The sequence below is a fragment of the Pezoporus wallicus genome, unplaced genomic scaffold, assembly GCF_028554395.1.
Source record: "Pezoporus wallicus isolate ANWC-B61680 ecotype Strahan unplaced genomic scaffold, APGP_CSIRO_Pwel_v1 contig_7505, whole genome shotgun sequence".
NCBI lineage: Eukaryota > Metazoa > Chordata > Aves > Psittaciformes > Psittacidae > Pezoporus > Pezoporus wallicus.
This window is the reverse complement of record NW_026638908.1, coordinates 3551870-3802192: the sequence shown is the minus strand read 5'-3', so window position 1 is coordinate 3802192 and position 250323 is coordinate 3551870. Positions and strand designations below refer to the sequence as shown.

At 39.2% G+C, this 250323-nt stretch overlaps 3 protein-coding genes across 6 annotated transcripts; 1 reads left to right on the top strand and 2 right to left on the bottom strand.

Annotated features, from left to right (window-relative positions):
• Positions 1-8946: 8946 nt before the first annotated feature.
• Positions 8947-42757, bottom strand: DSE (dermatan sulfate epimerase). Of its 3 annotated transcripts, XM_057413173.1 has the most exons (7): positions 42671-42757; positions 42082-42151; positions 30793-31261; positions 19739-19992; positions 15754-15993; positions 14055-14262; positions 8947-11379 (listed from the first exon to the last, which is right to left on the bottom strand). In XM_057413173.1, the coding sequence occupies exons 3-7, from the start codon at positions 31206-31208 to the stop codon at positions 9624-9626; spliced, it is 2874 nt and encodes a 957-aa protein (XP_057269156.1). In that variant the 5' UTR covers positions 31209-31261; positions 42082-42151; positions 42671-42757; the 3' UTR covers positions 8947-9623. The 3 variants fall into 3 exon arrangements, with proteins under 3 accessions (XP_057269156.1, XP_057269157.1, XP_057269158.1); XM_057413174.1 differs by lacking the exons at positions 42082-42151; positions 42671-42757 and having other exon boundaries at positions 30797-30930; XM_057413175.1 differs by lacking the exons at positions 14055-14262; positions 15754-15993; positions 30793-31261; positions 42082-42151; positions 42671-42757 and having other exon boundaries at positions 19739-19821.
• Positions 42758-58230: 15473 nt separating this feature from the next.
• NT5DC1 (5'-nucleotidase domain containing 1) lies at positions 58231-183026 on the bottom strand. Of its 2 annotated transcripts, XM_057413185.1 has the most exons (12): positions 182872-183026; positions 180645-180736; positions 178909-178980; positions 177677-177783; positions 174234-174313; positions 170590-170671; positions 103212-103386; positions 100085-100182; positions 79062-79180; positions 78228-78386; positions 71711-71879; positions 58231-58464 (listed from the first exon to the last, which is right to left on the bottom strand). In XM_057413185.1, the coding sequence occupies exons 1-12, from the start codon at positions 182962-182964 to the stop codon at positions 58346-58348; spliced, it is 1365 nt and encodes a 454-aa protein (XP_057269168.1). In that variant the 5' UTR covers positions 182965-183026; the 3' UTR covers positions 58231-58345. The 2 variants fall into 2 exon arrangements, with proteins under 2 accessions (XP_057269168.1, XP_057269170.1); XM_057413187.1 differs by lacking the exons at positions 170590-170671; positions 174234-174313; positions 177677-177783; ... (1 more) ...; positions 180645-180736; positions 182872-183026 and adding an exon at positions 162361-162749.
• Positions 183027-195603: 12577 nt separating this feature from the next.
• Positions 195604-250083, top strand: FRK (fyn related Src family tyrosine kinase). The gene is made up of 8 exons (XM_057413238.1): positions 195604-197375; positions 220517-220638; positions 228195-228358; positions 228996-229164; positions 239388-239546; positions 244209-244390; positions 246552-246717; positions 248637-250083. The coding sequence occupies exons 1-8, from the start codon at positions 196945-196947 to the stop codon at positions 248843-248845; spliced, it is 1602 nt and encodes a 533-aa protein (XP_057269221.1). The 5' UTR covers positions 195604-196944; the 3' UTR covers positions 248846-250083.
• The last annotated feature ends 240 nt before the right edge of the window (positions 250084-250323 follow it).

The window sequence follows — 250323 nt, the reverse complement described above, 5'->3', positions numbered from 1 at the left end:
GCACAGTTTTTTTTATCCTGCCTTATTATTAGCGGTAGAGTATGTCTTGTTCTCTTATGGAAGGAAAGTCAACTATAATCATGTTAATTTCTCAAGCTAAGCAGTTAATATTTTTAAAGTAGTTAGAGCAAATTAGTCAGTGCACACAGCCAGTAGTTTCCACTGAAGCTACAGCTACCAGAGTGCCATTTGACAGGAATCTGACTTTGGGCTCCCTCCTCCATAGCAGGTAGTGACAGCTTTGTGGCCCAGAAATAAAATCCCACCCAGAATCATCAGAAACTAAGCAGATGGCATGAAGTGGAAGGCTTGCATAATGTACAACAAATATCTGGAAGGGATTCCTGGGCTTGAAGGACTGGGCTGCCAGAGAAATATTTGCTCTCAGAGTCAATAGCTTTCAATCATGCACTGGAGGAGCTCCTAGCTTAGGTTTGCCATGTCTAAATCTAGAGGAGTGAACTGGCACTCAGAATTAAGGAAGTTGAAGCTTTGTTACTTGCTCGCAGCCATGTGGCTGAAGTTCTCTGAGATGATGTAGACAGTGTGGTAATTTGCTGTCACCACATGCTTAGTGACACCCAGATGTGCAGCTGGACTGGGAGTTGGTGGTCACTGTCATCTTCTTTGCCACTTATCTGGGATTTTAGAGTCAAAGTCACCTGCCTCTTGCATAAACCAGGAGCTCTCTGGCCTGACTGGGTGCATCAATTTGACATCAATTTGATATCAATTCCATAGGTGGACCACTCAGTGGGTAAAGAACTGACTGGATGGCTGCACACAAAGAGTTGTGGTCAATGGCTCAATGTCCAGCTGGAGACCAGTAACGAGTGGTGTCCCTCAGGGATCGGTGTTGGGACCGGTCTTGTTCAACATCTTTGTCGCTGACATGGACAGTGGGATTGAGTGCGCCCTCAGCAAGTTTGCCGATGACACCAAGCTGTGTGGTTCGGTTGATACCCTGGAGAGAAGGAATGCCATCCAGAGGGACCTGGACACACTTGTGAGGTGGGCTGATGCCAACCTCATGAAATTTAACCAAGACAAGTGCAAGGTCCTGCACCTGGGTCGGAGCAATCCCAGGCACAGCTACAGGTTGGGCAGAGAAGAGATTCAGAGCAGCCCTGTGGAGAAGGACCTGGGGGTGTTGGTCAGTGAGAAAATGAACATGAGCCAGCTTCAGTGTGTGCTCACAGCCCAGAAAGCCAACCGTATCCTGTAACCGTATGCTGTAACTTATACTGCACTGATTCTTCCTGAGCATTATCATGGCACAGAGCTAGATCCTCATCTCAGGCTCAGGGAAATATTCCCTTTAGCTGGGCCATCCTGATTTTGGTACTGGCTCCTTCAGACAAGATAACAAGATGTGATGCTGCCTGTATCATTCCATGCTGTAACCGGGGCTGCAGGAACCAAGCATAGTGGAAACTCGATGGCTTGTCAAAACTATGTGAGAAACTAAACTACTTTCAGTGGACTTTTGGGTAATTTAAACCTTCCAAAGGCTCTTTGCAGCTCTTTGGGCAGCTGAGTAGATGGCACGGAGGGGCCAGAGCAGGCAGTGTTTTGTGGGTGGCTGCTGTGCTCAGCACTGAGCTGCTGCTGCAGAGGAAAAATGCCACTAACTGAAATGCTTGGCTTGGTCTGGAGGAGACTGTGCTTTGTTATTATGCAGCAGAATTGTATAATAAACCATATTTAAAGACATAACCCAAAAAGGAAGGAAAACCAGCAAGAGTGAATCAGACTGGATTAGACCAGTTAGTCTGGTCACCTCTAGGTTACAGCAGATCACTGAGGAGGAGCACAGGGACAGGGGAAGCAAGATCAGGAACACACACCCCGTGAATCTGCATTTCAGGGATTTCCTTTGCATCTAACACCCACTGAGGTATTTCTTCTGTAAATTTGTCTGGTTTCAGTTTCAACCCATGCAGACTTGTAACACTCAAACCATCGTATAGCAAGCGTGCTTAGCCTTCATTCAAACCTGACACCACCCCATTTGATGCCCCCTAGTTCTGGAAGGGAAGAGACAAAACAGTGGATCTGATGCTGGTGTCTCCATCAACTCTTGATCTTGTACACCTTTATCATAGCCCCCTTTTTTCTAGGCTAAGAAGTCCGTAATGTATTTAGTCATTCATTTCTTGATGTATACCTTTGTATACTTCTTTTCTTTTCAATCTATGTTGTCACCCTGAACCATTCTATTTCACATGAGGAAAAATGGGGAGTATACCAGATTTGCACTGCATGGAAGGTGGAGCTGAATCACAGTTTGCTACAACGACATACTGAGATGACTTCATTTTCATAGAATCATAAAACAGTTAGGGTCGGAAAGGACCTTAAAATCATCTCGTCCCAACCCCCCTGCCATGCGCAGGGACACCTCACACTAAACCATGTCACTCAAAGCTCTGTCCAGCCTGGCCTTGAACACCACCAGGGATGGAGCATTTACTACTTCCTTGGGCAGCCCATTCCAGTGCCTCACCACCCTAACAGTAAAGAACTTCTTCCTTATATCTAACCTGAACTTCCCCTGTCAAATCTTAAACCTATTCCCCCTTCTCCTGTCACTACAGTCCATGATGAAGAGTCTCTCTGGCATCATTATAGGGCCCCCTTCTGATATTGGAAGGCTGCTATGAGGCCTCCACGCAGGCTGAGCAGCCCAAATTAATTTCTAGAATTTTGCTTTTTGATCATCCGTGAAGCACTGAGTTGATATTTTAGTGAGCTGTGGATTAAAATAAAATAATCTCAGTCCTGGGAGGTAATCTCAGTCAGCTCTGGGTCTATTAATACATGTCTGAAGGCAGAATTTGGTTTCACTTTGAACACCACTTACTCTACACTGCATTTCACCTGCCGTTTTGCTTTCTGGTCAGTCAGTCAAAGAAAGTATATCTGCAGCTCTTTAAAGCAGAGGCTTGTTTTTAAATATCCAGAATAAGTTTGTATTATTGGCAAACATTGTTGCCTTGATTTTTACCTGGAGGCAGCTAGAGGCAATGGGTAGCATACCTTGAAACCAGAATTCACCATGTCTGAAAAAATTTTAGCAGATGGGGGGATGGCAGAAATAACAGAAGCAAGGTGAAATCACTGCAAAGGCACCTCATCACGGAGATAGGAACATAGGCTGCCTCTGAGAACCACTGGTTTAACAAGGGAACCTAATGACCAGCAGCAGCTCCCTATCTGGAGCAGATAACGACCACACAGGGGAAAGAGTACAGCCAAGAAACCCTGCTACTTCTCTTTCTGAGCCTCATTCTAGCAGTGTTTTATTTATCTGTAATAAAATATGATTTCAAGATCAAGCTTCCTGGAAAAAGGGAGGGGAGCTCTGTGTGGAAAAGGATTAAACCTCCACTCGGAGCAAACATACTTCCAGTAAATACTCACAGGAAGAGGTGGGAGAGGTAAAAGAGACCACCCTGGTTGGTAAGTGGGGGAGTAGCTGTGCTAGGAGCTGAGTGAGGCCTAGCGATGGCTGCGGTGAGCCTAGCCTTTGGGCAGCCTCTGGACGCAGGGGCTGGAGGATGCCCTGTGCAGTAGGAGCTGGAAAGGCAGGGGGTGCGAAGCCTAGCTGCTTTCGACACTGTTCACCTCAGAGCCCTACTGCCCCAGGGCAGCTCTTTCTTGCCATCTAAATTAACACTTGTCTCGCTGCAACAGCTGTAAAGCATTAACTGGAAAGTGTGCAGAAAAACAGGTTTTGTTAAAGAACAGAGAATTCCAATTTAATGGTTGGTTTTGCCTTGATTTGCAATAAATGTCCTGCCTTCCAAGGGAGATGAAAACAATGTCAGAATGAAAAACACGAACATTTTTAGAACAGAATGACTATTTTTGTTATTTGAAACATCTTTTCATTTTGAAATATACTTTATTAAAATGAAAGAATCAGCTGAAACCAAACTGACTTGTTTAATATTTAATCGAGTTTGTCCTTAATGTTTTCATTTCTATCCTTTCACCTGCAGCTCAGTGATTCTTAAGCATTTTCTATGTGGAAAAAGTTGTTGTCTAACTAGTTCTGTGGTTGTATCAAATGCAGAATACTAGTCTTAAATGCAGCCTATGTGTCTGTGTGCATGCATGCTTGGGGGCTTTGCCAATACCTGTTGAGTAGATCTTGGTTTAGTCATGTTAGTAAGTCCTTACAATTGGTTATTTATTTTTTTTGCTGGGAGGCATCGCTTTTTGTTTGGGATAGCAAAAGGCAGGTTTTGTTTTTCTACAAATCATTCTCTTTCTAGCAGCTCTGACCAAGGCCCATCCTGTCCCAAATTCCTGCAATTATTCTTATTAAGCTCAACTTCCTCTTCACACTATTAATTTAAAATCTTACACATCTGTGGATGCAATAGAAAAGAGCACCTCAGCACTGGTTTTCTTTTTATAACAACTGCATTTGCTTGCTCAAGTGAAAGAGCTGTAAGCTGCATTTCTCTGTGTCAGTTCAGAAAGACATACAGAAAAGTCATTTTATTCTAGGAAAATTCTTGTAATGGCTTTTGTCTCATTCCAGCTGAAATCAGTACTTAACCAGTGGGTGTGTTGTCCGCAAGCATAACTGCACCTACCTTCCAGGTGGACTGACCTCCCCTGGGGGCCCATTCCCTCAGTTTGTGAAACCAAGGGAGTTGTTCTGACTTTATGGTTGAACCAGTCTTTTCACATGTTTGTGAAGTGTCACACAGCTCAGTGGCACCACATAAATCATTAGTAGCACTAACACTTAGCAGAGCAGCAGCCCAAGAAATAGCACTGTGAATGTGCATGTACAGCTTACACGCATTTGTGTACATTATACTGCTATTTTAAGGCATTACATTTATTTGCAGTTTTGGCTGAAAGCAGGTTTTAATGGGAGGAAGGAATCAGGTCTGCAAAACCAACTGTAGCTCTGAAGGAGGCTCTGATGGGTGAGCTGTTGTGCAGAGTCACACAAGCCAACTGCACTGTTTTTTCTCTTGCTATAATTTACTGCTGCTCTTTTAACACTACAGGTCCACTACAGGTCTCATTCCTGAACAGGGAGGGTCCTGTAACTCAGCCTGAGTGTCCTACAGCAACCAGCAGTGTGAGGGCTTTACTGGTCAATCTAGACTAATCTTCAATCTATGCATGCCATAAATAAGTCTGTGTGATTCTTAAAGTGTTGATTGTGAATTAAGTGAAAAATATTTGCTGAATTTTTAAGAAAATATATGATATTTTCATAGGATTAGAAAGGTAGAAGTTGTCTGGTTTTATGATGAAATTAAGGAGCCTTAGTGAGGCAGATTATAGAGTTAACTCATTTGAAATCAGGTAAATCACCCTGGGTAAACAACTAGTCAGCTCTAAGAAAACAAAGCTCACTCTTTCTCACCAACTGTGGAAAATGAAATGCCATAAAATTACTTTGCAAGTTACTTTTGCACGTTAAGCCCCAAATATGTCTATACTTTTATTATAAATGTTTTGAATTCTACGTGTTCTTGCTTTCTTCAGGTTATGCCATCATATCTTGCTGTCTTGGAATTGCTGAATAGCTGGGATTTTATTCTGTTCCACACCTTTTGTGTGTGTGTCCTCATGCTGCCTGATCATATGCTACAAACTATGCTCTGTACTTCTCATTCAATTAATCCTTCCTCTTTTTAAACTTTAACTGATTAACTAGTTCTGCAGTTCATGGTAGTATGTCCCTTTCCCCCATCTCCAATTGGTGAAAATGCCCCAGTGCAGAAATACAACTATTTTCCAATCACTATATGCTTTCAAAGACGAAGAAAAACTTTTCATCGGGGGAAAGTACATAGGCCAAGAGAAGAATCTGATGTGTTTCAGAAATATAATCCTTCAGAATGAGCTTTGATCTTACAAGTTTTAAAAAATGAGGTAATATGTGCTCCATTCCCTTTGCTTCCTTAGTTACAATGATGTATATAACGTACATAGCTAATTTTTATCTGGACTCAAAAAAAATCATTGAAAAATCCAAGAACCAGATTTCACCCTCAAACTTACATACAGCTACCTGTGGGCTGAGTTTCCATTCAGTTTCCTCAGAATACACTGAACTAATGTTAGACTAATTTAGACTGCAGCCCTGAAATGAAGCATGCATGACTGAACATCAGCTATTGAATAGAAATTGAATGAAGTCAGTGGTGTCTCAGGTGACTACAGGAACCAATCCACATACACCCAGTTATAGGATAGCCACCTTTTCCTGCAGCTGGAGATGCAGAATATTAACATTTTTAGAAACCAAAAAGAAGGAGAATAAGAATGGTAGCAGAGGCATGTGCCAGAAACAGTTCAGTGTTGTAACTCCATTTAAAATAGGGAATGAAAGTTAACTTCACTACTGAGTACCATACAGACACATTTCAAAAGTTGTTGAGTATACCTAAGAAAGATGAAACTAGTGCTCAGTGCTTCTGCTATGGACATAAGGCTCACTGAGCCTGCCTCTCTCCTGTATTTCAGTCAAAGGACACAAAGGCATGGATAGCATCCTCTCTTGTGTCAGCAGGCATTGAGGAACACCAACTTTCTCCAGCCCTCCCACCAGCCAGTATGGCTATCTGAGCTGACCCTTTTTACCTGCTCTTCCTCACCGCACTTTCTAGTAAAAGAAGGGCAGCTCAAGATTTTTCAGTGTATACTGCCACCTGAGGGCTTGAACTGTTTCTTCCTTGTGACACAGAGACTTCTACCCAGCAGCCTGGGTTGCTGGTTGCTGATTGCATAGAACCATCTATCCTTCCATTTACTTCTAATTTGAAATGAGAGAGACATGAAGAATGGCAGCAAAGAACAGAAATAAAGCACAGCCATTGGAGAGGGACTTTTTAAGGGCTCTGGCCTGGAAAAGAGTAAGTCAGAAAGTACACAAGATTAATACTGTATATGAAATATACTCAGCACAATTATGGCTTCATAGCTAGTTGAAGCAAACTTTAGCTGCCCTATCTGAATTGGTTACATCTATCTAAGTGCAATTCAGAATGGCCAGTAATGACAGTCATATATAAGAAACTCATAAATCTATAACAGAAAAGTATGGGGTGCTAGCACAGGCTGGAAAACCCTTGGGATCCCACTTCATGCTGAAATGGGTCTGGTCTCCCATTCAGGAGAACAGACTGGTTCAGACATTTCATTTCGCTTCACCCCATCACCACATGTACATTATTCATCTGAATGCTGGTCTGCTTTAAAAGCTGCTTTAAGACCTGGCTGTGAGTACGGGCAGCTCTTGCAGCCACCTTTTTCCTTTTGCATTGCTAAAATAGTGCAGGGAAGTTTAGTGTAAATGAGACCTAATGTGCATAACCACACCTTGCTTTCTCATCTCTATAATTCTGCAGTTTCATTTGGTAACTACACAAATCCCATACTAGAATTCAATGCCACATTATGAAGCAGACAAAGAAATGCAGGTATTTCTCAAAAGCTTTCTAGAGTATAGGCTGGTTTTCTACAGCTGATTGCTCAAAGCAATAGCAAATTGACACAGTGTAAATGTGCACAGATGTGAAATAAAGTGAAGTATTTGTATTAACTCCACTGTTGACATTAGCCTGATAAAGGCTAAAAGCTACCACAGCTCTTTATTTTCCTTTGTCCTCAAAGAGGACATGGATACACAAGCATAGGTAATTTGCTTATAATGCATAATAACTCTTTGAATTATCCTGGGGCAATTTTATGGCACTGGCTGCCAGTGAAAGGAGGTGCCTGGCCATAGAAGACTGCAATAGTACTTGCATCTTGGTTTTCCATTGGCAATAATATTACCTATTTCAAAATTAGTATTACCTAACATTGAAAAACTAACCAACAGTGTCTTTGAAACTGAACATCACCCCACTGCTATTTCTGCCTGTCTTCATGTCATCACAGTGCAAAGGCAGAAACAAGGAGATTCCCAGTGATACACGGCCTGTCACAATCTAGTCATACTTTCAGCAGGCAAGACTACAAACATAAGAGCTATACTGGGTGACCCTTGCCAGGCTCAGCTCCCTTCACCTTAAGCAGTTAAGTGGGTGATTTGAAATTGGTGATTAACCACCCTACATGCCTTTTGCAATTAGGGAAAAAGATGATTTGAGGTCTTAGGTGGACCAAATAGCTATCTGAAGGCTCTCTTTCTCCACTGACTGCATAGATCAGATATTAACCAGGGTTCTAAATCTTTACTCAAACTAAACGTACCAAATTTCATTAGATAAATCCAGGCATTGGAACCTGGAGTAGGGCTTATGTATGCGCATACAGTGCTCAGAACTGGATCACTAGCTGGAAAATATTTTAATCAAAGAACCACAGAGACAATTATAATGTTTTTATTTAGCAAATGTACTGGAAGAATTGTGTTTCTGTAAAGACATACAGATATACCCCAATTCCATACAGCTTCCATTCTCTCAAATACTTACGTGTTTTTTTTAAATCAGTTTAATGAACAGAAGGGGATATATGTGGAGATGTCAAACTTATTTTTGTTATAAACCACATGATTCTATTTACCACTAATGCCCAAATAATTTACCCGGGGCCAGTAAGAGTTTGCAGAACCCTTGCTGGTACTTTATAGAGAACAGGCTGTTCACACAATTTTAACTGTCCTCTGGTTTTAGTCATGTGAACAGCAAAAAGACATTAAATGCTTCCTTAATACCTCTTTTTCCATACTGCAATTGCTGAGGTTACCACAGGATCGCTTTGGTTTTTGTTTGTATTTTTACAATTGCATATTGAAGGGCAGTGATCTAGGACATTTTTTTCCCTACTAAGATGTTATTCAAACTACAGAAACCTTTTATGAAATGCTGCTTTGTAAAGTTGAGAACAGACCCTACAGCATTTATCATTCTACAGTCTACAACTGACTGAAAGAGAAAAGGTTTTTGTTTTTTTTTTCCTGAGAATTTTGTTCCTTTATACTTTGCGTTAGCCATATACTTGCCTTCTGCTACTGCCTACTACTGTTGTGCCTTTCACCTGGCAAGTACTGACACGACTGTCTTTTCCCACCATCCCAGACAGTAAAGCATGGAAGAGATGACATAATGTAAGAGTCTGCAATAATTACACAGGAGTGTCCCATATTGAAGCATTCTTTGGTTTGGCAGTGAGAAATTAAGTCTACTGCTAAGATCTGCCTTGTATACTTGTGTTTGAATGTCCTTTTCTTAAGAGAACGGCCAGAGACATCCATAGCAGCCTGAAATGGAAACTCACTAAATGCAAACCCAGTTCTGTATAAAAAAGCCCTTAGAAACAAATCTAGTAAGAGGGCTCTCCTCATAAAAAAAATTAATTACATCTTTACATTACTGAACTCTGATGAAAAAAGCATAACATCCCCTCAGTTGCAAATGCTGACTCAAAACACAGGAGTACTTAATAAGTACTTAGTCTTCTGAGATATTCATTGCTTGTCCTATTCTTCCATCCCTTCTGATCTGAAACCAACCTTCCCTCAGCTGTTTTTTGAATGTTTCAGAAATAAGAAGATAAACTTTGGCCCTATTAGGGTTAATGCTTTTGCATAGACATATATGACCATAAACTGGTCGACTAGTAGAGGTCTTCTGCTAACATTGTGACTGAGAACAGGAAGAATACAGCCACAATAATATACAGCTGTCTACTAAAAGTATTGCATACAGACATCTTTGGCCATGCAGTCTCTTGGCCTTCTGAAAATATGTGAGCTGCATTGCTAACATGACAAAAAAAATTGCAATGTTGAGGATTAGAAAGAGACGGGTATAAGAAGCTGATATTGATGGGGCACTACTTCGAGCAGTTGTCACCATCTGTGCTAGCCCTGATCGGCCTTTGATTGACACCCCAGTTTTGTGCTTCACATAAGTAATATCTGCAAAATCCAGAAGATCTTTCATTTCCTCATCTTCATCTATAGGCAACTCTTTTTGTGCTTGAGTCTGTGCCTTTTGTCGCACTTTTCTTTCATTTACCTCAATTTGTGCAAAAATGTCAGGAACGGCATCAACAAATTTGTAGCCTTTGGCTACCTTTCTGTTTTTCTTTGCTCTGCCATGCTGCTGCTTCTGTGAGATTGCAAATATCCTGTCAATGGCCTCCTCTGTCTGTCTCTTATCTGAAAACCTCAGCAGGCGCTCAGCAGTCTTCCTAAAGCTAGCTGTGTTGCGTACACGAGACAAAATCTGCTTCTCAAGCTGCTGGAAAACAGGCTTAAAATGCTGCAGGTTCCTCTCCACAATCCCTATGTAGTCCTTCACTTCTGGCACTGCAGAGCTCCTAATGGCAGAGGCTCGGTCAAAGACAATTTTCTGTCTGTCTGCAATAACCTGTGCAAAGGCAGAGCGGGACCCATCCTCAACAGGCCACAGGTACATCGCGTAGGCATGCTCACTGGTGGTTACAAAAACATCCAGCTGTGGGGAATCTCCACGGACGGTGAAACTCTGCACATCAACAGAGGGCCCAATGAAAAGGTAAATGGCTCTTGTGATGGGATGCCGCAAGAGGGTTGTTACATTCACGTAGTTTGTCCCATTGTAAGGGTAGCCTCGAGGATACATCCTTGAGGCAATGGTAGCCTTCTCGCTGTGGCCAGTGTCATCCATCCAGTACATCTTATATATGCCATCACGTTGCCTAATAAAAGCCCCATGGACATCGTCAACAACTGTTTCTTCAAAAGGCACATCCACATTGTGGAAGAAACTGGTTGCTGCCTCCAGGGGACTGTCATCTTCTAGATGGATTTGGTCCACTAGCAAAAGAAGCTGGGGATGGAGAAGTATGAGGTTTCTTTGCAATTTTCTCAGCTTCAGTTTAGGATTGTATGCACCCACTCCTTCTCCCCTGATAAACACCACTCCGCTTCTTTCCATGGCGGCAACCACTCGTCCCTGACAGTCACCAGCCAAGTCATGTTTATATTTAAGCCACTTTGAGGAACAGTCTTCTGTAATCTGCCCTTCCCATGGGGAGAAGCAGCTCTTGGACACGGCAGGAGAAAACATCAATACATTATTAAAAAAAGTATATTTTGGCCCATACAGGGCTTCTGTTATGAAAGGTACACCATTGGGAGCAAAAGTAAAGGAGTTCTGGTCCGGGTGTTCATGGCCGGCATTGAAGTTCCTCCACCCCCTGATCCACTCTTTGTACTTGTTCTTATGAACAATATCATATATTGCACGTCCTCCCAGCTTTCCTGACTTGAAGGAAAGGAAAGGCCTGTTGATTTCAGCTGGCAAAGCACTTCCATAGGTTACTACTCCCCAGTCCTCAAAATAATGCAGCTTAGGAACCCCGTAGTCTGGTGGAGGTATAGAGCGCAAACTTGCATCGTACCTGCCCAAAAGACAAGGAAAATGGGTTTAAAAATCACTCGACTAGTTCCATTATCAGCACCTGTACTAAATTCAAAAACTGATTTGATATTTACATCAAGGAGCAAGCTAACAGTATAAAGGCCGCACATGTGCTTCCTGAGTGAACTAATCATATAGTTGTAATGGTATTTATCATAGTAATCCCTATGCAAATTTGTGTTGTGCTTTTTACAGAACAATAGCTGAAAGCATCTGCTCCACATTTAAAGCAAGCAATCCTCCTGCACTCCGAAAATAAGAGTACCACTAATTTTAAACTAGCTACATTTTGTCTTACATCATAAAGCTACTGACTGCAATACAAATCTTTAAAAATGTGCTGTAGACACTGTTTATTTTGCTCTAGACATCAACATTTGCACCTATTTTTTGACTATTTAGCCAAGAGAAGCAGATTACCTGTTTCCCAAGTTGATGATTATAGAAGCGTGTAGTCTCCAAACAGAATTAGCAATAAACTAAAAACTGATGAACAGTCATTTTAAAGGATAAATTATTATGATTTATATCACTTAGTGTATGTTAGTTTCCTTCTCCAACTAAGCTGAAGAAAAACTTGCATGTCTTTCTTGTGTAAATTGCAAGATACAAGACATTTGGTTTAAAATGAAGTTTTAATTCTAGAAAAGGTTACATGGCTTTGTTTTATTTTTGTTTTATTTTATCTACAGGAGTTAATAATCAAAAGCTCAAAACAACCATGGAAAACAAAGCCTAACCTTCTGGCATTGTTTTTAAGCAACCAAAATAAACAAAACCATCATTAAGCTCACTAATATTTCTGTTAGATGGTTCATCTCTACATCCACTCTACAGCTAACCAGGAGCCTCTGTCAGGACCTAGACAGTCACAGCTCACGTCCTGCATAAGGCTTTGGGTAATTCCAACCAGTACGAGGGCCTGATCTGTATCTAGTGCTCCTTGATGGAGATTCCCCCCAAACCAGACCTCTTTCCCGAGAATCTAATTCAAATGGACATGCCCACCACAAGAGCAACACTGCAGCACAAGGAAAGGCAACTGTTGGAATATTCAGGTATTTTATTTTCTTTTTGCTTTTTTTCTTTTCATATATTTTCAGGATGACCATGAGCCAACACTGTGCCCTTGTGGCTAAGAAGGCCAATGGCATCCTGGGGTGTATTAGAAGGGCGGTGGTTAGTAGGTCGAGAGAGGTCCTCCTTCCCCTCTACTCTGCCCTGGTGAGACCGCATCTGGAATATTGTGTCCAGTTCTGGGCCCCTCAGTTCAAGAAGGACAGGGAGCTGCTGGAGAGAGTCCAGCGCAGGGCAACGAGGATGATTAGGGGAGTGGAGCATCTCCCTTATGAGGAGAGACTGAGGGAGCTGGGTCTCTATAGTTTGGAGAAGAGGAGACTGAGGGGTGACCTTATAAGTGTCTATAAATATATAAAGGGGGAGTGTCATGAGGACGGAGCCAGGCTCTACTCAGTGGCAAACAGTGATAGGACAAGGGGTAATGGGTACAAACTGGAACACAAGAGGTTCCACTTAAACTTGAGAAGAAACTTCTTCTCAGTGAGGGTGACGGAACACTGGAACAGGCTGCCCAGGGAGGTTGTGGAGTCTCCTTCCCTGGAGACATTCAAAACCTGCCGGGACACATTCCTGTGTAACATTATCTAGGCGTTCCTGCTCCAGCAGGGGGATTGGACTAGATGATCTTTCGAGGTCCCTTCCAATCTCTAGCATACTGTGATACTGTGATATATTCATGTGCTCTTAGAAAATTTCTTTCCCTTTGAAAACAAAAAGTATTTTGTAAGTATAAACTCCCCAGATTTCCATGGAGAGGCAGGAGAAAAGAATGTTAAAATGGGTTTGTAGAGAAGAGATTCTGTATTTTGCAAATAACAATATTAAGGGTGCTTGGAGCCTAGTAAATATGCATTGTTATATGCATATCATAAATGCCAATCACTATCTATTCAGTAATATTTTTCTTCTGAGAGAGAGAAATGGAGCTACACTGACTCCTTGGAAATGCACCTGTCTTCACAGACTGAGGGAGTTTATATGCATATCTAGAGCCTCTTGGGTCTTTTTCATTTCTTACCTTTAGAAGATTGACATACAAGTAAGCAGAGCTGTAAATTAGATGGAAAATATGGATCTAGTCTCTATTATATTTTTTTCTGAGCCTAACATATGAAGTAGTGTGCAAGAACAACTAATAGTAGCCTTACTGCTTACATTACTTTAGCTTTTAAAAGAAAGTTTATATTACTACTTATAGCTTTCAGAAGAAAACTATGCTTTAAATATTCACCTAATTAATTATGACAGAATACAATGGGATTAAAAATAACAAGAATAGACCAAACAAACCAAATACATGCAAACAAGTTTTCAGTCCTTTTGGAACTGCTTGTATTTTATAAAAACAATATACAACAGAAAGAAAATGCAAAAGCAAATGTAAGACAAGACCAAGGTGTTCCTTGTAGCAATGTATACTGTACATCTATGCTAAGTGAAGCAGTTCTTTTGAGCCAAATGACTGGACACACATGCCCAACTCAATCTCAGCTTCTACAGTACAAATCTAAAGATAACGAATTATCACCAAACAGCTGTCAGGTTCCTTTTGAGCCCACTCATTCCCTTTCATACCAGAGAAATTCAGTGTGGAGAGTGCACCACCTCTGCCCTTTGGATGCTGTCCCTGGGCCCTCCACCACTCGGTTCCTTCTGATCTGTTCTGCCAACCAGTTCCCACTGCCGTTGCGCATGACGAATTTGTCAAGGAACACCAGCTGGCTCTCTGGCCCATAGAACCAGTTATAGTTGGAATCCGCGATGGCCACAGTTCTCTGAAACCCTTGGGAAAAAGTGAACAGGAATGTAAAGAAGAACAAATAAATGTACAAAGATGTGTTTGTACAGCATGACGGTGAAGCCAAGCAGTACAAACAGACACAAACAGAAGCAGCCTTTTCAGATGTTTATAGACCTACTTGTAAATGAGCCGTAAACAGGTTACACAGGAGCTGTTTCCTTCTGCTGTAGCTAACTTGAATACTCACCTTTCTTCTTTAACTTTGAACTACAGTCAGTCAAAGTATTGCAGAAAATGTAAGCAGCACTGTCCCATCCACTTCCTCTCCTCTCTCAAATCTGGAAAAGGTTCATAGCTTTCTCTTTTCCTATGTCAATCCAAACTTTCCAAACCAAGAAAAAAGAGGTGTCCCCAAGGTAAAATAAATCAGCTTCACCCTAAACCAGCTAGCATGAGTTCACTTTGCTCTTAGGAACCAATCGCCAGTAAATGGCTGAAGTTTCACACGGAGTCAGCACAATTCCTTATGTCCCTGTACTAGCATGCTAAAGCTGCGCTCAACCCCCCTTACATACATGGCTAGATCTGAGGCTCTTATAGCCAAAATAAAGATATCACAGTCTTTTTAACCAGGAACAGTACAAGTTCCTAATGAATTGTCCTGCAAATAAGCAACAGAAAACCATCATAAAAAAACTTGCAAGGCTGCCTGAAACCCAATCTTTTCTGAAAGCTAGAAGGGGTCAGCAATATTTATTAACTTATAACTGGTTTTGTATTTGCACATCTCCATTTTTCAGTCACAACTAAGACTTCAAATCAGAGATGCTAAAACTCACTGCAGTAGAGAGATCCAACAAGAGAACAGAAATATTAAAATGTCTGCAAGATTCACCTATTATTGATGTTATATATTTTTGTTTAACTCTTACATTGACAAAAGAAAATGGTTCATGTACCCCTGGACTGCACAGAGAAACCTATAATTTGATTCAATGACATTTTCCAGCAGAAAAATATTATAATAAATAAGCTATAAAAATCTGTTTTACTGTTTTGTGGAAAACTGGTGATCATGTAAAACTTTCCTACACTTTATTGATACTTTTACTTGTGGCTTCATCGTTTGCTATTCCTTTCACCTAATCTTTTAGGGTGATGATTTTTGACAAACGAAAAAATCAATATGAATCTTGAAGAACATTATTTTCCAAACAGAAGCCCCAAGAAATAGGTCTGTTTCAAACTTCAAAAACCAGAAATCAAACTGTGAAGGACTGCTTTTTCTCCCAAATGATATTTCCATCTTTTCACTGGTTTTAAAAGCTGGAGTTTAATAAACAATGATCATTAATAAGCCGTGCTAAACAAGGATGTTGCTGTTTTGATGAATTATGAAAGTAAAATCCAAGGAAAAGGTTATTTAAAAAAAATCCGAGTACAAACTTATTTTCCAAATGGCCTTTTTCAAAGTATGAACTTTACAGCTGTTTCAAGGATTACAAGTCATCTTCATTCACTCAGTGGACCTACCTGGCAGGACAGTCCTGTACATAAATGCAAAGTGCTGCTTGAGCCAGGGGTGGCTGAAGTGATTGATATCAAAGTGCCTTTGGACAAGAAACATGTACTGAAACAGCGATCTAGTTGTGTAGCTGCCATAAGCCACCCCTTCATAAAGGGAGCCATCTGTGACCTCCTGCAGCAGGACTACTGATTTCTCCATGATGGCCAACACTTGCTTGGTCCACAAGTAAGCTTCCTGAAGGTAGCCTGAAAGAGAAAGATGTTGGCAAATCTAATTAAAACATTACAGATCACAGATTATGTCATCTGTACTCCCACAGTAGGATCCGTTACAGCGAGTAATCTGCAATCTAAAACCCTATATAATACAGCCTAGTGTCCCTGTAGTTCTAGGGTGTAAAAACACTGTACCTAAACAGAGCAAAGCAAGATTACAAGAGCAGGGAAAAATTATCAAACACCTTTTGCTAATCATGTGGGATTATGCTTTCAATCTTAAAAGGAAAATTTCCTTAATGCATTCAAGACATGCAAAAAGGGAAGAGCCATGCTAAGACTATTTATTGTATTTAAAATTAAAGCTGTATAAAAACAACGTAAGGTCCCCACTAGAGGGCTCCAATAATGCAAATATTCTGATCAGTCATTTTTCACTGTTATGATCTCCAGTGTGGTAAGGAGATCCTCAAACTTTAAAAATACAAAGCAGTTCACATCTGAGCTGCAGTTAACTGATATTCTGCTAATTTGCTCTGTTTTAAGACATGCTCCGTTCTACTTACATTTACAGTTTGTCGGACAACCTAAAGGGTTATCCAAATAGAAGTTATTTTGCATCGTTAAAAATTTTTCATCGTTAATTCCAAATGCAGATTCCTCATTCCCAGAATAAAACTATTTTTCCAACTAGGTTAACTTTCAGCCTCCACAAACACAAGCCCTAAACAGTTATTTTACTTTCAAGAAAAATCTCTCTGAGATCTTACTATTTTGGTCTGCCCTACACATATCAGGAGCTGGGAAGAGGTTGTGACAAGACTTTCCCAAGGCTTGTCTGCATTCACCAAGGAACAAGCACAAGCATGAGAGCTTCACCACTGCATTCACGCATTGCAGAAGTCAGTATGTGAATCCCAGCAGAGGAAAAGCTCGTGCCTTCTCTTCTTTTCTTTCTGATTTCACTGGCAAGAGAGGTTAGGACTAACCAGAGATCAACTGCCTTGTACTTCTATATGGCAACTTAGTGTCTACCCATCTCAGAGTGTCTGAGCACAGACTTAACCAGACTTATTTCCACCATATAGCAGAGCTCAGCTGGCATACATTACACCCTATTACATGGTAAAGTGGTGCCTGCTGAATGAAGTGCACGTGCCAGGATAAGGGCGTATGAGCTACATTCAAAGCTGCTGCTTAAGACTGCCTTTATGCTCAGCAGACTGATGAGAGATTCAGACATCCTACTAGTCAAGGCTGCCAAATCCTGCTCAGTTAAGAGAGACAAAAAAATTGTGAAGTCTAAGCTAAACAGACAACCTGAATCTAATGTGGTATTTCTACTGAAGAATCAACTAAGATGGAGCAGCCCTGAGCAACAGGGGCAGGTGATGCTACTTACTTCCACTTACTTTACTCACAGCTATCTTGACACTGCTTCATTACTCTGATGGAGTTGGCAGCACAGGGGTCTGTCCAAATAAAACCCCAAATGCTTCCACTCTTGTTTTCCCTTCTGACATAACAGCCACAACAACTAGCTTCTGACTACTACACTAGCAAGAATGGTATTTTCCATGGTTCAGCATTGTAATATATGCATTTACCAACTCATATATGTTCTGTTTATTTAGTGTACGTCTATGATTTAACCCTATGCTTGTAGTATATTAAAAGAGCAATAATATGTTAGAATGAAAAAAGTAAGAGACTCAACACTCTGTCAGGCTATACAACAAACCAGAACAAATCTCACCTAAAATTAGCAGCATCCGTATCAAGTTAGGCCTTACTCACGTTTCTTTTTTGAATACCTGAGTGTTTAATATCATTACAAAGACTGTGTGTTTGTGTCTAGAATTTTAATAAGTTTCATTTTTCATTCCCATTACAATGTTTACATATTTTTAAGCTGGATATTTAGCCTCTGCATGCTTCAATAGCTCAATTGTGTTTAAAATTATTAGTTGGAATTTAAACCTTTTGGGAGGAAGTTTTTACACTAGGATACACTATTTGCATTTGCTATGCATCTGATACAGGAAGAATACTATGTTCACCCCCTTCTCCCTACTTTTTTTTCTCCTTCAGAAAAAGTCTTTCATCTTGGAAAGAAAAATTAAAAAAATTTTTTTTTTTTTTTAATTTTAGGCTTAAATGTCTTTTCTTAAATAAAGTTGCTCTATACTGAAAAGAACTGATTTTTCATTTAGAAATATGCAATCTGTTCTGATTTATTTTCATTTGAACTATCACCACTATTTCCAAATTGTTCAAGTGTTGCTCTATTTGCCTTTGCCTCCTACCCCCCATTAAAAAAAAAACACCTACCTTTGGTGAAAGAAATACTGTCTGACTTTATTTGTGATGTTATCATTGTTTGGCACAAAGCATACTTATGGTCTACACACTAATGAAAAGCAGAGTCATCTTGCAAACTGCCAGCTTTCTGCACTGACGGAGGCTTGGGGAAGGATGGAATTATGAGGAATTTAGCAAAACCCACTGAATAAATATGGTCTGAGACTTCAATTTGTGGAAGGCAAGACAGGAGGAAAGGGAGTAACTTACACATACACTCTTGCTGCTTTTCAACATATGCACATCGGGGAATGAGCTTGTTTTGACAAACACTTAACAAAAGATGTTCCCCTAAATAGTAGGTGCCGCAGTTTTTTGTCACACTTCTTTGGATATCCAAAAGATCCAACCATGTGCAGATGTGCCTTGCTTGGCAGGGCTGAATAGCTTGGCAATGCCATCAGCACACAGAAACTAGATTTTCCTTGACTTGCAGCGAGTAAATAGTTCTATTGGGCATCATGTTTTCAAAATACTTCTAGCACATATTAAATAATCACTTGACAAAGTACTGACATGTTCTCATAAAAGCAGAAGCTGCCTTCATGACTTCTATCTCTCAGCTAAAGTACCACTGGGGTTTCAAGTCAGGATTTCTTATCTGCTCTCTCCCTCTGACTCTGTGACTTTGACTCGAATTCTTGTTTACACAGAGTATCACTTCAACAGGGGCAGAGGAATAGCTCTGGGCAGAGGAATAGCTCCAGGCAGAGCAGCCAAGAGTGACTGGAAAGGTTATTCACCTGGGAATTGGGAAGTATAAGTTTAAGCTCCTGAAGCAAAGAATCTGGCAGACACCTCCTGAAAGAAGGCTGGGGGGTGCAATGGCATAGTTCAGAGGAACAAAGGCAAAGCCCTGCCCATCTCCACAGAACAGGATACTGTTCTGAGGTCCCTAGCTGTGGCCTTTGGATGGATGAAGTTACACCTTTACAGCTCTCTCAGGGAGACAGGACAGAAGTTTTGGATGAAATTCCAGGTTATCTGGTTGTCCAGCTCCCAGCTCAGAGCATGGGGTGTTCCTAACTGCTGACTTTCTCAATATATTGTGTAAGGAGACAAAGTGCATAACTCTTGACTGATAATCTACCTGGAAGACCCTGTCTGTAAATCTGGGCTAGACAGACTATACACAAGGGGATTTTTAATTCTTACAAACAATGGGGCAAGAATTCAGAATCACTTAGAAAATGGATTTATATACATGGGTATATATCCACATATAATAGACCTTGTACATCTGCTCACAGATGTTTTTTCTAGTCAGTAAACTAAATTTTTCTAAGCAGCAAAAGAACAAACCCGTTACTGCTGTAGTCTCAGAAGTGTTTCTATCAGTTCCTGAACTCTGCTGCATAAATAGCTGATTGAGTTGATACACTTCAGAAAAATGTTCCTATGGTTTAGCACATACCTTGATTCATCAGAACAAGGCTTCCTGCCAGCAGGGCCACACAGTTGGTAGGCTGGTGGTTGTGGAGGTACTGGAAGCCCCATCCACGTCTGTATGATGTTTCGTACATATATCCCGAGGCATTGGCAATTACCTCAAGAAATCTCTCCTGTTGAGTCCTGCTGAGATAGCTGTATAAGAAGTCATACGCAGTGGCAAAACCAACTAAGGAGTGAGCAAGAGGGACTTCATCCCACGGGGCATCCTTCACTAGCCTGTCAATAAAGAAAGATACCAATTAATTGAGTTTCACCTACTTCTTTTTCTCTGTGACTGTACTGTGAGTTGTGTATGACTTAATGTCTCTGAAGTTAGGCAATTAATGCTGAATTTTAACACAGTAGCAAGCTACTTACCAAGTCTCTGATACAATTTTCTTTTTCCTTTTTAGTATTTAACATAAAACAGAGGTAAAATGATGCTACTACTCAAAATCATTTTATAGGAACTACCCATTTGTATCCAATGATTACACTGAACTTTGCGAAATCGTAAATTTGTACCAAGAAAATTCATAATGGAGGTAGAGTTAGTGTAGAACAAATATTTCTTTTAAATCAAGCATTTATTGTGTATCAAAGACTTTAGTTTTGCAGTACTTACAGTACTTCAAGCCCATGGTTCTACAGAAAGGGAAATGTGAGGGAATACATTGTGAAAAAAATCTCTGATAGACTGAACAATGATCAGTTGTTTTCCTAGCTATTCCCTTCTTTCACTTTCTTTGCAATATATGTTTTATTACAGAAATGAATTTAAAATTGTTGAGATGAGAGAGTGCAATCAGTGGAAATTGTGTTGTGCTCCTGAAGACATGCACCTTCCCTGCTTTAACTATTCTGTGACTCTATAAATATGATTTCGTCTTAATTTATGTAAGCATTAATGTGACCAGATGACCAAAAGAGCAAGGTTTAAAAAAAAAAATAAAAAAAATCCTCATTCTGCTCTAGGAACATTTATTTGCATTCAAAATGCATGAATGAATGACTTAAAAATTATTACCATCAGCCCAGGGCACTGCAACTATGGTAAAACACAACATATACAAGTGAGAAAAATGACCTTTAACTTTTAGTTCAGTATTTCTAACATCACTGGAAAACCTCAAATTAACTTGGCACATTCACACCTGTATGTAAGGAAAGTCTCTGTAGGCTATTTGATTAGCTGCATTTCCAACACTTTAAATGTTCACCTTCTCGCAGCTACAATCCCATTTTCTGCTGAGTGAAGTTATGCATTCAGTTTATCTTTTTTCAAAATGAAACATTCACCTCACAGATTTTTAATTAAGTACTTGAATGCATTCAGCATTGATCAGCAGGACTTGAACCAGGGGTTTATTGGACTACAGTTTTTTGTTTGTCCAATTTTTTTTCTTGGTTAGCAGACAGGCATTGACAGAAGATGGCTGTGAACAATACAAGACAGCTGTAAGTGTGGTAACAAGTGACTGTCAAAGCAACTGGAAAAAAAGTTCTAGAAACTTATTGCTCATCATCTCCTCATCCATTCCCCGTGGTCAATGTCAGGAACATCTCTTTGTCATTCATTTTTCTGGTCCAAACTCTAAACTTGCCAGTGAAGACTTCCAGCCACGTATAGGAAAATATCTTACTTATGTTTTCACTTAATTCTTTTGCAAAAAATTACAGACCCGTAACCCAAAACATTTACATGCTTTTCCTAGCTGCTCATTCTTTTTGTGTTTCCAGGTAAACTGGAAGAAAATGTAGCTGAACTGATCAGGCAACTCTCTAATTCTCCGGATTTATTTATACTGTGTCGTTGAGGCACAAAAATTGAAAATCTGAGTTAACTGGTTATCTGTCAATCTCAATTAATCCTCTGTGTCTCTATTTCTGCATTTTCATCTTTCCTTATCACTGAAAAAGTTCTTAAAATGTTGGTAGTCTTGTATGTAAACATAAAGTTGCATTCTATGCCGATGATATGCAACAGCGTGGCACCGTGATTGCTATCAAAAATCCTCTGACACATGAACATACCTTAAACCAGCTGTATCCTGAATCCTAATTTCTGAAATATTTTTAGTTTTACTTTTCACTAAACTATTGTACATTCAGAAATTAGAGTTCAAATGGGTACGGGAAGCATCACTTTAAAGGCCTCTGTCTGGAACAGTTACAAAATGAGGCTAAGCTATACATCAGGTCGGAAGAAAAAAACTGACAGGATTTAAAACATTTAATTCAAAGTTCAGTCTCCTTGTAACAGACTAAAAATTGCAAATTAGAATGTGCTTAAAGTTATTTAATGATCTTTACGTTCTTTCATCTTAAATGAGATTTGACAGTGGAACTGATTTATTGTAACTTTCATTTTGAAGATGTAAGCTAACTTCATGTTCTGTTTCAAATGCAATATTGAGTCAAATTCTATAGTATAAAAGATACTTGTATAGTAAGTTTTGTATAGAGTTTAACAGAGGAGATGCAGACAAGGAATAGAGAAAATTAAAGATGACAATTTAAAGACCCTCATTTCTAAACATACAAAACCACAGTCAACATCTGTTCTTAAAATGCAACTCTCTTGAAGTAGTAACTCTTCAGCTGATACAAATCAGGGCACCTCCATTAAGCGAATTTCAATGGAAACAAGCAATGTACACCAAACAGTGTGGAAAATGATTCACAAGAAGAATGGTCAAGTAGCAAGCATTAAATGCTTTTTGTTATCTAAATTACGCTCTCATTTTTCAAAAGTATTTTTAGTGTCAGATTTGATAAACAGTCTGGCTGATAAACTGTGGGAAACCATGATACCATAGGCTAGCACTGAACATATTATATGAAAAAAAGAGTTTTCAGGACAACCTATTAACTACTCTGCTCTTAAATACTGAAGAAGAGTTGTCTGTATTTACGAATTAAGATAGGTAAAAACATGCCAATGCTTTGCATTGGAAAACAGGCAGAAAACAGCTATTTTCTAAGACTCTCAGGAGTAAAACTTAACATCAGATAGTTTGAACCTCAGCTTAGCAATTAACTGTGTCTAAAGACAGCAAGTAACCTTTACCTCAATGCTGCATTAACCTCTTTGGTCTTTTAAAGGTATCAGATGTTACCAAAAAAGAATCCAAAGTAAATAAAAACATCTATAATGGATTTTTTAGTATAGAGCAACTACTTAGTTGCAACATAAGCACTTTTAGCAGACAAGTGTTCCAAAAGTTCCGAAACATATTTTAAAGTAACAGCTAAACCATAAACGCATCCCTACAGAGTACAAAAAAAAAAAAAAAAACCCCAAAACCAAAAAACAAACCCAAAGTATTTTTTTTTGTACTTCTACACCTATATCTGTATTCATAGAGGTCCTTATCTGGAAACTTGAGAAGGTTTGTAAAAGAGCAAAAGTGATGAACTGGTTTCTTGCCTAATGATTAAACACCATAAATATCCTTCATATGCATCATTCTGCACAAAGAACTGCAGTCTGGACAAATTCTGTGAATGGTACAGGACATATAGATGCATGGGTATTCTTTCAAGTTCTCTTCATCTGCATCATACAAAATATTTTTGTTATTTTATTTTAAATATTAAGAGTCTGATATAAATTCTCCATGAAGAAACTGGATAAATAAGGACAAAAGGATAAGTTTGGTATTATGTATAAGTAGTATGGTTTTCCTACATGTGCTGAGAATTTCTGCATGTTGCAACATGGCTATTTGTTTTAGATTTGTCACATTCTGCAATGAGCAATGAAACTGAAGAGGGAGTTAAGACAGTTCTTTTAGTCATCAGTTTATGATGTCAAGAATCATCAGGCATGCAATACATGTTCAAGGCTAGGACTGTACATAGCACTTCCACTAAATATGACTCTGTACTCTATATACATATACTGATTTTGGATGGGAAGTCAAAATCAGTATCAACAACAACAAAAAAAACAACAAGAAATACTGTAGTAGAATTACCACAACCTCTCAATTTCTTGACAACATTAATGTCTCCTCTCTCAGCAGAAACAGTTGTCTGTATTTTTCCCTCATTTCTGTCTACTACTAACTACTTCCTTACTGAAGAAAGAAATATTAGCATTTCTCTAAGAAATATAAGCCAAGAGGGAAAAAATACTCTCTGCTGAGTTCAAGGCAGGATTTAAATCAAACTCTCATGCTTAATCGAGTTCCATGATCATGACTTGTGGGATGTTTAGAATTGCCTTTATTTCATTTTGTATCCAGAATATAAAATCAAGTTGAAGCAAATAGGAAAATAACACTTTCTAATTTGAGAAACAGAATACCCTCCAGGCACTGTGAGATCTGATTTCTAGCCTCAAGGTTAGTAAGTAATAGGGCATCACTGCATGCAAAATGAAGCATTAAGCACATCCTGACACATATATTACACGAGTAATCCACACCCTGAAGTTTAATACTCCAAACACTCAAATGATAAATTACTTACTGCAGAATAGCTCCTGCAGTTTGAGGGCAGATTAAGCTAATGATTGAAGGAAGCATGTCAGTATTCCCTCCTCAGTACTGAACCTCTCACTCTTACTAGGTGGATGCAAAGGAAATGAGTATTTTCTAAAGACAGGTGAAAATTAGTTGAAGGACAGCCCTCTAGTATATTTTGATGCAATTATCTTAGACAGCTAACAGCATGGTAGAGATTAATGCACATTAAATGTCAATTGTGGATAAAAATATGTCATGTAATGGGGCCAACTGACCTCTTGATCCTGAAATCAATTGTGTAATTGTACAGTCTTCCCAATGGCAATGCTTTGACACTCCACAGACCCTTCCCATTGTTCTGACCCACTTCTGGGGGAAGGAGATACAGCTTTAAACCTCCAGTGAGGCAAAGGAGAGAAATATTCTTCTGTGTCCATAGGGAATATACATACCAAGAGGGAGTATAACCAATGGAAATGAGACCACCAACATTTATTTTATAAACTTGACTAAATTTTCAGTATGTTTCTTAACAAAGCTTCCAAAACAAAATATTTTCTTGTGCTCAAATAGAGTATTTTCTTCACTAATGGAACAGAAGCTTCCAATTTTTGTTTTGGAAAGAAAAAAAAAAAATCCTTGAAAAAATCTGTTTCATCCAAAGCAACCTCTCAACGTCCACCTTTTCCACATTTTTCTAGCTGGCTGCCAAAACAGAAACCCCATTTCTGCATAACCTAAGTGTTCAGTCGTTTGCAACAAAAACACTAAGAATAAGAAGCATCTTTGGAAAACTGATGATTTATATTTCTGGTGTCTAAACAAGAAATAAACAAACTTATCTTGTAAAACAAATTTGTCTTATCTCTTTACCAGCTGTGTTTCAGCAGCAGCCACTCTGACATGCTCAGGTTCACTGCAGCTCAGTTCACAGGGAAACAGCCAAAGGAGTGGTTAATTGGAAAAGGCTACATTCATATCAATATGGGAAAAAAAAAAGGCAACATAAAATGTTGTCTCAATGTTTTTCAGAAGTTTTAAGAGCTTCCTATAAAAGTAGGGTTGTACTGCTTAGGTGCTGAGAAGGCAAGTAGAACTTTACTCCTTTGGAAACTTTCATCTGCTTTCTAGCCTCTTTTTCACTGTTTCCCCATAGGTCTATAATCATCATTCTGCTGCTTCTGAAGCTTCTTTCAGATCCTCTTCTCTCATTTTCAGCTTTGATCACAAGAGAGGCCTTTACACACTGGGCTCGGCTCGCTCTTAGTATTAATTATGATCCTTCTGTGTTGACACATTAGTAAACAAGAACTGAGCCTGTTTCAGTAATTCTCAGTGCCATATTAAGCAGACATAGAAGTTTAGCTATTATTTCAACAGATTAGCTCTTGTAGCAAGTTTTTATCTGATTCATGCCACAAAGTGAGCTCCCTGTAGCTATCACAGAACTTCAGCGTCTATTTATCTCCTAGAGGTCCTATCAATTACAAAAGAAGGTATAAAGGAAGCTCTTCAAAATCCAGCTGGACATTTAATTTCACAGTAATGCACAACTCCTATTTTTAAATGCTACATATGAAAAAGATAAACCCAGCATGAGGGTTTGATATTTCACTTACTAACATAATATATATTCCAGATACCAAGTTCATCTTCCTACCCTTCCTTTTCTTTTTCTTCCTCCCTGTAGGAGGCTATCCCATCGTATCAACCTTCTTTTATGCTAACGTCTATGCCTCAGTCTTATAAAACCCTCCTAAGTTTTCTTTAAAGATGACTGTTGGTGGATTATTTGGAGTCAAACAGATGCACTAAATCTGTGGTGTTAGCAGAGACTTGCCTTATCTCAACTCAGCACACATGAGTTTATTTTAGTTATGCATCTATCTACACATTTAATTATTTATATTTACGTATTTTTACTTTGTAATCCATATTGTTCAACACCAAGCACCACCTGGATACTAACAGCAATAGTCCTACAGCATGCTTCAATACTTTTAATAAACAGGGACTAACAGAAGGCTGAAGGATTGCTGTTTAAGATGAAATAGCAGAAAGGTCACAGATTTGTTACGCTGAAGCTTTCCCTTAGCTTCTCCTTACTTGCTGCTATTCCCTTGGAATGTTTGCACGTGCTTGACAGTAATTATCTCCCCTATGAAACCCACCGAGCCGGGTTTACTGTCAAATCCCACACCTTATTGTACATTGGTAACATACTTGTCTTTAAAAACAGTGCGTCAACTATGTGGGAAAAAATGCCAAACAAAAAAACCCAGAAACTTCTTGTTTGGCAATGGCACATGGGGACATCTTTCCTGCTACTGTAAGAGGGGTGCAGAATTTGTGAACCTACATGGTATTTGTTTATAAGGCGGGCTTAGCAAAGATGAAAGTTTTTCACTGCTTTGTCCAAAACACAGAATCTGACTGGACTTTTACTTCTGCACAATGTGCAACTCCAATTACATCATTCCACTCAGTGCGGGAGCAGGCCAAGGCAGCACATGGAAAGAATCACGAGTACAGATCCCCTCAGCCAAAATGCACTTCTGGCGGCGAGTGCTCTAGGGGCCAGAGATAAAATGCCAGAGAACGCATCTATATCCTCTGTTCTCTGTAAAATAAGATCACACACCTCAAATATAAGGACAAACTCTCTTTGACTTTAGACAGCATCTAGGTATCAAACCCCAGGAAAACCAAGTGAGTTATTTAACACCAGGTTTTAATTTTTACAGGTGAAACCATTAAAGTCCATCTATTTTTACTGAAACACTAACGCACTACATCTCCCCGCTCTTGCTAGTCTCTAAAACATTGTCTGTTCCCATATTATTTGGGTGATTGTTATAGTTAGCTATTAGCCATTGCCCTTTTGTTTATTTTAAAATGTAAACCTATTCCAGGATGTAGCAATTATGGATGCTCTGTTATGAGCAGCATGCCTATCAACATCCGTTGTTATGACAAACGGCTCAAGCTCTGTTAGCCTACAGAAATGGGAATGCAATGGAGGGTGTATTTTGTTATGTGATATGAAATGACTAGTGTAAGAGATGAGAAAAGACAAAAGTGCTTAATTACATGCCTCTTCCATGCATGTATCAATTACCAGTAGACTTTCTCATAATTGTATCTTGAGATATTGAACCATATTTAGACTACTGAGGATTCTTGCTAATGTAAAGATGAAATTTAAAATGTCAGTTTTCTTAATCTTTTGGCATTCTGGGACAAATAATCAATGACACTTTAAACTGTATTTATTTTATCCAGCTACCGCACACACAACCAAAATCCACTTTTATTTTTGGTAAGGCTTAAAATTTCTTTAATGTTGCCACAAAAAAATTAGAAGAAACTCATTCAACTGAATTTTTATTTTTTTTTAATTCTAGAGCTATTTTAGGGGCAATGCCATGTCAGCAGAAGTAAAAGAAATCCAGATCATACTGTTGAAAGAACCAAGCTGCTGACGAGGAACCTATATGAGCACCAGATTAATCTTTCCAACTTTTGTCAGAGACAAAAACTTTTTTTGGCATTTTACATGGCAGTCTAGGCACCTACATTATAGGGGAAGTCTAGAGAGAGAAAAGTTCCTCTGACTTACTTATCTTATTAATACCTCTCTGGACAAGCCGTCTTTACTGATGACATAAAGAGTTCTGGCAAAAGAGTGCCCTAGCATGCAAGGCTCCAAACTTGGGCAACATCAAAACTGCTAGTTCTTTCCACCCTCCTGATCAGAACACATGTGACCTCAAATTATTTAATAAAGATAACATTTGTAATGTATGACCCAGAATGATAGTTTTCCCAAAAGTCTGAGGAAAACTAAACATGCTTAAATTGACTGGACAACATGGGGTTTTTAAAATTCCATTACTGTGACACTGCCAAAACAGTTTATGTACAGTCTTACACAGTGGTTTAGATGCCGTAAGAGCCACAACTCCCCTACTTGCCATGTCAATTTCTGTTCTCCTAGTCTTACCCTAAGTGGAGAAGTGTGTGCAGTAACATGTTTTCTGGTACTTGAGAGCTGAGTTTCTTAGGAAAAACAGATTTACATGATCTGTGGGCCCCTCCTTCAGCTTCTGAACCTGCTGACCTATTAGAGCAGAGCCAGGCAGAGCAGTACATACCACAGAGATACTGCATTCATATAGTTTCCTGAAAACCACTGTTGGACAAGGGAGAGGTATCTATATTACTGCCATCAATGATGGTGCTATAGTGAGAACTAGATGTTGACATTATTCAGCCATGAGTTCTCTGGGAAAAATAAAACGGAAACCAGATTCATGTTTCTGTCACAGCATTTGAAAAGCTGGCCAACTGGAGGTTTGCAAAGGCCAGCTTACCCCAGCCCTATTGCCTATGTTTCTGATTTCCTCCTTCTGTATATTCCCTATTAAGTACATTGCACCCACTTCTTTAGCAAAGCACAGAACCTTGATTAATCCTTGACTGTTTGCTGAATGACATGGGGAAGTGAAAGGTGGGAAAAGCATGGCTTCTCTTTTACCAAGGTAACACAAGATACTTGAGAAAAAACAGGATTTTGGGCAGGTAAGTATCATCAAAGCCAAGTGGAAACAGGATATTGGCTCAGTTCTGATTGGTATCTGCTCAGCTGGGATGAAGGAGAGCATTATGGCAAGGGACAGAGAGACCACAATTATTCCAGGGCAGGAAACATAGGACACAAGGAACTGAAATGAGGTTACTGAGACAGTAAGTGAGACATCAGAAACCACAAAAGAAACAAATAAGTTCCACTACTCAAAATAACACTTGCTCCTCTTTCTTATTCCGTTAAAACAGATGGCCATGTAACTATGTGTTTATACCACCCACAGAAAGTTAAGAAAGAGTGTGAACAATGAAACTAGGAAGGAAGGTGTTGACTTTGGAGCAGTCTGTAGGTTCTGCTGGAGATGGTTACACATCCTTGGATTTACCTCTAGCACTCTAACCCTCTGCCAGCGTGCCAGGAGAAACACAGAATTCCTCTGGAGGAAGGTAAGACTGAAGCTTTGTACTTCTGTGCTCCAGTGGAAGATTTTGGAAATTACCACCATCCTGTTGTGCCAATACTTTTCTTCACAACTCCCATGTGTCCTCTTTTCTGTGACATGCGAGCAACTTAAGCCCAATGTGTCCTTTCTCTCTCCCACCACTTCTTTTGTTCTAGTTCCTGTATTTCCGTGACATTCATATTCTAATACTTAGTATAGGGGAACCCCACCACTGTAATATCTTTTAAATCATGCCCACCAGGAGGATATGGATCCCAAGTTATGCTGGCTCAAATCCAGCATAATTCCAACAACAGCCCACGGATGGATGCCATTTATAGGACGCTACTAGTTGGTCTTAACCCAAAGAAGGTAAGGAATAGTAATTTGAGCAATGAATACTGTTTGAACAGCTAATGCTTCTTCTTGTGCTGGCTTGAAACATGACTCAGATTCCTGCTGAGCTGCTGCCACCACAGAGCTGTAGAACAGCAGCTACAACAGAGGGGAGCAATGCCCCATTGCAGCTCCACCTCACTGCCCTGGGCAAAAGGCATGTTTCCATTCTCTGACCTCCTCACAGTGGCAGCAACCCTGGGCCTGTCTGCAAGGCCCAGTGAGTGGCAAGTGCTGCAGGGGGTTAGAAGAAATGTGTCTGCCTGAGGAAAAAAAAGGAGATAAATTGCTGGTGCGTCTGAAAAAGGAAGATGAGTAAAAGGAGAGAGACCCTGGGGTTCCAATTGCTAGACTAATTCCTACAGTGAGAACATTAGCTTCTGTCCCCACAGAAAGAGTGTGGCGCAGTGAGGACAGAATAACTTGTGGATGATAACTCACATCTAGGTTAAGTTAATATAGAAGGTGGTTATGAAAATGTAAGTTGATCAGGCAGCTCCAGTAATCAGATGGACAACCATCTTTACCATGTCCTAGTATGTCTCAAGGAGAGGCCCAAGACCTGTTCAGCCAAGCACAGCTGCAAGTTTGCACTGTAGCTCAGACATATGTTACAGCAGGCTGCAGAAACTCAAATGTCATTTTTACCTACACCTGTTTTTCATAGTTCCAGGTCCCCCTTCCCTGAATTCTTTCTAAGAAGATATGTACAAGTTTGGGAAAAAAAAAAAAAAAGAAAAAGATATTAAATACTAACACTTGTAGCATTTCTTGCTACAAATTAGACGTGAAACCCTACCTTCTGATTTGGAGTGGGTTTGGATTTTTGTTGTTCTGTTTGGGGGGGGAGGGGGGGTGTTAGTGCTTTTTTTACACCTTACAGCAATTAGGGAGGTACATAAAGGGTCATGATGCTTCTTTCAGCATTAATTTGCTAAAGGGTAAGTCCAGTGAAGGTGAAAAGCTGTGTGTCACTGCTGGTCCAGATGAGGGTAAATGCATTCAGCAAGTTAGTCACTGTTAAAGTGAATGTCAGAACAACTGAAATAATATAAGCAATTCACTCATCCACTCACTTCTCCAACTGCAAGCAGTTTATATGGTAAGAACAACTTAGAAAATAAAAGACAAAAATCTACCAACTAGGCTGAGCCGCCATCCTCTCCATGTAATCCTTGGCCATGTTAAGGGCCTCGATGTTTTCAGGGTAGAGTATGCAGAACATCGCCAGGGCCCCGAGGTTGTTGCCATAAATCTCATTCCACCGAGCACTGAACTCCTTCGGGTCCCACGGAGGAAGGTACTCCAGGGGATTTGACAGCATTGTTTGTACTGCTTCAATCAGACGAGCTGCAATGTGCCTGTGTGTGGTGGTGGCCTGGAGACGCAGAGTCTCCATGTCCCCTTTGGAGAAGTAGAGCATGGGGTAGCTGTCATAGTTGGCATTGACAAAAGGAACCATTGCGTTCGGGTCCTCCCTGGTGCTGTAGGCAAAGGCGAAGCAAACCACATGTATGAAAAACACACTTGGGGCTCCCCGTGTGTGAGTCCTCATTGTGGCATCAGATCTCCAAGTCTCAATGGCAGCCAAACCATCTTTGAAATATCCTATGGCAGATGGACATGAAAGAGAACGTCAGAAAATGAATCTGTGAGACACTGTAATTCAGCACGCTCTCTAAGACAATTCCATCTAGACTTAACCCATGTATTGTCCCAGGTGGCTTTCAAGTAGCTTCTATATGAATACTTCAGACAAAATACCTACTGAGCAATTCATCCTAAAGAAAAACCCATACACTTTGAAGAAAGCCCCTCCCCCTCCCAAATCCTTCCCTCTAGTAGCTGATAGGAGGCAAAGGAACACACTGACAGCTCTTGTATTTCAAATAATTGCAATGGTGCCTAATATGAAGCAGTGATGACTGTACTGGCAAGCACAGAAGGGCGGGAGGGGAGAAGAAAGGGGGAGAGCCAAGGAGCTTGTGCTGGCAGCAGCCAAGCCTGCGTGCTGCCTTGGCTGATGTTAGCAGCTGGAGAGGGAAGGATGAGGAATGCTGGAGGTTTGTGCCGGGGTCATTTTATACTGTGCTTGAGGCCTCTGGTTCTGACACGTCCTCAGTTTTGGTTGGGTGGTGGTTTTTTTTTTTTTTGGGTTGGTTTCCCCCCCCCCCCCCCCCCTTTTTTTAATCAGAAAAAAAAGAGAAAGTGGCAGAGACTTAGAAAAATAGCTGAAATACCTTGTCTTCAGAGCATTTTTGGGTTTTGAATTATTTTTATCATCATCATCATTGTTACCACTCTTTTTCTAAGGGGCTCTCCATTTTGCATGTGGTGATTTACTGCCAGCTACCAAGAAGGCAGAACGGTGAATGAAAGCGCATATTCTCCTACATACATGACTTCTCAAAACATGCTCAAATGGCAAATTTATGCAGAGGTTAAATGCAACTATTTAAACATAGTAAGTTACTTCATAAAAATTACCAATTATCTAGCCTGAAGTCTCAGATAAAACATGGCCACGATCCCCCTGAGGAAAGCCAGCAAATTCCTAGAATTCTTCTGAGGGGAAAGGTTACAGAAACCAGATTCAAGAGACACAGTTTTATGTAAATAATGAACAGTAGTTTCCAATTATTAAAAGGAGAAATAGACAGAAGGAAAGAAAACCTAAAAAGAAACATAAAATGTTTTTTTTCCATGGAAAACCTGTTTCATGGGATTCAGTCATAAAACTCTTAAGAAGCTGAAGTACAAAGCAACATTTTATTTCTCCCCACAGCTCCCTACCTATAGATGCCAACATTTTCTAACCGAAACTTAGGCTGTTAAAACCTTATTTAGAGACCCACATCCTGATTAAACAATGTCATTAACATGTCCATAGACAACGAGACAACCTTGACAGACTAGATCCCTCCATGACTACTGGCTACACAGACCCTCCAGGTGCTTATGTTCAGCTCCTAAAATGAATTTGGGAGCAAGCATCTTTGGCCAAAAAGTACACCTTTTCCTGGGCATTCCTGCCTAGAGTAAAAATAATATTGCACCCTGTAACTGCTTACATTTATAGATCACAGTAAGTAGCATAATTGCTTTAACAGAGCGTGATGGAAGATGACATTTTCATAGCATTTTAATGCATTTTGCAAGTAAGTTTTGCCCTTTTTTGGATGTAAACGAATCGTTACAGGACTCATTACGCAGATCAAAAGGTGGTTTATTTGGTAATGCTTTCACAATATCTACATAGTCTCTCACCACATACACACATACAAAGAAGCATGCACTGAAATTTATCCAAATATACTCAAGTCTACTTGTATTCTCATTTATTCATAAGGAGCCCATGCAACAACATATTTTGAAAGAAAGGAGGTAAAACCCAGTCAAACCAGTACATTATGTTTGCAACTCAATGCCATTTTTTAAGCTGTTGAAAAAAACCTGTTTTTTCATAATTAAAAAACTCAAAACATCATAATTTTTTTTTAAGTCTCTATGATCCTTCAGAACGGGAGGCAGAGAAAAGAGCCTAAATAAACCCCAAGACCTGAAAAAAGGCAAAAAATGTCTGTAACTTTTTTTTCTGTGATGACTATACACTGAAAAAAGTTTCTGGGCTTCCACAATCAGAAAAAATCCCAGCTAGCAGTAAGGACTTAATGCATTCTTTCCCTTGATTTCTGTAAATATTTCTGCACATCAATGAAGAATAAACACATATATAAGTTTAGGGATGGTTTTAACAGATCCCTAAATTAGGGTCTTTCTGACCAGAGTTCAGGATATATACAGGAAGGTTTCCCAGAACTCCTTCTTTGTCAATCTGGACACACATTTCCCATCGTTTCACCATAACCAGACACCTCCAGTGTTGTCTAAAACCCTAGTCCATACTTTAAGAATTCAATAACCCCCCTCATTTTCTCCCTTCGTGTATGTGTGCATTTAACAGAGATGGTAAACCTTTTTTTTTTTTTTTTACCTTGGATGTAAGCAACTAGCTAACCTAAGCATCTAACCACGCTAAGGAACTACCATACCACACTGTTTAGACTAACAGCAACATAACTGGAAAACTGACCTATAGTAGGCAGCATATTCAGAGTCAAGATCTGGAAGGAAGTCAACAGGCAGTGCCAAAAGCAGGTCTACAAAGTCATTCTTATTTATTCTTGGTTAAATTACACTGATGCCCTTCCTATGATGTGAAGACAACAACCTGCGATTCAGTAGGGCCAGCAAACCCTGCCCCGTAACTTTGCAGAGCTCAGGTTGTGAATGGGAGGAGGCAGCTCCAAAAGAGTCCACTTTCCTTTCCATCCAAACCTCTGTGGAGGCACCAGCCACAAGTATGTGGAGAGAACTGCCCACGAGGTCCCAGGATGTATGACTACTCAGGAGACCCTGCAGGCAAACTCCTGGCATCTCTGCTGTGGAGATGCTGGCTTTCTTCTGCCTCCCCCCACCCCCAAAACTACCTGGCTGCCTCCAGAGAAGGTGGGAGAAGCCCTGACACTCAGCTAAAGTATCCAACCTCTATGCTTGTAATAATAGAATACATAGATAAATGATAGTTTAAAACTCAGTTACCATTTAACTAATCTCCACGTATTTAATAACTTTTGGGTGGCTCCTGTTTTCCACAAAGGTTACAGTTCTCCTTATTGCTACCTGACTTACCTCCACAAGTAAGTGTTGTGTTCAAACATTTGACAGAAAATCTGTTCCACCATACTGACAAAAAGCAAGTCTCCAGGTTCAGCCTGCAAACTTTTACCTTAGACAATGACTTCTGAATCAGCAAGGGCTTAACTTTCATATTTTTTTGCATCACTTCTTGATAAACTATTAAAAGCAAAAGCAAACCTTTCCCACTCAGTTTTTTGTAATTGTAATGCTCAATTTAATGATGAACAATTTTGTCACTATACTTTGTCACAAATTATAAGATCACCTTGTTTGGCCATTCAAAAACACTAGCACTAAAAGCAATTGATAATGAAACAAGCAATTTGAAATAAACCAAGCAATTTTAATGCCCAATGTTAAAACACATAGGAAAGTCATAGATATTTTAACACAAAATAATCAACCTCCAGCAACAGATGCTGCCACACCATTACTGTGAAACTAACAGGTAATGCTGGAATGAGAGGTGTGGTATTTGTCCCATTAAATGGAGATGAGCATGCAATTTTTTGTACCAATACTGACAGCTGCCAAAACATACCTGCTTGCCACGAGGAGTGCTAGGTTAGATCACAGCAGAGAAAAGCAAACTTCTGTAGGAACTTTCTTTTGGCACTTTGTCCAAATACCTCAAATAATTAGCAAAACTTGTCACACACGTTGCAATTGACTTCGTTGCTGACACGAGGAGCAGCATCTATAAAGCTAAATTAATCAGTTGGAAATTGTAGTGTTTTAAAATCATGACACAACAACTGAAGAGCTATTTTGTCCAACAATTTCACCGATGATCTAAATATATTGAAAACATATTTAAAAATGGGAGAGTAACTGAGGCCTCTAACTGAATCCAATGACATTTAAGTACTAAAAAATGTGGGGTAAGTCTACAAAAACTGAGAGGTGAAAGGGTCAATAGAGACTAATTCTCATGTATATTGCCATTTGGTTCCTACTGACTCGCAGAAACAGATCTGATACAGCAAAATGAGGTGTCAGATGAAGTGGGACCAAGGAAACTATAAACTTATCTTTGTACTGTAACAATCACAATAAATCTACTGACCTAACTCCCAAGCTGTATAGTTCCCACATCAGCAAACAGTACTGCTGAGTCCCTCTCAAAGCTGCAGGGCTAGACACCAGTGCACAAAACTCCTATACCCGAAGAAAAGAACAGTTGGGAGTCCTTCCTCCACCTGCCTTTTGGTCAGTGAGATAAAATCAATGACCATCCGTCTCTCCAATAAAAATGCTGGAAAGGTGTAAAAATCACTGCTCATAACTTGAAAAATACCTATTACGACATTAACCACCAGGCAACATTACTTCATTGCTTCCTCTGTTTTTTTCAATATGAGAAATATGCTACATCACAATTACATTATGTCAAAGGTATTTAAAAGCTTAAATACTGAAATCCCAAATATAATTCAGAATCAAAACTACAATAAAGTACAGCTCAGGTACCCAGGTGTTAGCATTGCCCTTGTTCTGAAGTGACCTGAAATACTTCGAAAGAAACTTTGTATCAACTTACATGCCTCAATAATGTGCTATGAGAATCATCAAGGCAACCAGAAACAAGCAGTTCCGATAGGAATTATCAGCATATGACATCATGTCAGCAGTCAAGCCATAAACTTGTTTATCTGTCCTTTGATCTACACACAAAATTCAATGATCTATTTGGAGCAGTACACAGCTGTGCGAGGCCATCATTCTGGGAGAACGAACAGTGGTACAATCTCCACAACTGTACAGACAGGACAACAAATACCAAGTATTTTGTAAGTTTACAGTAAGATGTGTAAGGTGTCTGAGATGCAAGTTTCATCTGTTTATTCCTTTCATTCAAAAGTTTATTTTACCACTGTATATATAAATTATCAGGACATACACATGCACTTACTTAATGCTTAACTTTCTCTCTGCCTCAATCAAAAACAAGATTTAAATTGTGTACATGCCCTTGGGAATTTGGAATTTTCTTCCATTTTATAATTTATCCTACTGTATAAATGCTTTGTCAATGATTTTTTTGGTTCCATAAACATTGCTACTACTAATCCTTACTGGGATCTTTTATTATGTACTTCACTGTATGGAATGAGTGAGAAAGTCATTTTGATATCCAGAATCCAGAAGGCAATCATCCCCAACCAGTACAGACATGCCTGTTAAGGCATCTGCATTCAGTGAATGAAAGCTCAGTCACTTTTACCATCAAAGGCATAAAACTATAAGCTACCACAGAAAGATTTTCCTTAGAGCATCAGCATTTTATTTTGAGCTGAAGTGAGAGTTTTCATATAGGCCAAAAGGATATGTTCACTAGTTTTATCCCCTCCAGTAATGTCCCAGAAGTAAACCAAACTACTCATCCATCTACTAAACTGGACCCCTTTGGGGCCTAGGACTATGACAATAACAGATACTGCAGAAATACAGAACAAAATCACCTGTAATAATCTGGGTAGCAAAACGCTATTCATTTGGCAACTGTTAAGAAGTAATGCATCTGCCCGTGCACGTAGATCCATGCAGGGGGTCTGTAAGGCTGTGAACCCTTTCATGTGAGGTATCAGAAGCCATGCTTAGGGCTTCCTTTGCCTACAAAGCAGAAGTGCAACTGTGCCTCACAGGAGGAAGGGAGCAGGGGAAGAGGTTATCTGAGGTAGTCAAAGAGCATGGTCTCTGTGTGGATCAAGTGGTACAACCAAAGTGCACAGGAAGAGCTGGAAAACCTTTAGAGGTTAATGGCAATGCCCAGCAGGTGCAAGTACAGGACAGGAAATAATAAATCATTTGTGCAAATGTGGAAAGCAAACTTCAGTGCTGTCAAAACAGAATTCCTCCTTCTGCCTAACCCAGCCCGAAGTGCTTCATGCCATGTAGCTTCCCTCACTTTTTAGGAGGCCAATGACAGCATCAGAAAATATGATACCAAGACTAGTGTTTCCATTTCTGACTTTAATTTCTATTTTCCAACTAGCACTTCTTTGTTAGCCTTGACCCTTACTCTTCCAAATACTTGTAAATGTTTTAAGTTCCCTGGCTTGTTGCTGTCCTCAACTATGTATAATTAACAGTTTTAATCTTACTGTTTTAATGTCCTTCATTCAACTGCTTCCAAGTTGTTGGAAACAAATGAAGTGTTTCCACTGGAATTTTACCAAACCAGTTCTTACTCTCTATATATGTATTTCTCTATAGACTTCAGTAGCTGAAGATATCAAATATTTTTTATCTGCAAAGCATTTCCACGGGATGTCATATTAATAGGCAGGAATTCTATAACACATCACATCCTTCAGTTTCTATGGGATCAAAACTCATTTGAACACTTAATGTGTTTCCATATCCTGTTTATGACTTGGTCTTGCATACACATCTATATTGATTTTTTTTTTGTTAACTATTTATTCTTGTGCTAGGTTTTGGCAGGGGTAGAGTTAATTTTCTCCATAGTAGCTAATAGCGGGTGGTGTTTTGGATTTGTGCTGGAAACAGTGTTGATAACACAGGGATGTTTTTGTTACTGTTGAGCAGTGCTTAGGCACAGTCAAGGCCTTTTCTGCCTCTCACACCACCCCACCAGTGAATAGGTTGGGGGTGCACAAGGAGCTGGAAGGGGACACAGCCAGGACAGCTGACCTCAACTGACCAAAGGGATATCCCATACCATATGGTGTCATGCTCAGCATATAAAGCCAGAGGAAAAAGAAGGAATGGGGGACATACGAAGTTCTGGCATTTGTCTTCCCAAGTAACCACTACATATGATGGAGCCCTGCTCTCCTGGAGGTGGCTGAGCACCTGCGGGCCCGTGGGAAGTACTGAATGAATTCCTTGCTTTGTTTTGCTTGCGTGTGCAGCTTTTGCTTTACCTATTAAACTGTCTTTAACTCAGCCTATGTATTCTCTCAGTCTGATTGTCTGCTACAGGATAAATGCCTCTGTTTGTAGGCTTACATTGTACCCAGACAAACAGTTATATCTCTCTGCAGATCAATATAGTGTTCATTATTATTGGTATAATTCTGTTACGTTTGCTGCTTTCATCTGTTAATCTCATTATCTGCAGTTTCTATGTATATCTAGATATAGCATACAGTTCCTTTCTCTCACCATAGATACAATATACATTACCCAGATGCAGCTGATTTTTTTTTCAAGGTACAAACTTGGAAACATGGTAAAATGTACTAGTCTGTAGGTACTTTGGCTACTGTCCTCAGTGCTGCTCTTAACAAAAAGTGACAATTAGATTTTCATGGACAGAATCCTCAACTGCAGAAGGAGTTAAAAGGCTACATTACTCCCGCAAAATTTAGCTACCCACAGCTGGTGTGAGCAATCTGTGTGAGTAGGCATCAACAAAGCCGTTAAATTGCAGGTTAATGCTGAAATTTATAATCGTATAATCTCATTTTTGACCTGGAGTTGTGCAGGCATGGCTCTGGCAGCAGCACTGAAACCTGACAGATTGTTTTGGCAGAAAGTGTGATGCACCACGGCTCCAAGGATCTGATTAAAAGGCTTTAAAATGATGCAACAGCCACCCAAATACTTTCAACAACTTTTGAAAACACTTTAACAACCCTGGGCAGCCATCTGATTAGAAGACTTAAGAGGGCATATGAATTTCATGCAAAATATTCTTTAGTTTTAGTATTTTTAATAAAAATAAAATTAAAGCAAACCAACCAAACAAGAACATAAACCAGGACAACCATGGTGAAAGAACTCTTCTGTTAAAACTATGATTACCTGGTATGAGATACAATACTTGCCTGACCAGGGTCCTTACAATCCATTTGCTGCCCAAAAGAACACTATTGCTGAATCCTACTGTATACTCTGTGAGTCTAAGAAAAGCGAAAAACGGAAAGAAAGGCCAAACAAAGGTAATTTCAGACCACGTACATAATGGCCTCTTTGTGCCTGGGCTTTCACACCTGACCATGGCCCAGAGCAGATGAAGGCGTTACATCAACACCTGATGTGAGAAACTGTTTCCAGCGCTCCCTCCTTCAGGTGATTCCCAAAATGACCAGACCCCTTCGTCAGCTCTTCGTTACCAACCCTCACTCTTGCCAAACTTCTACTGTCAAAGCATTCATGAGAAAGATCCCAGGTGACATCAGCTGGATTTCCATTTTCCTTGCAGCCTTTAATCCCCTTCTCTGCTCTGCTCCCTTCCTGAGTAGATAACTGAGCTCAGGCAAAGTGCAGTGCACAAGGGTTTGGGGTTTCTACTAACGCAGCTCTGTCACACCTCACCATATCCCAGCTGGACTAACAGACATCGGTACAAAGCTTACCCATCTAAACAGAAAAGTAGCTTAAAGGAAGTGATTTCTGCCAAATATTGAGTCTATAATAAATATGTGGCTACAGTCTTGGACACAAACTAGCACCACAGTTTAACAGCTTTAGCAACCAACACTACTGCAACTAAGCTCTTTTATCTACCTCTGCTGAATGGAGACAGTAAAGAAGGTGTAAACAGCCAGGACAAACTCACTGCTGAGGTATCATATTTACCAATTAAATACCACTTGCTAAGCAAGAGCCACATTCTCTTTCACTCACCAGGCACTTGGATTACCAAATTTCAACCAGGAAACAATGGTTACGGAAAGTTGTTTCTCTATTTTTTTAATCCCTTTAGGGGAAAAAAAAAACAAAAACAAAAAAACAGGGCAAAACACGCTTTAGTTCTTGCAAAATGTCCAGGAACAATAGCACCAGTAACTAAATTTCTTTCTGTTCATTGCTAGAGTATGTTGTGGGCGACAGATGTGCAGGTTTCCACATACAAGCCTAAGAATGTGACTCAGTTTTTTAGCTAAATGCAATCGCTTCTGAGAAAAGGGACACTTCAGTTTTACAGATTTATTTACAGCCTCATTTAATCCTAGTTCTCACTGCTCAGACTGCTGTGTACTGATGGATGTGACCATTTCTCCACCAGCATACAGACTCACTATGTTAATTCTCAACCCAACAGCTTCCTGGTACTGGAATGACTTTCTGCTATCATTGATCTTTATCAAGACTTCACTTGAATTCAGTTTTGGAAAAAGCTTATGTGCTTGCTGTCTCTGTAGTTGAGGAAAAAAACCGGTACACAGACCTCATGAGGACAGAGTTTCTAAAGATATGAACCTTTAGAAAGTACCTTTAAACTAGCTTTCACCTGCTCCTTTTTACTGATAACTGTATGCAAACTAAGAAAATCATACTCAACATTTAGCCAAGTAATTAAACATGTTTTCCTTTCTACAGTGGTGCAGTTATTTAATATCTAGTCAGAATAGCTAATATACATTGTAATAAAACCTGAGCTCTCTTAGGCAACCAAAATCTATCAACTTTTACCAAAGGCAACCAATTTGTTCAGTTCATGTATTTCTTCCTTTGCAATCCATACTCTCTATGGCTAAAGAACAGGTTTTAGAAGAGATTGCATATGAATATGCAGTGGAAAACCAGCATCAAGTGCTTCTAAGGTCAGTCTCCATAGGCGAAGATACAGATATGTTTATAAACTAATCTCATCTCTTGTTCTTGTATTATATAACAACACTCAGTTGTTTCTTTTTCAAGGCAATTCAGAATTATGCAAAGTAGCACAATGCTTCAAACAAAACAAAAGCAAGCTCTTATTGTGAATAGCAAGAAAAGAAAGTGACATTTGCTTAAAGTACCAGTAGTTCTGTGTCAGTAAATTATTCTGTGTTTCATATATTTTGGTTTTGCATCCTAGTGAAGTTTACAGAGAGTCAAGAAATCCCCAGTCCAGAACTGCTACTTTGTTGATTTCACTAAAAAACTTGGTTAATTTAGATCACTGAAAAAACACACATAAGCAATGACCCACAGTAAAGGAACTCCTAGTTGAACTAGTACTTAGCGCTTCTGTGGAAAAATGCACCCAAGGATCTCCAAGTAGTTATGAAACAAATTAATTAATTAAACTTCTCAACACCCCAGTGAAGCAAGCAAGCACATTTATCTGTTTTATGAGGAAGGAAACAGAGCCATGGAGAGGTGGAGTGACTTGCTCAAGGCTACCCAGCAAGAGTCTTTCAGAGTAATAAACAGCATCTGAATTACTGATTCCCACTGCTGCCCTTCAGCTGAATTGTTCATTTTGTTTTGAAACGGCGAGTTATAACTGTTGGCATGATAAACATAATGTGGCAATGTTTAGCTGAGACTTTGTTTAGACTATATTAAAACTTTAGTGATATTTAAATTGCAATTGATCTTCTTAGGGTGACTAAAAATCTCCAGCTAGTAGAGCAATATTTCCTGTATTTCATTCACAATTGTATTCATTTCTTATTTCTTGTTTATGTCCAAAAGAAGAAGCCACTCCAGCTTGAAAACGTAGGGAAATACCATGGCTTTATAATGTTTTAAGAGGGAATGACAAAAAAAGCAGAGAGAATGGTTACTTTCATTCATACCAAACCGAATTTTAGGAGTTGGCATGAGATACACGGAGTGCTGATGCATCGCTTTCATGCAATACCAGCTAAAGGAACTGCAGGTTGCCGCCCTGGGGCTGGGGGGACCGAGCTTCGGGAGTTAAGAGCTGTGGTCCCGGGACTTTAGCAAAAAGAAAAAAAAGCAGCAGGAAGTTGCATGGGGCAAAGCGTTCTTTCTCCGTCTCTCAGCTCGCCTAGGTTTAAGGCAAGGATGCTACCACTTACCTTTCACACACGCATGTTTGGGAGGCTTAACTCAGTAGCAAAAGGCTCGGCGGCTCTTGCGGTAACGGTGCTACGGAAGAGCAGAACACTGTTACCCCCGGCGCCCAGAGGTAAAGTTTTGAGCAGAAAAAGCCACGTCTCTCGCACGAACCCACCTCGGACACGGGGCCCACCCTGCGAGATGCCCAGCACCTCCGCAACGTTGCGGGTATCCGACCGGCGGTGACCGAACAGCAACCCGTACCCGCCCCGTCCGGGGACAGCCCGGAAAACCCCGTGCCTGGGACACCCCCGGCCACCACCCCGCGCCCTTCCCACCCCGCTCCCGCACCGGGTCGACCCGGGCCCCGACACCCGTTGCCCACTAACGCCTCCGCCGGCCGCTGTCTTGGGATGGGGATGTACCGGGTGAGGGATCGCTGGCTCCTACGTCCCCCTTCCCAAACCCGCCGGTAACCGGCGCCCCCCAGCCCCGCGCGAGCGGACGGGTGCTCTCGGGGCCCAGCCGCCCGGCAGAGGGGAGGCTCGGGAAGGAGGGGAGGGGACGGGAGTGGAGCGGAGCGCTGCCCCGCACCGCGCGGGCACTCACCGCCGGCGGCCCCTGGCGCGGCGCGGACCGGCCTCTCGGCAGCCAGAACGTTTCTCCTCCGCAGCCCCAGGGGACGGAGCCGGGGGGGGAGCGTTTTTCAACTCAGGAAGAAAATGACTCCCCCCTCCCGCTCCACCTCCCGCCTCCCCGCCCTCCGCCCTCCTTCTTTACCTCTCCTCGTCCTCCTACTTTTCCCCCGGCCCCTCACGCCATGGCGGCCGCTGAGAGGGGCAGCGCCGCGGTCCCGCTCCCTTGCTGAGGGGACCGCGCGGAGCGAAGCGGCGAGGAAGCCCGCACGGCCCCGGCGCACGGGCTGCGCAGCCACCCGGCCCTGCCCGGGGCGCTCCTTCAGTTTTGTGTGTGCTCGCTTATTTATTTATCGGTGGCGTGCGCGCAGCTTTCCCTTCCCCGCCCGCTCCTCCCCGCTCGTCCTTCACGGAAATACCCAGATTCTCTCTTTTAGCGAGAGAACTCGTTTTTCTGAGGGGAATGTGTTGGCCCCGGGAACCGGAGTGTCGGCAATTTGATTTTCTGCGCCTAGAACTCCTGGCATCGGTACCGCGGCTCGGGCAAAGGGGCTATGGAGGTTAAATCATCCAGGGTGACTCATTCCTATGCAATATCCATCTCTAGGTCTGTCCCCACAATGCAGAAGAGTAGTAGGACCTCCCAGCCAAAAGTTCCCTCAAGCCAGCAAAGAAACAAGAAGGCCAATTTGTCAATCTGCTCTTTTATATACGGTGTGACTACTTACATAGGTGTTTCCCATGTAAAACAAAAACCTGAAACACCATGGTCATTCAAGCCAGCCAGCCTGACACTTTTGCAGTCACTCAGTCAAAGATACTTACGAAAAGAATATAAAAGAGGATGAATTAAATTATCTTTTTTTAGCAGTTCTCTTTGCCTTCACAGTCTTTCTAACAAACCTAGAGAAACAAACAAAGAAAGAAAGCACATGAAGAATTCCAAATATTTGTCAGGTTCCAAAAGCTGAGCATGTTTTATCTTCTTCAGACTTTTGAAATGAAAATAAAAATATTTATATATGATAGGGCAGGATGGTGTCCAACTACCTAAAGTTTACATTTCACAAAGCTTACTCTTAATTTTAGTAATGTGTGTACTGATGTTATTGGATCCATCAGTTCCCTGGCTTTACAATGTAAAAGCTGTGTTTCTTGAGAATGGTTTTAAACAGGCTCTTTGCGGTTTCCACTGTGATTTTCTGCCACTCTATTAAGATTAATAAACTCGGGGAAACTAGATGAAACTAGAAACTATACATTTCCCTTCACTCCTGTAGTATTTCCCAGTGCTACCTAGTGACAGTCGCAGGATAATGAGCAGGGATCCACAAGCTGTTGCTGCAGACTCTGAAAGCAATGCCAGAGCCTGGAATGAAGCATTACTCTTTTACCAGTAATGACATGTCTAAAAGCTCTAAGTGCTTCAGTTTCAGTCATGTAAACACTAGATAGATCATTAGAAGGTATGTTTCTAAGCACCTATGTGAATGGTGCTATGCTATACTGCATTGATAGTAGAGTTGTAAAATACTAATGTTGTGACACGAATGAGCATGGGGAGAGCTACAGACTCCCCCCATCAGACCAGATGTGACTAACAGGATGATTTGACTGAAATTTCTAAAATCATCAGGATTCCTACAGTGATGAGCAGGAAGGTGTCAAAGTCCTAGTCCTGTGTCTGCGTCATTAGGTATTTAAATGTATTAAGTAACCGACTCTGAGTTAAATGGAATTAACCCTTATAATCCTACGGAACAGCATAATACCTGAATGGCTTTTGAAATCCTGACCATAGTCTGTGATTGTATGTGTCTGTATTGCAGAGAAACTGCTCTATGCTGCCTTGTCATGACTGAGTAGCTGTGCAAAGGACACTGATCCTGCCTGTTCACTTGGGGTTCTGCCTCATAGAGAATGAGCTTGGATGTGCTTGGACCTTGCTTCATGCACATCCAAGTGCTTGGCGTGTGATGGAGACAGATACATACACAGAGTGGAGAGCCACAGATCCTCTCTGCCTTATGTCCTCATGTGTGAAATGGGGCTCATTTTAATTCCCAATAACTCACAGGGTGCTTGTCAGGCTAAATAAATAGATTAAAAAGTATCAGATGATTCAGAGGTGCCTGAGAGGCAAGATCAGCTGCGTGGAGACCTCATAGCAGCCTTTCAATATCTGAAGGGGGCCTACAAGGATGCTGGAGAGGGACTTTTCATTAGGGACTGTAGTGATAGGACAAGGGGTGATGGGTGTAAACTTAAACAGGAGACGTTCAGGTTAGATATAAGGAAGAAGTTCTTTACTGTGAGGGTGGTGAGGCACAGGTTGCCCAAAGAAGCTGTGAATGCTCCATCCTAGGCAGTGCTCAAGGCCAAGTTGGACAGAGCCTTGGGTGACATGGTTTAGTGTGTGGTGTCGCTGTGCATGGCAGGGGGTTGGAACTTGATGATCTTAAGGTCCTTTCCAACCCAAATCATTCTATGATTCTGTTACGTGCCCATTCTAGATTAATTTCAGCTTTGCAACTAATAATTTTGAAACGAAAATGACCCCAGTTTTAGCAGTTGTCATGAATACAGAATGACTGAGAAAATTAGCCTAAGGGTGAGAAGGTTGGGGGAAGATGTGATATGTCCTGGTTTCAGCTGTAACAGTAATTTTTTTCTCCTTCATAGCTGCTGGTGCAGTGCTGTGTTTCGGTTTTAGTCTGACAACAATGCTGATAACACACTGATGTTTTAGTTGTTGCTCAGTAGTGCTTACCCCGGTCAAGGACTTTTCAGTCTCATGCTCTGCCAGTAAGGAGCGGCACAAGAAGCTGGGAGGAAGCAGAGACAGGACACCTGACCCAAACTAGCCAAAGGGGTATTCTGTACCACAACACATCATACCCAGTATATAAACTGAGGGGAGTCACCCAGAAGGCCCAGATTGCTGCTCAGGTCTGGCTGAGTATCAGTTGGTGGGTGGTGAGCAATCGTATTGTGCATCACTTGTGTTTATTGGTTTTTCAACTTTCCCCTTTTAGTTTTATATTCTCTCCCCTTCTTATTTCCCTTATCATTAGTATTATTGTTAGTAGTAGTTATTTATATCCAATAACTTCAGTTATTAAACTGTTTTTATCTCAACCCATGGGGTTTATATTCTTTCAATTGTCCTCCCCATCCCACCCAGGGAGGGATGGAAGGGGAGGGGTGAGCAAGCGTGAGTTGCTGAGTTACCAGCTGGGCTTAAATCACAACAGATAACAGCCTTCAGCTACGTAAAAGATGCTGAAAAGAAGATAATAATCTCATATCCTCATTTTCTGAGAACAGCATGTAAGTTGCGTAAGAGAAATTCAAGCTAAGTAGGAAAAAAGAAGTATCTGTAAGGGTACATGAAGCAGGAGTGAATGGCCGCTTTGTCCCTGGAGGCTTTTTAAGTACAAGTTGGACATATATCTGACAAGAGCAGTTCAGGTCTAGAAAGTCTGATGGATCTTGCCTTAGAGCAAGGGGTGGACCAGGTGACCTGTCAAGGTCCTTTCCAGTCCTGTTTTGTATGATTATGTTCAAAATGCTACTTGCACAGGCAAGATTATGGCTTCTCTTTGATCTTCCTCTGCCCTTTACCTCTTTAACCATGGGTATAACCTCCCTTGCTAAGGTTAAGCTTCTCTTGATGGTCGGCTGCATGCCTTGTTGCGTTCCAGTGAATTTGTTGCTGATGACAGCAAGAGGAAAACAATTAAACAATAAAACAATGTCAGTCTGGAGCAGAAATTCTGGGTGGGATCCATCTAACCTCTCAATGTGTCATGCACTTTTGTTCTATACTTGACCAGCAAATACCTCTGATCTAGGCATGTTAGACTTTCTTTATAACTGCAGAGAAAACCAAATAATTTTAGGGCAGAATTCTGTCAGATCTGACCTGTTTTAGATGTCTTCTTTAGGATGTGATGAATCATGTTACATACCTATTCTTGCCACCAGCCATAAAGCTGGTTTAAATGACTCAATAACATACCATTTTACAATTCCCAGTCCCTTGGGCTGCTGTCGTCCCTGAAGTCTGTCACTCCTTCTCTGCTCCCAAGTATCAAAACCCTAGTTTGTTTGTTCCCATCTTCTTTTTTATTCCTTAACTTACATCATGCAACACTGACACATGCAGCAAACTGACCTTTCAAGTGGCATTGCTCCAGAATGGATTTAGAAGAGGAGCTAAGTTTACCTTTTGGAGCTAAGTTGTTCTTTTGCCCAGTTGTGCAGACTGTGATCCATGGAAATTGTTAGAAAACTGTTCAGTTTGACCGTTCTACTCATAAGTCACATGCTCTTTAATTTGCCTTGGCCTTTCTGGCAAGCAACATTACCAGGAACATGAAATGTCTGGTGTCTGTGTGGCTGAGCCAGATGTGTGTGGGAAATGTTGCTCTTCTCCAGCAACGACAGTTTTTTTTAGGTCACACACATTGAAGTGTCTGTCTTGGACACCAAAGTATACAGTCCACATCTTGGAAATGTCCGCCACATTGGAGACATGGTGAGCAGCCAGCTCCTGGTTACAAGGTCTTGATAACATCTATCCTTTTCTTTCCCTTATAGTAAATCATGTCTGAGAAGTGAAAACTTCCAAGAAGGCCCCGCGGTTATCTGGCTTGCTGGGAAGGAAATGCACTTTATTTTCCTGCTGCATTGCTGAGCTGTGTCATGAAGACATGAGGAGGGAGCAAGCCCTTGTTGCTGTGCTCAGGCAGTGAGAAAGGAGGGCAGCGGGGCTGCATGAAGCCAGTCATGCAGGGCTCATCCTTTCTGGAGGAGACACCAAGGGTCTGCTGATGCTTCATACATTTTAAAGCCTTTGGTTCTCACTTAGTGGTGAAAATGAGGGGGATGACTCCTTTTTCTTTCTTTTTCACTGAAGATGTTAGCCTAAAGAGAGAACCTGTTTGTCATTCAGCCTGTTCCACATACATAGCTGTGGCCATTCTTTTCTTTCTTCCTGACCAGGCTATGCAACAGCACTTTTTTCCTTTTATTTTGCCTCTGTGTTTTTTTTTGTTTGTTTTTGGGGGTTTTATTTTGTTGGTTTGGTTTGTTTTATTTTTAAATACCTCCTTATCACTGAAGTCCTATTCTCTGTGTGAGCTCTTTGGTCTCTAATTTCCATGTAACAGGCACTTTGACTTTTGTCATTAAGTGTCAAAACTCTTCAAATGAAGAGAGAAAAAAATACAAAATTCTCCAGATTCTTTCACTAATTCTCCCAAAACAATTGATTTTCTTATGGTCATAACCCTTGTGTTCCCTTTATCTTTTGTGTCCAGCTGTGATGATTTCTGATCTTAGCGCTGGGAGCTGAAATCTGTAGGACAAGAACATTACACCAGTCTCTTCTTGTAGCCAAGCTCCACAATTGCAAATGTGGATACTTGCGTAATGCTCACCCTGCCCTCCTTTATTGGCTGCCCAACTCTTCCTGCTGGACTTTGTTAGTGCCACATGAAGGCAGCTCTGATTTTCAAAACTTATCCCAATTACAGCCTCATACAATGAAACGTTGGCTATCTTCTCTTTTCCAACCAGGGTGTGGACCAGACAGTGTCCTAACTTTGTTCTTGGTCCTACTACATCCTCCAAGTATATGAGAGTGTTGCATGATGCATACTATTTAATGCTTGGGGATTTGAGGCTCTGGCTGACTGTGCAGACAATGGGCAGAAATAGTTACAGCTCCAAATCTAGGTAATGAAAAGGAATGGCCTGAAATCAGCCCTGAGAGTCTGGAAGAATTGGAAATCTTGAAATCATAGAATCACGGAATAGTTAGGGTTTGGAAAGGACCCTAAGATCATCTAGTTTCTACCCCCCTGTTATGGGCAGGGACACCTCACACTAAACCATCTCACCTAAGGCTTTGTCCAACCTGGCCTTGAACACTGCCAGGGATGGAGCATTCAAAACCTCCCTCAGCAACCCCTTCCAGTGTCTTACCACTCGAACAGGAAAGAATTTCCTCTTTATATGCAATCTAAACTTCCCCTGTTTAAGTTTTAACCCATTACCCCTTGTCCTGTCACTACAGTCCCTAATGAAGAATCGCTCCCCAGCATCCTTATAGGCCCCCTTCAGATACTGGAAGGCCGCTAGGAGGTCTCCATGCAGCCTTCTCTTCTCGACTAAGGTCATCAGGACACCTTTCTGGCTGGGACATTTAGTGTGGCATGAAGCAATTTCTCTCACAGGAAAATCTAGATTGTTTCCAATGGGTCTCTCAGGTGCCAGGTGCATTTATAAGACTGGAAGGATGTGCTAATGCTTCTTCCCTGCTTTGTCTGGTGCTACATCTACAGACTGAAAATGCTTTTCTCTTTCCTATGCATGCAGTGTTACTTTTCTACTTTGTGGCAGCTGAAGTTCCACGGTAGTAGGGTAGCTGGAAGGAAAGCACTAGATGTGTTTCCTAAACAGCTCTTCTGTGTGTGTAAATGGAACATCTTTCTCTGCTTTACATTTCCTTTCTTCCCCTCTCTCTTGCTCTCTCCATGTGTTCAGCCTGGTTTATCCCGAGGCCAGCAGACAGAAAGCCAGATGAGAAAAAATTCCTGCAGATTTCTTAGCGAATGGGAAGCGGCTGCATCAAGGTAAAAGACTGGTGAGTGGAGACAGATTCATGGTCCTCAGGCTTGTCAGGAAGACAGCAGCCATAAAGTAGGTACATAGGTACTTACTGTGAAATGCCAAAAATACCCAGACACAATCAAAAATGATGTGCGTCAGCTGGTCTGTGCCTTTCAACAGCAGAACCAGTTTTATTGCTTTTACATTACTGTAGACATCAACTGGGTTTAGGTTTATCTCCTAGTCAGGTTGCCCAACTGGCCTGCTCCTCCTTTAGCACTTACCTTTCCCTTTCTCGGGTGATGATGGTGGGTGCTGTGCAGACTCCTATTCCATTTGTGCTGCTGCCATTTTGTGTCCTGCACCCTCTAATTTGCAAAAGCGGCTGGAAGCCATAACATGGTTTTGAAGTGGCTGCACTGGTTTCTCACCCCTGTGCAAGTATTTAGAAGTCGTTACGGCCATGTGTGAGAGAACTATGTGTGCGCTCTGGCAGCGTGAGTGGGAGGCACAGGGGATGTCTAGCACGGTTCTGATTAAATCAGTTTAGCTGCAGACAGGCAGAAGTTGGATGCGGCACTTCAGATGTTTGCCCTTCTGTGAACTGTGACATCTGGTCAGCTGCAAAACCTCTGCGGTCTTGCCATCTTGCCAGAGGGAGGACTGCTGCGGGTACCCACCTCATCCTGAAAAGATTTCCCTTACACCTTTGTCCTCTATTCAAGAAAATGATTATCATGCTGGCCACAGTGAGTAGTCCACTGACTTGTAGGTAGGAATGCCCGGTTTGCTATTTAAAGATGCTAGCATGCTTTTTGAGCTGGAAATCTCTGAGTCTGTTTAACTTCCTGGATTCCATCTCATTTTGGCCCTGATCCAGGCTCTGTTTTCAAGTTAAGCATTTCTATTTATAATGCTTATGGAAAAGCAGGATTTGTTTCTTGCACTGAAACCATTCAGAAGAAAACCTCTATTTTTTTTACATTTTTTTTTTTCCTCTTCTGTGACTCACCAAGGGGGTTTGATGTTCCACTTACTCAGAATTGCAGGAAACAAAATTATAGGCAACTGGATTTATAGTGGGATTGCGCCTTTCCCTTGGGGGACTCTGGATCAGCTACATGCCTGCTGGAAGGGGTGGTTCATGGGCAGTTGTTAGCAATAGATGTCTGTGGCTACACCATTACAGCCATTATACCACTGTAGCTGGTGCTCTGCAAAGGTTCCTGCCTCTTAGCTGCATGCTTTCCCTCCTAAATGTGATGCTATGCTTCAGCTGAAATACTATCTGCCTCCAAGCATGTGTACAGAAAGAGGCTTTTTGTGTTTTAAAACTCAGTTGCTGAAATGTAGCAGAAGACGTGCTTTGCTCCTTCCCTGATGCTGAGAAGCCCCATGCCATACCCCCTTGCCAGGGGAGTCAGAAGCAACATCTTCCTGTTAGGTCCCTTGCTCTAGTGTGTGATGCTTCTAGCTCTTTGCGCAGAAGTGACTCTACTTCTAAACCCAACTTTCTGAGAAGCTGTACTGTAAAACATCAATCTTGTGTACAGAAGCGTGTTTTACCTTTTGTGCATTTTTGTTTCCTGCGTTAGCAAAAGAAGATTGACATGGAAACTCAGACACTGCCTTCTCACTGTTGGCATCTCTCTGCTAATTTATGCATTTTTACACTCTGCTATCATTTGCCTTGGTATAATTCGATGCGTATCTGGCCCCAGGAAGAAAGAGTTAAAGGTGAAGCTACAATATTTGTTTGCCAAGTGATTGGACAAGTCATGAGTAAACACTTAAAACAAGGCCACTCTGAGTAATGTAAAACCACATCTCTACTGATGGTAAGAAAGATGATTACAAATTGTATATTGGTCTGCATGGCTAGAAAATACAGCTATATATCTATAGGAAAGAGAAGCATCACAGGCTCAGGTTGGAAACCATTCATTTTGCTAGGGCAATGGGTGTTTGCCATACCCCACTCCTCTCCCAGGTTGGCTTAGGGCTCCTGTAAAGAAAAAAAGTTGAGGTTTCTACAGGAAAGTGACTTTATCAGGAAAACACAAGTGAAGAGTTTTGAATTAGAGCAATCTCATGATAAGACAGCTTTTACTGATGATTACATGGTTTGCAACCTGGCTATAGCCAGATCCGATCTAGAGTGTGCTAGACTCTGACTTGGAGCTGGGACAGAGTTTATTTTCCCTCAAAGAAAGATCAGTGTTGTGTATTGTGTGCGGTAGGTGATTTTCTGCATCCAGTTACAATACAGAAGCTGGTAAGTAATGTCCAATTTGCCAGTGAGGTATGTTACAGTTCTTCAATTTCTAAAGTATCTGCCAAAAAGGTTGTTAAAAACCTTACAGCCTATACAGCTGCTGGCAGAGTGCGACCTAGGAGGACGTGGCAGGCATGGTTTTCCGTTGTCATAGTGAAACAGTCATGCTGTCGTCAGTTGTTATAGCCAACTGCTACTATAAAACATCATGCCAGGCAGCGTGGGCAGGGCTAAAGGTTATTTACTTGAATGCAGGTAACATTTGGAGCACTATGGGTCATGGCAGGGGACGGGTGAGATCAGTGGCTACGCAGTGTCTTAAGCCCGAGGACACTGGAGGTCTGGTCCAGCCACTTTGCCTGGAGGGCTTGTCCAGCCACTTTGCCTGGAGCACTGAAGACTTTCCTCATCCCAAAAGCTGTGTCTGTCACATCTGTGTGTGAACTCACCTTTTTGTGATACTGCAGCCCTGTTTTACATGGCTTTTTTTTCCCCCAGTAGCTGTCATGCCGGGCTGGACAACGGCTGTTTGCTACTTACCCAGATTTAAACCAGTTTTGGGGATGCTGCTTCCTGGTACCCATCATCAGTCAGATTTTCCGGGGAATTCCCTTAGGAACCACTCCAGCGCTGCTGCAGTATCACACATCTGGGACTCAGATGAGCTGGAGAGCCCTAGCAGCCCACGGAAACACCAGCCCCAAAGGCCTGAGTCCAGCAGTGCCCCACATCTACCATGGATAAGCGATCTGCAATTGTTTATTTATCTTTCACTCACTGGGTATTAGGAGACCTTTAGTTTCCAGGAACAAGCCCTATCCAGGGAACACTTGCCATGAACTCTGCTTTGCCTCAAAGCTGTCTTCCCTATAGGTATTAAAGGTATTCATTTACTAAAGGCATTAATTTATACCAGGTTTTGGTTGATTTAGGTATCTCATTATGGGTGGGTCAAGTTTTGCTTTGTTCAGGACTATAGCATGAACCTTTCCTTGCACTGCTTTGTGATGACCTTGTCTACCTTTTTTCTTTTTGCTGCTCAGCTATAAAGCAAATTCAGAGAACATGTATATATATATATATATTTTTCATAAATATATCTCTTTATGTCAAAATTCAGACACATGTGCTTTATACCAAAACAGATACCAAAAGAGACTCAGTATTCATTTCTGCTTTTAAGAAAAACTGTGGCTGTCAGGGCTATGTAGCCAGACACAGTGATTTTAATGAATCTTAGCTTTGTCTCCCTGCTGATTCTCAAGACAGTTTTGCATGCACTTCAGTGATCTTTCTGTCAATGACCTCTTACAACAGAATCCAAGAAATTTCAGAGATTTCCAGGGGTTAAAAAAACAAAGGAAGAAGGAACGATGGTGTCCTTACAGTGTCATGTTAAATATGGCAAGCTCTCCACCAATTGTCTGCCATGTGCATTTCTTCTCCCTGGTCTTCACAACACTTCCAGTTCCAACAGCTCTCCCATTCCACAGCACTGACTGCCCTCCTAAGATATGTCCACTGCCAACCTCTGCTTTGTAGTAAGAAAGACCTGTATAATTTTCAGAGATTCTTGAATAAGAGGAGTCGTTAGCAAGAGTTGTTCAGTCATGATTTCACCTGAGCTCTGTTTTCTGCACAAATGCTTCAATTACTCTTCCTTAGTCTTCCTGCAACCACAGGCTGTGGTGGCACATAAGTCATGCTTATACTAGGCTTCTGTTAGCCACTTCTTTCTCTGCTACTGTGTGGTTCTTCCTGCAGCAAATGCAACTGGCCTATGACAGCCTTTGTCAGAAATGGGTACTATCACCTCCCATTTGAGCAAGTCTGAATATATCTTTCTTCTGGTGAGCTTTGTGTTCAGGTTGTCCTTAGAATCAGTCACCTTTACATTAAAGAAAATACTGCTTCTCCACCAAGAAGCCAAGAACTATTTAGATGATTTTCACCTTTATTGATTCAATTTTAATTAATTTTCTTGAGAAAAACCCCAAGAAAAAAATCTCCAACAGAAAGAAATCAGTTCCAAATTCAACACAAGAAAAGTGTGAGGGTACATAATATTATTTGCAGAGGATTACTTGACTCAGGTTAGAATTTCAAATGATGCTGTAATCAGGGATCTGAGATTTTATTCTGGGTATCTCTCTGCTTAATATAAATCATGTCTTTGTCATGACCCAGATCTGCTGCCCAAAACATCAATGATAATTAGAAAATTTCACAATAGACTCAAGTATTAGTTATTGTTACCTTCTTAAGTCAAATATTTTCAGCCTATACTTTTTGTGGAGGGGAATGGCTCTTCCACTTCTCTTCCTCACTCACCTTTTCCTTTTAAGGAAAGTTTTTTTCAATTTTTTTCCTCTTTTATGTTTCCCTTTCAAAAAATGATGCTTAATGTTAAAGTGGAAATGTTGCACATTACTTGTAAGTATACTGGACTACAAGAATGTAAAAATAACATCCTATGTAAAGGTAGGAAGAAAGACACGGACACAAAAGCTTGTATCTCTGAAATGAGATGGAATGGTGTCTGTGTCTGATTCTCACATCAGATATTTTAACTGGTGAGCCTGCAAAAATATAGAGTGAGCTGCGGTGACATAAATTGAGTGCTAACACAAGTTAAATCCATTCTAATAATTTTCTAGGCCTAAGAAAGAAAATTCTCTTGAAAACAAGAAAATACATTTTCTGTTTGTTGTTCTTTAAACTTTGAGGGAAATTTATCCCAAAGTCTGCCACCCTAGTGTGCCAGAACTACTGACTAAACAAGTATCTTTGATATGGTTTTGCATCTGCTACCCTGTATAAGTTACCAAAGGCTCCCTGTCCAAAGCGCTGGAGAACAAGTCTTTGGAACTGAACCCACAGAGAACAGGATTCCTTTTTACTTAAAGTAGCTGGTAAGAAAGCACATATCCAGCTTACGCTTTCAGTCTTGCTTTTCTTCTGGGCCGAGGCTGTACTTAGCAAAGATGGCTCTATATAACTGGGTGCTATATCCTTCCTGCTCTTGGAAGGGTTTCCCAGGGAGGTGGAGAATAAGGGTTTGAATCCACTCCACTTGAGGTTTCTCTCTTTCTGCAGAAGAGCTCTGAAGGTACTCGGGGTACTGAAGACTAAAGGAGGAAAAGGCATGTAGGGAACCTTACTGTTGAATAGTGGTTATGCACTTTGACAAAGGCTTTCAGGACTATCAGTCTGCATTTAGTTGCCTAAATCTCATTCAAGTCTCTTTCTGGGTATGAATGCATCTTCCTATGTGGGCCTCAGTCTTTCTTTATCTCCAAGAATAGTTACAGTTGGAGAATAAATTCCTCAGAACCTGTAAAACACTGATCTATGGTGATAACCTGGGCTGTCCAAGGTAACTCAATGAAATATGGTCGAGCATCTGGTTCATGTCTTTTCTGGGCTTGTGGTAGTATTACTTTAGAATCATAGAATCATAGAATAGTTAGGGTTGGAAAGGACCTTATCTAGTTCCAACCCCCCTGCCATGGGCAAGGACACCTTACCTTACACTAAATTATATCACCCAAGGCCTCGTCCAACCTGGCCTTGAACACTGCCAGGGATGGAGCATTCACAACCTCCCTGGGCAACCCATTCCAGTGCCTCACCAGCCTAACAGGAAAGAATTTCCTCTTTATATCCTACCTAAACTTCCCCTGCTGAAGTTTTAACCAGTTACCCCTTGTGCTGTCACTGCAGTCCCTAATGAAAAGTCCCTCCCCAGCATTCCTATAGGCCCCCTTCAGATACTGGAAGGCTGCTATGAGGTCTCCACGCAGCCTTCTCCAGGCTGAACAGCCCCAACTTTCTCAGCCTATCTTCATATGGGAGGTGTTCCAGTCCCCTGATCATTCTCGTGGCCCTTCTCTGGACTTGGTCCAACAGTTCCATGTCCCTTTTATGTTGAGGACACCAGAACTGCACACAATACTCCAAGTGAGGTCTCACGAGAGCAGAGTAGAGGGGCAGGATCACCCCCTTCAACCTGCTGGTCACGCTCCTTTTGATGCAGCCCAGAATATGGTTGGCTTTCTGGGCTGCAAGCACACACTGAAGCCGGCTCATGTTCATTTTCTCATCAACCAACACCCCCAATTCCTTCTCTGCAGGCCTGCTCTGAATCTCTTTTCTGCCCAACCTGTAGCTGTGCCTGGGATTGCTCCGACCCAGGTGTAGGACCTTGCACTTGGCATGGTTAAACTTCATGAGGTTGGCATCAGCCCACCTCACAAGTGTGTCAAGGTCCCTCTGGATGGCATTCCTTCCCTCCAGCGTATCAACTGAACCACACAGCTTGGTGTCATCGGCAAACTTGCTGAGGGCACACTCAATCCCACTGTCCATGTCAGCGACAAAGATGTTGAACAAGACCGGTCCCAACACCGATCCCTGAGGGACGCCACTTGTTACTGGTCTCCAGACAGACATTGAGCCATTGACCACAACTCTTTGTGTGTGGCCATCCAGCCAGTTCTTTATCCATTGAGTGGTCCACCTATCAAATTGATGTCTCTCCAATTTAGAGACAAGGATGCTGTGTGGGACAGTGTCAAACGCTTTGCACAAGTCCAGGTAGATGACATCAATTTCTCTACCCCTGTCCATCAGTTCTGTAGCCCCATCATAGAAGGCCACCAAATGGGTCAGGCAGGATTTCCCCTTAGTGAAGTCATGCTGGCTGTCACCAAGCACCTTGTTGATTTTCATGTACCTTAGCATGCCTTCCAGGAGAACCCGCTCCAAGATTTTGCCAGGTACAGAGGTGAGACTGACTGGTCTGTAATTCCCCGGGTCATCCATTTTCCCCTTCTTGAAAATGGGGGTTATATTTCCCTTTTTCCAGTCATCAGGAACTTCACCTGACTGCCATGATTTCTCAAATAAGATGGCCAGCGGCTTAGCAACTCCATTCTCCAGCTCCTTCAGGACCTGTGTATGGATTTCATCAGGACCCACAGACTTGTGCACATTCAGATTTTTAAGATGGTCTCGAACCAGATCCTCTCCTACAATGGGCCCAAGGTCTTCATTCTCACAGTCCCTGCACCTGCCTTCCAAGACTTGGGTGGTGTGGTCAGAGCCTTTGCCAGTGAAGACCGAGGCAAAGAAGTCATTCAGAACCTCAGCCTTCTCCACATCCTGTGTAGCCAGCTCTCCTGAGAGCTTCCTGCATTCTCCCTAGTCTGTTTTTTATTTGCTATGTGCCTGTAGAATCCCTTCCTGTTATCTTTAATACCTCTACCTAAGTTTAATTCTAACTGAGCCTTAGCTTTCCTAACCTGGTCCCTAGCTTCCCAGACGACATCCCTGTACTCTTCCCAGGCCACCTGTCCTTGCTTCCACTTATTATAAGCCTCTTTTTTCTTTTGAATTTTCCTCAGCAGCTCCTTATCCATCCAAGGAGGTCTCCTGGCCCTCCTGCTGCACTTCCTTCTGGTTGGGATGCAACACTCCTGAGCTTGTAGCAGGTGATCCTTGAATATCAACCAACAGTCTTGGGCCCCTCTGCCCTCTAGGGCTATATCCCATGGAACCTTCCGAAGCAGGTTCCTGAAGAGGCCAAAGTCTGCTCTTTTGAAGTCCCGGGCAGTGAGCTTGCTGCACGCTCTTCTCACTGTCCCAAGGATCTCAAATTGAGCATCTCATGATCGCTGCATCCAAGGCTGCCCTGGATCGTCACATTTCCAGCGAGCCCTTCCCTGTTGGTGAGCACGAGGTCAAGCACGGCACCTCTCCTTGTCAGCTCCTCTATTACTTGCAGAAGGAAGTTGTCTTCCACACAATCAAGGAACCTCCTGGATTGCTTGTGCTGGGCCGTACCGTCCTTCCAACAGATGTCAGGGTGGTTGAAGTCACCCATGAGAACAAGGGCCTGTGAGTGTGAGGCTTTTCCTATCTGTCTATGGAGTGCTTCATCCCCAGGTTCTCCTTGATCAGGCAGTCTGTAACAGATCCCTGCAGTAATGTCTCCCATAGCTGTTCTCCCTTTAACCCTGACCCACAAACTCTGTTAACTGCTCACCTGTCTCCAGACAGAGTTCCATACTCTCCAGCCTATCCCTAACATAAAGGGCAACTCCCCTCCCTGCCTGCCAGGCCTGTCTTTTCTAAAAAGCCTGTAACCTTCCATTCCAACACTCCAGTCATAGGAGCCATCCCACCATGTTTCTGTGATGCCTATTATATCATACCCCCATAGACGTGCACACATCTCTAATTCCTCTTGTTTGCTCCCCATGCTACGGGCATTTGTATAGAGGCATCTGAGCCAAGCTCCAAATGAAGCCAGCTCATTGGCTGGAGTGGCTGGGATATCTCTACAGTGCTCCGAGCATTTATTACAGGTTCTGGCAACTGACTGGGTGTGTTGGGATGGAACACAAACCTCCCCCAACACATCTACATAGGGATGGTAGCAAAAATGTCCTTGAAGTTGTAGGATGTAACTTGGGATGAGTTATTATTATTACATTTCTTGAAGGCTTTGGGCAGTGCATACAAAAAGCCAGTAGCACTTTGCAAAAGGTAGTGGTGGTTGGAAGATTTGGAGAAGAATGCATTGCTCACCTGTTCCGGATGGACTAGAGAAACAAGTGAAACAAAGGTCTACACAGGAGTCTGCTTTAATCCATCATTCTATTTTATGAAGCATCACACAGCATTTTCACCAATTAGCATTTGACAGTAGTCTAAGTAAGGGCCACAGGGTTATTTAAGGAAAAAGCTGGCAACCTATTTCATAGTCACTGACTCCTCACTTGGCAGCATCACTCTTGGAGGCCTTGGGTAGTACCCAGCAGTTGCTGACCTATTTGAGGAAAATCGTGTAAATCTATAATCCAGTGGTAAATCTGAAAGACAGAAACATACCACATCTGATTAGCAACACAACCCATATCACATAAAAAATAAGCCTGTAGTGAATAGCAGCACTTCTTAAGACCTTGAGCTGTTTGCTCACTAGCTTTAGAACTCAATCAGATTGTGTGATTACATATTTACCGGATGTGTTCAGCTGTCCAAAGGATTGACTTTAAGAGTTTACTCAACTGCAGCAAAGGATATTCAGTTCCTTGATTGCTGAAATAATGCTAGTCATAGAAAATGATTTAACTAATGCTGGAAAAGTAAACAAAAATCTTCATTGAGCCTAGATGGCCTTTTCCCACTAGAGCACTTTTACATTCATACTTCAGTTTGTCACCTTTCTCTAGAAATCAGCAATCTACTCATAAGAGGGCTGTGTTTAAAACAAAAAAGTCTGTTTGTTTTTTTCGGTTGGGTTTGGTTTTGGTTATTATAGCAAAATTCCCCAAAGGCACCCGCTCTTAGACCTTCCTGCAGTCCAGTGTTAACAACATTATTTTGTATTAATTCTTAGAAATCTGCACTTGTAACCTGGTGTACTCATCACTTCCAGTTTGTAAAGAACACTGAATGCATTAAAATAGTTCTGAACAGTCAAAGCTTTCTTTTCTGTACCTTTTTAAAAAAACTTTGCTGCCAGCAGTGACCCACCCACCTTCACAGCCAGAAAACTGATACTTCCCATGCTCACCTCGTATTCAAAGTTCAAGAAACCAAATTAAAGCCCCACACAAATGAGACTTCATTCACAAAACAATCACCCTTAGAATAAATGAGAAAAACCCTAAACCAAACAAAAAGCCAAAAAAATGGTTAGCTCCTCTCCAGCTTGTCTGTTTAGAAGCAAAAGATAAAAACGATTACTTAGCTCATCTGAACAGTAATTTATTAATGACAACTGTAATCTTTTTACTTTGGAGTATGTTTGGGGTGATAATAGCCTATCAGTGTGCTACAATTCTTTTTTTTTTTTTTAATTTTTTTTTTTAATTCAGCGGCAGTTGTGAAACAGAAAACACGATCTTAGCAGTTTTGGCACAAACAACAGGAAGTTCAGGTCTGTCTCACAAGTGATTCACAGGCAGGCACCAGGACAGCATCCAGGTCTGCAGCTTTAAAGCCATATTAAACCTAACTAAAGCAAGCAAATTAGTATTTAGATCCAGCTGAAAAATCACATAGAGGCTGGAATGAAGTACGACTGGGAGGAGACTTGATTGGAAGTAAATTACGCTTTATTAAGTGGGTTACTTCAGCTTGTCAGAGTACATTTTCTCATTGTTGGAGTCCAGCACAGCACAACAGGCAGATGTTTTTCTAGTCTGTGAAGGCCCAGTGGATTTACTGGCTGCTGAGTCTATTTATGACAGCTCTGTTTAAAACAAAGGTTTCCAAAATAACAAATAATAATGAAAAAGAAAGCAAGTATTTCTGAGTATCTTTATGAGCTATAAAAACACATGCCATACAGTTATTTTTATATAAAACCTTTCACTAGCTTTTTAGTCTAGCAGTCTGGAGTCTCCCAAGAGTAGTTTAACCAAAGAGAAGCACAAATGGGGCAGACTTGCTGCAGAGTTGCTTATGCTGAAAAGAAGAACCATTTGGATCAAAATGGTCATTTTGTTGATATTTCCTGTGAAATTAGCTTTACACAATCAGTTTAAACACCAAACACATACAATAGACAATGCATAAGACTCCAAAAGAGAATAATTACCTTTTTACATATTCAAACCCCAATCTATCCATTTAAATATTGCTTTTGTCTGAGCAAGCTGACTTTGGAAGATGACCAGAAGGTACTTATGTTTAAAAATGTTGCCCAAGGCATCCCTGAAAGTTGCATGAAGCATGAACCTGACACTATTCTTCACCTATGAAGCAGATTTTATGTCTCACATAGGAAAAATCTTCACGTGTTTCCATTTTTTTTTCAGCAGTGATTTTATTTGCTGCATCTGTTGCATCTGCTCTGCCCAGAACATGCAATGTTTTATATTATTGCTTGATTTCTGATAAAATCTGGACTGATCAGAAAGACATACCTGGAATCTTAGTTAACAACTATAAATAAAAACACAGTGGGGGGACACCTTATAGCAGTCTTACGATACCTAAAGCGGGTCTACAAGAAATCTGGAGAAGGATAAGACAAGGGGTAATGGGTTTAAATTGAAGGAGGTGAGATTTAGATTAGGTATTAGGAAAAAATTCTGCACTATAAGGGTGGTGAGGCACTGGCACAGGTTGCCTAGAGAAGTTGTGCCTGCCCCATCCCTGATGGTGTGCAAGGCCAGGTTGGATGGGGCTTTGAGCAACCTGGTCTAGTGGTTGGGGGTTGGAACTAGATGATCTTTAAGGTCCCTTTCAACTCTAAGCATTCTGTGATTCTATGATGCTATGAATAATGTGAAGAATACAGGGATAAAATTAATATTTATTTGGTTTTTACTGGGGGAATGTAAAATCTATATATTAAAAAAAAAACCCCAGAAAATCCAGAAACTGTCATAAATGAAGACTGCTCATTTAAACTAAGTTTTTTGAAAACTTTTCAACTTAAAACAAAATGCAGTCGCCCTGGATTGCAAAAGTATCATTTGAAATGTACAGCAATGTTCAATCCATCTTCTTTTGATGTAAACAGCAGTGGTGTCACTGGGTGCAACAATACTGTCTCATCAACAAAAAACAGTGATACAGGTCTGCAGTCTGCCTTCTGGACATAGCAGCAATTAATTTAATATCTGGTCTTAATCCATAGTATCACTGCAGACATGAAGAAATAAGCAGTTCCATTTTCACTAAACTGACGTGCTCGCACAGGCCACAGCTTGATGCAAACGCATGCAAAAAATAAGATACAGTACTTGATAATAAAAGCAGTCTCAGGAAAAAAAAACAACCAACAAACAAATGTTGCTTATTTCCAAGTTGTTTGTTTCCCTGTGGTTTTGCCAGTAAATTTCTTCAGGTTCTGCTACTGTGCATGCTCAGAACTGCTGCTGTCATGGTAGACCTCTGCATCTTGGCACCTGCATCCCAGCTAACCCTGATAGAAAAGTCCTAAAGTAGGTAGTGGGCAGATATCCAGTCCTCTCTGAGAGATAATTTGATAGCGAGGCTCTAATTGGTCCTAACCTACAGTGATGATAAATTCAGCACAAAACTCATCCAATATTGCCACTATCCTAAAAAAAAACAACCAACCCCAAACCCAAAACAACAACCCTGAACAAACTAAACAGCTTGAGGCTAGTAGAATTAACTAGCTGGCTCTACCCAATTGCTTCAGCATAATTCCAGAATTTTTCTGTCATGTAGGCAATTCTTATTTTGTTCCCAAGACACATAGGCTCTATACTTTTAGAGCTGTAGACTTTGAGAAGTAGGACATGGAGGTTCTCAAGGTCTAGGTCCCTTTCTAGATCTACAGAAATGTCAAGTATTAGATGTATCACCCTGAGTTTCAGTCCCATTCCTCTCTTTGCTCCCACTCCAGAGCCTGAGTGCAAGTGAGTGATGAAAACCACTTCTTTTCTTTTGCAGTGACCATTCAGGATTATTAGCATTTCCCAAGAGCTTGCTCAACCCTCCTGGGTTATATGGTGTAGCCTGAGCTCAGAAGCAGGAGTCCTGCCCTGCCCTACCTTGCCTAAAGGACTCCAGCAGCCTTAGTGTAAATAAAATGGCAATGATGATATTTAAACAGCAACCACTGTCAGTAACTGTGTTCCAGCTGCTGTGTTCCAGTTATCCAGACCTAGGTATTAAGTGACATTAATTAAAACATTGTGCTCTGATGCTTATGTATAACCATATCCACACATCTGTTTAGGTGTTACGGATGGGTTTATTTCACAGTTATTGAGTTGACAATATCTCAGTTTCTGTATGCTGTTCAGTTAGCATAAGCCAAGTAAATGAAAGCCACAAGGTTTTATCAGAAGTAAAATCAGAGTTCCAGCCAGAAGGAAGGAAAAGGAAACCACAAGAAGAAGGGAAGATGTAATATTCTCGATGAGTGATCAGGAAAATATTTGAGTAACTGAATGGAAGACAATTATAATCTAATCCAGACACAGGCCTGCTTGATAAACTCAATGCTCACTTCTAATCTTTTCTCTTTTTTTTTTGAGATTTCCCTGAACAAACCAATACATTAAGCAAATAAAATCTTAACCCAGCTTTTTAGATGAAAGGCATTTTTTTCAAGTAAAAGCACAGTCCAAGACTGAAACAGATTTCTCCCAAAATGCACAGCAGAAATGTCAGGAAACATTTTGCAATATTGACCAACAAAAGCAAAGCCAACATTTTTTAAGCATGACACCACAGCAGCATCCCTATGACGAGTGAGAAGCCCTACAGAAAGCAGAACTCCCCTCCCCTCACTGAAATCTGCAGTCAGCAGGGCTGGAGCCAGGCCCTGCAGAGACCTTCCAGTAAACAGCAGGATTATGTTCTTAAGTGAATTCAGATATATACTCCCATTTATCACCAAGGAAAAGGCACAGGGAAGAAAACTAAAACCTCATTAGTGAAACCCAAGTTGTAACTTGAAAAATCTTTAAACTGCTTAATTGTGGCAAATCTCAGAAAGCAGACAGAGCTCCATCTTACAGCTCAGCATCCAGGTGGCGTGACTGCAGAGGCACTGTCAGTCAGCATCAATTCCCCTTTTAAAGGAATTCCAGTAATTTACATTCGCTTAGTATCTTTATCATACATGTTTCCTTGTATTTCAAGGTTGCTAATGAAGAAGAAGGAAAATACGAATTTCTTAATAGTAACAATTTCTAATAATAATTTCTTAACAGTGATTGTAAGCACAGCTGCTGCAGGGGAGCTCACCAGTCTGGCTGCACTGTTGACCATTTACTGCAAGTAAATGATAATGGGTGTTGGGTTTGTCTGAATACTCAATGTGTTTATCTCCTGACCCATTTCTACTTCGTAACAGTCAAAGAAGTAAGAGCTCAGAGTGTGAGCGAGCAGACTAGCAGTAAAAAGGAAAAATACCCAAGGTCACAAGTAAATTTATCTGATAGCAGTTATTTTTAGCAAAACTTCTACGGCTGATTATCCTAAACAGAAGGTCAGATGTTTGCTGTACTAAAACAAAGCTCCTGAAATACTGAACAAAAGGAAAGTGTTCCTTCTATCAATTACATGAAAGTCTGCTGCTGTCTACACACTCTGCGACTCAAAGGTTAGACAGGAGGAGGAGGAAGGGTATCTGTGCAGTGTTGTATGGGAAAGGGGGGACTGTTCAGCACAGGTATGCCTTGTAGAAGGAAGCTGCTAAAACTCCTGAGTTTGCATGTAATTTGTGATATGAGCCAGTGCAGTTTATTTCTGGGTATCTAGGAATAAAGCCAATTAATTAAGCTCTTTAGAGGGAAGGCATTTTTCTTTTTTTTTTCTTCCAGTTAAATTCCTGGGCATCCTGGAATAAAGGAATAAAGACTAAAACTAGCCTCAGTGAAAATGCAGGTTTGCTGCTTTAATTGCACTTCCATGGGAGCTTTTGCCAACACAGGTGTATTGGTTGGAGATCCTGCCTGTGGATCTGCCAGTAGACATTTGTAGCATGATGTTGGCTTGAGGAAGATCTTCACTGCCACTGGGGTTTATCACTGGTTACTATTCTGATGTATGTAACATGGAAGATTATGACACTGGAGAAAACTGAAGTGGCAAACTGTGGGGAGATGTGGAGTAGCGGCTTCACTGTAAGAGTTTTGCAGAGGGATGAGTGCCTGGGGGATGGAAAGACCATGCCATTGTTGCAATTGCCTGTAGTGTGCAGTTTCACCCAATTATCTTGGGAGTAACAATTAGCGTTACTTTGGGTCTACCCTATGCGGAAAGGACTGCTGACTCTGGCTTGAACAGAACAGCTGTGCACAAGGCATGCACTATACTTGCATCTGAGCCTGACAGAGTCTGCAGCAAAGGAAAATCTTAGAAATTCCTTTGCTGTTTTGTGTTTGTGAAAGAAAACATTATCTGTACGTGAGAGAAATTTCTCTCATTTTCGTTTTAGTTTAAATGGTTATTTTTTTTGTGATCCCTGGAGAAGATTGCACTGTGTGGTTCTCTGCTTGATCTGGAACTGATCAAAAGAAAAAACTGGACCATAATATTTTTAAATATTTAGATGAAGACATAATCTAAAAGAAATCCTAGGAGAATGCCAAGATCCCAGTAGCAGGTGTTAGTCTTTTAGGAATCTGTTAATTAATTTCTGTTGGAATGACTCATCCTGGATCTAAGAGCTGTGGGAAGGTCTTCTGAGGTAAATTGAAGAAGTCAGCCTGAAAAGCGATTGTTTGAGATGCCAGGTATTTCTGATTGATTAAGAAAAAGAAATAAGTTGCATTTGAGACTGTGCAGGGGCTATATTAAGATAAATGCAGTGATGATACACCCCTTTACTTTCATTTTGAGGTAAACTCACCAAGATCTAACTTACTCTTCAAACTTGGGTTAATGTTGTCATGTTTCCCTCTCTTGTAAAACAAATGCTTTCTTTCCTTTTCCCTATTCTTTTCCCTTCGGATGGTTTACAAACATTGGTTACCTTAAGGTAAAAAGCCACACACAGAGACACATTAAGCCTCTATTGGGTTTCTTGGTGTGTTTTACTATCTAAATCCAGAGGGAATATATTAGGCACCAATCCAGAGTACATAAATGCTGCCAGCAACTTTTTGTTGTACATGTGAGGTTGCAGGTTGTGTAAAATTCCAGCCTGGTCAAAGAAATATTTCCAATATTTCTAATACTTGGTGACTTACCTATTTCCACATTTTTCACACTTAAAAATTACCAACACTTCGTATTACCAGCCAGTGTTTTTAAAGAAGTGATGTAAACCCACCTCATAAGTCTGCGATCTAGTCAAACCCCAATTATAGCTATAATTACAGCCTGCAAATGAAATTATGCTGCCTGAGTTGAAGGATAACTTTAAAACCCTTTCTTAATGAGTTGCTCATGAGTTCTCCCTTTAATCTTTTAGACGCAGCTGTACTTTGACATCTCACAGAGCAGAGTAACGATGGCAGGAACATTTCTGTCAGTTATTGGCTAGGAAGTAATCTTTCGGGTTCTGCATGATTTGACACAGCCTTTAGGGGCACAAGTCAGTACACCTTTCTGGAGGAGGACAGAAAGGCTGATCAAACTGTAGTACAATGAAAGCTGTCCTTTCTGTGTTGAAAATTACTACCAAGGAGTCAAGTCCTTTGGAAAAGCTGGGGTCTCAGACCCTTTGGGTCATGAAGACTTTTTATAAGCTAGTTCTTATTTACTGAATAATAATTTGTTATGGTTGAAATGCAGCTGATTGTTGGTTTCAGTTATATTTTGCAGCTGAAAAAAAGAAATGCATTATATTTGTCTGTTCTGTTGAGTACGTTTTTCTTTCTGTTAAATGAAGAACACTGAAACTAGTGTCCTGGATCAGAGATCTAGGATTTACATTATCTGATGCTTTTCAACTTGCTTTTCAACTTACTTTTCAACTTAGAGAAAGATGCTGTAAATACGTTCAGAACATGTATCTTCTCTCTAGTAACTTATCTTTGCTACCTGTTTTTTCACTCGCATCAAAGACTCAGAACCAGAAAACCACAGAAATGTTGTTGTTGTATATGTATACCAATTTTCACCAAATGTAAAAAATGTATTTCTTGCATAAAAAGTTTCATTATAAAAATGACCTCTTTGGACTTTTAATAGCAACTACTATTCACAGCAGCTAAGCCCCAAAGCAGTTTAAATCTTCAGAGGATTTTGATAAACTTAGTCTTTAGATGATATCGCACAGATACCTTTTTACATTGTAGCTGCTAAGTAAAAGCATGGTTTTAAGACAAGGTATTAAATAGAACAGGTTACTGCTAATTAACAAGTAATGTATAATACAGATAGTTTTATACATTTAAGGATATTCTATGCTATCATTGTATTATTTGAATTATTAAGAACACATAGTTATCACTCTTGTTACAGGAAACCCTAATTTAACAGGAGCAGGATTTGACTTTAAATTATGTAATGTCAATGAAAAATATACTACTAATGTATTAAAATATGGGTGATTTTAATCTTCAACTATAATTATCTATATCTTCAGGATATAGAAGTAATATGCGACTACATGATTAGTGAAATTCATGAATCATAGTAATAGTTGATTCAAGGGCATTCACCTTTAAAATACATGTTTAAGAAAGAGCCTGAAGTTTGCAATTTGTAGTTGATCTGTGATGGGCAACCCAGCTACCTGCAACCCATGAGTTGCCAGCGCTGGTGCCCCAGCCACAGCTTCCTTGGGCTTTCCACTGTGCAGATTAATTTGCAACTCTACGCAGAAACATGAACTTCTTTGCCATGGTTCACTGGCAATTTTATCATTATATTTATACAGCAAGCAGGCTGACGACTCAAACTCCTGCAGAAAGTGTCAGGGTACAGATCTCTTAAGTGTCTTTAAAGAGACAGCTTTGGTGAATTATAATGGCGATTTTTCTCTTGTACTAACTAACTGAAATAATAATAAGGTGTGAAGAAAAACTAATGCACCTGTATGGGCAAAGCATGATAAGATTTCATACAGCATGCGAGATTTAAAAGACTGCATTACCCTCATGCATGACACAAGCTTGGTTATCAAATCACCAAGATGGAATAAGCTCTGTCTCCATAGCACATTTACCATTGAACTAATTCTTCTCTGAAACTCAAGAGACTTGCAACTTTGCTCAATCCCCTATACTTGCTTGCAGTAATTTTTAACCCTATGACAAACCTCACAACTCAGAGGTTATGAGACCAGTTCAGGAGATCAGGTTAAGTAACAATCATGAAATTTAAAAGAGGGTTTTTTTTTTTTGCTATTCTCCTTATTAGGATTTAGACTCCACTTAAGCTTTTCTTTGCAATGAAGAAAAAAATCCCAACTTATTAAAATTCCCCCATAAGCTCTGAAATTCCAGTTAACCATCATGGAATTTTTTGAAGTGGTACTTTTATAAAAATACCAGCCATAATGAGATTTAAATGAAAATCATTAGCTTGAAATATATGTATCAATTTTGGAATTAAAGAATTGTTTAACCAATACCCATCTGCAATGATAGCACCAGCTATCGTTTATTTTACCACCTTTTTCCTACAAAAATTTGCTTAGTAAATAAGATATTATGTAGATTTGATCTACTTTGTAAATCAGGGAGATCTTTTGTAATTATTGTTGGCATTCCTATGTGATGCAGGACATATAATCATTTACATAGGTATCTGGAAATTTTATCAGATGGCTACAGTGCAAAAGAAAGTAAAGTTCAGATTATTCAGGAATGGTAGATAACCTCTCTCATGGACAGCTCATACCAAACTCTTTGAAGTGGAGGAGGATGTATTAGAAACTGATTTATGCAAAATGTCATTTTTCAGACAGACCCCCACATATTTGATTTCCATATGTGAGCTTGAACGTAACATTCCCATGGTAATGGATCCTGTTTTGGAATTTTCACTGTGCTTGAAAATGGTCAAAATCTGTAAGCGAGCTGTAAATGAGGCGAGATTCAACAGCAGAAAAGTCAAGGAATGGATGTGTGATCAAGGCATGTAGAATACACAGCAGTAGGGGCATTGGCTTCTACTACTTCAGTAACCATGTATTGTCAATATAATCACGAACTCATCAGTTTTCTAATACTTAGGAAAAACTTCCCTGCTTACTGAAAGTGGGTAAGGAGAATTAGCTCATAGAAGACTTGCAAAATATTTAGGAAACTTTCAGCTTAACTCATCTTCTCCTACAATTACAAAGATATATCCATAATGTTACTCTTCAGTTAAACCTTTCTAGTGTCACCTCAATGTCAAGGTGATAATGTCTTAAATGACATCATCTGATTGACCTTTATCTGATTTCCACTCTGATCTAAGGAAGGTACACAGAAGGTATTATAGAGGATCCTTTCTGTCCTTTGGGCAATTCTAACAATAAACAAAACGTCCTTTTTCATGCACAAGGAGAATGCCGATTCCCGTTCAGGGACTGTCAGGGGAGTTTAGATGATTATGACACAATAATCTGCAATCCCACTAATACTTTCCTTGCCAGAGGTGAGATTAAAGTTCACAATTTCTGATACATCTTTGAATGCAAACACCTTTTGAGTCAGATATTGAATTTTTAAGTAAAGATGACGACAGAAGATAGAAGAATGACTACATTCATGAGCACAGAAAGCTAATCCAGAATGGATTAGATTATTTTTCACAAAGTTGTCTTTTCCTAATTACATATACCTATTGTGTATATGCTCTGTTCTTTTATACTCTGAATGGCCAAAACTGCAACAGCAGCATTCCCTGTGAAACCCTTTTCCTACAAGGCTCTTTGCATCAGATTAGTTACATGTATAAATTCTTCCGGTGAGCTATCAGAAGGCATCTGCACCAAATTTACAACATCTTGGTGAAAGAAGAGAACGGTCTAAGATGTTTCTACTGCAACTTCTCAATCCAGATCTCCAGTTTATTTTTATTTTTTTGACATATTTCCTCTATTTAAAAAAATGGAAACAGGCATGAAGGGTTTTATTACTGAAAATGAATTTCTAATAACTCTCTCAAAAGAATTCTCCTATGAACTTTGATGACAGTGAGTTATTTTTGTAAAACACTGCTAGTATTGAAAAACATTGAATAGCTTTTGGAGTAGTTTTTTTCAATGAAAAATGTCTCTTGAGAAGTAAAACAAGCTGTTCTTTATGCACAGATATATGTTGCATCCAAACAACATGAACCAGTTTTAAAGTTAGCACAGCAGTAATTGTCTGCCTTTCACCAAATATTTCTGCAGAGTGTAAACTGCTGGGATATTGAATTGTATGTGGCACTTCCCATCACTCACATAGATGTACAAAAGCCTGGTGAGACATTGCTGATACAGAAGCCCTGGTGAGCCCATAACTCACAGGAGGCTGCAGCACACCTCTGGGGAGGCATCAGCTCATTTGGCTGGGCCAGTTTGGGCCAGGGCTGCCAGGGCTATAGCAGCTGGGAGCTGGGCTCATAGGGTCAGCATGCAGGCAGCCTGGCTGCACGTCTGGGCTTGGGGGATCTTGAGGAAAGGCCTGTGTTTTTGCAGCTTGGCAGTGGCAAGTCCTCTGCTGGTAATTAAAGTAGATAAATAGAAAAGGAAAAGCTGGAGCGCATCAAACTCACATAACCCATTTGAATCTCTTTTAGCTAGTTATTCCCAAATAGCTGCAGTTGAACTATGACTTACAACTGCAGCCAAAAACTTCAGGGCTTGGCAAAGCAGGGGCTCTCACAGCTTGCTGCGACAGGAGTCAGACAAGGTATTCCAGAGGATTCAGGCATTCCTCAACATCCATAATAATGAACATCTGCTCTTCAGTACAAACAAACAAGAAATACCACTCTCTGTAAGAAGCCAGAGATGTTTTCTTACCTTCATCTTTGAATCTGCTTTCAAGCACACAGCTGCAAGTTAAAAATGTTTTCTCCCCGGTCTTTTAGCTCTGAGGGATAGCTTTTGCAGACACCGGCCCCTGCCCCAGCACCAGTCTGATGCAGCGAGGAAGCACACACAGTGTCCTTTCTAATGGGTGAGCAGACTTTGCAGGTGCTCCAGTGCTGATGACAGGCAGCTATCTGGCTCACTGATTTACAGATAGGTCTTTCTGGTTCTCACCCCTTCATCTGTAGCTAGAAACTTGGTGGTATGTTTTGTGGTCTAGAGCCTTTGCTAACTCTGCAAACTGAGCTATGGTTGCTGGGAGCTGGCTGGGAGGCAGTTTCAGTGTGGCTGACCCATGTGTTTCCTCTAGGCCCATGCTTCCAAAGCAAGCTATAGAATGACTCTGGGAAAGGTATTGGAAGGGAATTTTACAGAAGTTACCTCTCCCTTGGCAAATGACCCTGGTATATTTGGGCTTTGTACCTTTAGGCTGAAATACAGACTGCAACATGGCAAATACCTGAAGCATAAATAAATTGTGGCATAATATGACTTTTCTGCTTTGAGATATCCTCATGGTATACATACAGGTGTGTAATACGGTTGCAAAGGATGGGTCTGTCATGTGTTGTGGTGTAGAAATAACTGCTGGGCAAATCTGAAATCCTCTCTCGGAACAACTTTTTATTCTTTGGAGTTATGCGTGAAGTAGGCAACAGATGCTGAACAGAAGGGTTGGTAAATTAAATGCTTACTGTGTTCTTCATACAGCTAAGCACCTAATTAATTTATTCCTTTAGATATGACCTACTGATAAAGTTCAATAAGGCAAAATGATTGCGGACATATAGATACAGGGTCTTCACCATCACTTTATAATCCAACGATATGTACTGCAGTTGTGAAGTTATTGCAGCATTACTGCTACAGCTATTGCTAGGAACCATCCAAAATAATGTATGGTCCCTCCAGGGCTGAAAATTAGTGGAGATCAGAAGATCAGCCATAAATGAACCTTTGATGCAGCTTTGATGGTAAGAAGGTAGAAAGCCTGAGCTGGATTCTCAGGTGAATTCTTGGAGAACAAGACACTGCTTGTGATTGCCTTGTCTTCTGAATAAGGAATATGTTTTAGGCTCCAGCTCCATCCATAATGACGCAGTTCCAAAAGCAATACGCACATTAAAAGAGAGAGAGAGAGAGAAAAGCATGGTCCTAGGCATTCTTAGCTTCATTACATTCTTGTGTTTGTTCATCTCCCTTTCAACTGTAATGGGATAAGCGAGCTGACTGAAGAAGGATAACAAGCAACACCAGAGAGAAACACATATGGACGTGTAAAAACCCCAGGTAACTTTGCATGTGTTTGTTTCCTAATGTAACTCACCATTGAAAGCAGAAACAGCAAAATACTGTGGGGAAGTCCTTAACTAGTTTAGGAACTAATCTAAATGCTGCATCCTATTTCTAACCTAGGATAAATTAAACATCTAGTGTTTGCAGAGACAAACAGTAAGTGGTCTATCAGACAATTATTAAAAGAACCACCATCAAAGTAATGAATAGCCACTGGCATTAACTGTTGTGTGAAATGAACAGAGTAGTTTTGAGTGTATTTTGGATACATGTAATCTCAAAGATAGATTTACAGTAGTACAAAATTACTATGAATACTACACATTCATCAGGAAAAAAAATGCCATCTTCCTTACCTGCTATTGCTTCAAGACTAGGGATTGCAATAGTGCTGTAAGTGCTAATACATTTACAGGACCATGTGCGAACTAAGGTTTCCTCTGCATTTTCCAGGCCTGGCAATCTGTCCATGAAGAAAGAGCCCCACTGTTTAGATACAGAGTAAGGAGCTTTCAGCTGATCCCCCTGAAAGAAAAATAAAAAAAATGTAATTAAAAAAAAATAAAATCCTTTCTCTATCCAACCACAAGCATTAGTTTAAGGAACTCCAGAATTTCTCAAATTTACTAGAAAAATGGTATTGTATCTCAGGAGCAATGTGAATTTAAAATGTTATAATTCAAACAATAACAGTCTTTTAACAATAACAATCAATTCCTCCCATAAATCCCCAAGCTCCATTTTACACAATTTATGAATTCCCTAGCACATAAAAAGCTGGCTTTAAATATTTTTCTCTTAAAATAATCTCTTTTCCCCATTTTTCTGTTTTTGATAGTGTGAACAGCCTGCTGCCTTTCTCTGCTGGAAAAGCTAGGTAGCTGCAGCACCCATCCTAGACCTCCTCCCAGGAGAAAGGAGTCTCCTGGCGCTGTATGCAGTAACTGTTAAGAACACATCATGCCACCTGTGTTGCGTTATCTGTTTCTGAGTTGAGGAATGAGTGAGAACAAAGCTGCAGGATCCATGGGGAGCCATCCAGTTGCCCAGCAAATTGTGAATAATTGATTTTTTTCATGTATATTTTCAGACAACAACATGTAGACTCATTATGTTTCAAAAAAAGCATTAAAGCAGCATTGGGAAAGCTGATATTTTTAGCAGTTCATCTTGAAACCTGCTATATATTGCCAGAAAAAGCTCCAGGAGGCCTCTACAGAAAGATGAAAAAATGGAAAACAAAACAAAATATATAGAAAATCTGTTCAAGTAATTTGTGTGCAAAGTAATTTTTCAGATGAACACAGCATAAAATAACAAATAGCCTAGCATGTGCCTCCAGATTCATGAAAAATGGGGCTTATTCAGCCTAGAGGAGAGAAGGCTCAGGGGAGACCTTAAAGCAGCTTCCAGTACCTAAAGGGGACTCACAAGAAACCTGGAGAGGGGTTTTTGTAAGAGCCAGTAGTGACAGGACAAGGGGGAATGGCTTTAAACTGAAAGAGGGGAGATTTAGATTAGATATTAGGGAGAAATTTCTCACTGTAAGGGTGGTGTTTTCACTGTGAGGGTGTGGGGCGCTGGCACAGGTTGCCCAGAGAAGCTGTGACTGCCCCATCCCTGGCAGTGTTCAAGGCCAGGTTGGACAGAGCTTGGAGCAACCTGGTCTAGTGGAAGGTGTCCCTGCCCATGGCAGGGGGTTGGAACTGGATGAGCTTTAAGGTCCCTTCCAACCCAAGCAAGTCTGTGATATGATATGATTTAACCCTTTTCTTAATAATTCTGAGAATCTGCTGGAATAATTTGTGTTTATGACAGAGGTCTGTGGCTTCTGACTGCACGAAAGGTGTTGATCCAGCTGAACAGATCACATCAGTAAACACAGAGCCATTCTTTTTGTGATTCTGAGTTAACAGTTTTTTCTCTGAGCATAGCTGGGGGTGAGGAGGAAGCGTTGATTTGGGCAAGTATAAATAGTGGTTTCTGTCTTCTGATATAAATAGGTTGGAAAAAAAAACCCTTTTGTTTCAAAACAAGCAGTTAACTTAAGAGCTGGGCTCTTTTGTGGTTTTAGTTGGGAGTTTTTTTGCTTCACACATCTTTCCCTCCCCCTCAAATGTTATCTTTCCATGCAAATCCTAGGATGCTAAGTCAGTTATAGTAAAATGTAAGTGCTATGCTGAATTGAAATCTGTTTGCCAGCTGGATCGCACAAGCAGAAAACTTGTAAGGCTACTAGAGCTGATGAATCAAAACAACAACTCCAGTACTGGCCCACAGCATTTGCACAAAAGACAGGGCCTTGTTTACTGACAAAAGAAAAAAATCTGAGCCTTCTGCTTTTTAAAATGTATGACTAATACAACAGGCAATTAACACTGCAATCTGAGGAAATCAATTCATTTTTTAAGAGCTGAATCTCAGAGTGGGAATTTCTCCCCTATTACCAAGGAGTGAGTTACATTTTGTATTTATAGCCCAAGTCCTTAGTAAAACCAAGCCCAGCTAGGTATGAGAGCTGTCGAGTCACCTGGTAGAGAACCCTTGCCATTTTGCTGCTGGCTTATCTCCACATGACTGGGATGGTTTGGTAGGCTAAACCTTGATCTCAAATCTGGAAAGAGCTGTCAAAACTTTGCCTACATCCTTAGGAAGTATTGGACATTGCCTTCCTTCTATTCCTAAGTGATGCCTAGAACAAGTCTGTATCTCATCTGCAGCCTATATAGCCTGCAGTGACCACGTACCATGAATCTATACATCTGTGAAATGAAACAAAAGTCCCCTATTAACATTGCTGGTCCTTACAAGCCTGGAAGCACACATTCAACAGTGGGGCTAGAAGCTCTGGAAGGTGCATCAGACACCCCTGTAGTCCCCAGACATGGGGCTGCACTTGCAGCATGACAGTAGATCCTGGGAAGTGCTGAGCAATCCCTCTTTCTTACGCAAAATACCCAAGCATGTGGTTTGGTTTCAGGCATACTGGTGAGACAGTAGCAGGTTAGATGTTGACTGTGTCAGCTGAGGGTACAAAGCTTCAAAGACTACATCTAGACTTTAGAGAAACAAAAGGATGGTATGAGGGTTCCCCAAGTCCCAGGGCTTTCCACTAAGTTGAACCACCTGGAATCCTTACTATCACCTTTGCTTTATGAACTGCGGACAAATAAGGCCTGTTAACAGAGCAAACAGAATCTGTTAATAGGACCCTTGGGTAACACTGGTTTGTCAGCTTACAAATGACCTTTCTAAAATACAAACAGGCAGGGAGCTGAGCTCTGACGTTTTTCTACATTTGGTAGAGAGGTGAAAGAAAGAAGGATGTAAAGGAGACTGGAGTGGAAAATCAAGCTGTTGGTATTTTTTAAAGGCATTATTTAGAGAGACATGCCATCTATGCCATCATCTTTGTACCAAGTGCAGAGCACTAGGATTACTTCACTGCATTCAGTATGACAGATGGTACTGATGGCTGTATGCTTTGTGTCAAGATAGTTAAACCATTATTGACTCTAAGTGCCAGAAAAAAAAAAAAAAAAAATCAATGCTCAAAATACGGTTTCGCTGGTATAACAGCAAGTATTTGAGGTGTTTCTGCTAGCACAACTGTGCTGGTCACAACATTCAGATGTCCCTGAATAATATATCCATGCCGGGTGTGCAAATGGGCAAGCCTGCCACCAGTCTTAACTTTTGCCCAGAACCTGCCACCCACAAGTCATAGGCAAATACAAAACATTTCAGTCTGTTCCTGAAAGTACTATCAGATTTGCGTTACAGATAAATGGGAATAAAGAGACAGAGCCAAAAGGCACAGAGTAATTAGCCTTGTCTATGGTCATGGCAAGGGAGTGTCTGAAATTTGGGGGGTTCATGGGCCCTGACCCCTCCAACGAACTAATCACTAGGCAGTACCATAAAAATTAGTTTTACTTCTAACTGAAAAAATATCTGTATCTGCCAATAAATTCTTTGATTCCTGACCCATTCATTCCTATAGCCCCAGGGTTTTTTTCCTGACTAGCTCCTCTGTAACTGTTTCCCTTGGAATCCTAGGACAAATTCCAGCTTTTCTTCAAGTTTTCATTGATGGAATTGATCACACATTTAAAGAACAGAAGGCAAAAACAAAGACTGCAGCCAAGCAAACCAACCCCCAGATCTGGGGGGAATCTTGTTTCAAAACAGTGCTTGATATTTTTCCCCCCTGCATGCTGCAATACACTTAGGAGTAATTACACAAATAGTTTTTAGTTTGCTATTCTCTTGCTCATTTGATTATGATTCATCTCCTTGAAAGAACTTCAGTAGTTACCATAATTTCAGAGTTATGTGTATCTGGTCAATATCATGCAATTAATTGAAAGGAAAAGACAAAAACTGCAATGAAAATGGAAATCACTAGCCTCCTAGTTTGTGTGTGAGGAAGTTGTTTACTTCCCGTCTCTTCATTAGTGATGAAATACCAGTTAAACAACTGAAAACAGGTTTTTGTAAATTATTTCAGAAATATGCAATTGCAAATTAGCAGTAATACTTTATTTCTTTAATAATATTTTCTAAAGATTGATAGAAAGGAGGACTGCATATTGTATTAAATTTTCAGTCCCTCTCTGCACACACAGCATGGCATAGACAATCTGCAATAGTGGTGTATTTTTTTATTGCCAGCAAATGACCAGGCTGATGAACAAGACTCAATCTAATCTGTTAGTGCCCAGTTTTCCAAAAACACCTGACATTGTACAATCCTTTGAATTGGCTTTTTTCCCTTCTTAACCAAAGGGTTAATGGGAGAAGTTGATGGGGGAAATGAAAATAAAACTTTCATAGGCTTGCAAAGGGAGTCCCTTTGAACTAGTCCTGTTAAGTTAGTGGTGTCCAATCAACTGCAGAGATATGGATGTGACCTGTTCAGACTCCAGTGAGCAGTGTGGTAATGAAATAATGCCACTGACCTGCCACGGCCCCTCTGGTTCAGGTTCCTTTAATCAACACAATTCATTTCTCCCTTGCTTGCTCGCTGTCAGTGGTAGCGGATGTAAATTGAACAGAGGTTGTGTGTGGCAGCTGCAGTGTCCCCTCAAGATACTACAATCTCTTATCAGGAATTCTACAGCAGTAGTAAAATGTCAAGCACCTGTCTAAAAGTCTCAATTTCCTGCTTGATAACTGCAGTGATAGAAAAGATGGATCTTGTGAGCAGTCAGCCAGAGGTACTGCAACAACAGAAAATCAAATCATCGTGAAGGGCTTAGAAACACATCACTCAATGACTCTTTCTTTGTACTTCTAGGAAAAGAAACATTTTCTGTCTGGCTGTTTAAAAATGTGTGCTTCGAAAGCATATATTGAACATGCTTAAGAAACAATGATTGAATAAAAACCCCCAAACCTTACAGAGATATAAGCTCTTATGCAACAATGCAGCAGTGTCCAGCCAGAGAATGAACAAATTTATGGAGAAGAATGAGTTATTTTTATAGCATTAATTAAATCAAATTATATTAACCTATGTAGCACTACTCCTCCTCTTCCTTTCCCGCCAACCCCCGTTTACTGAGAAACACGTTTTTCTCGATAGGAGACTTGACTTTGTCTTCATTTTTGTATTAACGACCCAGGAAATAACCTAAGCATTATTATATTTTCTCATTGCTGTGACTAAAGTGTCCTTGTCTGAGCTTAGTTTAGAAATCAGCATAGTAGGGAACATGTAGATGCATCTGTTAAAAAACAAGTAGAGAAATAGATGTCACATCTATATTGTTTTAGTACCACTGAAGATAACATTTTCTCTATAAAAAACAGGGGCTTTAAAAATGCTTCTTAGTTGGATTAAACCCATTTCTAGAATAAAAGCACCCCCCAAAAACCTTCCTATCAGTAAGGTAACTTTTTAATCACAAAGAGTAATTATTAATTAAAACCAAAAAGGTTAAGTGCTTTTCAAAGCAAAGTGCAAAAGGCATACGTATATCTCTCTGCAATTAGAAGAAAGTGGCCTATTTATTTAGGAACATAAGAAAAGAAGAAACACTCCAAAGGGAGAGTAAAGCTGCACTCTTATTTCCTACACAGGACACACTGGATGTACAGTGCTGCCGTGTTGGCCATCTGAATGCTGTTCTTATCTATTCTGTCCTTCGACAGCGAAGAGAATGATAAACCATAGTAACCTTCCACCTTCTGTGGGAGGATTAAAGAGCATCTGTAGTTCTAAGGCCCTGCTTCCCAGCTGTGATCAACCTGAAAATCACATTGTCTCTCTGAGGTACCTATGAGTAGCCTGTATTGGACCAGACTTTGAAACAGTCCCTCTTACCTGAGCGCAGCTGCCACCAAAATAAACAGTCTACAAGGGAAGCAGCAAATTACAAAATCTTTGTATATATAGAAATCACAAGAAAACTCTACCTCACAGACAGAGAAAGAAAGCTTTAAAACAACCTAATAAAAATTCCTTTGTGTTTACAGTTGGCTACAACATGCAGGGAAACACCTTGAACTCAGCAGAGTTCAGGCGCTGGATCTGTGACAAGCGCCATGAAATTTCTCCTTGTAGGACACAGAACAGGTTCTTGTAACTGAAAAGGAGAAACTATGGGGGTTTTGGTAGGGGAAAGCACATACAGCTCTTTTTCTGAGGTTGGTGATTTAGTTCTGGGTAGAGGCCCTGTGTCACCCATGCAATGCTGAGCTGGGACAGAGTGGCGTCCTCCTGGTGCTGCCAGGACGATGTCTGTGAGGGATGCTGATTCTGCCAGCACCCTGATAAGATAAGCAGGTTCATTCTCAGCACAGGTGGCATAAGGCTTTTTTGCAACTTTCTTTATTCTGTTCCAGGAAACATCTGCAAGGAACCCTTACCTCATATTTTCCTTTCTTCTCCAAGGGCTCAGATTCACCCTCTTCAGGCACTGCAACTTTGTCCCCTAGAAGCTCCTCTAAGATGAAGACAGTTTCCCAGTTGCTATAGTGACGAGCTGGGAAAATATCTGAGTGCATGCTGTCACCAAAATAAACAACCTACAAGGGAAGCAGCAAATTAAAAGTCCGTTGTATCTGAGGAAAACACAAGCAAACTGTATTTTACAGAGAAAGAAAAAGAGCTTCAAAACAACATAATAAAAATTCCTCTGTGTTTACAGTTGGTAATGACACACACAGATCTTAATGTCACAGCTTGGGGCTTTATCTTCAAATCTATAAGGAAAAGGCTGGCCCTCATGCTCTCCTCGCTCTCACCCTCCAGGGGCGTTGGATGGGGATGCCCGGCTGGGACTGGCACAGGGGACACCACTGAGTTTTCTGGCTGACAAAAATAGCCTGCCAAGAAGCAGTGGAAGAAACTACCAAGAAAATACAGTCCACAAGGACAACTCTGGAAACAAGGGAAAACATAGAGCATTTGTTGGTGAATGACAACTCTTCTGTGCCCACTAGGGTTTACCCACTAGGGAAAATGTGGTCCCACATTTCAGTGGGCATTTTCACTCATCCAGACCTGTAGTTTAAATAACATGATCCCAGTTTTCACTGATGTCACACAGGATAAAACATCTAGGAATTTTACATATTCTAATGATAAGAAGACTAAAATGCTACTTCCAGTTCTGGACCGCAGTCTGTTAAACAAGAGTTAAGTGTAACCAGAATGAAAATTGGTATTTTCAGGAAGTTTTACTCTCACTTATAATGTACCTTGGGATCCAACTTGCCAGTCATCTTCTTCAGTAGTTCATAAAGCTGGATAGCATTACCTTGGGAATACCAGCCGGGGTTGTCCAGTGATAGCAGAGCCTCCTGCTCCTCGTCATTCTCTGAAATCGCCAAACAAAACCGCTCACTCTTAGTGAAAGCAGTCCATACTTCTGTGTTAGTGACACATGTGAGAAGCTGCTGCACACAGCTTGGAGATCACAGTCTACTTTGACATTATACTAGCTCCACTGTACGGCTCTTGACTGATGGTTCAGTCAACGTGTTAGGTAGCTGGCAGTAGGCAGACATTTGTGAGAAAAGAAGCAGCCAAAGCTTGTCTGCAAGGGATACAGGAAAGCTGAGGAATCAGTCATAGGCTTTGCCTCTGAAACACAGCAGCAGTAAAGGCAGGAAACCCCATGGACCAGACTGATGGAGAAGACGCTACAGACGTAATGTGAAAGCATGAGATAAATCAGTCTGTAAGAGACAGCATGTACCTTTCCCCACACACAAATGACCTACCACTTTTAAACACTGGCATAAATGCAACAAAACAGACTGAGGTATGGGTATTTGCCAGCCTTAGATCAGCACAATCAATGAGCAATTCCAGTTATCATCCAGTTTTGAAGAAATAATAAGGGGACAATATTGCTGCTGATTGTGCTGTCCACACTGGCACATATCCGCACTGGTATCTGTGAATTGGAAAAATCAGCAGAATCCGAAAACTCCCTGGACATCCCCTAGCTGTGCAACAGACTTTTTTTCTAGCTGGTCCCAAAGCAGCTGGATCTGTCTTGGTGTCCGTGTAACCTTATTGTTCATTCAGATCCATGTGCTACTGCCCAATGAACTCTTTTTAGCTTCTTGCTGAAGCCAAAATACTAGACTTAGTGAACTGATAAACTACAATTTCGTCATAAATATTAATAATAATGTCTTCTGTCTACTGAAATTGTTAAACGAAAGGGTGATTTTGTTATTCAGTCTCAACCAAATGTCCTATTTTTTATGCTAGAAACAGAGGGGTAGAAGTCAATACAGTACTTTGATCTGACTTAGGTGTAACATCAGGACTTCAGATTTTCTCCTGCTTTATAGAATTTTTCAAAGTACTTTAAATCTGTTAGGAAGAAGACTAAGACAAAACAATTTTCATTTGGTTAGAGACTGCTGAAAGCTGGAATGCAAATTCTGGAGAACAGTGAAATGAAAAGAGAGCTTTATGTTTAAAGAGCACTGAAAATGTACATGATGCAGTACATTGGTTCTTGAAAGAAGGAAGAAGTGAAATGTGGGAAATAGGTATGTGGAGAGACACAATAAATAATTCTTTAGTATTACGAATCTAAGAATTTGAAGAAACACAGGATTTATTCTCACACAATACGACTCTGTTAACAGCATTTTATAAACCAGGAAAAAAACAAGGAAATTCAAAGTTGATACTAACAATTCATGTAGAACTTGTGTGGAAATGTCTTTTCCTTTGTTCTGCTTCAGAAAGTTAATGATAATAATAAGTATGATAACATCCATTAAAAAAAATCTTAAATTCAGAAATCCCAACTTCCTGACTTTTCAAATATTTTTGACCAAACAACTTTTGATGAAACAGAATTTGTCAAACTTCAGCAGATTTGTTTTATTTTCCTTGTATTGTCAGACATATTTTTAAGGCTGGCTGAACAAGTAGACACAATCTTCAAGCGATATGGACGCAGAAACACATGAAAACAACTCATTTGAGCTGCTATCAAAAGTTTCTTGTGAAGGTTTGTATAGCTATCATTGTCTCTCCATTCAGTCAATCAGGAAAACACTAGAGAAAAATGGAGCTATTATGAGAGGGATTTTCAGAATCAAACCACTGCATTTACAAATAGGAGCCTTAAGTATTACAGCAACAGCAGAAAGCTCCAGCCAAGAGCAAGACCCTATTTTGCTACTTCTATGGAAAGGCATGCGGGGCCATCCTGATGGAAAAAAATCGCTCTAATTACACGGTAGAAGATCTGCCACTCTGTGAGATCTATTACTGCCACCCTTCATCTCAACTCGATGCATCTGGAATTTAGGCTTCTAATTTACAGTTACAATCTGAACTAATTGACCAGGAACCTTCTGTAGGCAGAAGAGACCACAAACAACACTTTCTAGAGGCGCCAGCTCTCGAGAAGGAAAGGATTTAATTAAGTTAGGAAATGCTTTATAGGCAGGGAAATTTCAAAGCCTTGTTTCCTTCCCTATGCTTGGAGGCACCAAACAACACTGAGATGTCTAATTCATTACGGGAACAACTTGATTTTGGAAGGAGCTTCAGAAATCTGAGGAATCAGGAAAGGTTCTTTATAATATTTGAGTTGTAGGGTCATAGGGATAATGACTGCACTGGCAAACCTTGCCTCGAATCGTCTCATATGGCTGTGCTCACAGATCTAGGGGTGACTTGTCAGTTTTATCTCTATAACCTGAAGTTGGAGGAAATGAATGCTGTTTCAGTTGCAGTAAGTCATTAATGAGAACAGTTTCTAATCCAGTTACACTTTCTCACTGACAAAATACAGTAAGAAAATTATTCTTCAGCACTGGCTCTTAAGGCCTCTTGTAGTAGTTCTGCCATGTAAAAATTGATATGCAACAACTTAAAAATCCATTAATGGCACCACTGGCTCGGGCTTTGTATTGTATCTATCAGATAGCAGCTATGTGACAGTGCTGAAGAAATCTGCAAATTTCCTGCAAAAATGCTGCATAAATATGATTATGATAGTTCCTAACATAATTTAGATATTCCAAGCCTAACATTGGCTAAACTCAGACAAGAGGAAAACTGCTGCTGACCTTCCTTCACTTTGCTGTTATTGATTCGTAAAAGTTCATTCAAAGGTCAGAAATACTATAAATACTCCTTCAGCAGGAAGCAACACATACATAGGCGGGGATGCTAATGCTTCAGGTCTTACAAGCTGGGAGGAAAAGGAGACATCCTGACAATTTCAAACAGACTGGATAACCCAAAAGAATTTCTCAGATGATTTAGATAGAGCAATTTGCTTCCTTCTGAAGTCTAATATATCACTCCAACCCGAATTCCTGGCTGCAGCCTGCAAACGTGCCACAACATGAAATGTAAAGGTAACAAGCAAGTAAAATTAAAATAATTAAATCTAGAAAATTATTCTGTTAAAACACTCACCCAAACCTCAACAGCGATCCAGAGCAGTTTTCCTAAGGGGAAGTTACTGTTCCTTTTTAAAAACAAGAAAAACTTGCCTTGTGCTGGGACAGTGGTAATATTGCTGGAATGGCAGTTTGCATGTGCTGTGTCTGACAGCTTGGGAAATGTTTTCTGATTCAGAAATGTACTCACATTACCATTAGCAGATAGGATTTTGTAGATAAACCGATTCACTACCAAGACTCACTATCTTTTTTCTTGTGAGAATCTTCTTGACTGCCTTTAAATTTGCTTTGCGGGTTTATAACATGGGCTGAGGAACATCTGTTTTCGTTCTGAATGAATATGCAAAAAATAATAGTGAAGCTCATTCCCATTTAAATGATAACTGATGATAATTTACTTTGGCACGGAGTTGCTCCTCGTGAAAGACTCTGCACATGCTTACTGCTGTCTACTTTGCTATCCATTTATGGATTATACCCACTGACATGGAAACCTGAACACATGCAGGGCTGAGTCTTTGTCCACACTGAATCCTCAGCTCAGGGTCTGTACCTGGATCTCTATCCCTAACCTGGCTGGCATTTATACTGTTAAGCCCCACCTCATGGGACAGGGCTCTTTTTTGGGAAGCCTGAGGTTAAGAGAGAAGCTAAGAAATGAGGGTGAATTTACCCTTTAACAGTTATTCAGCCACTTATTCACCCAGTTTCTGGTTATTCATCCAGGTTAACTGTCATCAGCTCACCACCCTGAAGACACCACCCTGTGCTGCTCCTCTGGTTGGGTGCATTATGGTGTTGGTTACTAGTCAGGTGAGGACCCACAAGTAACTCACCCAAGGACACCTCAGAGACTGCAGTATGAAAGCAACTCTAATGCCCGGAGGCCATGCCAGCTGAAGATGTGCTAGATTTAACTGCAGTGTATGTACAGCTCCCCAGTAGCCCCTTCTGCCTTCAGATCTCTCTCTTGCCAGCTTTTTACTTGTTTCCACACAAATGTAGTTAGACAAGCTATTAGAGTTGCTTCTATTTTTTTTGTTCCTTTGAACTGTGCATCAGAATAAAAACGTGGTGACTCTGTCACTGCTTGTGCCTGTACCTGCTCCCTCTTCCCACCTATGGGCAGCTCTTGTGGGCTCTCACCCATAGAGGCACTTAGCACAGATAAGGCATATGCATTTAGATCACTGAAGCCCTGGTTACCACCTCAGGGGCTATTGTAAAACAAGTACGTTTTATGATCCACAACTATCATACACCACTCTGCAATTTAAAATAATGTCATTTCAGGCCCTGAGGGCATCGATGGAAAAGCTGGGCTATATTCCAGCTTGGCTTGCAAGCACAGTCTGATTCTAGATGGCATTTCAAGCTTCCTTGAGAAACACAAACTCTCTTTCCCAGAAGGGGACTAGGGACAGAAAAGCTCATCATTTTAGAACTGAGGCAAGTAAAATCCTTCTGGTGGTTTCCTCCTATTGTAAAGGTAATGAGACAGGATGACATAAGCTGTAGAGTTTCTATGTGGGCATGCTCTCCATGAAGAAAGCAAGTACTTACAAGCTTGCTGGAGGTAAAACTTCATACCCCCTAGGCACCATTCTGTAGGGAAGCACCCAAAATTCCTGTGTATAGACTGACCACTTTTGCTGGGTGGTTTCCAGATATTACTGTGTGTTTCATCGTCCCTGAGTTACTTCTGTGCCCTGGAAACAGCTGTGAGATCCATCTGCCCGACATGTGCACCAGTGCTTGCCAGCCTCCTGTCTGACTGGACAATTGCAGGGAAGCGTTAAGGAACAAATTATTCCCTCAGCATGTGTGCTGAAATAAAAGGTTAAGGCTTCTCAAAGGGAGTAGTGATTTTTTTGCTATCTCCCATACATATCTACCCTCGAATACGTAATAGACATTTTCATGAATTTTTACATGAAAACTAATTATACAGACGAGTTATGAGAAAGCTCCATTCTTTTTTTCCTGACTAATCACACAACCTCAAATCCCTAGTTCAATTTTATTGATTAATTGTGTCTGAAGTTCCAGCTCTCCAAATACTGGCTGCCTCTGAAGGGGTAGTTTTACGTGAACCTTTAAAGACAAACTTATGATTCAAGATTCCACCTTCCCTGGCACTCCTTCATATATGTACTAAATTGCGAGTATTTTTATAGGTTATTAATAATACTTAGCAATTAAATAATAAAAAGTAATAAAAATATTTTTTTAATTAGAATATGATGACGTTAAATAGTTAAGGACCATTCTCTATTAGAAAATATGAAACTGCCACTTACGCTTTAAAATCAGAGATGACAGAAAATCAAACATACCGGAAAAGAATAAAATATCAAAACTATCACAGTGGGTGGTCTCAATTCAGGAGCAAATAAGACTTTTTTTTCCCCCTGATATGTTCTCTGCTTTATATTGTTTCCCTTTGCTTAAGATAATGTTCAAGGAGCACTGAAAGACAGGTCAGGACCTAACATTGATTTTAGCTTCAGAGATTCTCCCCATGGAGACATATTTCTGTTAATGTATCACCAATGAGACCAATGGGGATTTTGCAATTTTACTGCAACGAGGAAGAATCTTGGATGCTTTTATTATATTCTCCAACATTTTGTATTATTCTCTGAATTTTGTATTATTACTATCCCTTCTATGACATAAACCCAACCCTTAAAAAATTTGGGTGGTGCAGTGTACTCTTGTGCACATTAAAGTCCATCACAGAAAGCCTTTAATAGGAAGTGCTTAAGAAATAGGAGTTGGGCTGGTGAGCAATTAGGTGGCACTACAAGTTACAGCTAAACAGGAGAAAGAGGAGAACATAAACTAGGAAACCTCCCCAGACCATGGGTGTGGTGGAGTTGGGGCCAGCTGTGGAGCAGCATGGCTACGCTGCAGCCAGATCCTTGACTGAGTGCCTTGCCAAGAGATGTAGAGGATGACAAGGATGTCCTTAGAAGGGTGCTCCTCCTTGGGGATGCAGCAGGGAAAAAGCCTCCTAGTACAGCTAGCTTGGGGGATTGTGGTCAGCTGCATGGGGGGAAGATGCTGCACCCATGGTTTGGTCTGGATTAGCACGGCTTTTGGGATGGGGAGTTGCCAGTTCTGCCACTGATTTCCTATCTGACTTCAGGCGTTTTGTATAGAAAGAGAAGTGCTAAAGCTCCCATATATCTCAAGTCCTCCTATCAGTGTAAGCACATTAAGGTTCATGAATTATTTTGGTGGTAACAGTAGTCATTTAAGTGGTTTAAGGGTGAAAAGTGGCATGAAGATGAGAGACACAGAACTGCATTTATGTAGATTGGATAAAAGAACAGATAACTGCACTGTGATGTTGCTCAGGCCTTGAATGTGGAGATGAGAGACAAGAAAACTCCTGAGAGCCAGAAGAACTAAGAAATGTTTTCATCTTTCCACTGATTTGTGCCTCTTCTGTCCCTCTGCAGCTCCTGTTGATGTGGGGTGTGCTCACCAACCTCCTTGTTGAAACAACCTGTGGCGGATAGGGAACAGAAGGGAAGGACAAGGCACATGCCTGTGACAGAAGACAAAGAGGTGATGGCAAGTTCAGTCTTGAGGTCTGGGGACAATTTCATGGCCCTGTGGGCCACAGTTACGGATGAATTCAAAGGAGGGACAAAGAACATGACAGGGTTAGAACAGATGCTTTTTAATGTCTGCTATGGGGTCAGGCATGTCAGGGAACATCATAATGAAAAAAACAAGAAACCCTGTTCATATTGGGTCTATTGAGATATCGTGGAACTTCATATTTAATAAACAAAACTAAAAACATTAGAAAATAAATGTTCTAACAAAGAGGAAAAGCTTTTATATGTGAAACAGTCACTGTAAATCTCAGAACAATGTAACTGGAGACAGCACGGAAAAATGGAAACTATTCCTTTCTGGAAAAGTATGTTTAGTTACTCTTTGATGGTAAGACTGACATGAAAGATTTGCAGTAATGAGGTTTTTTTAAGAAATGATCCCTGTGACACTTCTGTAATACTTTTCCAGTTCCTTATCTGTGCATTTCTTGTGGTTTGCAAAACCACTTAGTGTCTGTATGAAATGCACTTTACCTTGTTTCTCAGAACCAGAGCATTGTGCCAGATCTCCATATGCAAGAATTTCACAGATAAAATCTCCTGATACTATTATTCCAGAAAAAAAAAATCATCTTGGAAGGCTCAGCCTTAGTCTGGTGGTATCACATAGACAGCTGGGATTTGTGGACAGTAATACTACATAAAGTGGTTGTCACAGCAGATAAGAATCAGGTTAGAATGAATATGTTTACTAATGGAAAGAATAAAGTCCTGGGGTTGCTAACTCTACCTAGAAAAACATGCAACATACATATTGAAGTTTAAGACACCTGGAGACCTAGGTGAATAGTAAAGACACACTGAAGAACAAAGAGAGTAATGAAGACGATGATACATCACTTTTACCTTTTCCTGAACTTTCAGCTTGCAAGAAATAATTCCTTCTGAACATCAGCTGCAGAGGACTTGCTACTCATCTAAGCAATGCAGTGTCCCACGATCACTTGCCATCCAAGAAATGTCTGGTTTTGTGCTCTCTGAACTTTTATTTCCCTGTATTGGCTGGGAGAGGCAGAGCTGCCCCGAAGCAGGTATTTAAAAATTGGTAAACTGAGGCAGGGATGCACTGTTATATCAAGGTGAACCAGATCTCAGCCCAGGCTTTGGTCATGATTCCTCCTCGTGTTCTCAGGTCATTTCTAGTGCTTCCTACCCATCTTCTTTTACTGCTTGCTTCCAATAGCAAATCTGATGCCCGCAGTACAAAAATCAACATGTGCTTTCTGCGAAAAGCAATCCTACAGACCAACCTTAATAAAAACTTGACATTTTGAAAGAACACACAAGAGAACTCTAAAGCTCCTTAATGAAAACCAGCACATACAGATTCATGGAAACTATTCTGAAGGGAAGCTTTCTGCAGTGGTTGCCAGCTCTCATTCTGCCAGGAATGTACCATACTTTACTTTTGCTCTGCTATAAACTGCCTCAAACCCAATTTCCAGATTAATTACAAATCAAATCACAAGGTAACTCTTCATGAAGTTCTCTGTCTGATCATCTACTTATTTTTGAATCCTACAGAAGAAAACAGCTGAACAGAGAACAGAGATGAATACCACCCCCCCCCCCCCCAACTTCTGTCATGTATTGCTTACATGCATGTGATCTATGCCAAAGAATGTTTTGTACTTGCAAAATCATACTGGTAAGTGTCCCCCATGACACAGGCAATCCTTCTTTCTTCCAGAAATTCTTTGTGGACTTTGACGGTTGTTTAAGAACTATAATGTGAAGTTACTTTTCACAGGTTTGCACTGAATCTTAGTGGAGCAGTAGAGTTTATGAACTTGTATTGACCCACCCCACAGGCAGCCAGACCATAGGAGCAGACTTGCACAGATCACATCTTTCTACTCTGCAAGTAGCCTGGTTCCATTTAGTTGCTAAAATACTGTTCTGTAGGAACATTTGAGATGTCCTAAGGTCATCCAGCACCTTACTCCAATCTGGGAAAGCATGGGTCTTCCATAGGACCTATGCCAGTTCTGCAAGACCTGTGTTTGGGTTCCTTGGGGTTTTTGATTAGCACTGGAGACCTATGATTAGGCAATGAGTGCACCATGGCTGGGACTCAGATGCAGAAACATAATGTAAAGGCTCTACAATAGGAAGCACAGCAGCACTTGAGTCAGTGGGGCCAATGTATTCTGTACAGCACAGGCACTGCAATTTGGGCACCTGCCCTCCACTTAACCATGTTGGCCATCTCCTCATTGCCTGCAATAGGAATCGGCTGAGGAATACCAAATGACAGATAGCCAGAGTAGTTTCTATACACTATGGTTTCTGTGGCACTTGTTTCAAAATAGACCTCTGTGATTTTTGACATATGACATCACCCTTACAATGTAGTTATGAGTCAATTTTTGCTTAAGGGAGAGGCTTGCAACTCAATGCAAACAAATTAGCTCCTGAAAACTATCCACTTCTCTGATACAGGTCTGGCAAGAAGAGTAGCCAGGTTTTGAACTAAGCTGCAAAGGGTGTAACATTCTACTTCATAAACAGCAGTAGAGTCTGGTAATGATCTGCATGAGTTAATAAACTTTCCAGTGGGACCTTTATTATTCCATGAACAAAATAAAATGTATCTGTTTAAGCTTCTTGTATTAAAAATGCACAGAACAGATCAAAAGGAAATATGCATTTTCTTAATGCCAAAATAGCTTCTGACTTGCACATGGCTTTGTTTTCCTTGTGTTCCTTTAAGTTTGTATTTCCAATTCAGCTCTTCCCTCCCAGTCATGGGCAGACACTCTTATGTGTGCTGGGAAATAGAATGAAGGTGGAAAGAAATGTTTCATATAACATATAAAATTAAAAAAAAAAACAAAACAACCAAACCTTTTAGTCTAGAATTCTGGATATTGAGTTACCTGTATAAATAATTGCTGGACATTCTTCAGGTATTATACTAGTCTGAGCTCCCACATATCCAATGTAGAAGAGCCACAAACTCCTTGATCATTAAGGATACCTCTTAATGATCGCTTTAATAAATTAAATTTCGCTCACATGTCCTTCAGACACAATTGCTTAGCCAACCCTTCCAGTCCTTTCAGCATTTCAGTGGAGGAATAAACATGAGAACTGTAGGTAGTCTTTCAGAGTGGGTGCTGCTAATGCTGCAACGAGAGTTAGTGTTGCAAGTCTTCATCATGTATGGAAGACGTGTATTTGCTTTTGTCTTCCTCACAGAATTGGGTCTTCACTTTCAGTGCAAAATCTTCTGTAAATCCCAAGTCTTTTTCAGCATCACACACTGTTATCACACTATAAATGTGACCTATGTTGAATGCTGACTGCTTTGCTTCTAAATCTTGCATAAAGTTTGGCTGCCCTTTCTCAGAGACTATGGAGGAAAAAATCATCTCTTCTTAATAATCTTTTCATGTGTTGGAGGAGAATTCCCTTAAGTCAGACTAGTCTGTTTGCTGAACAGTTTTGTCTGGAATACAAAGTGGTAATTTAGGCATTTTGGCTTTGGTTTTGAAAACACAGACTAGGACATGGCAATTCACATTCTGTGGGGACTTACTACAGAGAGACGACTGGGTGGACAGGCCCTTAGCAGCTCATTCTGCTGTAAAAACAAGCTGCTTTTTTTTGATGAATCTGGCTTCCTAAGTGTGGGAGCTGTAGTGCCTTATCTCTCTGGTACTGCAGGCACAATCTATATCAGACTGCATTCCAGTTCCATTCTCTGCTAATATCCTGAAATAAAAGAAAATAAAATAGTAACACCAGAAGGGGATCACAAAACTATGACTGAGGACTTTCTATACATCTTGATTTTTAATGGCCTCCCAATGTGTTTAAATGCAATTATATATAGCTACTATATGTAATTCACTTTGCAATTTAGTTACTGAATGTTGTTAAAACAACTGTTACTTTTAAATCCTGATGTCACCTCATTGGGAAGCATATTTAAAACATCACCATGACTTAGAGATTTTGCAACCTTTTTTACAGAAACAGGTTAGCTGATAAACTTCCAAGTGCGCAAGCCTGGAAAACTTGGGATAATTCACCGTATTAAGAAGGCATTTGACATGCTTCTCTATGAAGGAAGTTTCTTCCATTAAAATAAAACATAAGCATGACCTGATTTAAGAAATCATTGGTATGGAACTGTCTTCCAAAACAAACAGCAGCTCTAGCTTATCTCTTTCAATGACTTGAAAAAAAAATTGAATAATTACAGAATAATTTGAAAAATTTCAGTATAGAACGCGTCGAGTTCATAGGTCCAATTCCTTGAACATATAAAGGATATATCAGTGAACCATAAAAAGTAAATCCAGTGGAATTAATTGCGATTATGTTATCTTTATTTCCCCATTTTGATAAACCTTTGGAAAGGGCTAATAGGATTTCCACAGTCAAGACTCCCATGAAGTCTTTATGTAAGCTTAATTTACAGTTCTTCACTGCTTCTGGATTAGGACATTAGAAATCTTAGCTAAATATATAGATTTGCCAAAGAAATGATTATGGGCAGGTCATTAAATCTCTTGGTCCCTTGGCTTTAACAGAAAAGCCAATGCTTCTGTTTTTCTGCCACTTGTTTATCTGGCCTGCCTCTGGGCTCCTTGAAGATAGAGACTGACCCTTATCATGTGCTTGCACAATACCTTACAGAATTGGGGTTTGTGTTTTATCCAGGCCTTGAAAATAATGTGATATAATCAATAACTAGGATTTCGCAGTTAGTTAGTTGCTGTAACTCCTTTTGAAAATGAAAATCCACTTTCCATGCAGTACTTGGAGTACTTGGCAATTATGCTAAACATGTTTTCCAGTTTTAACAAAAGGGATATTGTTGATATCATGCTTTTGAAGCAGCAGCTTTAGCTTTATTTGAACTAGCTTTCTGTAATATTCTTATCAGCTTTATGCCAAACATGGTATTTAATATCAAAGGTAATCAGCTGAAGCAACCCCTGCTGTCTTTATGCAGAAGCACATTGCAGTTTTTCACTGTTTTGATTTTTGGATGAATAACTTCTTATTCCTTTTATCCTCTGAGGTACTTTGAACACTATGCAAACATATAAAGAAGTTGGCTTGACACACTAATTTTCTTTTTAAAGAAGGATGTGCATTGGAGAATAGATCCCCAGTTCAGCATTCATCTTGATACTCAGAAACAAAGAGGGTGCCAGAGTTCAAAGACTATTTTTTTTTTCCCTCTCTTTTTTTTTTAATAAGCAAGGAGCTGTTTATGAACAACAGTGGAAATGATGAGGCCTGTTTTCCTATGAAATTGTGTCTTGCAATTGGATTCACTGAAGATCAAACAGGGGGCAAAGTCTCATGGATGCTCTTCCAGTAGCTGGGTCATTTGTGGCCAGACTTTCCTGGATGAATATTCCAATATCTAATCAGAGGTAAGATTACACTGCAGCCTTTCTCTGAGTTGGCAGTGACAGATTCATTTTTTCCTCTCCAGCCTGTTGAGGCCCTAATATCTCTGAGAATACTAGGCCACACTCAAATGTGGCTGAAGTTGCCTTACCGATCAAGGTTTTCAGTAGGGGATGGGCAGAAATTCCTACTTACACATTGCACATGATTGCATATGCCTTCATGTTTAGGAAAACAGACTAAATGTTAAAGAATTAGCTTGTGTCCTGGTAGCTCCTCTGGCTAATATGCTGGAGGCATAAGACAAAGGAGCTCAAAAGGCAGCACCCAACCCAATTTCCAGCGGATGGCTTGACTGATAACCAGGTACCTCCCATGCCAGTTAGGAAGGGCCATCAGTTGAAATCCAGCACTTGGCCTGTGCTTCAGGTTTACAGTGAATTGCTGTGGTCGGGCCAGCACCGTGCCCTCCCAATAGAAACAGAAACGGAGGTTGCCCACTCAACCTCTAGGTTCTGATGTGCTGTAAAATGCCTGAAACCCATCATTGACAAGAATGTGTATAAACAACACAATGACAAGCTGGCTTCACAGCACTTCTGAAGCAAATACCAGTAAAGCCCATTCAAATAAACCCAGAACAAACCAAAACTGCTCCATTCCTCTTCCTAGGGGAAAGCAGTGCCTTCCCTGCCAAGAAGGATGTACTGTGATGGAAAGTTGTTCTTTGGCTACCACACAGTCTACTACAGGGTGGCTATTTTCAGAAATTATACCAGTTTAGCTATGGCAGTGTATGTACCATCAGTGCAAACTGCAGAGTGGCCTCTTGTGTCACGTTAACAAAAGGGTTATAAATGATACACTATCAACTAGTAATAAAATGTACTTCCTCAATTTCTAATTCATTTCCTCTGCAACAGAACAAAAATGTTTAAACCGCTTGTTTTTATGAGGCAATGACCATCCAATATGGTAGGCAACTACTTTGAAAACTATCAGAAAAGAAAGAAGTTTTATGCTAACATTTTTCTATCATCTGTTAAAAATGTATTGTGCCTGCTCTGCAAAAGGATACGGATATGCCCTGGCCCGACTTTATTTTGCTATTGCATCTGTTTTAAATGTTTTCACATAAACCAACTTACTGAAGATGTAAAAAACAAAATCCAGACTGTTATTACAAACTAAAACTATGTTTAGCAAACATGAAATAAAATTTAACTGTTAGAAAAGAAGTCCTTAACTACAATCTCCCATCTTACCTATCCCATGATTTAATTACAAATGCTGATGACCAATAGAAAATAATTCCCAAATTGTTGGTTTCAAACTACACAAAGGTACTATCTAGCAAACTTTAAAAGAATTGGTAAATCCATTTGATTCCAATGTAACACACGCTGATTTTTAAAATGTTTGTCTATAGCACATAAATAATATTGGGAAGCCATAAGTTCCTGAGACAGATGTTTACACTGTCAGAAAAAAATCTGTTGAGTGGCTGGTATCTGTGCGAAGGTGGTCCATGAAGTGGAATAGTTTTAGACTACGATCATTTAAACAAAGGATGGGAGGTGAAACAGTCAGCCAAGAAGCCTGACACTGTAGATTTTTTGAAACACTCTCTGAGCTTCTTTGGGGGATGATTTTTCCTTATGAAAACAAACCCTGCTACACGAGATTAAATTTCTTTGTATCTGTGTCCTACTGTCAGCCCTACTGGCCTACCCTAGACTGCTTTTCAGAAAATGGAATCAGGCATTGACCATGCTGCCAAAGATGGTGTCAGCTGCAGGAATCATCTTTAAAAGGCACTTGCATAATCCTTACGGGTTTTCATAGTAAGAAATAGAAAATACTCGGGTTCTATTACTGCATATGAAGGTCTTTCTATTTCATCATCCATAACAATTAGTTGCTTAAAAAGAAACTCCTCTTTATCCAGAAATGATGGATAAAATGAAAATCTCTGGTTGAGATAAAAGTAGGGAACTATTTCTCACTGGTGGCTTGGCTATAGACCCGATACTTTATACCTTAAATCAGCGGACCTCCTATTGCCACCTATGTACAGAACCTGTTTCTGATTTTAAACAGTTCGGAGACTTTCATCTTAACATCATGATCTCATGAGGTACAAAAAGATCTAGTTTTGAAAACTAGAGTACAAAATGTGATTATTAGTTATAAGTGCTTTTTCTTCTTGAACAGTGCCAATACGCTATGAAGAATTGCTAAACAAGAGTTCATTGAAAAGAACTGCACTGCTTTCACAGACTATATGGCATTGTGGGATGTTATAACAATGTAAAAGCAGTCATTTCAGGAGACATATGGGAATCTATTATAGACTTTATTCCTCTTCAATAATGCAGTCTGCAGCCAGTGAAACCTTTACATGCCACTGTGTCACAAGGTCTCAGCAAATACACATTATTACTTTGACCGGCATTGCAGAATATTTCCAGACAGGCTGATATGAAGAGGCACTATCTCCAGAAAAATGGCAATAAACACAGCTGCATTAAATAAAGGGACAACCTGAGTCACTTGGGGAGTAGGTTACACTGGTGTCATTTGTGGATGGTGGTGTTTTTCTGCTCATGACTTCTGAGAAGTGGGAGAAGAGGTTCCTTATAGGCTTCCCTGCAGAAGGCTTCCTGAGCCCAGAGAGGCTCTGGGAGAGCAGCAACGCCATTCCTTGCTGCAGATCTGGGAGCGCCAATCCGAGCAGCACATGGGTAAATCAGTTTAAGGTCTCTGACACATTAGACTCATTTCAGAAGTCGTCCTTGAGGCAACCCTTTTGAGATTCAGAAAACCCTGTCAGAGTGAAATCCCTCTCTTCTGTGCTTTTATATGCGCTGCTCTGCTTTTAGTCTGCTTCCTCCTATGGTCTCCTTTCCCATCACCTGGCTCCCCCAAATCCTTCTAAGTCATCTTTGGCTCACACATGTGCTCTTATGCACCTCTGCATTTAGGTCAGGAGATTTTCCTTTCCCCTGTCTCCTCTGGATGCACCAGGGATCCATGTGAAACACTGGAAGAAGAAAGTCCTGTTTAATCCCAGCAATGACCTGTGGCTGGAGGAGTTCAGCACAGATCTAATCTGCGGAAAATATGACAGTCTATGCAGACTGAGGACCACACTAATACATTTGTGTAAGGATTCACTGGTGCAGCAAAAGACCAGGTTCCTATTGGGAGAGTGAGCTCTCCACCAAATAACAAGTCCCTACATGAAAACACCAACAACTGTGCTATGAAGAGCTACAGGCTAAATCTAAAACTGTTTTAAGATTTAAATCTATACTTAAATATAGAATCATAGAATAGTTAGGGTTGGAAAAGACCTTAAGATCATCAAGTTCCAACACCCCTGTCATGGGCAGGGACACCTCACACTAAACCATGCCACCCAAATCTCTGTCCAACCTGGCCTTGAACACCACCAGGGATGGAACATTCACAACCTCTCTGGCACACCCATTCCAGTGCCTCACCACCCTCACAGTAAAGAACTTCTTCCTTATATCCAATCTAAACTTCCCCTGTTTAAGTTTGAACCCGTTACCCCTTGTCCTGTCACTACAGTCCCTAATGAAGAGTCCCTCCCCAGCACCCTTATAGGCCCCCTTCAGATACTGGAAGGCTGCTAGGAGGTCTCCATGCAGCCTTCTCTTCTCCAGGCTGAACAGCCCCAACTTTCTCATCCTGTCTTCATACGGGAGGTGCTCCAGTCCCCTGATCATCCTCGTGGCCCTTCTCTGGACTTGTTCCAACAGTTCCATGTCCTTTTTATGTTGAGGACACCAGAACTGCACACAATACTCCAAGTGAGGTCTCATGAGAGCAGAGTAGAGGGCAGGATCACCTCCTTCGACCTGCTGGTCGCGCTCCGTATCAGATATGAATATCTGATACCAATTACAAAGCAATTATAGCAACTGAGCTATATTGCGGATTCAGTTCAGCGTGTTTTCGTTGAAGATTTAATCACAATTTTCTAGAGATGGTATTTAACTCAATTTAACTCTATTGAGTTAATGCAAAACTATATAAATGGTATATTCCCTTCTAATGGTGCAATATCTGTTTCAACACTTCCACATTTTTAATAGATATTCTACAGTTTTACTAAAGGTCTTATAAAATTTACTGGGTAGTATTTTGGTATTATTCTGGCAGTAAAGAAAGAAGTCTCAAATAAAAGGAATGACTTAAAAAGAAGTTTTATGGCTCACACGTTTAACTTCCAGGAAAATGAAGGCACTCCCTTCCTGATCCCACTCCTCAGGCCTAAAAAGCCTCAGAATATAAATGTATAAAAATAGTTATATAGGAACAGCCCTGAGTCTCCACCCAGTTCTGCATCCCATCTCTGGCAACAGTCAAGCCCAGATGTTGCAGAAGACAGCAGAAGAAAACTTAAATAGCAGACATGGGATCACATCCTTCTTCTGAAGTCTTGCAGCCCCTAATAATCAAAGACAGTCTGCACTCTGGAAGTATGTAATTTTACATCTCGTCCCATTATTTTATTTTCTAATTGGCTTATAGCGTTGTTCTGTATTTTTAGAAGGCTAGAGAAGAATGCCTGAAAGAGGAAAAAAGCTTCTGCAGTGAGTTGTTAAAGTGACAGTTTCTGTTCCTAGACAATTGAGAAAAAATGGGAGGACTGAGCTTCCTAAATTGAGGGCTACATCATGTAGCAAAGGCACCATAAATTGGAGAGAATTTCAAGTGCAAGAGTAAGGCAGACAGCCTGGAAGTGCAACTGAAAGTGGACTCTGAAAACCTGAAACTCTTCAGGAAAAGGACAGCAGGTTAGTTTCTCTGGGCATTGGGTAATGGCACACTCTCACAGAAATATGGCATTGACTGCACTCCATACATAGGATTGCTTTTGGCCTGTATATATATGTACATGTATATATGAAGATACACATACATTTTAAAATATGCATTGTACGTTAAGAGACTGAATAATCAGCAACACATTTTCAGTTTATAAAAAAAAAACAAACAACAACCCAAGACAAATGTTCAAAAAAGACAGTAACTGTTTCTGAGCTAGAAAGGAAAGATATAGAAGTCTTATTTAGGACCAAGTGAGAATTCCCATGTGCATACCGACTTACAGAAGGATTTCAGGGTATTTAGAGTTATCTTTAGCATTTCTACTTTAGTTCATCATTCTAAAAAATATATTTGACAAAGATCAGCACTGGCAGTCAGGCTAGTAATCTGACATACATTAACGAGTGATGTGATAATGGGAAAGGTCTGTTGTCAAATGTTACAGAAATCTTGGTGTACTGCAGATTATCACATGAGTCACAACTGTATTTGCCATTTGTATTCCTTCACGTCCTTCATGGAATTATATATTATTTTATATGGATGTAGTTGTTGAAAGCAAAGAAAATCCTATGTTCTCAACATAGGATTTACACAAGCATTTTCGAGCTGATCCTTAGATCCAATAGCTCAAGCTATTATTAATACTTTCAAGAACCACATAAAGAATTTCCTTGTGTAGAAGAAAATGTAACCTTGTGAATAACAAATAAATTATGGGGAATTTGTATTATGGATGAAATTTGGTTTTTTTTCTCATATAGCACTGTTCTCATAAACTATGCACTTTGCTACATAAGCTATTTACGTACAAAAATTTATGTATAAAACTTTTGCCAGGTGAAAATAAATGTGGCTGTTCTAAAATCTGTAAAGATTTTAAACTGTTCTTCCATTTAATGAAATGGTAATTTGAAAGACAATTATGCAGATGAAAGAATTAATGATTGCGTTTTTCAGCGCTCCAGTTCAATGAAAAGCAGTCACACAAGTTTTTTAAGATTTCAAACAGTGTTTTGGTTGCTTTAACCGATGCATGTCTTGAAACTCTAATGAAGCAGTGATGCATTTTTAATTGCACAATTAAAATAATTTTCCATGGTTTCTAAAGGGATTAGTTCTAAAATTACTTGTCTACTGAAAAAGCATTTCTCCAGAGCAGTTATCTGATATTACATTTCTAGACAATGCCTTCTTTGTCATCTTGTCCTGTTTCTCATCCATCATCAAATGTTTACTGAACACAGTCTCTGTTTTGAAATTACTCACTGAAAAGAATATATCCTTCTCTTTACACAACTTCAAAACCCTTCCCTTAGTAAATTTGCAGGAAAAATCCTGTTATATATTAACACCATTTAGCTCCAGGACATAATGCAACATTTGGGGTGTTTGAAATTAAAAAAACAGACCATATTTTGTGCCTTAACAATTCCTTTGGAATAGAAGGGAATACGGTTTTACTAGGAATTTATTGTAACTCAGACCCACTGATGGAAGAACATGGCTGAAACTCAGCCATGGAGAAATGGATAGGAATGACAAACAGTTATTTCACTTCATTTTCTGAAACAAATTGCTTCATGGAACAAGCTTTGTTTCACTTTCTAGAGCTTTTTTCCCCTAAATTACACTAACAAAGTTTATTCTTTGTGCTTTGAGAAAATATTTCCTTTGATGTCTACTTCTATATTTTTTCCTATTTCAAACCAAAACCTAGGAAATTTTGTGTCCCTGATGTATTTTGTCCAGTGCTGCAGAGGAAAGAGGGTCTGAAGCACAGTGGCTAACTAATCTTTTCTTCAGCCTGAAATATATAGAGGCAAATTGAAGATAGAAACTAGAAATTGAAATTTTGACTTTTCAGTGATTCTGACATAAAAGAAAGCCTTAAGAAAATTCTGGAAACTGGAAAACTGCCACTCCATTCCCTCCCTTCCCCTCCAACTCCCCACCCACCCCTTGCCATGTATTGGAAGCTCCACTGTATGCTATTTCAGAAATGAACTATGTTCTTTGGTATATGCAGTGACTGGGTAAAACTATCAGTGCCTCCTCTGAAGCTGTATGGCTGCTGTTAGGAACACAGAGGGAGGTCTGCAAAAGATACATTATGAAAACACATTATTATTCTGGACATTTTCAATTTCATAGAATTGCTCCTATTTTGATTTAAACTTCACATACTGTTACGCAAGCTGTTCACTACTTCAAAACATGTCTCTAAAAACCTGTCCTGGATGTGTAAGTCTTTGTTTTGAAAGTTCTGGTTGGTATTTAAGAAGAAACTGCCGATCGAATACAAATATATATATATATATATATACACATATAAAGTCCAGCAAATTATTTATCTGATGATTACTTTAGTTATGTTTGTGTCCCATACCTGTTTAGATAGATGAGGTCTCTACACCTCCATTCTACTCTGTATTAATAAATTTTTCATGTAATGAGTGACAAACCCTCACATGAGCCTCTTTGCAATGCCAAAATATAAAGTAAATGAAAACCAGTCAGTAAGAGGACTCCAGGAAATGCTGTTCGTGTCTGAATGCATGAGAAAGAAACAACTTCATCAAACTTGGTACTTCGAATCTAATAAGGCGATTAAGTTAATGCTACACAATATTTCTCAATGCAGGCAGTAATATCAAGTCTTCTTTCTTTATTCTGCCTTTGTTTGCACAAAAAAAAAAAAGCCTTGACAAAATATCTTGGAGGTTTTTGGCTGTCTACTAAATTTACTGAAACTGGCCAACAGGTTCAAAAGTTGCTGGCTGGATTACTGACAGAGGGACACAGCAGGATTTCCTTAGGAAGTCAGGCTAATCAGATTGTTTAAAAAACATCTAAAGTGAATTCTATTTTATTTTCAATTTGCATTATATGAAACTAAATAAAAGACCTGAAGAACTGAGCCTTTTTTCACCCCTTATGGTTTTGCTCCTTCCTCCCCACCTTCATATAAATACTTTCAATTTCCCTTCTGGGTTTATTTTTTCTCAGATTGTCAACTTGGCAGTTTCCTATTTGAACTAATCCTTTAAAAAGCATATTTAGGATATTTCTTACTTATTTTCCTATATAAATATGTGAAAAATTAAAATACAGTTTCAATATAAACTTCCACTGCTCACTTTAGTTTTACTGTAGAAGTTCCACAGGCAAAATTTCTTTTGGGCTGTAGCAGCTGATTTCCTGTCATAAAATGCTAAAATACATTCAATATATGCTGTCTTACACTATTCTGGATATAGGATTGATTTTCAGGTAACAATTGCTCATAAATGTATTTACCAAACTATGGAAAAACTGTCTTCAGCCATGTTACTATTGTTATTTGTAGTTCAATGAATACTGCTCTTATAAACGTTTTTTGTCACAACCTTAATTACCTAGTGGACAATATTGTCAAATGTTTCAGAATGTTTTAATTAAATTGAGTACAGGGGCACTTCCTTTTCACCTACTATGTCATTATTTAGCCAAAGTACACACATTTAAGACCAGATTCCATAAAGCATTTCCTTCACCCTTGCCATTTTATTTGTATCATTTTCTGAATTTCCTTTAAATTCTTGAAATATTTCTGCTATTTTTTTTTTTTTTGAGTTGATGATCTTTAAGGTCTTTTCCAGCCTAGTTGATTCTACGATTTATTTTCTCTGTATGACCTTGTCAGCACAGTAAAGGATTCTTACTCTTTCATTAATCATGCAACACCTAAGCCCCAATGCCATTTTTAATCCCTGCTGTACCTCTGCCTTTTCATTGTCCTCATCACTCTAATTCTTAATTTCTCAGTTGTAAGAGAATTTTTTACTAATATCTCTGTAAGAGTCTTGTGTAGATCCACTTTTCTTTTTCATCCTCTCTTTTTATATATTCTTTTTTTGTTGGTTTTTTTTTTTTTTTAAATAGAGGTAAGCAGATGAGAAGGGAGTCACAACTGCAACTTACCAAGAGTTCGGAAAGGTCTTTGGTTTGGGGTGTGAGAGAAGAAACCAGGTTTCAAAGCATTTGTGATCATAATGTCAAAATACTCTTCAAAATTGTTTCTAGAAAGTAAAAGAAACTGAATTAGTTAAACTCGTGAACTAGCTAGGATGTCACTAAGTACACCATAAGATTTAACGAAATGGCAAAGCACTTCTTTAAGGCTCTTTTTTCTGTCACGATTTTCCTGATTTTTTTTTTCAGTGTCACTACCAGACTTCTTTTCCTGAGGCTGTTAAAAGGTGAGAAGACAGCTGGCTGAGAACCCATAGCACTGATGTATATTCTTGCATGGAACAAAGAAGTCACAGATGGCAAGTCCAGGGTGGGCACAGGCACTAAAATGCTATCAACAGTAGAGGCAGTTTACTGGAAGTAAAGTAGCTAACTGTGTCATTTTCAAAGAATTCACAATCTCCCATGAGAATGAGATATCTTAACTAAAAGACTGTATGCTCTCCCTATGTGTTTATCTTCTAGCTTTTATTTTGTGCTCTAAATTACATTCCAGCCTTAAAATAGAATCTCTTAAAATTTCCTTCCTCTAATGAGGAAAAAATCTCTTCTACGAAGCTACTGAGTTTATGAGAGCCCATACCTTGTATTACGTTACTACGTAACATTATACTTGATAAAATCAGTTCCACTTACTGCTTGTGCTTGGTATAGTGGCCTGTGATTACAGTAAACGGCTAAGACAAAGGGTAGGATGTATCTCAAATAACTTTAGCCATCCAAAAATTGCATGCTGAGTTCACAGCTACTGATCTACACCACAGGCAGACTCAATGAAGAAACATCCACATTCTTAGAAGGCAGTTCTTCCCACTTATTTCAATGTAATTTTATGGTACAGAATGAATTGCCAAGGATAATGCCCAGTGTCTTCTTCCCACTAACCACAGAGGAAATCAAAAAATTATTTGCTTTTAGGAAGTGAAAAGGTGAAATGACACTCACTCAGCTTCAGTGACTATGTGATGACTGACTCGTCCTTAGGTGTGCCCTGCCAACACTAAACCACTCAGTTAACTGGACATGCATTCTCATGGCAGGTAAACTTGAAAAGTCACACCACGATATTGCTGCTTGTGTGAATGAACTGCCGCTTGCTTCTGTAGGTTTACATACCTTCTTCACCGATCCCAGTAATATATGTGTGCTCTGCCTGGGAAATGGTTCTCACTTTATTTCCAGAGGAGATTTTCTCTTAGACTTCTCTCCTTACTTGTTAAAGACAACTTGGTCAAATGAACACAACTGGGATAGTTTGCTCTTGAAACAGTAAATGATACACTTCAGCAAGAATTTCTCAGCGCTGATTTTACGTAGATAATAATTTCTTAACCAAAAAGGAACTTCCTGAATAAAGTGCAAAAATGTTAACAGCTACATGGTAAGGATAGTAGGAGTAACAAGCTAATAACTCACACACATCTCTGCTTTTCATCTTTATCCCTAGGTTTTTCTCGATTTAATATCTGAACTTCTCAGTGTCATATTGATTAGGGAAACAAATAATTAAAGGACTACACAGACACAATTCATAAGGGTTGACATAAAGAATAAAATGCAGTTAGCCCGATCTAATTAAAGGGCAGACATAATAGTTGTGAATCTAGAATATATGCCAGTACTACAAAAAGCCACACAGATGTGTAGTCTTATTGTCTGATATAAGAAGCATGAAACAAATAAAAGGAATTAAAAGGTTAAAATTATTTTCAGGAAAAGAAGACCTCAGTAATGTCTGATGGACCCTGGAGTACTCCGTTCTCCAGAAGATACATTGGAAGCCATGTCGCATGAGCCACTGGAAAATGACTGTAATCAACACTGTAAGACATCCTACACTTATGTGGAAAAAGAGTGATCCAGTATCCTTCTAGCAGACATCCATCTTTTGAGAGGGAACTGACCCTTTGCTACCTTGTTTACTGTCTTCCAGTGGGATCTCAACAGCTGCCCTAAACACCTGAAATGTTATTCACCAAGGAAACAAAACCTGAAATCATTATATGTGGCCAAGAATTTAGTTTCATACCAAATTTTAATTCAGAAAACAACTAGACAGATCTAAACAAAAAAATTCAATCAAAGGCATCTTACTCATAAGAATAATTGATTTTTGTGAGGAGGTAGATTTCCCCTAAATGAGCAACTATAATTGTTCATGCAAGGCAGTGAGAGCTGGCACAGCTGGTGCTCTTTTTAGCATTTAGCTCAGAGAATATATAAGAGAAGTGAAACTGGCAGGACTGGTTTTGGAAGGTAGCTGTGTTTTTTACCTTACCTGCGGTTTTCTTATTGTGTTGCTGTATTCACTCTGCTGTTCCCTTGCCCATCCAGATAGCCAAGGCTGGCTTGCATTGCACTACTTTGTTTCTTTGATTCATTTATTAAATAGTCTTACCATATCATCCATCTTGCTATTTGCATCACTGATTAATTCATTTCTAGGGGTGTAAGAGATAGCTCTGCTGAATTTCACTGAATTTGACTTGAACAGTCATGTTCTTAACAATACAGCTAAAAATATCTGTTGTGATGAACTACAACCTCAACCAACTGCCAAGTGCAATGAACTACCTGTTTTATCTTTTCTGCTGTGGTTTATAAATGCACATTTCTCATGCACAGCCATCTCTTGGAAAACCCCACTGGGAAGAAGCATTTGTAAGCTTTTACATGCAGATTTACTGAAAGGAAATGAAATATTACTACTACTTGCACTCACTACTGGAGAAGCAAGTGACATGAGTAAGACAGTCTAGCAAAAACTGATGATAAAATTGGGATTTAGATGATATAATGGCTGTTGGCTGAAAGATATTCCCTGTCATCTTCAGTCCCATCATGATGCTCACAAAAGACGAAGGATATTAGTGTGCTGGGAATCAGATACAGCTCACAGGCTCACAGATAGACTACTTTGCCTCAAGTGCCCTGTAATACTCTACTAGAGAGAGGCCTACCAGAAACCTCAGATCCAAATAATTTACAATGCATAAAGAAACTCAAATTAACTTTCCTATAGCTCAGGCTTATCTGCTATCTGGCAGATGCAATTTGAAACGGACGTTGCACTTACCCAAGAATATGTTCACACAGAAGCCTGCAATAGTCACTGTGAGAACTAGTAATTAATAGCAGAATCTTCCCAGCACTCTTCAGTTGTTTCAGCCACTTCTTTACAGTCTCGGGACATCTTTGTAAATATTTGTCTGGATGATTTTTCACTTCTGGGAAATATGTACCACAGTCTTCTAAAAAATTAAAACATAATAATGCATTATCCAACCCTGCTTGCAAACCGCTTAATCCACACAACAAAAATCCTTTTAAGTGCAAGAAACACAATTTTAAGAAGGCCAAGAAGCAAAGCTAAAAATTTTTCCTGGGCTGTAACTCAATCTAAACCAAAAATCCAATCAAATCAAGAGGATACGCAGCAGCAGAAATGAATTTGTATGACTTTTTTTATTATGACTTTTTATATTATGGAATTTGCATAGATATTTTGTTTGTTCTTTTGTTCATAAAAGTAAATAAATATAAGTTACAGATAGTAGCTTTAAAAAGCAAATAATTACTTCCTATTGCAGTTGCTCAATTTGTGGATACTCAATTTGTGATTTTAAAGTCAGTTTAATGTTTAGAAAATTGGAAGGACCTATAATTCCTAATAACATCTGTTCAGTTATTTCTGGCACTGCAGGTTAGCACTGTCTGATCAGTAACACACATTTAAATATTTTTGCATTTTTCATAACTAGCACTATGAAACATGATAAAACTTGCAAAGACTCATATGTGGAATACTGGGAATAGATGCAACACCCTCCCCTCAATTCCAATTCCAGCTTCAATAATGCTTTTTGCTGAATGTATCAGCAATAGAATTTTGCAAATACATTTGGAATGTAAGATTTTAAGAAGTGTGCAATAACGCTAACTTGGCAGTAAAAGTTACCTATTCATTAAAGTCACCAGTAAATGTTTACCTTATTATATAACCCATAGCTGATTAACCAAGATGTCAAATTAACATTACTTACCTTTTTCATCATTCCTACGATCTAAGACTACGTATTTTCTCTGTGCTCGAACCTAATATAACCAAAAATGTCAAGCTAGTTAAAGGTCTAAAAAGAAATGTGATAATTGTAGAGACAGAAACGATACCAAGTATTTGGCTCTCGGTGTGTGTTATACTATAATGAAGATCATCATAGAAGATTATTTTTCTTCCAGCATTTGTTCTATATGCAACTGTCTGTGGTCAACTTTGCTGAATGATTTAATAAATCCCAGACATTACTTAGCCTTCTGGTATGTGAGTAATGTTGTTCTCTAGTTTGAAAAAATAACATTTAAACCACTTGAACTTTAGCTATTTAATGAAAGAGAACATGTATGTTTGAAACACTACTATCAAAGGAAGACTGAAAAATGCTGGATGCTAAACTTAACACTATTTCATAAATTACACACTCAAACACCTACAGATGACAGGGAAAAAGAAGTCTCCTAAAAGCAGTTCTGAACTGGCTGTTATCACTGCAACTAGACAGAAGGCAAAGCTATCTTATTTTGTACTGTGACTTGACAGATGTCTTCACAAAAGCTAGAGAGCGGATTACTATATCTGAGGACAGTCTCTCAAACAAAATTTCCCAACTCATAACCAGGTCACTATTCCAGCTCTTCATAGTATTTAGGTCAGGCTGCGTAATAGCCTATATCAGGGGAATAATGCTGCCAGCATTATGGGATGCCATGACATTTGCCTTGAGAGCTAGCCAAGACCGATGAGTTCTTTTATTAAAATAAGCTGATTTACAAAGGAATGGTACTTGTAGTGTTCCCTCTTCCCCCTGACCCTCCCCTCCTTTTCCTGGGGCATGAATAACGAATATTATTTGGGGTTGCTAATGTAGTTTTTAGGAGCAGAAGCTGCATTTTTTTTTCCCCAGCATTATCATTAGTAATAATATTCCATATGCTATGCTATGACAATTTTAATTTGATGTTTTGGAAAATGCACATTATTATATGAGAACGAAGGGGACACAAACAAAGCAGGCTTGGCATTAGCTCGCAAAGGTTCAAACAATTAAAAGAAAGATGGCAAAGTTAATTTATACATACAGGGTAGAAAACACCCATTTTAGATAGGAACTTGACTGTTGGACACTTTGCTTTTCTTTCCTTATCAAATGCCTCTCACTCTCCACTGACCATTCTTCGATGTGCAACTAATTTAAAGATTTTGACTTTACTTCACACTGTCTTTTTTTGTCCATACTCTGTACAGTATCTGCTGTGTGATAAATCTATATTTGGCCTTTTGAGTTACATCTGCATTGGAAAAGGTGGATTCAACATATGAAGTGAGAGTCTTCTTGTAGTTTTCTACCCAGACCCTTAAGCCCAGATGTTAATTGCAGACAATCAGTTCCTGACACTGGGATCTGAAGTTTGTCTCTGGGCTGTTTGCCATATCAGGCAGAGGCACCTTAGAAAAACCCTCATTAAAGCATACTCTACTGCAATTAGGCCAACATGGCCCAGGAGAATAGAGTTTAACTTAATTCCTAACATACTATTGCATCTCGTGAAGACAGTTTTGTTGAATACGTACTCATACCTGTAAAGGAGTTTAATCATCAAAGCTTGCAAGATTTTATTGAAAGCCAAATAAAATAAAAGCTGAAAACCTTGCTTGTTATCCCAGGCCAAGAGCCAGTTCTGACAAGGTCAGCAGAGCCACAGGCACCTTGTTGGCAAAAAGAGTTGTGGAAGTTTTAACATGTGATGGAGAAATAGCAATATGTAAAGCCCTCACAATCAAATGGAACGACCTGACAGTGAGAAATGAAGCACTTTTTCCAAGGGTATATATTACGACATAAGCTACACTTGGTTTTCCTAAAGCAGGAAAACCGTCAAAGTAATAAGAAAACTATCAAGCAAAGAGTCAGTAAGAAATCAGAAAAGAACTCATTCTACCAGAGCCAACAGAGGAACTATAAAGTGGAACTATAATCATGCTTTAGAGAACCTTTGTTGGACCAGAAATTCACTATTATTAAAATGGTGGACTTGTGGTTACCACTACAACTGACAGTTCCTCATCTGTACACACCCTAAAATATAATCTGTACATTTTAATCTTTTTTAAGAATATCACTTAACATGCAGCTATATGGACACTGAGATGTATTACTGTGTACCCCCAAATCAGTGAAAGCAAAATGACAATAACAAAACAAATGTCGCAACTTTCACCTTGAATGCCTCTATTGCTTTTCAGTTGTCTGCATGTATGCCAAAGCCTACATTAGTAACCTCTGGCTCTTTGGCAGCGTGAACACTTTCTCAAATATAAGAAAGTATTTCATTTAAAAAAAAAAAAAAAAGAGAAACAAGAAGACCATGACAATTAACATAACAATCAACGTATCTACCCCTTGCGGTTGTATGAGGAAACTTAATCCAGCGATCTGGAGCAGGAAAGAAAATGTGCATTTTATGCACAACTTTGTAGCATATTACATGTATGTTGCCATGGAGCAAATACAGTTTTTTCAGTATCCATTCTTGCTACTAAACAACTTGTAACTTATCTGAAATCTCTGAAATACAGCCTGGAATAGCAAATTAGCAACTGGCCTCTGTAGTGATTAATAATCATCTTACAAACACACTTTCAAAAATAATAATTGTTTTTACAGTCCATTAAGTGTCCTTTCAGAAACATATACTTACTTTTTAAGCAGAAGATAGAAATACAAGCAATTAAAATGAGTTGCCTAGAACTGCCACATATAAAAGCCTTGCCAGAGCCTCTTATCAGATCTATGTCCTGTTGTACCTTCAAAGCAATAGTTTCCTCTATGTATATTAGCAGAGGTTCCCTCAGTGCCCAGTTTGGGGTTTTTTTTTTTCTTGTCTCATCTGACACTGTAATTTGATCAAGATGTTCTTTGCATCGTCTTGCCTTACAGTTGAATTGCTTGTAATTCAGCTCTGATAGCTAGTATGATGGGAATTCTGTACAGCTGGAAATGCAGAATCCCCAGACCAAACTCAGAAAGAGGTTATAAAATGCTTGCCGAGACTGGCAGAAGTCCATCAGCACAGACAATAAGCCAGTCTTTAATCCAACTCCTCTACTACAGTCACAGAATTACTTTATTGAAGTATGCAGTTTGATGTTCTAATATAATACGTCTATTTGGGGAAAAAAATAATTGTGTTTTTCTCTTGCACTCTTTATTACACCACTTCTTCTTGGCAGGATCAGTTTACACACTACTGGCTCTGGACTTATTTGGACTCGATGTCTGTAAATCCACACTGCCAGGACACTGCAGTTTTCATCCCTTAACTGTTATTTGGATTATAAAGAGGCATTGTTTCTGGCAAGGTTTCAGAACAGAATTAAAACACAGGAACACAGTGTATTTTTCAGTATTGTCACTGCTTCTAAGGAGTACCCACCTGATTGAATTAAAAAGAATTTATCCACTATTTATACGATTTAGCTAAGCAGAGAGGTATGAGGCTAAAAAAGTCCTAGATGAAGTAATTCAGCCAAGAAAAACAAACTTTAAGCTGCCAATTTGTAGCTTGTATTTAGTGGCTTTAACAACTAACCATCCCTTACAATGAAAGTAGTATTTGGGAATGTGAGTTTTCTCTCCTTTAAATTCAAAGGCAATTTGATAGTTTAGCTATCAATACCCATAGCCAGATTCTCTGCAGCTCTGATGTGACTAAGAACTTATGGGTAAGTTGTAGTTATTATCTGATAAAGAGTAGAGCTGAAATAAAATGTTACTATCCATAGTGATGCAGACAACTGTATTCATTGTATACTGCTTTTCACTGTAGTCCTGCAGCACTTTGGGTTTTTAGAGTGAAGAGAGACATTTCTTCGACCAGTGTCTTGTTCTCTTGTCTAAACAAACATACCCAACAACATGAGTGTTCAACAGAAACACAAGAAAAATACCTTCATTACAGAAGATTTTTCAAAATGATTGCCATTTCATCTAATGAAAGCAAGTAGGGGGTGATAGTTAAAATTACATTAGACAAGTTGTCTTTCATTTCCTTTCATTTAAGCTCAAGTGTATATTCTAGTAGGAGCAGGAGAAGCAAAACGAGAGACAGAGGGAAGGAAATGTTAACATAAAACAAGATAAGAGAGTAGAGTGAAGCATGAAGCAGGGATGACTGCGCAACATATGGTTGCATTCTGGGGGCCTGGGTTCAGGTGCTTATCAGTAACAGGGAGCAGCAGGAAGAGATAAATCATCCCTTTCCTTCCCCTAGGAGATAAAGATGTTTAAAAACAGAATAAAAGGATGAGAGTTCAGTAAGATAGGAGGTTAGGAAGAGGCAAATGTCATAAGAGCTAAAAAGAAACGTCACAGTTGTCAAATATTCTGTATTTTTATGTTGTCTGCAATTGTCTCAGTTCCTTACTGTACAGTTTCTTAACAGACCAAAGTGTTAAGGATCCTGATCCAGTTCAGGCAGAAAGAATACTAGCTATTTATACCTCTTAGTTAACTAGGAGCAGACATGAAAAGAGGATACAGAGTCTGGAGACAAAGGAGATGTCAATATTATGCTACCAAATCTCTTGTTCTCACATGAAAAATAAAAAAACAGAGAAGCAGTATTTCTGGGAGGAGAAAAGGTTAAAAAAAAAAGGAGTATGAGCATGTTGGCCAGTAGAGACCAGGAATTCAGAATGACATCTCCATGAGTTGCTGCCCATCATGGGGCTGAACTTGGCAGTAGATGAACCTCTCTGGTTGTTGTAGCTAAGAATTAGCTTGTGTGCCCACATGTATGATGGCTTTCATACAGGGCATCTTTCAAGCTACTCTTCTATGTACAAACAGAACAGGAAAAGAAAGGGAAAAAATGTCAGAAAACAGACACGACAGAAGCTAGGAAATATGAAAAGAAATACAGAATAGACCAGTATTAAGTTGTATTCTATTAACAGTGCATACCCATTGACAGGGAACATGTATGTCAAATCGAATTAAAGAGAAAACTTTTCCTCCTGTGTTTTCAGAAAAGTAAGGATTTTTATGATTGCAAAGTAAATGCTTTGCATGTGGCACTTCAGTTTTGAACAAATGACATTATCAATGGAAATACAGGATCAACTGATCTGACATTTGTCTCTTTTGCTGGTGTATCTGTTAAAGAAAATATTTACAGCACATGTAACATTAACCTTCTCAATATTTTTAGCAACATCCAGGTCTGGTCAGGCAGAAATAGATCATATTTGCTAAAATAATAAACTATTTTCCAGTGATGACAACTCTCTGTGCACCTTAATTTCAAGGGTATGACCAAAAGGTAAGGATCCATGGTGGGCTAGGGAAAACATGATTACTTTTAGTAATAGTGACCACAGGGCTACATAAATATTTAATATACTGAACGAAACACTTCAGCAGAACACACACAAAACATCACCTCTGCAAATACTTCATGGGTCACTTCCTTTTCTACTCATTTTCTACTCCTTTGGCCTACGAGAAGCTTACTCCAAAATTTAAAATGCTTTGGTAACTAAAGACAGGTTTCAAGCTAAAAGGAGGCTGAATGATGAGAAATTATTCTAAGGAAGCCAAGAGCAGCTGTTCTTTCTCCTGGTCTGATAGAATGAGGCAGGAACCAATATGCTCCCTCTCATCCTCGCATTTCTTAGGTGAGATTCCCATGCCAAAGGCTGTCAGGAACAGCACAGGATTTTTAGCTTCATTTAAATGGAAGTCACAATGTCAAAATTGGAGGCTATTGCTGCTCTGCCACATCTTAGCCGAACATCACCTCCACCCTGCTCTCTGCGTCCTACAGTGGACTGAAGACCTATGATGGCCAGCCCAGAACCTCAAGGCTGCCGGTTTCAGGGATGGTCCTAACCAAAGTCAGCTTCAAGGTGAGGCTGTATCTCTTCAAGAAAACCTAACTTCATTAACTACCTTTTACCAAAAGCCTATCAAGCAACCTTAAAACCAACCATTTGCTGACACCCTTCTTTCCCTCCTATTTGAGAAAACAGCCCCATTTAGACTACCCCTAATCTTAGCCCTCTTGCTTCCCAGTCCTGCCTTATCTCGTATCACATCAACAGTATCCTGGATTCAGAATGGTCAAAGCTCCTAGAAGTGCAATGCCACAGCCAGATGCCTTTTTGTTGTTTTTTTTTTTTGCAAGTAGAATTAATCTTGCTTCTTGTTGAGGTCCACGGACAGTGAAAACCGGGCTATCTTCGTATCTTATCTGTTCTTATCAGTATTCCCAGATGGCTGAGACCAGCCCAGAACACTTCTACCTTGCTGATACTCCCACTGCCAGAGTTAGCCCAACCCTGCAATCCTTGTCCTCTCATCCCATGCTTGCAAATCCCTTCCTCTAGTGAAGGGTAATAACACAAATTAAAAAGTAATGAGAAGCACATGGTATGTGGCAAAGTTTGCAGCCTGACTTCATGAGGGCTGCTAACACATGGTATTTGTTAGAAAGGTGTCTAACATGTGGGTAGTTTGGATGACCTTCCATAGTTTTGTATACACAAAACCTGGAAACAGAATTTGTTTTTTCTTTTCTGTCTGGTTTTATGCTAATATTTACATCAACATAGCAATGTTTCCACAGTACACTACAAAGCAGGAAGGATGTACTTTGGAGGTAGAAAAGCATCTGTTGCTACATTTTAGAGGAAATAATTTCTTTCTCAAAATAATTAACTTCCTTTATGTTACCATGGTATTCTGCAGTGTAAGAGACCAGATTTATCAAACTGTATAAGATCAATTAATTTCAGATGACACTCTTGTAACTCATGGGCTGAGCACTGAACCCATGCAGAGGTAACTACTATTTGTTGGACAAACATATTCAAACAGCATGATTGTCCAAAACTTCATAATCCCTACTGCAATGTGAATCCCTACTGCAATGTGAATCCCTACTGCAATGTGAATCCCTACTGCAAAGTGAATATTCTGCAGGTAGAAAAATCTGTTTTGTTCCATGGTCAAGAATGTTGTCTTACAGGATTCATGCAACACATTAACCTACACTTGGAAGTGAAAGACAAAAAGGTGATACAGTGATTACTCAAAGCAACAAAATCCACATTTTTTTCTCCCATTAAAGATTTGCATGGACTATTTGTTACAGAAGTATTGCCATGGTGTTAGTATTTATAGGGAGACAACCTATGAATGGGAAATTATGATAAATATTCTGGAAATCTCCCTCTTCACCTATACTCAGATTGCTGAAGCTACCCTTCTTTATACATTCATTCATCACACAAGCTTGTTTTTTGCCATAGAAGTATATTTGAGATTATTCTTCTATATACATTGTAAGTATTCGTACTGAACACCTTCTTTTCCCAACAAACTTTGCATACTCGCAAATGCCTGTTAAACTCTACCTGGGGTCAAGTCACACACCTTTAAAATACAGCCCTGGTAAACACATCATAAAAAACTGCAAAACAATTTAGGACAGAAGGATGAAATTGTTTTGTTCAACTGAATACAGCTAAGAAGGTGAGAAATGGGATCTTCTCAGGATGCTACTATAGTCTAAAAGAAATGCGGGCACCTAGTTAGACAAGAAGTAAAATATTAGAGTACCTTTTTATTTATACATCTGATGAGGTTTACTTGAGCCCATTGGCTTGCATGAAACATGCTGTAGTTTGGTGTGGAAATGAAATGCACAATGAAGAAATAAAACACAGCCCGTAAGTATTTTATAATGACATCCAGGCTACAGGTTGCAAATAAACAAACTAAAAGCTTCATAAACCATTTCATGGACGACACTGCAGAAGTGTATTTCCAGTTCCCATGTATTAAATATTAACAAGAAGATGCAGCAAGAAGGGCCATTAGGATAAGACCCAAAGAGGTTAAATGATGAGAAGAGTTGGGTTACGCTTAGACACTGCGGTGAGGCGTAGCATAAAGGCAGTCATTCATCTCAAAGAAGCCAGCACAGCTGGAGGAAACAAACCCTACATGTACGCATATTTGTTTGCCGTCTAAATAGTTCAGCCATTTGGCACCGGAAAGAGACAGCAGCTTCCCTGAGTGGAAACTTCTCCTTTCAGGCCGTATTTCTCCAGTTCAATGTGCGGGTGGTGCCATCTAGCGAGCAGAGTATCCCAGTCCCCGGGAACCCGCCGGGGTCCCAGCCCTGAAGGCATCCTTGGGAGCTGCACCATCATCGTTAAACACCACTGCTTCTCTGTTATCAAGAACCATGGGTGTCATGGGGAGGGCAAATCCCTGTTATTTCCTGGCTGTTCATGTTTTTTCTTCCCCTGATACTTATTTTTCTTTCCTCTATTTGCCTCCACCAAAGCAGAAGGCCCTTGGGAAATCCCCTACAATTTACAGATCAAATTTTTAAGACAGAACAGAATTAAAATGAGCAGTTTTACAAAAATGACCTCAAATGACAATGATCTGCAAACAGTAACCATCAGAGCTTAATGGTAAAGACTGAGTGATTGGGCAGCTTAAACATAAATCTAAGAGAGAAATAGTATCAATCTTCAAACATGCAGAAAGGTCCTGTTTGGGGAAAAGAAAGAAATAAAGAATATTCTGTTCCCTGAGACTAAGGTCAATCAGTCAAGAAGCAGTAAGCTTATACTCCTGCAAGCCTAGATTAAAGATGCTAAGAAAGTTTCTAATTTTAAGGATACTGACACACCAGAAAAGCTGCCTAAGAGGTTGCATGATCATATAAGTGTAGGTCCTTAAAAAGAAGTTAGAAAATTAAAAACTAATCCATCCCTTACGTAGGGTGGGCTAGATGCAAGATACCTTCTATAGTTCCTTAAAGTACTGTGGTTACATATTACAGATGTATATGTACACCCATTGAGTAAGTGATGCTGGTGTCTATATTCATCAAGCTCACCTATGGATAATGATGCCTATGATCATATCAGAAACATTTCCTTGTAGGCAGTAAAATGAATGAATTCAGCAAAGACTAGCAGCACAGCTGTTGACTTTTTGCTATTAATGACACAGGTTTTGAACAATTTGAACAATATACAAACTAGAGGTTTGATAAGTTCATCAAAACAAAAGAGGGAGACACAAACTGCTGAGATCATGCTCCTTTCATTGCAGACCATCACTCTCCCGTTTGTACCTGCTAACTTGCCATGGAAAGGCTGAGAGGAACTTTTGAGCGCAAAAATCTATTTATTCCATTGCAGTGCTACCAGCTTGAGAACAAAGACAAAAAAGAAACCTGCTTTCTAGAAATTTAACAAGATGTACAGTCTCTATTAAGAATGCTATAAAAATTGAAAATCTAAACTTATTTTGTGCAAAACGTGTGTTGAGTTCATCACTCTCTTACAGAGAATGGAAAAAAAGAAATTATTTAAAACTATACCTAAAGACTGTTGGAAAAGTCCTTGCTGGCCAGTCTGCCTACAAGAATTTTGAAGTTTAGAGCCTAGGGATATCTATTTAAAAGTCACAAAAATCTTCCAGGTGTTCTATTTGTGACTCTGCGTTTTTTTCTCTCCTGGTTTTATTCTTCATTAGTTTTAACATTATCCAAACAAGGCAAAAAGTAAATTTGTAAATGTCACTTCATATAAAATAGATCCCAAATGAACAGTGGCTAGCCCAGTTTAGTTCCAGGAGTGAGCATGAGGAAGAAGTGTTTCTGTAAGAAGAATTGTGCAAGAAACAATTATTTTTATAATTTCTCACAAATTTCTCTAGGATTCCAGATTTTCCCCTCACCTGCATCAGTATTAAACAGAAGCCCTTAAAATACAGAAAAATAAGTAAGGCAGAAACACAAATGCACATTGACTGGTACTTGCTTTCTGCGTACATGTCCATTTTGCAAGGCAGGGAGAAGTACTGTTTCTGTCTTGCTGAAACACAGTTCCAGTCTGCTGAATCCTGGTGCTGACTTGGTTTTGTTTTTGTGCTTTAATCTCACTTATCTGACCCTCTCCACTTCATATGGCAACAAGGACTCAAACTTTACAATACCTACTGCATATGGGTATCTTAAGCATCAAACCTGGAATTAGTCTCTGGCTCTGTATTTCAAGCTCATGCCTTGGAAATCTCAGTCTAAAACTGCAATCTAAATCTGGCAGAAAAGGAATGATGTGAACACAGGCCCTCTTACATAACATGTAAATATCAAAGGATACCTGATATGCTTGCTCTCTCCTTTTTTTCTCACTCTAATTAGAAATTAACTGTTCAAGTGAGATTGTGCATCCTTACAGCCAGTTCCATTGCCATTTTCTTGCAAGAAGTATCTCAATTTTCTGTTTTTCTGCCAGAATTACAGAGATGCTAGCATGGGAAATTCAATTTGACAGCATTCTTGAAGAAACTTACATGTTAAGGTAGCTATATTTATTTATAATTAGGACAGCGAAGTCCAAACTTTTTTGAAGATACATTTGGATACACGTCTAAGTGTGCTCTCACTTTGAAAGAGACCTCTTGCAGCAAGTGGATTGTACTCTGGATAGACTGTATGTATTTAGACAGACCACTTTGACGTTTTAGGTCATCTATAGGCTCTATCAATTGAGAACTCTTGCCTTTATGAGGTCATCTTTGTATGAATGTCTGCAGCTGTGTCTGTTAATGAAAACTTTACAGGGCTCAATCTCTCAGGTCTCTTGCAGTGGCTGGCAGGCCTGGCAGTGGGTGGCTGGGAACCCACACTGCATATTACAGCAGTGGGCACTCCTGGGCATCCTCCTGCTATTCTCCTGGGTGGGTGGGCTGTGGAGCAGGAGGGTTTCCCTGAATCTCCACTCCTCCGCCAATAGTTCTGCTCCAATTCTCTTCTCCTTGCACTATACCTTCAATTAAACACTTTGATGAGAAAAAACAAGGCAAGAACCCTCACAAGGCTGCAAGGAAGAAAGTCCTGTCATTCAAATACCACTTAGATGGCACTTAGCCAAACAGGACGGAATATTTATGAAAGGAAACACTGTATAAACAATTCGTATTTATACATTGTAAATGTTTATAGAAGCAGCTTCCACTGAGCAACAAAACTCTTCCCTGAATATTCAGGAAGAAACCACACAAACAGCAATTTTGTTTTCCAGACTGCAGGAAAGCTTATTAAGTCCCAAGAAAACACACCTGCAAGGAGTCAAGTTTGCATGCAGCTCATGCAATGCAGAATTCATTTCACCAAAAATGAAACTTAACATTTAATCCTCATTCACTTAATTTTTGGACTGACACCTGAACATCACTGTCAGAGTCTTGTGTTAATCTCATGTGTTAGATAGGCTTTCTTTTATTACCTCCTTTCCACTAGAAGATACTAATTGAATATAGAAAATGCACCAATAATTGATGCTGGTCTTAATCTGCTTATAGTGATATAGGACACAAAAAAAAGAGCTCTCTCATTAAAATGCTCCTATCAGGACCAATTTTAAATTATATCACTCATAGTAGCTACATCACAATTGCTTTTTAAAAGGAATTTTCCTGTTGTATAAGGACTCAAGATAAGCAAGAAAGAAACAGAAGTAGAAATAAGGCTTTCTTTTTCATTTTTAAAGGGAAATTGTCAGGTGCCAGAAACCATTTGAGTATCAAAGATGTAACTGTGTCTGATAATAATATACCTGCAGATCTGTCAGGATTTTGCCCATAAAAAGTATTAAAAAATATATTAAATTTTAAATTGACTCTGAATTTATCTTTTTTACCTTCATACTCTTCCCATGGTTAGGCAGCCAAAGTCTATGATATTAAAAGATGATGCTGGTTTACTCTGAAAATTCAGAACTTTTGGCCTACAGTTTATGTCAGTATCCTGGTAAAAGGGAATCCAATTTAATGCTGCTAGTGTTTATTCCCTTCACTTACAGCATACAAGAAATAAGGTCTCTAATAAATCAAAGATGCTGGTGGTTTTGCCAGTAGTATGTTTTCTATATTAACATTATCAAATATAAGGTGTCAAAGTGAGGACGGAACACAATGTCTGCATCCAGCTGTTATAACTTAAACCTGCCTTTTGCAGAAATTTAAACTGTAGTAATACAGGTTTACTGCTGCCTAGAAAGACTAAGTGTACAACAAAAACTACACTAGAAATTAAAACAGAGGAATGTGTAAGACAGCAATTATAAAATAGTCAAGTGGAAAAATATCTGACAGTCTAGAAGAATGTTTTCATAAGTGAAACAATCAAAATCCATGCAATAGTCGCTTGTGGACAGATCCGGTACAGGCAGGACTGGAACAACAGTCAATATTTAGGTAAGCTGCAATATGACTTGGAAAATTAGTCAACTCTGAGGTGCCTTGATGTGGTAGCTATTTGGATGCCAAAGATGAATTCCCAGTGTGTGATTATAATATGAGTGGTTGCTGTCCATGAAATCAGTAATGTGTCTGCATTTATACACTAGAATCATTCACCTACAGAAATGTTAGCATGAGGACAGCATCACATGCTGTTACGAATGGAAAAATATAGAAAGGTTATAATATAATTTTTCTTGGAACTTTTATTTAACCTCATGCTCTTTCATTATTTACTCACCACAATTACTGTGTTAATGAAAGTTTTTCCTGGTTGCATTCTTAAATAAATTTTTTTGACCAAAGAGTGGGAGTGCTACATAGAAACAAAACGTGCCATGCCATAAGCTGTCTAAACAACTTCTATCTGCTTCTTCCAAGGTTTATACACTTTGAGATGTATGTAGCTGTTGGTACTTGACAATAGCTGACTGTGTACTATTGAGAGATTTTATAGATTAATAAAAGCATGCCTCTTAAGGATTTGTTCATATTCCAATGACAAAATTCACACTGACTTCAGTGGGATAACAGTCTTCAAGGATTTTGTTCCCCTAAACATGAATCTGAGCATCAGTAACTGAAATTTTATACACTCAAAAGACAAGCTGATTTTGTTCCTACTCCTGCTCTCATTTTCATGCCTGTGTTGCAGATGACTGCAAGTGATCAAACAAGCAAATCTAAGCAACTGCCATCTGGCAGCTGAGAAGCTGTACCTACACACCTGCTTTCTTTTCTCCCTTGTTTAGGCAAATGTTTTATTTCACCGTGGGGACAGCATTAACGTGCATGTATACGATCAGTCACTCGATCTCACCTGACAGGCAGTAACTTTTTATGCCATTTGCAAGCCCAGGAACATGCCCCACGTAACATGCCAATCTAAAAACACCTTTTAAGTGCTCATCTGGGAAGTTTAAACTCTTCCTTTCCAGCTTCTTTAGAATGTCCTTTATGTGAGCCAAACAAAATGGATATAGAGATGATTGCAGGAGTGCACGACTGGGAAAAGCACTCTGGCTTATTAAGTGCAGAGAACTAAACCAAGCAAGTGACAGTATTTCCCCACAGTGCAGTAAGAAGCTTGTCTGAGTGACTCAGAATCTTAGGCATGCAAGAAACTTCAACTGCTACATACAAAGTTTGCCTATACAATATGTGTCATATGTTGGTCAGTTGACTTTGAGTTGTAAGCACCTATCTAAATTCTAATGTAACACAACTACATCACTCCAAATAAAAAAACAGAAAGCTGGCTTATTCAAAGTTTTCTGTCATGTTAAGGTAAAGAATTATTTTTTTCCCCAAATAATGACATAACATAGAATATCAAATTTGTGTAGGAGGTGAGAACTGTCTTACACTGAGAAATTGAAGGAGTTTGTTTTTACAGAAATTGTTTGTTCAAGTGTAAGAGAAATTTCAGCTTCGTTACTCACCAATAACATGTTTAGTAATGACACCATTCTGATCTCAGTGTAAGAGCAACTGAAGTATGTATTAAACTACTAAAATAGATACAAGTACTTTGGATAGCTATAAAATATTTTTAATCTGCCTTTCCCAGGCAGCGGTCAACTTCCTGCCTTTTCAAGTATTTACTGTCACCTCCATTGCTATCCACACTACCTGTTCATGATGACCTGGTCCTGATCTTTCAAAGAGTAAAAGACAATTGTAGCATCAATTTCACTGGGAATAAGATTGAATCCTTAAAATACATCATGTCAGATGCAAATAAAAGAGTTGCCTTCTTTCCACAATTTTGTATTCTTAAATATAATTCCAGTTCAGTTTCAAGGATAATTTATGTTCCCCAAAAAGGTTTTCTAGAAATATTCTGGCAACAATTTAAATTGGAAGTTTACTTACATGCCATGCTGTTTTAGCTTAAAAGATACAAATAGCTTTACCTTACAGACAAAACCTAAAAACCTAATAACAAGCTATGATTTTACACAAAGATTACAAAATGAGACCAACAATTTTAATTTTGTAAGCATAAAACTTGGGAATACGATGAAATAATGTAATGAAATGGAAGGATTATTTATAAGATGCCATTCAGAGGAATATAGGAAGGTATGTGTATTACTTTTTGTATTTACATTCATATTTGTATTTATATTTTGCAATTAAACCTTAGTGTGTCTCTGTGAAAACACTGGCTTAACAAAATCTTCTTTTACAGTAAGATACCATAAATTTTTAAAATAGTTTTAGAGATCTTGCAAGGAAAAGATTTCCTCATTACTGTGATGTAATTAAATTATAAGCCTGGATTCAAATGCCACCAAGCACTGGCTGTGTTAAAACGCCAGAGGGAGCAAGCTTCACAGAAGAGTAAATGTTTTTATTGAGACTCTCCGGGCGTTTCATTATTTCTCAAGTATCTGAATTTAGTCACACAACCTGGAATGGCTGAAGGTATGCTAGTGAAGCAAAGCCCCTGAGCTTGTGATGAAATACATAACAAGGAGCCATGAAACAGCAGAAAAAGTGAGGATGTGCTTCGTTTGGATGGCTGCAGGTTTTTACACACCAAGTTTAACTGACTATGGGATAAAAAGCTAACTGCCTTGCTGTCTTTGCCTAATATATATTATTTTGGTACAGACAGATTTTTACAGCTAGACTCACACTTGTTGTTCACAGCACAAACTCACAGACTCAGTTGTGAGTCACACCTCTTCTAAAAGAGGATTATAAAACCCATAACTGGGAAGTGACCACAGTGTTTCAGCTCCCACAAACGGTATGGCAGCCGTCATTCTGGATGTAACTTTTCATCTGAAGTACTAAGCTCATGCATTTCCAGTGGCTCAATGCAGTTATGTCAGTTTAAAGTTTCTGTGAGAAGCCACTTGGCTTCTCTTTTTCTTTGAATCGTGAGTATTTACCATGTTCAACTGAAGCCCTTCTGTTTTCCCATGAATCTGATTCAGTGGTAGCTCATGGTGAGAGGGCTCCAAGCCAGTGCTGTTAGCAAACCTCATTCACATCATGACAGCCACCTCTGGATGGGACAGTCTTGCAATGCAGCTTGTTCTAATGCATCTTTTTTCTCCGACAAATGATACTGTGACTACAGTTAGCGAGTAGTATGACTCCATCACCAAACTGGTATACCAGGCCTATGGAAGAAGAGTTTTTAAAGATTGGCAGGTATATTTGAATGAAAGAAATACATCTTTGATTTCGTAAACTCCACAGAGCATTTTTCTCTCTTTGTGGTAAGTAGGGAGGTCACTGTAATTAGGGAGTCTGTACTTTTCACCTGACCTTACTGAATAAACTTACTCGCTGTTGGATCACTTCACTTGCCCTTTTTTAAACTCCAGGACGGAGGCTGTCTGGCACCTATGCAGGCTACTGAGATCCAGCAGCGCTGTCACTGCTTCCCTACTTGAAACAATCCTTTCCAGCCCTCTCACATACCACACAGGTCTCGTAGTTCAACTCTCAAGCTCCCAGAGACCACAAAATATTTGGCAGTGCAACAGGTCTAATATCTTTCCTGTCTGGTTTTGCTCAGGGCTCTATACGGCAAATAGCTGGTGCAAAGGCACGGGAGACTTAAAGGATTTCAGCAGTGGTGTTCTTCCCCTGGGTTTGTTTTGCTGTCTGTGCAGGCAGCTGTGCTGATATCCTCCAGTCATTTGGAAGTTAGTTTCCTTTTGAAATACATATTAATGCCACATACTGGCTTTCATGCTGAAAGGTGGATGCATGCCATATGCCCAGTGATTGGACATATTTCACACTGTTTTAAAATCTACCAGCAAGACAGTTCAAGTCACCTTCTAAGATTGATGCAAGTTACCAGGGTGATAACTCTGTGTTAAAGCAGTTAACATGGCTTCCTGACAGATTTCTTCGACACTTACAATTCTCAAAAAGTGGCATGTGATCATGTATCATTTTTGGTTTTAGTTTTGTCAGAAAATCAGATACCACTAGCATCAATATTTAGCAGACACTTACCTGCTTTTAATGGAAAATGGTTTAGAATTTTTTTCTGGCCTACTTAAACTGCACATGTAACTTCTGGTTCCTTTTCCTCTCCCATCCTTTTCTAAGTCTTCTGTTTTGGGTTGGTTTTTTGTTTTCGTCCTTTTAGAAGAGAAGTTGATCTATTTTTCCTAAAGTTTGATAGCAGTTACAAAGTAGCTATCACTGCATACCCCATACAGAGTTAGATCTCGTATCCCATCAGTATTCTTTCTCTTGGTTTTAATCTTGCTAAAAAGTAGTATAATCACAACACTCTTTATCAAACTTCAAAGAATTTATACATGTTATTTATCAAGCAAGTTTATATTCAGCAAATCTCTGCTTTGGACTTATAAAGCAGTTTCAATAAGTTCAAACCGTGTAAATGTAAGCAACATTTCCTTTTTTTTTTTTTTTTTTGTTTTGGTGAGGAGTTGTATATATTGTCTAATTTTTCCAAACCAGTTTTTCTCACTTAATGCAAAGACTGAGGCAGGTCCAGGTAGTCATTTAGAACAAGAGTTTAACTCAGGTGCTAATTCTGCAGAGGGACTACCACAGAAGGCTCATGGCTAATGCTCTAGTGGCAGCTAAATGATTCTGCTCAGGCTACGTAATTAGCAATGAAGTGTACTGAATACATAAATAAATAAATAATGTCCTAAAAACCTAACCAAGTTACCTTTGAAATTAATTCATCCATCCCAAGAAATCCTGAAACAATTCACTAACAAGACTTACCCAAGGAGAACAGAAAATATTTTCCAGTTCATGAGGTCAGGAAAGTTATTAGCAATCAAACAGACCTTTCATTATTAGTTTGTCGGATCCAGTAAGTATTTTTTTCTTGAATGGTTTTATTTTTCAGAATTGGGAAGTATTGGTTTCCTTCTCTACCCTGCTAATGACTAAGATGCAATGGCTCTGCTAGGTTGGTCAGAGGCAGAGAGGCAAGAAAAATGTGTGATGTCTCCCACAGAGATTCTTTTCTCTGGACAATTTAAATGTGGCATGAAAGCAAGACCTGTCCAGGTCAGCTTTAATAGGAAAGAGGATTCTCGCCAGGGATTGTGGTTACCCTCAAGACCTCATTTAAATCTCTTGGGAACACAACTACAAAATTCCATTAACAGCTTGCTATATTTTAGCTTTCAAACGAAAGCCCTAGTGTGCTTTATAATATAGAGGAACAGCAAAGATATTGAGAATATTACTGTTTTTTTCATTAATGAAATCTACGCCAGCAAAAATTTGGACTATCGTCTGAACCACAGAGGGGTACTAATTCCTCATTATCTTAATTTCTTTATTGTCTTTTTTTTCTTCCTACTAGGAAATCTAGAACTAAAAAAGGAATAAAACCAGCACCTCCAGTATTACCTTATTAAAATACACTTCTTTCTTTCTTTTTTTTTTTTTTAAATTTTAATAAGAATGTCTCCTTGTTGTTACTCCTCTCAGGAACTAAACAATATTCACTTTTCCTCCGCTGCACCCCATGGAAGGGGCCCACAGTGGAGCAGTCTGCTCCTGAAGGACTGCACCCATGGAAGGGACCCAGCTTCAGTTCATCATTGAATCTAAGAGCACATGCATTCAGGTTCAACTCAAAGTGTTTGAAGATGCTCATACTGTAACACTAGGGATGTTTCTAAATGTGGCCTTTTACAACTGTCCACAATTACACTGGTTAGAACATCTACAATGGTTTCTCTTACTGCAAAGACTGTCTCTGTGAAAGCTTTGCTTTGTTTGCATTTCCATATTGATTACCCTAATATGTTTCCCTTTGCTGCAGGAAAATTTGCAGGTGCAAGTGGAACACTGGCAATGTCCTGAAACGAGAAGAGATCATGGGAACTCCTGTCTGCCTCCCATGTTTTCCAAAGCAGATTTTCATCACATTGTCATGAAGAAGAGTCAGAAGCTCCCAAAACAGTTTATGCCAGCACTGGTAGGTCACTTCTGGGACTTGTCCCACACAAGAGTTCTCCCTCTTGAGATGAACATACATCCCCAGCTACGTAACTTACAGCTATAATGCAATTGGGTGAGCAAAGATAGAGCATGAGAAGTTTCTCTCTGTCACATGGAAATTTCCCAGATGTGCAAGACAAGCAGAAGACTTCTTCATGAGCCACTTCTTTATTTAAAAACCTAGCCTAGTACAAGAACAGCCCTTAAGGATGGGAATCACCCCACCTACGGCTGACAATCCTTAAATCTGTACAGGATGGCAAGGCTTCTTTCATGGTCAGTGGAGACAAATGGGTGTCTCTAGCAGGCTGCTCCTCCCATGCCAGTGTACACAGATGTCTAAAATAGATCATGTGAGTCACACGCTACAAATGCCTGTTTCTTTCCTTTGCTTAAAAAAGGAATCCAGACAACAGATGCCTAACTGTCGATGTCCAGTGTTCAGTGACATGAAACCCAGTGTGGCTGGGTGAGATTTGTTCAGCTGGGCCAATTAAACATGAACATCTCTAAAATAGGAAACAATGATTAGGCAAGAATGAACTGGATTAATGAATACTAAATGAAGAACTGCAGCCTGTGGGAAGGACTCACATTGAGAAGTTTATGGAGGACTGCCTCCTGTGGGAAGGACCCCACACTGGAGCAAGGGAAAAAGGCATAAGACTGTCTGATTATAAATTATCTCCTTTTTCATCCTCTTCCTCCACTCTTTCATGAAAGATGAGTGTTAACTATGCAAATAAAAGGGTCTTGCTCCAAATATTCATTGTCTTATGCAAATAAAAATAATTTAGGGAAAATGAGATGTCTTAGCTTGAATACAGCCAGTATTAGAGTGCACGGAGACCAAAGAAACCTTTAAAGTAATATTTATGCAAAGCAAAGTTATGTGGGTTTGCTCCTTTTACTTACATTCACTTTCTCATAAAACTTTGAAACTATGCTCTTTATTGCAAATTCTGCAATTAATTATCTATATTTCAATTTGGATTAGACTAAGCTGAATGAAAAAAAAACATGGTAACTAGCTGATCCCAATCCTAAACATCAGGATACTACAGCAGGTAACAGGTGTTTCTGCTTCATTCCATATCCTGGGTTAAGAAACTGGCAATATGGAGATTTTGAAAAAGGCTATCCCAGCGACCTCTGGTTGTCATGCAAAGCATTTCTGCATACAGCAAATAGTGCAGAGTATTCCCAGAGGGGCATATAATAGCCTCCTTTCACATTTGCAAAGGAGAATATTGTCCTCTGTACTTCATTAGCATATTTCCAAAACCTCATTGACTAAACATTTGAATAAACAAGCTAATTAATCCTCTTTCTCTCCACTTAATACAGAAGGAAAAAAAAAATGCAGCCAGGTGTCATTGATGGTGAGGTGTTCTGACTTCTTAAGGAAATATTCAGTTGTGATAGTTGTAACTGTTTATTGAACTGTTTATTGCACTTGTTTATTGAACTAGCTTGCTAGGATCGTGGTCCAGTTAGCTCACAGAAACAAATGGAGGCAAAACCAAGAAGCTGCAGTCCAAAATGGCATTTATCAGTTGTATTTCTCCTTTCTTGTAAAGCAAATGACTCAAGATGGTTGCCTTACAAAGCACTTCTAAATCAAGACAGCAAAATGCCCCACACAGTTAAGGGAGAGCTACATCCACTGAGTGGAATGTGTCTACAGGCTAGTCTACTACCTTCTAATGACTTAAAATTGTGGGTTTATGTCTTAATTCAAAGTTCTTTGTAAAAGTTTCTACTTAAGCAATAATATAGTCACTGAAAACAAGCTGTGATTGACCAGAAACTCTCTTAAGAGTGCACAAACAACATGAGCTAATTTTACTATTAAACATGCATAGCTATTAATTTTCCCTTTAAAATAAATTACTCAGGACAGAAAACATAAAGTACCTTTTCAAGAGCTCCTTCAAATTTATCTGTAAATATTACTCCTCTCAGACAAAAAAAAAAATGCTAAAAAGACCAACATATTGATGAAAGACCTGAGTTTCTTTATATCAAATATTCGTGTATTAACTCAAACTTCCATCTCAAGGAAAGGGAAATACTTGTATATACTGTCTCCAGATCCAAATGGACAAATAATGATATTTGATAAAGCAGAGAGCCTACAATGACTGGGAAAAGAAAACTGTCAAAATGGCAAAATTAATTACTCCTTGAAAAAAATATGCTTGAGGAAACGTCAACAACTCATTTATCTATCGGAGAGAAGGGGAAAAGTAGCTCTGGGGAAGAAGCAGAAATATCGTAGTAGAAATTCATACATGATCCCCTAAATAAATTGAAGTCTTCAGTTAAGACAATGTGGTGAGATAAGTATGTACCCATAATCACAGTCAAGGCACAAGCAAAGCTTAAAGAGCTTAATGTACTTGATTCTACTCACAAGCCTACTGTCACCTCAGAACTCTGAAAAATGGCCATATAATACCAGATAAAATAGAAAGGATTTTTAATGAAGATGTTAGTTAGTTTGAGCTACAAAACATGTTCAAATCATAACCCCAAAGAATAAAAAGTGACTTAAAACTCTTAAAACCTTTTGCACCTAAGGCTCTATGTTAATATTAGTATAAAATTTGAAGGAAAGAATAATTAATGGCTTGAAGGTAAATGGACAACAGAATAAACTGTAACTAGCTTTAATAAAGGTAGGTCATGTCAGAGTAGCCTGATTTTGCCTTTGATAGGACATCTGATTTTCCAGACAAAAGAACTGTACAGGGAGATCAGATTTTATCAGAACTCCAGTAGAACATTTGGTAAGGTGTCACAATGGAGATTACTAGGTAAACTGGAAAAAAGCAGGATTAGAAAAAGGCTATGAAGGTGCTGACTAAAGTAACTTGCAGAGGAAATGCCAATGAATTGTGCTGAAAGGGGAACCTCTGGGCTGAAAATGGATTACTCCAGTAGTGCTCTTCCTGGATTAATCTTGGCATTCATTCTGTTTACTATTTTAATTTGTGATTTCACCCCTAAAATAGGAATGAATACCAGAAGTCTGAAAAAAAACTGAGAAGCACTGCCAGTGTGAAGGGAAAAGAAGACTGGAATAGTAAACATGGTATTAACCGCATTAGGGACCAATGCTGGAGCAGCTCATGAAGAACCAGAGCCTGTGGCAAGGACTCACATTGACGAAGTTCATGGAGGAATGTCTCCTGTGGGATGGACACCATCCTGGAGCAGGGGAAGAGTGTGAGGAGTCCTCCCCATGAGGAGGAAGGCGCAGCAGAGACATGTGATGAACTGACCACAGCCCCCATTCCCTGTACTCCTGTGCTACTGGCAAATTCAACTTTAATTTTTATTTCTTATTACTCTTCTCCAATTTGATTGGTAATAAATTAAACTATTCTCCCAAAGTTCAGTCTGTTTTGCCCATGACAGTAATTGGTGAGTGATCTCTCCTTGTCCTTACCTCAACCCATGAGCCTTTCGTAATATCTTCTCTTCCCTGTCCTGCCAAGGAAGGGAGTGATAGAGGAGCTTCGTTGGGCACCTGGAATCAGTCAGGGTCAACCCACCACATACATGTTGAAATTTATGATTCTTGAATTACAGAAATCAAGTTTGAAGACTTAAAAAAGTATGTATCAGTGTGTTCACAAATCAAATAAAAAAATCACTTTAAAGGCAAAGCTCATTGTCTAAATCAGACCAACATGACTTGGACAATACCTAGAATTCTCCTATAAGGAGCAGAGTCTGATCACTCTATGGCTCTAATGGAAACACAACTAACAGCTATTAAATTCATTATAACAGAGCTAGTAACTAAGTATTCAGAATAAAGAAACAATGTTCAATTAGAACTGAAGTAAATTTCTGTGTGTGTTTGCATATGTGTGTGTTTGTTTTACGACTCTGCTTTCACATTGATCAAAAGGTTTAATGACACATTCAGATTAAAACAGCAAAGAAAATGAGTGATTAAATGTCAAACAGTGTATGAATTGAGAAAAGATACACAAATGCAGTGTTCATAACAATATTTGATTTAGGATAAATAAAAGCCTATTAAAGTGTCATATAGCTGTATGCTCTGTATGCAAGATTTACTGCCATGAAGTCAGATTGTATTAATTATGTGATTTTGGTAGTCTTTTCTAGTATTACAATGTCCTGGGTTTATTTTATGCAATACAAAGTAATTTAAGCCAAGAACCCAGGTCTGATTTACATTCAGAACAAGATTTGTAAATAGGATTAAAAATACTTGTCCTTCAAGGGTTTCCTTTACTGTGAAAAAGGCACGAAAAGAATGAATCTATAGATAAAGCACTGTATCTACAGCTAGGCTGGGTTGGCATTTCCACTCCTGAATTGAGTGACTGCTAAATTTCTACCAGTCAGTTGGGATTTTCCACACCAGACAGCTGCATCATGATAAATTTCTTTACCTTTTGAGAAAATATGATTTAGAGAGAGTTTCAGGATTTGGCCACTGCCAGAAACGCAAAGAACAAGAAAAACTTGTTTTCAAAATAATAATAAATAATAATATCAACAATAATAACCACCACCACCTAAAAATCATAGTAAGAAACTCTTACTTTTTATAATATGGGTCCTTGAAACTTATGTCATGGCACCAGCTGAGTCCGGTATTAAAGTGCTCTGGTTTTACATTTTAGCAACAATCTAAAATGCACACTTCTGAAATTTGCATTATAGACGCAGTATAACTCTCCAAAGATTCCATCTTTCCTATGTATTTTCTATTCCTACATAGCACTGCCATGCCAGTAGTATTACATATTTCATTACTCCTGCCTAGAAACTCAATACACCCTGTTCCAAGTCTCCTTAGCACAAAGAGGATCTCATCTGCAATTCCTTCCCCCAGTGAAGAAGCAGCAACAGCTGAGAGCAATGAGCTTCTCAGTTCTTAACTACCTTGGTATTCTGGAGAGGAACAAAAGAGTCTCCCAAGAAACTACATATCTTGAAGAGAAGTAGAGTGAAGATTTTTAAAGAAACAGACATGGGAAAGTGGGACTAGGAAAATACAAAGGGAAAGGTGAAAAAGCCATGATCTACTGCAAAGGAATGATGGTTTAGCATCACAGATATGTTTACTACAACAGCAATGATGGGTGAAAGGTCAAGTACAAGTGCATTTAACTAAAAAAAAACAAAAATAATTTTAAATCAGAACTGTCAAAGACTGATATATAGAAAACACTTTATGGAGACCAACAGCTGACCTGCTGCCAAGTCCTGTCTTTCTCAACACTCCTGCAGCACTTACCACTCTAGACTATAGATACTACAGTCCTAAAGTGTGAAATTAAGCTGATGCTTTAAGGAAGTTCAAATACATGTAAAGAGCTAGCTCAATAAAGATCAGAGAGCAAATGTCACTTTCATTATAAATTCTATCACAAAAATCAAGTCATGCACCCATTATATGAAGTAAATGTCTGAGACTCAAGTACCTGAAAAATAATGTTATATTCCTTGCATTCATTTTTAAATCTTAATATGTCAGGCTCACTACCCTATTTCTACATGCTTTTTACATGCTTGCATATACTTTGTACCCAAATCTATTAAGATGCAGCTATTTCGTTACCCCCATTCTACAAGAATCCCCTGTACCCTGAAGCAGGGAGATTCTGTGGCACATATATTCACTAATTCTGGGTGCTCCTTTCCCTGACATTTTTTCTTGCTTCTAAACTTATTCAGAACAGAACTTACAAACAGAAATACCATTCATTTGTACTATACTTTTCTGTTTTGGCCTTCTGCATGTCAAACCTTCAGCCCCTGAAGGACGATAAAAGGTACAGCACAAAAAAATTAATAATCACCTGGAAAGACATGTGCCTGGTGACAGCTTTGTGCCTCTACATGTAGAGAAGCTCTGAAGTTCAGTAAGAGACTGCCCCTCCTGAAGTCATTGACAAAAATGCCATCAAAATGAATGGGATCACTGCCCCCAATGCGGCAATGCCCTAACACTGGCATTCCCACTTAGTCTTCTCTATGGCACTAAGCTAAAAAATTTTCAGCCAAATGATTTTCATTCCAGGTTTAGAGCCATAACTGGCTTGAAATTTGAATGAAGTTAATGTTATATCAGAAACTTGCTCATCCTCAAGGTGGACTGACTCATATTAAATGGAGGCAGATAAGCATCTCTCAAAGGATACATTTCACGTAGGAGGATTAAGAGTTGTAGACAAATTAGCCTCACAAGATTTTGGCTACATGCAGAAAAGAATCAGAAGTAAAAAATATTTCTCCTATCATTGTAGATAAAATTCAAGGTCATAGAGCCAGTTATAATTTTGATATCTGAACTGTAAATGATTTTGCATTAAATTTTGAAAAATGGTTTGAAATATCTCTGAAACGTAAATGCAGGGAACATGACAATTAGAATTGCCTATATGTTAATGGAAGTATACAATTTTTCTGACATTGCATTTTGAAACAGCACAATAATGTAACTTCAACAGTGTTTAAGAAGCACTCTTAAGATGTAGTTACAAGTGTCACACCAGAGATACATTAAAATTGAAACAGTGACTGTAAAAAAGACAAATCTGCCACAACCAAAGGATATAATTCACACCCTAGATGAATGCACTATAATATTCACAATTTATACTTAATTTTTTAATATTTTTTGTTTCCAGGGGCGATGACAATGACTGAATGTACTCCAAAAGCAAGGTTTTCTTCCTTGGATAACAAAGAACTGTTTATGCTGAATGTAAATATCAGCATAAATCATATCTTACATGAGCAAGATAAAAGCAAGAAAACAAGAGATAAAATACGGATTCAATAAAGCACAGTGTAATAATTTTTAACAGTTTGGTACAGGACTATCATAGGCATGAAACCAGTGTTTAAAATATGGAATTTTCAAATAATCTAAATCCAACACTTGAATTAATAGATTCAGAAGTGGCAATTGAAAGAAAGAAAAGATGTTGATTTGAGATTATTCTCTTGGATTCCAGAAACACTAATACTTTGGACTTACCTATCATTCCTTAATATGGAAAAAAAGGCACAGATATTGTATCTGACCCATACTTTCACAGAAGTGGAAAAATGGATAAAAGACAGGAAGGTATTTTTAAGATCTAGGAGAATTGTCTCCTCTTTCTGAAATCTGAGTTTTGCTACAAGAATATGAATAGAGTAACAAACATGGGAAAACGCTGTAACTTTCTCTCCTAAGAAGCAATTTTTATTGGTTACAGAACATAAAGGAATTTGTTTTCTACTCTCCAAAAAAGCCTCATCCCATTAGAAGGATATATCAAATAAATTTCACACTCCTCTTTAACACAGATAAATAAGAACATGAGGGTTAAATGAGTAAAAATCCCCAATTCCCTTCCGCCTCTCATACAGAACTATTTTCTGCTGGGAAACAAAAGATTAATCTCTCCTGGAACCAAATCAGAAGGCAGAGCCGTCAGTCAGTAGCCAGCGTATGATTCAGCTCAGCTTTTCAATAAGCTAAAAAGTCCAAAAGCCATCAAAAAAAGTTTTTGAATGAGAGGGCTGCTTCTTTCTAACTCTCTTGAAATGTCTGCTGAGCACTTCTGTGAACCATGCCTGCTGCAAGAGGAGCACCTCTGAGTTAAGAAAGCAGGGATTTTCGGTGACAGCTGGCAAGCAGACACTCCCTCTATTGAGGGACAGCTTTTATTCTACTAAAAGGTAGGACAAACACAAATTCCTATAGCTGGACACTGAAAAGGAATTAGACCAATGATTAAAATCCATAGCAATTACAACCCTCCCCCAACCACAGTGCTTTTAAAGAAAAAAAAATAAAATTGTGTTTTCTAAGAAGCAAAATGTTTGTTATATAAAAAAGATGCTTCATAATATACACTAATTTTTGCTTCTATTTTATGATTATACTAGCAAGCATTGAAATATTGAGTAATAAACACTACTGCAAGTAGGAAAAAGACATTCCATTGAAGTCTCGGGAAGCTATACAAAATATTAAAATAGCACTAAGAATCCCACTCATGTTAAATTCAGTGCTTGCACAGCAGAATGACTTAGCTGAGCCTTCAAATGCTTTTAATATTCCTTTATGCAATTTACATAATCAGAAAACTATTTCTGCTGCAATTCAATCACATTTCCAGGGGGATTCATTTTGAATGGGGGTTTTGTCCTACTCATTAAGCCAATTGAAAGAAAACCTACTTGTCTCCCAGATTAATCATACATTAGATTTTTACAAGCTTGATAATTTAACAAATTAGTGACAATTAACATTTCCTTTGTGTTCAGAAGACTGTTTAAAATATTTTAAAGCAACCTTGTACAGTATTAAAGCCTTGTAATACTTAAATTAGCAGTAGGCAAAAGTGCTTGAGCTTAACAAAAACTGCACAGAAGTGTTGAAAAATTAGATTGAAAAAATATTTAATTTTCTTTTATCTGTTATAATATCTGCTGTCACTGTTGAAATACATCGGAAATGTATCTACATGAAAATGTGTAAAAATATGGGAACAAAAATGACCATCTTTTTGGAGGAAGCAGCTTATCACAGCTATAAAACTGAGGCTGCATTGAAAACTGTCTCATTTTTTATTTTCTTTCTACCTCCCAAGATTTCTTATAAACTGATTTGGCTGTTTTTAGGCCAAAGGGGGTGAAATGTTTCAGGTATTTTTAACTATCTACTGAGTAATGTTTAATGAATACATTTTACCCCATAATCCTTCTTTGAAGTTTAGGTGCCTCAGCAACCAATTGTAGTAGTGGCCTTATTTTACATAAAACTTGAAGAATTGAAAACTGGCTTTTGAAGGGACAAAAATTGAATTCAATGCAGATGTCCCTGCCCATGGCAAGGGGTTGGAACTAGATGGTCTTTTAGGTCCCTTCCAACCCAAACTATTCTATGATTCCAGATGACCCTCACCATGCTAACTATTACAGCTCCACTCTACGAACACAGGTAGACTAAACTGTGTAAGTTCCAAAGTACCCATCTCAATAAAGTGAGAAATCATTGTATTAGAGGTTTATTGTGTTATACATTAATACAGAAGGGTCCAAATAAAGCATAGGAAACCACCAATACAACTTCTTCTGTGCCTTCTGTGCCTACTCATATTGTAAAGTGCAAGTATGGGCTTATCTTTGACCACCCACTTCATATCTGAAATTAAATAATGCATGTTGATAACTCAAAAGAACTTCATGGTTTGCTCAATATTACCAAGAGTACTTCATACCTAATGATCTTGTAGACTATTAAGTATTACATTATTTAATTTATTATCTTTTTTTACTGTGTTTTATCTCCATCATATTTACGTAAATGCATTTGACCTAGTTCTACTAGAGCTTTTGTTATAAAAGGTTCTCAGATGTATCTTAGCCTGGTAGGGGAATTTACACAGCAGGACACAAATAAGTCAACATGCCCCAAAAAGAGTCTTTAAAAGGAAAGCATAAAAGCTGTCACACCTACATCTCTCAATTATGCTCCACAGCCTTTCTATACAGTAGAAGTGGAGAAGCAGAGAATCAAGGACAGAATACAAATGCTGGGTATGTTTGTTAACTTTGGAATTTAAGGAAAATCAGAATCTTCAAGCTGTTTGGTGTTTGTTTTAAGAAAATAGGTCCATGAAATTTGAAGCATAAGGCTTCATAAAGGCAAAAAGTCAGGGCAAAGATATCTCAAAACCACACATATGTCTGGGGGAGGGAAACAGCCTCTGGCGACTGAAGCTGATCTTGACTCAGGGTCCATTTTGCTGTAGAACCTCCCATCTCTCCAGTCTTCTCCTCCCAAACTCCTCTTCCCTAAAGCTCCTGGCTTTACTTCCTTTTTCCCAGTTCCTCCCAAATCTAATCTTCTGTATCCCACACTGCCAATGCTTTGCCTCCCAAAATTCCAGTCTTCAAGTCTGACAATAGCACAGCACAGCACAGTTCATCTGGAAGGGACTTACACTGATCATCTAGTCCAACTGCTTGAACACTTCAGAGCTGACCAAAAGCTAAAGCATGTTATTAAGGCATTGTTCAAATGCCTCTTAAACTGACAGGCCTGGAGCATCAACCACCTTTCTAGCAAACCCATTCCAGTGTTTGATTACCCTCTGAGTGAAGAAATGTTCTGTAATGTCAAGTCTGCACCTCCCTTAAGGTTTTACTGTCAAATTCTCTCCCACTGAAGCTTGACATCCAAGTACCCTCCTCAAATTATTATTTTCCTGATCCACCTTGTCCAACTCCACATTTCATCTGAAATCTGTTCCTATAAAAGCCCACCCTTCACCAGTCTAGTCCTGTAGCTCCTGACACTGGAATTACTCAATATTACTCAATGTGCTCAATACTTTTTGTGTTTCCATTTCTGTGTAACAAAATAAGCACACTGAAGACACTTCTAGAAAGTAATCAGCACTTCTGAAGCTTGGCATGTCCCTAACCTTTGTTGTGCTGATTCAGTGCTCAAGACTGAATATTAACAGTTGTGCTTCAGAAAAGCTCATTAATAGCCTTTTATTCCAAGCATTTGCAGTTATATTGATAATACAAGCTCTGTAAGGCTCACCACCTCTTTAACCAGGTCTGTTCAATTGGTCAGCATATTCTTAGGGACACATGTGAGATGGAGATATGCTGCAGGAAATCATCACCTGCAAAGATCTCTGCACTGACCATGAGACCTACCCCCAAACACCTTACCAACAGGAGCAGTATTAAAATAAGAGCTGGAGAGCACCATAAAGAAACGGCCTTCCTTTATGCCTAAATTGGTATTGCCTCCAATAGCATTAAAAATTTAAAAGCACTTACTTTTTAATACATTTAAAAGAAGCCAAATGTATTTTTAAATGTAACATTACAAATTTTTATATATTTTTTACATGGATTGATTTATATATATTTTTTTATATTTATTTGTGTGGAAGACCTAAGCAGCCTGTTACAAAGAGGAGAATGCTCTTCCTTTATTTTAAAATGGATATGCCAGAAGTTTTTCTATGATACATCATGCAACCTTCCCAAAACTACAGGCTTGAGGCTTTGCGGTTAGTGAAAGAGTTTAGCAAGACTTGCCATGAAAATTGATAATTCTGTCTTTTAAAAGTAGCTTGGAGAAAGAAAAGTATGCATTTTAATAATGGCCTAAATTACTTTGTGGTATGAGTCAAAGGAGCATATACTTAATAATATTAGATGGAGTGAGAGAGAAATGTACTCGGACAATACTGTTTCTCCTGAACATGGCCATTGCTGATTGAGCTTTATTTTCCCATAATAGTCAGTTACTGAATGCAGTTTTTAAAGATTCAGCGTATCTTCCATTGGTAGCCTAAAAGATCTCCAAAGTGTATGAGTGCACACATCTTAAGATTTTCATTTATTGCGTTATTGCCTGCTGCTCTGGCCGCGAGCACAACAACCACAGTCCAAGTCTCTAACTCCTAAAAGGTGCCTGAGTATTGTCTGGAAGCACAGCAGCTGCCTTGGGCCATGGACAAGGAGAGCCCTGGCACAGCACAGTTTACCAATACAAGCATACCAGATACCATATTAATACGAGTTTACCAGATCAACAATATTTCAGAAGGCTGCCAGTAGATCTGCATATCACTTACAGCATAAAGGAATTAGCAAGATCAAACTAACACAGCTGCTTCACTGAAAGTAATAAAACTGTAGCTGCTATAAATACTCTGCTCTGGATTGCCTAACCTGGCAGCAAATGTTGCAACAGGGATAACCTGAATTTAAACAGAATATAAGAAGTCTGAGTAACTCTGACAGCAAAAAATTTTACTTGTCGTTCCTCCAGTGCCAGAATTGCTTTTCAGCTTCTCTTCAAGCTCAGTGACTTTCTACAAGCATGTGGGAGACTGCAGATCACCAGCCTTTTTCATACTGTAGTTACTCAGTGAACTCAGCTCAGTTATAAATCAAATACCAATGCCATATGTGCAGTTCCTCACAGAACAGTGTATTATTTATTATTTATTACCAATCACATCAATAATTACATGTGCTAAATTTTCATTTTTAACGCTTTCCAAGAAACAGGATTAGTGCTATTTATTTTTGCATCAAGTAATTTTCTGGGTCAAATTCAAAGCATAGATGTATTTAATATTTCCACCCTAAGATTATTAAAGGTTTGATAAATTTTTCTTTGGCAAATTTAAATTAGATTAAGGATGGACTTGCTTGTTAATTATTTGGGGGATCAGAAAAAGGTTACTTGCTTACTAAACCAATTCAGAGAATCTAAATGATTCTGTGTTTTTTTTCCTCATCAACTTACCAGTGACTTTTCTTCTCCTTTTATTACTCTGAAAGCACTCTCTCCCTTACTGGTTATTTTTAGGACAGCCATCAAAATGGGTGGCATTAAGGAACATGATAATCCTCTGTTAGGCCACTCTGCAGATTATGCAAATATAATACAGAATTGGCAGGGCTCTTGCATCAGACACTGGAAGAAAGCAGTAATCAATAGCTCACTGTTCTCAAAATAAGCATAACATAAAAATCATACCCTATTTGATGAAATAGAGGAAATCACCAATCCATTGGTTCAAGGTTGCCTAAGAATAATATATGTAACTGAAACAAAACTATTAAATTTTTATTAGCACATTAGCTAATTATCTTTAATTTTTTTTTTCTAACAAATCAAAACATACCAGAAAACTAAATTTTTATCAGGAAATCAAAAGGAGATGGCATGATACGTGTACATCTCCAAGTATTCAAAAATCATGACTGAAATCCCAAGAACCATAAAACTGAACCCAAATTGAACAGCCTTTTGACCTTTTAGGATGCCTACTCTGTTCCTACTTTTCCCCCCAAGCATCTGCTTAGGACTACTTTAAGTCAGCACACTGGGCTGCAGGGATATTTCCTTGACAAAGCATGTCATTGCATTCTGGAAGTTTTTTTGCAGGATTACCTACAGCCAACATTGCTTTAAATACAAATTTAAACATGTTGTCTGTGTTTCAGTGAATACACAGATGTTGACCTTCCCCTGTTGCTGGGTACGCAAAGCTGCTATTTCATCCTTTTTGAACAATAGGAAATCCTTTCCAGCTTTCCACTCCAACTCCTTTTGCATTGCTGTCTCCTTTTCCTCTCACACTTTCCTGCTGTCACATGCTTCCTCCTACCCCTCCCAGTTGTTGCCAATACCTGACATTTTTTTGTCACTTTTATGCTCCACTTTTACTCTCTCCTCCTATGATGCAGTCTGTAGCACAGTATCAGGTCACAGTCTGTCCTACTCCCCTGCCATGGCACAAGCCACCCACAAGAGGAGTCCAACCTTGGCACTCTAGTGGAGCTTAACAGCATGGTCCACCTGCAGCTGACTGACCAACCTGTGGGCATGGACAGGAGGGTGACCACATCCCGGACTCCTGCATGCCTGCACTGGAAGACTGGCTATCTGATTCAAGATGCCCCCAAACTATTAAGCAATCCAAAAGGATTTAAAACATCTAGAGTGAGCTGGTATAATCAAACTTTTAAAGTTATAAAAGATACAACATAGCTAATTTTCAGGACTTCAGTTTACTTCCAACCATGCAATGGAACAAATGGCTGTGTTTTACATGGAAGATGCAGGTTTAAAAAAAACCCCACAAAACAAGCCTACCACTCAGCTTACTCACAGTGAGTAAGCTATCTGTGGTGCTGTTGGCCACAGCCAAAGACCTGAATTAAAAATATGGGCTATGAAACATGCTAAGTGGTTTATGGACCTGCTCCTTCTCTGCTCACTCCTCCAATCCAATGCTGATGAAACATCTCTGTACTGCTCTTTAACTTTCTAAAATTGGAGAAAACTAAACCAGCAAATAAAGTTGATTCAGCTAAAGCAGGTCTCAGGAGAACCTGACAATTGCCACACATAGCAGAAGAGAATGAGGAAAGCACAGATGGAACAATGATGAGGAGCACAGAAGGACAAAGGAGTTGACCTTTTGGTGGCAGGGGTCCACTAGGTGGGCTCACCTGTCAAAATCTGTCTTAGCTCATAAAGACTGTAATTAATGACTCCCATAATTTCACATTTACCACAGGCTACTAAGCACATTCTCGCATGTTGCTGCTTTGATGCAAGGTAATTCATTACATGGCACGCCGCAGAATTATAGCACTGAAATAGAGGGGTAACAGCATTATACTTTGGACTCTGTCCACGTGCTGGCAGCTTATCCTGTCTCCAAACTACTTTGAATTAACAGACCACAACAGCATATATTACTCATAAAATGTGAACCTCTACGTACCTACCCCTGGAAATACATATAAACCACTCCAAAGGTTATGGCACTTTGGGGAGGGAAGGTTACTCTGTAAGAAAGAAGCACATATCTTGCAGAAATGTAGGGGATTTGGAGGTATAAAAACATGCACTTGATAAAGATGTGTAATGTGTGAAATTATTTAAAGTCATTGTTTAACAATAAGAGAAGAGATATCAAGTTTGGAATAAAGTTCTTCTCCTCCTGGCATTTTAGATGTTAAGGTTAACTTTTGCAAAAATGTCTCTTAGTGTTACAGTTTTCTTAGGTTTATGCTGATCATTTGTTAGGCCAAAGATTATCTTGAAAGTTATTAAATTAGGAAGCAGTATTATATTACAAAGAAAAAGAGCTGGAACACTTATAAAATATGGAAAGTCACTTGCAAATGCCACAAATGCTGAACATATTACTTACTTTGGCTTCTGTTTTTTTCCTATTTTTTTTTTTGTAAAACAAGTTATGCTACTACAGTGTAAGATGGGAGTCCCCTCTTGCCATCCTTACATCTAAATCCAACTAGTACTACTTATAAAAACAGGCACTACCGAGAAATAAAATGGCAAGAACATGGGACTCAATAGTCAAGGGGTAAATTTTCTAAATACAGTCTCTCCAGTGCCATGCAGACGATATTTTCTGCACTAGACTGAACACTTAAACTGTTGAAATAAACCGCATATGAAATGGTAGGCTGAGCTATTAAAGATAACCATAATGTTATATCTGCAGGAATTACTCAGAGACACTTTTAGTTTTAAATAGAAATGTAAGAACACTCAGGTATGTATTCCTTTTGTTCTTTACACTTTTTCCTCTAAGAGCTATTTCTGGCCTGGAGGCAGGAAGATAAACCCTGCCATGTTTGTCATCTGCAGTTACCTGTATATGAACAGGTCTTCTCTGTTAATTTCTCTTATTATAATGCAAGGGAAGATAACAATTTTTGTTGGATACAAATATATGAATGTTACTGGAGGCTGCTGAAATGGCTTTGATAGGATGGTTAGGATGTGCTAAGAAAAAAGTTCTTTTCAACCATGGAGTTCTCAGTCCACTACATACCTTTGTGTAGTTCTTCTGTCCTACTGAAATAAGGAATTGGATATAAGGCTGTGCAAAAAGCCGTTGCTTAGTGCTATATATGTATTAAATGCATTACAAGAGATACAACTTGTTTCCATTTTATCCTTAAGCATATACAAACATTTATCCTTAAGCATATGCAATAATTACATATGAGGTTATGTGATATACAGAAATATTATTATACATAGGAAATGAGAAAGATCTACAAAGGAAGAAGAAACGGAAAGGGCAAACTGTGCTACTCAGTTTTAGACAATGTCACATACTTCATGCTTTTTTATGTGTTTTGTGGAAATAATGTATTTTTGTATTTCATCACATCTTTTTGGAAACTTAAGTTGAAACTCAAAATACAACGCAAAAAAACCCAATGTATATGTTAAGCATTACAAATTAATACCTACATACACCAGTTGACCTGCTGTAATTTGTCGACTTCAGTACTTGGGCAAACAAGAGAAAAACAACTGCATTCCAGCTTTATAAAAACCAGTACCCTCCCAGGCTAAACTCAAACCACTATTAATTATTTAAATATTTTCTCTATCCTCAGTGTTACTATGAATTTTACTCTTTCATGAACCACTAAGTAAACAAAATAGGTCTATAGAAAAGGGTAAGTTCAAGTGGTACTACTTATAATAGAAGATAATGATTTCTTGTAAGTCTACAAATAATCAACAGCCATCTACCACTGGTATCTTACATTCTCTACTAGGAAAAAATATGCTTTCTCTACCACCATAGTTCCATATTTTAAAACTTTCAGTTCAAATAAGTAACACTGGTCCTCCTTGCTCAGTTTAAAACGTTTTAATAGACCTTTCAACTAACTTGGCACTGCTTGCCTCTCATACCATGTCTCCTTAAAGATCCTGCAGCCAAAGTAAACATGTTGTGTTTCATGTGAAAAAGCCAGTTTGGAAAGAGAAATTTATTAGTTTGCCATATATAACTAAATTAGTGATGGGAAAACGTTTCTTAGCCTTCTGTCACCTTTTCCAGGTTGTAGGTTGCTCTTCTTTTCTCTCTCTCACTATAAACACACATACACAACACACACATATATAAAATTTCATTTGCTTTTAGTAAGAGAAAATGAAGACCATATAAAATAATGAAACGAAGCCATAAACTTCCCAGCCTTTCACAGTAATATTTAGAAGAAAAAAGGTTTAAGGGGAAAATATATTACACAGTTTTCCCAACAAAAAATTTTCTTGAATGAAAAGTGCTTTTATGAACAACACAGATTTTAAAACACTGTTGAGATTTCTTTCCGTTCGTGGGGAAAGAGGGAATTTAGTTACTGAGGAATACAATGACATTTTCCAACAGCTCACTTCTTCAACCATGTCACTTTTGTTCACACAAAACCAGTCATACCTGGCATATAACTGCTTTTGCTGCTCTTTCAAGGTATAACAGCTCATTGCTAACACTGCATTAGTAGCAATGTAAATCAATGTTCCATGGTTCCCTTAGGCTATTTTGGAAGCTTTAACTAAGCCACAACAAGGTGGAAAAGTATGCGTAGATGGACTGGAAATTCACAGACTGAACTAGGTATTAAGTTGTAGCAGCATTAAACAATTTGGACACTTCTTTTTTTTTTTTTTTTTTAATTAATACCTACTTTGGAAAATCCATACTCCATTGAATTAAGTCAGGCTAGTATAAAACACCTAGCTGTAGCCAATGTTGCAATTATTAAAGCTGTGGTTGTCCTCAAACAAGCCAATTTCTAGAGTTTTCTGTTCCTCCACATTTTTTGATGTATAACTATACCTATTTGTCTAACAGCAACAGCTAGAAAAAGTAAAAAATCCATCAGGACTGATGGATTTTTACTTTTTATTTTTTAATTGTCATCAAATTCACTTTTGAGTCCCCAAATTTGTCTCTCATAATAGCACTGGCTGACGTAATAGTAGATACTTCTTCTAGCCCATGTTTGGAGGCTCTTTCTGCTGCAAATGAGCCCCAAAATATTGCTTCTATCAGTAGAGTATCAAACATATTTTAAAAGATAAATTAAACTGTCTTCTGTGACTTCTGACCTCCTTTATGGAGGAGAAAAAAGGCACAATCATACTATCCAAAACGATAATTGTTTTCTCAACCACGTCATGGGGCTGTTCATGTGTTGTAAGCAGAACTTTTTCAGCTGAATCAGTAACTAAAAGCATGAGTCAACCTTTAAGCTAAAGAAGGTGGCTCTTATACTATTATCTGAACTAGCCTTTTTAGGAGACAAAGACTAATGCTACCTCATGTCACTTACACAAATATTTAGCTGTTCACATTGTCTAGTGTTTAAAGCAGGGCTTTTGATATATCTACATTTCCAGAATACTAACACAAAGTACGTCTATTTAAAATGAGGAAAGACAACAGCTCTAGAGACCTTCTTAGGGATGAGGCTGTGGGCTGTTTTTTTTTTGTTTAGCTTAGTTTGGTTTTTTGTTTGGTTGCTTTTTTCTTTTTTAATCTTTTTTTAAAAACTGCAGTAGGTCTGATTTCTCAGAAAAAAGTATTTAATATATAAGTTTAACTACAACAGATGTTCTCTGCTAAAAGGAAAATATCTGCTTTTCCAATGGCTGTGGAAGTATTTATCTTTCACTTTCTTTAAAGTCGCTCAATCATCACCGTGTGAAGTTCTAGGAACACAGTGTAACAGACACCAAAGCTGTTCTTCCTGAATCCACTGCTTCACAGCATACTCCATTACTGGTTGTGAATATTTGTTAGAAACCTTTCCATTTGCCACATGCCAACTACCATATTTTGCAGTTCAGAAGGAAGAAGTTCTGCTCAGAATCATAAGCTCATACAATCACAACAGGATTTCCAGCCTCCTCAGCTCCAAAACCGTTTTCCCCTAAGTGTCCTACAGAGAACTGCTGCTTGGAGGACGCTCCTGCCAATTCCCAGTTTTGTATGCTCTGGCATTTTGATGGAAATAGTTTGGTGTAAAAGAAAATTCTTTTCCCTTTCCAGCTGCGTTTTTGCCGCCCTTCTCATGTTCTGTAATGGTACTACTATTTCTTTTTGCTGCAATTTGATAACTTATTTTTAGGTGACCAGAACTGGCAGTTCTACTCAATCTGTTGTGCACAGCAGAAACATCTACAAAGGCAGGCGCAACCTGACTCTGCTTACACTCTGGCCTGGCTGCGTACAAAGCAGTCATGGCCTGGAAGCAGCTGCATTAGCATGGATGTCCCCTCACTAATATATGTATCAGTGCTCAGGTGCTGCAACACTCTAGGTCAATCAAACAGCTTCCAGCTGAGGCATGCTTCACATCCAGTCAGCCTCTGCAGAATTGCAAGTCTGGTGCCAGCCTTATGGACATGTCCAATGGTCTCAGAAACACGCCATCACCCTCAAAACAAAAAGACAAACAAATACAAAAAAGCAGAAGTTGCTTTCCGTAGCTGGCCAGAGGCACAAAATATGCTGAGGAGCATCCTCCTGTAAAGCTGCAGCTGCTAGAGAAGAAGCAACCTCGCCATAACTCAAATGGAAGTACAACAAATCTAACAGGGTCAACGAGACATAAGCAATGGAAGATGCAATGCAGCACTTGTGAAGAGTTAATGACAGCCAGAGGAAAAATACAACCTGATACCACAGTCTCAAATATAAACTGGTGTCCCAAATTTATTTCTGTACAAGTCACAGAAAGGGGTTTATATCCACTCTTCTGGCCAAAGGAGCTGTTTTGGTGTCTCTCAGCAGGACTTGCCAGATGCAATTTCAGTCATGCATCTGTCAACAGAAGCACTGTGAAATACTTCATGTAGGTCATGTAGGCTTTGGACCTGTCAGCCCTGCCAGCATTCCTTTGTTGACTCCTATTTGCTGCCACAGCCTTATTTCTACCTTAGCCTTTCCTGTTTAAACTCATTTTCCAGCTGAAAAATACACTTCAGACTAATTTAGCAGACTATCCCAATAGAAAACCTTTGACAAGTGCAGGACTTTTGTCAACATGGACAAAGTCAGGATTCCACAGACTCTACTTACAGATGCAGGGGGCCAGCCTAGACATTTCCTCTGGTGAACTGTACAATCTGTCATTCTGCTATCCATCATTTGCAGAAGAGATGAGTTTTAGTGTGTAGAGCCTGAAATAATTTTGACAATACTCCTAATTTTGCTTTTGGAAACAGCCTTGTTCTGAAGCACAACAAATTAATTGAGCTCTACACGTAAAAGCGTTAATTAATTTCCAAAAGCTTATTGCATTATTTAAAATTGTTTTGGAAAAGAGAAAAGAAAAAAGATACTTGAAAAAGCAAAGACTCTGATGCAGCTAAGGTAAAGTCTCAAGAACAGTTCAAGGAATATTCCTCCTCTGATAAGAAAAAAATAAACCTCTGTCTTTTGAATTTGGAGATGAAGATATTAAAATAGAAATTACACAGAAAACATAATAAACACATTTTTTACAAAGTTTTGCTTTACCTCTTCTACAGTGATAGTTATCTCTTGAATGTCAATTGGTATGAAAATTGAATTTTAAAGTCAGGAAGTAGTTGAATATTTTCTATGTAATTTCATAATTTTGTCTGAATTAATTTTTTACATCACTTTTCCAAAATTACTGCATATTTTATAATAAAAATTTAATTTAGGATTTTTATATATGTCCTGAAAATAGTTGTTGGAAACAAGTACTGAAGATGAGGTGGTGGTAGGTAACTCTTAATCTCCAAATATATAGGATCATAGAATGACAGAATAGTTAGGGTTGGAAAGGACCTTAAGATCATCTTGTTCCAACCTCCCTGCCATGGGCAGGGACACCTCACACTAAACCATGTCACCCAAGGCTCTGTTCAACCTGGACTTGAACACCACCAGGGACGGAGCATTCACAACTTCCCTGGGCAACCCATTCCAGTGCCTCACCACCCTCACAGTAAGGACCTTCCTCCTTATAGAATCGTAGAATAGTTAGGGCTGGAAAGGACCTTAAGATCATCTAGTTCCACCCCCCCTGCCATGAGCAGACACACCTCACACTAAATCATACCACCCAAGGCTTCGTGAAGCCTGGCCTTGAACACTGCCAGGGATGGAGCATTCACAACCTCCCTGGGCAACCCATTCCAGTGCCTCACCACCCTCACAGTAAAGAGCTTCTTTCTTATATCGAACCTAAACTTCCCCTGTTTAAGTTTTAACCCATTACCCCTTGTTCTATCACTACAGTTCCTAATGAAGAGTCCATCCCCAACATCCTTATAGGCCCCCTTCAGATATTGGAAGGCTGCTATGAGGTCTCCACGCAGCCTTCTCTTCTCCAGGCTGAACAGCCCCAACTTTCTCAAATGTCTTTTACAAAAAAGCTTATTTGTAAAGATTATTTTTGCAAATCTCTTATCCAATTTGTATACTTATATACAGTTTACGCAGATATATACATGTATATATTAATAGCAACATATGTGGTGTATCATAAAACCAACGTATATATCATCTCCAACAAGCAGAAAGATGACAGGATAAAAATCTGATCAAAACAAAAAGAGAGATGAAAACAGCACCATTGAACTAATTTTTAAAGCAGTATTTGGGAAAGTGTTCTCAAAATACTACACTAAGAAAAATCAAGGTGCTTTGGAGATTCAGGACAGATTATATGTCTAAAGTAGCCATCTATGATAGTTCCTGATGCTTAAGATTCTCCCAAAACAAGGTCATATAGTTTTACAAAGATCCGTTTTCCTTGCATACTAAAATATTCTAACATAGAATTCACATTTAAAAGCAAAGAAAAAAAAACAAATTATCAAAAAGAAGCTTCCCTATTTAGCACAAATCAGGAATGCTCCTGAGACTCAGGATCAGCGTGTGAAGCAACCACAGTTACCCCAGCTAAATAAGGGCTAGGATGTTACGCCCTTTAAGATTCGGCAGAAACAGAAGTTACTGGTCAAGCTTCTTTGGCTTGCATTATGACAGAATGAATTATTGTAATGACCTGCTCTGGCTTCAATCACTGAAAATATTTTAAACTATGCTTTGCTCAAGGGAGAGTAAGTTGGAGATGCATACCAAAACTCCAGAGAATTACTGGGAAACCTGGTAATGATTTCTCCAATAGCAAGAAGGCTCTTCAGTCTCACTGAGTTTAAATAAAATTGAAGAAAACAAGTGGCTGAACAACTGCAAGAAGAAACCTGAAATAAGTGGCATATCATAAAAATATCTGTATTTGTTCCTACTGGAATAAGCTCCTGTCAGGTTCATGGACATAAACAAGAGTGCCCTGAATTCCAAAGATGACCTGATCAAGCAGGCAGCACTCTTGGGCTGCCATCACAGCAGAAACATTTCATCACAAGCCCGAGTCACTCAAGCAGCTTCTGGGAGATAAGTGCCAAGAAGCAGGTTTTTCTTTTTTTGCATGCATACAAGCACAATGAGTGAGAACTTTAAAACTTAGTTTTTGTCCAGTACATCCGGGCTAGCACTCAAACTCAGATGACTTGCTGAATGGGAAAGATACTATTTAAGGTGAGACAGACACAAAATTCTGCTCTCACACAGAATGACAAATTGTAAAAAAAAATTAGAAAATCAAAAAACTTTCACCTAGAGGAGGTGGCGACTCTTTCTGAATTTTCAGGATTGCTGGCTTTTGTCTCAGCTTGCATTATAGGAACATATTTTAATGGACAGATGGACCAGCATCTTCAGTGGTCTAATACTAAATACTGAGTTTCAGATAGAATATTTTTTAAGACATGGAAAATATCACCTAAACTATGTGCTAGTCAAATTACTCTATTTAAAAGCAGTGATTCTATGTCAATATGGTCAGACAATTTGCAGCCAGAATACAGTGTACAATGCAGCCGTTTGTTGTTACCTATCTAAAGCCTCTATTCTAGCCACTTCAAAAATTATTTCATTCTCTGGGCGTCATTTTTCAAAAAAGGACTCACATCCTACTCATGCAGCTTGGCTCCAAGGAACCCCTACCTGATAATGTATGAACATCAAGAGCTGGTATCAGGAGCAGCAACAAATTATTCCACACATGCCTCAGATGGAACACAACAAATAGTGCAAGGAAGCAACAAATACACAGAGAAGCAGACAGCAAAGCTGGAAGATGGAAAGAATGCATAGAAAGAGCCACTGAAAGACAGAGTAAGACTTCATTACTAAAAGTTATTCCTTGCATGTTTTATGTATGAAATGTGCAAGCGTTCACATGTGTTCACATTCCTAGTTAAAAGATAACTTTCTTCTCCATTTACATCCACTTGCACCAGCCCAGAGAGTCTTCAGAAGAAATCCTGCAGCTCTAAAGGGAATGAAAACACATTCTGATGTGTTGTTGAAAAGAGGATAGCTTGAAACCAAACGTGTTTCCTTTGTTGCTCACTTACAGCTTCCTATCTTGCCTTTTGCAAACTTTGGGAAGCAACTTTCAGGAACTGTCCAGCTGAGAAAAACATCAGCAGCTGAGTGGAGGAAAGGGGAAGTATTCTTAAAATGTATTATTTTAATATTAATTGTATTCTACTAAAAACAATTAAAAACTACAAAGCAAAGCAACAAAATCCTTTGTAGATTCATATCAACAAAATAATTGTTTACAAAGAGAAGAATTATTCACTGGAACAGCCTCCCCATGGACATGGTAGTGTCACCATCACTGGAGTTTTTCAAGATGGAATCAGACAAGGTGCTACATAATCTCACCTAGGCTCCCTTTCCCACAAAAGGCTGGACCAGACGATCTTCTGAAGTCCCTCTTAAGCTGGGCTGTTTTGTGTTTGTATGATTCTACTGATTTCTATGATTCCACATCAGAATCTGCTGCTGCTGCATTGTGTCCCTCTATGCTCTCAAAACCAAAAGAAGAAGAATCAGCACGGATCATAGATATAACAGCACATAAGTTTTTACACTTGTTAAATGCCATTTAAATTACTTTGCATAACAGAACACTTCTGAAATAAGATTTTACACTTTGCCACAAGACTAAAGGTAGCAGTACAAGCAGAATGCTCCTGCCAGATCTCAGTTTCCCAGCAGTGTTGACACTCCCTACATGACTAGCCTAAATATATTTTCCCTTAAAGTACCTGCAAACTATCAGTAGACAAACAAAACACCTGTTCTAAATTACATGAGAGTCTCAGGGACAGAGTACTACATAAAGGCCTCAGAGGGAGGAGTCTGCCAAAAACTTAGCATAGTTCATATAAACATCCTGCAGTCATCAGCGAAGCCCAATGCGGAATCCAACTCTGAAACCTAATGCAATTTATGTACACAGGACATACCAGAAAAGATCTGGATTTAGCCACGTATAAAAAGCAACCAGGAGCAAAATATGCTAGTAATGTTAATTTTACTTCTACTAACCAATGCATAAGTAAGCAAACACATCCCACCATAGGTCTGTAGACTCAGGAGGTCTATTTTCTGAAACAATAAGCTCTCTCTGAATGACCTAACATGCATTCTTAGTGACCTAATATTTCAATGGACAAACAGTGCTATGTTAAGGTCCTGAAGAAAAGGAAGACTGTTTGAAGATGCTCTGCTTTATATAAAAGTATTTTAAGCTGCTAAATGAAAGGTTTTTCAACCCAAAAACCAGCTTCCAAATCTCATTTCTGTAACTTTTACTGAATTTGCAAATGGATCTTCTGTTCGTAAGGATTCTTTCTGATTCCACTGCATCTTAATTGAATACTGAAGTTTATTTCCCACTTACCCCAAACTGGAATCTGCAGCTTGTGGGAGGACAAATCTCTGCACTATTTGAATAGCTTGGAATATGTGCTAGAGAAGACAGCCACTTAAGTTACACCCCTCTTAATTTCTGTCTGAAGTGAAGCCGTAAAGAACTCCAAGTTACTTGGAGTAGATATTCACTACAGATCTTGCTCAACTCCCACTCCCTTATATTTCAATGCTATTGCTGCAATGATCAGATATATTCCCCAGCCAGTCAAAATATGTTTAAAAAAAATTTTAAAGCTCTAATCAGAAACAGAACTGATGCAGTTTGGACAACAGACTTTCTTTTCCAAAGGTTTTCTAAAGTTGACTTTCAAGCACTGTAAAGAGCTACTAAATCCAATCAGTAGTGAGAATAAAATAAAGTTAATTTATAGCAGTTTCATACTTAGACTATAGTGAGTTTCAAACCTGTCACAACAGTATGATACATAGCAAAGTGAGTGCACTCATGAGTATGCCTAAGATGCAAATGCACAATACACAACATCAAATTAATGTAGGTGGAGATTGCTCATTCCCACAACAGCTTGGAGCACACTGCAAGCTAATCACAGAGATTTGTAGCAGCTCAACAGAGGTTGCAGCCAGACTACTAAGTAGAGTAAAACTGCTTCAGCTTTTCAGCACTAAGGTCCAACAGTCTGCGTACACCCAGAAAGGCTGGGTTCAGGCCCAGGCTGAGGCAGTTTAATTTCCAAATCAGCTGTGCCCAAACACCATTTATTTCTCTTGAATTTGTTACACAGGCTTACATTCACGTAGTATGGTGAACTACTCAGAGGTCTTCCCCATTTCATGAAAGTTTGATCAGAAAGTAGATGAGCTGAGCACCAGGCATTGCAGTGTCCTCCCTCCTCTTCCTTCACCTGTTACTAAAGAAACCCACAGGTTCTGCAAGAATTCCTCCAGAAAAATGTTCCATGAGCTAACCATGAAATTCAGACTCCATATCACTATCTAGATTATGTGGCATAGATAAATGACTCCTTCCTTCCATGTCCCATTTCCTATCCTATATGACTCTCTCACTCCCATGTCAGGGTCCTAATTCTTTATCCTGGTGACTGCAGATTGGTGGAAGATTTCCAGCACGTCAGAAGATCTTACTTGAAATCTGTTATCAGTCTTCTGCTGTAGCATATGTCACTGGCAGCAGCTGCTGACAGCAGAGCAGCTTCCTCCTTATTTCTGGACCATGAGCAAAAAGGAGTCCCAGAAATTTTATCTACATTCCTAGCTAAGCTAAAGCCAGAGAAATTGTTTCAGAACAAAATCCAGCTATGGGTTAGAGATGACACAGAAGAAAACGGCTTGTTTGTGAACGAATCAGATGGGACCTGGCATTTGTGGATTCAGTTCCTTGCCCCTCAACTTCTTTGATTTTTAGTAAATCTGCTGAGACTTAAACACATTCATATTACAGCAATTTAACCACACACAATCCAAGCAGCCATTACCTTTTCACAGCTACACTCTTAAGCTGTGACAATTACAAAGTCAAAGGTGCAGTCAATTTATTGTGAATGTTCAGAAAGTTTTAATGGCTTCAGTGGAATCTGCACACCTAAATTTAAGAGTAACACACTCAAAACAATTTCTGCTTGCAAACTTACCCACTTTTACTTCTGTAGGCAGCAGAAATAAATAAGGCTTTTCTGCATTAATTCCATGGAGATCCTTGCTTACACCTCACCATCAATGAGTTCAGAAAGCCATCTAACATCACCTCCAGCAGGAGTTCAATTTTTAGTTTTATTTTTCCACCATTTACCACAGTAACAGCAAGGTCAGAAGTATCACAATTGAAAAAAAGCTGGCAGTTTGGTCAGGCTGTCTGTCATGAGTTTAGGAGTCCCTATCCTTCCCTATTATGTGGATGATTTTTTTTAATCAATAGTTTGAGAAGTATTTACCTGCTACACACACACATGTAAGCATTTATATATAACTACCTTTCTTTCAATCTTCAAATCTTCAAATATGAGAGCCTACTGGTTAAAGTACTTTAAAAAAAAAAAAATCATCCTTCACATTCATGTCATTTTTCTCCTATGAAATGCAAGAGACATTGAAGCCCGTAGATTTGAGTCAGGTTATACAGTTAAGTGTCACCTATAAAGCCTTGCAGCCCTGATGCATTTTCTGTAATAATAAAAGCAGCCATTTCATTAGCACTTTATTAGAAGCAGGTAATTATGACTTTCCTTTATGACAACATAATGCTTGTAAAAACCTAGTCACAGCTAAGTGAAACTAGACCCAGTCCTATTAATAATCATCAGGAACAATTAGGCTCCATGGACTCAAACTTATTTTGCATAAGGGAGAGAGTACAGCAAGTTTATATAGAATCACAGAATCATTCAGGTTGGCAAAGACATTTGAGTTCAACCATCAACCTAGTGCTATCAAGTCCACCACTAAACCATGTCCCTAAGCACGTCTACATGTCTTTTAAATACCTCCAGCGATGGTGACTCCACCCCTTCCCTGGGCGGCCTGTTCCAGTACTTGACAACCCTTTTGGTGAAGAGGTTTTTCGTAATATTCAGTCTAAACCTTGCCTGGTACAACTTGGAGCTGTTTCCTCTTGTTCTGTTACTTGTTACATAGAAGAGACTAACATCCACCTGGCTGCAACCTCCTTTCAGCTAGCAGTGCGTGATAGTGCAGTGAGTGATAAGGTCTCCCCCCTCATCCTCTTTTTCTCCAGGGTAAACAAGTTCCGTTCCCTCAGCCACTCCTTGTAAGCCATGCACTCACCACACGCATATCCGCCCATATACATATCCACCAACAGAACTTTTAAAGTTTCAATAAATGAAAACAGCAGTATCTAAAATACCAGACTTAAAGAAGCCAAACAAATCCCTTATTTTTAAAGTGAACTCAGACAACTTTTATTTAAAGTCTGTATTTCCCCAACACATACACCTTTTGCACCTGTTTTTAAACACTGCAGTTTAAAAACAACTGTGCCAATTGTCCAAACCACAGCAGGCTCTAAGGTCAATGAATGAGATGATTCAGCAGGCTGACTACCTGCTCCAGTAGGTACACTAGAAAAAGTAGCTGTTACACCTATTTTTCACCAACTATTTGGAAGATTCCCCTAATTACGGGATACTTTAGGAAGCTGCTTGAACTTTTTCACCTTTGGGAAAGTAGGAGTGGTTCCCACCCTTCTTTTAACATTACTTCTACTTTATTCACTATGGTCCAGGGGAGTCTGACAGGAACCTCAAGTTCAGTAGGCAGAGAGGCAGAAAATGATACCAAATAATCTTATAAAAATCAGAAAAAAATAGAGCATGAATTAAAGAAAGCATAAAGATACTCATTCCCTACTTCTTCTCAGGAAAATACTACTATTTAGCATTGTTATGCATTTATGTGAATACTCTTTTTACTGTTCTATATCAGGTTTTCAAACAAGAACATCAGGACCATACTAAAAAAGAAAGAACACTTGCAGTAAACTTTAAAGACCAATTACATATTTCAGGTGTTTAAAAATCATTTAACAGATCCTGTGAAATTATCTGGACCTGTGGAAAACGAGTCTCCCTCCTTCCATCATTCCCAGGAAAGCCTGACTGCATTTTAGTCCAAATCAAATTCTTGTTAATTTGGCTTACAGAAAAGCTTCATAAACCATTCTACTGACACAACAGAGTGCAGCCAAAATCAGACAGAAAGCTGATAATTAGCATTTCCAGCTAGAATGAACTGGAAAACTATTTACCTTGGTATGTTTAAGCCACTTTAGAAACAGTTCTGTGGAACCTCCTTGTCAAAATCCAAAGTCAAATTTTTATATTTGCTTAGGCTATTCAGTGGTCAGGTCCTTTTTGTTTTTTTTTTTGTCCTAAACTGTGCACAAAGTTAACTGGATATTTCTACTCCTCCCCTCCATCAAGAAGAGGATGCAAAGTCCTGCCATCACCTGCATGTTCACACTTTTAAACAGATCTAGTGGCAATCCAAAACTTTAAACGTACAAATATTTACACAACTTAATCAGAAAAGCATTTGTGGAAGAAGGGATTGATATCAATATATAAAAACAGCTTTGTGTTTTCAAGAGTTTGAAAACTAAGCAGTTTTCATTTAAAGCCACATATCTGAGTTGCAAATTAATGCATGCATTTGAACAGTATTTGTCATTTTTACAAGGGAGGGATGAATAAAAATGAAGGAGGAATAAGGTCATCCCAGCAGCATACCCAAGGCACCGGAAAACATCTTTCCTAACACCAGTACTTCTGTTTGGTATTCTTTTACTCTAGTATCATAAATTCTCTAAGACAGGTGAAGAGCATCTTATCGTTATAGAAGCATAATGAAATTAGGCCACAAACAACACAGTGTTGTTAGAAAGCACTTATACTACCTGACTGAGGAATAATCAGTGTATAATCAGAAATTCAGGTCAGTCTCAAAGCTTTCTCTATATCCTAGGCAGGATACATATTTTCCTGAGGTTTCAGCATGATTATTCAGTGTCTCTTCAAGTTAGCTCAGTTAGAATACAAGTATAAATATTTAACTAGGTGACATCTATTTAAATACACTGCTATACTAGAGCTCTTGTGATCAACAACCTGAGCTGAACAGAACAAACTGGTCAGCAGTCAGTTCTGCTGTGCCAGAATAAATACAGACCATCTTTCCATTACTACTTGAAAGCAGAACATTTATTCAACCACAATTATAACTGTTAAAAGAATAAGGGCTTTAAATCTATACAAAGACTAGTACAGGTGTCTAGCAGTAACACAGATTCTTTTGTTTTGTTTGTTTCAAAGACAGAATTTTTATCGTGTCTCAAAATATGAATACAGATAGGACTGCACAGCCCTGCAGGTTACCTCAACAAGCCTCTATGAATTACTAAGCACAACACACATTCTGAAACTCAAAACCAATGTAAATTATTTATTTTGCAATTAGCAAGGTAAATATTTTCCTCACCAAGATGTTTTCTAGTCCCATGCAGTCCAAGTGGTAGCATGGAAAACACCTTCCATATAAATACAAAGTAACAACAGCAAAACTAACCTAACAAAAAAAAAAAAAGTCAAACCAAATCACATAGATTTCACACAGCTACTGAATTCACAAATTTTCCCAGTTCCTATTTCTTTGGGTACATTTGACTGTGAGCAGCAAGAAGCTAAAAACCCTCTGTATTAGTTTTCCCCATTAAGGTACAGTGGAACACTTCTTCTGCACTCCTGTTGAGGGTTTACCTGGTTGCTATCATGGGAGGGTGCAAACATTTCACCATTGTGTGATGGAAAGGGAGAGAGAACAGTTTTAAACCATGGAGTTGAGATGATTTAGGAGTTTCCAGAGTGTCATAAAGTGCATTGCAAAAATAGGAAACAAAATTACTCCTTTAATTTCATTCTAGGCTTTCAAACTCCTCTTAGAAATTACCAAGCACTTTTCTCTGAGAATAATGGAGACTGGAGAATTTCTTCACCAGAGAAGGTGCCACAAGCTAATCTCCCAGGTTCCTCAGGTACCGTAGTTTACCATAAATAATAATTGTAAAAAAGGAAAAAAAAACCCAGCCAGGATTAAGACTAAAATAAAATTATTAAAAATAAGGCAAATTCCAAGTTAAAGCTGTGAATTAATGCTTTCAAAGAACCCCCAGTTTCATGCAACTAAGCACATCTAAGTGCTTAGATGGTACAAAAATCAAGATCACAAAGTCAAAACAATAAATCTGAGCATATTCACACTGAAAATCCTCATTATCAGGAAAATATATAGCCAGTTCCCAACTACTGCAAGGACCTACCCCAACCTTACTCTGATTTTTGCTTCTCCTCTTTCCTTTCTTGTTTGTTTTTTTTTTTTTTTTTTTCAGGGTAAGGATGGGGATGGGGTGTGTGACAAGGAGTGGTTGCTTGTTTTATTACAATTTATACTTAGCTAAGATGTTCCACATTTCTCCCTTGTAAGTAGCTGCTTACTCTGGGACTTACTCAAGTCACTTTGTGAGTAACTTGAAGAATTTGGAGAAAGTCAATTCCCATTTTCCCAAAAATGGTGTCGCCTCAGTATTACTTATACATGTGTTTTCACTGACTGTGGTAGTAAGACATTGAAGCAACAGGGGGTTTGGAAAGCATGTGCGAGTGCATGCTTTCTAACAACATCCAACAAACTGAACATTCGGTCGGCAAACATGACGGAACTGCAGACGGCTGCAAATGACATTCAAAACTCTGTGATTCCAGTACTTACTTCACATAGTCCAGAAAAACTCTATTTTGAGTCTTTTTATTGCAATTAAGCATCAGACTTAAGCTATTACCTTGCCATAACAGCTACCATGGCTACCCTTAACAAGAGAAGAAGCAGCCAATACATAGCTAAAAAGTAAGTTCTGGAGTAGTGAAACAGATCAAATGTTATTACAGTAGTGGGACAGGGAGAGCAGCAGGGAGCAAAGACACCTTCATTTGTAAGCAAAGACAACCTTCTAAATGCATAACTATAAACCAAAAATATCTGAATGTTTATACTTTGAAAACAGGTATGCAAATAACCTTTCTTGTTTAACATGTGCTGTTACTGTAAATAGATTTACACAAGTGTCTACTGCATGTATTTTTGCATGTGAAAGTATATACCAAAGCCCACCTTTCATATGCATGCTTAGAGCTAAATGTGTGTTAGCACTCTGCCAATAGGAAATGTCCACAGCAAAAGGGAAAATACACAAAAGCAGTCAACACCAATTCTACCGCAATTTCCCACACCCACAAAAAACAAAACCTCAAACCAAAGAAGTAGGAGCAGACAGCACAATGGGGTGGAGCTTATGTTAAACAAAGGGACAACAGATTTGCCTGTATATACCTTTTGACCCTACAATCATCCCTATTTATGCAGACACACAGAGATTATTCATCTTCCTGCCCAGGAGGAGACAAGGCAGGAAGTGAGGCTCCTGGGCAAATATCAGTGTACATTATTGATGCTTTTGTAACCTAAGTGTGCCTGCTTTGAGTGTATTTATGAGTTAGGCTAGAAATTAGCATGAAACTGTGCATGTATAAACCTGTTGCCTGCTGTTCTTAACCAAATACTATCAAATTAGGAACAACCACCCTTCCCACTGAGGGCTGTGTACTTAAATGTTTTAAAATCAAAAGCTATTTTTGGATTTATGTGAACCAAAAAAGGGGATGGAGTTGCATTTCTTCAAGGAGGAAATAAACTCTATGCCAACAGACTTGCTGCCTCTGTCAAATGCGGATGACCGGATTCTCTTTTCAATTTAGAGACTAATTTTTAAACGAAGCACCTTGACAAGTTGCACAAACAAGCTGAGGACGAAGCCTCCTTCTCCAAAAGATTAAAAAGAACTGAATGCACACAGGGAGAGTAGAAATGCCAGCTCAGACATGCAAACATTCTCTGAAAACCACTGACCAAATTGGGCCTGCATGCTTAATTGAGAAAGCAGGTTTCAGTCTGAAGACCCCTGCAGCAGAAAGGGTTTATTAACAAAAATGGAACATAGCATTGTTTAGAGCATGGCTAGGAAGAACTGTTCAACAATACATTAAATAAATTATTGTAGCAGTCAAAGTTGCAACATTAATACAGCCCTCTAGTAAGCAAAGGTATTAGCACAATTGTAAACAGAACAGACTTGATGGTCCATTGGTCTCTTTCAGTACAGTAACTTGTGTTCTAGGATATTTGCCATGATACATAAAAGCTAAAAAGTTGAAGAGTGTGGAACTAAACAAAGACACAAAGCAGGTAAAATTCAGTCCACATTAACCTGTCATTCCACAGGACAGCCATGCAGTTCAGGGCCACCAGCCCTGTCTTCTGGTCAGAACTCACAGTAATGCATGTTATTTATTAGTATTCCTATAACATAACATGCTAGTACTCTTGCCTAATTACAGTATTTCTACAGTTGGCATTAGGATATGGGTGCATATACATTCCTCTGCATAGATAATTGCCTGTACTTCACCAAAAGGCTTCCAAGACAGCTTCCGCAACTGGTATAAATTAACTTGTAAAATAAATACCTGCTCACTTCATCAGGACAGTAACTTGTAGCACACACTCATCTTTCTTTAGTAACAACACACATCATTCATCATTCCACTATTATTTGGTTCTAGGGAAACAAAGAACCTCAAATACATCCAAAAAATCTAATTCCTACAAGACTGAATACCACATAACAATGTCAGAGGAGTCTGAAACTGGCAAAGAACTTTTAATGCACAGATGATTTACATGAAGGTATTTTTGCTGTGATTTTTTGATAAAAGCAAAGTTATATTTAGTTCTACAGTTTCATCATAAAAGAGAAAGGTTTGTTTCTTCTCTCTTATTTTTCCCTTTGATCTTATGTTTCAGAGTCCCAAACAACTCAAGGACTGAAAGTTACTGCCTATTTAGTCCTGAACACTAATCAAAGTGATGCTGAAACACTCTTAAGATTCCATTATTTATTCAAAAAAGAAAATACAATGTGTGGACACAGTCTATTAAGCAAGAATGGTTTAATGAACTTTTTTAATGGCTAAAACCCGTTTATAATCTGACAAAAAAAAAAAACAAGGCAAAAAAAAAAAGCTGTGATCAAGCTTGATCCACCAATACTAAAACAGCAGTAGTTCAAATTTAAACTGAAACTGTTAAATAGGAAAAGTACAGCAACAACTGCATTTGACTGAACAAACCTCCAGAAAAGCTCAAAAATGCTCCTTCAGCCCAAAACATCAGCTGGTATCACACCTGCAAATTTAAGCAGTATGGTTTTCAACACATTTGTTATAACTAGAGATGATGTTTTCATTGTGTACGGTAAGCTTGTATTTCAAGAATTCATAATACGGAAACATTATATGCAGAATACATCATATATGTAGCACTGCTCCTCCAGCATCAAAACAGAAGTCTAGGAATATAATGTGAAGATGAAAATCTCCTAAAATAACTGCTTAAAAGTAATCTTCAGGTTCTCACATAGCTCCTTATTAACATCTTAGTTGATTTTAAGTTCTCCACTCATATCCCAATGAACTTTAGTGAGGTTACCCCTGAAAGTAACAGCTCACCAACATTCAAAAGGTATACTTCTTTCCTTAAAACATTTACAGAGAAATCCAAATGAAGCACTTAGAATTACCATCCTTACTTACAAGTTCATGATTTTTTCCAGTGTTACCTTTCTCAGTTCTAAAAACAGAGGGGCTGTGGAATTTTAGAAGATACAAGCTATGAGCAATACAATTTCAACAATAAGAAATCCAAGGGAAGAAGGAAAAAAACAACTACAAAAAAAATGTTACAGGACCTAGGATGACTGCCCAAAATAGCTTCCCCACCCCTAAAAAACACATATGCACACAGATAATTACTGCTTACTGATTTTTGGGGAGGAGCTTATGCCCAACAGTCACCCAAATAGGGGAAAAATTGTATAAAAGCTCAAGGGTGACACTTGAAGTCATAAACTTCTGCTCACACACCAGTGGCAGAAGAACTCTTCAATAGAAGAGGATTCACTGTTTTATCACTCTCCATTAGAGCTCCACAACATTTTGGTATGTTATGATTTCATTTTATTCTATTTAGCTTTGAAGGTAACTTTTGCAGGATACATGTTGTCTACCTGGGGAAGGAAGAGGGTTGATATTTAAGGGCCAGTGTCAGCATCCTTAGTGCCACTGGGGCTATTTGAAAGGCTGCAGATAAAAGCCAGTTTTCAAGCAGGTGATATGAGATTTTTGCTACTGGTGCTGAAAGAACAAGAACTTCGTGCTTCATTTGCTATAGCATTAGACAAAGGCAATAAAATCATGGTAGAAGGTCTATGTATTTCCACTGAAAAACTTTCCTTCATTTCAGTAACTCTGATTTATGCAGCTCCTGAATTTACTTTTGGAGTCCTGAGTAACTAGGAAAGTAATCAGTGTTTTTGAAAACAGTGGTTTCTAATAGGCTGGCATCTATTTAAAATTATTCTTTTCCTAAGACTGAGACTATTGCCTCTAAGATATATATACCAGAGTTCTATCATTCAGAGTGATAGCAATACTGTTTCCCTTAGAGGATTTTTCACTAGTGAAAGCAGGAGGAAGTAAGCACAAAATAACATTACTTTTAATACCAATACTTTAAGAAAACTTTTTATTCATGCAGAACAGAACTGAACAGCTTTTCTTTATAGCAACCTTTTTCTCCCCTTTCTAACAGAACAGTTGGAAACATGCATCTACAAATATCCTTACTGCTGCTGTTTTGTCTGAACGTTGTCCAAGGTAGCGATGGATATTTTTCTGAGCGATACCAGAAACAATCCAGCATCAAGGGGCCACATTTCCTACCATTCAATGTAAAAAGTCAAGGTAAGTTTACTGTTTTTTTTGATAATAAATTAACACAATTACTTCTAGTGGATCAAAAAACAGTTGAACAAAAGCTCATTGTTTACAGTCTTCATATTCAACTTTTACTAACAGTTTAGGTTTATTAAAATAATTTCTCACTGCAAAAGGAACTGGCAGTTGCTCTGGAAGTTGGCTCCTAATGATAAAGATGCACACTTGTCAGGGTTTTTTGGGTTTTGTTTTGCTTTTGGTTTTTTTACACAATAATCATTAAAGGCATATAGAGCAGAAGCAAAAATCACAGCTACAGATCTTATTCTCAGTAGTGGGAATAATACAACATGGTTGTGTACATAATTATGTACAACGATTATCGAATTTCTTCATTCAACACAGATTTAAACAGTACATCTGTCATCTACAGTATTCAGAAAGAACTTTCACATGGCCTGTCATGTCGTCTCTACTCAAAACAGACCGTTGGTCTGAATGCAAATATATATACAAATATATATCCAATACATCTCAAATGAAGACCTGTTAAAGTCTAGAAAGGCAAAATGAGTTGATATATAGTCACAAAAATGTGTCATAAACCTCTATAGTTTTTTCATGACTTATTTAAGCTTATACTTTAACTATCAGACTAACCTCATGGTAATGTAACATTTCTAGCTTTATTACAAAAAGTTCATTTCATTAATCAGTCATATGGCAGACTGTATAGGCAATATATAATTGCAATGCATTGTGACATCTTATTTCTGGGTATCTTCTCTGTCCTCGTAAGTTAAATGGGTGGCTATACTTAGTGTTTGAAACTGAGTTCTGTTTAATTTTCCCATGCTTAGGCCAAAATACATTTTTTAAACTTGAAATCAAAACTTCTGACTTCCTAGGTACTGGTTTTATTTCATGAATTGTCCCCCAGATTATGATCAGGAGTCTCAATTCATAATTATTATAGCTGAAATTAAGAGAACTGAATCTTCCTTGTAAACATTCCACTCTTGCAACCAAAAACAACATTATTTTCTTTCAGACATCAACTGGCTATTCAGAATAGCTTTCACTTTTGCTGCATCCCACCTACTTTCAGATGTAATAAACATACCTAGGCAGAAATGAGGAAACTGAATGAGGGACTTGGAAAATAGCATTTGCAAATAAGCTTATTTTCACCAGAAAAAGGACATTTTAGGCTGTATCTGCATTAGAAAATAGGGTAGCACAACAGAAGCAGATCTGGAGAGCAGAACAGTTGCTACTCAGGACACTGCATTTCCACTACCTTCATTTAGTTTTTTATTCAGAACAGCTCTAGTTTGATCCTAAGGACTAGATGCTCATGAGCAGCACACATTGGGTCCAAAGTCCCAGCCCTGGTCTCAGCCCAACCAGCTCCAGCACACATGCTCTAAGAACACCCTGCTGTAAGAACAAAGTGAAAGCATTATGGCTGCAAAACTTAACCCCAAAATGTTCTTCTGGGCTGTACCAAAATACTCAGTTTCATCCACTGCATTCAGTATAAGGACTCTCAGATCAAATTTAGGTACACATACATAAACAGCTACTCTAAGGATTTTCTAACTGTAATTCCCACTGACTTAAAGTTGCATTTCCTTTCTCTCCCCTCATTAACTTTTCATGGTGTTTTTCCATGACTTTATTCAGAATAATTTACATATTGATATTGTTTATAACTGAGAGTATTATACCTACATGTGAAAAGTGCAGACCTCAAAAGCAGGCACAGCCTACAGTTTTACTGATGTGGGAGTCCAGTAATTTAAAATTGCTTGACAATTTTCATTTGGGGAATAAGCATTAAAATGGAGGACTGGAAAACCACTTCTATTCTCCAGTCTCGAATATAAACCATTGATCTGGAAAATCCGATTGAGAATTTTTAGAAGAGTTTAAAGAGGGCAGACTGTTAAGAGATCACAATTTCAAGTCTGAGATGATCACAGAAGAATAAAATAAGAGACTGCAGAACCAAGTTCATCTAACTATGGTCTAGTGAGTTCTTCTACATGCAAATAGCATATGGCAAGCTTACTTTTCTTACCTGGCCACCAAACATTGGCTTCTAGAGATTTAGTTGCCATTACATTCTCTTTTTGTTTTGTACAGCTTTGTCAAAAAGCAGCCTGGAACTGAAATTTCATTCTAGGCCCAAACTGGTGACTCAGGACAACATGTAATAGATCATACAATTTCTGTTGGCAATCAAAACCTATTTAAGCTTCATTTAATTTGGTGAAATTGCTTTAACAGTTAAAAAAACCCCACAAACTCTTGTTCTTGATAGCTATCCAGTCAGAATATACTTTCCTTTCTGAATGCATTTACTTTTATAATTTTTTTTGTTTAAATTACCAGGATATAATTTTTAAACCAGTAGCTCTCTGAAAAGTCCCAGTTGAGAATAATCACTGAATTAAATCTGACTGTTCAGCAGTGCTTAAAGAAGCTGTTATAGGCTATGTTAAAGTCTTCACGCTTAATACATCAATAAGGTTTGACTGCACCCAGAGAACATAAACCAATTTTGCATCAAGATACATGCCAAAAAATATAGAAGAGTAGCCAACCACTACTTCAGTTTTCCTGGTAAAAATCCTACTTCATGAATGCATTCAGCTGTCCTTTCTCAGACGACTTACCATTGTCTCCAGACAGCACAATTACCAGACATTTTAACCTAAAAGCAGCATAGCTTTGAAACAATATAGCTCCTCACAGAAAATCTCTTTTAACATGAATACTGACAAAGGTTTTAGCATCTTATACAAAAAATGCAGCACCCACCACTTTGTGAAGCTAGGACTGACATAAAGTTGCATCTAAATCATGGTAAAAAGGAAGAATGAGAAACACTTTGAAGCTAAATTCTGGAAATTTGCCAACAACAGGTACCCACATAAATGCTATGTTTTGGATCTGATGCAGTTGACATAAACCCATATTTGTATTTTTACCCTAATGCTTTACAACTGAAATAGCATTAGCTCAGGAACCTGTTTAGGTATTTGTACTGAAACTTTGATCTGACCTGCCTGAGTTCTCTGATGCGAATAGACAGTTTTTGAAGTTCCATCCATAGACAGAAGCTATGAAATAAATTCAGAGTCCTCCAGCGCAAACTGTTTTTTGTGATGGCAACTCCCTTATGATGGCAAAGAGAAAACTTGTAATGTGTAAAAAACATTTATATGCCACTTCTGCTACAGGGTACATGTTAATTCTGACATATGTGACGTAGCTTTAAAATTTGCCACATATTAAGTCACCTCCTATATAACCAGGAAACCAACTTGCTACTGCACCCGCTTGAACCTGGGAGTTCAGCACTAAGAAACTGAATAATATTAGTAAGATACCAAACACTGCACCAGACTTGTCACTGGTATTCACAGATTCTACAATCTCTTTGCAGCTGAGGAGATGTGTTTGCATTTTCTGTTTGTCAATAAATCACTTTTGCTTTCTTTCTCTGTGTAGGATTTTAACAACTATCTTCCTTTTCATTGGCTTAAGAAGAACAAGATAGAAAAGTGTGAAAATAAGGCAATATGCATTTGTGGGCTTTTATGCATCAGCAAAAATGAAAATGTGTTGTCTATACTTGGTAGCTAAGAACAATTTCCCTGGCAATCTAGGAAGAAGGCAACCTCAGAGATCCAATATCAAACCACAATCAAATGCATTTCATATACACATCTCCATTATTTTTTAAAATATAGTATGTATAAGAACAGTTTTCTTCCTTCTTCATCTTATTTTTAGTTCATCAAGACTAGCCACAGATTGGAAAAGCAATTTATTATCTGAGAGAGAGAATAGTCGTTGCATAAACGTTTACATACACACAAATGCTTGTTTTTGTAAGAGACTAAAACGCAAATGTTAGCTGATCCAGTTGTTAATTGACTGATGTTTATTCAGAAAAAAATAATAAATAGAATATGTTGCCACTATAAATGACAGAATCCTCTTCCTGTATCCCTCAGTTCTTAATTTAAAAATTACACTGTAAATTAACATTCATCATAGGCATGGTATTTCGCTCTATAACGCTGTCAATTGCTGGAAACTACTGAAGTAACCAAATCCATGTTAATCTTTTCTGTAACGTCCCACAAGTAAGCATCCTAATTCCAACAGGAGGCTAAAAGCTCCCCCAGAGTGTACAGAAAACTAAGCAGTGAGCTCGTTTATTCCTTTATTTGTGACATTTGGTTAAGTGACTCCACCTGCTGTTTTGATAACTAAGAAAATTAAGTATTATTAACAGAACAAAACAATGCCAGAATTCTGACTGCAGTAAATTATCAGTTGTGGCCTTGCCACAGTTTGAAATTTTTATGACAAATAAAAATATTTCAGACAGTATTTAAAAATACAAAATTCATATGTTACCAAAAAAAAAAAAAAAAATCAGCCATGGCCCACATCTGGAAGGGTGGGTGGGGAATGATGACAACAAAAACCTCACTACTTAAATGTAACACGAAAGCAGCTAAACCTACATGGGAAGCTTTTCTCTAACGTCAGATTCTCAGTGACCAAGCAGTATTAGAAACTTGGGTTCTGTGAGGTTTAAGTTAGCACTTCACATATTTCTCCACCATTCTACAAGTCTGCACATCATTATAGCTGCCCTGGCTGAATTGGTTTCCTCTTTCTCACAGGTGTACAGATAAGGGGTGAACAAGGACCCCCTGGTCCCCCAGGCCCTATTGGACCAAGAGGACAACCAGGTCCAGCAGGAAAGCCAGGGTTTGGAAGTCCCGGTCCCCAAGGGCCCCCTGGTCCCCCAGGACCACCTGGATTCTCTGCGGTTGGGAAGCCTGGTGTGCCAGGTCTGCCAGGAAAGCCAGGAGAAAGAGGACTGAATGGTGAGAAAGGGGAAGCTGGACCTGTTGGGCTCCCAGGACCAAGAGGGCCACAGGGACCTCCTGGCACTCCAGGCCCCTCAGGACTGTCTGTTCCTGGCAAGCCAGGCCCACAAGGACCTCCAGGAGCTCAAGGGCCAAGGGGCCTCCCTGGTGAGAAGGGAGAGCCAGGTATCCCTGGTATAAATGGACAAAAGGGAGAGAATGGATTTGGCATTCCAGGACGCCCGGGTAACAGGGGTCTTCCAGGCCCACAGGGACCCCGGGGCCTCCCTGGTCCTGCTGGGGTAGGGAAACCTGGCGAGAATGGTCTTCCAGGTCAGCCAGGTATGAAAGGTGATAGAGGTTTACCTGGTGCACCTGGAGCAGCTGGAATCCCAGGTCCCCAGGGTCCCCCAGGAGAACCTGGAGCAGTTGGTATTGGCAAACCTGGACCAATGGGACCACCAGGAGCAGCTGGCATCCCTGGAGCCAAGGGACACCCCGGACCCGCAGGCTTGCCTGGATCCCCTGGCCTTCCAGGATTTGGAAAGCCAGGATTGCCAGGGATGAAGGGACACAGAGGGCCTGAAGGTCCTCCTGGCCTTCCAGGCCCGAAAGGAGACCAAGGCCCAGCCGGTGTGCCAGGAGAACCAGGGCCTGTTGGGCCACCAGGGAACATGGGCCCTCAAGGACTCAAAGGCTTGCCTGGTGCGAACGGCCTTCCTGGTCCCAAAGGTGATGTGGGTCCTGCAGGCGCCCCAGGATTCCCAGGGGCAAAGGGTGAACGGGGTCTACCAGGATTAGAGGGAAAACCAGGATATCCAGGTGAGCAGGGTCTTGCTGGTCCTAAGGGACACCCAGGTTTCCCAGGTCCAAAAGGTGACACTGGCCACGCTGGGTTACCTGGCTTGCCTGGTCCAATGGGTCCACAAGGAGTTAAGGGAGTGCCAGGGATCAATGGTGAACCAGGTCCCAGGGGACCTTCAGGAATACCTGGTATCAGAGGTCCCATTGGCCCCCCTGGCCTGCCAGGAGCCCCTGGAGCAAAAGGCGAGCCGGGAGCACCAGGACTGCCAGGCCCAGCAGGTATTTCTACAAAAGGTTTAAGCGGACCTATGGGACCACCTGGACCACCTGGGCCTAAAGGCAACACTGGAGAGCCTGGCTTGCCAGGCCCCCCAGGTCCTCCTGGTCCCCCTGGCCAAGCTGTAATCCCACAGATGCCTGAAAGCTATGTTAAAGCGGGAGAGTCTAGGGAGATACCAGGAATGTCCTTCACGAAAGGAGTAAACCAAGCTCTTACAGGGATGCCAGTGTCTGCTTTCAGTGTCATCCTCTCAAAAGCCTACCCTGGGGCAACAGTCCCCATCAAATTTGATAAGATCTTGTACAACAGGCAGCAACACTATGACCCCAGAACAGGAATATTCACCTGCAGGATTCCTGGACTGTACTATTTCTCCTACCATGTACATGCAAAAGGAACAAATGTTTGGGTTGCACTCTACAAAAATGGTTCCCCACTCATGTACACCTATGATGAGTACAAGAAAGGATACCTTGACGAGGCTTCTGGCAGTGCTGTCATTGATCTCATGGAGAACGATCAAGTATGGCTCCAACTGCCCAATTCAGAATCTAATGGTCTCTATTCCTCTGAATACGTTCATTCTTCTTTCTCAGGTTTCCTATTTGCTCATATCTAACAACATCCCACTTACACTTTCCTCACACTCTCTCCTTCAGACCCTTTTAACTCTCCGCTGATCTGTCATCAGCAGGTCATGCTACTTCAATTTTTTAACAGAAATGGAGGAGGGAATGAGAAGGTGGAAGAGTGGTTCAGACCTAATAGAATAATATTGTGTGTTTTAGAGAATTGTCATGAAAAATTTGTTTCAAAATGATCAATTGTCTGACTGAATGCAACATTAAAATTTTACGAATTAATATAATGCACCAGCTTCTCTCATTTTTGCCGTTTTTTCTAATAACATTTAACCAAAATTTCTATCACTTCTCATAACACATAAAGTAGTAATTCCAGAACTCTAGATCATACTTCTCTATACCTGAATTAAATTAAGGTATTATTCAAAGTAAACAATCTCAGATACACCACGGTCATCACAACAGCTCGATAGTATCAGGAACATTCTGTTACCTGTCAGCTTCGCCTTTAACCTATCAAACAGGAGTCAAGAAAACAACTCTAATACAGTGCATACTGTGTCACAGTTTTAATTTAGTTCTACTTTTCTTACTAAGGAATAACTACCTTGGAGAAATGTAGATTTACAAATTATTACCACTTACTGAAGATCTAAGACTTTCATGATATGAAAAAGCAATCAGATTTGGAGCCTAGTAATCCACTTAGCTTTGGTTGATGCACATTTTGTAATCTGCAGCAACAAACTAGCTCAATATTTTTAAGCTCCTAACATTCTGCAAAACTACAATATTCAGGGTACTGTAAAAAAACTGCCATCAAATCCAGCCATTAAGAGTGTATCTTCACAAGCCTACAGACACAAAATCAGAACTGCTTTGCCACCCCAAAATTGTAGACAATCTTTCCACTGCTTTTCCCTGAACAGTTCATTCATCTAAAACACAATTGTCTGGGGAATATATTTTACTTAGATGGTAAATTTATCAGGTGATAACAGTAATTAGTCAGTAGACATATTTACCATACATACACACACTCATACTCACGTCTTACAAAGATTAGACATCATAGTAATCTATTATGGAACTACGAAAAGTATATGGTATGAAGTAAACTAGCTTAGTAAAATTAGTGCTTATAAATTATGAAACTATAATAGCTTGATCACACATTTCTTCCAATGACAGCTGCCACTCATGCACTTTGAAAGTATTATACCTATCAAAACTTTATGAACTTTTAAACTGTTAAGCTTCATTTTTTAAAAATCAGAAATTTATAACCATTTGCACTAAAAGTAGGTAGGCCTATATTGGCAGGTTTTGTCATATTATCATTTCTTCACAAAAGCAAAACCTGAGGCTTGTTATGTTGTGTATATTTGAAATCAGCAATTGCCTAAGTACTTGATAACACACTGGGATTAATAAAAAAAATGACACCTTTAAGTTGATCCATCATTATCAGAACTATATAATGGTTTGGAAACTGTAAAGAACTACCAGGAAAGTAACTTTGCAAAACTGTTTTTTCTCCCCTTATTGAGTGCTGTTGGATGAGGAAGCCTGTGGTTTAGGCTATACTTTAGTAAAATAACAAACGCTTAAGGAGAGAGTACATGTGAGAACTGCTTAATTTAGCAGCCAAGTAAACCTAGAAAAGCAAACTGGCACTATTATAAAATCTGCACACAAAATGGTTGTATTGAAATAATACAGGGGGCAGTACCACTATTTATAAGTAGCAATCCTCCGGTGATACTTTACTTTCAAGCCAAAATAAAACTCAGGATACTTGAGTCCGAACTGTCCCCACTTTTCTACCTTCCTGGTTTAGGCCAAATATTAATTACAGATCTCCTAAGAATTATCTCATTTTTGCACTAAAAAAGGTTTTCCTGTGCGTTCATTTGCATTAGTTCAACAGCACTTTCCAGTATTTAAACATAGCACATGTTGCTATGTCCATACACTTTAAATCAGGTTTTTTCCTTTAATGCTTGTGTTCCTTAAATGAGCACATAGGACTTCAAATAAGTCTACAGGTTAGTATCTCATGCCTGTCTTTTTGAAAGCTTTTCATAATTATCGAGACATTAAGTCATTAAGAAAGCAACTCTAAACACTGAAAAGCTAGAGATGACACACAATTGAGGCGCAGGCACAATTTACACCTTGATTTTAGCTCTGGATTCTCAATTTAGAGGAGACCTTGAGAAAATCTGTAAGATTTTTAAGTTTGGTTTTTAATGTTTTCTCCACATGAAGATCAGCAACCTACCTAAAGCTAAAGCTCTTTCAGAAACCACATCTCTTCTATATCATGGGCATTAGAGGTAAGAAAATCCAATATGAGATTAAAATGAAAATATAACAGCCTGCAATAGTACAAAACTCACTTCCAAAGAACTACTGAATTTTTTTAAGCTTTAAGGTATCCAAACACACTGAGCACTCAATCTCCTGCATTCAGCTGGAAAGCCCAGTAAAGAAGTGGAACACATACACTTGCAATTACCTTTGTTGCAGTTTTCCCAATTAAGCAAATAAAGATTTCTCATTACTGGACTACTTGACATTAGGAATTTCTAATGTTTTGCCGAACTTATGGAAGATTGCTTTTTTTTTTTTTTTTTGCCACAGAAGCATCTTTTTTTTTGTGGTATTTAAGGTTGTATATAAAAGATATAACACACATCACAGACCTCCAGATTCATTATCTTCTGCCAACACAAAAGGGTAATGCCATAAAGTTGTGATCAAAACCCTCCGTGTTTGGGTGTATATGCATACATTTTTGGGTATAGGACAGAGTAGTTTAGAAAGATCCAAAGTTTTCCTCCCCAAAGTAACACTTCTTATGTATCACATGACACTTGAGAACACTGATCGATCATATAAACCTTGTTTTTTTAATAACTTGCATTTTGTCTTTTGGCTTTAAGTCTTTCATTTTCTTTCTCTGATAATTTTCCTTTTTTTATAAAAGATGATCAGTGACAAATTTCTCATATGCATCCTGAGGAAACGTCCCATCAAGTCTTTTTTTGGCAATTTATGAAGTCCTCTGCCATACTAGCCACAATATATTTACTTCCAAAATTAAACATAATCTCATGAACTGATTGAAAATATTAGAAATACATCACTTTCACTATGCAACCAAAGATGCTATAGTTTTGAGAAGCGTCAGGGAAATCATATGTAAAGGCAATGTAAGAGACAGAAAGTAGCCTTTAAGAGAAGAATTTTTTACAAGATTATGCTTTAGGAAATTATATTAGGCAAGTTCCTCTTACAAAAACTATTTTTCTGTCAAAACCCCACCAAATCTGAACTGTTTCACATGAAAATAATTATACAGTACTTCAAGCCCCCATTACTCCTGAGAAAATCAAACTTTATTTCCGTAACATGTTGTGGACCTCTGTCCACATATTTATATAGTGTAAAATACAGTACCACATGATGTTTCCTTTAAAACTACATAATATTCCAGTAATAAGTTCACAATTTGCAAAAAAGGATTCTCAATTTAATTCTCAACTTGGATAATTGCCAAGGGCATTCTTGCAGCTATTATTTGACAAGAAATGACCATTTTGCAAATATGAGTACCTGTGTTTATTGCAATCAGACATCATACTTTCCTGATAGTACTTTTTAATAGATTTTCTTTATTTTGTTTCAGTTATTCTTCACAAAGAAAGGTTTGAATAACGCAAGACTTTTGGAACTCTATTACTTTCCCTCTACAAGCCTCAGTTCTTCATTTCATTACAAGCAGAAGAGTGGGTTAATATCCTTCATTAAGCTGAGTTAGAACAATCATTCCTATCTGAAAGAGCCATCCAAAAAAAATATCATAGGGCAATTACCTAAGGCGATTACCATAACTAAGACAATGAAAAGCAAAATTCACCAGACACAATTATGATCAAAAAAATCATGTGAAAAAGCAAAGCACATAAAGAAACAAGGGCATACTGACAACAAACCAAAGTGAACTGCAAACACTTCATGGATTTCAAAAAATAAAAGGGTCAGTCGTTCTGCTCCGTCACTGACAATGGCACTACTAAGATGGTGTTTCAACTTGGGAACTTTGTGTTTCTTCAACCAACCTCTTAAGTTTGCTTTTGAAATTTTACCTTCACTAACTTAATAAGCACTGCTTTCCTCTGAAGGGTTAAACCCTCTATAAGGTATTGGGGGCATGGAGTTAAGTCAAGTGGCTGTGGTTTCCAGGCCATGCTCTGAGCTAAGAAAGGCTGAAGCCAAGTTTAGGAGCTTCCTCAGGAAGCTATGTTAAGCTTGTAACTGGAAAAAAAAAACCAACTCTTTGGCATAAACTTGGGACAGAAAATTAGTATCATTGTTCTCATTTCACAGAGGGCCCTGAAGGAAAAAAGAGATGTACAAGACAAATATCAGAGGTAAGTGATACAGGAAGACATTACCTCTGGCTCTTCTGACTCCCTGCTGAGTACTTCATCTACTGGACCATGTTATTAAAGGAATATAAGACCACTGTGAAGCCTTTCAAAGTTATGCATGACACAGCATAGACCCTAACATGTATTAAAATATTTAAGTAGTATATAAAGTCAGCATTGTTTCACTTCTGAATTTACAGGGCTTTATCAAAAATAACTCATACCTGTCAGTTACTATGTTATTCAGAGCAGCCCTGCAGAGCAAGACTTGGGGGTGTTGGTTGATGAGAAACTGAAAATGAGCCAGCAGTGTGCGCTCGTAGCCCAGAAAGCCAACCATATCCTGGGCTGCATCAAAAGGAGCATGACCAGCAGGTCGAAGGAGGTGAAACTCCTTCTTCTACTCTGCTCTCATGAGACCTCACCTGGAGTACTGTGTGCAGTTCTGGTGTCCTCAACATAAAAAGGACATGGAACTGTTGGAACAAGTCCAGAGGAGGGCCACGAGGATGATCAGGGGCTGGAGCACCTCCCACATGAAGACAGGATGAGAAAGTTGGGGCCGTTCAGCCTGGAGAAAAGAAGGCTGCGTGGAGACCTCATAGCAGCCTTGCAGTACCTGAAGGGGGCCTATAAGGATGCTGGGGAAGGACTCTTCATTAGGAACTGTAGTGACAGGACAAGGGGTAATGGCTTAAAACTTAAACAAGGAAAGATTAGATTGGATACAAGGAAGAAGTTCTTTACTGTGAGGGCGGTGAGGCACTGGAATGGGTTGCCCAAGGAAGCTGTGAATGCTCCAACCCTGGTGGTGTTCAAGGCCGGGCTGGACAGAGGCTTGGGTGACATAGTTTAGTGTGTGATGTCCCTGCCCATGCCAGGGGGGGTGGAACATGCTGATCTCTAAGGTCCTTTCCAACCCTAACTATTCTATGATTCTTATATTTTCACTGTTGTGAAATACGCACTGCTTCGTTATGTTGTCTCATGACTTTTAGAACAGCAAATGAGGTATATTAAATTAGGTACCAATTCTGAAGGAGCTAGAAAGGATTAAGTCATATCACACATTTCGTATGCAGATTCCATGCTTACATATACAAATAAGTACCTGATAGGTAGGTATATGAATAAACGTACAAATGTACACACAAGTAGACATATATAAATAAAACCGAGGAATTATTTCTGAGTTCAAGAGTCAGACTTTAACTTTTGTTTTCAAAGAGCACTTTTAAAAATTATTCTTTTTGCCAAATGCTGCATGATCCACATCTTCTAAAGCAAAAGGCTTTCACGAATTGAAAAAAAAATAATGCTAAAAAAAATAAAATAAATAAACATAGTTGATTAGGACTGGTATAATATCAGTAGGAAACAAAGGATAAATGTATTTCATGGATGAATGAATTCTTAGAGGAATTCTTAACTAAAAATCACTTTCTAAATTCCAATGAAAACACAGTAACAACAACAAACAGATCATTTTAGGCATATTATGCTGTCTTTTACAATATACATCCTGACATCAACTTCTTTTTTTGTTTGGAACCTCTCTGAGACAATTTTACCAATTACATTTGACATGAATATAGCAAGTAGTACAGCTCTGGTGAAAAAAAAGTTAAGTTTTAAGAAGGTCAAAACTGCACCCAAGCCTAATGAATACTGCATTAAGAGAGGTAATTCAATCAGAAAATACTGTCAGCAAAATGATACAGAATTCTCAACCGAGCTGCATATAATCATTTTACCAAAAACCCCACAGTAATTCAAAATAATTTCAATTAACTGTGTGCACACATACAATGGTCAGCCATTAATATCAACTTACTATTTTATATGCCTAATAGAAACTCCGAAGTTAAGTCTGTCGAAGAACAGACTTAACTTATTAGAAAGTAATTTCTAGCTGAAGGGTATCCAAGATGCTTTCCAACTCTAATTTGTATTAACAGCATTATAAAGTTAGCTTTGGGTGGAGGAAGACTGTTTATAAAAAAAGAATAAAATATATTCCTTTGCGATTTTTAGGAAGTTTATAACAAAATAATAATCACCTCAATATTGTGTCAATGATATATGAGGAATTCTAATAAAAACTAGAGAGCTAAAGAAAATTATCAAGTATTAGTACTTTCATCTTTTTCCCAATGAGCTTATGATTTTATTTATGATTACAAGAACACAAGGAATAGAATCAAAATATAGTTAGAGGATGTCTACATTACTGTATCAATCACAGCAAGAAATCGTTTTTCCTCTAAATTCAGTGAACTAGCACAAGTGTTATTAAAGACAGCAAAATGGTTTCAGCTAAATGAAACAGAAATAGCAATGATAAATATGTTCTGTTCCAGAATAAACATGTGTCTACTGTACAACTAGTTGTAAGATTTAGAGTTAAAAGCTCTGCGTAGCCTACAGTGCACTTGAAAATGTATTTGCTCTGGCAACCACATGTAATATTTTCAGTGAACCCACTTACCTTTAAAAGCTGATATTTTATAATTATGCTGGACAGCAGCCACCATGTCCTTCCAAAAGTCATATTTTTTCTGACCATCATGCTGCAAGTGTGAAAAGGAACCTAGTCATTATATCAAGTATCAGCTATTTTGAGCTTTCCTACTGAGACAGTGACAGGAATGCCACTAATAAATAAAAGTATGTGAAGTAAAACAGCCTTAGTAGGATTCAGTATTTAGTAGTACTTTAGGCAACCGTAGCTAAGTTACCTCTTGTTTATGCGTTATGGGGAGTTATGGGGTTATGAGGAGTGGGGAAGGAGAAAGGATCTGTATTTGGGATGAGTTCTGAAATGCTACAGCAAACAGGGGCATTAAACAGAACAGCAACTTGCTCAATGAGCCATCTCAGTAATATTTGGGGATAAAAAAAGTACCTAGAGCTGCAGGTACTGTACTTAATTAGCAGGTTGACATTACCTACAGCCTGGCATTTGGATCACCTTCCACCCTCAAAACTGGCAACCCCTCTTTGCTATAATAGTGCCCTTCTGCCAGTAACTCCACCCCAAACACTAAAACATTCATGCAGAAGCTAGGCTGAGCAGCATTGCATTGCATTGCATTGCACTCTGAAGACTGCCAAACCCCAGCTCCGACAGAAGGGGAGGGGAAGGTGATCTGTGGTTGTGCAGAGTCTCTCGCCATTCCTATAAAGCTGCCCAGGCACAGAAGAGTTCTGGCTGACCTCAATCACACCATCAAGCATCTCACCAAAGGAGTGGAAAAGCTTCTGAACCAGCTGAGCTCCACAGCACTCAAAGTCCACAAATTTTAGGATGCTGAATCAAACAGATGTAATCTCACAGCCAGCCAATATTACAGAAATTAGCTATAGAGCCGGTAAGAAGTGCCCAGAATTACAAGGTAACCTGGCAGCAATAAATCAGGCAGTAGTTTACTTGAGTTTGTACCCCGTGGAAAGTGTCTTTGTAGTGTTGTACAGGCTTTCCATACCTACATTACAATGAAGTTCAAGGCAATTGTTAACAGATTTCACCTCATTGCCACCCTCTGTGTCCTGACCACTGCACTGATACTTGAATAATAAACCCTTTTGTAAGCATAAAACATTTTCTAAAGATGGAAACGTTTAGAAACTAAAAAAAAATCTCAAACCCTTAATATTGACATGCATTCTGTATATACACTGAAGTAAGCTCCTATTTCAGGCCTAATCTGACATGTAGGCTTCCAGAGTAAAAGTTCACCCTCAATTCCACAACCAGCAAGTCACACAAACAAGGCCTTTTGTGCATGACTGACAAGCGCTATGGCAATCTGCTTACCATCCACGGGCTCTACAGGTTAAGAGCTTGAAAGATACAATGCTGTGGCTTTCAAATTGTTTTCTAATCCATTCCTACACCAAAATACCACAGAAATACAGGAAAGAACTAATATAGAGAAAAGATCTCATATATGTCAAAATTCAGTTAGCTGTTCAGTTATTATTCAGAGCAGTGTCCAAGGAGATGCTGGGGAGCCTATCTATAGAGGTGATGGCACTAACCTACACCAGCATTAACCTTGAGACTGGTGGATTTAACTGTCTGCTCCCCTCACATTACATGTGGTTAGTTTGCTTCTGAGTTTGGGGTTTATGGGATTTTTTTCTGTTTGTTTCTTTGAAAAAAAGAAAAATCAGTGCAATGAGCCAATAGTTGCTCTGAGTGCTGTTTTGAGGACAGATGACTTAAAAGTGGGTATAATTCCTTCAAACCACTTGACCTCAGAGAAGACTGAAGTAACTGCCAAACTATTTCCTTGAAAATCTACAGCCATTGTATACGAGAAACTCAGGAATACAGACTGATGCCCAAAAAACAGAAAGAAAACTGCATGCTCATGCAGTCCACCATGGCTTTGGTGCTATAATCAAATGTGATTTCAATAGCTGAACTATCACACAAAGCAGTATTTTGTGTAGCTCCTCAATGAAAAGGTCCAAAACACCGAAAAGCTCCTCTGTTTTGTCTGAAAACACATAGGAGTTCTGGCTGTGAACACAGTAAAAGCAAATTCATCTTTACAAGTGTAGAGCAACCCAACACCCAGCTCAAGTCTAAACCCACTCTGAACCCAAACCTAGCAGTTCTTCCATCTGTTTCCAGTAGAAAACTTCCTGATCCTAGAATGTTGTCTGAAAATGGTAAAAAAAACAATCCTTACTAAACAGGCTTCCAGAACAGGAAACAGAAGCCTCTGCTTCCTTTTAGAAATGTGGAAGAAAAAAGTGTGATGGTTTCTAACATTTAGGATGCAGAATTTTACAGCCATGAGAGCTGGAGAGGTCTACCACCTCCTGCCTTACATCTTTCTCATCTGACTGATGCTAGCCTTCCTTACTGTAGCCCTCCTGCTGAAACTGGGCCATCATCTATTAAAATATTCAAGAACTGCTAGCTGATAAAGAAGGTGCATGACCCACTTCTGGTGCCTTTCTGGAGAAACACCATGGGTTTAATTCTCTCTGGTTAAAGACAGAACTGATCCAGGGTCAGTGCTTCAGCTTGTGAACTAGCAACTGAATGTGAAAGCTTACTACACACAGGCTATCACATGCTTCCTCTCTCAGTGAGTAGGTGATTTGTGTCAAGTCTAAATTAAAGTAATGCAATGCAGGTGTTACATCAGAGACAGGGTTCTAAGCCTTGAACAGCTTAAAAGGAGATTATCGGGCACAAACTTAAGAGTCTTAAGGCACACCTGTCCTCAGTGCTTCTTGATAAGCTAGTTTTAGCTAACTTTTCATGGAGCACTTGCACTTGGGCAGAAATATACTCAGCTGGAGTGGAGGCTAAAGCATCAAGTCAGCTGATACCTGTATCTCAGCTCTAAATTCGATGTTTAGTGCTGCAGTGCTTTGGTACCTTCAGCCTTTGGTACTCTTTTTACACTGATATACTTACTCTATGAGAAGAACCTTCTCCTACCCCCAGCTGCACACAAGTTAAAGATTAAAGCCTTCTTTAACACAACCAAATTAATCAGCATCAAACTTCAAAGGTAGGATTTAGAACATTCTTCCTATCTAAAAAGCATGGGGAAAAAAAGTTCAAGCAATTGTACTCTCCTCCTTGAAAATTTAAGTTATTCTTTGGCAGAGAAAAAAGCCTGGATACTATTCTAGAGGTGTATTTACACCTGTGTACACAGATCAATCCATTTAAGACAAAAACAAGTCTATAAAAGGATGGAATTAAGCTTTCAACTCATTAACACCTTGCAAAGTAGGAAACCATGTTATTCAGAAGACTTACATTAGATTTAATTCAAGTATCATCAAGTCTAATTAAAGGAGATTTTAAGAACTACACTCTGCATATCACAGGGTAAACTTGAGAAAACAGTGCATTTCTATCTTAGTTATTTGTGCCCTCTAGTGGAAGTACATTTATTTTGAACATGGCCATGTAGCTCACAATTATCTTCAGAGCCAACTTCTAACACACTAAGTTCAACCTGAAAAATTCTAAACAAGAAGAAAACTGGAGACCTTAACGTTGTTCAATACACTATTTGTATGCATTTAATAATGCATCCAAAAAGCATGGTGGAGGAAGAGAAAGATAATGCAATACTTAAACAATTTAGTTCTTACCTGATCTAAGCTGTCCACAACCCTTGCACACAAGAGAGCTCCTGGCAGGTCAAAATAATTATCATACAGATAGTATTTAGCTGGAAAAAATAATTTAAGAAAATCTTTTTAAAAAATCCATACTGTATGCTTTAAGAGCAAGTTAAAAAATACATTAAAATAATAACACAAGCTCCTACTTGGAGTTTACTGGTAATAAGCATTATCTGCTTCACAATCTGTGCTAGCCTTTATTCCCACTTCTGATTCTCATAATTGGCTACTGAAAGTTGTTCACCTATATCAAGGCAGTGAGATTTTAAAAATACATTTTAAGGTTCTAAAAGTTAAGGAGGAAGAGATGGGGGAGAACCATGAGTTTTAACGAGTGAGGACTGTATCATTCAACTCTTCCAAAGTGCCTATTTCCCTAGCAGTGAAAACACAAATAAAGGGTTTGAGAATCTGTTCCAAAAACATGTGGACAGGTTTTACACAACGTGCTGCCCTTTGCACACACGCATGATGCCAACAGCCGCTTATCCCAAGGAGAAGCATGCCCCCATTATTACATAAACCCCAGAACAGAACTAAATGAGGAGGGTGCAAATGCCTCCCAGGCTGAGGTCATGTTCAACAACTCTTTCCTAGGACTGAAATGACTTAACCAGTGATGTTTTTCGTATTCATGATCTTGTCTGTGCTGTCTCTTAGGTAAATGAAAGAACAAGTCAGCAAAACACTCCCAAGGGAGACCAAATGCACTTTTCAATGAAAAGGAAAATCGCATTCGCTGTATGCCCAAGAATATGTTCCTCTTCTACCATCTTGCAAAAGACTACTTGCAGTTTAGAATAAGCATCATAAACAAGTTTATGTCAGCAAGATCTCAAGGAAAATATCTCCATTATACAGCATAATGCAACTTAACACTTTATGTGTATTACTCACAATTGCCAAGATCAAATTGTGGAAAAGAAGCACAGAGAAAAACACAATTGTAGACACAGTGCCTTCAAAGTGACTCCCATCCTAAATCTAATAAACTTCAACTACAGGAGGATAAGTTTTGTTCCCAGATCTGCTCTGTTCTTTGCTTTTGCACCTAGGCCTCCATTAACAGCACTGATGGTAATGAGTCACTAATTAAGAAAAACTTAAGATTTGCCCAATATGTCCTAATTGAGACAGGCTGGTAATGTCATTCCATTCCATCAAGGAACAAATGTGCCCACCTCTATAACCAAAACATGTCCCTAACATCAGCTCATTTGTCTCATAGAATCATAGAATAGTTAGGGTTGGAAAGGAGCTTAAGATCATCTAGTTTCAACCTCCCTGCCATGGGCAGGGACACCTCACACTAAACCATGTCACCCAAACCTCTGTCCAACCCAGCCTTGAACACCACCAGGGATGGAGCATTCACAACTGCCCTGGGCAACCTATTCCAGTGCCTCACCACCCTCACAGTAAAGAACTTCCTTATATCCAATCTAAACTTCCCCGGTTTAACTTTTAACCTGTTACCCCTTGTCCTATCACTACAGTCCCTAATGAAGAGTCCCTCCCCAGAGTCCTTATAGGCCCCCTTCAGGTACTGCAAGGCTGCTATGAGGTCTCCACGCAGCCTTCTCTTCTCCAGGCTGAACAGCCCCAACTTTCTCAGCCTATCTTTATACGGGAGGTGCTCCAGCTGCCGATCATCCTCATGGCCCTCCTCTGGACTTGTTCCAACAATTCCACGTCATTTTTATGTTGAGGATGCCAGAACTGCACACAATACTCCAGGTGAGGTCTCACGAGAGCAGAGTAGAGGGGCAGGATCACCTCCTTTGACCTCCTGGTCACGCTCCTTTTGATGCGGCCCAGGATATGGTTGGCTTGCTGGGCTGTGAGAGCACACTGAAGCCGGCTCATGTTCAGTTTCTCATCAACCAACACCCCTAAGTCCTTCTCCACAGGGCTGCTCTGAATCTCTTCTCTGCCCAACCCGTAGTTGTGCCTGGGATTGCTTCGACCCAGGTGTAGGACCTTGCACATGGCATAGTTAAACTTCATGAGGTTGGCATCAGCCCACCTCACAAGTGTGTTAAGGTCCCTCTGGATGGCATTCCTTCCCTCCAGCGTATCAACCAAACCACACAGCTTGGTGTCATTGGCAAACTTGTTGAGGGCGCACTCAATCCCACTGTCCATGTCAGCGACAAAGATGTTGAACAAGACCGGTCCCAACACCAATCCCCGAGGGACACCACTCGTTACTGGTCTCCAGCTGGACATTGAGCCATTGACCACAACTCTTTGTGTGTGGCCATCCAGCCAGTTCTTTATCCATTGAGTGGTCCACCTATCAAATTGATGTCTCTCCAATTTAGAGACAAGGATGTCGTGTGGGACAGTGTTGAACGCTTTGCACAAGTCCAGGTAGATGACGTCAACTGCTTTACCCCTGTCCATCAGCTCTGTAGCCCCATCACAGAAGGCCACCAAATTGGTCAGGCAGGATTTCCTCTTAGTGAAGCCATGTTGGCTGTCACCAAGCACCTTGTTGTTTTTCATGTGCCTTAGCATGCCTTCCAGGAGAATGTGCTCCAAGATTTTGCCAGGCTCAGAGGGGAGACTGACTGGTCTGTAGTTCCCTGGGTCATCCATTTTCCCCTTCTTGAAAATGGGGGTTATATTTCCCTTTTTCCAGTCATTTGGAACTTCACCTTACTGCCACGATTTTTCAAATATGATGGACAGTGGCTTAGCAACTTCATTTGCCAGCTCCTTCAGGACCTGTGTATGGATTTCATCAGGTCCCATGGACTTGTGTATGTTCAGGCTCTTGAGATGGTCTTGAACCAGATTCCTCTCCTACAGTGGGCCTAAGATCATTCACACAGTCTCATCAATACCTACAGTATAAAAATCATCAATATCTAAAGGGGGCCTACAAGAAAGCTGAAGGGTACTTTTTACAAGAGCATGCAGTGACAGAACAAGGGGGAATGGCTTTAAACTGAAAGAGGAGAGATTTACATTAGACATTAGGAATTCGTTATGAGGACGGTGAGACACTGGCAGAGGCTGTCCACAGAAGCTGTGGCTGCTCCATCCCTGGCAGTGTCAAAGGCCAAGTTGAACACGGCTTTGAGCAACCTGGTCTAGTGAAGGGTGTCCCTGTCCATGGCAGGTGTTTGTAACTAGATGATCTTTAAGGTCCCTTTCAACCTAAACCATTTCATGGCTCTACGATGATCACTGGTGACCTAAATTTAAGTTGAACTTTTTCATTAGAAGTTGAAAATACTAAAAAAAAAACAAACCCAACAAAACAGCTCTCCCCCAAAACATTTACCTATTCCAGGAATTCTCAGCTCGAGTATTTTTAAATATTTGTGATAAGAACTAACAGCATGAGGCACTGAAGGGGCCAAAGGAATTTCAATGAAGATGACATGCTAAGGCATAGCTACCTGAGCGGGAAACCATTCCGCTGACTGTATTAAAATGCTTCCACTCCCTCCTTCCATACGTCTCCAGAATCTCTTCATTTGTCATACTCTTTGTACCATGGCTTGCCCTATTTGTGTTGTTATTTATAATAAAAGAAAAGAAAAAGGTTGAAAACAGCCAAACTACTCCTTGTGCCCAGTAATTCATGACAACTGAATACTTAGGTGCAGGCAAGTTGATTGAAAGCAACTCTCTTTATAATGTAGAAGCTTCCCAGGACCTAAGCTTTTAGCATATACATTACAGTCCTTGATAAAAGCCTTGCTACACAGAGGTTTGGTTGGCTGGGAGCACAACTACTGTGCCTCACCTGCTAACACAATCATTCTGTATTGCTCGAATGTTCTCAATTGTGTGAGGACACTCACTATACTTAAACTATCAATATAGGCTGCACAATAAAACACAGTGCAGAAAGCCTATACATCATTCTGAAGCCTGGTAACATTCACAGAATGCAGGGCAGAACTATGGAAAAGTGCTAGTTTGAGTCCTGCAAGCAGCTGTGTAATACAGAAGTACACACAAGCCTTTTTAGGGAGTAAAAATCAAAACAGCAGTCTTCTATATTTAAATAAAGAAAAAAAAAAAGGAGGTAAAGAAGAACTAAGGATGTACTGAAATTATGGCTGAAGGCAAAATATAGCTTTTAAGAGAAAAAAAAAACACCAGAAATTTGAAAGCAAATGTGTCAGTTTCTGTGTTTAATTTACCTCAGGTTATTTAAACTACGTGTCGCAAGCCTGAAGAATTTTGAATGTGTATGGTACAAAGATAATAGTGCTCCCATCACTAGCATCAGTCATTAGCATTGACTTCGAGTCAGGTTTTCACGGTCCAAAGGAAAAACATTACCCTAGATCACAGCAGAACAGGATCAAGAGTACACTGGTAGCCACTGAAAAAGTGAAGTTACCTTCAAGATCACTATGCCCTCAGAGTCTTAGACCTTTATTAAAAAGCAGATATTCTTTACTATTAGCTAACATGTAAATATTATGAAAGGACTGCATATGTAACATTAAAAGACACTGAGCACCACATTACTAAAGCGTATTTATACTTTAACAGCTAATAAAGAAAGTACACTGAAATTAATTTTTAAAAATTTAGTAAAACTGACAGATGGCTTTCAGAAAGAGGATAAAATTTTGGTGTCTGCTTAACAATATAAACTTACTGTCAATATTACCTTAAAACTGTTCCATCTTCTGCAAGTTTCAGGAAGTTTCCTTCTTCAATGTCCAACACCAAGCCTTTGCAACTAAGAATAATTTTATTTTAAGGAAGAAACAAACTATTAATGCTTTCAGAGGAATGCCTTCTTATGTATCAGTGAAATGCAGTTACAGAAGCTATACAATGCTGCTACACAAAACCAACCAAGTCAGAACCCTTCAAATACTTCCATGTTTGAACAATGCTCTGTATATGCAAATACGCATTACTCAACAAGGAATGGATTTCATTTACATAGCAAATTCCTAGTGACTGTTCATATAGATAAGGTTGGAGGATTAAGGTCCAAGTATATACAATTAAGAAATGTGATATTTAAGTCACATCCACTAAAGAAATCGCTTTTCTTGGTGGCAACTCCCCTGCTTATTATTACTAGACTGGTAACACCAATTATTAGGACAATGTTCTACCCTTCTCTTAAATGAGGCAACTGCATATCCAAGGAACAGGTAAAGTAAAAGCATTGCCATGCTAGCCAGAATTAACAAGGTAAAGAGTTGATAGCATAGGGCAGACAACCAGAGTTTCTGACTCTCCTAATAAGTCTACCTTCCAGACAATTGCATCTATGTTTGCTCAGGTTGCTTGAAAAGTTAATTCAGAATTCAGTGGCTGAAATAATAATGAGACTGAAAAAGTAATAGCACCTTCATCCCCTGTTATAAGGTACCCAAAGGAAAGACGGTATATCAACAAGGCAGGAAGCATTCCCCAGTGTTTCATGAGTGACACCTGGATGAGCAGCATCAATACACAGCTACCAGCACAGTAGGCTTGCAGGTCCACATTAATGAACCTCCAGCTCCAAAAAGGGACCAAGACAGAGATATCTAGATCTTAACAAAGAATTTCATGCATCAAAGGCCTCAAAAAATGAGAAATACAGATAAATTGCTTGTCTCGTGGAAGTTTAAACTGATCTTGTTGGGAACTGTTCAGTGAAATACTGACTTGTAAAAACAACTGATCAAAACCGTTACACACAAGTGTGTGCATTACTTAAAAAAAAAAACAAAAAAAAAAACAACAAACCAAAACAAAAAAAAACAGTAAACTGTTTCTCCTAAAAAATTTAGTGATTATTTGGCCTTCAAGCTCCCACCCTGTGGTCTAGATAGTAACCTATCCAAGTTGGAAGATCAGAGATTCAAGTTCAAGCTCCTGCTCAGAAATCACTGAATTCAGAGCATGGACTTCCATTTTAGTGTCTTGCATCACAGCTTTGTGCCTGACATGCCACCCAAGGGCTACCTCCTGGCACCTCACCTTTCCACAGTTCCTTAGAAGGCTGTTGGGATTATTTTGCCTTAAACAAAACTACATCTGTTGAGATAAAAATGACTAAATTCTGATGGTTACTGGATTTACCAGTTGAACTGAAGGTAAAAGACAAAGGAGACAGATAAAACAAGGGAGTAAGTCAGACTAAAATACTTGTGTCTAGACAGCTAGAAACTCAAAGCAAGCTTGGGTGCTCAGTTCTCCCTTCAAAATACCACCTTAGAAGTATCTCATGACAAATACTTGTTCAAACAAGTATTTAAAACTGTCAGTTTGGATTCATCTATTGGGCTTGACAATCAGGACAACAAATGCCTAGCAAAACCAGCTGTTTCCCTAGCTTTGTAAAAGTTACAGCTTAAGGGAAGTTATAAAGAAAGTTTCTGTTATTTTCAATGTACTCACCAGAAGTCTAAGCTGTCTGGAGCTAGAGTCAGCAAGTCTTTGTCATAACCCTTTTCTGTTACCAGGTACTGGGCAAAACTATCATATATTAGCTACAAATGAAAAAAATATATGCATTAATTATATTGATTAAGCAAGACCAAAGATACTGCTTCCCCAGAAAATGACAAGATGCAAGAGTTAGTACCTCCTAAGTGATATCAAACCAGGGAGCTAGGGGCCCTGTCTCACTGCATCTGCTAATGGGAAATAGTGCTCCACATTATTTCTGTCACGGCTGGGAAACAGCTCAAGATGCCCACACAACAGTTCTGGTGCAATGTGTCCAGCATAACCAAGTTTACAGCATTCTACCTTATTGCCCCTGTGCTTCAGGAACATTGGGAAACCAAGATGATAAATACTTCAGACTAGTCACTGCTTCCCCAATCATATTTTGTTTTGCTTTGCAATTTTAAATATTGTGGTTATCAAGATTCAACAAGTAGCTTCCAAACCAATGAACAACTACCCTTAGGGCCATTTCAAATGTATTCAGAAGAACATATTTTGAAGGAAACAGGCAACTATTAAGAAAGTTTCTAAGATCAGAAAGAACACTGTTAAACCCTGGTACAACAGTCAGCAATTTATTGATGTAATGTGCTGGTGAAGTACATGGATGCTGCCAGGCCCTTAAACTACCAGAAATGGTAATTGCTCCCTTTTTCTCATGGTTCTTTCATTGAAGCTGTTCCTTGGACTTTTTTTTTTTTTTTTTTATAAATTACTAAGGCTGCTCTTAGAATGAATAATGCCTGAGAAGGAGTAACATGAAGGCCAACACTGGAAGAGTAAGAACTAATTGCATCTTCAGCTGTGCCTGTCAGCCTATTTTATTTCCAATAAATAAGGAGGAATGTCATAGGCACGCATCAGCCTGTCTCTGTGCTGTGTGAGAAGGGCAAAAGTGAATTAAGTTTAATAAATGTTTGGGGCTTTGTGATATTTTGGGGGGATTTTTTTTTTTTTGGGGGGGGGTGTGTGCTTGTTTTTCCTCTCTTTTGTTCATTGGTTTGGTTGGTGTTTTCTTTTCTCCTTTGGGTTTTTTGCACGCATTTTTGTTAGGTTAGGGTCCTAGGGGGTTTTGTTTTCATTTTTTATTTTTCTTCTCCAAACTCTTCCAGTTAGCAGTTGCCTTCATTGTACATAATTCTTACTGGGAAGCAAGTGCCTGTGTAAGATGCTACATGTGTGGCACAACAGAGAGAACATGGAAGGTAAGCCTAGAGCTGCAGCATTTCCATCAAGAACTTAAAAGAGCACATAAAATTTATAACTTTACACTATTGAACCCCCTGTTGTAAGGAAGATGCCTCTACAGAAAGTCACCCACAGCTAAAGGAAGCAATGCAATTTTTGAACACAGGATGCATTGAACCATGCCTATTTATAAATGAGGCTCCTCAAACATTTGCTTCTATACCAGATTCTGAAGTACCCTGCAATTGTGTACAAGTTTTCTGTGCAGTGAACAATATACCGTAGATAAATGGAGGCAAAAGGAGAGAGTGGGACACCATGAGCATCCATGGCACAAGACTGCTCCATGGCAAAGTCCCCACATCAACAAAGAAATACGAGTCAATGAAAAACTATCAGGGAATTAAAAAAGTGCCAGTTGGGAAAAAAAAAAAAAAAGCAGCGCCAAGGGCGGGAATGCACAAACCCATGCCTCTAGCTGCTCTCCGCAACCGGCAGCAGGGCTCAGTCAGAGATGCTAAGCGCCTTTAAGCTCGGTGTTTCATTTCAAGCACCAGAAAGTCTGCAAAGGCCGCCTGGCCAAAACGCTGCAGGCTTCTAACCGTCTGCAGCATCCCTAGGTTTGGGGGGGGGGAAGGAACACTCCACCTTCTTCTCAGCGGCGCTACAGTTCGGAGTACTCTCAAGCGGCAGAGCTTTCAAGGAAGAAGACATGGCTGTCCCCCGTGCTCGGGCAGAGGCCTGCTGAGGAAGCACCGGCAGGAGCTGCGTTTGTGTTGCTGCTCTCTTCTGGGGTTTCCCCATGGGCACGGAGCAGAAGCCTCAGGGCTCGCTGCCCTGTAGCGAGGTCTCGCTCCCCGCCGACACTTCCCTTTCGCTTGGACAGGCGGCGAGCGGGTCGGGGAGGAGCGGAGCTTGGAGGGGGAGAGAGCGCGCGGTTCCCAGCTGTGCCGTGCCGTGCCCCACCGTACCGGCCCGCACTCACCCGTGCGCTCTGCGGAAGATGATACCGGCAGAGCGTGTGGTCCAGGTCGAAGCCCACCACGTCGCAGTCAGCCAAGGAGAAGTACTGCTGCATTGCCGAGCCGCCGCCGCGGGGAGGCGGGCGGAGGAGGAAGGGGCAGGGGCGGTGCTTCCTGCGCCGCTGGGCGGGGCGCGGGCAGGCCCTGCTGCTCTGCGGGTCCGTCGTCACCTGTGCGGTGTGTGGGGCTGTTCCTGGAGCCGAGGGGTGGTGATGCTCGCTCCGCCCCAATAGGCCAGCAGGCCGTCTGTGTTCGGGGTGCTTAGTGGGAGAGCGCCAGGCATCAAGCCCGGGGGTTAGAAAGGCGGGTGCAGAGCAGTTGGGCGGAGGCGTGTTTAAATGCTGGGATTTAAAAGGCACGTTTCTCACACAGGGATCGTGTGCTTGCGAGCGGAGTGGCTCCTTCCAGGTCAGCCCTGGCTGCAAGTCGTAGGTGCGAGGCTGGGGGGGGCCTGCGAGCCGAGCCGAGCCGAGCCGAGCCGGGAGGGGAGGGGAGTTAGATTTGTGTTAGGTGGTGAGAGGGTAGTCGCGCCGTAAGGGCCCTGCTTCATGCAGTCTGCTTATGCAAATAGACAAGCAGGGCTGCTACTACATGACCCAGGTCCCTGCAGGGTTTAAGCAACACTAGACGGTACGAGCAACATTACACAGTAAAGCATATTATACTCTACACTGAGCTCTGGAAAAACCAAAACCGCGGAGGTAACTACCTACCTTTTAATTTATTGACAGCTTTGGTAGGCAAAAAAAAAGCATAACATGAAGAACGGAACAGCTGCCTCCAGGTGACATTATCAAACGGGCATATTAGTAGGTACTGGCCCAGCAAGTATTACCATATCACAATTAGAAAGGAAGTGTTGTGTTTGGAGGAAAAGGAACAGATGAGGTTTACATTGACTTAATTCTGTTCTCTGTGGTTGGACTTGAATATAGTGGCTCGTTAAGGCCAGGGGCAGGGTGCTTAAATAGCTGGGCTTAACAGCCTTGCTTGCAGGACATGATGATTCCTTTCTACAGTTGTTTTCTCTTTGTAGACCAATGACACCATCAAAACTTTGATTTGATTCGCGAAAGGTGAAAAACACCTAGTTCAATTACTGTGCAAATATTATTTTTAATTCTTGTATGGTTATAACTGGAATAAAGAGAGCCCAAACGTACTTGAATTGAGAGCAATTGTCATAAAACATTGAATGCAAATCATCTTTTTTAGTGTTGCCTTCCTGTGTGCAGCTGTATGGTGTTTTGCAGGTGGGTAAGTTGGGGTGCATAACCATAGCAGCAGTGCACAGCAGCAGTTTTGATTATACAATAAATAATAATTATGTTTTGATTATATCAAATTATTTGATTTTTGCAGGCTGGTTCAATGATTATTTGGTATTCCAGAGCAAAATGCTTTTGAAAATACTTTCAAGTAGTTGAATGAGATACAGTGTACTTGTATATTAAAATTCAGTTTGCTATGCTCAGGTAGACACAGATGAGAGAAATTTAAATAGCATGACCTATCACATATGTTTAAAAATGCTACAGAGAAGTTCAGTATCAGATTAAAAAGTGGACTAGATGGGAAAATACATAGAAATAAGGCATGAAAATTCACTAATGCTAATAGTATGACAGGATGAGCACTTCAGGTGTCAGAGGAAGAAAGAAATGGATTGCATAATTTTACCTCAGCCCCTTATAGAGCAGCTTCTTTTAAAGGTTCAGTACCTCCCACTAACATTAATATACCTTCTACTGCTGTTGTGCATATATATGCACACCATACATTATATCTGCACTGTATATTATATGCATTTTAGCTATACGTTAAATAAATATGTGCATATATGCTTAAATAGAACTAAATTACCAGGTGTGAAACCTGAGCAGATACTTTCAGGATCATACCCACAAGAGGGATCTATGTATCTAAAACATAGCACAAAACCAACACACTGTAGTGTTGAAACATCTGGACAGATATTGAAAATCACATATTCATTGGTAGAATTATAGGATGTTTTGGGTTGGAGGGGACCTTTAAAGATCGTCTAGTCCAGCTCTCTTTTCACTATATTCACTATCAACTGAATATAACCTTGAACGCCACACAATTAGATCAGCAGTAATGACAAGCTCTCTTAGAATTTGCTACACAAAAGTACTAATCATATCTAATTTTAAACCACTTTGAGAAACAACCCTCACCAATGGAGAGATTCAGCAAGTTAAATTTCAGGTATGTGAAGCTGAAGATTAAATTGGAGGTATGACAGCAAGAAATATTGAAGAATGTTGATGAATGGAATTCATTTTCAGTTCTGAGAAAAGAGACGATAAATGAGAGAATATCACCTTCATCTTCAGTATTTGCAGCACAAACCTGGTAACAGGAAAATCTCAGAAGTTTACTTTCAGCACACTACTCCAAGTTTTTTGGTTTTGTTTTTTGCCTTTAAAGTGTTGCTTTGTTTCTCAGTTTCTTGCTTTCAGATGAATCCTTTAAACATACTGACATCCCACTCTAGGGCTTTTCTCAGAAAAGAGCTGCCTTTAATCAAAATCCTCTGTAACAACTGAAACACCTTAATGTGTTAACAGCATCATTTCAGATTACTTTTTCAGCACTGTTTCAGATTTGATGGCACCATGAGCCGCTCAGAGATGTCCACATAACTGAGGTTGTCCTTTTGGACTATCAGGTCCTAACTGGAAATATTTTAGGTTTCCCCATGGTTAATTTATGCATCACTGATTACTCTTATATTGTAAATACATGGTATTAATCCATTGGGTGCTCCCCATGCTCAGCATCTTCACAATTAGCAGCCTTCAGGAAACACGCATGAAGTGAGAGATCTGACATGTCAAAGCCTTTGAGACACACGGAAATGCATTTCAGTTTTCATTGTGCCTTATGCCTGCTTTCCACGCAGAAGAGGCTCCTTCCACCATGTAGCTTTAGGGTGCAGGAGCGTGCTGACATGCCTTGGAGGGTGAAAGGAATGTAATAGAGTGCAGTAACATACATAAAAGCATGAGAACCATGTGAAAATACCTTACATAAATCTTTGCTGTCACACAGAAGTTGCAGGCCTCTTTGCAAGAGAGGTTCTGCAGCTCCTCGCTTTCTTTGTCCTTAAGAGGGCAGCATTACGATACAGTGGAGCATCTCCGAGTTTGAATCGTCAGCACCTTAATCTATTTTACTTTCCTTAAACTTCGTCTTTATTTTCTAAGCCTATGTAAGCTTTTTCAGTTGTGTTTTGTCCTAACTATGCAGTTGCAGCCGTTTGCCTATTATTTCGGAAAAGGTCATAAGAATTTAGTTAAAAAAAAAAAAGGAAAAGGCTCTGCATGTTGCTACAGTATACAGTTGTGCTGTGTGAAGATAAAACAAGAATTTAGACAAACAAGAAGCATTTTCATTTTTAGACAAGTAACACCTTATGCAAAAGTGAGCTGAGAAGAGTCTGGATTTTTCCTTGTTTGTTTTTAAAAACAACTGAAAATACTTTTGGAGTAGAATGTCAAACCAAAAAGTGCTGTTTTTTTTTTTTATAGAATTTATTTTAGCACAGTACAGTCTCAGGTTTGCACTCGATTTTGCTTTTAGCCCATGAGCTGTTCAATAGCCAAGTAGAAGAGTGCCTTACAGCCCAGTATCCCCATTCTGCAATGACAGAATATCTCCATTCCCCTTGAAGCATGATGTCTGCTCCCCGCACTAGGATAACTCCATGCTCTTCACAACACAAACTCCCCATCTGAGAATTGTCACTTTCATCCCAGAGTGACAGGAGGACAGAGCCCACATCTCAGGCTCACCCCACTGGCCCAGCTCAGGAAGCTCTGCATGCATGTCTCCTGAGAGGACACTTAGAAGGAAACACTTGTGTAGAAACCATCAGAGAAATCAAATAAAAATATACAGGAGCAGACTTCTGACTTATTACAAAGTGATGCTTTATTAGACATAGATCTAACAACTCTAATTCATTTCAAGGATAACCTGGTTCTCTGTGAGAGAATGAAAGCTGTCGAGAACACATTTGCTTTGTAAAACAGTCACTGGCATTTACTGTTTCTTTAGTAGACCTTTAAAAAATTATCAAAATGGTACGTAGTCCTCAAGGCATCCCTCTGTGACACACAGGGTGCCTTGTTCCTAGGTACAGAATCCTGGTGAGCAAGCTTGACTATTGATTGGGATTTAGGATTAGCTTAAAGAGATTCCAGAAGTTTTACTGTTTATTGTGTTGTTTAATAGCCTTTTTATATGGCATAAAATATGTACACATTAACTTTTTCAGCAGAATCATGCACATACAATTTATAGCATCCTGCCAGGAGTACTGATTACATCTGGCACCTTGGTAATATAGTGGTTGCATTCTCTGTCTCACCAGCATAGAAATGAGACTCATGCTGCTAAAGATTCAAGATTCCCCAAACTATACCCAAGAGATCACTAAAAGGTTAAACAAAGAGTAATCGACTAGATGCTGAGAATCTTTCAGAAGCCTGCTTATTGTCCTTATCACCTCTCTCAGATCTTGTAATCTAACTGAGGCTATTCCCATGCAACGTGAAAGAAGGAAATGAAAATCGATGATTTTGGCAATGTGATTAATAGCCATGACTGATTGCTGGACCCTTAGTGAGTATATATTTTAAAACTTGGAATGGTTTTCTAAAGGTCCTTTGAAAGATTTTTCTTTTTGAGCTGGATAGATGTTACATTTAGTCAAAAGAAATTGTACTGGAAATATGGACTTTTTAGGAAACTATACGTCCAAAGTAGACCTTGTGTGAATTTTATGGTGAGAGAATTGTGCAGTTTCTATAATCTGTGGGACATGGCCTTATTTCTTTTATGTTTTGTTGTTTTAGTTTTGTTTTGTTTTGGGGTGTTGTTTTTTTGTTTGTTTTTTTTTTTTTGGGGGGGGGGGTGTTTGGTTGTTTTATTTAACATACCATTTTTTTATTTTTACAAACTTCAGAATAAAATCCAGAGTAAGACTCTGAAGTTCTCCATCCTCATTTCCCATTCATTCATGGTGTATTAGCGGGAAGATAACTTAATTGCTTATGGCTTCAATTTCTTCATGAGTAAAATTGGAATATGTCTAATTCAGACATTCTGAAGATTTCTGAGTCATTCAAGAAGGTTACAGGTTTGCATTTGAAGCCTGACACTTGCTAATGATTGCATATGAGATAAATTTGATGTATTTCAATACACAGTCTGCACAAAAAGAACAGAGCTATTGAACAGCCAGTGGGAAATGCCACAACTGTAAAACTATGGACATGAAGGTAACAGAACCAGAAAAACCTAAAGACAGTCATCTTTTTGCCTTGGGGCAGGATCAATCTGCCTACAAACATCCTTAAAAGACAATTGTCTAATTTCGTAAAAAGGAACAAAGACCTGAAACAATTTCTTCTGGTGTTTAACAGTCCTTACACACAGAATGCTGAATTTTCACGCTCCCTCCATGTCACACCAAAGTCTCTGTTGCTCTAATACGTCTTCTTTCTTATGTTGTGTCCTATTCCTTGCAGATCAGGGAACCACAACATTGCACATCAGCCTTCTATTTCTTTGAAGGCTGCTATCATATATTTTCCCACAGACTGTTATTTGTTTAGTTATTTAAGGTCCTTAAAGGCTGAGGTGTTTTGAGCCTGCTTATCTTATCTTTCATTCTCAACCTAGATGATATTCATTCATCATTTATTCATTATCAAATGGATTAATATCCGGTTTTTATTTGATTTGAGGTTTGTTTTTTTTTTTTTTTTGAATCAAAACCTGGATGCTTTGCTCCAGTTTTGGCTTTCTTAGGGCTGAGTACTGAAATAATGAACCCACAGTAATGTAACACAACAATCTGTGTTTTCAAAATAACATCCAAGTTACTTAGTTCATTACAATCATTGCCATGTTAGGATTTTCAAGATGAATTTCCATTCTATCACTATGATGAGATCTTCCCCCCTCCCCTTCTTTTAACAATGTCATCTTTTCTACCTGATCTTCTATTTAAGAAATATTTTCTTCTATATATGTTCATTGATGAGCATACTGGACACCAAGGGTGATGTTCCTTGGAGCTGCAGTAATAAAATTCTAACAGTAATTCTTATAAATCTCAAATATAAGATCTTATTTGGAATATAAATTGCATTTGTTATTTACTGTTCTGTTTTTGCCTCTAGAGGGTGTCTAATTATCTTATGAAAGGATAAAAAAAAGAGCTTCTGGGTTTTGATAAGAAGGAAGTGATCTAGAAGAATATATGCTAAAACTCCAAGTGTATACTGAGCATCAAGAAGATTCTATCATACTGATGTAACTCTTTAAAGATCTGTACTCTGTTTCTGTGTACATCTGTGAAGAAGGTCGAAGCCACCTCTCCTATTTTAAGGAAAACAGTATGTTCACATTTACCTATGCTGTTGTGTTGAGTATCATGCTTTTCTCAGGGAGAGCAGGTTAAGGTTTAAACCTATGGAAACAAAGACAGAGGAATATGAATTTGGGAAAATTTTGTCAGAGAAGGAGAGTGAATTATTTTGTTTAGTACAACAGAAATTTGTACCACAAGTGCTCACCGGAGGTATCACTAAATGTGTTTACTTCCTATCCCCTTTCCTTATGTTTACAGATACCATGTGTTGCATGTTGGGTAATGTTCTTTGTACCGCATCTCACCGCGTATCTGTGAAAGACACAGCAGAAAGAAAAGAGGAGGTAGGAAACTATATAGGAAAGATATAGGAGAGAGGGAGAGAGGGAGAGAAGAACACGTAAATGGAAAGGAAGAAGAGTAAGAGTATACATATTTGCAGTACAAGTTACATCAGTTTCATTTGTAAAACTCTATTTTGAACACACAGGAAATGGGTCGGACTGCTGATGAAACATAGTAAAGAAGTAACATCACATACTGCATCTTTGCTTTTACAGAAAGACTATTCTAAACATAAGTCAATATCTGCTAAAAATAATAAAACATTAAGCATAAAAATGAAATCCTGCTCTCCGTTAAACCAATATTTACAGTATATTGTCACTGACTTCACAGTAAGAAAACCATGATTTTAAGGCCTTTTATAATGGGTCAAATAAAGAAAGAAGCGACTTAAGCATCGGCATTTGTTGACCTTCATATTATACCTATGCTTCTGAAGATGGGTAGGTAAGAAAACAGTTTTTAAATCAATTGTGCCTTTGGCCATAGCTATGTTATGGCGTTTAAGATTGTTTCCACAGTTTAATTTATGCCCTGGCTGCTGCTTCCCAACATAATTTTGAAGTAAACCCCAGGATTATAGTTTTCTTTTTAGTATGGAAAATATATAAATGCACATCCTGAAGGGACTCTGGGGCACGTCTGATCCTGTTCCTCTGGCTTGAAAAGACAACGTCTTCCATGTTGGTGATATTCTTTGTACAACATTTCATTTCATACCTGTGAAAGACAGATACAGCAGAAAGAAAGCAAGAGATAGGAAACTAAATAGAAAATATACAAGGAAAGAGGGAGACTTAATTCGGCAGGTTGATGGACCATGCACAGTATACATATAATCACCAGAACTCATGGTAGATCCAGCCTTTTTCCCGTAGAGATTTTATCTGTACAAAATCCTAGTGTGTTGCACAATTTACAGTAATGTGGAACAATCTTTGTAAGTATGGTTTACCTAATCAGGAAGAATAAAAGAAAAATGGTGTTGAGAGGAAGGTGCTGATGTCTTCTCCCTCATAGTGATAGGAGACATGGAAATCCTTTGAAGCTGCATTGAAGGTTTAGACTGGACATTAGGAGGCATTTCTTTACTGAAAGAGTAGTCAAACATTGGAACCAGTTTCCTAGAGACGTGGTCAATGCCCAAGCATGTCAGTGTTTTAGGGGCATTTGGGCAATGCCTTTAATGATATGCTTTAACTTTCGGTCAGCTTCAAAGTTGTCAGGCAGTTGAACTAGATGATTGTTGTAGGTCCCTGTCAGCTGAACTATTCTATTCTAAAATTAATAGCTAATGTTTTTCTATTGGTTTTGTGTGTAATATTTCAGTAATTTAAAGTAATTGAAAAGATGGGTTCTTTTATATAGTGAATCAATGTATTCTAAGTTTTAGTTCCTTGCCTCTCTCACATACACAGTACAGGAGAGAGTGCCGATTTTATATTTTGGAAAAAAACCAACACTTTCATTCACAGGTGAAATCATGAGAACAGTACTTCGATATATTATTCCTTTCCATCCGTCTTTGGATTCTCTGCCTCTCTTGATGGAATTGCAACTTCTTAAGATAAAGATGGTAAATCATGTTTGTAAGTCATCTGTGGCATAGCATACGTACAGTTACATGAGAAATTATCTTGACCCGTCATAAAATCTTCATAAATGTATACACTTTCTAAATTTAAAACCTCTTCATAACAGCGTCAGTTTTGGAATACATTTTCTTAAAAGAATGGGAAAGTCATGTTCACTGATAATTCTTTGTCATCCACTTACCATATTTTTTCCCACTCACAGATAGTTTCTATTAGAAGTATTTTTCATGCATCAGAGTGCCGCAGTGGTTTTATTCAAAAAGGCTGCTTCATGGAAAGCAAATTAACTTAGAGTTTTTAACAGTGTGTGCTGTATATCATGTAGAATAATGTATGATAAAATGAAAAATAATGGCTGAGGTCTGGTCCCATTGCACATAATTGCAAAACTCACATTATATTAGGCAGAGTGAGATCTGATTGTTTGAACAAATAAAGATAGTTTCTGTTCTTTCAGTTCTTGACAGAGCCTTATTGCATTGTGTTCATTTGTTGTCAGACATAGCCTGTTCTAGGCCCAAATTCAGCTAATAAATAAGCAACCCTCATCACTGAAGCACTTGAAAATGTACTTTTAATGCTTTTCAGAGTAGAGATGGATTATTGGATCAGCCTTATGAAAATAAATAGCCAGAGTTTTCTCATTAGGAATGTAAAAGATTTAAGGTTGGAAAATGCCGAATCAAATATATCTCTATGTCTTTGTGGATTTATGGTTTAAGATTATACACAAAACCAGGAAAGTGATTAATCAATAAGAATAAGCAATTTTGTCAAGAATAAAATTACACACATAATTTATTTTCATTGAAAAGAATCGCAATTTGCAAATTACAGAAACAAAATGGAAGTGATGATTAAATGGCTTTTAAAAATCCTACAAAGTGGTGGTAATGTGTTCCATTCTAATGGGCAAATGGCAAGAAATATAGCTGAAAAGACAGCTGTAATAAAAAAATTACTGTGCTCCATTTCAATTTGTTACCTTAAAAAAAAACCAAACAACACAACTTTAAAATGTTCAATCATTTAGATTATTTCCCAAGCACAGGTTCAGAGCAGTATTCATTTACTTTTCTTATAATTTCTTTAAAGATCATATTATTTGAATATTTTACTTTGCTGGAACATTTTACTTGCTTTATCATAATGTATTAAAATTTTTTCTAAGTGAGGTATAATATATCAACTATTTAAATTAGCATATATTAATGCATCAGTATAATGACTTGAAAAAGATTATACAATATAGAAAGTTATGCTACAGGCAGCAGTTTCATACATTATTTAATTATGATTCTTGTATTTTATGTCTTAATTTCTCATTTTCCCTCATGGAGTTTTTTCCTGTTTACCAAATTTGAAACAATTCTGGAGGAAAATGTTTCGGTTCTAATCTCATCTTATTATGAAGAAAAAACTACTCTCTTTTTCAATTTCACTTTGAACTGACTCATATTTATTAAAAAAACTCATGGTGGATATTGTCTTGGAATATTCTTTTTTTCCCCAGCAGAGTGCTGTTCTAGCTGTGATTCTGTGCGTGGCATAAGGATATTGTTTCAAACATCATGTATCATCAGTACCAAAGGCTGGTGCTTAGTGATCTCCGTCATATTTATGAGGTGGAAGATGGTTCATTTTTTCTAAAACTTTAAGGGTTTATGTAATTATACCTATAGTTACATACAGACCACATACCAATCAATAAACATATAGGAAATATCTGTAATAAAAACTCGTACAAGATTAGTTTTGAAAGTGTGGAACAGAAATAAAAATTATATCTAAAACAAGGCTTTTGAATTATTACGGATTCAAATATTATCTGTACTTATTTAATATGCCTCAGTTTGATAACTTAATTCATGCAGAACAGTACCTCATTCAAAGAGCATTTCAATTAATATCAATGTTGTGGATTAGGTTTATACTAACTTTACTAAAACATATCATATTAACACATTGTTCTTCTGTCCATTCAGTCAAGTAAGAGAAATGTGTTTCACCACCATGTTTAAACATGATTGTTTTGTAGAATAAACAAGGCCTAAAGTATATTGACTTCCAGTCAATTACAATTCGATTTAATGAATTTAGAGTACTGCAAATTAATCCTCTAAGCGGGTGTATGGTTCTTTGCAAGATTCTTACTTATATAGGACTTTGCAAGCAATATGCCAAATATAAAAAGTTACTTCAGATATCTGTCATTCTCAAACCTATAGTCTCATTGTGAACTTTTTTTTTATTGAACAAGGAAATATACTTTAAAAGCAATAGGGAATTGTCTAGTTTGAAGGGGGAAAGTACTACTAGATTGGACAGATTTGTTTGCTTTTCTAAAATCTAAGTTTATATGATCCTGTCATACAGAGATTGTAAATGATCCATCTTTGCTTTAAGGTGTTCCATATTTCAAGAAACTACTTGCAAAACTAATGAGTTTTTAAATAATATATGGATCAGAATACTAAATTTCAGTATCCATACTGTAAATGTTCTATACTGATCATAATAAATTCATCTTTCTCACCAGCTATTGCTGGCTGTAAGAATGAGGTGAGATTCTTGTGTCCTTCTGAAAGCATTTTTGCTAATAAAATTCATCAATATACCTGATTAAGTCTTTCACAGACACTTTACATCCAGTAGCTTATTTATTTGGACAATTTCTGGTTTGACACTCAGCCTCCAAAAAAAATTAATTAAAGAATAGAAGGCCAGTAAGGATTACAAATCTGTTTGGCCTCCTCTGTAAAAAGAAAATATAGTGGAATGCAAAGCAGCAAAACTAAATTAAGTCCAGAAATAGGTGCTGCGAAGATTATCCTGTAAAATTATATGTAATACCAGTGGGGAGGATTCGAACAATAGTTTATATCAAAAAGCCCCATAATATACATGATTATCCTAATTTATTCCAAACTGTGAGCATGAAAATTAGGATCATGGGTTTTATCAGCTGGGTTCGGGTGTTTTTTTTTCAGTAAAACCAGCAAAACCAATTTTTATTACTTGTTCATTTTTTCTTGCCTGTGATAAAATTATATAGTCTCTAAGAGATAGAGTACTGCTTTATTTTCAGAAATTCAGAGAATCCTCAATGAAGTCAGCAGGATGGGAACAAAGCCTTGCAGACACACTGCTTCACCATAGCCACCACAGCTCAGCCACAGTCCCGCCCCATACAGGCTTTGGAATCTGCTCAGCATTTCTCAGTAACCACGCTCCTCTCTTTTTGAGGGGTGTTTTTAATCTGACTGCTGAATTTCATGGCTATTTTTTAAAGCCTGCTTGTTTCATAAATAGAACTGATCCTGAAGAGTTGGTTGGGAAGTAATCTGATTTATGGTTATTGATCACTTCCAGCAAGTCTTTCTGGTCTTGTAAAGCCAAGCAGGGCCATCAGTTTGGAGACAAGATCAATTTAATGCCTAGGTTTATTTCAGGTAAGATACTCATATACACAAATGTTTGTAGGCTTAAGCCCCATTCTAGCTACAGTTACAAATATTTATCTGAGTGGTCTCAGTGAATGCAGTGTGATTTCTAATATGTATTCATATTGGTACCTGAGTATAAAGATGGGTCTTGAACCAGAAAAGAACCATACATGAGATTGATTCTGTACAATGCAAGTAGCTCTATTGTCATGATGAAACTATTCTGTGCAGTAAATGTCTATGCAAATCTTTGCTGGATTAATGCCCAAGTTGCCATAACCACAAAACTACAGGAAAATCCAATAAAATAGTCAAACAGAAAAAACCACAGATTTAATACATTTTTTTCTAATATTTTTGATTTTAGTAAATATAGACAATTCTTTAAACAAGACTAATGAAGGTAGTTTCTTTTCAACACAGGCCTTTTCTGACTTTACATATTGTCCTTCAGAGCCAAGAAAAGAAAATATCTCTTGGGTACCTCTGTTGTTATTGATCTGGATAATGACTAATAATTGCTGTGGAGAAAAAATAATCTCCAGTGGTGCTTCAGAAACTACATACAATTCCCATAATCTGCAAAATCAGTATGCCACTTTTTTACCAGACCCAAAGGGTTCACTACAGATTGTGAGGTTTATTGATCACTCAACATGTATAGTACTTTCATCTTTATTCAGTGTCTTTTTCAGCACTGCAAAACAGGAGTAGGTAAGCAGTTCCCTATCCCTTTTGAGTGGAGATGCACCAGAAAGTCATGAAGTTTCAGTGGAAACTTCTTTCAGTCATCCCACAGCTCCAAGTCCATCAGTATGCTTCTGCCTGTGCCACTGGTCTCCTCATTTAGAGGACTGAGACACATAATAAAAACAAGTGGCTTTGTTTTCTAAGTGATTTAGTTGGCTTTTCTTTCTAGTAAAGCAACAGAAGCCAGCAATTCTAAATGGAGCTGAGAGATGTGTAAATGGTTTAGGAAAACAGCAGTTATTCCTGGGGGACAGGGGAAAGGAGCCAGCTTTCTTTATCACCAGGAAGCTATAGGTCCATGTGTGGGTTTTGATTGATGTCTCGTCTGGAAGAGTTTGCTTCTTACTGAAATTCCACTGCATTGCTCAGATAGGTTATCTCCTGTGCTTCCTGACGCAAGCATCGCATGTGCCCCAGGCTATGGTGATTTCCAGTTGTTCTAAAGCTTGGGCTGAGCTACTGGGATGTGGCAGTCAGCTCTCCCGGCTGCTTTGCCACAGCAGTATCTGGATGTCTGTATGCCAGTTTATAGGTGGTTTAGAAATGGAAATATATTGGTCAATGTAGTTTCATTAGTTTATATGGTGACTGGAAGGCAGCTATCATTTTCATATGTGGTTGATGTAATTAGCCAGCCATCTAGAGCAACATTTCTTTTGCAAGTGCCTTTGTTTCCTTAAAATGCAGAATAAGGAATGAATTAAAATCTGTTGCTGTATTACTGTAAACCCCATGTAAGAGGTGCCCTGTAAGAAGTGCCAAACCCAACTCAGTAAAAGGAAAAGCCAGAGGATTGGTTTGAAGGGCAGGTGCTCAGCGGAGGAAAGTGTCCGAGTGTGAGTGAGAGCAGAAGCCACAGATGCAGTCCAGGTGAGGGCGTCTGCCAGCCTCAGGCGAACAAAGGCTTCCCTCCAGGAACCGAAACCAGCGCAAACCAGGAAACAAAGAGAAATATTCAGGCTGTCCACGTCAGAGACTGCTAAGGAAACAGGCAGGTCAGCTTAGTTAATCATTAGCAGAACAGACTTTACAGGCGTTCACTGCTGATCAGATGACAGGACCCTATCTGAGATAAGAAAACACCCATCCCAAATAATAAGAGTTGAGAAGCCTCCCGTGCTCAGATGTTCTGACTTTGTCGTTTTGCTGTGGGAGAAGAGGCTCCATGCTGCCCTATGGTTCCCGGAGCTCAGCCTAGCACAACTTTCCTGTTCTGAAGAGGAAGTGAGAAATTCCCTCCACATGTGCTCCAGCGCTGGAATATTCAGGTTTCAGTCCCGATCCAGGAGCTGCCTATAATGAGCTCTCAGTGGTCCTCAGAGAGAAGCTGCCAGCTGTGCCAGGAGTTGTTTCATTTTGTGCCTAAGCAGGAGGGAGAGAAGAAATCCTGCAAAATGCTAAAATGTTGATGGGGCAAAAATTGGTCTAAGGGTATTGCAACTGGGAAAACAGAAGGAAAACTAGAAGCAGAGGAAGGCACAAGGAAACAGGATGGGAAACTTTTGTCAGAAGCACTGTGCCTGTTTGGAACCCTACGTCCCATTCTTATTCCCAGGGAGAGATGGTGAGCAGAATGAGAAAGCTGGCCAAGTCTTCACCAACTTTGCTGTGGTAAAAGATGACTGCCAAGCAGGACAGAATGGCAGAGAGAGTAAGATAAAACAGAAACCTTTACCTCCACTGCCTGGCCAGCATCTGGTGAATATTTGCACATTTGTGGCACTCTTCGACTACGAGGCTCGCACTGAGGAGGACTTGAGCTTCCACGCTGGGGATAAGCTTAAAGTGCTGGATGCATCCCATGAGGGCTGGTGGTATGCTAGGCTTCTCCTGCCAACAGGCTCAGTCTGTCCTGGCCGCAAGCTCCAGGGCTACATCCCTGCCAACTACATAGCTGCTGACCAGAGCATCCAAGCTGAGCCGTGAGTACCCATGTAAAGCACAGCACAGTATCTTTCTGTCAGGTTAAATAGGACTGGGACAGGAAGTTATGGCCTTTTCTCTTGCTGAGGAACACCCTGCCATAGTCAGCCTCTAGTGGTCCTACCAGTGATAGCTGTAGTTGGCATGTTCAGGGGAAGGACACTTTTCACAAGAAAGTAAATTACAAAATGCAGAGTGGTGAAGGTTTTGGCTTGGTTTGGTTTAAGTGATTTCCCTTTCTGATATACCCTAATCACATGTTTGAGAACTGCCTGGGAATATAGGTGGGTTACCACTGCCATGGTTCAGCATTTTTGTTTGCATAACAGTAAGAGTCTGTCAGATGCTTCCCAGAGAGTGCAAGGAGATGACCCGTGCCCTAAACAGTTTTCAGCCTAGCCAGCTGCAAAGTTATCAATTAATCCGTTTTAGGAAGCTGCCTTTACACCTTCTTACAAATGCTGGGTCTCGAGCAGCTACGTTTTTGATGCATTACTTTTTTCTTCTTTGGAGGCAAACCTCTGCTCTCAGGAGAAACTAAATTGGAGTAAGTACTGCAAAGGGCAGAAGAGTGGATATAACAATAGAATACAAATTTAATTTGTTAAACTTTCACGGAGTTTAATTATGCAGTCCATGTTTTTCTGCCCTGTCAAAACATGTCCAATCTTATTTAATATTCTGAACTAGAGCAGAAATCACACAAAATCGGTTACTTAGCTCCCTAGTGAGAATGAGTAAGGTCTGAGTCAGCCTGGGATGCAGAGTTATTTATGTGTGTTACAGTCAGAGGCAGTGTTTGCTTAAATAGGTCTGACTGCAGTTCCAGAGGTATGTTTTGGCAGAAATTATCTGTGTGGAAAGAGACGGGAGAAATAGCATTCATTATTAGTCTCAGAATTAATGTTGACTTTAGAGGGATGATGTTGCAGCTTTTCAGTTAAATCTTATTTGGACCTGAAACATAAGCTCTGATGTGATCTGCCCACCATAGTGCCAATGGCTAGGAAAATTGGTTCAGGTATAATTATGCCAGTCTTTTATCAGCTGTGCTAGAGGCATCTTAGGGCTACTGTAAGATTGCTCTCTAACCTGAAGACCTTAATTTCTGGAGTCTGACCAGCTGTTTCTCTTTCTGTATTCAGGCAGACAACCTTTTCAATGTTCAGAAGAATTCTTCCAATTGCAGAAATTAATCCTCAGGGATGGCATTTTCTGAACCGCTAGAGAAATGGTTGTAGGCTCTAATTCAACTCAGCTTGGCCTTTGCTCTCTTTCAAGCACTAGTTTTATTACAAGTCATCTAAGTTTTCTGCTTGCTGTTAATACTCTGAAAGTAATTTTGCTCAGTTGTACAACACTCTCAGCTTTTAAGGTCCCTCTTTCTGTAATCTACAGCATCAAATACAAAGTTAAGTTTGCTAAAGTACATTGTTAATAACCTTTGTTGTTTTCTCTTTACAGAATCAATTTGATTTTATTTTACTCCTTTTATATACCGTTCTTCCTTTTTTAATAAAGACTAAGTTTTGGCAAAAGAGTTTTCTTCATATGTTTCTAGAACATTGGAGAGAAGAAAATGGAGAGCTTTTATATCTTTTTAGTTTCATATCAAAGTTAATCTGGCTAAACATGTTGTCTTTTCTCACATTACCTTCTAAGTCAGTTGGCTTTAGTTGTCTTCTTATGTATACAAAATTGCTGTCACCCCACGCACATATAACCATAGGCTAACTCAGAGCGGAAAGGACCTCTGAAAGACATTTTAAACCATTCTCCAAACTCAGACATGGCCAAAATAAAATTAGACCCATTTGCTTAGCTGGACATTCCCTGTCAAGCTTTCTTCTCTCCCATTTTCAGTGAGGATTTTTTTTTGCTTTGTATCCAGTTGGAATATTTATTTCTACAATTTTTTCCAAGGATTCCTGTTCACTCACCTTCTTCCTTGCTGAAGCACCTGTGATTTTTTTTCAGGGAGAAAGTCTTTCTTGAACTTTTCTTTGGTATGAAAGAGAATGAAGTAAAGTAAGAAGAAAAGTGAGAAACTTCTTCCTTGTCCTCATTTAGATAACAGGTTTTCTTCCTGGAAGTCTCTTTGACTCCATGCAGTATGACTGATGTAGTGCTGATAAGGTGATAAATAACTGGATGAAAGGGCAGAAAGGATGTGCAGTATCTCCAGACTGAGGAAAGTAAGAATTACATACTATTTATAAGAAAGGAAATTTTCATGTATCCTTGGCTATCAGAATGTTCCATCAGAACTGAGAAAGAATGAGATTTCTTTAGTGAGTTGCTCTCCTCAGACCGAAGTTTATTGGCAGAAATTGCATGCTAAAATTGAAGGAAGACTTTGTTTATACTACATTTTGCTAATATATTTGTATTATATAATATGACAACTTATGCCAAAAGTCAAACACTTCTTATTTGTGCATAACATCATGTTAAAAAAAAGTTTCTCTTTCGCTTGAGTGATCCCTTCCAGTGTGAATCACTTGGATAAAACCTTTAACAATCTGTGTGAAGAGGGGAAGGTGAAAAAAAGGTAAATCCATGGCTTGGGTTTTGCCTGCTGCAGCATTGCCGTCCAAATGTGTGCTGCATAAGATTAAATAAGTCCAAGGAATGCACACCTGCTACCATGAAGGTTGTTTTGGACAGACTGAGGAAACAAGGCTCTTCATTTTTATATTTACCAGTAAAGCATCTTCTTATTGCTGATCTTTTCTAGCACCTGCAGTGCTCCTTATACTAACAACAACCTGTCAGGTGGAGCTATTGTGAAGGGCTTGTGCCTGGTGTCTCTGAAGACAGGTCTGTTCACCTGGCTCTACCTGGAATGGGTGAGACAAGGCAGCCAGGCAGGGGAAGCATTCGTCTAGCAAATCATAGTTGCGCAGAGAACTTTCACTTCATGAGAAAATAAATCTGTTACTACAAAATTGTTATTTTATTTAATATCTGACTAAAAGCAGATGCAGACTGCGCTGTATGATAAATTAGCAACTGTGAGAACACTTGGTGCTTTTCCTCTCTCTGCATCACAGATTGCAGTCAAGACCACAAGCCAGACAGATTTTTCGTTTCTAAGGAAGTTTGAGTGAGGTTGTATCTGCCTTATCCAATGGCATCAGAATGCTCTTCTTCCTGGGTTTAAATGCATAATTCAACTTGCATGTCCAGCAAAGAGCAATTCAATTAACACCAGAATATGAATTTAATGAAATAAATTTCTTTGGCAAGGAGTTTGACCTTTCTGTGTCTGTGCTCTTTCTGTGCCTGCTTTTCTGCACTATAAACAGGAAACATAGTAATGCATTCACTGTCCTTATTTTATTATTGCCAGTTGTTTTAACTAAACAAGAAAAGGACATAGTAGAAATTGTTATGGACAACAAATACAGCCCAGCTGTACAGTTAATTGTATTGAAGAAAAAAAAAAAACAAACAAAACAACCAAACAAAAAGAACTCACTTCAGGAGTGACATGAGTTCTTTATTTCTAGAGGAAGGGAAGAGTGTTCTTAGGTGGGGTCTTGCCGGCCACCCTGATGGACCAGTTTGCTCTTTACTGAAAGTCACCTTCACACACATGTTCATGCCAGCATTATTAGCACAAGACTGCCGTGCTGAGGGAGGTAAATCCACACAAATTCATGGTAGATTAGGTCAAAGAAGATCACAGTGATTACTTTAAACTTTTGCCAGTTTCAGAAACATTCCGTATTTCAGAGAGATTTCTTATGTAGGCATTTCCCAGCTGGTGGAAACTGAGCCCCAGACCTAATCAATGAAACCTCACCAGTCAATTCCACAATGAGCATTTTAAACAACTCTTTGAAGGCAGAAGTGACTTGTAGGTTATTGTTGTCGATCACCTTCTGTGACCTGGCTCAGCTTTAACTATTTCGTACACTGAATCTGAGTTACTGTATGTGAACAATAAGGCATTCTCTGGACTGACCTGCTCCAGACTTTCTGCAAAGTCAGGCTGGGGGGGTATCTCTAGTTTATGTAGGTCATTTTTCAAAGTGGTATTTTGAGCCAAAATGTATCTGGAGACCCTTTTTAAAGGGAAACCTTAGATTCTGCTGATCAGCTCAGAAAACTGAATGTAATCCACTGTGGTTTCTGTGCACTCCCTCTCTCTCAGTCTCAGAATTTCTCTATTACAGTACAAACTCCTGAAGACACCATCAGCACCAGCACTAACCCTTGTATTAGAACTGCTTATTGCTTACATGACTATGCAAAGTAGTAGAAGGTTATTCTCATATTCTTGGATCCGGTTAACATTAAGTACAAAAGCTATTGTCATACAGGTTTTGGTAGAAAAGGTTTCTTTATCATCAAAATATGTATTTATTATAAATCATTGAAATAGCAGCATGTGAACTCATTTAAAATTCCATCTTTTTTTAATTTGAAATTTCATCCTTTCTTTCATTTGATATATTTCGTATATGTGCTTTTGTGTGTGCAAACACATTTGCATACACACCATAGATAAAGTTTGTAAGACTGATACTTTTAAGACCATTCAAAACAGCCCTGTGAAAATACGTGTGTATTGGAAACCCAGAAGATCATGATTTTGAAGTTTTTTCATCTTGTGTTTATAGCATCTCAAGTACCCAAAGTTTGGAACTTCCATACATGTTTTGGAGTGCTTTTCTTGAATTTAAATGATTGAATACTATAGAAAGATAACAGATTTAATCACTTCTTTAGTTGTGGTTGAGCATTCCAGTGCTGTCTTCAAATATATCTCAAACTTTGTCTTCAGTTTTGCTCATTTCTTAAATATGCCAAGATACACTGAAAACAAAAGGAGGTAATTTACAATATTGTGAAATGTCAGATTTTGTCAAGTGCCAGAAGTATTTAGACATCCATGTGTATAACCATGTCCAGAAAATGTGTGTCTCTGCTCAGAAAGCTGGAAGGAAGTGTGGCATTGTAGATAGGCAATTCATGGAAATTTAAGTCAGCTATTTTCTGGCCATGAGATTTTCTAAATATATAACCTTGCCTATTTAAATTCTGAGAAATGAAGAAAATTTTTCCTACCTTGTTTTTATTTGAAATTAGTGTGTACATTATACAGTATAATAATGATACAGTAGTTTCCATTACCCTGTTGCGAAAGATTTGACAATAATTCATGGGAAGACCAGAAGCAATACCCTTAAAACCTACAAACATAGCCAGTTAGTTTTTCTTACTGCGCTGTGAAACCCAGGTGGCCTTTACAGTGCCTTTTAGAAAAAAAGAAAGACCATATACTGGACAGAATAACTCAATACTCCTCTTTGATGCTTTTTCTCCAGACTCATTAGGAATTAGCATTGCGCATGCTAGCATAGATTAGTTGGTTTTGAGCAATGTTGTTGTAAAAACATTTGCCAGGTATTGTACCATGGTTACTGTTTCCTCAATAGTTGCCTTTGATGGCTGTCCGTGTAGCACAACAGAGAGCTGTGCAGAGCTGACTGATCTTTGAGTAGGTTTAGAACTGAAAAACAGTAACCAACAGTTCAGCCAGGCTAAAAGTTCTAAAGCTGGTCTGATTTTAAACAAACTAGGTCATATATCTCTATGAAGAATCATTTTCTAACACGTAAAAAGCACTACTGGTTTTTAGAAGACTTTGGGGCTTTCTTGGTGTAGGATCATACCTGTATTGAAGAGATTAAGTCATAAAAACATGAGAGAGATCCTTCACGGTCAGATCAATGACCCCTCTACCCCCATTATTGTGTTTAAGACAGGATTTTATGAAAAGTCCACAGGCCTGTCCTCTTTCTTTGATCTGTTCTCTCTGCACTTCACCAGAGGCTGGAACTATTGTATAAGCCATGTCAGAGGGTACATCACTGCCATATCTAATTACAGACCTATTGTCAAGTCTGCTTAGCAAAAGTGTAGGTGTTGACATTGCACAATCCTTTATTCGTGCCTGTGGGCAATGACCAAGCTATTAGGAAAAAAGCCCAAATCCACAATGAAACAATAGAAACCAAAATCCAAATCCCATAGAAACCCCTATCATCCCTGCAGAAAGTTTTGTATTCCTAAACAAGTGTTTGACTTTCTTCTCTCTGGATTGCTGCTTGCTTAATCATGAGTGACTCAAAAAGACCCAAGATCAAAATAAATAGGCATGAAAGGAAATTATAGAGCTGCACAGGTCCCTGTCAAATTCAGGGATCAGTTTTTACAGACCACACCTGCCTGCCCCATCTACCCTAAGCAACGCTAGTCAGCCTGGGCTGCAGACCTGAGTGAGTTTACCCTCATGGATTTACCTGTCAATTCATTTTGCTTCCTAACAAAGATACAGAACTAAATCCAGGGTGTGTCCTGTTATTATTTTACACACATTGTCTTCTAGCATGAGGTTATAGCAGAGATGCTTTGGGCAAACATAATAATGATGCAGCCTTCTATAGCCTCGTTTAGACAACAAAAAATTTACCTGCACTTTAATTGTAAAACAGATTAGTAGAGAAAATATGATTAATCAGGATTCAGATGCTTTTCTGTAATAAAATATTTTGTTCCTTTTCAGATTATGCAAGCAAAATATGCATAGCAATATATATATTTTATTAGGTACTATTTAAAAAAAAGATGAAATATTACATATTTACTACATATACGAAGAAAAAAGAGTTTTCAACGTTTTTTACAAAGAACCATATGGGATATATTTGATGACCCTTCCTGTGTTAGAACTTTAAAAATAAGAGATTAAACTTTAGTTAAGAAGCTTATTCCTCATTGGCATTTTCTTAAATGTTGACATGCAGGTTTGCACCTCATAACTGTGTAAAGAAACCTGAAAGAGTTACAAGACATTAAAAAGGAAATCCACATCTTTGCAGTTTTCAATTCTCTAGACATGCCTAGGATTCATCTAGAAATAGGTTTTCAGAAGATCAAACAAAGTATTGATCATGAACGCATTCCTTTTCTTTATCACTTTATTCAAACAGAAATGCATTTTTTTTTTCTATGCTGGTACACTGATCTTAACAAAAATTGGAAAAACAAAGGAGTGAATTAAATAATAAGTGATGTTTTCATAAAGGATTGCACGAATTGGCATTTTCATTATTTGTATGCAGGCTACTCTCTAATCTATATTTTGCATTATAAATTTATCTGCAGTAACATCGGTAAACATTTTCCCGTAGCTTTCTCTCACTAAAGGAGGTACCTTGCTAGTTTAATTAATAACATTTTTCTGTATTTATAGCACAAATGATTTTGCAGCACACCTTTTCAAACCTCACTGCAAAAGAGGAAAAAAGCCCTCTAAGACTCACATGTGGGAATGAATATATACCATGGATTTCAGAAATTATGAGAACTCACAAACCTCAGTCTTTTGAAACTACTGATCTTTTCAGTCCTTTCAAACTACTGATCTTTTCAGTTAGTGAAAGTCTCTATAAGGGTATATGGAAGGAGTGTCTGCTCCCCTAAGGTATGTGGTGAAAGAAGCTGTACACAAGAACCTGCAGAGACAAACCTGAGGGACATGTGAAGAGGGAGGTGGTGATGAGGACAAGCCTGCTCAGTCACATTCACTGATAAGGGTATGTGGAGTGTGAGAATGTTTCTTTTTCAGCAAGCCTACCAGGGGACTTTGCCCATAACAAAACACAGAGACACCAAACCTGACCAATTAATGTTAACAAAGACAACAATCAGAAATAAACCCAGTCAGTCACACTAACTGGTGTGCTACCAAGAAACAGCATGCAAATTTGGACTTTGCAAAAAATAGGGTTGCACACCTGTGAGTCCAGGATGTTGGAGGGGTTTGTGGAGCTCTGTGAAGTGATAAAACAAGGTTTAGGGGAAAAGGATCAGATAGGAATAAAGAGGTTGGCAGAAAGGGGTATAAAAGATGCTGTTCACGTGTAAAATGGAAATAGTCAGTACATTTGCCCGGCTGAGCCCTATGCCTGGTCACCACATTCTGTCTTCTTGTTATATCCTTTCTTGACTATCTCTCTGTTACCCTCTTGACTTCCTAAGAGTGTAACCTTACCCTCTGTCCCATGGGTGAGTGCTGCAAGGACTGTCAGCTATGTGGAGACTGATGTGACTTGGTACTGGGCCAGCAACTGAAGTGAGAGTGAGGGTGTAGGTGCCCTGGCCTGTCGTGTCAGCTGCTGGAGTGAGTCAGGTCTCAATGCCAGATGCTGGAGTGGGTAGGGTTCTCAGCCACCAGCCAATGGGGTATGTTTCAAATTCAGCTGCCAGGGGGACCTTCCTGTGTGAGACGAGTGTGGGTAAGAGGGGCTGGGATCAGGTCAGGGTTGTTGGATGAAGCTGGTATATGTTGGTCTGTGCTGGTATTTGGGGGGTGGGATCTGCAAATGTGCTTGTGCTTGTGAATCTAGAGAGAGGTGTGTATGTCATCACTAGTGACCTTCTAGCTCTGCCAGCCAAAGTGGAGGAGGAAGGGACTGTGCTTGTGTTCTTTGTGAGTCCTGTGAGCACCTACATGGGTGCTGTTGAAGGCAGCAGCTTGTCTGTGGCAGACTGTGTGCCTGGCCATGTCAGTGACCCATCTGTGTGTCCGTGTGTCTCTGAGACACATACCCATCTTCACCACTGATTGAACCTGCAAACGAGAAAACACCAGCCACATTCCTCAGCATGGGCAGACACCCTGTGTCCCCCAGTTTGGGGTCCAGTGGCTGAGCAGGATGTCCCTGGAATGCAACAGCTGGAGGAAGTGGTTGCTCCCAAATCCCCTTAATGGTCGTCTTTACCTCTACTTCAAAAAAGAGTGTCTTGGCTTTCTATTTCTTTTATTGTATGCTTTTCCAGACACCTGCAGATTTACGCTTAGAAGTGTGTGTATATTCTCAGCCACTGACATGGATGAATCAGTACCCTTTTTATCCATAGAAAGTCACCTGATTTTTTTTGCTGTTCCAGAATGACAACTTGATTAGTTTGGAAAGATAATGATTAGTTTTCTGAATTCCTACAAGGAAAGAAAAGAGAAAATGAGATCTTGTTCTTATTACAGAGCAAAAATGTTTGAAAAATCACCCAGAAACTTCCTTTGATGCTGATACACCTTTCTGACATGGTGTTGTGATCTCTTACAAAAGAAGCCATGTGTGTGGATTTTGGGCTGATAATATACAGACTGATATGAAGTTTGATGTGCTTTATTTCTTGAAGTTAAAGGTGTCTTTAGTGTGCCACCCTTCCCATCTATCATAGAATCATAGACTAGTTAGGGTTGGAAAGGACCTTAGGATCATCTAGTTCCAACCCCCTGCTGTGGGCAGGGACACCTTATGCTAAATCATATCTATCATCCTGAAAAGGTTGCCCTGAAAACATGGAGACCATTTGGTTAAGAAATTTGTCACCATCTGAAGGAATCATTCTGTTGTGTGGCTGAGGGTCACCTGGGAGTGCCAGACTGCACAGTTCCTTTTTGAGACTCCTGGAGGCAAGAGTGACCTGGTTGTTCTCCAGTGAAAGTTGACCTGAGAGAGGGTAGGAGTCTGCTCAGACTGCTGACGATAGGCTGAGTGTGCCCAAGTGAATGTCCAAAAGAGAGCTTGGCACAAAATGGAAGGAGAGATCTCCTCTGACACCAGTGTCCTGTGCAGGTAAGGTGAGGCTTTTTCTTTCCGATGGTTTCTTCATTATTTCTGTACTGAGGTGCGTTCCCTGGGAGAAAAAGAAATAATTTCTCAGGAATGATTTTCTCAAGAAAATCAATTGAATGCTTTTGGAAGCTATAATGGTTTTAAGTGAATTTATGATCGAACATTTTCTTGTCCTTTTGAGTTTTCCTTAATGTTAAATCTATTGATGTTTTTTGTGTGCTCTGTACCACGTTAACATTAAGGCTACCTCAAAGTTTCAGCTTTATTCCTCAGTTGTTATGAATAGCAGAGTTATTGCTACTTTTAGAGTATATTATGATAGTAAATCAGTACTTTTGTTCATTTGTGTTAACAGATGCATGCAGGTACTACTAGCATTGATGAAAGACTTTACAATGCTATTTGGAAAACACTATCCAGCAGAAATAGGATCTGAGGAACACAGTTTACATTTTTTAAGGGGGAGGTGATTATATGGGTATATTTCACACCCAACATCCAAAGCAATGCCCATTAAAGCCAATGGTAGCCTTTCATTGACCTCAAAGACAAGTTGTTTTAGAACAACTTTTAAATGCAATGAAATCCTTATCTGGGTACAAAACCACTACTGGGAGCAAACTTTGATGATTGAATTTAGTCTCTTAAGTTGAAGGAATACCAGGGACTTATGTAACTAAATCACCACAAAAAAAGGAATATGATATCACTTTAGTGTACCATTTATTTTCTCATATAGAAAAACGTCAGAGCAGTTTAAATGATATAGCATGCAGATGACCAATATGGAGAATGAATGCAAATGTTGAAATTCATTACATAATAGCAAAGTTGGGACTCAAAGGATGAAATTTATTTATGGAGATTTCTGCAAATTAACTCTATCAGATTGTGATTTGGTTGCTGGTTTGTTATGTATTGTTCGTATTCTGCAGTGAAACTAGCTTTGTGTGAGCTATGTTAATTTGCAGATTTCATGCACTAGGCATTGTAATACTATCCCTACAGGAGAAATAGTCACTTTCCAGTCATTACAGAATGCAAGAGTAGCCAAAAGTGCAATGGTTTGTCATTGCAAAGACTCAGAGCAAATTAATTTTCATATTTGGAGCACAGTCAATTGCTACTATCAACTATTGAAAAATTACAACAGAATCACACACAGTACAGTTATGGCCTACTGAGGTACTTACTGAAAAGGTTTATACACAACCTGTCATGGATCTTTTAGACTATGTAATCTTTGTGTACATTTACAAGACAGTAAATTTGTTCTAGAGTGTAAGAGGAAATGCCTGCCTTTGTGGTGGTTTTTCCCACACTTACTCACTGTTGAACATTACCTTATCCAACCAATCCCACATGGCTATTTACTGTGAAAGTCCCTAAAGCCCTGGCAGGCCCTTTCTTTAGGGCACAGATTGTTATTTCTAACAAAAACAATGGAGTAACACAAAACAAAGATGTTTCTCAGACCAAAACAGACTTCAGAGGCTCAGAGTCCTCTTTGATATACCTGCTGCCCTCTTCTCATGAGCTAGTAATCTCTTGCAGTTTCTTCAGGTGGGCTCCCCCAGTGATTTGTTAGTGCAATCTTGAGCTCCTTTTGGGTCGTAGATATACGCAAGGTCAGTCTGCCAGGGTAGGTGGGTGTTTCACACATTTACTGCAGTTACATTGCAGTCATTGGGATTGTGTGGAGTAAGCTACTGTTTAGTGTTAAAGTCAAGATTTCGTTGAGTAGTAAAAATATGTTTTTAAAAAAGGCACTACGCAATGTAAATGTGGTGAATCTGATCCTTGAGTCTAGAAGTATAAAGCTTTTTTCCTGCCAATAACCTGAAATTTCCCTTCTTGCTAAAAAGAAATGGTAGCAAAGGGTCTGCCTAATTTTGGTGGTAGCTCATGTACATTCAGTTGCAAAAGGAGTGCCTCTGATGCAACAGTGGTACATTCTATAAATTACTGTATGTGAGCATCTATGCGTGTTGTATATCCCAGCAACATGGTGACTGTGGTATATGAGAGGCATAGCCTTAAAAAGATTTAAATTGCTTCATTTTAACTCATTTTAAAACTAAAGCCCTGATAGAATTAACACTGGCCAGGGATGTCAAGGACCACAAGGAAATCTATGGGTATGTCAGTGATAAAAAGACTAGGGGAAATGTTGGCCCTCTCCAGAAGAAAATGGTAGGACTGGTCACACGGTACGTGTAGAAGGCTGAGGTACTCAATCACTTTTTTGCCTCAGTCTTCGCCAGCAAGTGCTCCAGCTACACCACTCAGGTTGCAGAAGTCAAAGACAGGGGCTGGAAGAATGAAGAACTATGTGCTGTAGGAGAAGATCAGATTCAACACCATCTAGGGAACCTGAAGGTGCACAAGTCCATGGTACCTGATGAGCATCTGTGGGATCTGAGGGAACTGGACAAAGAAGAGGCTAACATACATCATATTTGAGGAGTCATGGCAGTCTGGTGAAGTTCTCACTGACTGGAAAAGGGGAAACATAACATCCATTTTTAAAAAGGGAATAAAGGAAGAACTGGGGAACTACAGGGTGGACAGTGTCATCTCAGTGCCTGGCAAGATCATGGAGCAAATCCTCCTGGAAGCTATGCTAAGGTACATGGAAAATAAGGAGGTGACTGGTGACAGCCAACACGGCTTCACTGAACGCAAATTATGGCTGACAAATTTGGTGGCCTTCTAAAATGGGATTACAGCATTGGTGGATAAGGGGACAGTGACTAATGTCATCTACCTGGACTTGTGCAAGGCATTTGACACTGTCCCACAAGACATTCTTGTCTCTAAACTGCAGAGGCATCAGTCTGGTGGATGGGCCACTTGGTGATTAAGGAATTGGCTGGATGGCTGCTGCACTCAAAGAATTGCAGTCAACATCTCAATGTTTAAGTGGAGACCAGTGGCAAGTGGCATTCCTCAGAGGTTGGTACTGGGGCAGGTGCTATTCAACATCTTTGTCAGTGACATGGACAGTGGGATTGAGTGCGCCCTCAGCAAGTTTGCCGATGACACCAAGCTGTGTGGTTTTTTGATACGCTGGAGGGAAGGGATGCCATCCAGAGGGACCCTGACACACGAGAGGTGGGCCTGTACAAACCTTCAACAAGGCGAAGTGCAAGGTCCTACACTTGGTTTTGGGCAGTCCCAAGCACAAATACAGGCTGAGTGGAAAGCATCCCTGAGGAGAAATATGTGGGGGTGTTGGCTGACACGAAACTCAGCACAAGCCAGCAGCTGAGAAAGCCAACTGTATCCTAGGCTGCATAAAAAGAAGCGTGACCAGCAGGTCAAGGGAGATGATTCTCCTACTGCTCTCATGAGACCTCACCTGGAGTCCGTCATTCAGCTCTGGGGCCCACAACACAAGAGGGACATGGACCTATTGGAGTGAATCCAGAGGAGGGCCATGAGGATGATCAGAGGGCTGGAGCACCTATCCTGTGAAAACAGTCTATGAAAGCTGGGATGGTTCAGCCTGGAGAAGAGAAGGCTCCGGAGAGACCTTAGAGCAACCTTCCAGTACCTAAAGGGGGCTCACAAGAAATCTGGAGAGGGACTTTTTATAAGGGCCAGTAGTGACAGTACAAAGGGTAATGGCTTTAAACTGACAGAAGGAAGATTTAGGTTAGATATTGGAAAGATGTTCCTAACTGTGGCAGTAGTGAGGCATGGGAACAGGTTGCCCAGAGTTGTGGCTGTGTTCAAGGCCAGGCTGGATGGGGCTTTGAGCAACCTGGTCTAATGGAAGGTGTCCCTGCCAATGGCAGGGGGATTGGAACTGGATGATCTTTAGGATCCCTTCCAACACAAATCATTCTATGATTCTATGGTGATTCTATAAAAGATCCACTGTTTCATGGATCAGTGTGCCACTTATTTCCTTGTGCTCATGTTCATGATCAAGTAAGTATAAGAAGAGAGAAAGGAAAAATCACTCCCTTCTCCTGGAAGAAAGACACAGCAGTGTTTCTAAAGAGTCCTCCATTTTAACTTTTTATCAAATCAAAATATTTAACATGGTCTGAAATCACAGAATCGTAGAATCGTTAGGGTTGGAAAGGACCTTAAGATCATCTAGTTCCAACCCCCCTGCCGTGGGCAGGGACACCTCACAATAAACCATATCACCCAAGGCCTTGTCCAACCTGGCCTTGAACACTGCCAGGGATGGAGCATTCACAACCTCCCTGGGCAACCCATTCCAGTGCCTCACCACCCTAACAGGAAAGAATTTCCTCCTTATATCCAATCTAAACTTCCCCTGTTTAAGTTTTAACCCATTACCCCTTGTCCTATCATTACAGTCTCTAATGAAGAGTCCCTCCCCAGCATCCCTATAGGCCCCCTTCAGATACTGGAAGGCTGCTATGAGGTCTCCACGCAGCCTTCTCTTCTCCAGGCTGAACAGCCCCAACTTCCTCAGCCTGTCTTCATACGGGAGGTGCTCCAGTCCCCTGATCATCCTCGTGGCCCTCCTCTGGGCTTGTTCCAACAGTTCCATGTCACTTTTGTGCTGAGGACACCAGAACTGCACACAATACTCCAGGTGAGGTCTCATGAGAGCAGAGTAGAGGGGCAGGATCACCTCCTTCGACCTGCTGGTCACACTCCTTTTGACACAGCCCAGGATACGGTTGGCTTTCTGGGCTGCAAGTGCACACTGAAGCCGGCTCATGTTCATTTTCTCATCAACCAACACCCCCAAGTCCTTCTCCGCAGGGCTGCTCTGAATCTCTTCTCTGCCCAACCTGTAGCTGTGCCTTGGATTGCTGCGACCTAGGTATAGGACCTTGCACTTGGCATGGTTAAAATAAATATAAAATAAAATAAAGGGCATTGCTTGGCTGTATCTTGTTTTCAGATAACTTAATCCCTTCTGAAAAAAAAAAAAAAAGAAAAAATTATTTCATTTTGATGTAAACTCCATGTAAAAACAGAAACCAGAAAAAATGTGAACAATTTTCAAATGGAACACATTCACAAGTTAAGCTATATTTTATTGAGTAAATATACGGAGAACCATAACTTAATTTTCTTTCCCTTTTTTTGCTTCTACGTCTTTTATGTTATCACCTCATATTCTGCCATCTCATCAATAAAATTCTCTCAAGTCTAATATAGATTTAGTGTTTATGGAAAAATGCCAACCAGTCAGCTATAATCTGTTGATGAGAACATTAACAAAATGTTATCCAAATACAAAGAGCAAAATGGGATCTGTTATTTTCCAAAACGGTGTCTCACATTGTAATGGTTATTTAAAGAAAAATCACACTGTGGTTCTGAAATGTGGAAAATACAGTGGAACCTACAGTCTGCTGCTACAGACAGACTGTCACTTTCAAGCATACTTCTACATAAAACATAACATAAACTGATGCTGCTCTGTCATTTTGATAGATCTTTGCTGCATACATAGTGTAGAAATGAACCTTCAGTTTTTCACAGCTATTAACATGTTCTATGTTTTCCCGCGTGGAAAAAACCCAGACTTATTCCATCCACTGCTGTTGTGAAAAGACTCAGAAGCTCCATGTCCCACACAGAAAGTGCGCGGGTAGTCTTCATTTTAGTTTGCGACAAGTTATTCAACAGCAAGGATCAGAGCCATATGCATGACTCAGGTCTTTACGTAGGAAGCAAATTCACTGTAGTTGCGAAAGCTTAAGTGTGCTGCCCTACATAACCACCCCTGAAAACCTGAATTTCTAGTTTCAGATGGAGGAAACTAGTTTCTGATTATGGTAAATAAGTAATCAGAACTGAGCTCAGTCACTACAAATGTACTTTTTAAATGATTTAGTATTTCAGTTATTGTCCAAGTCAAGTACTTTCTGCAGTGTGTTAAGATTATAACTAATTTACTTATGTGGGTACAGAATGTTCTGATTACCAAAGCATCTTGTAAAAGACTTAAATCTGACTCATTTGTTGATGATCGCACTTCAGTGAGCAAGGTTTAAACCAGTACATTTAGCAGTGACCTCTAGTAAATAAATGTATGATGAAAAATGAATGTTAAAGTGTTCTCTTGTCAAGCATAAACCTGAGTGGTGTGGTGAACTAGGAAAGAGAAAGGGAAAAGATATGTAGAGAACAGTCCTTACAGTGAGAGTTAATCTGGGAAATTGATTCAAGAGATATTCTGTGAAATTGTTTACCCAAGGAGGACTGAAATTGCTGCCAGAGACACATGCCCTGTGGGAGCAGGATAACCAGCAGTTGCTGAGCAGGTGCAGCAGCTCTGGCAGCAGGAGGTTATAGCCCTTGGGCAATAAATGCAGTCCTCAGTTTTGTCTTGTGTTTGTTTTCTCTTCATTGTTGCCTGTTAGCTCTGACTTCCTCCCTTCTCTCCTTCCATCCATTTGATAATATGCTACAGTCCTCTCTGCTCTGAATTTTTGCTATCCTGTTTTCTCCCTCCCTCCTGTGGTATCCTATGCATTCCTTTATCATTAGCTTCAAATTCCTTCCTCTTAAATTTTGTCATTGTCCATCCTTCAGTATCTGATAATGAATGACAATGAGAGACAGCATTAAAACAATCCCAGGGAAGCCTGTAGAAAGAATTAAAAAGGAAGGGTTCAGTTTCCAAATGGCCTGAAAACAAATCTTGGATTTTCCAGCCTCTGGCCAGTGAAAGTCTGTGAAACCTAGAGGAATCCTGGACCTTTCACAATGTAGATTCATGTACTATCTCTGGGAAGGCTTGTGGTTTTGAAAATACTCATGAAAGGAACCTTTTGCAACTTTTCATCTTCATTGTTTAGCCTGAGTACAGTTTTTTATGGTTTTATGGTGTGTTTTTTTCTGGTGTGTTGTTTTGTTTGGTTGTTTTTGACTATTTTTTTCCTCTCTTTTTTTTCTCTTTTTCCCTCTTCTTCTTTTTCTCTTTTTTTTTCTTTTTCTTTCTCTTTTTCTGTTTCTTTTTTATTTTCTTTTTCTTTTGTTTGTTTGTTTGTCTGTTCGGGTTTTTTTTTCTGATGCCGTCATCAGGTTCACTTGTAGACTGTAATGGGAAAATTGAAGCAGCCAGTGCTCATCTCCCATGCTCTTCTTCACGCCTGCAGTTTACCATTTGTAAAGCACATATGTTTCTTAACTCTGTTATATCTGGAAGGCTTTCATCTCTGCAGTGATATTTCTTAATTTCTTGAAACTGTCAGCTGTTGGAGAAATTATATTACTTCATTAATCCTATATATTTAAGACAGCCTAATATTTTCTATTGGAAGAGCTTGTTTAGTAGCATATAATTTTTCTAGGCTTTTCCTGATTGGATGTAAAATTTCCAGGGTTGATGCTAGGCACATGCTGCCTCTTTCTCTCCCTGAAAGCAAAAAAAAAAGTAGCTCAAAATAATATGGGAAATCCTTTGTGCATGTACTTTGGAGGAAGGGCTTGATACTTGGGAGGGGACATTGCTACATTAAAATGTGTTCTTTTATGCTATCTAGGACAGCTTTGCTTCAAACTAACCAGGGCTTTGAAAATAAAATCATATGGTAACTGAACATATTCATTAGAATTTGACAGCTCCATTCTGTATAGTTGATATTTTGGGAAAACCCAGCAAGTGCTTGGAGCCTTCCTCTCAGTGCAGAGGACGTGCTGGTGGCACCCTTGGTAAACTTCTGTCCCTGCTCCTGCACTACTGTTTACCCACAGCAGACTGCAAACCTGGCATGGATTAAAAGCTGGCTCAGCAACGCTCTTTGTCCTGCATGGATGACGGTAGTGAAGAGTGGAGCATGCAAGCCTGTTCAGGTTTCCATGTGCTGAGTAAGGACAGTGATCACAGGATGGTCATATGATGAACATAATTGAGTAAGATCCTGGAGGATCCCCCTGTCTCTCTTCCTCTGTCTCTAGCTTTCCATGCATCTCTCCTTGTCCTCTGTGGTGCAGAAGCTAGCGGCCATTGCTCTCTGAAAAAAACTACTACCTACTGCACAATGCTAAATTCCATGAAAGGTAGGCCCTTGGCATTTCAAACTGGACATCTGAAATTAGTAGAAAATGCTATGATAATGTAGTATAATAATGTCTTATTGCCTTAGTCCCTTCCTGTGAAGTTTCTACCCTGTAAAACATTTTATAAGCAGAAGTGCCACAAAAAGAATTTAATGAATGTTCATAAGGCATTCAGATATTATAGTCATGAGCACTATAATAGAGGCTGCTAGGAAATTAGTCATTCATGTAATTTTATAACTTGTATTGAGAGCAGAGACTAAACAATGTACAGTAAATAAACCCTATCTACGCAATGACAAAACAAAATACAGGCTAACTATTCAGTGATCAGCATTCATATTAACACTGTATGAAGCACTGGATGTGGCCATGTAATTAAAGATGGTATCATACTGGACTTTCCTGAAAATGGCTGAGTTGATGCCATGAAAGCAATATTAATATTCCTATCTCCTAAATTTGGACTTCTTGACTTTGCAGTTACAGCTTTCTATGACTTTTGATTTTGAGGCATTTAAAATATAAACCTTATATACTGATGAAGCTTTTCTTTATCTGTTTTAGCTATTGCACAAGCCTTCTCATTCCAGAAGAAACTGGCATATATTTGGTTTCATTATAGTAGTATATAATAGTACCTGTTTTTCATTGTCCTCATCCATGACTATTGCTCGAATTGTAGTAATGTTTTGTTCTTCTCAGTCAAGGAAACTTTTTCTTCTTCTCATAGCCTAGTACAGCAGGCACAGTTAACACACTCCTGTTAACCTTCTGGAGGGCCAGATAACCTGTTTCATGGAATCATAGAATGGTTTAGGTTGGAAGGGACCTTAAAGATCATCTAGTTCCAACCCCCCTGCCCATGCAGGTTCAGCCCATGCTTAGAGTTAGGATTAGCAAAGAGATGAATACTGGTGTTCCAGTTTGACTTACGGCTGCTGAGGGGCTGCCCAAGGAAGATCAAAGCTGCAAAAAGCAGCTTGCAGGCTAAGGCTGAAACCAGGTCTAGTATTAATGTTAGGGCATGGATTTAGGATTAGGAGGGTGACAAACGCTGGTGCTTCAGTTTGAATAAAGCTGGAAGGGTCTGCCCCAGAAAAGGCTTGTCTCCCAAGAAGTGTTTTGTCTGGGCAATGACTGGTGAGCTTTGGCTAAAGCTCAGCAAGCACCTTGCATTATAGTTGGGAGTTAGAGTGTTAGGGATTTAGGAGAGACCAAGCACAGAGGTCCAGTGTAATGGGTAGAGGGGAAGCTGTAAAAGGGCTGTCCAAACAATCATAGAATCAACTAGGTTGTAAAAAGCCTTTAAGACCATCAAGTCCAACCATTATCCCAGGAGTGCCAACACCAACACTAAACCGAATCACTGAGGCCCTCATCTACAAAGTTTTTTAACACTTCAGGGACCATGTTTCCATTACTTCCTTGGTATGCTGCAAAAAAATCCCCCAAAACCCAGTGCTTCCCCAAAAGTTCTTTCTTCTGGACTATGGCTGGGAATCCTTTTGTTTGGGTTTAACTTTGAGTGCTGGACAGAATTACTTTCAGGAGAGAAAAAGAGCCTGTAGTTCCCAGATTAGTTGAGATCTTCTGTTAAATCATCAGTGTCTGCCTTGAATGAGTGCATTACACTGATACAATCAGAAGGGGATATTGCATTAGTGGGAGGGAACACAGGGAATCAAACTAATTTTGCAGACTCTTTTTTGGATGGGGTTATTTGTGTTTTTTTTTCTTTTTCCACTGGGTTTTCATCTTCTTCTAGGCATGTTGCCAGACACTGGAAACTTTTCCAGTGGTATAGTATTGCCTCCCTTTGCCTCCCTTTGTTTAGTGATTCTGTCAGTGGCTATCTGGCATATGATAACCCATGGCCTGTGTTACTCTTCCTCTCTTCTACTTTCCTGCCATTTCTTTCCACTATAAGAAAAAAGGTGCAGAAACAGAAGTACCTTTTTTTTTTTTTTTTAATATTGTAGCAGATTTTTATATAACAAAGCAGAGGAAGACGAAGCAGAGGCATCATCTGTACCAAGTAAAGATTGTGTTTGTTATGCACCTACATGAAGACAGTCTTTTCTGTCCTCAAAGTCCTCCCATATATGGTGACCAGAACTGACCTAGAGGTAGGCTGGAGTTTTTACTGAAGGGATTCCTGAGACCAATGAATAGTTTGGAAACCAGAGATTTTGAGGAAGCTGCTGAAACAGTCCCCAAAAGCATATCTGGCATCCTACCCTGAAAAGGGAGCTGAGACATTGGATGCAGTGCTGGCCAAGAAAGCAATGTTCCTTGATCCCATTGACAGAAGAGCACCATTACTGTGCTAATCAGACAGCTTCTGCTAGAAACGGAGATTTATACCCAAGTCTGAATGCCGTCTTTTGTGGCATACCTGGTAATCTACTGATCCTGCATTGACAATTGTGACCCAGAGTGATCTGGTTGCAAGCTGAGGTTCAGAGTGAAACTGGGTGAACTGCTAACTCAACCTTCTCCTGAGCTGTCTAGTACCAATATAGCACACTAAAGTCAGAGAAAGAGCTGGTTAAATAATTTGTGCAATGCATCGTGCTTGAAGTTTTAGTTCTGCTTTGCCAAGCATTGTGTTTCAAAACCTTCATGTGTCTTTGAGCTATAAGACACAAACAGATTTGTCAAGGATTGGGTGTTGTTTTGGTCTGACCTTTGTTTCCCACAGAACGATATCTCATGGTGAACAATTACTTTGATTCATTATTACTCTTTGGAGTACTTTCCCCTCTAAGCAACACACTTTTGCATGAAGTAAAATATTAAGCCTTTTGAAGCATAAGTTCAATCTCTAGAAATTGAAATAAGCCCTTCATGTTTTATAAAAGGAATTTAAACTTCCATTTATAATGAAAATAGTATTTTAAATTCAGATGTGGTTCTGTTAAAAAAGTTAAATCAAATTAAATTATTTGCTTTGAGGTTAAGGGGTTATTTTTCACAACTGTTATTGCTTTTGGTACTGTATGATTTCTATTGCAAACCCAATGACTTTGAACTAAGAATCCCATATTCAAGTGCTAGCTATTAAAAGTAATTTTCCTTGTATTTTTCTGAAACATTTTAATCAGATCATATAAAGTCAGGCAAATGAGGTAATACACAATATGCATCCACTTTTCACTCTCCATAGTAATTGCTTCAGGTACACTTACCTTCTCAAATACTGTTGCTCTAATTATCTTCTTTTGCAAGCCAGAATCTTTTAACTGCTAAGATTACCTGGAGTCAGAAGCAACATATTACATATCCTCCATATCATCTTTAATAGTGAATTCATATTAATGTAAATAAAGTTTTCCCAAACTAATAAACATAAACATATAATTTGAAATATTTTGAAGTCAAAGGAACAGATACATATGCCTAAATATAATAAGTACTTATGTCTTTTTTTCCAAAATCGTAGTCTATACTGTAGACAAGGCTTTACACACCCAGGTGTGATACTATTTTTTCCCAAATAAACCAACAGTTTCCTCATGTTGCCTACATTGTATTACTGCTCATGTTTTCAGCTTTGGTGACTTGAGTTACTACACTATCAGTGTATATACAAGTACTGGGCCGTGTAAAGACTATACTTTTGACTATCCTGAACATAAAATTCAACCTTGCTAACAATGCTTTGGAAGCTTTTTTGGCTTTGGTACAAAATGAAATCCTTTTGAAAGCGTTCTATCCTCTTAACCTGTGAAGAAAGGAGACATAAAATTAAACACCTCTTCATATACACTCTCATGAGAATCAGTCACTTTGGATATTGCTAAGTTAGATCTTCTAGTTCAAGGAGAAATACATCCATTCAATTTTTTTTCAGATCATGTAGTTTGTTAATTTTCAGGTGTTCTCAGAGCAGGTGCATTTAGATTTTTCAGAAAGATTCTAATTCAGTGGTTAGGGCAGGTAAATTTTCTCTGGGACTTGTATAGTGTTGAACTTGTACTCTGTCCTCTCATTCCTTTGACCAGAACCTCAGTTAAGAATTTGAATGTTGATTGCTTAGTTTTCTTCAGTCTAATTAATGAATTAATTTAATTTATTAGTTGAAATAATGAACATATTTAACTAATTAAAATTATTACTAACACATTCTGGCTTTCTAATGAGATTCCTCTCCTTGCCAAATACATACAAGGGCCCATTTTATCCAAATCATCTTCAAGTCAGAGGACAGGAATGCAGTCTGGAATATCTGGGTTTCATTTTCTTTTGTTAACACAGCATATTCAGTGTAGGTTGGCGCCGTCTGTATTTGCCTCTTTGTATTTCCTCTTTATTCATACAAACCCATTTTTCATTCCTCATGCTTGCTCAGCCAAGGTGTCACTCAATATTGTCATTTATTTCCTCCATTCCACTTGATGATTACAAGCCTTGCAGATACTGAAGTAGTTTTAGTTGATGACTCCTTTCATACTTTCCACTAGTAATTGACAAATCAAGTAGTTAATTGAATAGGCAACTTACATGTGGTGTGATACATTGATTTATCTTAAAAGTCTGCATAATAGATTTAGCTGTGATTAATTTAAAAGGAGTTGTCCTGTGAGTATATGTCACATTTCTGATCACAATTTATCATCATTTGCTTCAAATAAGGGGTAGAGATAATCTTGGAAAGAGCTTTGTTGGATGGAAGCTGAATGCTACCCCAGTTGAAAATGCTGACTCATCTCAGTCTTATTTCTATTTAATTTACACTCAGCACAAAGCAGCAAAAATGCTAAATAGTACCTTGAAAGGAGCAAACTAAAGGTCCTACTTAAATGAGTCCTTGAGAACTATAAGGCTTTGTGAAAGAGGAAAAATATGTTTTAAAAGGCATAGATAGGAATAGATTTTCACAGAACATGAATGTCGAGATGTTTACCGTGATTTTAGGGACATACGGGTTTTGTTTGTCAAACAGCAGCAGAGCTGAAAAATTGCCAGTAACTCATTTGACGTATTGACTTGGCAGTGGAATGGGGAAGGCTGCAGGGTGGTTTATATCTTGGAGCCTGAGAGCCCTTCTGCAGCTTTAGGGAATTTTTGACTTTTAAGATATTGGGATGTTAGCATATACCTGCACCTCTACATAGCTCAAATGGCATCAATGGATTTAGCACCAATTTCTGCCACAGTAACTTTGGCATAATTTCTTGGTGAATTTTTCCTGGGACAAGACCAGTTCATCACTTCTTGTTCCCTTGAAATCAGTAGGGCTTTCCATCAGCAGTAAAATCCAGATTTCACTCAAATGTGTAAGAAATGTTTTCAAGCTTTAAATTTGTTGTGTAGTTCTTGTTGGCTTTTTTCTCCCATGCTACTGAAATATAATTAGCATAGCACAGATTATCTTCTAGTCAATATGCAGCATGTTTATAAAAGCTTTTTTTTTTCTTTTCCTGGTATGTTTCACTGACTGGTAAAATTAATGGTTTTTATTTGTTCAGATGGTTTTTTGGCCCAATCAAACGAGCAGATGCCGAGAGACAGCTGTCAAGTCCTGGAAACCAGGCAGGAGCCTTCCTAATCCGAGAAAGCGAAAGTCTAAAAGGCGAATACTCACTTTCAGGTATATTCTAGTTTTTCCTCATAAGCAATGTTTAAAAGTTTCCCAGGTGATCTGGACTTTTTCATTTTTGAGAATGATAAACTCTGGGTGTGAAAATGAAATTAAGTTCATAATAATATTTCTTTCCCAGGAGGCTTATGCAGAAAACTTGGCAAGAGTAATTTGAGTTTTTGCTAACATTTTTATAGGCTTTTTTTATTAATATGCTCAGAACAGAAATTAACTTTCTCATGCTTAGTGCTTCTAGTGTGCCACTGCCTTAAAATAGAAACTATTTTCATGATTAAAATGCCAAAAAGTACATTACAGTTGTACACTGCTGTTCTGATTAGTACACAAAATAAAAATTAACCATGTTGGCAGATATCTGCAGTTAAAGAAAATGAGATTTCTGCTAGAGCATGCCCTAAGGTTTATATTTATTTGTTTTCAGGGGAAAAATGATAGGAAGATCTTCAAAGCTGTACTTAAGAATACCATATTTCATTGAAAAGCTACTTGTAAACATCAGTAAAAAGTTAGACTTATGATAATGATGGATATTGAAATTTATAAGTCCTTTCTTTGAATCCAAAAGACTATCAAATAAGGGCACTTATTTGATATAATTGTACTTATTCACAAAAAGATGATGTCGTCTTTTTCATGTTATAGGTATTTGTCTTTTTAGATAATAAATGTGATTGTTTGCTGTTTTGTTTTTTTTTCCCCATGAACTTTTTCTATCAAACATGTCATACAGGTATGAGTAAAGATAATTGTTACCCCTGAGATAGCAGAGCTATATGCCCAAACTTCCTAATGTGCTTTACTTACACCATTCTTGACATCAGTAAAGATATCTTGACATCTAGATGTTTGTGAATAAACAGTAAGTTGTCATATAGAATTATGTCAGTAAAATGAGAGGCATCTTGTGCATAACCAGATTCTTTCGTATTGACTCCTTTTCTGCCTGGATGTTTACATGTGAGTCACCTGACTGTTACAGAATCACATTAAGCAGCTTAATGATCTTTTGACACATTCTTGGTTTCTTTTGCAAATCATAAGAAAATGGTATATACCCCTAATGTCTGTGGTAATGGGAGGGTTAGTTTTTATTGTCATGACAAAGAAATGTATGTTGCCTGTGGAGTGAAATACAGGGAAGTTTATGGAATAAATATGATATTTACAGTTCTGGGAGAATTCATTGCATAATCTTCAGCTTGCTCTCCAAGAAGTTTGTTCTTGCCAAGAAGCACTTATAAGAGAGTTAACATCGACAAGGAATCTGACTGCTCCTGAACTGTGACAGAACTGACCCCTGTGGTGCGCACTTTTACCCAAAGACTGTATTATAGCTGCAGACCTTTCAAAATGCTTTTCCTCTATATGCCAACTTACCCCTGTCTTACATGGCTTCAGCTTCAAGTGCTCTTCCAAGGATTTCATTCAAGGACTGGGCCAGCAGGGAAGGATAGATAGGCCTGTATTAGCTGCTTAATGCTGAGATTTATTCTTTTTATTATTCTCTGACTGTAGCCTTCTAAAAAAAGATACAAAATCTTAATTCTTTACCCTGCATCCTGACTAATTCTGTAACAGGAAGGCAGAAGTACTTTATGTAAACTATGAGGTACTGCTGAGAAAAATCTATGAGAATGAAAATAAATATTAGGCCAGCTTTTGTGGTAGAATGAGATTGCCCTTTGATGCTGCTGTTTAATTTTTTTCCTTGCCAATTGTGGATAGAAACTATAGTCTATCTGCTTCAGTATATTTGATTCAATTATAAAAGCTTGTGGTAGACATTTTTCAAGATTCTTGTAAGCTTATCCAGGAACAGGAGATTTGATAATTGCTGAAAACAGCAAGATATCAAATTGTCAATGGGGATTTCTTGCATGCTGGTTTGTTTGATGAATGAAGGGAAGAGTGGTGCTGAAGAACCTAATATATGTGGGGGCAAGGCTCCAGCTCCACAAGCCAGCCCTCCTTCATACACAAACATGGCCTGTCCTCTGAGCACGTATGCATATATATATGTGTCATCTCAGATTTATGAAACATCTGTGCTTTTAGGCAGAGAAAGAGAATAAACTCTGAAGCAGTCTGTAGACAGTGAGTATTAATTACATGATTTACCAGTGCTGCTAGATCTTTTAGCAGCTTTCCAGACTTGAACGTAATTTAGCCTCAACATGCTACTTCATCCTGATGAGCTAAATATTATTTGCTGCTCACTGAATAAGCTTGAGTGAATGGCATCTGTTTGTGTTGTGCAAGGTTTTTTGCTTCCAACCTAACAGTATACATAATTATCTGGACATTGTATGTCCATAATCTCATTACTTACGTTTATTTTTGTGAGAGCTAGTTCATTCGAAAGCAAATGATGAAGTGCATTGTACTGTGGGGAGTACTAATTGGAAGAAAGATTGTTTAGTCCACCAGATGCTATGGAGAAGGCAGTTTTGTGACTTTCTCCTCTTTGTTCCACCAGAAGGAGTTATGAGACACTCAAAGCTGAGGCAGAAAAACAGTGTTTTCTTGAGGAATGTTGGTTCAGAACTGTTTCTTTTCAAAGCTTTTGGATGGCTTCTATCTCCATCACAGCTGATACACCAGCAGGGTAGAAATCAAACCCTGATGTTTTGGAAATTTTGTGTCCCTAATTTATCTTTCCAATTTTTTCAGTGCAGAAAGAATAGATCCCAAAATTCCCATCCTCTGTAGGACTGGTTGCATTTGCTTTACCTTCTACTGCTGTTTTGTTTTAATTCCACAGTAGATGATAATGGCTAGAAGAGTGACAACCGGGCTTTCAGAATTAAGGTCTTTAAGGATATATCACAATTCTCTGTCCAGCCTAACATTTAGGTATAATAAACATAAGAATGAAAAGAAGTTGAAAAGGAAGAGAGATTTTTTTACCCAAGCACCCATAAACTGATTTTACGATTTTCAAGCTGGATTTCATACTAATATGTGCAATGTACTAGAAACTTAATGTTAATGAAAGAAACAAATGGATCTCCTTAGGGGGAAAAAAAAATTAAAAAAATAAATAAACACTACCTTTCATTAAAATGACATTTTTCACTTCTAACTTGACTTGATGGGAAAACTCACAGTTTTTAAGATTTACATGATAAACGACTATTTAAATTAAAACCAAAAAGTCATGTTCAAAGAGGTTTTCCTCATCTGTAAATGGTTAAATTGGAAGCTCATCAAACCAGATAGGACACTGAGATGTGTTGCTATAATTTTAAAGTGTTTGACATTTTAAAAATAGGTTTTCCCATTTTAAAAATGCACATGTTGTCGACAGATTTTTATGTTGATGACTCCAGCATCTGGTGTGAAATGTATTAAATTTTAAACATGTTGGTGCCATCTTAGACATTGCCTCTTTTTAATTAAAAGCCATAATTTAGATGTGCTCAGCTTAATTGAGTGTCATTGCCAATGATAGCAGGAGGCTCTCTACTTCCCCCCTCACTGAATAATGGTATCTGAAATACCGATTGCATTAAATGACAATGTAAATGTTTTATGTTTTCTTCCATTTTTTTTTTTCCCCATGCTCTTTAAAAAGATTGTGTGTTTTTCTCTAGGCCAGACTGAGTTTCAGCACAGGGAAGAGTAGGTTGTTGTTTAAGGAAGCAGACTGGTAGGAGTGGTAAAATCATGGCCATAGCAGGAGAGCGATTTTGGATCAGCCCCTGCACGGGTTCTGTGCTGGTGAGAGTGATCTCTGAAGCCACCCTCCTCCCACATCCACTTGGCATGGAGAACAAGCACAGCTCCTGTTGGCAGTGCTGCACTGCTAGTGCAGCAGAGGACTGCTGACAGAATAAGTGGTGGAACACTGGTGGTAATGGTGCCTCGGTGTCCCCTGGATAGATCTGGTGAAGATGTGAATGCTGCTGATGCCGCTATAAATTTTGCTGCCCTGGGGAGGGAGTAGTAAATTATTTATTCTCATTCTTGGGGTGCCAAAACCTACTTCTTCATGGCTCAGCCTTATGAAGATGGGAAGGAGGGAGAGGAGAATGTTTCTGTTAGACTGAAACCATGAAGAAATCTAATGGGGAACTGTGATTCTTTTGGGAAGGACAAAGTTGAGGAGAAGCCACTTCAGGCTTCAAACCCAGCTGCTCTCCAGTTGTGTGAATCTGAAGTTGTGACCCTGTCCTATTTAGCAGTTTGGCACATATGTAGGGAAGACTGAAGGCACTTCCCTGAGTGACACGTACTCTGTTTTGTGTTGGTCACAGGAGGCACACCATGATACAGTGCTGCAAGTGTGCAGTGCAGGGTTTGTACAGCTAGAATCAGCCCTGAAATAGAAGTAAACAACCCCATAATAAATATAGCAGTAATCTCAGCTGCTTATCACAAGAAGAAATAGCATCAGTGCAGAAATTCCCTCCAGCTTCTCTACACACATCACTACCACACTTGGAGACTGCCAGTTTTAAGACTTTAAGCAAGACTCATTTAAGAAATTAAAGCACTTCCTTCAAATCAGCTCTTGCATTAACATTAACTACTTCACAAATAATGATTATAATGCTGCTAATAAATTAAGTAGGTAGTCAAACTACTGTTGGTAGTGATATACAACTGAGACTGGATTAACAGTCATCCTTCTGGCCTTTTATTCAATGTGTCATAAATAGCAATTCATTTGGTCAGATGCATTTCCTGTGAACTTTGGAAAAGTCATTACATTTTCAGCCTGTTGTTACTGAATTACCCTTTCCTTCATTTTGCTTCAGCCCCATTTCTAAATGATACATCACAAAAATATACATGCATTTTATAACTAAATTACATTCATTATGGATGTTAAATTAAAAAGAAATGGAATTTGAAAGGTGTGATGTAATTATACTCTGGAGTTATATTAACAAACATTCTAATTTCTGGTTCTCATGCAAAATTGCAAGTTCTCGGGTCTCTCAAAATATTACCTGTGGCAGATATAAAATCCCCTAGTATTTTCAACAGCTCCTTTATGCCCTCTGGTGGTCTGGGATGACAATCGCACAGTACACTAGGAAAAATATTTGATCTGACATGATAGTACTTAAGGAAGGAGAGTTTTTCCTCTGTAATTTAACCAGTTAAAAGACAAATTATAACTTATATCACCTTTGTTAATTGCATGTAACCAATACGTTTCTCGATTTTTTTCTACATATGATATATAGCTGTCTGCTGTGTCTGTTACTATAACAAAAGTGATTGCCAAACTTCATGGAGTGTTGCCTGTATCAAAGATCTACCAGCTCTAATATGTCCAGAGGAGAACAATAACAATATTGGGCTTTTTTATAATTATCATTTCAAATGTACCATGCTGAGGCTGCTTTTATGATTGAAAAATATTTTAATTTTCTATTAAATTATTTAACTAAGAGACCCCCCTGGTCAACATTACCAAATTGAATATGTTTGCTGGAATTTTGGCTACTGAAATACATACTGCAGGTAAACAGCAGAAGGCCTTTTCCCTATGCCTCCCTTTCGCTTTTCAGACTTCTGTCTTGTGTAAGGGGCTTGAGAACCAGACAATGGTAATCTCCCAAACTGGTGGATGTGGAAGAACCCACCTGGTCTATTGCAAAGGTGTAATGTTTGGTGATGAGAACCAGGATGGCAACTGAGGCAACCTCCTTCCTTTGAGAGCTCTTTCTGCATCCATCTTATTGTTTTAAATGCAGTCTGGGAGACCACTCTGATTTTTCTCCCCTTTTTTAACCTATTGCTACTTGTCTTTTACCAAAATTAGGTGCTTCACATTTAGTCCTACTCCAGTGTTTCTCCTTCTGACCTCTTCCCCAGGCTCACTAGATGATTCCCATTTGCCTTTTTTGGTTGATTCTCAGTCTCACTGGTTCCCAGCCTGATTAAGCAGGCTGTTTCCCTTCACCTTGCTTCCACACCAGCTCTAACAGGTGGCAGAAGTACCCCTCCACACCTTCAAATACTCGTCTCACTTAATCTCATTACAGCTTGCTACCATTCCTTGAGCTCTAAGCATTTTTCCACCTGCAATTCCTAGGATCCAAAACCCTCTTTCTCCTGATGCATGTATCTTCTGTTTGAGATGCAGAAAATTTATCACACTACTTATCATTGTTCATTGTTCACTATTAATATTAGAGTTAACAGACATGACATTAGTAGTATCTAAATCCCTTACCCTTCAGTATGTAGCATAAAATCTCCATTGCCCATTGGAAATGGACAGTGATGTCTCAGTCATGGAGTGTTATGCATCAGCAATAAACTCCCCTTCCAGCTCTTCAGAACTGCCCTCTCTGTTGATGCTCAGCCACCACTGCTACTACTGATATTCTTTTAATAAAGGAGATCTTTAAGCTAGTGGTCTCCAAACTTTTTTGATTGTGCACCCCTGTCAGTAAAAAGACTTTTGGTCTTAACCCTCATTGTATGTTCATTTATTTATTTTTAAGTTATATACATGTGCTACTGTACTGATAGATTACGTACATTATAGAACATACACACACACACACAAAGGATGAGAAAGATGAAATAATAAAAAGCATTTTAAAATATTTATCTTATTTATTAATGGTACAAAAATACTTTTTTCCCCACCCCAATGGATTGTCTTGAGTACTCCCTGGGTTGCATGCAGTCTGCTTTCAACACTGTTACTTAAAGTCATATATGATGGAGACATCAGAAATGGCCATTACAAGCTTAGTATTCCTTAAGTAATGCACTAGATGAATGACAGTCCATTTTTTTGTTTATCTGTCTCTGGTCTTTGCTGGTCCAGGTCTACACTAAGCATGCAGTGGTCCAGCCTTCTTTCTGACACATCTAAAGAATGCTCACACAGTCACAGGGGAGGACACTTTGGGTGTCATGAAATGTGTGCAAATAACCTGCAGAGGGTGAGGAGAACAAAGTATTTTTGACTAGGAAAAAACAGATTAGAATAAAACATATTTCAAGGGAAAGAAAGTCACCAGCTACTTGAAACAGAGCATTATTGCCCTGATTTTTACCTATTCCAACCATGCACAAAATGCAGTAAAACCAGTGGAAGATGTGAGTACTTTTCAGAGAATCATGGCCATGGGGAGGTTATATCTGTTTGCTGTAAAATGCCTGTCAGCCCATCAGCTGCTATTTAGAATGTTAACACTGACAAATGAAATATTAAAAACTGATTAAATGGTTACTGTGAATTAGATGCCTCTGGATGGTTTTGCTGTCCTAAATGATGGAAAATATGAGCTGCCTCACAGAAGATGTATTTATGTATTTTTGTGTAAATTCTTATGTTGCAAGCAAGAATCTCCAAACCGGAACAGCTGAAGGCTTATAGGCTAGGTATGTTAAGGTATCTAACTGTGAACTTTAGTTTGAAGGATATTTTTCTAGCTGTCATCTTTGAAACTAAAATAAATTATTTGAAGGTCCTCATAAATATATTTAGGAACTTTATGACACTTTGGCCATAGGCTATATTGTACCACTGCTATAATTCTTGGAAACTTAATATGTTTAAATTTTCTTAGTTTTTGATGGTGTGTCTGTAAAGCACTACAGGATCAGAAAGCTGGATGAAGGAGGCTTTTTCCTAAGCAGAAGGAAAACTTTCAAAACTCTGAATGAGTTTGTTGACTATTATAGTAAGAACAGTGATGGCCTCTGCGTCGTGCTTGGAAAGCCATGCCCAAAGGTAAGAGTGGATGCTGCACTGTGCAATGCATTTTTTGCAAGCTAACTCACCAGAGATCAGGCAGAAGGTGTTAACCCCATATCTGCTTCTACCAGTTCAAAATGTTGATGATCTGCTTATTTTCAGAAAGTTCTGGGTAGCCCTACTCTTTCATTCTTGAAGCTGACATGTTAATAATAAAACACTATGATGTTTTGGACAAACTGTCACGTAATGTAGGGGAAAATATGCCAAATCATGATTTATGAATACCTTTTTATAAGTGTATATGGGGATGAAATCTCCAACATCATAACTCTAGTTGTCCATAAGTAATTACAGAGATAAAACCACAAGGTTCAGGCAAGCAATTCGCCACGGTTCAAAAAGCTTGCTAGAGGGATGATTTCTAATTTTTACTTTTAATGGCAGAGTATTTTCTTTGTAGTATTTCCTATTTCTCACAAAAAAATACTCAGGATGTGGGCTGTATTTTATGTTCTCAGCTCACTTTATCACATGTGTGAGTGAGATAAATAAAGGAAACTTTATTTATATCAGTTATGACTTTACATGACATAGTTAACAATGACTTGTATATGCTGTTGAAAAAATATTAGAAGTATCAATTACTGTATTATTTACTTTCCTTTACCAGGTACAAATTCCCACTACTTTTGATTTGTCATATAAAACTGTTGATCAGTGGGAGATAGACCGAAAATCTCTGAATTTTTTGAAAAAATTAGGATCTGGACAGTTTGGTGAGGTATGGGAAGGACTGTGGAATAATACCACCCCCGTGGCAATCAAAACACTAAAACCAGGTATGTGAATTACTCTTAAATGCTAATAATGTGAAATACTAGCAAGGGTGCTCCTTTATTTTTAAAATGCTGCTGAACAGACAGCCTTTTTGTATATGCAACCATTCTTAAAATCCATGCACTTAAACATGAAGGTTAGTACAGCTCAAGGTCCAGGTATTTTTTGGCATTTTGGATTAAAATTTTGTACAGTTTTCTATTTCCATATGAACTGAAATCATTCAACATTGCAGTGTTCAAGACCAGGTTGGACGAAGCCTTGGGTGATATGGTTTAGTGTGAGGTGTCCCTGCCCATGGCAGGGGGGTTGGAACTTGGTGATCTTAAGGTCCTTTCCAACCCTAACTCTTCTATGATTCTATCTATATTACATAAAAAGGCAGCCCCAGCAAGGACATCTCTTTTGTATGATCTTGCTTGTATGGAATTGAATGGACTAGAGCACCTCCCATATGAAGACGCTGAGGAAGTTGGGGCTGTTCAGCCTGGAGAAGAGAAGGCTGCACGGAGACCTCATAGCAGCCTTCCAGTAACGGAAGGGGGCCTATAGGGATGATGGAGAGGGACTCTTCATTAGAGACTGCAGTGATAGGACAAGGGGTGACGGGTTCAAACTTAAACAGGGGAAGTTTAGATTGGATATAAGGAGGAAATTCTTTCCTGTTAGGGTGGTGAGGCACTGGAATGGGTTGCCCAGGGAGGTTGTGAATGCTCCATCCCTGGCAGTGTTCAAGACTGGGTTGGACAAGGCCTTGGGTGATATGGTTTAGTGTCAGGTGTCCCTGCCCATGGCAGAGGGTTTGGAACTAGATGATCTTAAGGTCCTTTCCAACCCTAACTATTCTATGATTCTATGATTCTATGACTTCATTTCATCAATTTACTACTGGTTTGTCACCTGCAGAATTTCTTCTACTGCCTTAAATGCTATATTATAATGATTCCTTTGGCAATATAGAATACGTACTATGTTCAGTTTGTATTTAAGAAGTGCTTTAATGTTAATATTGATCAATTACAATTTCTCAATGTTTTTAATACCCAATATTTGCATATAATATAGGCTTGTTACTAATAAAGCTTTTAACATTTTTCTTAATTATTTTTCATTTACTTCAAGTAATTTGTGCATTGTAGCTTGACAACATTAAATACTTGCCAGCAGATGGCAAGAACCACATAGATAGGTGTCATGGTTTAAACCACAAGAAGAAGAATGGTAGCCTGGATGATATATGTTTTTTTTTAAAAAGAGATAATATAATGAGCTGCGGTTAATTACAAAAGCTTGTGCTGGGCATTGATGATCATGTTTCAGGAAGCAGAACAGATTCAGATCTTTGATTCAGAATAACAACAATATGCCTGAGCTCTGCTTGAATGGTCTCCTGGACAAGGAGGAATTTAAGCATGTGGTTTAGGACTATCTTGTATCAGGTTATTGTTTGTGTTTTGGGACTTGCAAATCAAAAGCAAAAAGAAGCACTTTTTTTTTTCTGTTTAACTGAAATTAGAGAAATTGCTCAGACTAAGAAACCCCTTCTACTGCGGTACTTTTTGTAGTATCGCAGTTCAGCTGGGAAAAAGGGTTGTTTAATCAATACTTTTTCCATCTCTTTTTTTTTTTTTTTTTTCTCTAGTCTGACTCCTGTTAAGGTCAACAGTAGTAGTCTTATTGATTTCACAGTGTGTTATATTAAGTTAGGGAAGATACAAGCTCCACCTGGATGTGATGCTTGGATTGCAGTTTGTGATCCAATACTGTGATAAGGAAATAGCGCATTGCATTTAGTGGTGCTTAGAATGAAGACTTTGATTATTAAAAACATCTTGATAAATTGGGTAGGTGATACTGAATCTCCTATCACTGTAGCTTGTGAACTATCTCATTCTACAAATCCAGTTCAAACAGTCTCACATGGAAGCATTTAACCTTGTAGTACACTTCTTTAGGGAGTTATCCTCCTCTACACAATGTTTTTCACCACTTGGGGTGCCTTACTGTAATCAGTTAGCACACTGGTTTTGCATAGCTTGTTCTCATTTTACTCATGAGCAATAACATTTCAATAATTAAATACCCTCACCCTAATCTAAGTGAATGCTTAGTTTGATATTAATAAAATTACAACAGAGGCTAGGTTTGACAATTTTATTCATCATAATATAAAGATGATAAGCGAATGGAAAAGAGTAGTTCTATGATTGTATGATTCTATTCTATGATTCTATGAGTAATCAAGGAATACATTATGTTATATGTTGTTGACTGAAGCTTCCAATATTCACATAGGTGATATTTCAGGCTTCAAGTGTAACACACTGTAAAATGACCATGTCCTGTTGCGTGGCTCAAAGATCTAAATCTTTAAACTGGGGCAGTAAGGAGTGTATTTTAAATCAAAATCTCTTTGCTAAGCTGCTTTACAGTATACACCTGCTGGAAAAAGAAAGTCATCAGAACAACAGAGGAATGTGATAAACAGAGTATTCTGTCAAATATTGGGGACTGAGATAGAGAGGGTTCTATTAATATGGCTCTACCTCAATAGAAATTGTAACATGGAACCATGCTCTCTTTACCAAGTTGGAGCAGGTTAATCAAGTAAGGTAATCAGATAGCAGACAATACAGAAGAACAAAGTGAAACCAGTACATCGCAAATTTATAGGCTTGAAGAATAGAAGAGATTTTGGGTATTTTGAGTTTTTCTGTTGAGCATTATTTTGCAGTGTGCATCTGTTCTATATCATGTATAGTCTGAATACTTTGCTGGCTTATGCCATTTCACTTCACCCTTCTGCTGAGATAGAGTATTTATATTTAATCAAAACACAGCTTATTCTTGGCTATATAACAAGTAGAAATCTTCAAGTCCTGAGATGGAGGCACAAAGAGAAGTTACCTCTGCTGTCTTTGACAGTTTCTATCAATGGTGTATCACTACATCTGTAAGAATGTGGGTCTGATTTCTCATCTGGATTTATCCGATGTCTTCTCTTTGACTCTTGTTATGTCTTCTTGTGATAAAATAAAAGCTTCCATGTATGCATTATTTTTCTTGTTCTGCGTGTATATACAGAGCGAGTTAAACCAATTTTCAATTGTCTTTAGAAAGGCTAATTATAGTTTCTTGTTATATGGTATTCCTATTTTTCAAGCAGTTTTTCTGGACTTACACTAATTTAGCTATTGCTGCTAAAAGGCATAAAATGATTGTGTTTAGATACATGACCTTCCAACATGTAGGAAAAATTAAACTTCCAGAATTCTCATGATGGATTTTTTCCAGAGCCAGTTCTCACTTGATGCAAATGTGTCATTCCTGCCTTGTGAATAATTAGGGTATTCAGAAATCTGTTTCCATTCCAATTTGAAGCAAGAGCCAATTCTTCACATATTGCACACAAACTGGAAATTTCACAAGTCTTTCTTTCAGAAACATTGAGGCATAGCATATTAGTTACATTTCCCTATTTTTAGGCATCTAACATCTTAGATATGTCAGGCTTTTTTAATAATTAGTGGGAAGAAATAAGTACTTACACGTCAGGTAAAACAAACGATAGATTAGAAATGTACATTATAATGGGAGAATAACGTTATTAAAGCATGTTTCTTTCCATTGATTGTAAAGTCTGGGTGACTAACTCAGGTCTAGGCATCTGAAAAATGGCCTACAGTTGGAGGAGGCAAATTCAGCTACCAGCAGTGTTCTGCAGTTCCACAGAATTTACAAACGTACTAAAACTGATGAAAATGTTGAGCTGGTGGAGCCTATGAGATCTTAAAGCGGTCAGCCTTGGAACCCTCTGACCAGGAGCTGCAGAAGGATTTGGTTCCTAAGGAAGCCACAGAAAATGTCTTCTGATGAACCTGTGTGTGGGGGGGGTGTGTGTTACCACCTGCCTTTATGATTAGGGAGTATCTAGTTTAAGCAGCTTCAGTGTTTGGGGTCTGCAGTCTACTGGCTATGAACAATGGCTCCAGGCACAGTCCTTATAGATTGTAAGGGAAATTTTGAAGGAGAAAGAACTCAACCAGAGATGTTTTCCAATTTAATGAACAGTCTTTTTTCAACACATTCCTGTTTCTGCCAGCACTTTGTTGCCCATCTCTAAACAGAATGTTCAATGCTTCATTATCAAGAATATCAGAAGATGAAATCTATTTATCCAAGACCAGTTCCCCCCCCCCTGACTCTTTGGAGACTTCCATCAAGAGCCAGTAGTGGATTATGGAGACCTTCAGAATGTGAGAATGATTAGTCTGCAATCTTTGTATTTATGCACGATTTCAATTAATCTTGCAAGAAGAATCACAAGACTCATGATTAAATTAGTCTTTTGGTGTAGTGGGTTGACCCTGGCTGGATGCCAGGTGCCCACCAAAGCTGCTCTGTCACTCCTCTCCTTGGCCGGACAAGGGAGAGAAAATATTACAAAAGGCTCATGGGTCAAGATAAGAACAGGGAGAGATCACTCACCAATTATTGTCACAGGCAAAACAGACTTGATCTGGGGAAATCAATTTAATTATTACAAATGAAATCAGAATAGGATAATAAGAAATAAGAACTAAATCTTAAAAACACCTTCCCCCCACCTTTCTTCACAGGCTTAACTTCACTCCTGAATTCTTTAGCTTCTCCTCCACAGTAGCACAAGGAGGATGGGGAATAGGGCTGTGGTCAGTTCATCACACATTTTCTCTGCTGCTACTTCCTCCTCATGGGGACAGCTCCTCACACTCTTTCCCTTCTTCAGGATGGGGTCCTTCCCACAGGAGAGAGTCCCCCATGAACTTCTCCAATGTGAGTCCTTCGACGAGCTCCAGTTCTTCATGACCTGCTCCAGTGTGAGTTGCTTCCATGGGTGCAGTCCTTCAGGAACAGGCTGCTCCAGCATGACTCCCTTCCATGGGTGCAGTCCTTCTGCTCCAGTGTGAGTGGCCCACAGGGTCACAAGTCCTGCAGCAAGCCTGCTGCAGTGTGGGCTCCTCTCTCCATGAGGCCACAGTGCCAGCCAGGAGCCTGCTCCAGCATAGGCTTCCCGTGGAGTCACATCCTCCTTCAGGCATCCCCCTGCTCTGGTGTGGGGTCCTCCATGGGCTGCAGGTGGAGATGTGCTCCATCATGGATCTCCATGGGCTGCAGGGGCACAGGGGCCTCACCATGGTCTGCACCACAGGCTGCAGGGGAATCTCTGCTCTGGTGCCTGGAGCATCTCTTGCCCTCCTTCTGCACTGACCCTGCTGTCTTGCAGGGCTGTTGCTCTCACATATTCTCACTCCTCTCTCCAGCTGCAGTTTCTATGGTGCAGGTGGTTTTGGTTTGTTTTTTTTTTTATCTCTTAAATATGTTATCCCAGAGGTGCCACCATTGTCACTGATGGGCTCAGCCTTGGCCAGCAGTGAGTCCATCTTGGAGCTGGCTGGCATTGGCTTTATTGGACATGGCGGAAGCTTCTGTCAGCTTTTCACAGAAGCCACCCCTCTAGCCTCACCTCTACCAAAACCTTGCTGTACAAACCCAATACTTTATAACCCCACCTCGGTGAATCACATATTTAAGAATGTTCATGAAAATCTACACTGATCACACTAACTTCACAAACTTCTCTCACATCAACAAAAAGAGTTCCCCACACCAAAATCAAAATAATATCATAACAGCACCAAAGTGGACAATTTAGACACAGCCTTGTGCCTTCACCACAATTACAATAACTGATACTCTGTGCCATTCCCAAATGAAATTCTCAAAATTCAGTCCATGTTTTGCCTGTTACCTCTCCTTATCCTTATTGCAATCTGTTGATTACAGTGATTACACGAAAAAGCAGTAGTAATGTGATGCCTCATTCTTTTTGTTCGCTGGTGGTTTTGACTCCATTTTGGAGACATTTGTGACACTTTACCAGCAAAAACATAGTGATGAATGTGTGAATGAAAAAAACAAAACACAAGAACATCTTCGCCTTAAGGATCATCTCTGACTTTTAAGTTGTTGACTCACAGTCATCAAAGAGGTGTAGGGATCAGCAGATAGAAAAAATAGGAAAATTGCTGTTTCTGTTCTTGGCTTTGCACACCACTGTCTTGCTGTAGGTCCCTGGACATGTCATTTCACATTTCTGTTTTTGTTTCCTCACTGTGACATTATTTTTTCTATTTAAGTGGAAATCATTGCAGCAGGATTTTTGCTCTTTGTCCTGTGCTGAGTGTGATGGGTTCTCTAGAATCTATTGTCTGGAGTAGCTTGCTTCTCCAACTGTCAGCATGTAAAGCAGACATCTATCATCACCAATTAATCCTATCTGAGAAAGTTCCTTATGCCTATTCAAGTTGACAGATGCATTTGTCATTACCACATTGTAAAGCATCTCCCATGCTTCTCTCTTTGCATGGAAATTGCCCAAGCATGATTTTTTATTTTTTATTTTTCAGGAGGCTTTCCCAAAATAGTCTCTGGGTTGGTGCTGTCAGCGGAGGCTTTAATAATATTTTCAGTTCTTCAATATGTCATCTCTTTAGTGCATACACATACACAGTGTAAAATGCTCTGCAATTAGGAAAGCCGCTCAGTTTCCCTGAAAAGAAGAAACTCTTTTATTCCATTTAGTTCAGTACCTAACCTTACACTAAGTTGTAATTTCACTGCTGTATGGTGAGAAAGCTGCTTGGGGATTGTTAGATACCTGAGATATTCTCCTGTAAATGTGCATAGTTTACATTCAGTCTCTTGTGTTACCGAAAACTTGGTCTTTTTAATGTTATATTTCCTTATTACACATAATCTTATTCAGAAGATTGCAGCATACGCTCAGGGTACTCTGCACATTAATTCATTTTGAATAAACTTATTCAGAAAGCAAGGTTGCTCTGAAGGCCAAGGGTAGTCTGAAGTCATTTGGGAAAGTTTATTGAAAGCTGCAAAGAAAGGGAGGCTTTTGTTAAATATTTAAGGTCCACTCAGCTTTAGGCCAGTGAAAGCTGGAAAATGGCTGACCTCTCTCTAACTCATTTCCACATTATGAGTCTTCATCTTATACAGTGAAGTGTTCTCAATACTGGAAAAAAATTTTCAGAAAGAAAGTAATCAGAAGTGGTATTACTGGCTTTAAGTAGGCTTAAAGTAGAGGCAAAGTAGAGGCAAAGCAGCACATCATAGAACGCATTAAAGAAGCAAATTCCAACATTTTATTCTTAGGGACTCTGACATTTACAAAAACATTTTTCATTCAAAAACCAAATTATCAAAACTTTATTTTTTCGGTATTCATCATTCTGCTCCTAACCGGTGTCTTTTACAATGAATACTTGTTTCAGTAGAGGTTTCTGTTGACTAGTTGGTTTTTGATCAGGTGGTTTCTACTTACAGTAATCTGCTCTTGATACTGTTTACCACTTGCTGCTGAAAACATGCTTCATCAAAACCACATTAATTCAACTACAAACTAAGGAAAAAAGGTCCAGTTATCTGAAACTCCAGGTGGCATATATTTTATATATTTCACTTATATAAACTTCCTCAAAGAAATGCATGGGAACTTCTTTGGCACTATTGTGACAGGCTTCATCTATTGTTTGTAACAATCATGTTTGCTTGGGTTTAGAAGCAGTTTCTACTTTGCTTATCTAGTTGCTAAAAGCTAATCTTGGACAAAACACTGATAAAGACACTTTTTTCAGGTAGCATCCAACCAACTTATTAACTACAGTATAAGAGCTACAGGGCTCTGAGGGGTTTTGGTCACTGCTACTTGTGCTATTTAAAGATATGAACAAAATAAAACCAGAGGTTACATAGGCTCTTTAAAATATGCAGGGAATACTAAGTGATCTTTGTCACTGGTTATCATTATTACAATCAATTACTTCTGCAAAGTAAAGAAGGATTTGCTGCTCTTTGGATAATAGAATACTTCCCTCCTGATAAATTTATTGGAAGTTGTCGTATGTGAAAAACATGTTGCTTGGTTTCAGTTGTTGGAAGAATTTTATAACATGATTAAACTCAGAGATTCCTTCTAGGCAAACTTTGATGATGGGAACAAATCAGACTGTCATTTTCTGTGGTGTGAAGAAATCCTGTATAATGATCCATAGAGGAAGGAAGGTTATGTGGTAGACCCTAAGTTAGTATATACTCTATCCTTTTTAGGATCAACTTGTCTAATTTTGGCACTGATGTTAAATCACTCGTCATGCTTATGCATTTACCTTTAGAGGCAGAATACTTCATACCACGCAGCTTCTTTATAGACTTTAGGGTGATTTCCATGACAAATGCATATATCTTATAAAGAGTAAGGAAATGGAACACAGTATTAAATCAGTACTAAGGTGAGTCCAAACTCTATAAACACAACCCTAGTTTTTTATTTCACAACCTAAGATTGGTGTAAAGTTCAAACAGAGCAGTAAAGAATGTGCTGCTTTAAACAGGAAAAGGTCATGACATTAGTATTGCAGATGTGTTTTTCCACCTGACTGTCCTGATCTCTGTTTTATCCAGACCAAATATGAGTCATTTGCTTTTCATGCGAGCCACCACTTTCCTACGACAGTGACAAAAAGAAACAGGTATAGCCTGTACCTACTTAGATGTATTACTGGCTGCTATCCATTTATTGATAGCATGGAAATCCATTAACTTTCACCATCCCTCCTAAGGGCATGCTACACAGTATTGTCAAATTGGACCCCATGGGATTGCCAAGGAAAATATGAGGACACGGGAGAGAAGCACCTTTCTCTTGCAATAATCTTTGCTCTCATAAGTTACAAAGTCAAGTGGCTCTTTTTTCATAAGGTCTGTATCAGAAGCATTTCTGAGTCATTCCTTTTGCATTGATACAAGGTTCTGAAATCACACATCATTGCTATGTTTTGGAAAATAGGTTGGAGCACTTTTCAGGAGGTGGCATTCAAGGTAGATTCTAGGGCGAAGGTGCCTGTGCTGATTTACAAGTGCATTCTGTAGAACAGATTTTCTGCTGCAGTTTTATTGCTGAGCTATTTAGCATCCTCCCAGCATTTTGCTTCATTTAAACTTTCATGTTTGGAACAGAGCCAAACTCCCAAATGAATCTTATTGGTTACCTAATGTTAAAAAAAAAAACAAAATAAAGACTCCTGCAGCTTTGGCTTCTCAAATGATTCATTCTGCTTACACTAAGAAAAGAGTTTGTTTTCAAATGTGGCATAGAGGAAACTAGACTTGGGTACATTTCCCCTTCCCACCTAGACTGTAGACTTTTCTTAATGAAGCTGTTTTGATTTGGGGAAGGAAATATTTGACTAGTTGGATAATTTCACATTTATTTCTACAAATATTGTGAGGTAGATTTTATTTACCATCTTCCTCAAACATCTGAGAATATCTGATCTCTACTGGATCATTCACAGAGAAAGCTCTGCTTCTTAATTTGTGTATACTTTTTCTAATCAATTCCCTACTCAGGACATATGAGCTCAAATACTGAACATGACACTGATTTTAACTCCCTGTGCCATTTCTGTATGGTTTCTTTGATACAGTTTATGATCTAGAGATATTATGACCTGATCTAACAATTAAAAAGTTGGGATCATTGCCCATTAAGATACTTCTTCATTTAAGGGAACGTAAAATTAGTGTTACATCTATGCAGACATTGGGATTTCTAATAAGGTTGCTATTATGTGAATCTTAGTTTTTCTTATTTATTTATATAAATGCACACATCTACTCCTTATATGCGAACATGATTTCAATGCTTTCAGGCTTTGATGGCTGAAGCAGAAAAAATGGCGCAACAAATTCTTATTGAAGCACTATTTTTCAGTCAGAAATTTTATGTTCATTACCTAGGTACTCCTTCCTCAGTCTTTGGTCATTTCATTAACCAGCTGTAACATAGTTGTTTGCTTAAATTATATCAGTTAACAGTCTATCCTCACTTTTTTCCTGTTCGGTGGAGGGCAGGGTGTGGTTAATTTTAGCCTTTATATTTCTGGAGGCTGGAACACATATGTTCTCTGTCCCTGAGCAACTGGTATGGACATTAACTGTTTATTTCCGCTGCACTGTCTGTTTTCTGGGGGAACTGTGAAGATTTGAGATGCTAATGTACTTTGAAAGACAGAAAACAATCTCAGTTATTCCCTTAAGACTGCCAGGCTGGTAGGAAGGCCTTTAATAACCTCAGCTTATGTTTTGTTATATGCTGTTGTTTCAGGTTCAATGGATCCAAAAGACTTTCTGAGGGAAGCACAAATAATGAAGAACTTGAGACATCCAAAGCTTATACAGCTTTATGCTGTCTGCACTTTGGAGGACCCAATTTACATTATTACTGAGCTGATGAGATATGGAAGTCTTCTTGAATACCTTCAAAGTAAGCAAATGGCTATAAACTCATTTCAAGGGGTGTTACAGCTGACAGTTTAGTAAATACACTAACATAAAGACAGAAGTACAGCACTCTGATTTAATACAAAGGCTACACTATTCCTCACATGTGGGGATGAGAAAAGAGGAAAGAAAGAGGTTTATGATTTTTTGACATGCCAAAGTATTTTCACAGTTTGAATCCTGCCTTATAATGACCCACATTTTTTCACCCTGTTCTATGAGTAGATGGGAACATACACTGACAGAATAAAAATATAAGCATCCAGAAGGATAGGTTATTGTATTTGACATGAAATAGAGGCACTTCCCCAAAATGTTCTTAACAGCTTTGAAATCTATTACTAGGCAGGGATAGCCTTTCACTGTGAATTTGTCCCTTGCCTATCGCATCAGGGCTTTTATTTCAGCAGCACTTCAAAGTGCTCTTTTGAAGGCAAATAATAATTAAAAATAAAGTTGTACAGCATGAAGCAGACTAGCATAATGATTGCACTTCAAGTTCACCCCTGCTATTGAGAAATGCTTGATTCTAGTTTTATCTGTTTTCAGTTTAGCAGATGTCTCTGAGGTGCTAAATGTCTTTAAGGCTGTCACTATCTCTTGAAGACAAAATGTTCACTGCAATTGTCTTGCTAAATTTTTTTTTTTTCTCTCCAGCCCATAAGGCAGAGCCCTGCTAAATACCACAGACAGTATTTACCATGTCACATGCCTTCTGCCATCTTCTCTCTGGAACCATTTTTTAAGTGTGGCTGAGACCAGGAACAATTACAGCAATAGAAATCTCTGGTAGAGTGACAGCCCCACCAAGGAATGGGCTGCATTGAGCTTGGACTGGACCAATGACAGCCTTTTTTTTAGTGGCCACAGGTAGCAATGCACAAATTTCCTGTAAATTCTTGTGTTTGGTTCCTTTGAGAGCAGATTACTACTTACCTGATTGAAAGAGCCTGGCACATCAGGAAATGATTGCTGTGCATTAAAACATTTATTGCACCACAGAAATAGCTCTGAGAAAGACAGGATGAGTCACAACTATTGCAGAGGTGCAAATTAGCCTGTTTGTGCACTGAGTACAACATGTCCAGGACACATCAGCTCTGCAGCCTGTGTGTGGATCAGCTGCCAGCAGCTGCACAGCAGCTGCACAGCAGCTTCCCTTGCTGTGGGCAATGCATGTATGTGGTCTGATCTTTGCCCAAATGCTCATTCCTGTAGCCCTGGAGAGATCGAGGAAAGTCAGCTGGTTTCCAGGCGGCTGTCAAGATAACTGTAAAAATGATCAGTTGAAACCCACACTAATGGTATGTCTCCTTGTCTGATGGCCTGTGCACAGGGAGATAAAGAGAGCTGAGAGGAGGAGGCAGAGATCCAGGTGCTTTGATAAATGTTAGTCAGAGAAAAGTTGTTGTCGTCAATAAGAGTAATAAGGAAATAGATTTGAAGTTTGCGTAAAGCCCTGTGACTCAAAGTGATCTGTATTGGCTGGTGATCAGTGCACAGATCCTGATAAGCTTTCTTGATACTCAGCCACTGCAGGAAGATATTTCCAGAAGGCTACTGGGTTTCTGTACTATGGGTAAATATGGCAAACTACTAAAAACTAACTAATAGAAGGGAAGTCCAGAGATTGTTCTTTGGTCAAGTTTCCCCTCCTAGAAATGCATGGTATGTTTTTCCAGCTTTAAAAATCTCTAATATTTCATGCATAGTGACTATCGCGTACCACCATAATGACAGCTACTTAATAATGACGGGTATGTGAATTCCCTGTGCACCCTGTAAATGTACTTTGGGATACTTCCTGATGAACACTGCTATGCAGAGTTATTGAGCTGCCACCAATATGAGAAAAATGCTACTGAAACCTTTTCTTTGTTATTAAATGTGAATGAAATTGTCATAGAATGTATGAGTGTTTTTATCAAGTCTGATAGACCTGGGGCTTGTTCTGCCAGGGACACAGTCTTGAGGTTCAGTGAATTATTACAGAGGCAATGCTCTCAAATGGAGAAAGTGCTGCTTATTTATTTATTTATTTATTTAATGTCAGACATCTGTCAATGAGAATATTTTCCTGTCTTGCCTATATGAGAAGTTGTGAAGGATTGCTTAGAACAGGGTGTAGACCCTAAGCCTTCTTTAATATTTTCTCTAATAAATTTTTCATATAAGGGCAATAGTTTTGTCAAAAAATATTAGTAAAAAAGCACATGGAGGCAGTACATTTTCTTTATAGGATAAAGAATAAGTCATGGAAGGTTTTATAAATTCACCAGTAGTGCCTGGTTTTGAGTGTGGAAGTTATATTAACTTTATTCTTTTGTTGCAGTTTTTCCTCCTTTAAAAAGCTTTAAAACAAGCTGAAGTACATGTATACCCATATGAATACAGCTGTTAACTTTTCTGACCTGCTCTGAACTAGCTACATGGGAGCTGGCTCTGGTCTGGAAAACTCTGTAGTTGCACTAATGTAGTCCTGTGCTTGAACTTGTGTGCTTGGCTGGCCCAACCTGGAGTTTTGGCAGTATAGTCAGAAAATTTTGTGAGACAACTGTACATGATTTGGACTTCAGATCCCAGAGAGAATTGTGCTTTCATCCTCTATCTTTGTGCAGTTTGCAGCTCCTGGTCAGCTGAGGCTCCTCCTTACAGCTTCTCCTTCTTTAGCTCCAGAGCAGCAGCAGTGCCGAACCAGCTCACACAGACAAACCCTCCAAGGAATACTGCAGCATCCAGAGCAATTGTGGCCTCTTCCCCTCCTCAGCCCATATGCTAAAGGCAGTAGACCAGCCTGGTCTGGGGTACCAAACAAGCCACAATGGAAGAAAAAATCTTTCAGCTGCAACTTCACCATTAGAGGTGGATCTCATCCTTGTCCTTTAGCACAGTGCACCTGTGTATGCTGCAGGGCATAGGACAAGGAGGGGTTAGCAGCTCCAGCTCCTGTCCTCATTGAAGCAGCTCATTAGAAACACGCGGCTTATGAGTCATCCTTTTTTCCCTGTGACATTGCTGTGTTTTGGCTCTTGAGCAAGCTCGTATCAGGCTTTTAGAGTGCTGTATTATGCTGTGGCCTGATGATGGATTTTCTTGACGGTTAAGCCATAGATTACCGCACAGCCTGATTTTTCTTCTTATCTTTTTTAAAGGTCAAGGAAACTATTAAACATATGTGTGTGAGAGGAAAAGACTTTCTGAGTCACAATAGAAATAAATAATCTTAGTGCTCGATTATCATGACAATGACTTTAGCCTCAAAAAGGAAGTAGGACAATGCACATACAGGGCAAATTTAATAATTTAAAATTCATTTCTTTTACCTATTCATCTCAGAACATCCAGATAAGCAGGAAATTCAAGGCCTGGATATTGCAGAGTAGATTAATAAACAATGGAATTTCACACTCTTCATAAGGGGTGATTGCAAGGTTAGGTCAGATAAAATGCCAGAACTGGAGGAGGTTATGCAAACCAATGCTAAGACACGCTTTACCCAGGAATCAATTCAAAGTAAGCAATAGAAAACTGCCAGCTACAAATTTTTTATTTAGCAGAAAGGCTGTAAGGAAAAGTCACCATCATAATGAGAAAGGAGAATTGCTATAAACCTTGCAGCAAACACTCAGCTTTCTGGTATTGTTAAAATTCTGAAACAGAAAGTTGAAACCATTTTAGAGGCTACAGAGGTAGGCACTCATGCTTCAGTGCTGCAGCATTTGAGTTTGGGTGACAATGATGCCTGAATATAACACTGATTTGGCGTACATAGATTACCTCGGGGTATAAATTCTTTTCTATGAGGTCAGCTGTCCCCCCAAATGCCAAAAAGGCCCTGAATTTGTATTCTAGTGTTTATACTCAAATTACTTTTTTGGGGGGTACTTGTCTTACAATTTTTGGCTGCAGTTTTTCATGGCCTAAGGCTCTTTCCTTCATTTGTGGAGGCAAGTTGCTTCAAATTTCTTCTACTACTTTATTTGAACAGCAATCTTTGATTACCAAATCTCTATGTCTGAGACTTGCTGATCTTACAGCAAGTGGTCAGAACGGCATGCACATTGCTTCAGAAAGTCCTTCTAGAGAGGCAGGCAACTTGAAAGCAGCTCAAGGAGTCCTACTGTTGGGTAGCAGCAACAGAGAGAACAGTGTGAAGTAGTCAAGTGGACTGGAAAGTGAAAATGAGAGTTGCAGTTGACAGCAAATGGTATATTAAGAATTACTGGAGAACACGGAACAAGGATAATCTTGTGCTTTTCCATCTTCAGTCAGCTTTGGCTACTCTCAGTGAGTATTGACATTAATTCTTGCAGTTCGAAACTGGTTATGCACTTGTCAGAAAGGCAAACATCTGCCTTTGTATCAGCAGATAAATGCCTTTCCTTTGGACTGTGTCAGCAGCTCCTTCCAGGCCTAGATCAACTGCTGTGTTTAGTATTTACTCTTTTAAAGAAGATGGGACAGGCACTGTTAGTTGTTGTGAAGTTAGCTGCATGACTTTCAGTAGTGTCATTGACTAACCTGTTCCATTTGGTTGGGCTGTTACTTTATTGTATTGCATGGCTGTTTGAACCAGACAGGATATTATTTATATGTTAATAACATAAATATTATGTTATCTTTTCTCTCATCTTCTTTTAAACAGAAGATGCAGGCTCCCAAATCTTCCTGCCACATCAGATAGACATGGCTGCTCAGGTGGCTTCAGGGATGGCTTACCTTGAATCTCAAAACTATATCCATCGGGATCTGGCAGCCAGGAATGTTCTTGTTGGTGAACACAGTGTTTACAAAGTGGCAGACTTCGGACTTGCAAGAGTTTTTAAGGTGGGTTGTGAGAGGGTGTTCTGGCTCTACTTTAACTCCGGGTAACAAGGTGGAGGAGGTCAACTAAAAGATGAACTGTAGCCTCTGCATTGCTGGGTTCAGGCAAAAAGCATGCCCAGGGAGACAAGGACCTCTACTGTGTTCACTTGTATCCTCTACCTGTGTTATCCCATGCAAGGTTAGAAGCTGGCCTATGCCTTTGTGTCAGTCTGAAGATGGCATCCCAGTATCTGCTTCCCACTCACCCACCAAGGAAGGAGAGTGGCAAGCAATACGTTTTGCTGCACAACCTTTGTCCACAACACTAGTGTCTGCCACATGGAGAGAGATCACAGGAATGATGGCAAGATTATACTCCTGAGCCTGTGAGGGAAGGCATAAAAAAGTGTATTGACAGCTATTCTCTCTTTGTTCACTTCCCCACTGCCTCCTTGATGCTTGCAAGTGCAGGTAGTAATCATAAAGGGACCTTATTCCTCTCCGTGGCTAACAGTGGAGTTCATAACATGAGCTCTTAGAGCTTTAAATCTGATGTGTTTCAAGTTCTTTCCCATTGCACTGTTTTTTTTGTCTCTAGCCCTTGAGGATGTGGAATGCCAAATAGTGCTGACCAACATCACCCTAGGAAAGAGCTGTGGTTTAGAAATGAGATTTCCTAAGTCTGAAAATGATTTTATCAGAGTTGTAAAGATTTGATTTGCCATATTTTATGGATTTCAACATGTAATCCATAATTTCTGAGGTCTTATTATTGTTTTTATTGATTTATATTCTTGCACTGAGAAGAAAAATGAAGAAAAAAGCCCTCTGCTTCTTGTTTGTTTCTTTCCATTCAAGCAGCAGAAATTGAAGTTCATAACAGAGTTGGATTTATTACATACTGAAGTATAGAATAATGACTAGGCAATGGCATCAAGGGACTTGGAAAGTGCTTTTTTGCATAATTTTGATTCTTCTAGTTATGCATAAGTTTAGATTACACATTTTTTAACATGAAAAATATATATTTTGAAATGAACAATGCTTACAATGGATAGTTCTCCTCTGTCCTCACTAAAGAAAGTAATAATTTACAAGTGCTGACATTTCTTGTTGAAACTGAGCTTTACTGAGACGCTCTGTCATAGAGTCATCTTGGCAGACTTTCTTAGGAGTATTCTGTCTCCTAAGTCAAAGCACTACCATGGTCACATTCAAAGATCCCAGGGTAGGTGTGAGAAATAAAATCTGTATTTCTGTATGTGTTAATTAGCATAATGAAATAATTTCTTGTTTCTAGAGATGAACAGTATGGTCAAGATGCTAGCTGTATCAGTAGATCCGTAGACATAGATACAAAACAGTAACAACCAGTCTTTTCAGCAGTATAGGGCACAACAGATGGGAAATGTGCATTCTGTATTAAAAAAAAAAAAAAATCAAACAAAATCTTGTACACATTTGCCTGGATTTGCATGTGAAAAGACTGAGCAAGGTTTGGGTGTGACTGATATACACTAGATTATGTGTAGGAATCAAAGACAGAATAAAGTTTAGATATCTGTGCTGTAAAACTTTAAGGATATGATTCTTCAAATTTGCAAGTAAATAATTTGTCTTTTTTTATGTGCCTTTCATCTTCACTTTACATGAATTAATTGGATCCACTGTAAGCTAATATTTTATTTTGAATAACTTAGAGCTTGTTCTTTAGTCCTCAAAACCTGCTTAAGTGGTTGTTATCAATGTCAATGGCCCTTCAACACTGCAATAAATCACAGAAGAAACATTCTGAAATTTATTAGCTCTTCCTCTTGCCTTCTCTGTTTACTAAAGATCAGACGTAGAACCATTTGGTCTCTATTGTCAGCAGGATGCTTACACTGCCACTCCTGACAGACTTGAAATCATGCATGCCAGGTCCAGAATTCACAGAAGCAGGTCATAATTAATCATGAACCACTCCAACGCTGTGTGCTCACTTGAAATGATGAATGCTTTAGAAAAGCCTCTGATGAACAGTAGCATTGCACAACTGTGAAGCCCAGTTCAACAACAGACTTCAGAAAGTGTATGCTTTAACACCATGAAAGGCAAGTGCTTGGATGAAAGATGATAAGGTTAAGCACATGCTTAGCTTAGTTGGGTGCTTAAGTGCTTTGCCTTGTTTTACCCGTGACAGGTGGAAAATGAAAACATATATGAAGCTAGGCCTGAAACAAAACTTCCAGTGAAATGGACAGCCCCAGAGGCAATCCGGTACAATAAATTCAGCATTAAGTCAGATGTCTGGTCATTTGGAATACTTCTGTTTGAAATAATCACCTATGGGAAGATGCCTTATGCTGGTAAGTGCTTTTACCTAAAGAATGATGCCCAGTGTTTTCTTGCTTTAAGAATGACAACACAAAAAAATTGAGTACTTGTACTACGGGCATGTTAAAGGTTAAAACTGTAAATAAAGAAAAAAGGCTGCTCAGATGAGGTCCATTTAGTGGGTCAGACCTTCTGGCTGCCCCAGGCTACCTGGAAGCTTTCCAAAGGTTGTGATTAGCAGCCGTTTGAGCTTTCCCTGGCTGGAGCCAACCTGCACTGTGCAGGCACCTCAGCCAGCTGTCTTTTTCCCTCCAACATCAGACAAAGATGCCAGTTCTTGGAATGTGGAAAAAAGGAAGGTTTTTCTGTCTCCCACCCTGACCTTGGTGGATTTTTTTTTGTTGTTGTTGTTTTGTTTGTTTGTTTGTTGATTTTTTTTGAGGAGGAGAGAATTTGTTTAGGATTTGTTTTTTGTTTTTTGTTTTTTTTTAATTTATTTTTTTAGGATCTCTCATAAGGAAAAAGATTATTATGCATGAAGTAGTTCTGCACAGGCAGTTCAGGAAGAAGGTGAATGAAAAATAAATCAAGTGGTTTTACTCCCTTCCCTCATATTTGACTTTTGCAGTGGAAAGCCTTAAAAAAGAGAAAGATCACAAGAATTAGGAATAAAATGTCACCAACCTTAAAAGTATGTGAGCTGCTATTATTCCTAGCACTGTGAGAAATGCTCAAGGAACTGTGCCTCCAATAACACAAGATATCAGTGAGATGATTGACTGTGACTCATTTTGTGCTGTGAGGAGAACACAAGGGAAGGACTAAAGCAAAAAAAAGTTACGCTGCATCTGTATAGGCCTGAGGGGTGTTGTGTTCATCATACGCTACATTTCACAGGGTCCCAAACTGGTACTTCCTGTAAAAGGAAAAATTGATTTTGTTTTTGATTCCTACCCTCACCGCCTGTGAAACTGTTCTGAAAAGAGGAACAAAAATAAAAGGAAACAAAAGCCCAAACCCCTCAACTCTTTCTTATATAAACTATAGGTCTGGGCATATGGACACGCACACATAAATAAACTATTCAAGTATAAATTATGTGTAAGAAAGACCATGATTCTCAGTATTGTCTGAAAATATGTTCAGCATTATCCCTTTGCAAAGGCGCAGTTTACCTGTGACTTAAACAGTAAAAAATGTCCTTTTGCTATGGCTATTTGCTTACTTGATGTTACTTTCAGGAGCTTGGCCTCAGCAATTAATTAGGAGAAGAGGTATATTGATACATAGTGGGTAATGTAGAGAGGAAATACCATTTAGAGATCTAAGGAAAAGAAGAAAAAGTTACATAATTCAAGATTTAATTAAAAGAGTAAAAATTAGAAGGGAAGGACAATAGTCTTAATATAGAAATGTATAGCAAACGTAGGGGAGTGGTTTCTTCTCCGTGACTTGTAGTGACAGAGCAGGCAGGATGCCACCACATAGCTGCTCCAGAGGAAATTTAAGGGTCATATTAGGGAAAACTTTCTAAATGTGAGAAAAATTCATAATTAGGGCAGATTTTCTTGGGATATTTTGGAGTCACTGAGACTAGGGACATTTAGGAATAAATTAAGGAAAATAGATCTCAGAAAAATTTCAGCAAACTCATGGGGTGGAGAAAAAGCCTCCCACCCAGAGCAACTCATTCGCTATGCCTCTCAGGTGGCTTAGTTGGGGCAAAGGGGCTGGGAGATGCTGGATGTGTTTTTAGCTGCTGGTATGGGATCTTCCAGTGACTGCTGTGGCTTGTGGCCATTGAAGGCACCCGCTGAGGCCAGCTCTGCCCTCAGTGTGCAGGTGTACTTCTCAGTGAGGCATCCCATTGCCTCATCTCAATAACAGATACGCACATGTGGCATCACTAAGTAGACCCCCAGCAGTCTGATGAACTCCTTTCTGCTTACAGGGATGCCAGGACACCAGGTGGTCCAGATGCTGGACAAGGGGTACCGACTTCCTCAGCCAAAGACCTGCCCGGTGCCTCTCTATGAGCTGATGCTGCAGTGCTGGAGTGCAGAGGCAGGTGGGCGCCCCACCTTTGAGGCCCTCTGCGGGCAGCTTGAGTGCTACTTTGAGGCCGACTCCTCTGCCTATGCCCATGCCCAGGCTTGGTGAAATGGCCCCCAGGCAGGGACGGAGGGACAGACCCTACTAGCATGGCTGTGGAATCAGCCTGAGCCCAGATGTGGAGATTCTTAGGGAGTGCTGAGGAATTCTGGTATGTTTTCATCCCTGTGCTGGTACTCAGACAGTTCAAATTCTTGCTGCTAGCAAGTGTTTTGTGAGACAAAGTATCAGGGACCTGGACGGGTGGGGGCTTCTAAAAATTAAAATGTCTTCTATTTATTTTTTAAACACCAAATTGCAAGAATGAACAAATGAAATGAGTGTTGCTCGATAACCACTGTAGTGTTTTGTCATTTTTCTGTTGGAATGATTATTTGCTGCTCCTTAGATTTTTTGTTCCTACCATGTTGTTCTCATGAAGGAATGTGATGACTCTGCACAGCAGGATCTGTGCTTCCAATGACCTCTCATTGTAAAATAATATAAAAATAATAGCGTGATGGTGATGATGGCAGAATCCAGATTAATTGCCCTGCTTAGACTGTACCTGTGCTTTGCTATATCAGAAAATAAAACAGATGTTCATGGGAGAAAAGGAATTATTTTGTGCTGTGGATGCAAAGAATGATTCTTTTTAATTTGTTTACTGTTCCTCTTTTACAAGAGTAAATATTATTAGATTTAAAAGCTGCTTGTTCTTAGTATTATTAAATAACACCATGGAACTGGTGAATTACTGTCCACTGAGGTGTAAGGATTTGTTTTGTAGTTCTTCATTTTAGGGATATTGGAGGAAAGGATATTTTAACATGAACTCAAGACTGCCTTAGCCTTCTACAGTGACACCCTTTCCCATCCTGCTGCCAAAATCACAGACCCTTTCCAACAGGACAAGACCCAGGGCAGATCTAGGTATTTTGCAGAGCAACTAGCAATCCATGGTTCCATATTCTCCAGATGAAACTTTAATAAAGGAGGTTTAAATAATAGATGGTCCATTTTATTTTGTTCCATGGGGAAATGGAGCCCAAGTGCTTCTGCTAACAGTCTTTACAGCTACAGATTTTAGAATATTTTTGCAGTTTGTCTAATTTACTACAATATTGGTTCTGCTAAAATCTGGTATCACTCTGGCAGTTTTATGTTCTCAGTTAGGTTTAGAGAACCAAGGTTTAATTATTTACTTATGATGCACAAGTTAATTATTTAACAACATAATCCAGGAATTAATAGCTGTACTGTGCTAACATAGTGTGAGCTCTGTATGAGTGGTCTACCATTTTCTTTTCCTATAAAAAAAGGGTATAAATAAATGAAAAGATTCATTACTTTAAAGATTGGGTGGCTTTTATTACATCTTTTTTCATTTTCTTTTCTTTTCTTTGTACTTCAAATCAATTCATCTCAGTGCCTTGCTTCTAATTTTTAATTTCCCTTTCCCCTCCTCTACTTTTGGAAGGCAGCACACCTTTTTCTTCTTTCATACACATCTCTTGCTATTTAAAACTCCTTTCCTTATTTATTGT

Coding starts and splice junctions, on each gene's coding strand:
- DSE (XM_057413173.1), bottom strand. CDS start 31,208: ATGAGGACTCACACACGGGGAGCCCCAAGTGTGTTTTTCATACATGTG. Junction 19,993..30,792: donor ATGGCGGCTCAGCCTAGTTG/GTAGATTTTTGT, acceptor CTTTATTGACAG/GCTAGTGAAGGATGCCCCGT. Junction 11,380..14,054: donor CTCCACACTGAATTTCTCTG/GTATGAAAGGGA, acceptor TCTTTTGGGCAG/GTACGATGCAAGTTTGCGCT.
- FRK (XM_057413238.1), top strand. CDS start 196,945: ATGGGAAACTTTTGTCAGAAGCACTGTGCCTGTTTGGAACCCTACGTC. Junction 229,165..239,387: donor AATCAAAACACTAAAACCAG/GTATGTGAATTA, acceptor CTGTTGTTTCAG/GTTCAATGGATCCAAAAGAC. Junction 244,391..246,551: donor GACTTGCAAGAGTTTTTAAG/GTGGGTTGTGAG, acceptor TACCCGTGACAG/GTGGAAAATGAAAACATATA.
- NT5DC1 (XM_057413185.1), bottom strand. CDS start 182,964: ATGCAGCAGTACTTCTCCTTGGCTGACTGCGACGTGGTGGGCTTCGAC. Junction 178,981..180,644: donor CCAGACAGCTTAGACTTCTG/GTGAGTACATTG, acceptor AATTATTCTTAG/TTGCAAAGGCTTGGTGTTGG. Junction 177,784..178,908: donor GAAGATGGAACAGTTTTAAG/GTAATATTGACA, acceptor CAACACAAATAG/GGCAAGCCATGGTACAAAGA.